A 273,707-nucleotide genomic window follows, 5' to 3' on the forward strand; every position below is an offset into this window, starting at 1 on the left:
CCCCACCCCAGGTAAGGACATTAAATGCCAGTGCTGGCAAGGACAGCACAGCAGACACTCGTTCTGCGCTCTCCAGGCTCTACATTGAGCCTCAGAGGACTGAACTGCAAAACGTTCAGAGCTGGTTTCTGTTCTCAGCTATCACAACACAGCAGGAGAGGCACCAGCCCAGGCTGTCTTGCTCCACACGCTTCCAAAACCTGCCTCAGATGTGCTGCTGTCGGAGCAGATGTTCACAAGCCACTCGGGTATTTTTGGTGGCTGAGCTGTTTTCCAGCCCGAAGCCTCCAGCAGACTCCCACATCAGCCCAGGCAGGCACGGCCGTTGTCTTTGAGAAAGTGAAGTGCAAAGCTCCTGCCCTCATCCTTACGCAGCCAGCAAGGAGATGAGGCAGCCCCACATGCCGCTGGCTCCACGCATAGCCAGGCCATGAAAACCGAAGAGCAATCACTTTGGGCACTGAGTCTTGGCTGAACAACCTCAACCACCGGTTTCCATTTCAAGACTTTTTAAGATTGGAAAAAACACTAAAACGCCTCTCATCTCCAGCTGTAATTCCAAGGGGATATGGAAGCCCAGCTGCTTACGGGACTCATTGCCATTTGCCCTGTTAAATGCCGCAGCCAGCACAGAGGAGAGCAGGTCAAACGGTGCTGGCATCTCGGCCGATGGAGAGGCACCCACTTGTGGCTATGCGGGCTCGGGGGCTGTCAGAAGGACCCAGCTGAGGGCCGAGGTCTCAGATCCGGGCACTAGCATCCCTGTGCTAAGCGAGCCATGAGTATTTAGAGGACATCAACCCAGTCCTGGTGTCTGAATTCACCTAATAGAAAAAGAGGGGTTGGGGTTTTTTGTTTGTAAGGCTGGAGGATAAATGGGCTGTGCTGGCCTGAAAGCTGTAATATTTCGGAAACGTTACCCTCTCGCCTGCCTCCCCGGGGAGAGAAGCACCGCTTGCCCGCAGCCGGGCTGCTCCCCCCGCCCCGGCACTGCGCCGGGCGGCCGCACGGTGTCACACCGAGCCTGCGGCTGCCTGCCCGCCCGCCCGCCCGCTGCCTGCCTGCCTGCCTGCCTGCCTGCCTGCCTGCCTGCCTGCCTGCCCGCCCGCTGCCTGCTGCACGGCTCACCCGCCGCAGCTGAGCCGCTTGAGTCACCGGCAGCTGCTATTTATAGGGACAAACCAGCCGCCTCCATCTCCGGGACTGACGGACCCCCGGATCGGGGCGGTGCAGCCGGGTGATGCGGCGGTGATGGCAGTGGCTGGGCAGAGAGGACAAGCGTCGGCTGCATTTTGTCCCAGAGGGGTTAGAAATGAAAAGCAGAATTGCTGCTTTTATCCCAGCCGAGGAAGCTGCTCCCTCCCCAAAAGGCTCAGCAGCTTTGCGCTGCAGCTTGTGGTCTCTGATGGGTTCACAGAGCATTCAAAATCTTGTTGAACTTCTCACTTGAGCAGCAAGGCAGGAGCACAGCAGGGTCCTGCAGAGCCGGGGATTTATTCGGTGGCATCATCGGGGGAGCAGAGGCCACGGAGGCGCTGGCACTTGTGCCAAACCCCGCAACCACACGGCTTGAGTGCAAAGAGCCCCGCAGCCGCCCTAGGGCCGAGGGCTGCTGAGAGCCCCGAGAGGATAGAGTGATCCCTGTCAATGTACGAGGTGGGAAAGCTTTCAGGACTTGAACCGCTTACATTTGACTCAAATATTGTGCTTTGTGTTGGAGTATGGAGGCTTTAACGCTCCTGCCATGAAAGTTAAGCAAAGAACGGAAGGACTCAGTACTCACCCCGCCCAACGAAATCAGCTTCCACGCAGCTCAAGCACTTGACCTAAAAGTATAATTGACTTGGCACAGCCAAACCCTGGTGCTGTGACAGGAGGCAAAGCCGGCTCGTTTGTGCAAGCACTGCCTTCTCCCTGCCCCGAGCTACTGGGCCATTAAAGGAGGAGAAATTATGATTTGGCAAGAAGACTTGGAAAGAAGAGCTTTGCTGCATTTTAAATATGAAATGTTTGTTTTGTTGGAAGATGACTTTGGGATGCCAGGCCAGGATACTCAAAGGCCCCAGTGGAGAAACTACAAAAGAAAAAGAAATAAACCTGGTAGCTGTTGGATGCAATGCAAGAGCAGCAGGTCATGCCCCAGCAGAACAGGGGGACGAGAGGCTATCAGTGGAGGTGGAAAGGAGGGGAAACATTTTAGCACGTGGCGGACTTGGAAGGGCTCATGCAGACCTGTCAGGGCAGTGCAGAGCCTCCACACACCTGAAAGACCCGAGGACAGCGAGGAGCTGTGATGGGAATCATACACCACAGCAATAACACGCTGACTCAGCAGCACAACCACCCACTCCCGTGGGTACAGGCCCATCCGAGCACGGTGCCGTGCTGGCAGCTCTGGTGCCCGGGTGTCCCCAGGAGGAGCCCGCACTGGCACAGGCACCTCTTGCGCTGCAAATCGGTGCCGACAACATTTAGCATGGAGGGCTAGTGAAACAAGGAGATAAAACGTGTTTGGAAAGAACAAAACATGCCAACAAGGGAGCTGGGAAAGCCGAGCAGCCTGGGAAGTGGGAGACAGCTCGGATGTGCTTACACAGCCCGGGATCCCCAGGACAAGCCTCTAAGATGCTTCCCTGAGCAGCAGGGCAGAGCCAGCCATTACCAAGTACAATTAACTGCTTCATTACCATCTAAGCAAAACAAACCAATCAATCTCTGCTGCGTTTACCCAGAGAAGAGACTGATGTCAAGACACAAACATTGTCCTCCAGACTGCAGCCGTGACCCACACCCTCCAGCCCGGCATGGCAGCTCTGCTCCCCAGCCAGTCCCTGGGAGCAGAGTTTAGACGTGCTCCACTGTTTCAGGTGTGCTGACACCACACCAGCGAGCCAGCGCTCAGCTGAGCTGAGCTGCCCCACAATGTCGGTAAATACCTGCTGAGATGGAGCTGTAGACCCAGATGGGAGCGATGGAGATGAGAGCAGAATTTAGCCTTCAGAGGTCCACCTCGAGGTGCCTGTGCTTGACCTGTCCAGCAGGTCTAGAAAGTTTTGACAAGCCAAATGAAGGCCAGAGACTGCTTTTAGGATAAGAGCAGCCTGCCAAAGGGAAAGGGAACCTACGACACACCGATCACTTGCAGAGGACCAGGAGAAGCTGTGATTTTCAAGCTGGAGCCCAGAGCCACCACGGGCCTCAATTTACATGGCATACCACCTTTCTTTTACGGCAGCATAGAAGTTTCCTGCAAGCTCTCTTCTTCTCACCAGACACATCTCTAGATAAGGGTCCAGGTGACAGGCAGAGAGCAAAAGGTGCCCTGGCATGCAGGAGGAACAGGGAGGACTGACTCTGAGATCCAAGGTTAAGCTTCAAGGGGCCACTAAAACATCAGAGTCTGGACACTTCAGCATCTCTAAGGCCTTCAGTCTACTGAGAAGATTAAGGTCTGAGTACAGTAAACTGCACTTCCCTCTGCGATGAGGTACAAGTGATTTATGAAAGGGATTATTCATGGTTGTTTGAGATAGCAGGACGGGACGATGCGATCTTGTGTTCCCAAGTCTTTTAATAAACTCTTCTGTAGGATGGAGATAACATACCTACAGTGGTGACATAAGCAGGACCCGCGTGATGGCACGTTAGCATCCTGGTACCATGGTCAGCACGGAAAGATAAGGGGCACCGTGCGTTGTGCGGGGTTGAGGAAGGAATTACTATACAATATCCTATAGACTCCACTACGGCACAGTATTGCAATGCCTCTGCTGTGGGGACGCCCAAACGAACGCTCACAACAGTCCCTTCGGCCTGAACATCTCCGAAGGGAAGAGAAGTGCTGGTGGGCTGGGACGAGGGCTCGGCAGAAGCAGCAGGGGGCCAGTAGCCCGCTCCCCATGATCAGGCAGGGGAAAGGCATGGCTCCCCGCTCCGGTCCTTCAGGGCTGATGTGCTCTGCTGGGTGAGAATATGAATAAATCCCTCTGGTGTGTGGTCCTTACTTACATTGTACCTCACCGTAGCATCTGTGCGGGGCTGGCCACTGTGATCCATGCCTGGTTCCTCAGGCAAACAAGCATCCTCCCTGCTCTGTGGTGGGAAAACTGAGGCACAGGAAGGATTTTGGGGTCTAATGCAGCACCCCTGGGAGTGGCTGAGAAGGCTCTGCCTGAATCCCAAATCCCAGAGCAGGGACATGACTCCCAGCTCCCCAAATCCCAGCTCACTGCCTCCATTGCCCAGGGCCCAGCTACAAGGGCTGGCTCAGCTGAGCAGCGGAATCACATCCAGCAGCTGTAAAGGAAAACAAATCGGAAGGATCATTTCTTCTTTAGCTGCAGGCTGGGTTTGGGAAAGCAGTGCTTTTATGCACCCAGCCCTACTCAGTTCCCATGCGTGGCACGCTGATGGTACCCACAGCCCAGCTTGGCTGTTTGCAGGAGTGACGCTTTCAGCCCAATGCCAGTATTGACGAGCGCTGTGGGAAATCATAGCCAGCTCACAAGGACAGGAGAACTGCTGTTGGCAAACTGGGAAGCGGTTCCTTTAGCTGATTATGAATTGTACATAAGGAGATCTTTGTGGTCGGGGATTTTCCTTCCCCTCCTTTAGACAGTGGGCTCCCAAGTGGCAGCGTATTTTCCCCGCTTCCTTCTTCCTTGTGTTTATCTATTACCTCTATTCCCCTGATTCTTACAACGGTCCAGTGCCGGTGTGACTCCAGCCCTAGCACAGGATTAACTCCAGGGTGAAACGGGGAGATGGGGAGCGCCAAGTGGCTTTGCCTGTGCTGCTGCATCCGTCCCGCACATCAGCCCACAGAGAAATCCCTCTTCTTGGTAATTCCTGAATTGATATGTAAACTTGAGACAACCATGACCAGCACCTCCCCTGACCTCTGGCGCAGGGCAGCCCCACTGAGCACTCGTTTCTGCCTTAGTCCCAATACAGGTGGCCGCACCGCTGCGCCTGTAGGAAGCTCCTGATGTCATGCTAAAAATTCTAGTGATCTTAAATAGAGAGTTCACCACAACTATTAGTTCACTCTTTCAACAGCTGATTATCCACATGAGATATCATGCTGCTTCTTTCTCATGTGGATTTGTTCAAGTTGGCTCAACTTTTGGCCATTGGTTCCCATTAGACACCTGCCAGCTAGGCGGAGGAGCCCTGCTTATCAGATTTGTGCACCTAGTGTAGGCATTTACAGGGTAGTCAATTATGTGTGCAATTAGTCTTCTCTCTGATACATTCAATAGATTGCAACCCTGAAGATTTCCAATCCCTTAGTCATTCCCATGGCTTTCCCTCACAGCAAAACACACCAGCAGTGTTGTTTTTAGCAGTACGCTAGCTCAATGCCTTCCTCCATTCAGCTACATCTTCCTTTTTGCCAGGTGCTTAAGCCATTTTATAAATATCACAAATAAAAGCAACCATGCAGAGGCTCACAGAGCCATCAGTGCTGAACCCCAGCAGCACGCAGAGCAGCAATGAAGATACGATTTGGCAAGAACCGATTTCCTCTGGCAGCTAATGCTGTGACAACATCTGAACCTTGGGAGGGCACTGGAAAGCCTCCAGGAGCGGCACGCCGGGCAGAGAGTGTTTTATCACACCGTGCTGCTATTCTCGATGGCTTCTGAGCTGTTTGTACTCAGAGGAAACACTTTTGTAATTGCTTGATTTGGGGTTAATGATTTTTCTGTTTAAAACCAAACTAATATTATTTAATCATTGGTATTTATTTGCACTATGCAATTAGATCACATTATGAGAATTGTTTGTTGCATGAATGAGAATTTGAGTTTTTAAAAAGTGAACACTTTTTTTCTTTTTTCTCATTTCTTACTGCAGCAAGCAAGCAGAAAAAAGATTAAAAATATAATCAACAAGCAAAAAGACAACAGCCTCTCTCTGTCCCCCTCCAGCTGCCAAGGACTAGTATTTCTGTTCACACTGGGTAGGAATATGGAAGTAGGACACCTAATGTGCTTGAGTGGATTTCTCTCCAAGCTGCTTGAAAATACCCTCAATGCAGTAGGTAGGACAACACCTCACATTCCTCCTGGGATTTAATTTTAGCAAAACAATGGGAAAAAAAAAAAAAAAAAAATCTCCTCGGGCTGTGTCCCTTGGGCTGGCGGCTCCTTGGCTTCTCCCTTCAGCCTGGCCAGGGCTCAGCTGCTCCTGCTGCCCCGCCAGGTCCCTGGTTCCCAGCTCAGGGCTGCATCACCTGCGGGCTTGTGCCTTTCGGTGACTGAGGCTGGCTCTCTACTTGAGTATTTTTAGTAAGCCCCATCAAGAGTCTCTTCCTAAGAAGCCCTTAAGCCTTCACACTGTACATGAGCCTGATTTTTGTTTTCTTTACTGCAGCAACTACTTTGGTCTTGTTCCAGGGTAAGACAAAAGTTGCATGGAGGCAGCATCTGGATGCAAGTTCCCATCCAGAACCTCAGCTTTTCACAACGTAAGTTTTTGAGACGGACGCTAGTCACAGAAAATGAGCCATGTTTCAAATGCTGCCTACAGGAAAGAAATACGGCAGTATTTTCCCTGAGACTCAGTTTAGAGTCTAACTCCAATATTATTCCTTTAAAGAGAAAAAAGTAAGAGAAAAGGCAGAAAGCAGAATGTGAGGAGCAAACACAACAGAGAAAACCTCCTTTCAGGAGCACAGCTGGACAAGGTTTCCCTACTTTGTTCTCCAAGCAAGGCTGATGTCCCATCCTGAAACAAACTCTCAAAATTATGGCAATTAGAGGCTATAAAATTGGCCACTGAATGAATTCGTGGCAGCTTTATATTCTGTTCCAACACACTTGGACCAAATTAGTTGAATTTTATTTGAATGGAACTTCTTTACATGGGCAGTATAGCAATTTCCTTCATTATTTTTTAAAATTAGGGAATAGTTATTTCTGGATAAAGATGAGTTACAATCACTGGCTCAAACCTTTCATCTTTGTTCCCCACTGGAGAGACCATTTCCCCCAGAGAGCATCCATCCACATTACCCTTTCCAGTAGCTACAAGAAGTCCTCCTAGACAAAAGCAGACAGTTCAGAGACCGACATCCAGAACTTTTGAACTACTTGGGGTTCACTTTTTTCTGTACCATCTTCCAGTGTTTGAGAGTCAAGGGATCACAGGATAGTTCCCTTTTAAATATATTTATGAACTTGCAGAAGTGATTATTTTTCTGTTTATATCTTCAATTATTAATTTCCAGCTTTCTGCAGATAAGCCAAAGAAAGTGAAATTAATTTACAAAAAACCAAAACAACCCCAAACCAGCAGGCTTTACTGCTGCATAATAAACAGAAAAGCTGCTAATGAATCAACAATCACAAATAGTCTTGGCCAGAAAAAATAATTATCAACTTAGAGGCTCCCCAAAAGCAGAGGAAGATGGCATGGTACAAGTCCTTCATTAATAATGCAAGGACAGTCTCACTGCTCTTGACGTTCCCGACAGACGACTTCTCACAACTGAGGACCTCTGTCTGGGACAGCCCAAGGCAGAGCCACCGTCCCAGCCCCTGAAGGATGAGGGATGACTTTCTCCAAACTGCCCAAAAAGGCTGAGGCACTTCAGCATCATTTTCAGACACATCTTTTAAGAAAGACGGTTACTTTCAGCATGTTTTACAGGACACCATCAGGGAGAAGTTACCAGCACAAATGCTATTCAGGACTATTTCTTCTCAGCATCTTCCCCCATACTGACAAGTCCATCAGTACTGCCACCTAATTCCAGCTAAAAAACTGAAAGCTGGCCACTGCTGAAATATTATCTAGAAAGCAGTCGCCTCAAACACCCTCCCTGCTGCTGTTTTATTTCTTTTTTATTATTAAGTCAGCAAATAAAAAAAGTCATGGTGGTAATGTTTTATTGCCCTGTGACGAATGATGTAAAACTGCAAAAACAGGTAAATAAGACTTTCTAGAGTAAGACACAAGTTTAGTGCTTGCTTAAGTGGTATGAGTGCCTGGCATGGGGTTATTTTCAGAAAATGAAATCTCTGTAATGCACCTGAGGTAGTTACAGCTAAATGCTGTCTGGCTCTGCCATTCCCAGGCACAGCGGTCCCTCGCATCCCGGGCTGTGTCAGACATCTCATGCTCATGAGAAAGAGCAGATTGCAGCATCGCTCAGCAACTGGACGTGAGCAAGAGCCCCCCTTTACAGCGGCCTCGTGCCCACGGGCGCACACAGCCACCCCTCACTGCTGCTCAGGAGTGCCCGAAGCAGCAGGCGGGAGGCCTGGAAGCCCCGCTGCTGGCTGCATCGCTTTGGACACACAATTTTCTCTTTTGCAGACAAGCTCAGTCAGAGCCCGAACAGGCTGGTGGTTGTTTGCAGAGAAAAACTGAGAAGACAAATCAACTTCATACCTTTGAGTGAAACACGAGGGAAAAAAATCATACTTTATACTTCAGAGCCTTCATGTTTAGTGAAAACAAGAAATGAAATGAGTTCATGAAAGACTAATTGCCCAGTTTGTTTTATGCATGAGCCCTAGCATTCCTAGCACATGCAGTTACAGCTTGTTTTCAGAGAGACCAATTATTTCATTAAAACATCATCTTCACACTTCCAGATTTGCTATAACAAGTCTCCTCTTCATCCTTCTGGCCTAATATTTTGCCATTTTTTGGTTTAAGAGCAAAGAAAAGAGCGCCACATGAAAAAATCAGTGTCTTTGCAATATCTGTAATTTACTAACAGCTATTGAAACCTGGGATTTAGGATCCATCCTTTCTCGTCCACAAAGTAAAGGAATACTGCAGGACTTTAAACACCTTGCTGCAAGACCCATGGCAGCTCAGGCAGCCAGGAAGGACGTGTGTGGCAGGATGCTCTTGCAGGTACAAGGACACCAAATGAGGGTTTGAAACGTGCCTGTGCCCGGGAACTTGAACGGCAACATCAGGAAGCAATAGGGATGAAAGCTCCTTGAATTGTCTAATATTGCCTCTAATATTTCACTATCTGTAAGATACCCAAGGTTGCTACATAAGACATCTAGTTTATACACAGCAGAAACTGCAAGCTGGGTGATGGGGCGGGTAAAGGGTGAAATAGGGAAAGGGAAAATAGCTAAAGAACCCTCAAAAGTAGTTAAAAGGATGCCCACAGAGAAGATTTCTTCCAGACAAGCAACATAAATAAAGCATAATTCAGTAAAATGTTATCATCAGAAAATAGAGTGCCCGGTAAGCATCTGACTCTGCAGCATAAATCTTCATTACAAATAAAGATGTTTGAGCAATCACAATCCCTCTGACGAAGCAGAAAGCAGAAGCCTCCGTGCCTGCCTGTGCAGGAACGGAGTGCTGCAGTCTTGGCGCTCGGTGGAGAGATGCTATCGGGGGTTGCCAGGGAAACTGGAGGATGCAGACCCAGCAGCTTTGACTTTGCATAAACTGACAGCGAGTTCAGCTGGAGACGAGACACTGAGAACGCTGCTGGTTTCCTCCAGCTCCCAGGCAGGATTGTGATGGGGCTGTATTTGAAGCCTTCCTACAATCAAGTCTCCTGCTTCCACAGCCCACCTTTCGTGTCCCCTCACCCATGTACAGGCACAACCACACACGCCTGCACCCCGTTTTCCTCCTCCTTCCTCCTAGGTTAGGCAACACACGCAAAGGGCATTTTCCTCACCCATCGCTTCCATCGCGGTTCCTCCTCACTGAGCTGCTGTATGACAGCTTTTAAGTATTTTTGAGTTTTCTGGACAGAGGTATTCTCTGGAAGCTGAGGTATTTTTTTACTGAAGTTCCTTTCATTCCAGAGGGAGCCCTGATATCCCACCTTCCTTTACAAACTTGGGGAGAGCAGCAAACACTGTATGATTTGTACAGATGTAGAAAGGATCACTTCAGAGTTTACTATAATTTCTTTTTTCTGAAAACAGCCTTGATTCAGAGGGAACCTGTCATACAGGGGAGTCCAACACCAGGTGTGTTACTGCCACCTTTGGCAACGTTGCTCTTACCTTATTATCCCGTATTGCTCCCGTTGTGGTATTCCCAACAGGAAAACTGCTGTGGAACACATTGTTCTGGTTTGGAAAAAAAGAGATCCCCTTTTTCCCTCAAAACCCTGAAGTGGTGTAAATTTCATTTAAAAAGTCCCTTTAGGATAAATTTCTACTGTTTGCGCCTTAAGGCTGCATTACTTGCCCATAAATATTATGTATGTTAATTCAAATGCAATCTTAAACTTGTGTGCAGGCTTCCCATAAAATGTTCCTGTTGTTGCACCCCTGAAGCCAAGATCCTAATGTCACAGAGCTGTAACATGGTTTTTCTTCAGTGAAATGGCATCCCAAAGCCATGCATTAAGTCCTCTGGAAAATACAATTAATTCTCATAAAACCTACAACAGTTATATCTCATACAAGGAGCAGAACAAATCAGCACTGGGCATTTATGCTTCATAAGAATAACTGTGCAGGTAGAACCAAGGAGCGCTATTTTCATTGCAGATTTGTATTCCTCTCCGCCCCCCCCCCCCCCCCCCCCCCCCCCCCCCCCCCCCCCCCCCCCCCCCCCCCCCCCCAAAGATTATTCAGACATGACACAGGCACATCAAATATGCTGAATGGGTGAAGTGGCCACTGACAAGATATTTCAGGAAGGGCGATTTTCAGCCAGTGGCAAGAGATAGCACAAGGCAATGTTAAATGACAGGCTAGTACTCCAGCATTGATTCCCCACCCCTTCTCTGTACAGGCGACTCCCATTTTCAAATTTAAACTCATTTCTTTCATGCTATTTGCAAAGTGAGAAAGACTTAAGGCCAGTTTGTTTGACAGGATGGCAGCTGTCACTCCATGTACACAGACCCCGAAATGAAAGAGCAATCCAGCACATGGAAGTAGAAAGTCCTGACACTTTAATTATCTGAAGAGATTACAAGATGAAAGTCTTCCTTGAGGCAAATGTATATTAGTATTGATATAGTCATTGTGCTTTTCAGTAAGAGAAATAGGAGTCTGTATTTACATAAGAAACTATAGTGTCTGAGATCTTTAAATATCATATTTATGGAAATGATTCTGAATTACAGCATTTACAAAATAAAAACAAGCTTGAATAAATATTCAGTCCATTAAATAAGATTTTTTTTCCACAGAAGCAACTTTGTGCATATTTATTTCACAAGTGAAGTTTGTTGTATTTTTTATCCTATAAAAGAAGCATTAAATTTGTTGGTTTTTTTTTCTAAAAATAAAACTGCAATATCATTGCAATGTGAAGCCTGAGATTTAAGCCTGAATAAGTATCATTGCTTGCACCACATTACCCACCTCCCACCAATCGCCCAACCCCACGCCTTTCCAAACTCTGGTGAATGCCGACACTCCAACTCAAGAATTCCATGGGAAGGATTTCAGGGCAATAATAATAATAAAAAAATATAAATAAGGTGAGGATAACACATCATAGCTGACATTGTCTACAAACAGCATCATAAGGCTTGTGCATTACACATAAACTAAGGGAAGCTGTTTCATCTGATTCAAAACGACAGTAGTGCCAAACTGTTGTACCCTTATATGGCTCATTAACACTGAATATTAAACCACTTAACAAAAGGAACGTCCCTCAAAAAATAAATTTAAAAAAAAAATCAACACTGGCCAGTTTCGCTTTATCATTTTGAATGATGACCTTTCTTGAGCATGATACCGCAAACAACTTCCTCATCCTTTTTTATATTTATCACTTTGAAACACAGTGTGTAACACTGCGAGTCAGGAAAGGGGATACAGCAAAGAGCTCTTGATCTCGTTTCCTCTGTAACCACAGCACACACTGTCTTGCTTTTCATGTGGCTAACTCAAAGCATGTCCAAACGCCTTTGAAACCTCAGTGCTCAGGGAGCTCTTACTGCAAATAGTTTGTGCAAGATCATAGCGTGAATCCGTGTGAGTCTTATTTCTTTCTTCTCCAAGTGGAGATAAAAATTAATCCCTGGTGTTTCAAATAAATACAAACATCTTCTGAGTTGTTAGCATGAGTGAAGTAACAGTATGCAATATTTTACACAGTTACTCTGCCAAATGTGGACAACAAGTACCATTCTCTGGTTGACCATTCTGTAGGACCTTTTGAATATATCATTACATATTTGCCTTTTAAAAACCATTTTAAAAAACTCAGCATGGGAGAAATAATTTGTCACATCTACTGAATTTTGCTGCTAAACTCTTTCAAAAATATGTATTTTAATATTAATTCATTCATTTGGTAACAATTTCCTCTGAAGTTTAAGTTTTAAACGCTGACATAGAAACCAAAGCTCTGTGTCAGACTTTTATTAACAGGATTTAGCATAAATGATGCAGATTATAAATACTTCCAAAACTCCAAAATATGGAACTGGAAGTTGCAAAACTTAATTTTTAGAAGACAAGTTGGAGTTATTGGTCTGCTCGGTAAATGAAAGGCAACAGAAATACACTGCTTCAGGACCTTCAGTGCTTCCTACGCGATTCACAGAAAATTTTGCCTTTGTAAATATCGAATATGGATTTGAAAGTTTTGCTTTAATTAGTCCTAGCATAGGTAGCAAAAATCTAGTAATGGGAAAGTTAAACTGCAGCAGGAGGGAGAGCGCTGACATCCACAGCCATGCTGGTATTCTAGTGAGCACAGAAGTGTCCGAGCTTTGGGACTGATTTGCTGGGATGGACTAGTTAACCGGCTACTCTGTTCCTAGCATGTAAGATAAGCAGCAATGCTTGTTCAGTTCTCTGAGCCCTATTTCCTTCCACACAGTGCATTTGTTCTGCATATGGCATCGTAACATTAATGTTATAAACTTATGGAAGACTGTACTGTAGCCTCAGAGCTACAGACGCTTCATACTTCCCTTTAGCAGCTTAATAAAATGCAATAAAAACTGTCTGTACAAAATTTATAATAATGGATGTCAAAGCCTACATGCCCTCACGGGGTCCCTCTTTCAAGTTAATTCTTGGCTTAGGTCAGCCTGTCTAAGACTCCAGAAGACACACCTGTAGTTTAATACGTCAGATACCAGCTTTGTCACTATAGAAAGGAGTGACATGGAACATGTAACAGTGAGTGCAAACACGGACAGGCTTCATCTGACCATAACGAGGTAATGGAGCAGAGTGGGAGGAACAGCGGGAACAGAAGATCTGAAAAACAAGAGGGAGATTTCACTTTAGTTCCTTTGAAGAACTGGATGGGACAAAACTGATTTCAAGAGAAAGGAGAGAAGATTGTATGCGCTGGGCTCCTGCGTACTGGCAACACCACCCTCCTCAGCATAGCAAGTGAAAGCCCTCTGCAGGCAATTCATAGCCCGATGACCAATTACTCTGACTGTGCTTAGCCTCTCTGATGTGGGTGCCCAAGCACTGACATTAGCCAAGGCAGGACTGTCTAGCTCTGCAGGTCACAGGGGAAGGCAGCTCTACCAGAGACAGAAAGAAGCATCTCCCTCCACTGGCTTTGAAGAAAGACTAGGGGAATATTTGTGAATAACACCAAAGTTCCTAATCCTGCAAGTCCACTATAAAGTTAACGCAACCAGCTCCTCTACTCTTTCTTTTTAACTTGTACAGCAGCAAGCAAGTGAAATGGGACTGCAGATTTCTGGCTGAGGCACATGACTGCTTTTTTCTCCCTCGCTCCCTCTTCCTCCCCCACAAACTTGCAAAGCAGCAGCCCTACACACTGCAGTCCTCCTGCAAAGGTTTAGAAAAAAAGCAAAGGGACACACTGTCCCTGCAGCTGAGCTGTGCATCACCCCTCACGGTGCAGGCCACTGCGGCTCCTTAAAGCTTAGAGCAGTAGTCCAGAGTGACTCTGGATTTGGGGTGTTTGTGCCAGCATCTCAACAAGGAGTTCTGCTTTTTAACAGACAAATGCTTATTGCTGTGTAAAACTCAAAACCCTCCCCCCCACTTTCTAAATGTAAGCTGAGCAGTTGATAGCCAAGACATACAAAAACACTTGTGACTTGAAAACCCAGGCCAAGCACACACGTTTTGCTGCGCAGCTGAGTTGCTGTGGTACGCATAAATTTGCTGTTCTCTTTGGCGGATAGTTTCTCACATGTTTGACTGAGTCATTACCTTGCCACAGCTCCGACAGTGGTGTTTCCTGCGAATGACTGTGAAAGGAGCCTTGCACGCAGTGCAGTAGCTGCAGACTTCATCTGGAACCCAGTCAGGAGGATCTGTCAGAAACACAGCAACAAAAGGGAACATAAATCAAAAGGGAATAAAACCAAACATGCGATTACCAGATCCTCAAGGGAGTATGGAGAATAAAATATAACAGCAGCTGCTTTCATCTGAGTTTCTCAAGGTGCTTTGCAAACAGGCAGCTAGGTGAGTTCAGGATGCCTGGGAGGGCTCAACTCCCCTCTTCTCTGCCAAGTGCCCACCTTTGGGCAGAGCACAGCAGGCACTGAAACAGCACATGGCAGCTCTGGACTCGAAATGAAATATATCCTACTCAAATGAAAGTGGCAGGGAAAGGAGATAAGCAAAATAAAGTATGAAACTATTAAAGCAGAGCTGCATCACAAGTATTTTTGTCAATGCAACCAGCCATCAAAACAAGCTTAGAGCTGAGATCGTTCCCAGCCTCCTCAGCCCTCCCTACAGAAAGGCTGACTGCTTTTCTGCAATTAGGTGAGCAACTCCACAGATAATAAACTCGAAGCCTGACTACTGTCTGCTAAACTATTAGGACTCTTACTGGAAGTCACCAATAACTACAGCAAAACCACAAAATGAAGTGTACAAGACTTAGCAGAGAAGGAATTTGACCATTATCCTGAACAGCATGTTTCAGTTGTTTATTTCTCCTGCAAGCTCTCTAACCTCTCGTAAAAGCCAAGCAGGGAAATTATTTGGTTTTGGCAAAGCAGAAGGTATTAGGCTCACTTCTGTTGAGCTGCTTCTGCCAGCGACAGGCTGACATGACCTCAGAGAGTCTAAAACTACATGTGTAGAAATGATGTAGCCAATTGCTTAATTAAGTTGTTAAAGATCTAATGAAGGGCAAAGCAAGTTATATCCAGAAGGAATCCATGGACACAGCGAACATGAACTGCTGGATGTATTTACCCAAGTTCCCTGTATGCAGCTTCTCTCGGAGTATTATTTACAGTATGCAACCCATACAATTGCTGATTTATAAACCTGACAAGCAAGATCCCTGCCTCAAGGAGCATATTATCTAACAACAAAATATATGGTGCAGTTAATGCAGAGGTCAAGAGGGCTACAGCTACAGGCAGAAAGAAGATAATTAAATGAAAAATCCACTGTATTGTTCAAACATAACCCTGAGCAGTTTTCATGTGTTTGTCACATTGCAACATTTGTCAAATTAAAAGTAAAAAGGATATAGCATTCAATGCAGAAAATGTTAAAAAAAGCAGATTAATAAAAACAAAGAGAACTTCAATCTTGACTCAGCTTTTACAGGCTCCTCTAAACTATTTTGGAAGTTAAACTAGTTTAAGGGAGCAATCTTTCACTTCATGAACAAACTGGTCTGATAAAGGTCACAACTATAGGGACAGCAACCAAAACCAAAGTCTGTGTGCAGAGAAGTGGCTGATGTGGTGGAAAAAAAAAAAGAGATTGCACACAACGGCCTTCACCTTACCCCCGGGAACAGTTCACCAGAAAATGTTGTGTGGGGACACAAGGCTACAAATTCCTACTTCAAAGGCAGGCTTTCCTTCAGCAGCAGGGATATGCAGGACTGTCGAAGCATTAATAGCAATGAAACCAAGAGATTTTTCTTTCCAATTCTTTTCCTTCTCTGCAACCTCCCTAGCTACTACATGTAACTTGCCCAGTGAAACTTACTCCTAATATCAGTTTATGACATCGATTTTGAAAGCTTCGTATCACTTTCACGTAAATCTCTGATCTGAAACCATGGCAAGCCTGATGACCTTGGAGTATCTCCATGTTCTCCATCCAGGAGGTCCCTTGGATTCTGACATATATTCCAAACAAAATAACCAAGCCAATAATGATATTCCTGTTTAAAACTTGCCATTAGACTACATAAATCTCTAAAAACATAATCAAGGCTAACTATCCCATTGATTCTCACTAATTTTAAAGACAGCAAAATTTAGGAAGTTACTCAAGCTCTGTGCCACCAGGTCTCCCTCCCAAATGGACACAGAGCTGGGGGAAGCAGGTTTGGTAAGATGCCTACTTCACTACCGATGCTTTTTCAACTGCATTATAATGTGGGCTACCGTGTTCAGCTAGTTACTGATTTTAATATTCACAGAAAAGCCACAAAACAGGTCCTTTCTGTACAAACTGCAGCATGCCAATGTGAACTGCAACTTCTGCAGCAGCTAGTACCATAATCACTCCTTCCCTTAGATCATGATTAGTCCAGACACATTATAAGCTAACGCAACTCCACCACAAAGACCCTGGAGCTCATCAACAGAAAGCAGCTTTCTTATCAGGTGTTTACCATTTGGGTTTTGTTTTTTTCTGCTGTTGCCCTTGAAGTGCAATACTGAAAATTGACCTTGTATGGATTTAATTATCTCCAGTGCTAAATAAAAAGAAAAATTGCAAAAAAACCCCATGAGAAACAGCAAATTTATTTTGATAAATAACAACCTTATAAACTCATAATAGTCATATAATCCATAGTTCATGGTTACAGAATTACTTGACTGCCAGATGAATTCATCTGCAAACTTTGTTTTTATAATGGCATAGAAAAAAACCCCCCACATCTCAGTGGTACTCAATGTATAGAAACAGTATAACCCTCTCTACAGAATGTTCTCCCACATTAGAGGGAGGGACTCTCTTTACCTCCACATTGGTGTCATGTCAGCTGATTCACTAAATTAACGCATCAGTATAGTGAGCTAAAGGGCATATTTTCCCCCAGACAGTGAGTAAGTCAAGAACAGTAAGGCCCTTTGACAGGGCTATGCGGCCAGTCCCATGCTCCGCTGCTGCTGGGTTTTAGTGCCCTCCCAACATCCCAACTGCTTGCACCAAGATCTGCTGCACTGCAGCACACCCCCAAATAGTAACACTTAGTTATGTAACGGCTTTTAACATTCAAAATGCTGTACAAACATTAATTGCTTTAATCCTCATCACCCAACTACAGTCAGTAAGTGTGTGGGGAGGAATCAGGAGAGAAATGTCTTGCCCAAAATCATGCGGTGGTGCAGCCTTGAAATAACATTTGAAATAAGAAACTTTGGGTCATTAGCCCTATGCCTTTGCTTCCAGTTGTGACTGAAAAAGTCCTTACACTGAATACAAACACAGAGGCTTCATTTTGAGAGTATGCGCTTCGAAATTAAATGCAATCCTGGATTGGAGCCGAAGTGCTCGCACTGGCAGGAAGGATGAAGCCCTGAATGACTCAGTCTCTCTGAGCCCATGCAAGCCTCAGTGGCAACGGGATCGCACCCCTAGGTCCCCTTCACAAGCCTCATCTCGTTCAACCTTGGGAGCAGCCTTTCTGACTTACATATATTAACGATTGAGTCATCAGGCTTTTTATAGAACAGGTTTTTGAAATATTCTCCGAAGAGCAGTCTCATGAGGGGATAAAGCTTCAATATGAGAGCAGAGTGAGTTATACGAATTAAACCCCTAGCATGAGCCTGAAGACGTGCTGGAAGCAGGGCAGCAGCACCGCACCCATAGGCTTTTTATGTTACAGTCCTTCTTCAGGCTACGCTGCTCCATTAGCTCTGCATGCAGCAGCAAATGGAAACATCCAGTCTCTAAAGCACAATCTGCCTCTGCTTCGGGGATTTGTACAAGGAATGGAGGGAAAACCTTGTTCATGGGCTAATTGGCCCACTGCTTTATCATGCAATGAGAGTTAAGAGAAGTCTGTTGGGAAACGGATGAAGACCATAGCACAAACATCAAAGAGGAGAAGGAAGGGAGGGAAGGAATTAACGAGACAGACTACAGAAATAAATTTTAGAAGAAAACATTAAAAGCATGTACAGAAAAAAAGGCAGAGAAAGGAAGAGAAACAAGTATTTAAATGAATAAGAAACAAGTTTAGAGAAAGGAAAAGGCACAAGATAAAATTAAATACTATGAAGACTGAAAAAGACATTTAAAAAGGAGAAACAGCATTCCCAGCTCTTTTCAAAAATCTTGCATTACGATCTCTCATAAATCATGCAATTTTATCATCTTTTTATTCGTTTTATGCTGTAGCTTTTAGAATTCACCTTTACATGTCTATGCAACCTCATTAGCTAAAGAAGTTTTCTGCTCTTAAAAAAGTTAAAAATCTCACATAAATTCAAGATGCTGGAGCTTTAAGAAAACCATAATCATGATAAAAAATCATAGACACCGTAAACTGTCAAAAAGCACATGTGAATTAATTTTGCTTAAGTACGTGCAATAGACCTACTGCAGTCCCACCTAGTCTTAGAAAACCAAGGAGAACATCTCTGTGTCCCAGAACACAAGAGGAAGAGAGCCTGGACCTGGATCCGTCAACAGTGTTGACTGAAACAACATTAGACCAGAAAGCTTAAGTTCATTCAGTGGTGCTGAGACACAAGAGACTGGGGCGGGGGGGAAACCATCCCAAAAGTCGAGCTTGCAGAAGGCCAAATCTAGCAAATCTATACTCCGGTAGAAAACAAATCAGAAAACATGCACACCACGACTCCCTGTTGTAGAGCAGCTACTAAACCCTAAGCCTGTGGTGGTGTTTGCATTATGGCCAGACAATTCAGAGAAAAGACCCTTTCTGCATCTTTTGTTTTTATCAGTTATTCCTAATGCAGAACTCAAACTGAAAGTTCCTCCTGCATCGATGTGTATTAGATTTTAGAGCACATCATGCATAACCCTGATTATACTTTTACCAAACTAACCTTAAGAGGGCTGTTCCTACAGCAGCCTGTGCAACTTACACTGCTGCAGCTGTCAAAGTGCATTACCCTCACAGCTGCAAAAAAGGTCAGATGGGCTTGCTGTAGCTCTTCTGATGAAAGCAGGAATTGTAAATTCTCACATTTTTAAGTATGAAAAGTAGAGAACTAAGGTGACATGACTTAACCCCTCATTTCAACTGCCATGGTAAGACGAACCTTTTTGTCCCTTATCACACACAATTTTCTGCGTGTCACTCTGGGCAATCTCTGAGTTTTATATAAGATTCCTAGGAGGCAATTGTACCAAAGTAATCTTTACCCTTGCTCAGTAGATTCAGTGTTGGTTACAGCTGGCTTGAAATTTTTCAATAAAAATAAGTTTTCTGCTTCAACAATATCATTTGATGAAAATTTTGGGCGTGAGGGAGAAAACAGAGGTACAGACTTACTAGCTTCAAGTACAGCTCTTGTCAAACAGCTTTCTTAGGATGGAGCTTCCATGCAAATCTAGGAAGCTTTCACCAAAGCATGGAGCTTTGCAGACTTGGGCTCAAGCCTCTGCTCTGCCTGATTCAATACAACCTTGAATGGTGACGTCCTGTGTCCATTCTGTACAGGTACATGATCAGCAACTCATTCTTTGGGCAAAATAATTATTTAGGTAAAATGGAACAACTCTGATAGAAAACACTGGCTTCCACTGGGATACGGTTCAAATCTTTACTTTATATCAGATGGACCAGAGACTTGGATCTTCCATACAACCATTACTAGGAGTCTTTCTCTGTAAGAGCTACCAACCATTATAAACTAGAAACAAGTTGATAATGTAGATCTACATACTACATACCAGAAGAACACTCAAAACATGTATTTTTAGGACAAAAAAATTAAAACCTAATCAAAATCCCAGTTATGTCATTGTGGAGGTGAATAAGCCGGTGCTTTACATTACTTATGGGATGTTTTCTCCTCCTGCAATGAAGTCTCAACAAGTTCCACACAGTGCTGACAGAGAGGGATAGTCTTTGAAAAGGTAAAGGCTCTGAGCAAGTTCTTAAAACGTAAGTCAGATCAAATTATTGCAATACAACCTAAAAACTGTACAAAATCCTGTAATTTTACATGTATGATTAAGTATGTTCAGTTGACTATAAAGCATTGCCTCAATATGGAAAACTTGATGCTTGATTCTTCTCTCACACAGTGTAAGCAGAGCTGCTGAATAAGGAAAAAGTAAAAAGTTATGTTGACAGAATATGTTTGGCCACTGAACTGTGCAACAATTTAAATTCTTTCATTTAGAAAGTGTTGCTGGTCATCATTATAAATAATAGAGTAGCCATAGGCGTGTAGACGTCAAAAGAAAAATTGAAGCATTCAGCTAGGGTTGACAGCTAATTCTACTACTCACGGTGATTAGATTCTGCACACACAGTAGCATGGGTGGGTTTTCTTGACCTTGTGACTTCTTATTGCAGCAAGAACAAGAGCTCGAGCCTTGGGACCATAAATTACTGAATTGTGCTCGTGCTGCTGGTTGGAGAGCAGTAAGGACTTGTGACTAGACAAAACTGGGTGGGCTGGAAAATTACGAGATGGAAAGGGATCAAGGAGAAATAGCGTGCTGTTGTGCAGCAAACAGATGCTAACACCATTTGGCACAAACAGATATTTGTACTGGCAGCCACAGCAAATCCGTTACGGCTGGAGTTATAACTAGGTGGTGGCAAGCAAGGCAGTTCTGTACGGATGCTAGAGGGATAAGGAGTGAAAATGAATGTATGGTTGCAGAGAGAGCTGAGATGCTGCAGCAAATATTTTCATGGAGCACCAGCAGCTTCATAATGCTTTCTGTTTTTCCTTGAGAAAATCTTCCAATTTCTAGATGTCTCATGCTTATTCCTAGACAAGAAGTGTAACTCACTTTCTTAGCTAGCCTGTAACTTCATGACATTGACAATTAAAAATATTCACCTTCCCTCAATCGCAACAGATGAATCTTCCTGAGTAATAAGTTACCCCAAAATACATATATGGTCAAAACTCAGATTTGCCAAAGTTCACTATTAAAATCATCAAGCTCACAAGGATAAACATAACGCTCCCAAATATGGTGAGCAGGGACTTATGCTTGATCCTATTTACAGATTGATAAAGAAATGAATAGATAAAAATCCTTACCAAGGATTACTCTGTGTGTGTGTATATCCATGTATATATATGGGAACCTGTTGGCAAATACAAAGCAAGTTTTGTGTTGGGGCTAGAAACACAATCTGCCATAAATGGCAGAAAGACATTAAACTTCAACTTCCCGGACGTTTGTTTTTTAAAGCTGTAATACATATTACGAATGACACAGCTCTGTCCCGGCAGGGAAACCTTTATACTTGGTTAACTAAGAGTAATTTTCTTACATTTTCAAACGTGGAGGTTTCCTTTATAGGATCATAGAATGGTTTGGGTTGGAAGGGACCCTAAAGGTCATCTAGTTCCAACCCCCACTGTTCATTTGTGACCCATGCTGCCCACTCTCAGTCCCATGCAAACTTCCTGGGCAGCTGCTTATCCAACAGTGGTTTGTCCCAAGCTGGAGCTCAGGAACTTCCCAATAACCTTTTCCCCATGCTGGCTCGTAGCTCACTAGGACACAGGGAGAAAACCAGTACCACAAAAGGTCCCGGGACGCATGCCCCTTCTGCTGTTTCTGCAATTCAGAGCAAGCACCACTGGTAGCAAAGAGCCCAACCTGCTTTTTTCTAAGCAGCTGCCACAACAATTTGCTTTGAGTTTATACACAGAACTTTGTCCCCCACTGGCCATCTTCTCCATCATACAACCAGGGCATGAAATTTTACTATATTTAAAACCTATTTATGGAATATTGTATAAACTCATCTTACATTCTAGGAAAATATAAATGTATTTGCTTTACATTCTCTCCCTATAAAAATATAGTGCTTTTTATACTCTATGAAGTATAAATACATATGCTGCCTCAAAAAAGAGTCCTAGAGCATTAAGACAGCAAAGATTAACATATACACCATAGGCTTATCTGTACTTTTGAAAATGCTTTTGTTTTGGAATGCCAATTAATCTGGAGTTTATTGTATTTCAACCTTCAGAAGGTCACAGGATTTAACTCTTATACCCTTGCCAATGTCAGTTGGCTCATAATAAACATTCATATTTGTTTTATGACCCAGACCAGCTGGTGGGTTTTATATACAGTAAGAATGAGAAATCTGACAAAAACAAGTGATTCATCTTCATAATCTGAGTAGAGGCTGGAACCTTCAGTAGAATCTTAAAACCATTTATTTGTTCAGGCTGCTGGGCTTGCTTGCTTTTTTTTTTTTATTACCATTGATTGGATGCAATCTTAAACATTCGGTACTTTCGGTAAGAGGGATTTATTTGATAATTGGAAAAAGCTTTTCTGGCAGGTAGCTTGCTGGACTTTCTCAATTTGATACATGCTCATGTTCTGCCACAATGGCAGAAGGGAGGAGCTACTGATGTGCTCATTTGCTTTAATTGTTTTCACTTTCAGTTGAAATCATTAAGAGTGACCTGAAGTGTAGAAATGATGTACAAAAAAGGATATAATTAATTTTGGTGCAATGCTGTCAACAGATTGGTGCAACACTCTCAGACTTTGCATTGAATCCATTTACAGTGATAACTGCAGCGTAGTCCTGTTGGTGGCCTGTGGCCCAGATTTGGCCTGGAGGACAAACCCATCAGGCTTGCTGCAAGAAACAGGGCACAAAGTTCATGCAGCAAAGGTTGCCTTAACCACCAGGCATCTTCCACCTGCATCCAAACATCACCCAAAGTCAGGAGCTGGTGCTTCCACAGTGGCCAGCAAAGATGAGGTAGGTGGGGAGGTGTTGTAAGGGGGAAAAGGCACATGGCTGCGGCTGCTGAGGTTAAAATACTGCTGTAAGTTTATGCCTCATGCTGGATGCCTTAGGGATAGCAAAACCATGTATCCCATTAGCTATCACTGCATACCTGAGTAGAAAAAAAGTCTGCGAGCAATGGCAACTTGTGACCTGAAGGGACAGGGGCCTGGAATGTATTGGAGGTGAGGACAGAATGAGTGTTTCTACAGTTCCCACAAATTCAACAAATTGACCCACTTCAGACGCCTCTTTTTGTAGACCTTTTGTGGTTTGTTCTGGTTTGGAAGGCAGAGCTCATCTCCATACTCCCCAGCACCCTCTGTCTCTTTGTGATACGGAAGATTCCTGCCCATCAGCAAATTTGAAGGCTAAGTAACAGCAGACTACACTAGTTAGTTTACATAGTCAGAGGAGCTGTATTGGTTTGTACAAGTCGGTATTTACAGCATAACCATTTGCACACAAGCCAAATAAGACTCCCAGAGAAAGTCTGCAAGGAGATTGATTCAGACATGCCCAAGACTTCCCAGTGAGCAAGCACAGGTATCAAAAGCAGAGTACCTGCAGGAGCATTGGCTAACTGGCTCTCTTTAGAGGATGTGTTAGCATGGGAAAACATTGTGCCAAGGCAGCCAAGCTCATTCTGGCATCCAAGTCTACTTATTCAAAAGGCACTTGGTCATCCCACAAGGCTCTGCTTTCTATCACGCAGGCATACGTGAAACACCTGCTGTTTAGCAACAAAGGTGCAGGCAGGGGGCTGTTCTTGCTGTAGTTATCTGCATATGCTATTAATACTACAGGTTGGGTTTTACCATTCACTTAGGGCAGGGACATAACTGATTCGCACTGCCTCGGTGCTGCAGGGGCCCTCGTAACTCCAAAGATTCCCCTTTACCGCACTCCTATGCAGCCATAACATCACCTAAGCACCCAAATTGTTGTCCTCTATTTCAATAAATAACATCCCAAGCCATAGGCCACACTTCTCCAAACATAAAACCTTCCCTGTGCCAACAGAAAATGCTATGAAAAGCTGAAGGACTTTAAAAGCTGAAAAACATGCCAGGGAAGTGAAGTGACTTTGCCGTGACAAAATGTACATCCACTGTAAGAAGGTTATTCAGCACCCTGCAGTTCAGAATAACTTGCTTTCAAGTTCTGTAAGTCAAATTCACTGACAGCATCAGGCATCGATTCAAAACAAAAGAATATGAACTGAAATGGTAGAGAATGAATAATCTCTTGCATTCTTTTCCAATACAGCCTGTACATGGTAAGGATTTTGCTTAAAGATTTGTTCTTTACTGCACCTTCTGTGACATTCTGAATTATGGCACAATAGAAAAATCAATTAAAATGACTACTGAATAGTTCTTTATCTGCCACCAAATCATCTTCCTCCAGAAGAGATAATATTTCTACAGTGCATTATACATGAATTAGCCCTGCTGTTCTAAATAAATAGATTAGATTTGAGATCCTTTAGCCTGCAGCTTCAGAAGAATGGTGAGCAAGCAAACCATGGGTTTTATATAAGCACAAAATAACTTAGAAACATGTAGCATTACTCTAAAACCTAATCTTTAAGAGGTTTTTTTTCCCCCTGTGATTTCTGATCTTTATTACAAATGACATGAACCAACATCTCTTTTCTGTTGGTCACCCCCCTCTGCATACAAGCAGAGACGTACACTGCTTATCACTCAGTTCTCAGTCATCCTGCATTCAAAACCTCTCACTGGAGGAACAGTAGGGTATGTGGACAAATAGACAACAATAGATCAAAGTTTTAAAGCACAGGGAAATTACTGCACACTTGAATTTCTGGGAAGCTCAGATACAGTTTCACAGTTGACGGTTGTCTCGTATTTCTCACTTGACCACAGAGATACCACCGCTCCGATAACTGGGCTCCTGGTGTGCTGAAACCACCACTTAGCCCTGAAGGTCAAAGCTGACTGCTTTCTTGTTTGCTCCATCTCATACATCTACTTTCTCTTTTCTTATTCTTTGGCTGCAAGTGCTTTGATATCTTTTAATCCATTTTTTATACAATGTTTACCATAGTAGGGCTATAGTCCATAACTGACTCCTAAGCACTCCCGCAGCAGCTCAGATTAAAAAAAAGAGAAACAAAAACTTTTGAGCTCTCAGAATGCTTGAATCCTGACCAAAACTTTGAGACTTATATATGCACTTTTCTTCACTCTTACCATGTATTCAATGAGATTTGAGTAACCTCAGCAGACTTACCTAAAACTAACTTTTTCTTTGAAGTAATATGGTGAAGAATATGAAAATAACCACCAAAATATTTTGATCAAAGACAGAAGTGAGGAAAATATGAAAGGTACTTCTACCGTGGGAAAAAGTAGCACCTCCACATATAGCAAACGATATAAAAGATCTCTCTAGATTTGGCTGAGAAGACCTTACTTCGGGCTTTGCATCTTACACAGCCCTCTGAAACTTGTCAGATGTAATGTCATATGCTATATTAAAACCTTTACTATACGTAACCATTCTCCACTGATATAAAGGAATTCATACTGGATATGACAATTTGTAGATCAGTTTCATGAAGCTGTTAGAAAAAACCTGAAAGAAATATGCACAGTTTATCATCTGACTTTCTCTCTAAACCATACTATGACAACATTTTATAGTCACTTTCCAGAGCCAAACTTTAAAAGAGTTTTCTTTTCATTTTAATGATTATTTTTTTAATACATCAGTGTTGTCTCATTTTAATTCTCAGAAAAAAGAAAGTACCTTCAAAGTCCCCATCTCTGGCTTTTGCTGCAAGTTCTGAGGACGATATACTTTCTTGACATAAAGCACAGTCTTCCAATGCTGCATTCCTTAAACCCTGATTAACTGTAAAGCAAACCAAAAAGTACTCAAATTCATATTTTTCCAATTGCACTTAAAATATGCATGTTAGGACTTCTGGGATTAGATTACAGTAGCATCTATATGTACCTTCTTAGACTTCTTGCTTTTTCTTTACCCTGACACAAACAGTGATTTGAAAGTCTCCTCTACTCTTCTTTGGAATGACAACAGAAACGAAAGATGCTGTTATTACAGGACATACAGTCCTCTTACTTCTAGCAGTTTAGCTGCATCCTGTATTTTATTTCCCAATTCTTAACTTGGATCCTTTACAAAGAAGTAGATCATGAGAACAACCAGAGATTCCCTAGGTGAATCACACAACATCAAATCACATGTATCAGAGAGAAACTTCATCCCAAACATCCCTGACTTTTATTCGCTCATTTTGTTTACGCTTACTTTCGTCAACACCTTTTTTTTTAATGTAATAGTTCATCCATTAGAAATTATTCCATCCAAGTACTGTTGACTAACATATATTTCCTAGTGATAATTCTTCACAGCTCCAGTTTCTTTATTACTCTTATTTGAATGTTCAGGAGCTCTTTGATCCCCTCTAGCAATTCTGTCTAATCCCATTTTTTTTTGCCCATGAAAAAACCAGTCTCTTTTCACATCATGACATCCTGCCACCATAAAAATGTTGTGGAAGTTTCAACCACAAGTAATGGAGGACTGTAATGCATGTTGTGCATTATCTCACTGCAGAGTTGGGTTGTATTGGAGGTTTTTCTGCTAACTTTAACCAACTTATAACTTAGTGTTTCATATAAAATCCTCAATGCTTTTAAAAGAAACTGGAAAAGGGAAAGCAAAAATTTTCAATCATGAGGGAAGGGAGGGGAAAAAAGAGACTGCTCTGATCACCTTCAGATGCTGATAGTTCTAATCATAACAAAGGACAAGTGTAATTGCAGTCTTGCTGGGATGACATGGTAATTTTTAGATAAGTTAGCAGACTTGCCTCTGAAAAAGAAATAATGAAAATGGTGACAGAGAAAAAATTTCTTGCATTGGCTCAGGATCTAGTTCTGGTTCCATTATCTTAATTATCTAGAATTCAGAAGTGGATATTTTTCTATTTTGAAGCCAAATTCAGCATTCTGCAATTTCTTCAAGTCAAGCCAGATTTCAGCATCTTACTGAGCATTCTCATCTTATAGTCTGCTCTTTTTACATAGCTATTTAAACTTCAGAATCAAAAATACACATCTTGGTAAATTAAAATGTGTCCAGCGTGAAACACCACCGGGGGGGGGCGGGGCCAGAAATCTATGAAGTCCAAACCCTGCATACATTATGTTATGACTATATGGGCTACAAACACTGTTCTGTTATACACAGGAATATGGAAACAAGCAGATGCACTCTGAAGGCATTAACTCTTTCAACATTTGCCTTAAGACATACTCCTGTGTACCTATACTTCCTGTTTAACAGTCTGTTTCCATGACTTTTTTTAAACTTAGGTCAAACCACTGTACAGTGAGTCCTATCAAAAAGTTAACAAAATGTTAAGGAAATTCTTGTCAAATACTTCATGGGTCCCCATGGGGGACCAGCAGAAATTCACTATAGAAAACAAATGTTTAGATCTCTTTACCTTTCTTTTGCTTTTCCTTGTCTTCTGTTTCGGGTTTGGTTGCCATAACTTCAAACAAGGTCTTTAAGATACTTCTCAGATCACTAGCATAGTTTGTCTGCAGCTGGTCAGCAACACCTAGGAGTTTGAGAAAATGGGTAAATCATTACTAGACTATTACACCACCCTTAAAAAAGTAGGTAAATTTGCCTGTTGCTACCAGTAATGGCGTCATGTTTATTTTTGAGGGGATCACTTGCTCGTGTTAGGAATAAAATTGAACATTTAATTAAACTAATTTTCCATAATGGCCAAGTTACATTCTGTCTTTATACTACCTGCAATTTGATACATATCTTCCTTGTCTTTTGGCAGGAAACACTGAGAGATTCCTTCTGCATCAAAATACAACTGCTGCATCAAATTTCTTCCCTTGAGCACACAGGGCATCACCAAGAAAAAGGAAGCACTCTGAAGTCAAACCTGTTGCATGCCCAGACTCTTCATCACTACAGGTCTAAGATGTCTGCATGTCTGATTCTAAGTTCCCATCAGGTAACAGGTCCTTCTAGACCAGTCTGCAACTTAGGCCCCAAAACACAGTCTTTCTGCAACTTCATCTCTAGTCCGTTCTACCATAACTTTATGTGCACCAAAAAAAAAAAAAAAAAAAAAAAAAGATTAATAGTTTTTGCATTCAGAACAAAAGGCTACTCTCATACCTGAGATACAGACAAAAAGGCGGTGAATAAGATCATTACTGCCATGAAATCTGGATCTGATCTTTTCTCGTGTGGCAATTTTAGCAGCCTGCAAAGCAAGCTGGATTTCTTCCTGATCGATGTCATCAGATGAACAAGAACTCGTCATTAAACTGCTGTCGGAGAAAAAAAAAAAAAGTAAAGAAAAGTAATGTAAATCTTCACTCAGTTGTTCAGGATGTTTGGCAAATCCTAAAGGATTTATGACTCAGGCAAGACTCTATAGCAAACTGGAACTAATTGCTGTAAATTCTTGTTGAAGTTAATCAACACGCAACCAGTCACCATCATGTTTGATTTTCACTCTGTGGCATAGCTGCAAAAAACTTTTAAGCAAAAAATCGTTTGTCTGTATTTTATTGCATTTTCCTTAGCTATTACAAAGTGCTGTGCCATTTTTCACATTAACTTCTTCTAAAAGTTCAGTCCTCAGATCATAACTCCACCAAAAATCCAAAAGGGGAATATCAACCTAAAAATGAGAAGGTCAGTTCTGAAGTCAGCTTAGAAATTTATTAAAGTGGCGGTTAATTTGAAAAAAAGAATTTCTGAATTATGTTACCTTAAAATAGTGAGAATGGAATCTAAATATAACCTCACATAAAAAAATGGAAAGAAGAGTGATAAAATATAATTTACACAGTAGAGAGGTAGATTAGTCCCCTTATATACCTAACTGCAGAAATTGCTGAATTGTCAAACTATTGTAAAAGAATGGCTCATCAACTCCAAAGAGATTAAAACGTGTCACCAAATGTCTATTAGAGATTTAAATTTTCTTTTAAAAACCAGATGCAGAGTTGCCAGCCATTTCCACACACACACACACACACACACACCCCCTTTTATGGAGAGGAAGCTTGAAACAACCTGAGACCATAGGGAAGCTTTGGTGGGAATCCAGCTTCTTCAAATATCAGGAATTACCTAAACTATTTGTAAATCAAGATGTATTTTTAAAAGAAGGAAGAACTTAGGGAAAAAGTAGCACTTTGCCAGTGGAAAAACCCTTAATTGGGAGTAAAGCACAGGACGTAATTACACTGAAGTCCTAAGGATTCACTGTGTTGACCAAAAGAGACATGCTCTACTACATTGAGACACAGAGGAACACTAAACCATTTTCCCCACATATTGGAAAGAAATTAATCTTGCCAATGATTACAAAAAACTAGAATATTTTACTTATAATCATACTTTGGCTGTCCAAAACTCCAGCGCACACTACTACGCAGACAACTACTATGTTAAAAAAAGTTACTGACTGCATAGATAGCATGCATAATGAAGGAAGTAGTTTCTAACACGGTCCAAGTTCAATCTGCTTTCATTAGCTGCTGAAACATTCACCACCTTGCAGATCCCATCCCTATGGCAGTATGCATGAACAGTTATTGCAGGATAAGACACATAGGTAACATTTATAATTATTTATAACAAAATTTTATGGGATATAGTTCTGAAATTCTACCTGTAGACTATACAGGTAATCCTTTAAAATGTAAAAATGAATTTATTAGGCCATACAATCTTAAAATCCCTAGTAAAAACAGAACTGAAAATAAATGCTGGAGATTAGTTATTGATAGAAATATCAATGGAAAATGTGCAGCATGAGTACCTTAACTGGCTTCCCATTCTTTCAAAGACAGAGCAAAGAGCAGGCTTGCAAGAGACTCATTTTGTTCACGTTATCTGTTATTATTAACAACAGCAAATTCTTGTAAAAAGGTGTTAGTTCTATGTTTACAGTTCCCTCAGCACCATGACTGACTAGGTTTATTAAAGACACTGAGAACCAAGTGAGAATTCTCTCTCTCTCAAATTTTCCTTTGCTTTTCCATAGGGGATATTTTTTTTTTATATATATATATATATATATATATATAAAATAATAGCAAGCCTGTCAGTGTGGAAAGGTCTGTTCAAGACAATGAAAAGGTCATGTAAGAACGTGGCTTACGAAGGAGTAAACTGAAAGGTAGTAAGAGTCAGGAAGCAATCCCTGATTCGCAATGGAACACAGTTAGATGATTGCCTATTCGCACAAATGCTCACATATACAGATAAAGGAGTTTGTCTGCCTCGTAACATGGCCAAATAAGGTCTACTTTTTTTTCTTGTTTTTAAAAGAATTGATCTTACAGCGATATACACATTTGCACTATAAATTGCTCTCCAAGGCAAGCATGGACCTGATGACAGAGACAAATGCAGTCTGTGTGTGTAATTATATAACCCCAATACAATGGTCTCTCTGAAACTCCCAATAAGCAAAACCTTAGTGCAGGGAAAAGCAGGGGCACTGATTCAAGGATAACTCTTCCCTCCAAATCCCAGTTGAAGAAATATTTCAAAGTAAGGTGTTAAGTGGGCAGAGAACTGCGAAGAGTGTTCTTCAAGAATATAAACTACTTAGTCCTTTCTCGTTTTACAGAAAGGAAGAAAGGCTCATTCCACAATTCTGACCAAGCTCTGACCAATTTTAATAATAATGTTTGCCTTTCCAAGTCTCCTCCAACTGAGAGGAATGCAGTTTTACCTACTTCCTAATTCCTTCAAGGAATGTGGTTTGACTTACTTCTGCTCCAGGCTATTCTGTGTTAGATTTTGCGGGGTGTCATTAAGACTGGTCATGTCACACCACAAGACTGGCTGGAACTTTTTTGTCCTAAAAATCCCTAGCACAGAGCACATAAAAATTGCTTCAGCACTGTGGGATGGAAGGTCAGCATGTATGCACACTCACATTTATAACATACTTTCATATGCACAGTCACACGTAAAGTACAATATCCATATACAAGAGGTTCAGAAAAGAGGGTATTTTGTATTTGGGATTGCTCGTGCCACTGCAAAGAGAAAAGTGAATGCTCCAGAATAATTTAAAACTGGACCTAAGAATCAGTACAGAGTTAGAAACAATTACTCTGCCTTTACCGACAGGACCAACTCAGATTTAGACAAAAATGACACTCAAAGAATGACTAATGACCATCTGTTCTTTACTTTAAAATATATCTTACTGTTAAAGAATGTAGCCAGAAAATTGATATTGTAGAGGCAGTCAGAAATACTGCAAGAACAGAAACATTGCAATTGTTTCAGATAAACAGCAAGAGAGACAGCTTTTCTTATAACAGGGTACGCCAAACAGCAGTGATTGCATCTATGCAAATATTGAAGGTTCTCGTGATTTTTTAAAATTGATATTATAGAAAATAAACCTGAATTTTGGTCTACAGAGTTCAGCTTACCTTTTCTCCAAATTATTCTTTTGAACAAGTTATTTTTTTAGTTCTATAAGGAATACCTTTCCTACTTGGCTTATCTAACATGCGTAATTTGGCTCAAAATTCTCAGCTGATACCAGATGTGCAGGAAGCATTTCATTAATGTCAGACTTCACTCAGATCTGGAATGTTTCAGTGCCAGTATCTGCAGAATCAAGTATCACTGCGGAATACAAATAGCCATACTAAGTAGCTAGAGACAAGTCCTCATTTTCTCAACTTCTTGGATGAAGGGAACCCTGTGTTACCCAAGGAATTAGGTTAAGAAGAGATAAGACCAAATTAAGCATGGAAGTCCCCTTGTGAAATGTTTATCATATAAACAATGCTTATCATGTATTTCTTTTTCAGACTGCAAAAACACTGCAAAATTAACACATCTGAAGGTGAATATCAAGAAATAAGATGTTATGTCAAAGGTTGATTCCAAACAGTAAACCTGCTTATACATTGTAAAGGAACAGATAACCTTTGGCAGATCCAATGAATTAGCCTTTTACCTAACTTGGCTAGCATTTATCTAGCAATTTTAAAATTACCCTCCATTTGTCATGTTAGAAGAGCAGCAAGACTCCTTTAACACTTTAAAGATGTATCTCTTGAACGGTTGCTTCGTCTCAAGGCTTGAATTTGAAATTTAGTCAAATATGTACAAGCAAACAAAAGCCAATAATGTAATTGTACACAATATCATCTTTCACCTGTGAAACCAATCTGCTTTACAGCTTTTAAGTACCAAAGGATAGTTGTGAGCCTGGTTAAGCAGTAGTATCCGTACATAATGGAAGAAAGGATTGTGGAACAAGAAGGTTATGACTGACATTTTCAGAAGTGGCCAGTCATTTCAGGTAACCATCTGTGATACCGCAGGCTTTGTGCTGTATTTGTTGGTCATTGACACTCATCCAAAAACAGTAACAGCAGCAAAGTCTAAAACTGAACAGCCAAAGTCAATTGATTCAAGTTGGTCCAAATTTAAATATTTTACATTTCTGCTCAAAAAATTGTCAATAGCAGTAGAAATCTGTGACCACTCATAGATGTTTCCTTCCAAATTTGTCTAGAGGTGTTTTGTTCATTAAACCTGAAATCTACTCTGAACTGAATGCAGAATGTATGAGATTCTCTGAAAAAATTTCTCATTACTCAAACAAACCCTCAGAGTATCTTAAGTACGCATTAAATATACAGCAGTGGCAGATAAAAAGAATTTAAAAGCTCATTGTATAGAATATAATGAATACAAAGAAATCAACTGAATTATCATGTTTTCAAAAGAATCATAAAAAACTTTTTAAAAAGTGGTTTGGTTTTGTTTCTTTGTCTTTAGAAATCTTAGATCAAAAACAATAGGTGGTCACTATTTGCAAAGGAGAAAACATACCTGTTCTACTATATATGATGCAATTATGTCACCAAATTTAAAAGGAAAGTAAGACTACCCTCTAAGTCTCTGATTTCAGGCAAGGTCTTTGATGACAACTAATTTTCAGGTATAGATTTCAGAAGATTGTCAGTGGTGCCTTTAAACTGAGGGGGCTCAAGGTCCAGCAAGACAAACTCATCCCAACTAAGTCTAAGAGCAAAACACTTGGAAGTTCTATGAACAATACCACAAATGTTACTAGAAAACTGTTAACACGTAATTCAGTGATTATCCTTACACCATTTATGTTACACAAATACCTGTGACATCAGTGATTCCTATTCACTTGCTCTGGAAATCTCCAGCAAACTACACAAGCATAGGTAGGACACAACTATTTGCAACAAAATAGATAACAACTTCCTGCTGTAGTGTGAATTCAAAGCTTGTGAATCCACTTTATAGTGAATTCAAAATCCATGTATTAAATGGTACTATTCTGATGCAGAGGTTTACCCACTTTGCAAAACCAGAGGGATGCATTTTGAGACAAAGTTGCTCTTCAGGAAAATTTCGTATGTGCTATACGGTAGCAGGTGAGACCCCTTCTACAGTAGGGAAATGTGAAAACTTTGCAAAAGGTTTTCTATAATTTCACACATTCCTATTTACATAGAAGAACATTGCAATTATAAACCATGCTGAAAGTTTTTACAAAGGGACAGTAGTCCAATTCTTAAATATCAATTATAGTTCATTAAAAAATTGACGAGAGACTGCCCACAAATTATAAAACAGCGCAGTTCCTTGGGCTTAAGTGACATCAATTCATTTGCACTAGTTGGCCTTAATGAACCTCGTGTCCATTACTTAAAATGTCACGTTTTGAATAATTTAGATGAAGATATATACATGTATAACAATATCATGTGCATGAATCTCCCTATATATATGTGTATGTTCTGAATATTCTAGTTCTTACAATATTTCTCAAAAACATTATCATGAGCTCCCTGGCTTTCATTTTTGTTCATACAGAATTTAGCACAATGGCCACCTTATGCTTTGTGTACAATATCAATAACATACACTTTTTATCCAATCTACAATATTTAAGGTTTTCTCTCCCATTTGAATTTTTTCATAATTTAAGTAAATAAAAAAACCAAACAAACTCAAAACTTTTGCAGGCAAATCTATGTTATTGTCTGCACACAATTTCTAAAACTACTTCAGTAACTGGTACATTCATCCCACTGATATTCGTGTAGGCTGTAACTGGAAATCCCACCACTAACCTGTCAAGCTGTCTTTCCCAAGCTATTAGTCTTACTTTTATTACTCTTACTTTTATACTTCGTAAGGCTGTAGTAAACTCTGGGTTCCAATTTGCAAAAAAGAATAAACAACTACTCCAAAGGCCATGTAAAGGATCAGACACAATAGACTGGGGAAAAAAAAAGGTTGCATGCATGAGGAATGACAAGAAGAAAACGATAGGGCTTTGGGTATGAGAAGCATAAGTCCTTGCCAGTAAGAAAAAACCTACTACTTCCCAACCTGCTTTTTGCAGTACCTCTGGTGTTTCTTTTTGGATACTCTCACAAGAAACACAATAAACAGTAGGTTAAAACTCTTTGGTTTCTAATGTGTACTAGTTTTGATATGGTTGGGAGGAAACTATGAGATTAATGGCTTCTTACAATTATTTTAAGTGAAGGGGGTGGCTACACACTCAATTTTAGAGTCATTTAAACCAAATCCAGAACATGTCTTATTATTTGGGTAATAGCATATAGTTATTTAGCTAAGGACTATATTTTAAGGAATGACCCCAGAAGCTACATTTAAAGCAGACTAAAAAAAGCCTTAATTCAGAACTTTATTTCTCGAATTTTTAACCCCAATAATTTATTAAGTCAACAGGGTTTTAAAATGCAATCCCTTAGGTATTTTCTCTCTATTGTAAGAGAAAAGGCTAAAGGGGGGGGCAGGGGGGAAACCCCAGCCAACCAACCCTTAGAGTGTTCCCAAGGCTTCAGAACTTTGTCTTGAGAAACAAATAATACAACTGCATGCAAATCCCTCTATCAGGAACAATCTAGCTACGCACCACCAGAAGAAGTGGACTTGACTAGACTACAGTATTTCACAGGTATTAGCAATGCCCAGCTCCATACACAGTAGGACATGTGCTAGAACCCCCATCTGCTGTCAACCTTTAGAATTCCTCAGTAGGGGGAATTATTTTTCATACACTGCAAGATTTGCAGAAGCCCCTTCTTAGCTTCTTTTGCCCCAGCAGAGGTGGGCAATATGAGGTTGGCTGATTAAAATAAGGAATTTGGCTAATAAGATTAGCCATGTGGCCTAACTGGTATCTTCAATCAGAAAAAAAATCCTGAGCGTTGAAGACTACTGAATTTGAAATCAACAGCAACAACTTCTGCTCCACACCCTGGCAGCTTCTGCAGCTGCCCACTCCGTTGGAAGAACATCTTCTTGAATCCTTCCTCAGCTCTTCAAACCTCAAACTGCAGAGCATTCTCATTGTACTTACCATGTTGGACTTTTCAAAAAACAGAGCTGTTAAAGCAGCATCTTGCTAAATAGATCCACTGTAAGAAACTCTACCTAGACAACTGACTTATTCAAACTCATTACCACTCTGACCTGGGTTTTCAGAAGAATGCAAAGATACTGTATTTCAAATGGGAATTAAAACAAACAGCATTGCCAGAACAGGATTTATCAACTTTTAACAGTGGTCTCCCCCAAATAGCTTTTTTGGTCATTATAGATAAAACTTCTAAGAGTGCATATGAATAAATAACTTAAAAGCATTAGTAATCAACAGGGCTGCTTTCTAACCATCAAATTTAATGTCAGATACTTGCAAGGTACTACATTTACTGTTTTTCTTAAATTTTAAACCTAACGGGGATAAAATCTGCAAGATAGGATATCGTAAAATTCAAGAAAGAACAGAACCAAAAATATAAGAAGTTAGAATATTTCTTAGGTTCTACTAAGACTTTCTCAATTCCATCATGACATTTTTTTCTAACACTTCCTTGGAACCAAACATGCATTCAAAGCTCTCAAACGTTCACTCACACTGCAAAAGGACAAATAATACGAGATTAGAGCACAGAAATATTTAAACTTCAAAAATAATCCTGAACTGGAAAAACTGAAAGTGAAAAACACGAAATAGTATAGCACTTATGAAGAAATGGTATGTAATATCAGCTCTGGTTTCTGATACAGGGATAGAAATGCATCAGTCTCAGCTTTTACGCCTTATCCAGAACTTGACGCAGGACAGACAACCTGATGCCGGATACAAATAATTCCAAGGGCAAAGAGTCGTTTCATACAGCTCTTCAGCAATGTCCTCTGTGATATGCAAGCAACTATTCTGTATGGCATAGTAAAAAGTGAATTAATTTAGCATCCAATTCCAGCAGATCCTCTCTTGAGTTGCAACTCCTGTGTGTGGCAGAAACGGAGATGGAGAAGCAGCACTGAAAAACATTTTCTAGCAAGAGGAACTCTGAGGGATAGGGAAACTTATTAGCACAACATTTTTATATCGCCTCCATCAGTTCCCTCAAAAAAAAAAAAAAAATACAGAGCAACCAGCTGAAGCATTAAAGCATCCTAGGGTCTAGGAGAATCCTGTAGGGATTCGGTATCCAGCCGTGGGAGTCAAAGCTGAGAAAAGCTAATTAAAGTATTAGGTGGAACCTTAAAATTTTAATTAGAAAAGAAAGCTTTCTCTTCATTTTTCACCCTCAATGCCGCTGCAAGTATGAGAAGATCCTCTCTGTTTTCCTCCAATATAATTGTGGTTTTACAACGTATCTTGGTTTTAGGCATTGCCAAAACCTGCAAAAACTGCAGTTACTATAGTGATTTTAGTTAATTACACATGATCTCAAAACTCCCAAACATGCTATTCTAAGGGTTTTTTTGGGGGAAAAAAAAAAAAAAAACAATCTGTAAAATAAAATCTAATTTCTGAAAGCTAGTAATTTTTAACCTATTAGTAGCACAGGGAACACCAAGTGACATTCAACAACAGATTTTTACACATCGTTAAAATGAACATGATTATAAATGTGGCTAAATTACTAAAAATGAAAATTACAAGTGAGCTATGTAGAAACAAGAACACAACCCCATTATGATCACTTTGTGTCAGTCTCCAGCCAGATGATATGCTTGATATGCCACCTGGAATACAGCCCCCAAATTGCAAATTTTGGGGTGTCTACCAATTTTGCTACAACAGACTTATTGCCTCTCCTACTGACGCTAGTCAGCTTAAAATATTGCCCTATTTCACTTGATTTACACAGAGAGCAACATATTTTATATTTAATTTACTTCAACCATATTAGACATTTTAACACCTCTAAAATATGAAGTTTATCATTTTAATAGGGAAAGACCAAAAAACTTCGAACAACTGAATTTTCACCTTCCCACTGTAACAAGCACTTGTTAACAAGTAGTTCACACAAGCTGCCTGGGTTATTCCTTTAGAAAATAACATCTGCATCAGTTACTTGTTACTGAAGACAAAGATATGCATATATATACACCTAGAAAGATCTTGTGGAATTTCCTAAAAGGGAACACTATAGCTTAGAAAATGCTGCATCATTTGGAGATTTGATTTTTTTGACTTGCAGGGTGAAGAACAAGATAGGCATGAAACACATCAAGAAGAATCCTGGCAGTGAAAAGCTAGAGACATCTGCTTCAGTCACATAAGTCTCGCTGACTAAAGTCATAAGCAAAAGCTGACAGACCTCATCAACGCTAACTTTTTGTTTTGCTAGTACTGCTCAGCTGGCTGTTGGGGCAAGAGATTTAGCAGCAAAGCAAGAAGATTGTACACAGCAGCCTGTTTATGACTGTATTAATATGCATATTAATTGCCCTCACACTGCTTCAGTGACAGAGCTGTACAAAACAGCACAGACTCACAGTGCCTAAAACATACACAGTTTGCAGTTCAAAATCATTAGGCAGGAACAGCATCTATACTGGAAGTCATTTTGATTTGCTCAAGGTATAAACCCCTTTCTCTTCCCACAACTCTTCTCACTGAGCTCTTTATTTCCATGATTCCAGTACAGTACACGTAAAGCCGTTACTACCAGCCTTTTTCTGGTTATTGAATCCCAGCCCAGGGACTGATACTGGGCCTCACACTGTTCAACATCTTCCTAAATGATGTGTATGATGGGATTGAGAGCACCATCACCAAGTTTGCTGATGACACCACACTGAGTGGTGAGGTGGACACATCAGAAGGGAAAGCCATCTTATAAACAGACTAGGACAGGCTGGAAGAGCGAGCTAGCAAGAACAGTATGGAGTTTAACAGAGACAAGCGCAAGGTCGCGCACCGGGGACGACATAACCAAAGAGCCCGGTACAGGCTGGGATCTGTGTGGCTGGGGAGCAGCCTTGCTGAAAGGGACCTGGGGGTCCTGGTGGACAACAAGCTGAACAGGAGTCAGCAGTGCACCACCGCAGCAATGAAGGCAAATCGGATCCTGGGCTGCATCTGCAGGGGCATTACTAGCAGAGAGAGAGGTGTGATCATCCCAATCTACCAAGGGCTTGTCAGACCACACCTGGAGTGCTGTGTCCAGTTCTGGTCTCCACAATTCAAGAAAAGCCACAGACGAACTGGAGAGAGTCCAAAGGAAGACCATGAAGATGACGGAGAACCTCTCCTACAAGGAGAGACTGAAGGAGTTAGGTCTTTTCTTCCTGGAGAAGAGAAGGCTCAGGAGGGATCTCATCACAGTATTCCAGTATGTAAAGAGTGGCTACAAAGAGGACAGCGGCTCGCTCTTCACAAGAAGCCACATGGAGAGGACAAGGGGCAACAGGTACAAGTCGCACCAGGAGAGGTTTCACCTTGATAGCAGAAAGAAATATTTTATGCTAAGAACAATCAATCACTGGAAGAACCTCCCCAGGGACATGGTAGACTCCCCATTGCTGGAGGTTTTCAAGGTGCGACTGGACAGGGTGCTAGAAAATCTCATCTAGGCTTCTTTTCCCACAACAGATTGGACCAGATGATCTTTTGAGGTCCCTTCCAACCTGAGCTATTCTATGATTCTATGAACTGACTGGCAAAGGTAGCTTCAGTCTCCTGCAGAACATCCTCTATTTCTGAAGCAGGCAATCAAAATTTCATCTCATTTATATACTAAGATAGCCTTCCCTGCCTTGTTTCACATGTGTGTTTACACTAACAGGGATATACTCAAAATATGCTTTTGCTCAAGGACCTGGGTGCACTTGGTGGGTGATGCGGAAGAATGGGGAAGTCCAATGTGTGCCTCAAGGGGATTTGATTTTAGGTGAGAACAGCCAATAGATTAAATTGTATGATGTTGATTGCTATATAATTCTGCCACTGTATGTCATCATTATTATAATTGTTATATGCTCTATCAATGGTATTACAGGAAGAATTGCTTAGATTAATGAAGAATGAACTTTGATAAAACTGAGCAAAGCACAGTAGTGATGGAACCAGGACTGACTTCAGCATGCAACAATCCAGCACCACACACCATCCTCCTGCTGCGCCCAATGTCACCCACCCGCCACACCACGCCAAAGTCCGATCCTGTTCTGCCGACTGAGCGGTCTTTGCACCATCCCTCCTGCCCAGACAGACTGTTATGACAGATGGAGCCCAAAGTCATGGACTGAATGAACTCAACAGATACGTCATAGAGATGGCCCATGAACTGCGGGAATCATATCTGTGTGTATATATTAAGAGACAGGAAAAGTGGTGGTGATTAATTGGAAATGTATCAGAAAGTGTGGGATCTGGGCATGACGTTAATGGTATAGAATAAGGGGTGGATATTGTCCTGGTTTTGGCTGGGACAGAGTTAATTTTCTTCCTAGTAGCTGGTACAGTGTTGTGTTTTGGATTTAGTGTGAGAATAACGTTGATAACACGCTGATGTTTTAGCTGTTGCTAAGTAGCGCTTATCCTAAGTTAAGGACTTTTCAGTTTCCCATGCTCTGCCAGCAAGCAGGTGTGCAAGAAGCTGGGAGGGAGCACAGCCGGGGCAGCTGACCCGAACTAGCCAAAGGGGTATTCCATACCATAGAATGTCATGCCCAGTATATAAACTGAGGGGAGTTGGCTGGGGGGGCCAGATCGCTGCTGGGGCATCGGTCAGCGGGTGGTAAGCAACCGCATTGTGCATCACTTGTCTTTCCTTGGCTCGTCTTTTTTTCTGTTATATTCCTTTTCATTACAATTATTATTATTCTTATATTATTATTACTTAGCATTATATTTCATTTTACTTCAGTTATTAAACGGTTCTTGTCTCAACCCACGAGTTTTACTTTTTTTTTTCCCCGATCCTCCTCCCCGTCCCACTGGGAGGGGGGAGCGGCTGCGTGGTGCTTAGTTGCTGGCTGGGGTTAAACCACGACAAGTAAGCGATATCCTTCAACTATATCCAGCAAGCCAACTATCTTGGGCTCTGCCCACATGTAGGCAAATACAGATATTCTAACAGAAATAGCGAGATAAATATCCCACTCTAATTGCTGGCAGAGTATTGCTGTTTTGGCATAGACTTGAGTCACAATACCTTGCAGATACCTCCTTTTACAGACTGTAAATAACAAACTAAAACTTCACCACCAATTTTTGTAAATGCCTAAAACTGTAAAAAAATATACTCGAAACACCAATATTTAAGCCACAATGACACATCTAAAAAAAAAGTGACTGCTGACCAGGGAAGGCATCTATTGTATCATTACGGTTAGTTTTAAAACTTATTATTTATATTTAAAGTTGTCATTTATTGGCTCATCATAACCTTAAAATGAAGAAGTAGGCTTTACCATGTACTCTAGGCAGGCAAACGCTTGAATACAGATTCATCAGTATTTCCTCCTCCCTTGCACTGTCTTACACCAAAAAATCCAATGAGGCTTGAAATCAACTAATTGTAACTACTTTGTTCTTCTGTTTTCTCACTTATTTTTCCTCATCATTCCCAAAACAACACTTTTCTTGCCATTTTCTAGCTCCAGTCTTTCAAAGAACTTAGGTTCATTCTTGGCTTTAAGCATATCAAGTCATCTCATGCTGTTAGCATATGAATAGTCTTCACTTAGGTTTCCACTCAAATTAATGGCTATATCAGGATCTTCCCCAATAATTCGAATGCATGTTGAAAGCTGACAATTCCTGCAGTTTATTTTTCAAAACTACTGACTTTACTACTTCCAACGCTGAAATGGGTAAGGTTCCAGCAGTGTATTTTATTAGCTGCCTATTTACAATTCAGGAAGTTATATTAAAAATTGTTCTAAAAATCACATTTATGAAAAGAAACCATTAAAAAGGAAAAACTGGATGGATTGTTTCCTGGAGCTAAGATAAACAATGGACCAATTGCCACTTCCCTGCTGTAGTTACAAACATCTCATTTTCACTCAAGTCAGCAGTATTATTCCACAGTCACACTAATGTAACAAAGAACTTCTGCATCCTCTTAAGAGTACGCATAAAACCACAGTTTCTCTGAAACCTTCTGAAATACATGGAATACATTTATTCTTTGCTGAGAAAGCTGACTACTGATATGGGCATCTCAAGTCTGGATACTGCTTAATAAACATTTTGCAAAAAATCATCTTCCAGACTGTGCTGAACATTTAACTTCTTGACCATCAGACCTCTGAGACTTGAAGAAGGAACCTTCTACACAGATCAGGTACCAATGAAATAATCAACCTTTCCTTAGCAAAACCATTTGAGAAGCCCTCTGTACCTTTTTTTTCAATTTGTGCTCTAGAAACCTTGAGCAAGGTTTTAAAATGTTTTTCAAATTACTGTGTGAGCACAGTCAGTAACCAAAGTATGCAACCATAGTTCTCATTTAAAACTGAAAATCTTCGGCCCAGATGCATTTGAACAAATTACACGCTTAACCGAGGCTTCCGCTTTTCTCCATTGACTAAACAGGGAACCTCCAGCAACAAAGCTCCTAATTTCGGTCTATCAATTTGGTGCCTAAAATTAGGTGGGAAGAACATAGCTCAAAAAATTAAACAGCACTGGTTGACAATAGAAAAAGTCTAAGGCAGTAAATCACAGGCTGATTTGAAGCAGCCTCCTTTAACAGGTCCCAAATGGTTCCTAACAGCTTTTTCCTCCCAATAAAAACCGAAATGGCAAACAATGACCCATGGGTTGAACGGTGCTCTGGGATCCAAGGAGTGGGAATTTTCTCCCTAGTTCTCCATTTGGAAAACAATACATACATACATATATAGAACTCCATATATACAATACTTCATTGTTTCAAATCCATTCAGTCTATGCTATTTAATACACTAGTAGTTCATTCAATACTCTGCTACTCTGGCTAAGCTGGTTTTGCTACCAGAGCCAAATTGTTTGAAGGCACTTGGGTATTTCCAAACCATGCTGCAATCATGCTGTCAGCATCAGTATTGATTATTTAACAGCACAAAGGAATTGTTTATGATTCACAGGAGTTGAAAGGCCAAATAAATGCATTTCAAGAATTCTACGTTAAGCTAATTATTTTTCAGATAAAACTGCAATGTTACATTTAAATTTCTAATTTTTGTTACGTGAAAACAGCAAGAAATTAAGTATATTAAAATGGCATATTTCAGAGGAAAAAAAGAAACAATCAAAAAAACAGCTTAGGTATTATTTTGGATAGGCACATGACATCAGAGAGAACTTAGTTATTTCAGAAAAGAACATTTTGTAGAGATTGTCTTTGCAAGGAACATGCTTGTTGTAGTAAACAAATGACAACTCTAGAGAAGTTGTTTAATAGCCAAATAAAACTTTTTAGGTAATACAAGATAAAAGAACAGGGGAGCCCCTTAAAAATAACATATTCTAAAATATAATACAAATAGATGTACTGAATATTACATTTCTATGCACACAGATCTAGGAACATACTACTGTGAAGCAGTCAGACTTATGAGCTTTTTTTTTCCTTATTTTATTAAATTAGGTCGTTAAAGGGAGTTTAAACTTTTTTTAAACTAAGTATTTCAAAAGGGGAAATTCTTATCAGTATAGTCAAGCAGGCACTTTATTTTTTTTATTGGACCATAAACTACAATAGGTAGATCTCTAGTAATATCAATCAGATACAGAAAAATAGGCACCTTAGATTTCTTGCACGACACTCAGGGATGATACAATCCTATAGCTCAGTGGACAAGAGCACAAATGCACATGTAGAAATACTGCCTTATAAATCAAACTTCAAGCAAAACAAAATTTGAAAAAAGGGAAAAGACAGATCTAATTTACCTAAGCATCAATACAGTGGCAACTACAATACTAACACACAAAGGTGGTACAGTAAGGCCTTGGAAAGAGGTGGTGCACCTAACGAAGACTTACTTATTCTCACTACTCCAGTTATTCTTGAAGAATAACTGAGGTTACTTCTATTGTCCGTTCAGACAGCCCTATGTGAAACAGTCTTTGATGTATACAGTATTTAGAAGAGAGCAACTGTTGCATGCAGGTAAATTGGGTTTTGTTTTAAGAACAGTTGAAAGGAAATGTATTTCAAAATTAAAACTGTGAAAAACAGTTTTAGTTGCATCTTTCTGCCCTTATTTTAAAAATATGAAACTAAAAAATGGAGCCTGAAGATGGGCACATCCTAAAAAAAAAAAAAAGTACTATTTCCTCTATCACTATTAGAAAAGACATTTTACCCCCTCTTTCTATCCCCAAACCTAGACAAAATTTGGAATTCCTGAAGTTCAAATGAAGTGCTGGGTAGAGATAAGCAGATGAGAAAGGGAGGACAAGAAGCAGTGGAAGAAGATCTACCTCAACTGAAATAGTGGTATTTCAATCTGTCAGTACCAGAGTAAAAATGTTATTGCATACAATGTATGCAATATATCACATACACGTATGTTATGCAAACAATGAAAAAAGCAAAGAACTCATATTTCTGCTTTAGTTAGATTTTTCTGCCCTAAACTTTATTCCTCTCATTAAGTGCTCTGAACAAAACTAATTAAAGTTTAAACTCTCATGCAGTTTCAGAAGATGAGAATATAAACTAGTATTCTTACCAGTTTTGGCCAACACCACTGTGGAAGTTAAATCATTGTTAACTGGAACGCTCCCCTCATTTTACTACCTCATTTTACTAGGCAAAAAAAAAAAAAAAGGAAAAAACATGTTTTCTAGGAAGCCAAGGCCTAAGACAAATGTTTGGTACTTTTCAAGCTAAAACCTGAAGTCTCTCCTAAGAAAAGCTATATGGACAAATAAAAGGGAGATCATGGCCATATATAATTCATTGCTGTATGCATTAAAACTTTTCCGTAAATAGTTGCCTCTCAATTGCCACAGCACTGAAGAAAACCGCTAGGAAAAAAGAAAAGCACCTGCTGTTCAAAAGGAAGAATACTCAGAAGTGTTGCTGTCACTTGATTGTTAATTCAATGAAAATTTTTAACCAAGCATAACCCAATACCATTCGTCAAATCTGACTGCGAAGTGATGTTATTACCTCAGAGCGTATATGCTGGAGAGACTACATGTAGTGACAGAAACACTCTCATAGTCACTGCTGGAGATGGAGCTGAGGGGAGAATCACGTAAGCCATCCTGAGAACTGAAAAAACATACGAAACAAAATGAACCGCTGAAGCAAACAAAGGTAAAAAACAGAGCACTGTGATAACTCATGACTTGTCATGGATTATACAGAAATACGAGTAAACTGGCAGCTGTATTTTTGCTCTTCAGAAAATGATACAAACCTATTCTGTTTTCTTCATGTGATAACTCGTGATAATTCATGGCTTGTCATGGATTATACAGAAATAAGAGTAAACTGGCAGCTGTATTTTTGCTCTTCAGAAAATGATACAAACCTATTCTGTTTTCTTCCCAAAAGGACAGACAATTTGGCAAAGTCAGCGGGCACACATCTTAAAAAAATCTTCAATTTAATTCATGCCATACAGTTCAAACATTCAGGAAAGAACTGAGGATCTTGCATCTTCATAGGGTATAGAGGGAATAGCATGCCCGTGCTGCTAAGTGTGGTTTAATGTTATAACAAAGATATAACAAAACTGAAAGTTCATAAAGTCACTGCATGTTTCAGGCCAAGACATCCTAAACAATAAGCTTCAAGAACTTCTGAAATATCGTGACAAGTTTGATCTAAGTTTCCTTCCAATGTGAAGGAAAAAGTCTGTGAGAAAGCAGAAAGCTAACTCGTCAGTGAAGGAGATGAAGATAATACACCTACCCCTAAATTTGCTCAGTCCCCATAACTGCCATACATGTACCTCAAATTTTGTGCTTTAAACCAAAAGATGAGCAGGAAGGAGCAGTCCCATGGCAAACCATTGACACTTCATTGGAGGAAATCGACTAGCTACTAAGTAAAAGGACATGAATAATTTAAATGAACGGCACACAACTTGTCTCTTGCATCCTTGGGCTAATGAAAAGCCTTTAAATAACACATCATTTTAGATTTTACATCATATTATCAACATAAACTAGGATTACAAGATTAAAAATAGTTTCATAAGCACTACAGAACTATCTTGGAAAGACCAATTTTTTGTTTCAGTAACAATTTACTGCTCAGCTACTGGAAATTCCACTAGCTGAAAAAAATTAAATTATACTAGATAAGAAAATATGTGATCTTGAGCAGAGGTATCAAAGCTGTATTGGCTCTAGGCAGTACAGAAGAATGATTTGAGCCTGCTGAACTCAAATGTTCAGTCAACAGAAGTCTTTGGACAATGCAGAGAGAAACCTAAGAAATATCTTTAGTTAAAAGAAATGTAATTATATAGGTCAGGATTATTTTACTTTACTTCTCCACAATTACTAGCAGATTTTTTTATGCTCTTTTGATTTGTAGGCGTATGCGGGGTACATATTCAAACCAGCTATGTTTCAAATTCTTTTCTTCTACCAAATTTACTATTGTAGCTATTTTTACAGCTAGAAGTCTGGAAGAATGCTTAAGGGGAATTCTTCAAAGCAGTGTATGGAAGGTATGTGCTCTAATCCCACTAAGAAATAATAGGATTTGTTTGCATACCTCCCACTAATCACTTGGAAAATGTACCCCTTCACGTTCTTCATTTCTGATTGCCAATTTGAAAATAAATCCCAAGTGTACTATGCTTTAGTTGAAAGGAGAGCCGTCACAACTGGAAAATAATTTTATCAGACCTGAACAAAAATGTATTTAACTTTCATTCGTTTTATATAATTTCCCTTGCTAATTCTGCTCATTATGAAGAGATATATGCATTTAAACAAAGGCTGACTCTTTTATAGCTCATCACCTTTACCCATGCAATCTTACAATATGGTCACGCTACTAAAATGTACTTTTACTATCTGTTTTGTGGCAGCTAAATGATATTAAAAAACCATTAGCATGTGATTTCACAGCATGATTGAGCAGGAGAAGCTGTCTTGCAAAGATGAAATGTATTGTTCAGAATAAAGTAATCTCTGAACAGCAGAACCAGGAAACAAGAACAACTAGCAAACTCAGCACCTTCTTTTATTCTCTCTCACCTCCCCACCATTTCCAGATTTTTCCAGTGTAACAATCCTGCCAGCTGATATGGGTAGTAACATTTTTTCTGAAAGATGTCAGGTTTGCTGTCCTTCAGTGCTTTCTGTGAAGCTCTGCCTGATGTATTTGAAATCCAGTCGAAATATCTCAGTTACCAACAGTACATGAAACAAAATTATGAAACTATTTAAGAACTTAAATTCAATTTTCTTAGGTTCTGGTTTTCTAGATTTTTTTGTTTGTTTTGTTTTAAAGAATTTGAGGTTTTCAGCTCTTATGCACAATCCAAAGGGCTAACACTTTTCCTAAGAACTCAAAGTTCTCATGCTTTTTAGGGGAGTTAAACACTCTAGGCTAAAACATAAACCAAACAAACCACCACCCTAAGTACCATCTCTCTATTAAGAGCAGATATTATTTATTGTCAACATCGTCCCAGGTCATGAAATCACTTTCTGTCCTGAGCTGACTTTGTGGAGTGGACAGTCCTAGCCAGAAGGCAAAACAATAAAGGCGGTGCAAAGTGCTGGACCTTGGTGGTAAGTAAATCTGATGAGTAACCTCTAAACATAATGGCACACAACCAGCTTACATTATCAACGATCTCAATGCTATCTTTATTTTCATCTTCACAGATGTTTTCTGGCCAGCTTACAAGCCTCACCTCATACCTCTTCTCCATACTACTTTTCCTCTCATTTGAATCCTCTCTCACCTCTAACCAGTCGCTATCAGCATAACTTCTTCTCATCAGCTCCACTGTCTCATCTCATTTTAAGCCTTGTCTTATCACTGTTTGCCATTCTAAACTGCTTCATAAATGCCTTCATTTTCCACTACTCCATCTTTTACTTGGTGCACAAACCTGGCCATGCTGAGCCATCCGCTGATTTCAGGATTAGATATCCATCTGGTCAGTCATCATTTGGCAATGCAAACTGCTTGGACACACTTGACACAAACCATGCTCACAGAGGTTAATTTTTTGTAATAAAGGAAGTGTAGTTTAGACAATTACAATGTGTAAACATTTTTCTCACTCCTGTGTACCAATACAGATTGAATTTTTGTACCAGAAATAATATTTATTATTTACAATGTCTATTTCTGGTTCATATTCAGGCTGTAACTCTTCAGAGAAAAAATTCTATGTTTATTTAGTACCAAGAAATGGGAATCCAATAATGATAACTCTGTTTTATACCTTCTCAGTGTCATACTAAATAGCTTTTTTAAAAAAAAAAAAAAACCCAAACAAAAACCCCTCCTGGCATACTCACGGCATTCCTTCTCAGTACACATAGACTCAGGATACCTCTTTGTAGAATTTTCTTCTCATTAGTATCTGCCTGAAGATTCGCTCAGCTTTTCTAAGATGCTGGTAGATCCTGAGGTGAATTGACCTGGTTTTCCCAACTCATGATTCCTGTTATCAGCTGATGGTAGCTCAGCATGCATGTTCATTAGCACAATTATAAGAAGAGAAGGTATGTGCATACAGACACATTCTGTAGCTGATAGCAGCTAACCCTTTCTTCCCACACCAGCCCACAGGCGACCTGAACTTCACCACATCTCATGCTCATTTGAAATTAATGCCATGTTGGATTGGGATTCATGGGACTGTCTAAACTCTGTAAGGTGACAAAAGCTCGTTTCATTTGTGAGGTCTTAAACATCTGCAGTGCTGTTTTAAAAATTACAGTCTAGCATGGGATAAAACCACCATCCTTGCTCATCAAAACAGAATTCTTCAGCACTTCTGATAAAAATATAGAATAAAGATTTGAGGCAACAGAGCAAAGTGACATGGGGTGATGTGGCTGCCTCTTTTCATGGAATACTGGCAGACTGAACTAACGAACCATTTTTTGTAACTATTCTAAGTAGAAAACAAACTGAAAGCCACCTTTATCCTGGTTTGTGTACTCTTTTCTACTGGAATGTGTTTCCAGCCTCTTACATTTAATTAAACCTCTGGTTACTTCAGGGGATGATTTCTTCATGAACGTTATTACTTGAGTTACAATTACATTCCATGTTACACTAGTTAATTGGCACAGATCTTCTCTTCTTTGTCTATCTCACTACATGAGAGCTAACTCTAAAGCCTCATGTGTCAGCTACACCAAATCCACTCAAATAAGTGGCTTTTAAAACTCTTTTACCTACCATACTCATTTCAGGAATCTGTATGTCGAGAGTTAATACAGTTCACTGTTGCTGCATTTGATATATGGACCCAGTAAAAGGGAAGCTGGTATAAAACACTGACACCTTTTATTTGCATGCTAAGGCTTCGTAACAGCAGTCACGTTATTGGATACCGCACAAAATCAGTGTTCAACAGACAAGGTCAAACACTGCCACTTCTAATTTGAGACTTGTATGGTTAAAAAGAAGGGGAGGACGACTTGAAAAAATTCATTTGTACTGAATCTGAACTTGGCCAGTTGCACAAAGAAAAGAAATAGAATACAAGAAAGGGAACAGAGGAATTTCAATCAACAGCCAGCTAAAGGATTGCTTAAAGGAAGTTTTGCAGTTGAAAGGCTGGTATTTTGTTCCCAATCAACTATTTCCTTCCTGCTGATGAGAAATTTTCTTACTCCTGAATAGCTAGTTAAAAGACTAATCAATACAAGACACTAAGCAGACATGGTTTTGTTTATGTGAACATGCACAGCCGTCCGTTAATTTTTATGGAAAAGGCAACTTTGTCATGTAAAGACACACACAATTTTCTTAAGTCTTACTGTGATGGGAATATTGTAGGGAAAGCGTGAATTTAAGACATTTAATCAAGTTAATTTGCATTACAATATCAATTAATCTAGTTTTGATAAAGGAGCACTTATAGAATCAAATGCTATAAACTAAAGGACAAGCTAGAAATGTAATTTGTGTGGGTTTGGTGTTTTTTTTAAATGTAAATGCTAGCCATCCCAAAAATACAAATGCCTACTTTCCATGCATTTATAAAGGTGGAATGACTTATCTTAAAGTTGCGGTACTGAAAATGTGCACACGTCATGTTGCTAAGGAGTGAACAAAATAAAATACAGTCAGAAAAAAAAATTAGAAACCAACTGTGTAAGACAGGTGTTCATCTTTTTACAACGTCATTCTAATATGCTGAGGAAATAAAATTTTAAATATATTACAATATAGACTATTGTAATATATAAATATGTTACAATATATACAATTTTAGACTACAGAATTGGATCACTAAGAAATGGGACAACTTGAATACCAAGCTGGAGAAGAATAAATTATTCATCTTATTCTAGAATTGCAATACAGATCAGCAAACAGCAAAACATGCTTTTCCAAGGATGCCTCATTCCTCCTCCTTACACTGCAAAAGCATATGGCAAATATTCTATTTTTTAAGCCCCCACAAGTAAATGCGAACAGTGCCAGCATCTAACAGCTGATGGACACAGCTAGAGCTTGCAGAGAGTGTGAAGATAAGAAGTTCTCCTTGCTACCAATTTCAGCTCCTTTTGCCAATTCTCAGGTGTACTGTAAAAGGCTTCATCAAGAGTACACTCAGCAAATACATCAAGGAAAATGGCAAAAAGAAAAGTGTAATTTAAGCTAGACATAACAGACCTGCAGCAGAAAGGAGAGAAACTACGCTTAAGAATCCTTTTTTATATCAGAACTATTTTAAGGTCAGTATGTACATAAACAAACATGCAACAGAACCATGTATTTAAGACTAAAACACAAAAACACTAGCATTGCGTGACAATATGAAATAAGCTGCCAAACTTCATATAACACGTAGAAGAATTAGCAGTTTTACAAGGACTCTTCAACTCTGGGAAGAGCAGAAAGCCACATATTTCCAAAACACCAGAACAAACATGATCTTCGCTCTTTGTAATTTTCTTTCCCCTTGGAAAAAGCAGGCAGAATACTATGACTGAATGAGCATTTTAAAAATCTGTATAGCTTGCGTCCAGTTGAAAAAGAAGGAATACTAGATACAGATCTAAAGCTTGGTTTTGGTGTTAACTTACGTTCTTTTTTACCCCAAAACAGCAAATGCTGGTTTGTCATAGTTTTGTCACCTTCTGTACTATTCTTACATTATTTCCCGCCTTTACAGTTTGTTTTGCTACATGACAGCCTTTACTTATCACATCGTCCCTTCAGCAGATCAGATACTGAGTACATCTTTGCTAGCGCTTTTCTCGTATCTGCATCTCATTAATGCTGCTGCCCAAGACTCTGTGCCCTTGGTGGTTTATGTCTTTGAGATACTTACAAGCAAATAATGCAGAAAGACATAACATCAGTTATGACTTGAAAACCAAAGTAGTAAAGACATGTCAATACCCAAATCTTAAGTAGACGAGTATTTAATCTGTATTTTAAACTCCACTGAATATTGAGACCAGATACAGAAGCCTGAAATACCAGGTATTTCAGATTTAACGATTAATTACAGTAAACCTGACTGGTTCATTGAAATTATACCTATAATGTCATATTGCATAGTATAAGAACTAATTTACCCAAAGAAACAGTTTGTGTCATAATGCACACATTTGACAGCTGCTTGATTCAGACAAGGCAAAGAAAATTTTCTTCTCCTAGTTGGCGACTTACAGTAACTAGAAAGTAAATACATTTATCAATTTGATGAATGACCATATCCTGCAGCTATTCCATGTATATTAGATTGCTTATTGTTCTAGCTAATGGGTCCATCATTCTGAAAATAATCTACTGTCTCCAACATCTCCCCTATGGTTAAGTTGGCATTCACAAGCATGTAATAGGGAGCAGTTGCAGAAGCCTAATGTGATCTTCTAATTTAAAAATACCATTGAAAAGCAGTGATTAGTCACCACCCAAGCAGCATGAGTAGGAAAAGGTCCACAAAGTCCTGTTTTGTAACTGAATTCTCTTTTACCGATAACACGAGTAGTGATTCAGAGGCAAGAACCAAATCTATATATAAATATATATATGACAAAACTAAGGATCTGCACATACATAATTTTTTAATCTAGGCCTCAGTAGATCCCCAGCATCCCCATGTCTCGCAGAATATACTGAAGGAGTTAGTATTAGAATGTTTCCAAATAAAGGAGCAACAATCTAGTAACAAAATACCTCCATCCCTATTTCTCCACTTCTGCAAAGATGGAGTATTTGCCAATTAATAACAGATGTACTGTAGTCTCAATAATGAAGAGAGAGAATTAGATGTAATCAACAAAGTAACTGTGGAAAAGGCTATGGTGAAAATAGACAAAACCCACTAACTTTTTAACAAAATATTAAAAAAATATTCACCCAAGAGTTTTAGGAGAACTCAAAAATGAATCACATGAATTATTAACCTCTCATTTAAAACTTCCTTGATGACTGGCGTTTAAAGGTGGCAATCTCCAAAAATAAAAAGGACTCCAAGGGGATTCAAACAACTCTAGTTCTGCGAGCCTGATGTTCGTACCAAGCAACTTAACAGAATATATCAAAAGCTAAAATAGGTAGACAATAATGAGAAGGTCTGCCTGGGGAAAAGTAACATGGCTTCTGCAGAGGGAACCTCTTGGGAGCTCTCTGAAGCGATCAAGTAGCTTGTGAAGAATGGTGATTTGGCTGGCAGCCTCTGGATTTGCAAATAGGCTCTGTCAAAACACCTCACTAAAGGCTTTTAAGGAAACTAAGGAGCTATAGCCTAAGAGGAAGGGACCCAAAATGGATAAATAATTCTTAACCATAAATAGGGAGGAGCTGTTAAACGACCACTTCTCAGAATAGCGGGATGTCACCACTGAAGTTCCTTAGGACCCTGGGGGTTTTGTTTTCACATACAGTCTGCAAAAATGGGGAGAGCAATGAGGTCTGAAAGGTTGCTACCATTGCAAAATTATTCAGGGTAATAACAACAAGAGCAGACTGAAGAACTGCACAGGATCTTAAATACCTGAATAACGGGCAATAAAATGGCAAGATGAGATTCAACTAGTAAACACAGGGAGAACAATTTTAGCATCAGATATAGAATGACAGCCTCTGAGCTCACAAGCAGGATATCGGGGCTTTGGACAAGTTGTCTTTGTTTTGAAGACAACTTCAAAAAAACATCAGCTCACCACCTGGCAAAAAATCCAAAGGCAAATATTGGGAGCCGTTGGAAAAACAACAGAAAATAATTATGCTGCTGTGCAAATCCATGGTTTGCTCATATCTTGAGTAAGTGAAGTTCTGATACACTTATCGCTAAGAGGAAATAGTATAACTGAAAAAGGTTTAGAGCAAGACAAAAGGAATGATCAAAACTATGGACAACTTCTAGACAACTTCTGATCAAGTAGGCTTTGACACTTCCCACCTGAAAAAGTAACCACGTAGGTGAAGTGTGACTGAGGTCTACAAAATTGCAACTGGTGTGGAGAGGCCAGGCAGGAACTAGGAGCCGTTCAATGAAGCTGTTAAAAGCCAGGTCCAGAGCAAACAAAAGGACACAGAAGAACACGGACCTGCAGAACCCTGTAAAAGGATAATTCTCATACAAAGTTTTTACACAATATTAACAGAGGCTGGACAAGTACGTGGAGAAGAGGTTATTACATCCACAAACCATCGGAGGCTGAAAAAGAAGCTTACATATATGATTTTATCATATTTTGCAGACTTGTTCTCACCAATTTCACTTAATATCCTACCCAAGGCAAAAATTAGTAGACAAATTGTCTGAGTTTTGTAAACTATGTATGATTTATCAGGACACTAATTAAACATACAGTAAGTACTTTTAAGCAATATTCCACTTGAAGTGTTGCAAAAGCATGAAATGTCAAAGGGATTTGTGAATTACTTCTTAAAATGAAGCCCATTCAGAAACCCTGTTGTAGGACCGTGAATATGATCACACTTGCAAGCCTAAGATTGCAAATACTCAGAATAACGAGGAAGATAAAATTACCTTCTCAAAAGTCGAGTTTTGTACATGCTAAGTTGTGTTTTATCTGTAAGAGGAATTAACTCCAGCACAAAGAACTCTTGATTCCAGTTCCACTACCAGTAAAATATTTCGTAATTCAATCAGTGTGTTATTAAGCAAATGTTTATTTCTGTAGCCTTTATATTATGGTGAAGCTTTATGGTTGAAGCTACCCCCACTGTGTTATCCTGAACTCTATACACATATAACAAAAAGAGAGATCCTGCATCACACACACGATCTCCGCAGTACTGACACAGTAAGGCACAAAGGAAGAAAGCTGTCGCAGAAATACAGAAAACAACAATAAATCCTACTTAATTTCTTCCCTCTGCTTTATGATATTAATACTTCAGGGAAACTGAGGACATTACTCACTACAAAACAGGTTATCCTCTAAACAGTAAAACAAAAAGGAAGTCTGGTTTACTACTTATGTGTGTAGGATCCCTAATGTCTAATCAAAGTTGAGGTGAAGCATGGCATTTTCTTTAACACAACTATTATTATGGTCTCTCCCTGTTATCTAGTTCGTTATTGTCATTAAATATGTAGAACCTCAATCCATGACCTCTATTCTTCTTTTAGCTTTGGCTGAAATGGTCCAATAGGTTTAAAAGCTCCTTCAGCACCCAGACATTCACAAATACACTCATGCCCACAGGCAACATGATCAGATCAACCCCATTTTCTCAAATGAAGCCAAGGTAAGATGTCTTTAGATCCCAATTTAATCCCGTGCACTGATGCAGAAGTTAACTTTTTAGTATCTGCCAGACACATTTTTCCTGCAAAACAGCAGAGTACAACAGAGGTAATGACCCAGATAACGTTTAGCAGCAATGCACTCTTTGGTACGTTAAACTGGTAAGATCAGTGTACTTGATTTCAATGATATAGAGACATCATACGATTAAAATTCAGGTGTTCTCCAAATGTTTTTCAGAAAAGCTGATGAAGTTCAATAAAAAGCTACTTGCATAAAAAAATGTATATTGAAAAATTCCTTAATCCTGCAACACACTATTTTCTTTAAAATCAACATTAATTATACACCGATCACTAAAGTACAAGGATATAGGAATTTATTTACGTGCAAAGTACTACCAAAACATCAAGTTGCTCTTACCTTGAACTAGATCTTGACTTCACATCTTCCTTTGCTGTCCTTTCACTACTAGCATCTTCATTGTTGTCCGGTTTTTTCTCACATAGTTGTTTTCTCTTCTCCCACTTCTGCTGATTTGAGATGCTTTCTGCTTCTCCTTGTGAGTCATTTTCTGCTCCTACCTGTGAACCTGAGGAATGTGCCAGGCACTTAGAGGAGACTGGCAGTTTTTCCTTTTCTCTGCCAAAGTCTCTTTCTGCTAACAAAGCAGAATTTTCAGGTTTTAATGTTTCCTGTGCAGGGACTGAATTGTCCAAGTTATCTACATGGTCCATTTCCTTAGACTTTACTAACGTGTATGAAGCATTTACAACACCTCCTGCAGAATGTTTAGTCTTTAAACCTTCAACACTGTCCTCCCTGCTGTCTTCACAGCTGCCACAACACACACAGGAATTAATTAGACAGTTTGTGGCAGCTATACTGAGTTTATGGGATTCATCCTCCTCCTCATTTGCTAATGGATTAGCAGATCCAGGAACACAACTAATAGCTGCTTCTGGAGTTGTTACTGGGGATTCTGAGCTAGAGGGAGATTTAGGATTGAATATTACAGTAGCAGATATTTTCATTCCCCCTGTCCTGTGAGCTATCACTTCCGCCATTTCTGCATCATCAGCATAGGCATCCCAGCCATTGAGGTATAACTGTGAGTCCGGACCTTCTAGACAGCTGCATGAATTCTGAACTGAAATGCTAGACATCTGTTTGCTATCTTCAATATTGTTATTATTGCTTAAGTCACTTTCAGCATCTTTTAAAAGCAAAGTTTCCTCTGTCTGATGGCCATTCTCATACAGCAAAGCATCTCTATATTGCAGGTTCTGTTTTGAATCGTGGCAAGGGTTATTCACCCAAGCAAAAGTATCACTTTCTGAATCCAACCCAGCAAGAGCTTCTCCTGCTCCATCTAGGTCATCCATAAAAAACACTCTGTCCTCTTCATCAGTTAAATTGTCAAGATGGTGTCTTGTTGGTGAAGCTTCTGTGCTAGAACTATTTCTTAGGCTAGGTCTGTGAGCCGGAGACTGACAGATGCTTGGAGGGGAAAGCAGAGAAGACATTTCATCTCCGACTCTGTGTACCATCCTATTCAGCTGTTCCAGCTCCTGTTCATCATACTGCATAGAACAAGCCAGCTCAGCCTCTGTGTTTTCAGCTTTTACTGAAAGCTCCTTAGCAGGCAAAGTCGCAGTTATGCCCGGTGTAATGACAGAAGGTACTTCAGGATCCGCTCTGACAGGAAAATCCACATCTTGAGAGATGCAGAGGTTACGTTCCAGTGTGTGCAGTTCATCCTCAGTTAATGTCTGAAGTAGGTCCCTGAAAACGAAGAAATACATCACTTTGCATTTACGATCATAGGAGGCACTGATGTTACAGATTTTAAAAAAGCTTTTACTGTTAGTACAGAAATCCAGAACTTGGGGGCACAGACTACTTTCAGCTGTGTAACTCAAGGTGCATTTGGCATTCATATTCAGAACACATGTGATTGCTTATGCCTGAATTTGAAATTACTCATGCAAATACAGGGTATTGCAATGAAGCCCCAAAATAAACCAAAACACACTCAAAAATGGATCTTTCTCCCTCTCCATCTACTTATAGTGAAAGTGTTACCCACAAGTAGATATATTCTGTAATTTTAATTTTTTCATTTGCAAATTTGACTTTGATTAGTAAACCAATTTGCCATCCTTCGTACTAGATTCTGAAAATTATTCTGCAAGAGAGTACCACAGAAGTTTCACACCATTATATTGTCAAATAAAAAGAATTCATTAAAAATAGTAACATCGCTTATGCAACACTGATGTCTTGGAAGCCTGTTCACTGAAACAGGGATTGGAAGCTGGCTCTCTCCTGCCTCAAACACATAACCCAGTCATTAGGGAGTTAAGCTTCTGCATGATGTTAAGAATCAGGCAGGCCTAAAAGCAAACATTTAGGTATTTACTAAACTATGTTTTCTAGAGACATGCAGCATCTCCAATGTTACTAAGTGTCCTCAGTATTGCAGTTTAGACTACAAGCACCTAAACCCAAAGTGTTATTTGATACTGTTATGTTTAAGTGCTTTATAACTTCAAAACAAATCCATAGACACAGCAGCACTTAATTTTAGGTCTGAATTTGATTTACACTATGCTTCTCAATTAGAAACCACATATAAAAATATGCCCTGTCAAGAACCGCTGTTGACATTTTCAAAGACCAGCAAGTATGTTTTAGCATAAATGAATGGATGGAAAAAGCAAGACCCTCTGCTTAAACAGAGGCTAGGAATCCATTATTCCTCATGTGTTTAGAAATCATTGGCTAGCAGGTGACATACAGCTAGCATAACAACAATATGCACATATTGAAAGAATTCTCTTAAAGGAGTAACTTCAGTCTAAACAAGAGGACCAAAAAGACCCCAAAGAAATATTCAACACATCTCGATTTCCAGTCAATGGCTTGCATTCTTAACTTGTTAACTCAAAGACCAAATATTTTTCCAAGTACTATCGCTAAAAGATCAAATTGCCCAAAAAATACATCCCTAGTATCTGACTTGTATATCAGCTACCCTACAATTTTAAAAAAGATAAGTCTAGATAAGCATGCTTAAGTCCGAATAAGTATAGAATATACATTTTAATGGTTATGTACATTCCATACAACTATCATCTTTATTAAAAAAAAAAAATCATGTTTTTATATAAGAGTTATATGACCCTGAAAAAATTCTAAGCCTACGGAAGAAGTACCTTATAATACCAATTCCACCACCGTATCCTCCCCTTTTCACTTGTTTCCACATTCTCTAATAGAAAAGTCAGTATTTCTTTAAATCATTCCATACGCGTGTTTGAGTCCAAAGTTTGACAATTTTTTCAGTCATAAATGAGTAGGAAAGGGAAATGGGCAATCTTTGTTAGGCCCACTTACCTAATAAAGCTATAAACCAGCATTACTATCTGGCACACTAAGGTATTTTAAAATACCTATACATTCCTTTCTTTTGTCTAAACAGTATATAATGATACCACCTCATTACTCAGATCTTTTATTTAAAGAGTAATCAGTGTCTGTAAGAGATTAAGCATTTTAACACCACCATAAAACCAAACTGACAGAGAATGGTTTAAGTTTTAAGGTCAACATAAAAATAGCTGTATTATTGTTTATTTTTGAAAGAATTATACCAATATAATCAATAAAAACATAGAATAATGTGATTTTTGCCATGAGGCTTTGTATTATGAATTTTCAGTTTGCCAGTTTTTATAGAAACGCTGTGATGTAGGATTTTATAAGCAGAAACAAAGGAATGTTTCTAAAATCCCACAGTTGGATTTTTAATTTAAAAAACCACAACAAACAGAGTAAGCACACAAACGCAACAGTGAAGGGTTTAAGCTTGTCCCTCACCTATGCAAAAACATTAAAAACCACACGATATTTCTGGGTCAGGCCAGGGTCCATCAAGTAGAGAAGCCGGTCTCTGACAACAGATTCTATGGCAGAGCATAAGAACAGGACAAGCACACAGTGATCTCTGCTGAGTGCATCCTACTGGCTTCCGGCAGCCTGTAGCTCAGTGATTTCTGAACCAAGGTGGCATCCTTGTGTTCAGTAATCTTCAGCAAACTTTTCTTGCATGGCTGAAAATGTGTATGTCAGGAACTGATCAAGTCAGCTGCTCAAGTATCAGCTATGCTTCTCCATACACCACAGTCAGACCCTCTTCTCAAAACATGAGATAAGAATTAGCAACTTCTACAAATATAGACTATACTAGCAACATTCAAAGGAATTTACCTTCCATCCAAGCTCATCAGCATAACTGGGAATGAAATGGGCCCAGGGAAAACATAAGATTGAACCTTCTGACTTTCAGCATCTAGTCTGGGGTTTTATTCAGTCTCCAGAATATCGCATGGCAGCGCCCGGGATTCATGGATATCTGGGTGCCCAGAGCTGCTCCGCTTCCTTTCTGAAGGCACCGAGAGCCTGACTGCTCAGACCTATCCGATACTTTACACTGAATGTGTGAAATCTATAAGTGCTGGAAATACATATTTACTTTATGCTGGCTACCTTCATTGACTTGAGAAATAAACTCTTTGTTTCTGCCAATAACACCACCTCAAAATTTAAGAACAATTGTGTGCAGTATTGAGGATAAGTAAATAAAGCTTGATAAAAAAATAAACAATGAAATCAGCTGACAGTCCTCATGTCTTTTTAGGTGAGTCAGATCCCTGCTGCCTTGCAAGAGTTGCTACACATGATCAGTTGGATTACATGTGGTAGTCCACCAGCCCTGTTACCTCAGTAGAGAAATAATGCTGCTTTAAGTTCAAAGGAAGTGTGCTCATTTTCCCAATTCAAACACCAGAAATTTTACTATTAACAAATACAGCTTGTTCTAAAAGAGGTTCGAACAATTATCTTCAATTCTCTGCATAAAAAACGCTAGACTCACTGGGCTGTTTTAAATACAAGTTTCCTTGCAAGGTGACAAATGTTTGATCAACAGTTATCTTTTTGATATTAGATTATACAGGATTCACTGCCAACATTAGGAACATGGCATGTTTTAAAATGCCTATGTAGATATTGAGAATAAAATTAACGTCAACCAGTATACAGAAAGAAATGTTAAATTTCACTAAAAGTTTAAAACTAAACATCAGGCATCATTATTAAACTGTAAGGTTTAATTAAGCTGTAGCTACTTCCACAGTTCATTTCCTTTCTGCTGAAGCATCTGTAACTTGTCCTTGGATCCAAGCAAGTGCTGTGCTCGTATGGAAAAAAGCTCTGCTTTCATTATTCAGAAGCCACACGTAAAGAGAGCTTCTGCAATCTACCCTGAGAGCAGCAGTGCGCTCCCTTCTCACAGAGGCTTTAGAAAACACTGAATTTAAAAAAGGTGCATGTTGAGGTTTCACCTGCTTTTACTCCTTTTGGCATAGTATCACAGGAAGGCAATCTAGCGTTGAAAATACGAGGAACATTTTTCTTCCAGTGGCTACAGCCACTGGCAGAAAAACAAGGCAAGTTCCTAAGATGTACTCTGCTTGTTACAAGCAATAGTAGAAATTTACTCTGCCTATTGCAAAGCCAATAAACATATTTTACTCTACTGCCAATATTCAAGGTGCAGAAATTACTTCTTCAAAAATCTGAGGCCAGGTGTCCATTTAAAGACAAATTTGGCTAAATAGAGGACAGGGCCACAAAAACCCAAGTGCACTGATCTTGCACATTCTCCAAGCCTCCTTCATTAACTTTGCTCCTATTCTGCCTAGAATTTTAAATTGTCTGTTTTCAGAGAACAGCATTATTGTTATTGCCAGCCTGTGCTTCAGTTCATGCTCTGAACAGAGCGTAAACAGCTGTGTTTATGGAGCTGCCACCATAAGAACATGATGCAGGTACAGGAATGCAATTTGCATTCTCCTGCTTCCGCAGTGCTGAGCTGAGTTCAGCACACCAAAGTCCCCAGATCTGCTCTGACACATCAACGCTGAGAAAACAACACGGATATATAACAAATATCACTGGTACTTCTTTACTGAAAAAGTTTTAAATCAACGCGAAGTTTAAAACACAGCCACCTTGGAAAAACTAACCAGTTTTCCCCCAATCACTGTGCACACTTTAAAAGCATACGAGTTTCACCCTGTCGTGTCCCATCCCCGTCCCCCCCCCATTCTTTAACACATTGACAACAGGTATACTGCATTTGATTTCTAGTCAATGATACAGAAAGGTTTCAGTGTACTTAAAATGGTATGATCCTCTGATTCCGCACCAGTTGATCTGCAATCTGCTTGATTCTGCACCACTAAAATCCATAGGGACCCTGCCATCAATTGTAATGGTCCAGAAACAAGCAGCAGGCAAGCAGAGGGCTCTGAAAAAAGGGCAGAATTAAGGAGTACTGCAAAATGCTAAATTTGCTCACCTCTGAGAATCTCCATAGAGCAGCCTCAAATGTATATGTAGTATAGGTAATATTTCATAACAAGAATGTTCAGTGTCACAGGCATCTAAATTAAATATCTATGCATATACCAGATTATATGCTTTGTATACTTACTAGGTAGATTACAGTAGTTCGGCAGAAATTGTTCAAATGTCTTAGTTTAAAAGGAACAGAGATAACACTACTATATAATTATGCATTGGTAGATGTATAAAATAACAATGCTGGTCTTTTACATCTAAAATAAAAATCAACACCAACACCTGGCTTAGGTATTAATTAAAACATTCAAAGTCATCACTTGCCACTCAACCTCACCAAAACCTAAACAAGAACCCTTACTGCTTTTGCTCAGAGAGTCTCCACATTCTCTATTGTTTTCAAAGTTGCCAGCCACCAATAGGACACCAAAAATTCTCCTAGTCAATAGATATCTTTCTCTGCTAGTTCTGATTTAATTATGTGGATCCACGTAAATACAGTACTTATCATTGCCTTTAACAGGAGGGATGTTTTAGAATAATACAGCTTAAAAATTACCTGTAATCCTACAAAATAGTCAGCTGTATATTTGGTGTTACTCCATGAGTTAAAATATTTAGTTGGCTAAAAAGTTATAGAACTTTATGGAGAAATTCACTGGGATGTGATCATATTCTGCAGTAAGATGTTGTTCTATATTCTTACAACAGGCACACAACTGCAATACAAGATGCAACTATTTTAACAGAAGACTACGTGAATCTATTTTCATGCCTTAACTATTGGTGATGGAGACTGGAGAAAGACTCCTGGGAAAAATGCTCCCTTTTTGCTGGGGGAGCAGAAATATCAATATCAAATATCTCATTCCATCTTCCCTTATAGGTTTCTGTGAACATTCTCACTGAGTAGGAATTGCAGCCTAATGAGTTAAAAAAAACTGTGATAAAAAAATCTAGACAGCTTAGGTACTTTTAAAAGTAATTTAATTGCCCTACATGAACTGCATACTTATTTGTATCTCATTGTTATTTTCATTCAATATATTTTTCATTCAAGAATATTACTAAAGGATCTTTTTGAGCCTAGTTCTTTCAAATATTCGAGTTCTTTGACATTCCTTCAATTCAGAGACTGCCAGAGATAAAATTTCACATTACATTGTAACTCGCTTGAATTTTTGCTCTGATAGATGCTATCTCACTACGAACACTGTGCAAACTTTGGCTGCTAGACAACTGAAATCACATTCCTTAATGCTCACTTGACAGAATAAATATAAATCTTAAAGTATATCAGAACTTTTTCCAAAAATGAATCTGAGAGTCTTTTCATTTTTTGAAGTTTGCATTGAAAATTGTAGTTACTGAACAAACAAGCATTTTACTGATGTGTTTTTCAAGCCAAGCATTAAATTCAGAGTAACTGAAAATTAAATGGACTAAGCAACAAGCTGACTTCATTGATTTTCATTTTCCATGTTGTGAAATGTAAGGAGTAAGCAGAAAGGACAGACTATGAGAAGTATATTAGCTTTTAAAAATTCTTTTGGCTTTAGTCAGCCAGTGGAATGCTGGTGAAAATTTCTGATAGCCATATATTGGGAATAAGGTATTTTAATGTAAACTTCGTGGACTTTTTATGCGTCAGTACCATTAAAGTTTTTTTTTCCCCTCTAACTTAAGTTTTGCTCCTCAATTCATGTTGTTCTTTACTCAGTGTTTTATAAAACCATAATCACTCAAAAAACCAAACACTCAAACATGTTGATTTGTCAATTTTAATTCTGAGATTTCAATATAAATATCATTAATGTACCTAAAAATAAAACTGTATCACTTCTAGACAGAAATACTAGGAAACCTTCAAGGGACACAAAAGGATGTAGTCTGGATATTCATAAAAGCTAACTTCAGAAATAGGCTCCTCTCTGAACCATCCCTGACAGAGCTTGCCTTCTCCCTCAGGACATGCCTCACCTCTAACAGGTGAGAGGATATTAATCTGGATAAACTTATCTGTGTGAAAACTATTCTTACATCAAACCGTCATCATGACATACAGGGAAGGCGATAAACACGTGAAAATTGGGCACAGGAAAGAAAAACTTCTGCCACATTATCTCTAGAGATTTCTAGGAACAAAATTTGCAGTTGGTATACAAATTTGAATTCTAAGAAAATAATAGGGCTTATGGATTTAGAAAACAGGTTTTTTTTAACACCCAGATAAAATACCTGAAGGGTGAATATAAAAAACCTGAATAGAAAGATCTTTTAAGGACACAGCTTGATTTCCCCAAAGTAACAGATCAGTCTTCTAAAGACCTCAACTAAGAAAAAAATATTTTAATGCTCTTTATACTTGAGCCAAAGCCCACATCTCCAATGGTTACCAAGACTGAAGCACTGTGAGAAGAGGTATATATAAAATGATCCATCCTGTAAAAACAGATCCACAATATGAAAAACTGATAGTAATTTCTATTAGATTAAGAAAGATCTGAGTATTGCATCATAACATAATGAGAAAATGTAATAAGCCTAAACAGAAACATTGATGCTAATTAGAAACAGGATCTCCCAAAAATAAACTGCAACTTTAGTATTTCAGGCATCATCCAACCATAAGGAAAATCTGAAATTAAATGAAATGATATTCAGAAAAAAAGAAACTATCACAAAGACAAAAAGTTCAGAAAACTCCCATGAAATGAAAAACTACGTTTAGTTATTTCATGGGTGTATCAGGCAGACGAGGGGAAAACGCAGTTAATGGTTAACATAGCAAACAGAAACACTTTTCTAGCCATTTATGAGTTCTTTTTTAGGCCTCTGATTTTCACTTCAGAAAAGCAGCAGTTACAACCATCTTTTATTACTTGCCTTATTTTTCTTAGCAAAGTGTGAAAAGGTCTGAAGAGTTCAGACATATCTTCTGGTTTATGGTCCAAGTTTAATGGTCCCTCAGAGTAGACAACAAGGCCACTGTAATTCAAACACATGCATGAACACACACAAAAATGAAAATATCTTACACAGAGCAATTACTGAATAAGGAGGCAGAAAAGCAACTGTACATAAACATTAGAACTACGCTCAAGTTACATATTGTTACCTCATTTTTGTCTTATTCACCCACAATTAGAATTAAATGCTATTTAAAGCAACAGGAAAGATCGCCTCCCCTCTGTCTACCCTGCCTTAAACATGGGAGAAAAAGGAATGGAAGCATAAAAGGAAGAACGTACGTTTATTTCATTGCTGCGGCTGACCCATAAAAAACCCCAAGAAACTGATTATCAAGGAAGTTGGGGGAAGTCCACTGACTTGAGAGACTGCAAATGGCTTTTTCTTTCCAGTCTAAATAATTTCTAGGTAAGATAGTTGACTCTTGAGCTCCTATTTTTCTACCTCTAAGATAAATACAACCTGGTATTAACATGTGGTAAAAAAGAAAACACATTTGCTAAATCACATAAAACACATTTTGATAATGTCATGCTTCTAAATCAACTCAGCACTTGTAGAAATTTCCCTGGAAAGAGGTTAGTTCATGATCCTGAAAGCCTCTGTGCACTTCACTGTAGATATCTCAATAGTTCCTCCTGACCGAATCACTGCTGCCCAAACCTGTTTTTGTGTCAGGGATTAAACAAAATTCACCTTCTTCACCATATCTGCTGCATCATACCGCACTGTGTCTGAGAGAGCGGATTCCACCCACACCAGGCACCACTCTGCTTAAAACTGTTTAATCCTCTGCCCACTGCAAAAACAACATATGTTTCTCAAAAGCAAATGGATCACACGGTCTCACACTCGAGATTACACAGGTTTTATTTTTCCCAGGCCATTTTCCCCTTCCTACCCTTACAGTCAGTGCTCAGTTACTCAAGGTATTTCAAAGGTATGTTCCTTTTCTTACACTCAAATTACATGTTGCTTCAGAGCTTTCTAGCTACTCTGCATGCAAATCATCCAGAGGAACGGGAACCCTCGGCTAACAAGACTGTTGATGTCTTTTGCTCACCAGCTGTTCACTAGCAAGCACCCTTCGTGACCACCAAGGGCTCTCTGAGACACAGCAGCAAAGCTGATGTCACAAGTTATATGAATCCCACTGAAGTATTAAAAAAAAGGACCACTTACACTCTGTTTACCATCTAGGAAATACTGCTCTTTTTCTTCTGTTTATAAACCCAGAGTCTGGCTTATGCCCTGGTACCAGGATAGTACCGTGGTCTCCCATCAGGCTGGAAGATGGCCATCAGAAAGTTCAGAATTGTCACGGTAACAGAGGGTCCAAGAAATTCCACTACTAAACTTGATCAACACTGCTTTGAGGACTAGGGTTTTGAGGGCAAGAGCAGGGAAAGGGGACGAGAGAGAGAGGAAGAGTTGCTTCTTTTGCAAGTCACCCTTTTTTTTTTTTTGGTGGCTTAAAACAAATTATCCTGTTTCCAAGGATACATACTTTTATTTTTTTCTAAGCTTCCTCAGCTTCAACAAACAGGCTGCCATGAAGCGAAGTAGTTATTGCTGACTCATGTCCTATGTTCTGCCTAAACAAATGTTACTTCTTTGCTGAGTGGAAGCTCGAGGCTGCTCTCAAACTTCTAACTGATGCAAAATCACCATTCCTTTGGCTTTCAGGTATAGTTTGCCTTCCATAGACCTTAACTCTCAGAAGAAATTAAAAAAAATAGAAGTGGGTTAGAGTGCTACAAAAAATGATTATGAAATGGCCTCTGTATATGTATGACCTTTAAAAGAGTTCTGAATCAAAGCTTGCATACAGTTGTAACATGGGAAGAACTAAAAATTGCAAAAAAGTGTGTCTTAATATTTCCTACTAGGTTCAAAATTCACTGACACCTGTTAACATACTAGGAAACATTGTATAACACATATGGTAAACTGATGTCCGAAAAGAAAGCTTAGACAAAAACGACTCTGAAAAATATTCCTTAAAGCTTTGCTATTAGAGGACCAAGGGGATCCAGCACTCCTCCTTGCCCCAGACCCATCCCTCTCAAGACACAGAGCAACAGCATGACAACTTTGCATTGCATCTATCTTGCATTTAAAGGCTTCTCCTTTCACAGTCCAAATAAAAGGCTTGCATTTCTTCCAGACAACACTATATCTGGATGGTTTAGTTTTTCTGTGGAACTTCATATGGCAGTGATTCATTTTCAAATCACTGGATACTTAGCAGCAGTTAAACTTTCTTCTCGTCTCCCTCTCTGTTCTTCTTTGTAATTTGGGATTGACATGGTGTATTTTTCAGAGAGCCCTTGGTTTTCCAGTTAGTCATGATGTATTCTTCTTCATTGTGTCTTCCAGCAGCTTCAAACTGAGTTCTCACATTCCCATTGTCTTTTGATAATCAGATTATTACTGTTGTTATTTTTGGAATGACAGTTACAGACAATATCCTATTTAACAGGAACAATGGGCCACAGGGATTTCCTGAGGAGAAGCCTATTACACTCAGGATTTGAGGTTTCTTATTTCCCTCAATTATACTACTTATATTAGCTAACTTTAAAACATTCACAAGGGTAAAATATTAAAAATATGCTAGCTTTACTCCAGAGAAACTGCTGTCTTATTAAATCATGAAGACTCATTAGGAAAAATGCATCTGATTTGTTCAATATTGCAAAAACTGCATGAAGCAAAAACATCATTTTAATTTAGTAGTCTTGAGCAGTAAATACAGGGCACAAATCTACACATAAGTTATACATGTTAATACTGCCTTGAAAAAGATTTAAGCCTAACCCAGTGGTCACAATGCAGTTTGTCATGACAATTCCTTTTGAACCTAGAGTCATTAAGAAAAATACACAATTCCTACTGAAAATTTTTGGCTTAAGACTTGTATCCTTAGGTCATACTATTTTTGAGTGACACAAAATAGATGCTTTCAAAAAATATTTCTGACAACGTGACATTCCATAGACTGATGTTCTTAATTTTTTTCTGGAGGATGACTGATCAATTGTTCCAGGTTCCTGCCTTCTATATTTAGAGTTCTACTTACTCTTTTCTTTTTTTCTCTTGATATTCTACATGAAACTGGTAATGATTTAAAACAAAACATAATCCTCTTTTTTAGATTTTTTAAAAGAAAGTACAAGCAAACTCAGGTGAAAGAAAATATGCCAAAATTATGAGCAAAGTTTTTGAAATCTTCAATAAATCTTTAAATGAGGCAGAGTGTAGTTTAAAAAATTACTTACCATACAATGGCTAATCTTGGAATTGTAAACATTAAAGCTGGTTCATAGTCATCTATCATATCTTGAGTGAGGTATCCAAGCCTTAAGGCTCTAAGCAGAAGAATAAAATTATTTAGTAAGAGATCAAACTCTCGAAGAATACATTTCAATAGGAAAAAATGTGAAAAATTTGTTATAAGCCAAACCAAATTGATAGTATTTCACTCACGAACTACTTTTGTACAATCTAAAACACTATATAACTGACTGCTGTAGTCCCTGCTTTAAAAAAATATTAATATAAGAAAAAAAAAAATCTTTAAACACTTAAAGCTTTTATAGCCATCCAAAACTAAAACCATTTTTAAGCCATTTTCCCTTTTTATTTACTATTTCATGCCAAGCTTCAACTTGTTACTGAAAACCACTGGTGCTTAGAGTTTTTCAAGTAAAAGAAACATTTTTAAAGTAATAGAGGAAAGTATTTGGTTTCATTTTCAAAGAAAACTTGCTATAGTCATCTAGGTCAACCCTCCCTAAACTAACAAACCAAACTAAAAAAACCACAGTTCTATACCGCAACTATTACTGAAGTCTAAGGATTTAATATTTGGGGGACACTTCCTTGTCCTCTAATAACTTTTCAAATATCTTAAGCCCCTTTTAGACTAAAACTCAATTTGCTTAGGCTTTTCACTTGGCTGTGTTTTCCAGGTTTCTTCACAATTTCTTAATCTCCTCATAACTTTCATAACATCCTCAAATTTATTCTCCGATTTGTCCATATCAGTGCGTAAGATAACACTCAAAACTGTACACTAGTCCCGCTGAGATCTGACTGGTCCCAAAAAGAATGGAAATAACTTTTTGTTATTTCTTGTCAGTACTTGTCTTGCCGATACTGCTGTTGGTGGACAGCAAAGTGACCACAAAGCAAACACCACTTTGTACTAATGGTAGATGGACTCATCAGTGCGTGGCCCACTCTCACTCCCTGTTCCTTCCTACAGTCCACTGCCAGATTATCCAAAGCTGCAAGTGAGAAACCATCTTTTCCCTCTTGCTAGGCAAATATGTGTATATGTAGTAGCTCTCTGACTGATGGAAGGTAATTCCTCCTACTTGTCGTGACCACTCTGAGTTGTAATCCTGTCTTTTAAAACGCATGTCATCTACAGATTGTGGCGGTGTGCTCTGTACTCCTTCATTCCTTAATGAAAGTATCGACCACACCAGACCCAGGGTCCTACTTCACAAGTTCTCCTAATATGACAGTAAAACCAACACTTATTCCAAGCGCGTTTTACAGTCAATTGGTCTTTCATAATTCCACCCAGACTACGGTTCACTAGTTTCCTTTTGAGAAGCGTTGCACTGCTCAAAACCTCACTAAAGCTGGGTATTTCACATGCTGTTCCCCTCTACTGCCCCACCTGCTAGGCTAGTTACTCTGTCACCAGGGGAAAAAAAAAAAAAGTTGTTCAACACAGTACACTCCAAACAAATTCACATTTTTCTTATCACCTTGTACTCCTAAAAGAACTTATGAATTGCTGGATTGTTTGGGGTTTTTTTAACATAATCTCTTCATATAGAGTCAAGCTCCAGTCCTCTAAGTTTTTAAATAGCCTTTACAAGTTATTTGCGATAATCACTAGAGGTTCACAGATGATTTGAATCATCTCCCCATGTATTCTTGCATGAAATATCATTAAGTCTTGATGCCTTAAACAGATTTAGTTTATTTAAATGCTTAGTCTTCATTTACACATCTATAACTAGGCATATCAACAATATTGTTATTGTTGGATTATTAACTTTGGGGTTTTTTTTGTCTAGAAAACAAAAAAGCATAGGCTTGTGACTGCCAAGTGTGCTTAAAGCTTTTTAACTTTGTACTTGGATACTTACTAGAAAAGCAAAATACCTGGTGTTTTATGATGCTTCTTAAAGACTACAGTTAAAGTATTTCTACGAAAGCTCAGACTGCAAGTAAACACAGAAATGAAAATCTAGTACTTAACTAAAATGCTTACCTCTCTACAGTTTCACAGAAAAGTACGATTACCTCTTGCTGTACATAATATTCTTTTGGAGACTTCACAGGTACCATGGCCGACACATAACTACAAAGATTAAAAAATAACGCACTACTATTTTACATGCTTTAACAAACCAGATTATAAATAAAAACAAACCTAGGACAAATCATCTTAGAAACCTAACCTTTCCTGTACCATTTTGTATTTATTTTGACAGCACTCACTATGAAAATTGCACAGTGTAAGAATCTGTAAGAAATGCAGCCAATTCAGTTATTGCAGATAGAGGCAATGGAACTCAGTAGTAATTTAGAAACACAATTACACACATTTAGCAATCAGAACTCCATACTGTGTGGCACAGGGAGGTAGGCCCTAGAAAGATCTTTATTGCTGCATCGTGAAGATAAAATAGTTTACTCTGCATTTCCTTAAGAAAAAACCTGACTAAAATGTACATTTTATCTAGAAAGGTTTTACCTGAAATTATATTAGTGAAATTCAGTTACCCAGCAGAGACAATTTAGGAGACTTAAAAGTTGGCCCCGTTTCTATGTGGAATTACATGCAAAAGCACTAATTCACAAGGTAAGAAACATTGGTAAAAGTGGTTTTCTGCCACTGTATTACTTAATCAGTCATTTGTAGACCACAGGTAACACAGGAAGGGAAGAATTTGTTTGCAAAACAATGGCAAAGAAAAACGCTGTATGTAGAGAGTTGGTATGGACAGGCCAGAAACTGTGCACAGGCACTGTCAAGAACCAGTTACTGATTGTCACCAGTGTCTGCACTCAAAGCCACACTTAAAAAACATGATTTTAGCCAATGTTTTCAATTCAAATGTTTTTCAATGTAACAATATAACAACGGGTTTTTCAATCAGAAAAAATTGCTTACCTCAGTAAAATAATACAAGAGAATATGAATACTGAGTGAGCAAGGGCAAACAGTAATGGAGACAAGACAGTCTATGGATTATTCCCAAGAAAAATTTAAAACACTACCCAATTCTAAGAAACCTGTTCTGCCGAGGGTAGGAATGGTTGTATTATATTAGATCCATAGATAATCTTGTCCAGTATCCTGTCTGTAACTATGCCCAGCACCACAAACATCTAACAGACATGCAGGAAGCTGGCTTAAATTCTGAAGCACAATGCAAGACTTGGTTAATGTGACCTTCGATGCAATAAGCAGTTATGTTTCTCACCCCAAAAGCAGTTATTTTTATTTTTGCTATAAACCTCCAAGCCATTTTTCAATCACAAGTTCTTAAATCAGTGAGTTCCTGCAGTCAATTATGGCTTGTGTAAAAGCACTTCCTTCATCAGATTTCAATTTGCCTTCTTAAATGCACTGGGTGCATCTTGCTTGTATCTCCAAGCACAAGAGACCAAAACCTCATAATCTCTAGACTATTTGTAATCATACTTTTTTTTTTAATGGTCTCTTATTTGTTGCCTTTCCTCCGACAAACAAAACATTAAGGGAAGAGATTTATGGCTTCCTTTTGTGTCTTGGAAAACCTCCCTCAAATGCCATATGCCAGTATGCAAATGGAAGATTATAGTTTGGTTGAAGAGAGCAAATGTTGATTGCTAAAAAGCTATTTAATTTTCTTTTCATTATTGCTACACTGGAAGGAGAAATCTAACAATACAAGAAATTACTGAAGAATTCAAATACCGTGACAAAAAAATTACATATTTTTTCCATAAAAAGAAAACAGAACAAAACAGCCAACTTCCAAAAACCAACAAGCCACACAACAGCTGTAGTAGCCAAGCCAATGCTCACAACACATTTACTTGGGATCTTTTACCTTAATTCAAATTCAGCAAAAAGGACGTCAAAATGCTTGAGTGAGTCTTTCATTTTTTCTGTGTAGAGGTTCAAATCCCTTAAGGCCTGGTCACGAATGATATTTCTAACTTCCTCTAGGCTTCGGGTCAGATCCTTGGCCAACGGCCTCATAGCCATACTCTCAATTTCACGATTCATAATAATTGAACCAGCAGCCAAACACTATGAAATACATTAAGAGAGAAAATATTAATTTTTACAAAGTTACTTTTATGTTTAAAAAAAAGCACAAGATGTGATATTTAATACTTTGAACAAGGGCAGTACTTAGCAACCCATTTGTTGCAAATTATTAAACAAGTGAAAGATGTAAGACTGATATGCTGAGAGTCATAAGCCTTCGCATAAAAGGTTAGGGAGCAGCTCAGTCAGGGAGACATGAGAATGGGGGGAGGTTCAAGTGCAAGAACCACAGAGCTGACAGAATAATTTAAAAAAGCTCTTTTCCCACTAGTTAGGCAATAAATATTGGTAGGATACATACTCTATATACGCAAGGAGTGCTTGCACAAGAGGGATGTGAATCCAGCTAAAGTATGATCAATGGACTGTTTTGATTCAGGCTAGACTGCTTGATTGTGTAAAATAAATCTATTCCTTACAAAAAGGACAGAAATTCTGCAACCATGATGCCTTTTGCAGCAAAACTGGTCACACTGGCTATCAGACCAGGGATCCAGCTAGATCAGTATCCTACCTCTGACAGAAGCTGTGAATATATTTTATAGGAAAGAACACAAAAACCAAGTCACAGAGTGATTCTTCCCTTTCAGTTTCTGGAAAGCAGCTATTTAAGAGACTCCTTGCCCCAAGAGTTATACACGGACTCCCTCTGACCAGCTCACAAAGACATTAAAAGTAGTCTTTTACTGTAACACATGAATAAAACTTTTTTAAAATCTTGCTATTAAAAACAAGCTATTTAATAATCTCTGCTCCTAGCTTTATTCCTTTATGGATACATTTGGAAGACAACAAGCACTGATATATATCATACTTGCTGTATTAATGGAAATATTTTTATTAACTGAAAATATACAAGGTTGTTCTAGTCTCAAAGTTCTCTTTTTTTTTCTTTTTTTTAAATCTCCATTTCAGCTCTGTGTCCCTCCCCACTCCCGTGGATGGGACGCATTTCTGCAGCTCTGTATGGGGGACCTGCAATCCCAGCCCTTGCTCAGCAGCCTGATGTATTGATTCGTGTTTTAAGGGCACTCAGAGAAGATCATGTTCTTGCCTCTTATCAGCCAAAGCAGTATTTGTGGGGAAGTATGGATAAGGCAAGTCTTACTGGTTGGTAGCTACTCAGTCTGATAACTCAGAGCAATTGCACTGACAAGGACACATAAATGTATATTCATAACAGTCCATACAATCTTCCTTACTACATGAATTTACAGGAGGACAGTGTCTACAGTAGTATGAGTTAGCATTACTTCATCACTGCATATGTTACTTTCTCTGAAACCAACCGGTCTCTCCAGCCCGTTGGTTTGATTTGGAGACAGTGAAAGTTTGATTTGGAAAGAGTAAAAGCATTTTTATGTTAGCTTATGTAACACAAACAGTGAATAAAGGGAGACTTTTTTTTCCTCCTACAAGATACTGGCTGTCTCACCAATTCCCTCAAGCATTTTCCACAATGCAAGGAGAAGTTACTACATTGGCTGGCATTTTTCCTGTTTGTTCGTTGCTGTAATCCCGGTTTGTTAGTCCCTTAGAGTAAGAAAGGATAATGGGATTCACAGGGATTCATTATGGATGGTTGCAGAAAGAATTACCCCATCTTCTCCTACCTAAGTACCAAGGAAGCACCATTAAGTCAGTGTGTCAGACTCTCAGCATTTTAACACAGAGCATGGCATCACCTGGATGACAGCAGTGAAGGTCACATGATAACGAGAGGAAAAACTGCTGCTGTTTTTGCTGAGGACAGGATTATAAAGCATTGGCATATCGAATAAATTTTGTAAATTCTACCGGGGACTTCCCTGACTCAGAGGAGCCGACAATTAACAACCGTCAAAGAAAGTTTCAGAAACAGAACATATGGAGGCATATTGGACTGAACAAGATAGGAACTACTGATGGAGAGCATGCACTTTAAAAAGAAAGGAGGAACTGGTAGAGAAAAGAATGGATAATAACAGGAGCCAAAGGACTACTTCAAATACAGGAGAGGCAAAGCTGAAAATGACACCACAGTGTGCACTGTTGTGTGGTGGGATGTCTAGACTACTCCTCCCTCACCTCTCAACAAATCCATGGTGCTTAAAGTCACCCTCAGACCAGCAGACCTGAAGACACTAAGGTTATCATTAAAAATGCCACAATGATTTATTTTTTTTTTTTTAGCCAACAGACATCAGTACTGATGAATAAATATCTTGCACATCACATCCTTTTTTCTGACACTTCAGGCTTCCCTTGATTAAAATAATTAAAGCTTATTCACTACAAAAATCCCTTGTTCCTACAGGTTGCTGTAGAAGGTCTTTGAGAGAAACCAGTTAAAAGAAAAGCGGACTTCAGTGTTTTACACAGAAACCATTATATTTTTAGCATACACATGAAACAAGCGAGTTATGTGCAACAAATGTCGGCTCAGCAGTTATGTATGTTTAATATGAGTTATAGCATAATATAGCCATTAAAATACAGTGACAGCATGCACTTATATTTGTCGGAGTTAAACTTTCATCCTGATAAAATTCCCTTATATATCTTTATTTGTTTCTAAGATTTTCAAAGCATGAGGTGCAAGATGGTCTATCAGGATAAAAAAAAGAATATTAATCAGATGCTAATTTACAAAAGAATAGTTTTTAAGAGGTGGTCATAATGGCAGCAGATAATTATGAAAATAAACCGGTATGCTGTTAGCCCAACCAATACCAAAACCATAGCTAAAGAATCGCCTTCCATTGAGCATCCAGAGCAAGTTCTCAAAGATGTTTACTTTGCTCTATATATGTATCATTTCCAGAACAGTCTCAAGATGTACTTTAAGCTTCTGGCTGTAGGCCACAAAAAATTGTCCATTAACCCCAAGTAACAGAAATATGAGAGACTTACTTCTGCTCCAAACCAAAGCTGTCCTGCAAGGTTGTCATGGCGTATTTCCTCTGGAAACTTAACACAAAAGTCTCGGTTGGCCCGTTCATGGGGAATGCATTCATCCATGATTTGATTTATGATGTTCAAAACATTATCCTGAAGCAAAATATAGGATAGCATATATACTGTTCCCACAGAAATCCCACAAGATTTTCTCTAACTTTTAATAGGAATTATTAGTGAGGCACCAACTAATTAAGATAGAAAATGCAGTATTTAACTCTTAGGGTTGTCAAACACACACAGAGAAAACAAAGAGGAGAATATTGCATAGAAAGAAGACTGGCAAACTTCACTTCTAGTTTTCCTAGAGACTGTTTCTCAGATTCACTGCACTTAGACTACTTTAGTGAGATTTCTGATGAGGAGGCACGATTTAAAGAGCTTGTCACCTCCAGCTATCTATCTGTAAAATATCAGTGAACAAACTAGAAGTACAAGTAAATTAGACTTCTCTCATTTCCCCTCACCAGCCCCAGTGATATGCACTTCATTCTTCCCCAAAAGAACACCTGACAGAGTACCCAGGAGACATCAGAAATTGAGTTATATTGGGACCATTGGGGTTGAATAGACTTAAACTCATCCTGGGAATCTAAAGCAGGTAGTTTCCACACTTGAGTCCCCAAGGGCTGGCACACCAGCCTGCCATCTCACCCCCCGGCAATCCAGGAGGATAAGGGGACACCGCACAAGTTAAAGAGAGTCTTAATAACTGCTCTGATCTACATCTGCACCAGGACAAAGATCAAAGCCTATAACCAGTTTCCTGATATGCAGTAAATAATCCGTATTCATTTATTTGAAAAGATAATTTTCACATAGCCCTGCTGGGAACTGCATGGAATTTGATTAACATAATAAAGGTAGATTCAGAGCATGAAAAAGCCTGAGTGCTTTCATTAAAGTTGTTTTGTCTGTCTCATGCTTCTTTCACTGTTTACAGAATTCATGTTCTATTTAAAATATTTTTTAAACAAATAAAAACAAATCTGTCTGTATAGAACTGTTTAACAGACAGAATTGCATTAAGTCTACACTTTACTGTTTTATTTTCCTCTGCATTTAAAAAATAATAGAAGACAGGAATTTTGAAGAAACCTGCCCCTTTAATATGTTCCCCACTGAGAAAGACAAAACCTACTTTAGGTACAAAAAAAGATTCACATTTTCTATAATTTCAGTGCAGACTGCTGTAACTGCTGTTGCCACACAATAATCTTAACATTAATGCCGTAATCACAGTTGTCTTCATCCAAAATAAATACATACATTAACCATTGGCAATATTTATTACACATTGGTATAACGTACTTTATGTGTTAACAATTAAAACATTGTTACATAAATGTATTTTTTGCAAGTCTGTCATGAGGTAACACATTTCATTTCAATAAAGTTGTTAAAAACAAACAAACAATGCCTTGGACATTTAAAACACACTGGCACACATAATACTCAACTACCTGCTCCAGAAACAAATCTGAAAAACAAATGCTCTGTAGCTCCTCTGTGGCATCAAAACACAGATCATGGCCAGCAGGTATTAGAAGAGACAAGAAAACAAAGCTAGATTCACCGACATATAAAATACTCAATTTTAGAGACGCACCCCTCACTCTGCTGGGTATAACATGCTGCCAGGATTAGTGGGGCACTTGGATCCCTAGGAATCCAAAGAGATGCCCATTGTAGAAATTGAGGGAAAAACCAACCTCACAATATCCCCTAGTGTAACTGCAAGGGGAACTTAAGTTCAAATCCTGGAAGAAGACAGAACAGAGCAAAGATGCCCACACCCTGTTTCGGCACCACCATCCTGAACCACAGGCTGAAGAACAAGCCAGACTGCCGCCACCTCCCCTCTCCAGGATAAAATGGAGATAGAGAAGGAATCCTGTGCAAATTAGTATGACACTTTAGGGTGAGAAAAATCAGACTCACAGCAAGTTTCCTATTTTCCTTCCCTCCACTTCTTAATTCCTGGTATTGAGTATACTTCTCTCATCATTATTTAGCTAGATCTAGCTGGCAAACCAAAATATTTTGAAAGTAGGCCCCATAAGGAAATCAACTCCTAAACCACTTAGTTCCTACCCAAAGTTACAGAGCAAAGAATGAAACTGAGGATTAAAGCATTTAAATTGTAGAAGGGCACAAGTCACTCATGTATTGTAAATCACTTATTACTGATCTATTTTGAGACCAGGTGCTTTGCCTGTAGCTCCCATTTCATCACCAGAGCAATACAGGTTGGCACATTAGGATGAAAAAGCCAGATTCTTGTTTTCAGGGAATTAATAAAAGTTTGCAAAGATTTAGCATTGGAGAGATACAGTGCTAAAAAGCAATCCTACCAGTTAAATTTTACAAAAGCTGTAGGATATACAAAGAAATATTAAGGCAGGGAACTCTGAGAATAATTATATTTGAATCTGATTATATCAGATTTTAAATAATCCAATTCCATTTTATTTTAGGACATGATATTCCAATTTATTTTACTTGCCACCAAACTGGAATATGGGAAAATGCAATTTTCAATCTCTTGCTTTTTTTTCCTAAAAAGCTACACAGAACAGGATGAGACCTATATTGAAAAGCTTTCCTCCCTAAATTTTTTTTTATACTTTAATGCATTATTTTTCAAATGCAATCTTATTTTACAGCAGCTACAAGACAGACTGAATTTCCCTTTTATAATCACCTACATACTCAAAATTCCTGATATATCAAAGTACATTTTATGCAAATGGAGTAAAGCAACAGGACTCTCATCTGGCCAAGCAACTGTTCTATATTTTTGTTCTGTTTTTCTAATCATTATACCTGTAAAAAAAGTACTAAGATTCTGTCTAAATCACCTCAGGAGAGAATTATTATAAGCATCATGAAATTCTGTACCTTAATGCACTTAAATCAAATATTGCAACTGAAGGCAACAGCATATAATAAAGATGATGAAACTTTTTACAAAGCAAGAACAACACTAATTTTTCAGTATATCATCTGTTTACCACCTAAATGACATTTAATATTCTTCCTCATTTCTTCAATATTCCTATAATCTCTAGATGCTTCTGTTCCAGAGCACCCAAGATCTACCAACACATCTTCATGTACGACAAATTTCCTGAGTCAGTTTAAAAAAAGAGTTATTTGTAACTTGTGCAGTACTAGTAAGTTAAACCATAGGTAATTAGAATTTTCATATATATACTTCCCAATGGAGATAAATCACAATAGCACAATCTCTGGACTAGTAGCAGTTTTTTGTAAAGAGTTACCTGGCTTCACATAGGCAGCTGGTCATTCTGTCAAAAGCTAAGTGAAAAAGCCAATTAAAAAGATAAGCATCTTTTCCTGCATACTTAGTGGTGATACTGGAAGATTAAGGAAAGAATAGTTGATGGAACTTTGCCATTTAGTGTATAAATGCTGAAAGATTTCTACAAGGTGAATTGTTTTTGCTGTTTCAAGATGTGCAATTTCCCAAACTCTCTGATTTTCTACAGGGTTTATTTTATCCTACAGAAAAAAAACCCAATTCCCCATCACTTTCCTTCCCTCTTCCATTCCTTCTTCTTATATGACACCCGGAGCAGAGCAACCTAAATAGGAAATCTGGAATACTTGCTCCCATAATGATTTCAAATCTCAGCTGCTTTGAAACTGGAAGGATGCCAGCCAATTTAGACAGACTATCCAATGCATTGTAAGCAAATTAGTCTTTTCTTTAAAACAGCTTCAAGAAACATTCAATTTAGTTAATTACAGTATTCTGCTTTGTAAGCTAAGAACGAATGGGTTCAGATACATGGTAGCATTGAGGTTTTGCTCTAATTTAAGCAACAGAAATCAATTAATTGGAATTGAAGCAGTAAATCTTTCACTTGATCCATCTTTCTACATAAAAGCCTCCGGATTTTAATGTATCCTTTGGTGGCTTTATCTGTTATCTTTTGGTTCATTTGCATACCAGGATGAGCACAGTTTTGTTTCAGCTGCTCTGTTTAGGCTCTCCAGCAGCACAACAGGCAGCCGCTGCAGAGATTCTGCTTTGGGATTTACTCCAAGTTTCTCATTTCCTGTAAAATAGAGCTCAGTGTTTCACATAACAGACAGCACTTATATTTTATTTTGATAGGAAAGACAATGAGTGGTAGTGAGTCAATGTATGTAGTTAGCCACAGTAGAGGACAAAAAGTTGGTTTATTTTCAGCCCAGCAGTAACTGGCCGTATACTCAATAATCAGAGCATAAAGCTAACAGCAACTGCCGCATTAGCTTTCAGAATAGGGATAAAAAGAAAAGCCAATAACTTTATCTTGCTTATGCTCCAAAACGTATGTTTAGATCAACAAAAGGCAGACTTATCTACCCTTTCATACATGTGCTTGATAAAATCTATGCTGCTCTTCCATGCTATTAAATTCAACATGACCTTCCTGAGGTCTTTTGCAAGATTTCTTCAGAGGAAGATAACTTCCTGTGTTGTTCAGTACTTCTTTAGTATCCATTTTTTGAATTATCAGTAAAATCTAGCCAAGCCAACACAGTCTGTGATAATATCACCATGAGCTTAATAGATGGTGTTTTAGCCTCTTCATTTAAATACATCCCTCACATTTTTCATTTCTTTTTCTGGCTTGATGTTAAGTTGCAGACCTCCTTCAACATCACATTTATGACAAACAGAAGCAACTGATGAACACAAATTAAGGCCAAACATAAAGGAAAATTTTGTTGTAATTAAAGCAATTAGCTAATACTCAGATTTTTATGGGTTACTTTCATTAACAGAAGAAACCAGTAATAAGGTGACATACTCTTTGATGTAAGTAACAGGATTTCAAAGGTCACCCAAAAGTCCTGGCTTCAGAACCCGGCAGGGTACCTACAGACGGCTGTTTCACCCATCAGAGATCCAAAGTCGCTCTCCAGACAGCAACAAGTTCCACTGCTGTCCCTCCAGCCCATCTTGCACACATCCCAAAGGCCGCGCTCTCAGTCTCTCTTTTTTGCCCCATCAGCTATTTGACTATTTCCCACTGCCAACTTCTAGATGCTCCACTTTCTAAAAGTAACCCAGGATTTTTCTATGTATGAACTTTGGACAGTAGCTTCTAGTTTAACCTAGCCCACTATAGACCAGTACCAAAATTCATCATGAATTAAAGGCAACTTGGATCTCTAGCAGTTTAAATGCTGTATTGCCCCAGCCCAGCAACAATGTTTGTTGCAGTTTGTGTTGAACTGCAACATCAAAGCTTCTCTTCCTGAACTGTCTTGTTGGTGTACCCTCAACAAGAGCACTAAACGCTCCAACTGTCACAGGTTTATTAATGGAAATTTTGATCCCACCTCCTGCATATATTAAAAATTTATTATGCATACACTGAGGAATTACATCTCCAAGTGGAGCGATTGTTACATATGAAGTGGTGAACACTGGCACACCAATTTTCAAACAAGACACCACAGATATTTGAGCACAGCTTCCAATAAAAATGGTTAACAGAGACGTAGTATTTGTTTATTGGCTAAAAAGACATTTTTCACTAACTCAGTGTTCACTCTTTTGACAAATTACATTTAAATTTAACTTACATCTGTTCTGAGCATCTCTGTCTCTAACATGGAGACCTAATCATGGAATTAATTTCCCTCTTTTCTTACTACTCACCTAAATATAGCTCTCAGTAAATAAAAGAGGAATCCCCATTTACAGAAGGGCTGTTTATAACTAAGACCAACTTGAGAGACTACACTAAGTACAGCATTGCTACAGGGCATCATCCTCTCTCTGTAGAAAAGAGCATTTTCAGATCTCAAAAATCTAAGTGTTCCTGATGCTACCATAAGAAAAAAATCTGTTTTACCCCTCCACATCAAAAAGCCATTAATTAATATTAGACATGACTGTCTTTACTGAAATGAAGTATACCCAAACTTGTACTGAAAGACTGTTCTCAGTACAGAGCTTTTCAGCCAAGCGTCCTTTTATCAGTAAGAGATAACTTAAGAACTTTGTCCACAGTAAATCAAAATACTACTAGATAAATATCATGAATACAAACATGCTCTTACAGCAGTGTATACGTACTTAAGCCTTTTCTATAAAGACTCTAAAATGTTTGTCTTTTAATATAAGACATTTGAAAATAGTCCAGTAAGTAACCTGGTATACTAACATCCCCTTTTACATAGTTTCGTAGCAACAGAAGAGTAAAAGACATTTGCTTTGAACACGGGTATCTGCTGCAATAAACATAAAACGGGCTTTCTCCACCACCAGTACCAGGCAACTGCCTTCCTACCATGGTACAGTGATCCCAAAACTGCCTTAAAATGTAATTCAAGATTTCCCAAGCACAAAAGAATTTCAGCCTGGCACAGAGCTGGCACCGCCTTCTTCATATCACTCCAAAGCTGCTCCACAGCTGAGGCCACGAGCAGAACAGAGGCAATGTAATCATGACTTACTGCCACCTTTGCTTTGCTTTCCCCTACTGCAGAGTGAAAGCATCCTGCATCCCCAATGCATTCTGAGCTGGCATGGAGCCTGCTTTCCTCCCTATGGTTCTCTGCTGCAAATTAATTCCCTGACCTGCAGTGCACAGCATTTTCAATCCACTCTGCCCACAGTCTTAGATAACAGGCAGTTTCTCTGAATGACCTATTTGATCCATATAAGTGGACACACATGAAAAAGCTTGTTAACATGGAAAACCTCAATTTAAGACTACAGTAGTACACACCATTATGATTCTTTTTTCAAAGAAAAAATATCTTACAATATTAATCACTCCCTACATAAGATCAAATATGAATCCAACATGCAGAAAGGAAATAAAATTGTTAGTTGATAGAGTTGTACTGATGGCCCAACTTACGGTCAAGCATTTTATATTTTCTAGCCATCATGCTAATCATTCTATAGTGAAAGATAATACAAGTGACCAAAAGTTTCCCAACAACAATGAAGAAAAGCTGTTAAACAGATAAGATTTAAAAAGACACAATTAATTATTTTATTTACTAATTAGAAATGTTTATTGCTGCACATTTGTTTTCTACCTAGCTATATCATTCCACTGATCGCTTAACATTTCTGGGGGAAAAAAGGTAAATTAAAATCTGCATTCGTAGCCTGAATCCAACAGAATAAAAATCAACTCTTCTGATACTTGCAGGCTATTTAGTGTATTTAGCACAATTATACTCAAGTTCATTTTCTTCATTCACAGTGCTTTTAAGTACAAACATATGAAAGGGTTGACAAGGCTGTGTGTTTTCAAAAGAAATGTTACAAGCTTTCACTCAGTTGCATACCCAAGTAGCAAACAGGTACCTGACATCAACTGTTTGAAGATGTCAGGCAGCACAGACAAGACATCTGTTGAAGCAATGCAACTCACACAAGTAATCATTACTAGGAGTAATGAAATGACAAATGTTGTAATCAATTACAAAACAACTGAACTGCAGATGAAACTCTATAGGAAAAAAACCAAACTTAAAAGCTCTGTTATCACAGATAAACAGTACAGCAGAAATGTGCATTGTCTGGAATTTAAGGTTAATCTTGACATCATCACTTAAATAAAAAATGCTTTTCTTCTCAGTTTCTCTTTCTTTTCTGAACTGGCACTGTCCCCACTTAAATTAAATTGGAAGAGATTGTATAAAAGAGAAAATAATTTTCTTTGAACAAGGCTTGGCTCACTCTCCCATCAGTCAACTGCTCAATCCTTCTGGCATGAATTTCTGGCTTTCCTACATCTGCATCAAGTCTCTTAAATACAGACCTTATGAGTATTTCTCTAGAGTCACCAGCTGTGTTATATTTTAGAAAAAGCCTCACAAACAGGTACAATTCAGAAAACGAGCATGATGCCCTTCCTCACCACAGATCAATGAGTAATGCCCAAGCATTCCAATACAACTGAATGGGCTGGAGAGGATCTGCTTTTGGTTCCTACTTCTTCCCTCTACTGTTAAAAAATATTTTTGCCTACTACAGTTTCTAAACTTTGGGAACACCAAGGCTTCTTTCAGTCAACTTCTTCCCTCGATCTCAATAATTGCCCTGCTGTCTCCTTCATTGACCTCCACTAACCAAACTAATGTAATGCCTCAAGGGTTGCAAATTAAGCAGGTTAGAAAGACTTGGCCATTACTTTAGCTAAAAGTACTCCTGGCTCAATCCACACTGTTTAACCTTTATATCAATTAACAAAGTAACATCAGGAATAGATTCTTGCCAGCTTCTAACCAATCATTAGGTTTCAGAATCCAGCAGGGAGTTTCTTACAGCTTTAGTCTAACTTGTCTCGTTTAATGAGATCTATTTTTGCCTAATTCTACAAGAAAACGTTCTTCGATGGACAGATGCAATCAAACATGAAAACGTCGCACCTCTGAACTGCCATCATTGTTCACAGTGATTATGGTACATGCTCCCAGTTTGCTCTTGTCAAGAATGTTAATGAATACAATTAGTATTTTTTAGATAATTCACTGCCAATCCACTATGACACCAGCATTGTCCTATGAGTTATTTAATAGCTCTTCACAGATACCTTCTTCATCAAGGGATGCTCATTAATGCTGACTTTCTTTTTAAAAATTGCTTTCTCTTTAGCACGGATACAATCCAGATAAAGCACAGAATAAAAGGGTGTATTTTTTTTCCCTAGAGATTCCTTATTCTCATACCATTTAAACTTATCAGATGATAGGAGACACCTTCAGATAAGCTTCTTTTATACCTGAAATAGAAAGCCACTTTTCATCAAAGACGGGCAGCAAACAGCATAAGGCCATTTTGCAGTGTAAGCGTTAGGCAGCAAGGCCAACTTGAGAAGTCAGCCGCTTATCTCACCTGCTTTGCCGCTTTTGTTCCCATCTCCAGGCTGTCACAGGCTGTCTCACCAGCACGCTTGGCTTACTTGTACAGGGGGCATATGTGAATGGTTTCAGTGCACTGATCCACAGTAACCCAGGTCATTTCTCTGTTAAAGTTCACAGAATGACTCTGCAAATATGTGCATCAGTACAGCTGAAGATGTGGTTTCCTAGAGGTCTAAAGCTGACCACAGCTTATTTAAACTGCCTATGGATAAGGATCTATACACCCACCGCTCTCTCTCCACTTCTGTCTGCAGACACTCCTTCAGCTGTATGTCAGCTCTTTCATGCCATCATGCATCCACACGCACAGTGAATCAACGTGACCGTTTGGCTGAGAGTGTGATCCCACCAAAGCCTCCTCTACAACCAGGCTTCCAGGTGATCCCACCCACTCCATGGCTGTTCACTCACTGCTGGAACATGAGCCAGGTTCCTAGAGCACGCAGACTAGTGCTGGAAGGAAGGAAGGACAGACAAGGCTACCTCTTTTGATGGCAGCACAGTCTCAAATCAGTTTAAGCTAAGGGGAAGCTGTGCTTTGAGGGGGTGCCATGCTGAAGTGTGGGGATAGGAATAAGAATAGCGTAAATTTGGAATGGAAAACCTTTAAATTGACACCACCAATGGACCATGGAATTATGCCTAAGGAACTGTGTGTGATAACACAGAAATACATGTTTGTGCAGATTTTTTTTATAAAATTGAGGTTTAACTTGTTTGCCCATACTCAACCACATATCCAAGCAATAAAGCTAAGGGATTACTGAAACTAAAATGTTTATAACATTTCTACCCAGTGCCCAAGAGCTTGCTTGAATCAAAGACTGGGCAATCCACATGCACAGCTGCTAAAGTTATCACAGGACTCTGACCAAAACCACTCAAATTTACATAAATATTTTTTTCTGAAATCACTCTCTGCATTTCCATTAATATAGTTATAAAACCTAGCAGTGTTAATCCATGGCACTGGTAGATTTAAAAGCCTTTACCTGCTAGGAGAGAAAGAACACACTTTGCATTAAAAAAACAATGGAAAATCTGATTTCACTGAATACAGAGTTAATTGAGCGAGTTATGTTGAAGTTCTGCAGCTGTAGACAAGACAAAGAAAGGCCAATGTGGTATTATACCACCAATAAAGAGTTATATCCAACAATAGTTCAACTCAAAACTGCAGAGCCCAGATCTCTGGAGACCGCTATTCTAATATAGACTGTTCAGGCCTAGGATCATTTATACTATCTGTATATTTTAAATGAGTGATTTAAGGGTGTCCTAAAAATTTACATAAAGATAATGCTGCCTTCCTTGTTGAGGAATGCCCTCAAAATTTTCTTTTCTCAGTTATAAAATATGATGTACTTTTAGACTCTTATTTGCATTGCAGAATAAGCCAGACAACCACAAATATGTTAATTACATTGGCTGAGAGAACTCTTCACATTCCAGCTACAGGGTCAAATTATTTTCCAGTCAAATTTGCAAAATCCCTATGGAGGACAATAGTACAAATAATAAACAGGGCTGACACTGAGGCCAGAGGAATGTAGGAATGTGTGAAAATGGAAAGCATTTTTTAATCCTAGTTATCACGCAAGTCAAAAGTAGACATGACTCTGCAAGCCTGCTAGAATTCTTCCTTGTTTATTTATGAGATTACATCAGATCTAACCAGAAAAAAAGAAAAAAAAAAAAAAGACCTTCTCACACTATCAGAACAATTCTAAAGCAAAAATTACAAGAGCTTATGTCAATAAGCCAGTTTATCTCAGTGCCTCGGTTGCACAAATCAATTCAATAAGCTCTACAGCCCAAAGATGATCACTTATGCTTCTACATGTACTACGCTGTTTTATTATGAGCACTATATAAGTGGAACAACAACAACTTTAGCAGTAGTTACAGACACCCTGGGGCAACTGAGAAATCAAAGAATACAAATATCTGTTGCTTGGTATTTGTTTAAGTAATCTTCATGCACAGAAACCTTGAGAACTGAAAATGTATTCTCAGGGCAAAACCAAGAATTTATATTGTGTATATCATACAGTAGTATCAAGAGTACTACATTTTTTAAATTAAATTCTGGGCCTTTTTCTGAACTATGGAACAAGGAGCAGTATCGGCATATAAAAGAAGTGAGCTTTATTTGCTTTGCAGCGGGAAGAACCGTGTACCTGCAGTAATACTGCTGTTGTTCATCTCAACACTACTTTTAAAAGCGTTGAAAAAATAGCACTGCTCTGTAAAAACTGGAAATCCAGCAGGAGAGAGTAGATAGCATAAGCAAAAAGGTAAGCATTCTTAACCAACACAGCACACTTTCTGCATAATTCACTTCACACAAGTATTTATTTCCCAAAGCCTTTAAAATGGGAAGTTTTTATTTGTACAAGTAGTGCAAAAGCACGTAGTAGCAAAGCCTACCATCCGATGCCTGCTCTCCGACATCAAACTTTTCCTTATCACAAGCTGTTTTCATATCAACCATTTCAAACTTCTTTGAAGCCATACTAACTTGCTAACAGATGTAATTCTTTCAAAAATTAATAATTTTTTTAAATGACTGCCTTAAAGTCTGCATTTTTTCCACGAAGAACATTGTGCTGCAATGAGCTAACACAAATTCTTTCCAAAGCATAAGTTTGAGGCGGAAGATAGTCACTGTATCTTTACACCACAAAAGGAACTTGGAGTTATGACTGAACTATTTAAGCTTCTCCTTCTCTCTGTCTAATTATAAAGTTACAATGACTGAACAAGCTACCCTAATGGGTAACAGTTTATTTTCTTCCCATCACCTTGAACTCCAGCCATTCAATTAGTAGTTTATTGTTAAATTATACACTAACAGTAACAATAGGGCAGTCTGAAATTCACCTACTCTGTCAAACTCCAAAATATTTTGTAATTCAAAATATTTTGTAATTCAAAATATTTTGTAATCCCTCCTTCTAATATGCAGAAGTCCTCATTGCGCCCAATGCATAATATATGTAGATACACATGTAGATAAACATCTAAAGGCTTCCTTTTGTTTAATGAATACTTACTTATGACAACCTGACACGCAAGAAAACAAGGTTGCACAATATTCCACAAAATATTCTTCATAATAATCCATTTTCCGTATTTGAAATATATATATACACAGTGTTATAGTATTGGTGTTATAGCCCTTGAAAATAGATTAAATAGTTAACGATTTATGAATTATTTCATATAGAAAAACCCAGCCTTTATTTTAACTTTCAAGTATGTTAAGGTCACAATGAAAATTAAATTCCACTGCTAAGAACTGTCTTTAAAAAAAATAATTTGCCTTCTTGTCTTTCTTATCATACTTCCCCAGCATTAAAGAAAAACTAAATGAAAGAAAGGGTTTTTTTCTTATACGATTAAGTGAAAAAGCTTCTAACAGAAGAGAAGAGACTTAATCCCCAAGTATGGAAATATCACCAAATAAATAATTTGCACGTATTGTTAATCTTGCCAACATGGTACTACCACGTACGTATGGAGGAAAGAAGGCAAATTGCAGCACATTTAAGTCATGAGCCTATATAAACAACTCAGTGGCTGATACTAGAATTTATCCTTCTTTGCAAGAGTAAAAAAAAATTTAAAAGGGAGAAATACAGCAGAGCTGACAAATCCTCTGATGGCAGTGTTGAAGAATGTGGAAGAACTATAAAGCCCCTCATAGTCAGACACGTCACATTACATTAATTCCTACAGAATTGGATCTAGTATAGTCTCATACTTCACAAAATGCTGAGAAAAGTCAGTTTTAAAATGACCTGGCTCCACTATCCTCATTTAGCCTTCAAATGCTCTGGGAATTACACCAGTGTGTCTCAGGTCCACTATGTCAATATTCAATCAAGATAACATGTCAGTTTTTCTTAATATAAAAAGTACGATCTAGGGCAGATAATCATACATTAAGAAATGAAACATCATCTTATCTTTTTAAATAGAATGTTAGAAGACTTCATAACCTCAGAAATTAAGAGCCTTCTATAGCCAGGTTCTCTTTCACAAAGAAGAAAATACTGTATTTTTTAATTTGAACAAAACTTGTGACATTTGGACCAAAAAAAAAAGGGAGAGAACACTGTTCTAATTGAAGTACAGATAAAATATTAATCTTGCTCTCCTGTTATCACCTCATGTTTTAAATGGATGACTACCTCATCTTCCACCAAAGACAGTGTTTTTCCATATGAGTTTGCATGCAATGAATGTGGTCATTGTGAGCAGAAGGTGCAGTATAACCTCGCATCACAGTCCCTTCAATAACAACCTATGGCTTCCCCAGCATGCACTATTTAATATAATATAATCATATCCCTTTTTTCACTGATAAAAAATTAATTGTATTTTGTGTACAAAGACAAGTTCCCTTTTCATTATTTAGCAACTTGTCAATCTAGCTTCAGTTTCACCCTTGTGCATTATTGATTGCCACCTGTGTTGTCATTCCATGCTACACCAACTTTTATTTATTTTTAAATATATATATAAAAAAATTCAAAAGTCATACTCGGAAGATCCTTTCCATTTCCCACTACAGAGAAATCCATGCATGCTCTATGACAGAGTTCACTGCAGCTCAGTCATGGTTCTCCTCCACTTGGGAAGTTTTACTAGGCATTTTGCAAACCCTGCAACAACTTCAGCATTGTGTGTGGTGGTGTTTTGGTTTTTTTTTTTAAATTAAAGAAAAAAGCAATCTAGAAATCTGCCCATGTGCATGGTGCAAGTTGAGGTGAAACGCAACTGGACTGGTTTCCCTGTATCAGGCTGAAATTGGTAACCACCTCTTAAAGTGACCCATTATCAAACATCATCACTGCTTCAACGAGACACAAAAGAATATCAGATGAAGAGCTTCCTCCACTTTTAGACTTGTCTTATCCATCCATCTCCAGCTTCAGAAAGTAAACGTCTTTAAGCTTTTAAGATACACAAAAAGCATATTTCAAAGACAAAAAGTATTTTTTTTTAAATAATTAAAATTTTGATTCAACAAGGCCAAGTGCAAGGTCCTGCACCTGGACTGGGGAAATCCCCAGTATCAATACAGACTGGGGGATGAGTGGATTGAGAGCAGCCCTGAGGAGAAGGACTTGGGGGCGTTGGTGGATGAAAAACTGAATATGAGCCAGCAGTGTGCCCTAGCAGCCCAGAAAGCCAATGGTATCCTGGGCTGCATCAAAGGAAGTGTGGCCAGCAGGTTGAGGGAGGTGATTCTCTTGAGACCCACCCCCCCAGAGTACTGCATTCAGCTCTGAGGCCCCCAGCGTAAGAAAGACAGGGACCTGCTTGAGCGGGTCCAGAGGAGGGCCACGAAGACGATCGGGGGCTAGAGCACCTCCCCTATGAGGACAGGCTGAGGGAGTTGAGGTTGTTTAGCCTAGAGAAGACTCTGGGGAGACCTTATAGGAGCCTTCCAGTACCTAAAGGGGGCCTACAGGAAAGATGGGGAGGGACTCTTGATCAGGGAGTGTAGTGATAGGACAAGGGGTAATGGTTTTAAACTGAAAGAGGGCAGATTTTGATGAGATGTAAGGAAGAAATTCTTTACTGTGAGGGTGGTGAGGCACTGGAACAGGTTGCCCAGAGAAGTTGTGGATGCCCCCTCCCTGGAAGTGTTCAAGGCCGGGCTGGACGGGGCTTTGAGCAACCTGGTCTAGTGGAAGGTGTCCCTGCCCATGGCAGGGGGTTGGAACTAGATGATCTTTAAGGTCCCTTCCAACCCAAACCATTCTAGGATTCTATGATTTTAGCATGCCACTCTGTGACAAAGAAGATTCCCCAGATGGGCTCCCAGCAGCATTTCACCCTTTATTCATTGTTTCCCACAGCCCATTTTTAGCCTCTTTCCACCCTCTACAGTAAGCTCCTTCAGCCTGTAAGTTTGAACCACTCTAACACGTATTCCTTTACAATAAGGGCAAAGCTTTGTTTTCATTGACACTTGAATCTCAACTCATTCCATAGTGATGCTTTCAGTTGTTAAATTGAGCTGGAAGAAATATGGAGATAAGTCTGTGTCGTGGTTTAACCCCAGTCAGAAGCCAAGCACCACACAGCTGCTCCCTCACTCCCCCTCCCCCTGTTCCCAGTGGGATGGGGAGGAGAATCGGGAAAGAAGGCAGAACTCGTGGGTTGAGAGAACAGTTTAATAACTAAAGTAAAACATAAAATTAACAATAATAATAATGAAATATAATAATACTAATACTGCTAATAATAATAGTAATGAAAAGGAATATAACAAAAAAAAAAGAAGAAGAAAAAAAAGGAAAAAAACAGTGATGCACAATGCAATTGCTCACCACCCGCTGACCGATGCCAGGGCCGCGATCCGCCCCTCCTGGCCAGCTCCCCCCTGTTTATATACTGGGCATGACGTTTCATGGTATGGAATACCCCTTTGGCTAGTTCGGGTTATCTGTCCTGGCTGTGCTCCCTCCCAGCTTCTTGCACACCTGCTTGCTGGCAGAGCATGGGAAACTGAAAAAATCCTGAACTTAGGATAAGCGCTACTTAGCAAAAACTAAAACATCAGCGTGTTATCAACATTATTCTCACACTAAATCCAAAACACAACACTGTACCAGCTACTAAGAAGAGAGTTAACTCTGTCCCAGCCAAAACAACACAACACTGAAATATGCTTCAGCTTTCTCTAAGGGCTTCAATTCCTCAGCAACATTAACTTATACTGTGATAGATAATGAGGTTCAGATTCATAGGTGTCTGCTTCCCACCCACTATACGGAGGAGTGACCTATGCATGAAGCAGCCCACTAAAGGCTACATTTTAAAGCCTACTGTTACAGCAAACTGAAACTGCTGATAGCTGACTTGAAAATGCTGGACTGCCAACTGGGAAGCACCTCTTGAATTACTGCAAGTAGGCAAATAGCAAGAAAAGAGTGAAGGGCCAGTATAATATGCTACCAGTCAACGCAGTGTCAATCACTCCTACCAGTGAGCCAGAAACAGCCGTGTTTCACAAATACTATAAATTCTCCATTTTACTGTTCTGTGGTACAGTGCAAGGGCTAACACAGCCAGGCAAGTCTACGGTTTGCTTCAGGTCAGTGCCCTGACAGGGGCAAAATCCTTCAGCAGATCAGATTACACATTGCTGAGACACAATCTGCAGTTCAAGGAATAATTTTGATAAAACCATGCTGGGAACTGACTCATATGCTATTCTGAGACCTCGCTACTGTACACACAGAAATAATTCTCAGCGTACTGAAACAGCAAGCAAGTACTATGATCCTGAAAACATTTTCACAATGTAAAGTACTTATGCACAGGTTCAATGTTTACCTATCAAGTCCTAACAAAATATCTGGGTTAGAAACAAAGAGGTTTTTTTACTCTTTACTCTTAAAGAAAACCAATGAAGTTCTGTAATATGTAACAATAAACCTAATTCCATTTAAATAGCTGAGAAATTGTTTTAAACCAGTTTATCAACTCAAGTAACAAGACATTGATTAAGGTGAAAATAGCAATGATCAAGGCAAATTAATTTAGAGAATGATCACAAATGCACGAGTGATTAACTAAAAAGTGTACACAAAGTACCATTGCTTCTTATGAAACTCAATACCGTGTGATGTTGGGAGCAGCATAGAAAAGGACACCTTATTATACCACTAATATAAAAATACTTCAATGAATTATTTGTGTTGCAGAGGAAAAAAAAAAAAACTCAGATGAACCAGCACTGCATATTACTCAAGATTCACTGATGCAAACATGTTTTTGTTAAGAAAAAAAAAGTTCTTTCCCTCTGTTACTGTCAATCAACTTCAACAAACCGACATATGACATCCTACCTATCCTTTTTTTTTTGTTTACGAAAAACTTACATAGCTTTTTATCATGCATTCTCTGCACAGTTAAGTTATTGTTAATTTTAACAGAAACCAGCAGAGGAAGAAGTGTTTTATTCTGTTGGATAGGTATTAACCACACAATAAATGCAAGATACTGTATTAACATGTTCTTATAATATTCTGCCACTGACATGCCAACACCAAAGCAAAACGAGGGATGTCATTTTTATAATAGGTTACCATAACTGGAAAAGAGTGTTACATCACATTAATATGAAAATGAAAAAGTGAAGCTTGGAAAACCATTACCTTGATTTTTACTCATAGATATATGCTACTCAGCATCATGCTATACAGTCAACTCACAGCATTTGAAATCCAAGTTGCAAGATCTTCCTAAGTTTTGAAAAGTTAATTTACTGTAAAAAGTGTGATTTTTATCACCAAACAGTACTAAGGCAAAACAGTGTAAGACAACATTCAGAGTTGCAGTTCTTTACTAAGGAAGAGTAAACAGTCTTGAAGACTGAAGTTCTCTGCATATCCATGGGAACACCACAATGCACCATACCTTCAACTTCCCTTGACTAATACTGCTGGTTTTGATAAGACAGAAAACATTAAGTATGTCCACTATAAAGCATTACATCCTTTAGGCAGAGTCCTTCTGTTTTGTCTGAATCCATTCACATGCTATAGTAAACTTGGAGCTCTAACAATAGTACCAAAAATTGAAAATATAGACAAAGATATAAAACTTCGTTCTTCAGATATGGTTAAGATCCAACAGAATATAACCTCTCTAAAAAGAATCACAGTTTGTAAGAGTTGTTGGTCTTTCAGAAAATCACACTAATTTAAAGACATTTCTCTTCTCTAGTTAATAAAACAAAATAAAATTTCAAAACATCATCTGTTAATCAAGCATGTACTATGAGTAAATCATCTGAAAATAAGCAACCCAGGAACAACGAATTAATTTCAAAACCAGATGAAAAGGCAGAAGGACAAGGGATTTTAGAAATCTTTGTCCCTAGAAAACACTAAAATCTGACTGAAAGACTATGCCTCTAAACTTCATGGAGATAAAAATTGGGAATAATCTGGAAACCTTAATAATACATGGAAAAACAAGGACAAAATAGGAAAAAAAGAAATCATGCAAAGATTGGGAGTCTGGTTAACTCTGTTCTGTGGTCAGAAGTTCCTTTTCAAAAGCATTGCTTGAAGAGTCAGAAAGAGCACATGTCTAAAAAACATGGTCTCAGAATTGTGTGATTGTTGCTGCAGATATCACAGAAGTATTGCACAATGTAGCTGCTATCCCACTTTCACATGTACAACCTTCCATTACAACCATTTTGACCCCAGGGCTGGCTGTTAGTTCTCCATCTTCCTCAAACTCCACCATACCTTAGGCTAAACCAGATTTTTCCTCTTACCATGTAATATTTGATTAGCAAATACCTACATTCTGAATCCTTACTAAAATATTGCTCCTTCTCTTGTTTGGCATTTACATGACAAATTCTTAAAAGGAAAAACCAAAACCCATTGCTTTTACACAAATTACACAAAACAATGTAAGTCCTAATCAGCAAAGCCATTTTTGACATTTGACAATGATCTGACCTATTCTGCAGAACTTTGAAAATTAGAAATTACAAAAATAGCTAGATGAAAAAATAAAACCATCTCCATCTTCTCTTTCAGCTCTAGCAACAGATTGTTTTAGTAACAGCAATCTGTTTGACAAATGAAAAGAAGAGATTACCAGGCATCAGAAGGTATTAAGAGTCACAAGGTGGTGAGTCACTATATAACAAGCCAAACAAACTGACCAAGGAGATACTGGAGTCTCCATTTCTTGCATTCCTACAGGTGAAACATTCAGAGAAGCTACTTTTTGAACAGAACAGCACCTCAGGTCTACTTATACTACAAGAAACAAATCAGAAAGCTTGTGCATCTGCAGAGAACAGGGAATAAATTGTCATCTCCAGGGATAAAACAACAAACAAGGAGATTATCTTGCACCATTACATTGTTCATCCACCCTTACTATCAGAAAACCTTTCCTAAAAAAAATCTGGAAAGAATTTGCCTAGAAAGTTTGTGGAATGTCCATTACTGGAGGTTTATAAGAACAAGTCAGATAAATATGTCTGAAGAGTGATTTAGGTACAGCTGATCCATCGCACAGAAGACTAAAGTCAATGACCTTTCAAGATAACTCTCACCCCTATTTTTTTTTCCTCCAAGTCATTGAATTTTGACTGTTACTAAACTTACCATTTCCAGTTTGGTAAACCCTTAAACTCCACATTTTTCCCTAGGGACAGTACAGTAGGAAACTGAAGATATTCAAAGCAGACAGAAGTATTAAAATTGTTTCTGACATAACAATACATTGACTGTCAACTCTTTCTCTGTAAGCACTCTTCAAAAAAACTGCACTTTTAAAATTTAGTTTTCTTGAAAGCAAGCACATAGTACCTGACTTTTCAACAGATTCAGCTAACTTAATGTGAACATTTGCTACGATAATCAGAGCACTGTTCTTCAAACTCATCTTAACTTGATTAGTGATGAAATTTTTCCACATAATGAAGTTTGGTACATTTTACTATTAGTAACAGTAAGAAATTCTAGCAAGGAGTGAATCAAAATACATCCTTTACACTTAACTGCCATTTTTTACTTGGTGGAGATGTAAATGAATCTTTATTACTATGGTCTTTCCACCTACAATTCTCCTGAGTTGACAGCAAGTGTTTACTTTTCATACAGAAATCCTCCTACCACCTGAGCGTGGTGTATTCTGGACTTGAACCTACTTCAATTTAAAGTGTTTTTCTTGGGTGTGACTGGGAGAGGAAGTAGCAAAGCATTCGTGCAAGTATGAAGTGTACCACAAAAATAGTTTCTACCTCTAAAAATTTGAATTTTGTTATTGAAACACTTGGTGTAGAATGGCATACAGTGTGACAGGGAAAGTTATATCTTCTCAATTGTTTTTTCAATTTCTGAATTGTTTTTCTTAATAAATCAAATCACAAAACCATCTAAGTTAGAGAGCTAGACTTAGCTGAATTGGTCTTTGTAGTCTCTGGTTCTTCTCCTGTCAAGTCTAGCTCGAAGTATAGCCATAGTTGCAGCAAATACTCTCAGGAATCTTTTTTTAGGTGAACTATATTATACAACAAGAACTTAGATTCATACTTTTGAAATAATTTACAAATAAAAACCCTCTTTTGCTTGGTTCCTCAGCAGTTCCTCTCATCTTCAAGACTATTTACATGAAGGAGATAATATTCTTTCCAAAAAATCAGGAAAGCTACCAGCTGTCTTCACATAGTTCATTTACTAATGAAAAGCTATCAGATTCATGAGGTATGAAAGCTGAGCAGCTACAAAAGACATGGCTACTTTATACTGCCTGAAATTTTGAAATATTTCACATGTTCTAGTAAGCTCTGTATGCTTATTTTATTTAAAGGAAACAAAGTCTTTAATGTATGTTCTTATGTAAGGGAAAGCATCAACACTCTTAAATGAGACGTAGTAGATTTAATTTATGGATACTGTTTTCAAAAATATACCCTTTAAACTAAGGAAAGGCATATATCTACCACAGGTTTATTTTAGAGGGATTTGACAATTAAAACTAATACAATAAATAATAATGTAATACATTTAATGTACACAAAAATGTCAATAAAATCAGGAAGGTGCCATTTTGATTACCTGACAAGAGCGAAACTGGTTGACTAGCAGCGTACATCTCTGTGGGTCTTTTCTTCCATCCAAACTGTCCAGTTCAGCTGCTACTTGATTTAGCTCCTCATCAGCGTAGTAGAACTGAGCAAGGAGCTGCGGGTCTGTTCTCTGTATTGAAGACAGAGACATATACAATATTACATTATTTTTGCAAATAAAAAACCACTTCAGCTAATTATATTTATTGTGATTTTTTTTTTACATATAATCCAGACAAGTAGTGTGGCAGCACGGAAAAGAATGATCTTGACATATTTACACACACTTACAAATTTTGTCTACCTTGAAGAAAAAAAATCTCTCACGTAACAAACTTGGGGCATTACCCAGCTACCGTTATCTCCAAAACTATCCCGGCATTCTCACCACTTGTGGCGTAATTATCTGGTGGAGCAAACAACTGAATCACAAGTTTTGTTTATTAAACAAAAGTACACTTCAGTTCTAGGCAAAACAAGACAAAGTTGCTTTCCAAGCTAAAACAAATAAAAACCTCAAAATCTATCAAGCAATGTGATAATATGCCAAGCACTGTGGTAACCCCTGCAACATGATGCACAGTGCTATCTGGTCAGAATCCTCACTTTGAGGATTACAAGAATCAAGTCACAGAAGGGAAAGGTACTGAATCTACCAGATACATTACCAGGGCCAAACAGATGTAAAGACTTCACAAAGCAAATAATATGACTAAATGAGGCAGCACAGAGAGAAAACTATGCCACAAGTCTTCCAAGTGGCAAAGAACAGAATTATCCCAATGGATTTTTGGTCACATTAAAACAAAACAGCAATTATGATAGAAAGAATAGAAGAATAAAGGAATGCATCATCAAAAATATTGAGAAACATTAATAATAAGTTTACCCCATAAAAGGGATTTTTTTTTTTTTTTTTTAAATATTAACAACTGGAAATTCTGATCCCTATGAAAGCTTTCATCAAAATATTGGAAAAATAACAGAGATCAGTGTGTGTGGAGGGAGGAGATAAGAATTTTGACTGTTAAACAAGAATGGAGATACAAGTGCGAGGAGGGAGGGAGTAGCTTTTTGCAGGTGCCAGCAATTTGGTGAAAGATTCATGGGCTCAGATAAGCACAACCTCATATTATTCTAAAGCAGTTGTCAGTAAAACATACACAAGATTTGCAGGAGATTTGTACAAAATGAAAATAGTTGTTTTTAACCACAGTGTAAGAAACATTAAGACTATACTAACTGTAGACTGGGAATTAGAATTAGTTGTCACTAGGTGAAAGAAAAAACACCTGATACCACAGAAAACAAATAGCTGGAAAGTATCTGAAATTGATTCTTAATGCACTGAAGAATGAAATAACACAAAAATATTTTTCAAAGGACCAGGTTATGTCTAGAACCAGTAAAAATAAAGACCAAGCTGCATGGAAGCAATTCACAGAGACTCAAACATTGGAAAAAAAAAATTAACATAAGGAAGAACTTCCAGGTAAAGAAAACCATTGGGTAAAAAGAAAACATTGCTTTTATAAACTAAAAAAACCCAGCAAAAGCATAGAAATCACCAAGCAGCAACACATTTTAAATGACAACTAATGAAGATGTACAAGATAAGTACATCAGAGCAAAACAGGTACCAACAGAAACAAGTGTAATACAGTGAAGAAATTAGTCAACAGCAAAACAGAAGATAACATCACTTCAAAAGACAACATCACCAAATGCAACAAATGGCAAAGGACAAAAACACTGAGGGTATAATGAGGAAGTATATGTTGTGAACCATAACATTTTCTATCTGAAACAAAACATTTCCACTATTGTAAAAGGATAAAATACCAAAGTTCTTAAGGGATGGGCATATGGATGCAGTGGGATCAGAAGTGCCGCCGTTAGCAAACCACAGGTTTAAAGCACTAATAGAGGTGATAAAGGTATATTGGAGAGCTGAATCTTGTGCTTCACATATATCCAGTCCTGCAGCACCAGTCCAGAAGACACAAGCTGTCTGTGATCACACAGAAAGATTAGCAGCAAACCTCTGCCAACAGCAACACAGGTTCAGAATTGGTGAGAGCACAATAAATGCTGTCAGGAATACTTGAAAAAAACCAGTTATTTTTGCTTCATACTTCCAAAAAAAAAAAATTTTTTTTTTCAACAAAAGGTACCACAACATATTGTTAAACTCCCTATTTTAGTCTCCACAAGATACATATCCTGCAAAAGAATCCTTTCAGGCCTTCATAGTAAAACAGCATTAAAACCTGCATAGTTGTTTAGTCCCTGAAAAGGAACAACAGAGTATTAACACCTTTTGAAGAGAACAGTATACATCCTCCACACTTGACAGTATCAAGGAGTTAACTACTGCAAGTATTTTATTGCCATAAGACTTAAGGAAAAAGATTTAGTCTTATAAGTGATGCCAAATATGTTAGCAGCGGTACGTGCTGAATTGTTTCTCAGTCAGCAATTTAATGAGACAACAACAGTCCTCCCTGAAAACAGAGGCACCAACTCCTGTTCCTACAAGCCTTATTTGTGCATGAATATAATGAATTTAAGGCTACCTTTAACATCGCTGTGAGCCATCACACTGCCCAGCAGCTTCCTACATCACTACTTCACACCACCCAAATTCTGAGGCAGGTCAGAAATGAAACATCTTTTCAGGCAGCTGAAATGTAGTAATGAAAGTGTTAGGGTTTTTTTTTCTTCTTTAAACAGCCACTTTCTACAAAATAGAGAGCCCTTCCAGTCATAAGCTTCTTCCTCTTAATCCTTTCAATGTTGTCTTTTATTAACCAGTTTCAGTACCCTAAGTGTAAGCTGCCAAAAATTTACAGTCTTGAATAATGTCTTCACTGTAGCCTTGATATAAAAGGTGCCCAGGGAGAAGGATAAAGCTTGTGATATATGGTCAGGGAAACAAACAAAATTGAAAATGAATAATAAGAGGGATAGCCTACAACTGAACTACTAAATTCAATTTTGTTTAGTTCTAAATTTCTGTATTTATAAAGTAAGGCTTAGTAAAGCACTTATTTCAACATTTCCCCTACCCAATTATTTTTATTATTTCCAATTTTTACGTTTTCGTTCAGCATTTATCTACATCCATCAAAACTTTCTAGACAAAGTTGTTAACCAAAGATGCAGGAGTTTATGTGTGGAATTGTGGCAAAGCATGACTGCTGATTTATAAGCATCTAAATTGCACTGCAGAGGCAAAATAAGGCAATTTATTAAGACTGGTCTCAAGCAAAACAAGTAAGGCTGAGACACTTAGCTCCCACATGGCTGATCTTTTAAATTGGAGGAACAAAAGTTTTAATTGAGTTCTCTCTACTGTGTTATGTTTGGTGCGGATTAGTAGCATGATCTTTGATTAACTGTGTCAATCATATGTGGTCCCTGGCAAGCCGAAGCTGCATGAAACTCTCAATCTCTTAGCAGGGGGCCATTTAAAGGAAATAACCACAACCTTCTAAATTCAATTTGTTCCAATTGGTAGCAGAAAATAAGAGATAGTGCCATGCTCAATGCCAATTTTTACTTTCAGTTTATGCAAAGTATGGTTCAAATAATTGCATCCAAATTACTTATTATTCTTTGGCAGAATAAGAATTAGTAATTCCCATCTCAGCTGCTCAAATTAATCGAAAGACTTCATTTGAAAGCACCTAACAGAGACCTACCACTTATCCTGGTAGCTTGTTTCAGGAATTAATCACATTTACCATCAAATTAATGCATCTAATCTCTTGTTTTGATTTGCTGGACTTCAACTTTTAGATACTGCTCATTTTGCCTTTTTCCACTAAAGCATCGAGTACTTATGTTACTTCTGTTTGCCTATTTCTGTATTCACAGGCTGCAGTAGCCCCTTTAACTGTATCACCACTGTAGGTTGCACATATGGTTTCAGGATTTGGGGGGGGATTTTTTGTTTGGTTGGGTTTTTTGGGTGGGTGTGGGGGTGTGTGGAAGTTTTCTATGTGTGGTGGTATTGTTGTTTTAAATCTGTTATCATCCCTACACCCTCCTGAGTGTGAGCTATCCAGGTAGGAGTCTCATTCTATAAGTACACCCTGCATTCCTTCTGTCTAATGCTTCTTTATATTACAGATCTAACATTCAAAAGGATTCAGCCCACCAAATAGTCCAGGTTATTCTGTATAGCTATATTGCCACTATATAATTTACCATACCACTGGAGTACGTTCTCCACAGATTTGAAATCATCACTTCATACGTGGGTCATAACTTACTATCCTGATTTGTATGATATACATCGACTATCACTCCAGTCAGTACAAAGACAGGAATCAGCACACCATCAGTTACTTTTTTTTTTTTTTTAAAAACATTTAGCCACGTCATGTAATACTGCATCATTCATCATGTTCTGTGCACAAGGCAGAATTAGGTCCGCAGCATTTTAAATATAGCCAGTGATGAGGCAACGTAGTATTTTTAAAGCTTACAATTGATGTTGCATGTAACTAGTTTTAAGCTAATTAAACTTAGCTAAGACTTACATAACATTATCAGAAGGAAAAAGTGTTTTGTTCAAAAGTAATAGGATTTAAGTGCAAAGTCCCAAGATTATTCATTGCCAGTGTGAAAAATAACAGACTTACAGCAACAGAAACTTATCAAATTGAAAACTGACTACACCAATCACATTTGCACTAGTAGGCTTAACTGGCAGATGACAAGTTCCAAAGATTTAAGGTATTTCTTCAGAAAAGGATACCAGCAAGTTGTTACACCAGCTCATTTTTCACTTCACGTGTAAGCCAATGTACTCACATCCTTCCTTTGGACAGGTCCTTTGAATTTTTCATTGATTTCCAAATGCTAATAAATAACAATAAGAAACAATCATTCTCTAACAGGCAGGTGAGCCAAAATTTCCGATAGTTAAATTCAAATGTCATAATTATTAGTAGCAAAAAATATTTCTTCATATTAAATGAAAGAGGAACTCTGCTACTCCAAGTACGCAGTTGTTTTGGGGGCTTTTTTGTTTGGTTTTGGTTTTTTGTTTAGGGTTTTTTTTTCTTTTTAATCTACTGACCTCCTGAAGTGCTATCTGTTAAGGAAAAAAGGGGAAAAAAATCCCTCAACATTCGTATTTTGTGAAATGTAATGAAGTCTTAAACTGGTGTTGCACATGCATAAAAAGAGAAAGGACTCAGAGATTAATATGACGATTGGTCATAAGGATACGTAAAAAACAAGCACTGTGAGAAACGCTACAGCCTGGTTAAAGCTTTGCCAGCTGCTCTGTGTTTATCTACAGAATATCATTACACAAGCAAGAAAGACAGGTGAACAGCTTGTTAACACAAAATGCTAGCAGCACCTTAAGCAAAAAAAAAAATCAGTGAGAAAATAATTTATTGGACAACAAAAATCAGATAGATGAGTTTTTGCAATACTAGCACACTCCCCCCAAACACATTTAAGTGCTTTGTTTCCCCTACAGAATGGTATAATACCAACCCCCCAAAAAGAAAAATACAGTGAACTGTAGTAGCAAATATTTGAGACTGCCACGCAGTTGGTTTTCACTCATGATGGATTAAGTCACCATACAGAGTTTCTATTTTTGAGTGTTCATAACACTAATCTAGAAAAGCATGTGCTCAAATCCATATTTTCTGGGGGAATTACATAAGCATATGCTGAACACATATTACTTAAGCTTTTGGACATGTACTCTGCTGAATAGGAGTGCCCTGCAGCTGAACCGCGGCTTCGATTTCTAGGAAATAAGACAGACTTCAGGAAGAGAAAGGGGTTTTGCTGTGGGGAAGTCAACACGCTAAGCGGGCGTGAGAAGTGATAGAGCAGCCACTTCTTCCATGTGAAGAGTGTGTAACCTGCAATGCTACCTCCGCACCCAGCCTATGGCAGGATATTTTTAATTAGCAAGAAATTAATCTTCCCCAAATTGAGTGTGTTTTGCCCATGATGGTAATTGCTGAGTGATCTCCCCGTCTTTATCTTGACCCACGAGCTTTTTTTCACCCTATTTTCTCCCCTTGGCCTGTTGAGAAGGGGAGTGAGAGCACGGCTGGGAGGGCACCCGGTCCCAGGTCAACCAAGGTCAACCCACCCCACTGAACTTGTAAAACACTTAACAAAAGCCTCCTCCTGCAGCTAATATCTCAGAGTTTGACCTTAAGATAATCACATTTTATTCTCAGCTGCTGCAGGAACATCAAGTTTAAGAACAAATATTTACTTAGAAACAGCAAATTCAGCTTGTCAGGATACATATGAAATGGATAAGTCACTCTTTAAATGCTTTTATGCAGTTTGCTTCAGATTTGTCTAGATTTTTGTATTTAAACTCAAATATTGCACTAAGTATCTCTGCAAACAAAATAGATTCTGCAGTGTTTTTAGTGATTTGTTACCTATCAAGAGGAAAATAGCTAATTTAGCTCCCTGGGCTTGTTGATTGATTACGTTCAATTCCAGATCTACAGCCCCCCCCTTACACGGAGGAATGGCGTGGCATTTGGAAGTGGCACCCAACTATTTTTCCTCCAATAATGCAAACCCTCCATCTTGCTACGCTGCTTGTCTTCACAGCTTTCTGCATTAGAGGACTTTTTAACCCGCTATAGTTATGTTACAACATGTTTTATGGATGTGTCTAAATATTTATAACAATTCCTAAACATTGAGGCAAATAATGACCTCTTCTTGGACATGTCCTCAGTGTTAATGTCTTTCTAATTATTAGTTTGCTATACCCTTTTTTCCTTTCAGAATCAGACTTCTATTCTAAAAAAACCAACCCACCAACACAACAAAAAACAAAAACAAACCTCAAAAAACCCAGTTTGTGCAGCTGAAGGATTGCTTTGCGGCCTCTTTTCAGCCCCACCTTGTTTTAGCATGCACATATCCTAATAGGATTTTTTTTTTCCTCCCAGGTCTGTAGTTCCAGTATTTTGCTCATGCTTAGCAGACCTGGTAGAATGCCAATTTTGCCTTGCTGTTCAGTACCAACCTGTTTTGAACAATCTGCCATATATAGCATTTTACTTCTGGATCATGAAATAAATGTCTTAGTTAATCAGGGCATAGACAAAACTCTAACAAAAGGGAAGCTTGACCCAGCAACGAGTTCAAGCCTGCTAACTATGAGAGGGTTACTCCATAGTCTTTCTCAGGTAGTAACAGGCATAGCACATTCCTTAGGCTTCTTCATATTGAAAGTGCATCTTTATTTTTCTTTGCCTCAGCAAACTTGCTTATGAGTCTGAGGTGTTCCGTATCGTATTTTAATAAAAGCACAGTCATCTATGTAAAGTTGCTCAAACATAACCTCATTTGCCTTGTAGGAGGCTTTCGATAAGCTCAGGTTGAACACCTTGCCAGATGTTCAGGATTTAACTACCTTGGTATCATATCACTAGCACAATCAATCATTGCAACAAAAAGATTTCATCAGAACTTTGTTCCAAAACGCATCTGTTCAAGCCCAGTGATGAAAGAAACTGCTCTTACGGCCCTCAGCACAGAAACTTTTCCCAGCTTGTGCCTTCTGACAATAACTTCAAATGAATGTCTGCACAAGTAAATCTTTTGATCTTATTTCCACTATTTCAGCTAAACCATATAAACAAGTAGCTTTGAGTGCCATCATCAGTCAAACTAGGTTTCCTGTTCTATTTTCCAGATAATAGCAATCTTCAGTTGATGTCTGTCCTGTGGTCACCACAGCACTTACCTGTGAAGATTCATCCATGTCTAGTAACAAATGTACTGAAGGCACAGTCCTTCAGTCAGAGCATTTAACATCATCTCTTTGCAGAGAGTCCCCATCTCCATTTAGGTAGGGACCTACCTAAAGTTTTAGGGAGCTTTTAGGAACTTCATTGCTTTTAAGGACTTGATACTGAGATTAGTATCCTTTTTCCAAGCATGCTTGAACACAAATAGCGGCTTTGAAAATTACCAGAAGATGGGCAAGAAGAGAGAGAAGAGAAAGGCACCAGATAGACCAACAGCAAGACAACAGCAGGACCACAGAGGACTTTAAACCATGCTAAAAACCTTTGAAACAGTCCATCAACAACAAAAAAATATATTCAAGTACACAAAAAGCATGTATTTGCTGGAAGACAGTAAACTAACTGGGTGACAGTGCATGGGGGAAGGCTCTCCTGCATCCCTGCTCCCACCCCCTGCTGAATTGAATCTTTTTGCTCAATTAGGCATTCCTGGGTCTTTTCAGACAATATCCTCAAGGTCTGTCCTTGGTCTCCTGGTCACGTAGAAACTCTCTCCTGGGAAACAAATGGGTTTGTACAGCTATTCCTGTTTTCTGTGTTAGCTCAGCATAGTTTTAGTTTGACCATTTCACCTCATCGGCATGAATGTTGGATAAGCTGTATCAGGCTTCAGCTATTCTGCCCTTCCCCCCCCAGTTCCTTTTAAATCAAGACACAGAATGCACAAAAACTAAGCAAAAGTTAAATACAAACATGAATGCTTTTCTGTTATATATTCTCCTAAGATGGACAGTTCTATATTCATTTATTGAGAGGGGAAAAAAAAAACCCAAACAAAAACCACACACAAAGAAATCCCCAAACCCTCTAGTCACTACACATTAGTGATTCACACAAGGACCTAAAGATCACATTTTGTCTTTTCTGGGAAGATCAAGTTTCTCAGACCTGTTTGCTGCCTGTTTAGGTAAATATAAAAAACCAACACAATTACAGTACTACCTATTTAATGAAGAGATGCTTCTTTTCCCACATTCTCAAAAACAGCTTTCAGAAAAGCCTATTGCCTATTACTCTCTATTGATCAGCAATATCACTTTCACATTATAACTATACATGTCCAGGTTCTCCCCAAATGCATTCTGCAAACTTCTGGTTGCCAAGTATTTTCTCTAGTATGCTAAGTGTCAAAAGAGGCAAAGGCATTCATTGCAGAACTGCTGTTAAAAGCAAGGAAATGCACTACCAGTAATGCTTATTGTAATATTTACAATGCTTTGGTAAGAATATGATTCAAACTAGTTTTCCTTTGTTATATTTCATAATAGCATCAAAAAACACTACATGGGAGACACCAAAAAAAGAAAGAGAAATCTGATCTTTGAAAAACGAAGGATGCTTAAGTAATGTAAAAATATTAACTTATACATGTACACACCAAGATCACAGGCAGACTCTTGACTTTTCTCACATGTAATAGGGCAAAGAATTCCAGTGCTTCCAAAGCCTTAAGAAGAACACCTGCTGGAGTAGCTATAGCTTACATTTCAATGGCATAACAGGTTAAAAAGTTCAATTGGTTTTACTATGAATACTGCATTTGACAGAAAGTTCAGTGTACATGCAGTCTTGGATCAAAGCTATTCATTGCTTTTCAATTGAGAAACAGTGAATATTTTTCTCTGAAGAAAATAATCAACATAAAACCAAAGCGTCAAAAAAGTTTCCTGACATTTCTGAAATCAAAGTTCTTAATTATTCCCAGTAATTTCAAGACTACTCTGAAAAGATGGTAATAGCTGCATCCAGCCTGACTTACACAGCTGTCTGACCTACAGTCGCATGATCACATTACTTGCCTAAAACATGGGAATTTGCTCCAAAACAGGAAAAAATAACAGTTGTCATCTCCCATCCCTCAGTTTTTTTTCCTGTTCAAGCCTTTCTGTTTTGTGTAACAAATGCAAAGCGGAGGTCAGAACTTGGAAGTACTTTCCCACTGTGGTCTTTGCTTGAACCAGACAAGTCTCCCTCCAGCCCAACCAATACTTTGTTGTTCCATTCAAAGGTTCAAAGACAAGAGCTGCAGAAAGACCCCTCTAGATTTGCCACAAGCATGGTGGTACAATTTCCTTCTGAAGGTGAGACACATCTGTTCAAACCTACTGAACTAAAAATCTCTTCTTTGCCCTTACTTGCTACCTTAGAGACAAGCTGCCTCGCATCCAAGTTTAGCTCCAGTACCTGCAGCCTTTTCAGTTTTGCCCCCTCCAGCAGCGGTTACTGCTGCACCAGACCTGAGCCACAGCTCTGCTTTAATTTTCAAAACCCAGTATGTATGACATGGGCAAGCCTTCAGACTGCAAATGCCTGCAGAACTTCACTACCAATGATGATCTAAAAAACCTCAAGGCATTATTAAACATAGAAAACCCACTTTTAATATATATGACCCAAGCAACTGCAGAGAAATACTTAAAGGAGACCCGTATTTTGCACTTTTGCAGAGATTTGCAAACACACTCAAAGCAATTAATTGAAAAGTCTTACAGTAAAATGCTTTAGGTTATTCCTCCAAGAAGTTAGCTTATCTAGTCATGCAACAGTTTCCTCATGTACTGAATATTTTTACAAATTCTAAAGCTACATTGCTTTTGCTTATCAAAGTATAGGTGAAATACAGCATTCTCTTTCAAAGAAAATGTTGTGGAGACTGATAGGGATTTTTTTAAACTGTAAATATACATGTCAATGTAACATAACTCAGATTTTTTTTATACCTGCTATTTGTTTTCCTTGATATAATTTTTACATTATTTGTAATTACCAGTGATATACATAGAAAAATCATTACAAGTTAGGTTAAAATAGAATATATCCCATTAAAGGCTCTGTTCAGGAAGACAGGAACTTCAGAGGATGATGTTATCACATCCTAAAATTGCGCTGTGAACACAAACACCATTCACAATCATGACTAACATCCATAATTATAGTATGTGTTGATAAACAACTTTTATTCATTTACTTTTTTGTTTATTTATTTGAGAGAAAAAGGAAGTCCAGAATTTATCAACTGGAGATGACAGGCAGAAGAATATAGCCTGGAACTTATGAAGTTTGGGGATATGCATATATTTCGGAAGGGTATCAAAGATTATTTATATTCAGCAAAACACTTATGTTTTTCAAATGCACTGAAAACATCGCAATGTAAATCAAGCTGGCATTATACTTCTACTCTCCAAGCAGCTACTGCTCGATTGTTCGTGTTACTACCTACAACTCTCTAAGGACTAGTCAGGTCCCAATACAACCTAAGACAAAGGAAAGGGCATTAACTACGGGGGGGGGTGGGGTGGTGTAATTACAGTAAGATGGTAAAAGTACCGACTGATTACAACATGACGACTCATTCTGGGGATATGCATTTATATATTTATTCCATATATAGCAAAATAATCTGTCAAAAAAATATGGCAAAATTAAGTTCCAGGAGGTATATGAATGCAGATTGTTTCAGAAAGACTAGTTTGATACAGGCAGTTTCTGCATTTAAATTACACAAAATCCACATGTGAAATATAGTAGTCATTGTTTAACACGTCACTGAATGCTTAAGTACTGCGACGAGGAAGGCAATACAAATCTGAAGTACACGATACAAAAAAGCACAAACAAAAGCACCCAGACTAAGACAGAAGCTAAACCCAGTACTAGTGTTGAGAACAGGACAAATATAGGAAAGATGTAATTGAAAAGATGGATTTATAAGCCCAACAAAAACCTCACCTCTTTGAAAAGCATCTTCAAGCTCCACAGTAAACCCAGCCCTTCTCCTCACTGGTAACTTCTGAACATCAAACCCCAAAGCTAACTTCTAAAGCTATGACGAATGCAGTCCTCCTAACAACATAAATCCTAGAGTAAATGAGGCAACTTGAATTATGAAAATTACATTAACAGCTCTTGTATATATATAATTGTCTTTGTAAAAGACAATTTCAAGAAAGCTACGCAAGTTATTTTATTCCATAAAGGAAAAACTACATTACCTGTGAAGTGAGACTTGCTAAATTACCAGAAGAGCTATTACAAACATCTTCATTTCCCATGAAATAATTTCATTAGACAAAACATGAAAAACCAGGAGACTGCTAGACTTCCGGATGATTATACACATTTCTTACCACAAAGCTGTTGGCACTTGTGAAGAGCAGATGTGTACATAAAGAGCTTGTCCTATATATACCCCAAATTTCTACAAAGGAGCCTAATGAGGCTGTAGTCTGCCACCCCACCATTATCAGGGTGCCATTCATTCATCTCAGGTAGTACATGTGTTGCTCCATGTTACTGCCCCAGCTGGACCTGCACTCAGCCCAGTATTCCAGGTGGCCCAACAAAGCCTTGTTACTCCCAACAAAGAACAAATGGGAGAACTTTCTCTTATACACTTAATTTCTCTCTGGACATATTGTTACATAAAAACTTGTTGTACAGCACTTAGAGCAAGATACACTGCATGAAAAAATTTGAAAAAGAAAAATCAGAATTTAAAGAGAAAAGTTCCTTTTTTCTTCATTCTGCCCAGGCCAACACTGATTCAACATTCCTCCCCATGTATCATCCTCTGCAACAGATGGGAAAACTCTCCAGCAGAGCACCATTACACACTTCCATGAATTGTAGAAGACAACATGACTCATACATTTCATTTCACATGCTGAGGAATTTATTCTGACTTGCAATGGATGATGCTACAATAAAGCCTTGCCTTAGTGCACCTCACCACAAGCATCACTCAATACAGGAGACCGCAATTTGGAAAAAGACATTGCCCTTACCAAACCCACTCAATCATGTCAGCTTCCAAAAAAACATTGGAGCCAGAATATTGTTATCATAAAAACTTACTGCTTAACAGTAACACTATAGGAAAACAGTTGAAACTACACAAAGCAAGCTTTTCACTCATTCTCTAGAATACCCCAAAGTCTCTCTCAGGCTGCTAGAAGCCAGATGCAACTGGACTACATGCAGCTGCAGTGCATATGAATTTGTTTTGGCAGACTGGTCTTCCTTGCTCACTGAACCATCTCTCTCCACGTGTATGAAGCGCATCTGCCTGCATTGTATCTCTGAGCCTTTCTACGGCACTCTTCCGTTTTCCAACCTTCTTCACTCTGCCAATACAAAGCACATTGCTCCTCACCAAAGAACCAAGGCATGCGTGCTGTAAAGGACTCAACAAAGTAAAATATGGAGGGATACTCCAGCAAGTATTTTTAGCTGGAGGTAAGTTACTTAAAATCACTTCCTGAAAAACAGTACTCACATTGAGAGCAACAGTTCACGAAAAGCAACATGCCAACTGAGGATGGGACCTAGAATGTCAGATTTCTTTCAGAGGGAATAAGACAAACCAGACACGGCACTTTACATCAGAATTAATTTCAAACGTATTTTTCTCTGTGTCTATTTTTAAAGTCAGGCCAAAAACCAGAATTATAATCAAAGCTAATGTTCTGTATTCACAGTAATCTAGCCAAGTTTAGGATATTCACCCCAAAACCTGCTATTATGCGCAAGGCTGTTTTGTTGCTAGCATGTCTAGCCTAGAGAGAAGTTACATTTTTCTGACGGAAAAGTTAAGGAATAAAACCATAATAAAACATGGCATGTATTCACTGTATCTGATTATGAGAACTGTTTTCGTGCATAAGGTACTTACATATTAAGGATAAACCCCTCCTTGCCAGCCCACAGCTGGGGGCTGAAATCCTACAGCAAACACACAAAGTGGAATCTTTTATCATAACAGGATCCTCTTCAGTAAAGACATATGAATCTGGTATGGTAAGACCTCAGCTACAAGAGGTTGTCTAAGGCCTTGGCAGCATTTTAGCTGGATGAAACACAATAATTAGCAATTTTAAAAAACCCAAACAAAATAAGAAACAGTATAGTTCTCTTCATTTTCCATCACATGTCACTACGTCTGGTTTTATCAAGCTTTGTACTATTCTCTCCAGTTATCTCAAAATTACTAGAAAGGCTCAAAACAAACAAGCAAGCAAAAGAGGTATGAATTGAGCCTCGAGGGAGACACAGCCCTAACCAGAGACAGCAGCTTGCACAATTCCATAAAACAACATATAATCAGGAAGTTACATATTCCAAAAAGTAGCCTTCCACTAAAGACATGTTTTGTACAGGAACTGATAAATAAGATGTTTGTTAGGAGATACACATCCTAAGTGTCAGAGCATCACTGACAGAGAATAGTGGGCAGTGTACTGTTAAAATTTTAGTATCTATACTTTGGTTGTTTAAAGAACACGGGGTGCCCCTTTCACTTAAGCCAAAAGAAAGTCTGGATTCAGTGGTATACAAAGCGCTTAGTTCTCAATCACAGATTATCACAAATTTGCCATCCCAGTCACCAATATTCTTTTATATACTTTGAAGAGATATGAATATACATGCTTGGTAGTGAGAAATTAAATCTGTTTGGGTCTCCTGACTAAGCTGGTATTTTATTGCTTCACATTCCCACCTGACTTACCGAGTCCACGCAGAGGTTTCTAGATCCTTATCCAGCCTAGCCAGAAACGCCACCTAGACTGGGATAATGTGCTCTGAGGATTTTCTCCCCATTCATAAAATCAGCGCAGTTCCTAGCTGGGAAAAGAGTCAAAAGTAGCAGTTTTTTCAGACTATTTCTTAGGTTTGTCTGTCAGCTTGTGCCAAGAAAAATCTCACTTAGGCATAAACAGCCAGGCACCCCAGGAAGAGAGACGAAAAAGCATAACGCCAAGCAGTCCAAAGGAAAAACAAAGTTTGGTACAGTCAAATCACACCACATTCCCCTGAGAACTGAGCATTAAGGATCTGGTCTAGTTTTGAAGTGTCGTATCCAAAGACACTACACCTCTGCAAGAGAAAGGCTGCCCAGCCCCTCGCAAGATCATGAATGCAAAGTAAAAAGGCCAATTTTGTAAGGGCAAAGTATAGCCAGGAACCAGCACACGCAGTCATTGCCTTCAAAACTTTTCAGTTCCATGCAGCAGATGGCTTAGCTATGCCAAAATACTTCTGAGGTACAAGATGTGTTCATTCATGGAAGCTCTTGCTACTTGATTCCCCCATTTGTCCTCTAGGACCAGGCTGCTGAGGCAGCCCTCTGCCGACATGTCATTTCTCCTCAGAAAAAAATTATCACACTAAAGTGGAAAAGTTGACATCATACCTGATGGCTCCAAACTACACGTGGATTAGCAGCCTTGGCTTATGCCCAAAAAAGCTTACACAGGAAAACAGGTAAGATGTAAAGAACCAAGGTTAATTTCAAGAAAAATTAATAGTCACTTTCTAGGGAGACAGATGTGCTGCTTTTGTTGGCCAATGCCCTAAACTTGCCCTGATAGCTTTGCACCAAATATAAATAAGATGCCTACAAATTGAGATCAAACCAATCAAGATTAAAACACTGGCAGGACAGTGATACAGAGAGAAAATGGCAGAACAAGAGAGAGAAAGATCTCCTGGAAACTGCATCTACTACTGGGGTAAGGTAAGAATTATCTTTCAATTTTTTTTTTCCTATGACTGATGGAAAAACCTTGCATTAAAACTCCATTCTGCCTGTAATACAGCTCCATTGCATATACTAAACGCATTCCAAAAAACTAATCCTTACTTGTATGCTGGCAATATCTCATTCAAGACAATACCAATGTTCTTGCATCAAGCCAAAAAAAATCCCAACAGGTCATGATTATTACTATGGATTCATCAAGAAACCAGCAATTACAACATATGTTGCTTTGATTGTCAGAAAGTCAGAAGAGAAAAGTGAAAAGGACACTTTCTTTCCAGGAGAGAAAAATAATCTGGTCAGTGGGCTTTAATTACTTGTACTAAGTGCAAGTAGTTTTAGTGGTAATATATTGCAGGATGCATTCATTTGAGTGTACAGTCTGATGGATTTATTTTTCCTAATGCCTTGAAATCACCGAGTCTCCTGGACATGATGGCAAAAGTTACGGTGCAGCAAATTCGGAGGACTGAGAAGGAAGGAGAAATGCATGAGCTCTGTTTATCAGGGAAGAAAGTTTTCACATACGCTCAGGTTTATTCTTTTGGTGGTCCAAATCTTTAATTTTTTTTCCTTAAAACCAAAATCCTAGTAGATTCTTATCAGAATGTACACGGCTATACAAAGCAGAAATATTTTAACATATAAATTTCTAATACGATAACTGCAAAATAATTTTAGAGAACCAGATGACCCTCTAATCCTACACAGTTCACATCTCAACCAGAGGAAGTTCAAATACTAGTATTAGGGCATCTAGACATTTCTGAAATCTTGACATCTGGTTTCCATACTCACAAAGAGCTGTTATGGTTATTTTGGCTCAGTTAAAAAACAACCTACTGAACCACTGCAGCACACTGGAAAAAAAAAAATGTTTAAAATTGGTTTATGTGTAAGAACATATTATAATGTAGAATTATACATAAGGTTCCCCAGTGACTGTTTGCTTTACACAGGAAAGGTTAAACTGCTTAGATGAACTGTTTTGTAAGATGCTAGAAAATGAACCACATCCCATTTTTTACTGTTAGCCATTGCCATTCAGACATCGTATTACCCTACTGAGATAAATATGAACTTGTTTGCACATACCCAGGTGAAATTTTGCACTGAGTAATAATAAACTACAAAGAAATTTCCAAAAAAATGCTAATTAGCTCCCACATCCAGCATTCCAGAGCACAGTAAAATACTTCTGTCTAAGAAATAGCTGCATTCTTGTTCTTTCAGCATTCTGCAGCATATGGATGAACAGCCAGGCTGAAGGCAGACTTTGACAGATTTAGAGATTTATATACGGAGGGGGGGGGGGGGGAATCTTTGCTGGTTGCCATTGGAAAAGTTCACATAAAGCACCAAACTGACAGATTGAACTAGTTGCTGATAATGAACTGATAAAACAGAATGCCTCTTCTTACAAAGTTGAAATAAAACTTTTTCTTAACTCTTTGCTTATCCTATTTATCTTGCATACACAAAACAATTACTTTGCAACATCTACTTTTTCAGTGGCATCTTGAGAGAGTGACAGAGAGTCATTGGCAATAAAAACAATTCTCTCAACATATTTATTAAGGTGGACATGTCAACAAATTCTTAAGAGCAAAACAGTGGGCATTCATGGGTTTTATGTCACTCATACTTCCTATCTTCCACCTTTTGGTTATTAGCAAAAAACCTAATTTCATTCTAGCTTGGCAATAACCTAAGTCATTACAGTTTTCAAAAAACTGCTGTGTCCCTTTCTACAGTTTAATAATCAACCTTAATATAATATTTGTATTACCATAGTTCTAAGCAGGCTTCATCATGATCTGGTTATACTGCAGTGTTCCCAAATCATCCTGAGAAACCATCTCTAGCCTCAAGACTTCAACTTCATAGCAAACTTTAAAGAAAAAAACAGAAGGAACAACCCCAACAAACAGAAGGCAAGAAACAGACTGGCTCAGTAGACCTGTATGGGGCATTAGCTCCGCGCTGCTTTTCCTCTCTTGCCTTTCTGTAGTACTGGTTGAAGTCCTTGTCTACTTGCTCAGCTGTTCAGTTTTGCTCCTATTCACCTCCTTTTCAGAAATACCTTTTTTTCTGTATGACATATAAATGTAAACTGTAACAGCATATTTTGAGACCTAATAAGAGGTTTTGTTTTCAGCAGCTGGCTTCTGCTTGTCTATGTAGTTTTCACAACAATTTGTTGCAGAGCAACAAGTAATTATTTGGATTTGACATCTATGTCAAGTGGCTATAGGCATGTTATTCTTTCAACATTCAACAGTGAAGCAGAACAAGCCAAAAAAGACAACCTAGAGTTAATCACCTCTGTTTTTACTCAAACTTCTCCAGAAAACAAGCAAACCAAACCAAAAAAATATAACATTGTATTTCTGTTGCATTTAGCACATACTTGATGTCAGGTCATAGGTTCAATGATAAGCAAGTTACAGAATACAAGACGACAGCATAAGTTGCTCCCCATTCTCTTTCAATCAGAAAATGTCTAGCATTTTGCACATTTAAAAAGTAGTGCTATCACTACAGCACTACTGTAACGCTTATACAGAAGTGTTAGAATAGCAAACCTGAAGGTGATTCTTTAAACCCGAAGAAACTGGTATTTAGATATAACTGTGCCAGCAAACCAGCCATACTTGTTCAGAGGCACTCTGAACACAGCATCCAAGCACGCCCATTAACCACGTAATTCAGCTCACACAGCAAGGGGAGAACACATTCACTGCTAACAGGCTCTCTCTACACTATTGCTATCTACCCATGATGTGTAGCATCAATTCCAACTAACAGCAGAGAATTATTAGAGTAAGAACTCTGCAAACAAATTCAGCGTCTTCTTACAGGTTCACTTAAACCTGTAAGTTGACAGATTTTTTTAAAGCCTTGTAAATGAGAACCCAAGTGTGTTCCCATTCCAAACGTGATGGACAAGCCTTGACCCCATAAGGAACAGTGACACAAGGACGGAAAAAGTGTCTGTCTAGCCCAGGGTCCCATTTTCAGCTGTAGATCGCAGATACCCAAAGACTACATGGATAGCTGGAATCTGGCAAGCATTACCTGTAGCTAAGCAACTTTCTGAACCGGAATGGTGTCTAGGACTTCACTTATTCCATTCGTCCAGTTGCTTCCTGAAAATACTGTAAACACCGGGCATCTGCAGCATCCTAGGGCAAGGTGCTCCACAGGTCAGTCGTACTGAAGAAAAACAGTGAACCTTTTATTTGTTCTGACCCTGCTTCATACAATGACCCTTACTTTTTGTACTATGAGAAGAAACGTGAATCTCTTCCCTGCTCACCACAGTACTCTCACACAAGCATCTATCATGTCACTTCTTTCTGTGTTTTGTCTCAAATCTAGAGCTAGTAATGAGCTAAACAGATTAGCCTCATCTAGGTGTTCGCACTGAGTTTGCCTGTTAACCTACAGGACCTACAAGAAGGGACACTTTAAACTGAAACAGAGACAATGAGCACCAGAGGGGATAGGAGGAAGGTGTAGGAAGCAATGCTTGCTGAGGAAGATGCATCTTCCAGTGACTAATGATAGCCAAGAAGGCTCTCTGACATGCTCAGGATATCAATGAGCATCCTTGAGCCTCAAGGTTTCCTCCAGAAGTTTCTTACTAATATTCTGTAAACATGTACATACTGAAACACCGGGAGGGAGGGAGGGGATGGGGGGTACGGCAGTGGTTGGCTCTCTCCAGCAAATAATGAAGAGAATTAAGAAAAAATCAGAGTGTCTGTTTTAGCAACCAATCTTTACCGATGTCCTCTGCTAAGAGGACACTGAAAGGATGCTGTTGCATATTGTTTACGTCAGAGGCAGATGTAAATAGAAATATCTTTAAATACACACTGATGCTTAGACAGGTTTTTACTTGCAGACTAAAAATTGGAAAAAACCCAAGAAATCAAGACAACAGACTGTATGTAGTATACAAAGCATAGAAACCATTAAGATTTTTTTATCTACATATAAGAAAAACTTCATGACTCAAAGAACCATCACATACATCAACTCTGAGTTAAGTCAAAGGTGCACAATGCACAAACGTTGTTTAAGCAGGGACAGGTCTAATGAGTGCCTTTGCAGAGAAATGATGCCCATTCAGCCTAACTTCACTGAAGCCTTCAGAGCAGTCACAGCTGGACTGTTACCCCACAGCAAGACCCGGGCAAGGCCTGCATGAACCAGCAGAAAGCACCACTGTGAACCTAACACCTTGGTTATTTTACCCCTGGAGCTGAGTAGCACTTACACAATTTATTAGCAATCATACCGAGTGTTTTGCAGTAGCATTTGTTATACGCTTCAAAGCACAAAATAAAAACCATGACTCAGGAAAATAAGGTAAGAAGTGGACTTTCACAGTTAATGTGTGGTAATTCGATGCACAATAATCTTGGTTCATGATCACGTATTTGAATTGAAATGAACCTTCAAGACAACTAATATTCTAATAAATTTGCATTTTTAGCACAGAAACCAATGGAACTGAGAATTGCCACCAAACTGCAGAATTGGAAAATCCCATTTTCCTCACTGTAGATGAAGACAGAAAAAAACACTTGGAATTGTTCTGAGGAATGTGACTATAAAGGCGGAATTAAGAAAAAGAAAATACTTTGGGCAAAAAGGGTAAGAGAAGTCTGCATACACATTTGGAAAATAAGGTTTCAGGGCAGAAGAGGAACCAAACCCCAGACCTGGAAAAGGAAGTTATAATCCAAACTGGGTTTTGCTAATTTTTTTTATTAAGTTGCTTTCTGTCATGTTATAAAACTTATTTTCAGATTCATCTAGAGGTGTCACTATCCAGCCAAAGTGGAAGTGTGGAACCAATCAAATTCACAATTCATCTTTACAACATGCTACCTACAAGTTTCCTCAATTATTTACTCAAAAGTAAAAAAAAAAAAAGGTATGCCAACTACATAGGTAATCTGGATAAATTCAAGTTTCACAAGTACCTTTTTCCTCTTTGTGAAGTGAAAACAATCCAGGCTACCTTAGACCACACGGAACCTCCATCGGATCCTCAGAGAAAGATTTTTGATGTTTTGCAGCATTGGCATGACTTTCTCCTTTCTTGAATTCTTCACTAGAGTCAACTTTACAGATCTTCACAGATACACAACTGTTGATGCAGCATGAAGACTAGAGAAAACACCACCAACACAACAAAGAAGGTAGGCAAACAAGAAGCCTTCGTATTTGTATTGGCTTTCCCTATTTGTATAGAAGTGTTCATATGCATCTACGGAAAAGCAAAACCTTTCAATCAAGAATATCTGATGGGAAGCTTTCTTATTTTTTACCTCTTTCATAAAAGCTTGCTTATAAATTACTGCATTTCACAGTTTTCAGTTTTACTACACATGACCTCCCCTTTGCTGAAACCGTGTCTCCAAGAAACTTACTCTAATGATTTCTTATTTAAATAAAATTGTTTTTCCACCACAGCTTGCCCAGTTTGGGGAAAAAAAAAAACCCATCATTAAAACATAGTAAATGTTTCCATATCAAGTTCTCTGCTTTTTACAAATCCATTATTAAATGGCCATGTTGGGGAGGTATGAGCAAAAACAAGTAACTCCAGCTACAGTTTCAGGCTGCTGATGTGATACAGATTGTAACCTGAAGCACTGCTAGGCTGGTGACAATTTGGTAAGGAACCATGATATGAAGAAGCACTAAGCTGAAAACTATACTGATTAAATAAGACAAGGGGGAAAAAAAAAAAAAAAGATAAACAAGGAGGCCCCCAAGGAAACAGCAGAACTTGCATCCTCTTAACTCTTGCAGCTGAGATTTGTAGCCTCATTCAATTAGTGTGTTTTCTCTTACTGTGTTTCCTTCAGTTTTCTAATTTCTATTCAAGTGATGAAACACTGTAGCTCTTAAAAAGCCATTTTACAAACTTTTTCATTACTCAGAAGCTGTGCCAAATAGTATTTAAAAAAATGAAAATAAGATGAAAAAGCAGAATGAGCCAACAAATGGATTAAATAAGGAATGGACCTCCCTGATCTTAATTCTATTTTAACTTTCATGTCTTGTGAATGATGAGAAAACTATCAGCTTTGGGCCTGGCAACGCTGCTGACTGCCAAATGAATATCAGTTACCAACATTAGCACTGAATCCCTCTGTGACCATGGAATAGTTCTAGGCCTTTAACAACATGGTTACGGCCTTTAATTTTAGCCTGCAACTGTATGATTAAGTTTTATTAAACTGTGGTCTACCCTGTGACTCACATGAGAAGTCATCATGAACGTTTGTTGCACTAGACCCACAACATGCCCATCTCACATGTGGAAAATTAAGGTAACAATTCACTCTCACAGCACTCCCTTATTGCAAAGCATTGCAATACGGAAGAACATTGTGAGAACGAAGCCATAAGTGTTTATAAAGCACTTGGAGATTCTTGGATAAAAGATATTATAATTAAAACCCAAATTACTCTAAACTAGTGGGAGGCATTTTGCATCCTTCCCTAACAGAGCTCATACCCCCCCACACAGCACCACTGCTACAACACTCCCCACTTTCATGGAGCCTGCAGGGACAGAATCCAAGTTAATTCCAAAGTTCAATCCTGCCTGAAGTTACAAATCTGAAACTATTGCAGCTGAGGAAATTCAGCTTTTTTTATTTAACTAAGGCTGAGACACACTAAATCTGAGACTTTCAGCCTCACTTCGGTTAGGAATCAATATGGTAACCCTTCAGTGAGCTTAAAAAGTATTGCTACCATAACTTTTTATAATTTTAAACAATCAATACTCACAGGAAAAAAAATATCATGACTAAGCAGTAAGAAAGGTTTCTGTTTTTCAAACAGAAAAATTGTGAACACCTGTTCACAAGCTTTTAATTATCATCTGGCTTTTTTATTACTTGCGAGCCAACTTAAAAAAGCCCAGCAAGCTTTGCTGAAATAATTTTTCATGTATATAGCAATCATTTCATGCAACAGAAGAGCTATATTTCACATTTTAAAGCCCACTACATCTGAAACTCTACAAACACACTGTAACGGTCTACACACTGAAAGAAAAATGGCTATAAGAAGGCACTGACATCAAGAATTTACTGTGCAACTATCCATACATATCTTTTGTCCTAAAAAGACTACATACAACTCTGTTTAAAATTAGACTCTTGGTATTACTGAATATAGGGAGGACAGTGATAACCATAAAAATAACAGTTTCACACATCAGCTATTATGTAATTTGGTGGCATCAAAAGTTATCCCTAACTTGCCTTTATCATCAAAAGAGGTGTCTGAGAAATAGCAGCTTCAGCGATCAGTTTGGTGAAGACATTACAGGCAACTGTGGAAATGAATGGGGAAGTAAGTTGATCTTCCACACTTTTACTAGAAGCTTGAAGCCAGAGCAACAAGTTGGCAAAATTATAATATGATACCTAGGAAGCGATGGCTACATATGCCACACCACATTTAGTTAACTGCATTGGATACCTGGTTATGAAGCATCTTTCAACAGTGGCTGGGTGGTTCAAGCAGTAAGTGTTCATAAATGCGTGTTTGACATGGGCAAACTAGATGCTAAAAATCGGAAAATCCACCCAAGACAGAAGATACTGATTTACATCAGTCAGCTGGTAAGACTTGACCACATAAAACTGTGGCAATTCTAGCCAGCCTTACACTAACTTCCCCCGCAACTGAACACGCAAGACTTGCAGAACAGCCTTCAGCTTTTACACAGCCGAGTTCTAGGCAGCCAGCCTCTCTCCCCACTTTTTTGGTTACTTGAAACAAGAGAACTGCCTGTCTTTATAATCTCTATTGACAAGAGAAACCTATCCTGACAAAAGCTAAAGCATCCCTTCCCAACAGCCTTCTAAATGTTGCATACAACAGGTAAAGTAAGTTGGCATGCTGAATACAGAACTAAAAAAACACCCAACCAACCAAAACAAAACAATATCTAAGTCTATTACAATCACATAACATTACATTCAGAGTCTGGGAAAAAAAAAAACCAAACACTTCAGGTAAAAACCTGGTAGATCTTACAAATAACATCTTCCTCCTTTTGCCATCTAAACAGGAAAGGCAAGTAGCAAAGGTATAGCAATTGTTTTAAAATAGGTAAAAGCTCGAACATACTAATGTTTCACAGAATCATAGAACAGGTTGGGTTGGAAGGGACCTTTAAAGGATATCTTGTCCAACCCCCCTGCCATAGGCAGGGGCGTCTTTCCCTAGATCAGGTTGCTCAATAGATTGCCCTATTTAAAGCATTAAATTCTGTCCTAGCCTTCACTGGGCCTCTCGTGCTTTTTCAGAGCATATTATTGCTGTCAGTGGTTGCGTAAGAGAATTACTGAGATTTTCAGAAATGCCACCAGGAGTAAAAAACCTAACCCTAGGAACAAAATGGAAATTCATTATCTGCAACTTTTCGCAGATAAATTATTTTTCACAAACAATAACCTAGAATTATGTTTAATTTTAAGATGCTCCCTCTAGAGCAAAAATCCATTTTTAAAAATTATTATGAAATTGTAGAATTTCAATTATCTGTAAATATACAACTCACTTTCTACAATGTCTGGCCGATAAAAAACAGACAAGTAATATAAGGGACCTGGTGCATTTGGTAAGTTTCTTCCATCTTCAGCTAAAAAAAAAAATAAAGAAAAAGATCAATTAGGCTCCAAATACAGAGTTCTGCTGTGAGTCTAATGCAGGCCCTCTAGCAGCGAGATTATGTGATTATTTCTGGATGCCGCAGTCATGTGGTTGCACAGCAAAGCTTTTGTCAGAAACATGACACAATCCCATTGCACTCAAACTGCCGGCAGCAACTTGCAGTTTTGCATTTTCCTAAAACACGCCCACAGTGATGGTAAAGAAATACCAGCTTTTCAGTGCTATGGTCTCAGCTAGTCAGAGAGTTTATATTCCTTGTTGCAGTAAATCTAAAGGCTCATTTCTCTCTTGTTTTTTACCACGTATCACTTCAGGTGCACCTTCACTGGGTCCCCCTAAATCACAGAGCATTAATATCCACCTCCCCCAAACCACCCCTGCTTAAGGAAGCCTGGCTAAAGACTGCAGAATAAGGAATTTTAAAAGTTTTCGTTGGTATTTACTCTTACAATATCTTTCCCTCAGGTACAAACAGAATTTACAATAGCCAAACTACATAATACTATAGCAAAGGATACACAGTACATGATTATCTACCCCATAAGGCAGTCACTTGGACACTGTATATATTCAATGTTACCCCTTCAGAGACACATGTTTTTCAAACATTATCATATAGTCTCTCATTGTACTTTTCAGAAAAACACTGGACTTGCTAAAAATATTTCACTGTATTACATCTTAAGGACCAACTCACTTGTTTAGCTTTATTTAACTACTTCTGCCTCTCAAACTGCCTTAAACTCAGAATATTTACACATTCAAGTGCTACATGTACTTAGAAACAAGGAAATAGTTAAAGCAGGTACAGAATACTAACCACTAGGTATACAATTGACAACTTCCACAAAAACTGACTACAAAATTAAGTATGTTAGATGCTAAACAACAAAATATAATAGAAGGCTATGGAAATACACATATTTGGCTCCTATCACATGACTCACTTGTTTTCTTTTACCTATAAATACTACACACTCACTGCTGGGCACATGGAGTACTAGGAAATATTTGATCTAGTTACCTGATTTCAGGATAATTGGCGTTTGGCCATAAGAATAAAATCTTGTAATTCGGTACTCACATCGTGTATTTTTGCAGCACTTAGTTTTCTTTCTGAAAGCTTGTAGAAGAAATGCTCAGCAAATAAAACCAAGTCCCATCTAACAAAGTTTAGCAAAGTGCTATTAAATACAAAACCTCATATTAAGTCACAGAAACCTACAGCCATCGGAGCAGTACTCCAAAATACCTGGGAAAGGATTCTGTAATGAAGAAACTCCTATTCCCAGATTCAAATCAATTCATTTAACAACCTTAGGAGTGGGCTTTCCTGTGCCTATGAACACACCTTACTCATTTGCTGGGAGACTTAAAGCAATCAGAGAGCATAGTTCAATCAGTAGTCACTGCAGCCCTCCTAGAAGAAAGCCTAAATTGTGGCTGTAAGTAACACCCACCAGTAGGGCTCTTGGCTGGAAGTGGAGTCAGAAGTGATTTAGAAATAGTAATTCTAACACAGAGTTTATACTTCAGCCTTTGCTAATTCCTGTAAGAAAAGTGCAAGTTATATTGGCAAAAAAATGTTCTTTGGCCTGTTTCTGTCAGCCAGACTGAAGGTCATCTGCTGTATCAGCACAACTCTTCCCCTGAAACCCTCCCCAACCTCTTTAGAAGTTTTTTCTGATGTTTGTTACAACAGCAAGGGGTGTGATTTCATCCCATCGCAGCCAACATCCCCAGGTCATCAAGGCATTGCTGGTATACCTGGCTGAACTCAGCACATACCTGCATGCAGAAGCTCAGAATAGCACATAGGGGATGAGGCAGAGTTTAATGCACACTCAACTACAGCTGAATGCATGAGCAGGAATTTGCTTTTTTTTCCTTGGGAACACACTAAATGAGCCAAGCTGTAACAAGCTCTGTTGTAATTGGTTCATGACTTTAAAGTTCTAAAAAAAAAAAAAACTTGGAAAATGAAGAGCATCTGCATAATAAAGGCTTAAAAAATAATATTTTGCACTTTTGGTATCTACAGGTCTCAGTTTAAAGAAAAAGTGGAGCTATCAAATTCAGACAAATAACAGCACACAATCATTAAGCATCTTGCTCTTGGTCGAACAGCACAATTACTAGCTACAACAGGGAATGCTGAGAGCTCACAAGTTATCTGAAGCTTCCAGGAGTTGTGTTAAACGGGTGCATATGAGATAAAATGCAGCTCCAAGTCTCGAACCGGACAGCCAAGACCAGTGCCTTCTTGCTATCTTCTTGTATCTTTGTACAGCATCTATAAAACCATTCTATAATCAGAAATTAGAAACCAGTATATAATTAGAAATTCAGATTTTTCTCCCACTATAATTATATGAGCAAACTAAAGCTTCTTTATATCAGTTCCTGACTGTTGCTGTCAGTACCTTCCTAAGGTGTCAAACAGAGTTTAGGTATTTACTGTGCATTTTAAAGGCTTTCAATTTAGAGTAAAATATCCAAACTCACTGACATGACATTTCTCAAAACTAGGTCTGAGCTGAAATATAAATCTGAAGATACAGTCCCTCAAGCAGGTCACCATGCAGTCTCAAGCGGAACCCTTCGAGAGAGGGAGAACTAATGCTGACTGATGGCATAAATACCATTTCAAAAGAGAAAGACCAAGAGCATGTGGGACAATCTTCCTAATTCACAGTAAACATTTAAGTTCTGTGTGCTATTAGGATGGGCAAAACAGTCCAAGTCTGAATAAAAGTGTCACAAGACTCATTTGGGACTATGCTAAAGTATTACCTGTGGCTGCAGGGTCTAATAAGAATTTTTTCTTAGCTTCATGAGTCAATTGTCACTAAAAAATTCCGCTTCATCATTCATATCCATAAAACAAACATAGTATTTTGAACATTGCACTTGATAGTGGCTATTTTGTCAGGGCTGGCTATTAACATTCTACCCAGCATGCTAAGGTGCTCTCATTACACACACCTTTTTAAAAAAAAAAAAAAAAAGGTCATTACAGCATTAATAAACCTGCCAGAGATTACAGATTGCAAAATTACTTTTTTCATCAATATGTAAAAGGTATTGACAGTAAACAGCAGAAATACAAGAAAAGTGTTTATGGTATTGTTTAGCTATTGTGGACTCATTTGATGAGCAGATTTGTTCACTGTAACTCTCAGCCCTTTCCATGGCTAATCAGAGCCTTTGTAGCTGCCCTGTTTGCCAATCAGTAACAGACTATATAAAACTAAAGCAATAAAGAAAATGTACTTCAGACTTCCTTTTCTCGCTTTCAATAATTTCTCTTGACTCTGCTTCTGCCAGATTAATTCAGCTATTTAATTCCTGGACTTCACGACTATAGAACTGCATTTATGTCTTGTAAATATGCAATTTTAACTTCACTGAGTGTACATCTCTAATTATGCTGATATGTAGCAATATGGTACCATAAATCCCTCAAGTAAAAACTGATGAAGCCGCATCTGGTTCATTTTAAAGGGAACTTGAACAGAGCACTAAAATGCATCAAGTATCCTATTTATCTCAGGAAGTGTTAAGATACTGAGTGATGAAGATGATCTGCATTCTGCATTAAACATTTACCTGATGGTCTGGTAATTTTATTTAGTGTTGAACCTGCTCACCAACTTTAAATATTAATTTTTCCCATGTTAAAGTAGAAGCCCTGATACATCTCTGTTTATAGTTTAATGCAGCTGCTCACCCATGCAGAAAAACAGTTCCACAATCAGATTATATCAATTTGCTTACAAGAGATAGTCTGTAATTAATAATATCCTCTACTGACAAATTAATACAGAATTCTTCCATTCCGTAACTCTCATTCTGTAAATACAGACTACACAGACAATATTCCAAAGACACCAATTTCCAAATCCTCAAACAGTCTCTCTGATAGTTTATCCATTCAGCGGAGCACAAGAACAGTCTGACAGTCACAGAGTGGCATTAGCTCATTACACAAACCCTTTCTAAAAAGCAACAGCAGATACCACTAGCATCAGCAGCCCATTTTCATAGTTGATCTAAAAAACCCACACAGCCTCACTTTGTTTTTTTCAGGTCCTGAACTTAGTTTAAAAGCCTGTCTTGCACCTTCAACACCACCAGCCTGATCAGGACTAGGGCTGGAGAGCACAAATCAAGCTATCACACATACTGGTTTCTATCATGTGCATCCTAACCAGCTACACCAACACCTTAAAGATGCTTAAGCATCCTTTACTTTGCAACTCTCTTGGTAAATCCCTCCCTCTGAGCAGCAGACTAGGTCCTCTTACTTCATAAAACAGGTCTGGCCTCACATTCATCCTCTATCTGCAATGGCTTTTTGAGCCTATCCAGTATCAGCTGTCCGGTGAAAGAGTTTGTCGTGGGTTGACCCCAGCCAGCAGCCAAACACCCACCCTGCCTTTCATGCACTCCCCTCTCCCAGGGGACGGGGTGAAAAATAGAAGGCAGGCAAAAAGACTCATGGATCAAGATAATGGCAGTTTAATAAGAAAAGCAAAAAGGAATTCATTCACTGCTCCCCATCAGCAGGCAGATGTCCAGCTGCTTCCTGGGAAGTGGGGCCTCAGCACAGGTAATGCTTGCTTGTGAAGACAAATGCCATACCCACAAACACACACCACACCCCCACCAAGGTCCTCCCTTCCCTGAGCTTTCACTGCTGAGCACAGTGTCATATGGCACGGAATACCCCTTTGGTCAGCTGGCGTCAGTTGTCCCGGCTGTGTCCCCTCCCAACCTCTTGCCAACCCCCAGCCTACTCGCCTTTTTTGCTGTGTTACCAGCACTGTTTCAGCCACCAATGAAGGCACAGCACCACATGGCTGCTATGCAGAAAGTTAACTTCATAACTCCATCCCAGCCAGACCTAGTACACAGGTACTACAAGATGTCTCTGAGGTTCCAAGTACCAGTGTAAGCCTTGTTTCTTCAGTCCCAGGATCCTGACTACAAAATGACTTTCCATCACTATTGTGAAAAATGGAGGGGGGGGTGGTGTGGTGTGTGTGAGGACCTTTAAAAGGGTCTCCCCCTCTTTAAACAGGCATTTTCAGAAAATTTTTAACATGTTAATTGTGCATAACTTCCTTAGTTATCCTTATCCTAAAAGTCAGTGACAGTTTCTTAGTCACTTCACATCCTGCCTACCACAGACCAGAGGATCACAAATGGCAGAGGCAGTCTTGACAGAAAAAGCAGGCTCACAGGAGTGACATATGATTTGTACTGTGTGTGTTTTGTTGGAGTAGTTGTTGTTGGGTTCATTTAAAAAACAAACAAACAAACAAACAACCAGTTTCCAAAAAACTATAAAGCAAATTCATCACAAGATACTTAGGCATTACTAGGCAGAAAGCAAAAGAGGAATGCAAGATACTCTTTAGTAAAGTTTTCATTATTCATTCCTTCCAGTCCTACCACTTCTGTGCAAGTCAGTTCAGACAACTTTGGGGTTATATTTTGGGTTTTATACTATTGTCCTCTTGCTTTCTAAAGTTATAAAGCCGGAGACAGCTTTTCTTCTTCTTTTCCTTTTTTTAATGTTAATGCTCCTCCTCTGAGGAGCAAGGGTACCCCAGGTGTGTATTAATCTGGTTGCCAATTTAGGTGCTCATTGGTGCTGCACTCAAAATGCTGAAAAAAGTTTGTACAGGCATTTCTTGGCTGAAGGAGGTATATATTCGACAGAGTCTAATGTACACACTCAGTCTTATTTGGTTAAGCACAGGTTGCTCTCAAAACATTTTGTTACTCAGATTCAATTACCCTGCATGCAGTTACTGTCTCAAAGGACTTGTTCAGAAGAAGATATTCTAAACTTGTATTCAATACTAAAGCCATGTATTAACGCTTGCTTCGTGATAGGAGGAATGTGGAGACTCAGCCATCTGTAACATTCAGATTCAGAGTTCTGCATATATTTTAGAGTGACCTTATTGTGACTATTTTCATAAGCTAATACAAAAAATTAAACACAAAACTTGGAAGACTTTATGCACCATCTGAGATCAGAATTAATGAACATTTTACTACAAATCAGGGACAGATTCAAATTTAAAGTGAACCACACTTCACTGCCAATATTCATGTTAAACCACAAGTACGTTAACAATTTTGCAATCAGTTGGCATGTAGTTAATTCCCAGAATTTTTAATTAAAGTGGATTTGGAAGAGAATTCTTTAATCAAAACTATCAATTATCTGCTACACAAACTAACCAACTTTAGGCAGGTTTCATCATAATGGACATTAAAGATTAAGTACAAGGAGGGGCTTTTACTTTTTTTAAATGCATCTTTGTACCTTTTGTTTTCTTCCACAGAACTGTGAAACCCTAAAGATGACAAACTATAAGATGATGGGACATCTTTCTAAATAAACTTTGTCAGGATGCTTTTTCATTGTTAAATTCTACTTAGCTAATGACAACCTATTCGCCACAATTTCTTCCTTGAGCCATTACCATAATAAAACTTGGTGACATTTAGAGCCAAGGAAACCCATCTGCTAACACATGGACAGCTAGTATCTTTGACAGCCTAATTTTCACCAAGGACAGGAGAAGAAACGATCTCTTGCTAACACCACATATATCACAAATGAGATCAGCCTGTGCTTTTCATTATTCTACATGGATTACATTTGGAAAGGAAAACGTACTGCTGCATTAATACATCTCATTGTGCGTCAACATCATTTGTAATTGTACAAGTTTGAAGGCAGAAAGAAGTACGTAAGGGAAAGGATCTCTTAGGGGAAATCAGGAAATGAATGGAGGATTACTCAAACTGATGAACTCAGATTTGTAACATTCTTATGTATAAATTAAAAGAGACAATTCAAATTTAATTCATGTGTTTAAAAATTTGGAAGACATGAAGATACACATTTTAGTCCATAACAACAGGTCCTCATCCTACCACTGCCTATGTACAAACTCCAAGAGTACTATAAAGGTTATAGGTTGTACAGAAGAGACAAATCTTCGCATAACCGGTAGCGTAGTCCCAGACCCGAGTTCATATATTGAAAGATAAAAGCTCTGTAAATCCCATAAAGTACTATAGAGAAAACAAAGAAACATATTAAGAAGTGAAACAAGGTAGATTTATTGAACATTCTGTCATACCATCACCGCAAGAGGCTGAGTCCCCCCATCCTGTTTCACCCAGCTCTGGGGTAGGAGCAATGCCAAACTCCCCTTCACACACCCTGCGTATCCTGTGACTCCCACAAGCACATCACATGCATTTTCAACCAACCAACCAACCAAAAAGATCAAAAATTTCATGTCTCCCTCCTCAGTTCCATGTATAGATCCATGGGCATATCTACAAGGACACGGGCATATCTACAAGGAGCATGTTAACTGAGTAAGTTATTCTAATTTCTATGATAACATAGAAAGTAATAGTTATGAGAGCGGAAGCAGGATTTTCTTCCATCTCATGCATCAAGAGCCTTGTTACCAGATTTCAGTTACAGAAGTTACCTGCATCTCATTTCTAAGCCATCAAGTATTCAGTATTTGAGAATACTGACCTAAATCAGCATAATCAAAAAAACACAAATGAAATAAACCATGGTCATATACAAAGAGGCTAATTCAGTGCAAGTATGTGATTAACAGCTTATTTTGTTTGCAGGCTACTGTACATCATGGTCTCTGCATAAGTTGTAGCTGAACTTCTGGATCACCCCTTAGTAAACAAACACACTAAGCTTCACCTTGCAATTCAACGTACTGTGCCAGAAAACGCTACGAGGCAAGCAAAAATATTGTGCTGCTTTATAAATCAGCTCTTCATGGGCAACAGTAGCAATAAAACCTCACTAACAAAACTGCTGTGAGGTCAAATGCATTTTAAAAAGCCCAAACACCTTTCAATCCCCCCAAGGGAGCACAGACAATACAAATTCATATTACTCAGTTTAGTTCAACTTGAGGATCATCCTTGATGCCTATTCAAACACAAAAAGCTAAATAAAAGATGGTTGGGATCACTTCTGTCTTCTTTTCCTGCGGCCTGCAGTGGACACTAAAAAACACACAGCACATTTACACAAAATCCCTATACCTCCTGTCATGGGGAAAAAATATGAGAGAAAGGGACAACTGCAGAAAATAAGATGCATTCAAGTAGCATACTGAGGGAAGAAAACCAAAAACAAGCTGTAACTTCTAATGCAAGTATTTTCTGTTCTCTTGGAGCCGCTGCACTTATATTAGCTTAAATGGTCTGGTTCTTTCAATCTACAGCTTGACAAGAGCCTTGCTTTAGCCACTGACATGCAGCTACAAACCACTCCCAGAATAAAACAAACATATCAGGATGGTAAATGCCATTAAAGTAAAATAGAAGGATGAGAGAGATGGAACAGGAAAATATTTCTAAACAATTTAGTACCAAAATTGGCTAAGTGAAATTTTCCACTCTAAGCCACCAACTGTTTTGAATTCCTGCTTACACATTTTATCCTTTCTCTCACACAGCAGTTTCTCTAGATGAGCAGAATACAAAAGGTTAAGAAAAAAATAAGTATCAAGCACATCTGTGTTCAACTTAGGGTCTTGAGAAGGTTTTTGATATAAAATAAAACAAAAATACATTTGTTCCTATTTGGAATTTCTTTTAGCCCAGTAATAACCAGAGTTCTTACTACTGGTTTGAAATTATCCTTATGCCAGTATGGTATAGAACAGTAGACTCGAGCAATTTTTAAACAAATATACTCTAGGCTTGCATTTCCAACGTTACAATTGCATGAAACACTGACAGCTTTTATGACTGACATGGCAGTCAGACTATTTATATTCCAAATTTCTCCTAGTAGTTATGGACAGGCAAATCATTTTACTTTTTCAATTATATACACGAATCTGGAATTATGTGAACTAGGCATAGTGAATCTATGACAACCACTTGCACATTCAAAACATGAATATTCAAAGTTATATCTTACAGTCACATTGAAAATTAGAGCAACATGCTCCTCTCACTGAGGAGTCTCATATCCTCCTGTTTCATAATCTTACATAATTACCAGAGTTTATTAGAATTTGTAGTTATTTTTTTCTAAGTATATTTTTAAACTAGCAAAGGCTGACACTGACCTTTTTTTTGTGTGTGCTCTCACTGAATAGCATGTCAAATATGCCATTCGAGATTTTAAATTTTTAGCCTTACAGTTTAAATTATTAGCCTTCAAAAGCCTGCATGTGGATTTATAAGTGCTGTCTGAAGAATTCACTTGAGCAGCTTTAAAATACTCAGGAGACAGCACATCTGTCCGTGACAAGCTGCTGAAAACCAGGCAGCAAGCCAAGCACTCCTCAAAGTTCCAGCCCAGCAAAATCAGACAATCTTGAACAGCTGTAAACAGTAAAGCAAGAACTGCTTTTAACATTAAATCAAAGAAATACAAAAGCTTGTGATAAGCATGTAGCAGTTGCTCCTTGAAGTTTACCAAAGAAATGAGGCACAACTCATCTAGTCCATATCAATGTATTACATCTTATTACTATTTTACTGATGAAGATACATTTGTGTCTTTTAAAATTACATTAGATTTAAAATATGGGGAGGGCTTTATCACTCTGCAAAACTAAATTGATCCTCCTCTGAGGAGGTCACTATGCAAATTCACAGGAGAAAAACGAGACAGAGCAAACCTGTAGAAGAAAAAAGGACAACCCAAGTTAGACTTTAGGATGCTTTTGTCCATTAGGTTCATATCCTGAGCCTTCCCAGAGATTTCAACTGTCTTTTGGGGGTTCGTTTCGCTCTTAAGAAGAATAACAGTTATATTACAACAATGAAAACTACAGAATAGAGTGAAAAAGGCTTATAAGGTCAAATGCAGATAAGCAGAAGTACAGGGATGTGAAAGAAAGAAAGGTATAGGAAATTCTGAAAGTGGAATTCTAAAAGGAAATTCTAAAAGATGTTTAACTCCTGGTGAAAGCAGAAGGAAAAAAATTAACAAACAACAAGTATAACCTGTTTTTATTACTTAAAAGAAAGCCAGAGTGTTTCAAGAAGAGAATGAAAGTATCACCTCTTTCAACATCAGGAAGAAAACTCAGAAGGCTTTTTCTAGCAGTAAGTACAAGTAAAATGTTTTTTAACATGTTGCATTAAAAAATAAAATCTCAAAACATGAATTCTTGAGCTACAAAATAAACCCTGAGCAAAATTTCACCTAAACATGCAGTCCCATGTTTTCAGTACCTCAAAACAGTGTTCATCTATCAGACTTTCTTCTATATAATAGATTTAACTACATTTTTCTTTTTCTGCCTTCTGCCAGAAGGCTGCCAAATCATACAAGAGCGAAGACAAGGGAAAAAAAAAATAAAAATCACACAATCTTCAATTGTCTTCTCTTTTAATGTGTGATATCATATGCTAGGCTGCACGACAGTTGAGGGATGATTCAGAGCAAGCCTTCGGGCTACCTGGGGGGGGTGCCACAGCGCAACTGACTCTTCCCTGCACTGTAGTCCTGTGCGTCAGATGCATTGGTTCGCACCATACGAGGTTTGACAGAGGAACAGATATCGCAGCCCAGCCAAACGGGAGGGCAATGCAGAAGCCATCTGTGTGAACGTGATATTCAAAGCGCGTGATGCAGGAAGTCTGCAAAATATACAAACCTGACTCTGTGGAAGAAGCTCAGTGCCATGAGATCTGGGAAGAGCTGATGATGGAACTGAAGGAGACCCCTGCAAAGCTGGGCTGTTGACAAGTGCAGCTGAACAGGTCTGGCAACTTTAATTACAAGAACCATGTAATAAGGTACTTTCAGATACACATCCTGACTTCCTATTTATTTCCTGGTGCTTTCAAAGCATTGACAGAGCCCTGTACCATTACTGCAGGAGGCTGCTACTGCTCTTGCACTGTGCTGCAGTAATAGGGTAAAGTGAGGTGTTCAAACCAGAGCTTCCAAAATACAAATACCTAGTGACATGCAACATGCTCAGGAGGAACCTGCATGCAGTAATTACCTTCCCTGTCAGTCTAAAACAAGCCAAGCATAATCTTTCAAAAACTGTACCAGCCCACCAACTTTTTTATTTGTTCTTTTTTGTTATTGTTACCTTTTTTTTAAGATTGGGTGGTATTTAAGAGGCTGCTCCATTATTGTTCTGAATAGCCTTCCTTGGTTTTACTTTGGTCATGAAAGGGACAGTTTGTTATTGAAAACTTCATACGTACTCTTGTCTTGGTGTTTGAGTAAATAGCATAAATAAAATTTAACTAGTTTTCATTTAAAATATAGAAGGAACGGCTTATCTGAGCTGACTGACAGCTTGGAGGAAAGCGGAACTGCTAGTTTATCAGAGGGACACAGGAGTGATGGGAGGGAAGTAAAATGGTGATTTCACATTAAAAATAAGGATCATCTAATTTAACTTGTGGCTACCATGCAATGAAGTACTGGAGAATACTCTTCTGAACGTCATTCACCTTCAAGACAAATTATTTTTAGTTGGAGTGCCATCGGAAACAATACAGCCTTGAAGTGCCACAGTAAAAATAAAAATAGCATCCACAGCTTTCCCCCTAATATAGCAGATATTGACAAACTAATTTTTTCCATTAATCTTCGGAGGTTAGCACTGAATCTATTTTGTAGCTTCTATTGGCCTAAGAACCAGGCCTATACCAATGCTGAGAAACATCATTTAAGTCACAACGGGCAGTGTTCAATCCTGCTCAGAGAAAACACAAGTTATCATCATCTTAAAGACTTAATGAAAAGAAACCAGAATTCATACCACAAGCTTCTTTGGCAAAATAAGATTTAAATGGCACATTTTCCCCTAATGGCAGCTACATGCAATGTGATACTTCAATTGTATCTATAATGTAAAGTTATGGTTTTCTTTCTTTTACATCTAACTAACATTAAATATATTTTTATAAGTTGCTTTAGAGGGTTAAAATTAAATTATTCAAACACCATCCCAAAGCAACATGAAATAATTGAAATATTAAACTCCACAAAACCAGTAATTATCACAAATAACAACTCATCCAAGATTAGAAGAGGGGACTCATTTCCTACAAACCATTATGCTGCTGGTTTTAGAAATTATGTATTAGGTTACAGGGACTGGTGTCAGGAGTGGCTGAGGGAGCAAGCAGAAACCACCAAAAAATATTTGGAAGACAAATTTCTCAATTAAAAACATACAGGTGTGCCACACAGAGTAACTAGGGATAAGGATACTTAGAATAAACAGTCTGCAATGTACACAAAGAGCTAACACTCAGCCGCCTTGCCTTGCTACCTTTCTGTATGTTTAGACATTATGAGCAAAATGCTGATGGGAACTTATGACTTGTGTATTTATCCATTACAAGACCTAAATTCTTGTCTTTATGTGAAACACAATGGTGAACAACTATCACCACCTATCATCAACCTCCCAGCCTCCAAAACTTGGTACAAATCAATATATATTGGTCATACTGCAAAGCAGTTTTGTTTTGTTTTTTTTTTTAAATGGCATTAAACAAAATTACTTGGACAATCTGTGTGGCTTCTAGGAACTACAATAATGGTAATATCTTAATACCAGTATTACTAATATGATACAAGATGCTACAGAATCTTACTGTTTCAAAGAAAAAAACCAAAACAAAACACAAAACTTCATAAATATTTGTAGCTAGACTGGGGGAGACGAGACAGGCTAAGATGAAGTTCCTACTCAGACACCTGAGTTTCACACAGGTTTTGTGCTTATTTGATTAAGAAAAAGGAAACACACAACACCAGCAAGGTCTCTTCTTTTACTCAGAAGATCAGCCAGCAACTGCAGCGTCCCCTTTGCCCTGGACATCACTCACGTGATGTTTCATAACTCAGGTTATGAAAACACGGAATAAATTCCCTCTCCCAGCTAACAGTACTTGTGCTCATCTCTCACCTCTCCAGGATGGCCTTTTCTCTCCCAACCTACCCATACACCTCAGGACTGCTGTACATTGCTCTGAACTTCCTGAATATTTGGAGAGAGAAAGAGCTTTAGGATTTTCACTCATAAAGAGGGGAACAAGATATGCCTAGCATGTCAATTAATCACATAAGCAGGTTAGCTACAGCCAAGTTTTTCTATGATTACATAGCAGGAGAAAAAAAAAAAAACAACCAGGAGTTCCCGTCAGGGAGCAGCAGGGAGGAAAGCAAACAACACAAGCTGAGTATTACTGTCCGACTGCAGAGAGCTGACCTTTCAATATTAAACAAAACCTCCTACATATGCTGGAGTTAGGCAGGGTATGTGGCTCATGCAGGAAAACAAAGAAAATGAAGGAAATAGCTTATGTGTCTGTTATGATAGCGAAGAGAGAGGCAGTGGAAAACAGTGCCAAATAAGTATACATGGTCACAGTAACCAATTAGGGTATTACTTTGAGTGACCATATGAATCTAAATGCAAAAAGGGGAAAAAAAATTTGTTTGGTACAGTCAATTAAAGTACTGAATTAAGAGAAAAATATGACAGCATTCTGATCAAAGTGTTTTATATCCGTGGATGTATAGGAAGGCTGTATCATACTGATGCTATGCCAAAAGAATTTGCAGAAAAGAGACACAGATTAGAGGCGAAGTCTACTCAGTCTGAAATGGCACAGCAGAGAGAATTGAGGGAAAAAATCAGGATGGTGGGACTATCCAAAGAAAGATCAAGAAGCATGGTAAGCAAGAGCTAATGCAGAAAATCACTGTGAGGTACTGGACACATGTTGAACTTGAAGTGAAATGCTCAAGAAACTTTTTTCAGTATAGTGAGTTTGTTCACTCATCATCTTCCAGAACAGAAAAAGCTACAGGCAACAGACAAGTAGAGCAAGGACATCCTCTTCTTTCTAGGTCATCTCCAGTGTTCACATTCAGCATGGTATCACCTTGTTGCAGCTACACACCACTTCTAGACTTATCTCCTAAATACGAGCTCTAGATCTTTCTGAAAGTGGCACAGCTGCCTATGCCACCTCTTCATGAACGGTGCTCACACCTGCAAAAGAACTACCAGCAGACAGCAGGGGTGGATCTTGCATCAACCTCCCTGGGCCAGCCAAAGCCCTGGATGGGAAGGGGCTGGCTGCCTCCTCTGCCGCCTCTCCCAGCAGCTCAGAGCTCGGGGCAGGCGTGCCGGCACCATGTTCTCCTGCACAACAGGCTCTCCCCAGCATTTCACCTACAATCAAGTATCAAGCAATTTAGCTGCATCTTTTCAGTGAATTGAGTTGTTAAATAAACATAAGAGTAAAAAGAAAAAGCTGTAAGACAAGAGGGTTTGTTTTTCTTTAATACAGTGAAATTTCCTCCTTATAGCCGGGTGTAGTGTGCAAAGTTTATTTTTAAAATGCCTTCAGGGCTAAACCTCAGAAAATAGAGCTTTGCAGATGTAAATACCATTAGTTCCTTTAAAGGTGCATACAAGAAGCTATATAGTATCAGAAGCCACAAACGGAAAATCACAGAAGATAAAATTATTTTATATTGGTAGAGAAATTGGACTGTTCAAAAAGACTAACACTACCTTACACTACAGAGCACCTACTACACTATCTGCTAGTGTTAAGGGAATTTCAGGAATATTTCCATTATAATACTGACGTTTTCAATTTATCACAACTCTCCAGAGCAAGCTTACAAATCAGTATTTTTCAGACAGCGTCTCTCATGGTAAGCAATCTTCCCCACCCCCTAAACATAAAAGGTTTAAACAGAAGGAGTTCAGTTATGCTAAAGCAATGAGAAAGAAAAAAATAACCTTTCCTCGCAAAGAAAAACAATTCTTGAAATGCAAAACAATTACAAGCAGTTGTAGCAGTAATAATTCTGAACTCAGAGATGAAGTCTGGCATGTTAATATCCACCTCTGGTGTGCTGGGTTTTGGCTGGGGTAGAGTTATTTTTCTTCATAGTAGCTAGTATGGGGCTATGTTTTGGATTTGTGCTGAAAACAGTGTTGATAACACAGGGATGTTTTAGTTACTGCTGAGCAGTGCTTACACAGAGTCAAGGCCTTTTCTGCTTCTCACACCACCCCACCAGCGAGGAGGCTGGGGGTGCACAAGAAGCTGGGAGGGGACACAGCTGGGACAGCTGACCCATACTGACCAAAGGGATATTCCATACCATATGATGTCATGCTCAGTGTATAAAGCTGGGGGAAGGAGGAAGGGGGGGATGTTCGGAGTGATGGCGTTCGTCTTCCCAAATGACCGTTAACACGTGATGGAGCCCTGCTTTCCTGGAGATGGCTGAACACCTGCCTGCCGATGGGAAGTGGTGAATGAATTCCTTGGTTTGCTTTGCTTGCACACACAGCTTCTGCTTTACTTATTAAACTGTCTTTATCTCGACCCATGAGTTTTCTCACTTTTACCCTTCCGATCCTCTCCCCCATCCCACCGGGGCTGGGGGGGGGGGGGAGGCGGCGAGTGAGCAGCTGTGTGGCGCTTAGTTGCTGGCCTGGGTTAAACCACAACATCTGGGAAAGCCAAGAGACAAGCATATTGCTCCACAAACATCTCTAGCTTATTGCTGGCTATGATGACTTTACGACAACTTATTGTAACTGTATGCTTTTAAAAAGCACAGAGCAGAAGCTACTACGAAGCTGAGCTTTATTTTACGGTAATATTTACAGTATTTTGCAACTTTCATAGTCACATTGCACCTGCAAGGGAAAACCTGCCTGGCATTTGGACTTCATAAAAAACACCACATTTCAAGGTTCACTCTTAGGGTAGTGTTCCTGTTAAACATTCCAGTTTCCTTACAGATATATTTCTATGAAATTCAAACCCTTTAAACAACAACTAGCACAGGTTATTTTGTCACAATACAAAAATCAAAACGTATCAGAATGAGAATGAACTCCTGAATACTTTAGAGAACTACCTTTAATTGATAAAGGAATGAAGAAAAGTGGAAGCCTCAACACATTGAGTGAAGGTTGTCAGAAGAGGTGACTTGGGAAACCTCTATTTTTGGATGGTCAACTTTTGACGTTTTTAAAAGGACTTTATTTCAAATCAAGATGAACACTTACATCTAAAGAATAGGATCTTTAAGAGAAAGTCAGACATGTAATATATTAATATATCTGAATTTTCACAGTCCTTTGTAATCTCCTTGCCTATCAACTGGACCAAATGTTTCCTTTCCAGACCCTCTCACAGCTAGGTATATACAAAAGCAAACATAAAAGCAAGCATTCAGAAATCTTCTCATTTCCTGATAAAAGTGACCATTGCCAGTTTTCAGAAAGACAAGGGAGAAAAAAAGACTTTCAAGCTTTTCAGTATATTGTCGTAGAATGATTCTAAATACTATTTTATTAAATACTTGCAGTGGAACCATAATTTTCTTTTTTCCTAAGGTCATAGTAATGTCAGGGACTTTAAAAAGTACTTTGAGTCTGCCAACTTTTACCAGCCTGCTTCCTAAAGTGAGGGTCAATTTTTTGTACTTACCTCTTATTCAATATTCGAAACACTGTACACATCAAAAAGGTAACCATAAAAATGGTCTCAGATGTAATGAAAAAGATCATATGGTGCAACATTATTGTAAAGAGATTGCTGTAACTAATTTCAATGTGTATGTTCCACAAAAAGTTTAATGTTGTTCATAAAATTCGCCATGAGATATGAACAAGAAATTCTAAAGCAGAGAGCTTTTCTTATCAAAGGTCTTTTTCTTATCAAGCAACATACAAGATTTTAGCCAGAGAAAGTTCTTCCATCAGTCAACCCACAGAGGAGGAGGTTAGATTGCTAGTCAATTTAGAAGAGTAACTACTGAGCAAGACTGGGTTAAGAGAAGCAGGTTAGAGTCTCCTCTCAGCTTTTATCAAGTCCTTTATCCTCCATTTCAATTTTCCACTGGAGATTAGGTTTATCTTCACCTGTAGATATGAAAGCTCTTGAGAGGAAACATACTGCATAGGTTTTAATCAATAAGATGCAATTTAAAACTTAATTCCTCCGAAGTACATTAAGAAAGCACAAGAAAGGGGATTCAGTTCTTCAAATCTAATTGCATGCATTTGTACTCCAAACTCAAGTCTCAATACACAAAATAGAATTTTATAAAAAGATTGCTGACTTCTCTCTTACCTAACAAGCACAGCCTACTAAATCAGACCACTAACTAAGGAAAGAGAAGAATAAAGAACTACTTCATTCTTCTTTGAAGCACGCACAAAAACAATTAAGCCAGCAGGCTAACATCAATCCTGAAAAAGACCATTCAACTTCAGGTATTTTGTATACCTGCTTATTTCTACTGCAGACTCATCTTTAAAAATGAGGGGGGTTACACGTTCATTTCTCTTGAAAAAAGAGAAATTTTCCTTTTAAAAAAATTAAGATTATGAGTAGTTTATATCAATAATAACAGTTTTTTAATCCTCTGAATCCTTAACACAAAGGCAGCACAAGGCTTCAGCGGTGACATGGAAGCCAAAACCAGAACAAGACACAGAGGAAGGTGTAACTGGCACTGAACCACACCTGACTTTCCTAAGACCAAAAATGCAAAGAAAAGCACAAGATAATACCTCGCATGATCTTCTACCAAGTAGAGTTTAAATGCTCGTAAGAGTAATGGTGGAAGGTCAGAAAAATACTCAAACCAACCATGGGAAATACAAAGTATGTGATTTCTGATCAATCAGATCAAAGTTTAAATACTGTTACAGCTATAATGCAATTCATTTTTATTTTAGAAGTTGTTCCTGGGAGTCCTTATTAACAATTACATTAACTGCAGATGAATGAAAGACAGGAAAAGTACAGGTATAAACGTTATACCACAGCATGCAGATTCCCTTTCAGGCCATACAACTCCTGCACTACCCTCCTACATCTGCTTGAGACTGGACAAGAATTTCTTTATGAACTTCCTGAAGACATCCAACAGACAGCTTCAGGATTCTAAAAGTGTTATTTTTATTCAATCTGTTGTTGTGTACTTTTTTTGCAGCACTAAAGTATTAGCCAGCTTTTCAAATTTTTCCAGGGTGGTTTTTTTTCGTTTGAGTTTTTTGTTTTGTTTGGGGTTGGTTGCTTTGGGTTTTTTTTTTTGTCACAGCTATGTTGTTTCTTAATATTAAAAAAACAAAGTATATGAAGAGCTAAAGTGAGAATGAGAAAAAAAACCCTTCTGATGATGCAGTATACTGATGATTCCAAATCTGCAGTATACTAGGGGCTATGTCAGAGTTTCAGTGGAGGCAACTCCACAATTAAAAGATTTGTGTTCTGTGTATCAGTCTTACAGAGCACGTTTTTCCCAAAACAGCTCCAGCTGATGAAGCTTTATGCTATTCATGCTATACAGAAAGCTAAGGAAAAGGTAGTCACTGTAACAGTCATGATAAATCCAATATGGAATCTGACATAACAAATAATCTCATAGACCATTGTTTTGTACTTAAACCATTCCAAAATTATTATAATCATGAAAGTACAAATTGCTTACAATAGTCAAAGCTGGAATAAATAAATGAAATCCCCATTTCTCTTGCTGCAAAGCTGCTTATTGAAGTTACTTGTAATGTGAATCATTCAAACTTCCAACTTGGTGTTTCTTCAAACATCACATTCACTGTTTCTAAATGTAGTCTGCTTGTCTGAAATTTTTAACCAAGATACAAAAATCAATGTTATATAAAGCACTCTTTCCTGATACTGATGATGCATAATATGAGTCACTACTTCAAAGCTTCCAACACACCACACAAGCCACATTCTTTTAAGTCACAAATAAACCCTAAAGTGGTTTCTCCTGTCTTGCTTCTAATGAAGCATCCTCGGTTCCCAACACTGAATTGTAACTTTATCAGTCAGGAGAAAATAAGCTCTACAAGCAGAAATGAAAGCTTCTAAACAATACATACATCTCCTTTAACTCAAAATGCAAATATTTCCCAGACCTGTTATTTTTTAAGCTTTTAAAAAAAGGCTAGAAAAAAACAAGGCACCAGTGAAATGTTAATATTGTATCTTTGTTAATTTCTTTTTCAGGATTTTTACAGTGAATTTGTGCTGTGATTCCATGATCTGTAAGGGGGGGGGGGGGGGGGGGGGGGGGGGGGGGGGGGGGGGGGCGCGCAGGGGCAGGGGGCGAAGAGAGGGTCAGTGCATCTGAAAGTTTAGGCACACAAACAAGTTACTGCCTATCACCTGGCTTATGGCAACTGCTGTGACACTCTTCACCAGTGGCAAATACCAGGCAATCAGAGGTAAGGATTCACTCAATAGAAGATGGTTAAGCTAAATAAAATAACTTCACTGTCACCAGAATTACTAGACATCTGATGATGTGCAATAACCTGTTGGTATTACTTGGCCCTGAAAAATCAGAAGAGGGGAAGCCCTCTTATTTGAACAGAAAAAAAAATTGAAAGTTATTCTTGCTCAGGAAACAATCACTCCTTCCTGGCTGGTGACAACTTCATAAATGGGAAATTCTTTCTCATTGAGTTTCAAGCACTTACCCTAACCACGTGAGCTGTACACACACTTGCATGTGATGTTTACTAGTGTCCAGCCAGACATCTCCTTCAGCCCAGGCAACAAATGCTGCAGATGTGGGCCATGAAGAGCCCAGCACTGAGGCCACTGTTGCAATAGTCCAGTTAGGTGCCCACCCAGATTCATACAATTTCTAGACTTGTTAACAGTGACAAGAACTCCTTCCTTATGTTTCCTGGAAGTCATACTGCCCACCTTTCAAAAAAAAAAAAAAAAAAAAAAAAAAAAAATCGCTGCTGAGCAGCTAATATACCAAGGCTTTTAATTTTCTCATTAACTTACCTGCTTAAGCTTTCTCAAAAACATGAGCTCTGAAAACATATACTGGGAAGATTGCAAGTACTGTAGCATGATGACGTCTGATGGTAGTGCAACTGCTCTAGTTCAGGAGAAATCAAAAAGTTCAACAACTACATTACACGTACAGTTGTAAATTAAATAGCTTATTAGCTAACAGTAAGTAAGGTTTGGAAAAATCTCCCAAGTAGATAGTCCACCTCAAGTATACGTCACAATTTGTAAGTATACTTTGTTATTACAAAACTGTAACAATGCAGTCAATATATGGGTATAGATAAGTGCATACACCTATACAGGCATACATATAAGTCTATAAACAAATACACCCAGGGAAGTCACAAGAGAAAGGCAACACTTTGGATGGTATTTCCAAACAAAAAGAAAGTGAAAGGATGCCCAGACCAACTGAAACAGCCCTGTCAGCGGAAAAGCAGATAGATGCCATAGATCATCCAGAACCCACAGAACTGAGCAATACAGCACAAACGAGAGATGATGCTCCACTGGAAGAAGTAAATCTCAACAGAAAACAATGGAATTTCCTTTCCTAGGGAACTATTTCTGTCATCTTTTGCCATGAGAGGGACCAGTGTGCACAAAGCACATCTCTACGTGCAAGGAGTCAGAACAGAGAAGCAGCACTAGTGAGGTGCTTACAACTGTCTGAATTTATTCTCCCCCAGGGATCATTTTAGAAGAAAAAGTATATAGTAACAGTACAAACACTCAATCAAAAAGATGTTCTAGCACATTTTCATCTTTTTCCTTCAAGATGAACTTTTAATTGGAGCAAGGTCAGTATTCCTCTTTTGATTTCCAATGTCACAATCTATAAAAGGTCTTGCCTTTTATCACTGAAGCAAAAGCTAAAAATGTTATCTATGTATATTGGATCATCTCTGATAAATACTGATGGTGCTATATGCTGTAGAAGTAGCTTCATTCTTGTTTTTACTTAGTCTATTTTAAAAATTTAGCAATTACATTTTTCAGCTGTGTTCACATGATTTCTGGTAAGGCCGTCCTGAAAGTCATGTGAAATTCTAGGCTATGAAAAAACCTGTTTCTTCAAGAAAGTACTGTTTTGTGATGAAATACCATGTTGTTAACTAGTGTTAATAATTTAGTTTGTAATTTACAAGTGTAAAATTGAAGAGTGGCTTTTCAGTCAAATATTATTATTTTTCACATCCAAGGTTCTATTGCAATTGAGCCAAAACCAGTGAAAAAACTGCAAGAGCTGGTATGCGTCAGAGCTGAGCTCTGACAACAGTATTACCACCTTGTGAATAACGCATGCCATCAGGTATACAAAAGTAACACCACCAAAAATAACAAGTTATGAATATTTATAAAATTGCTGTGAATGGTAGTAATGGCAGTACTCAAGTACTTATCTTCAGTATGTTGATTGCACTGAATTTTACAAGGAGATCCCCACATTTCTAGCCATAAAATGGGTTCTTTTTGTTGTGTTGTTTGTGTTGTTGTTGTTCTTTTAAACTAAGACTTAAGAGGATGTTATAATCTTTTATTGTAATCAGAGAACAGGTGGAAAGCTAGCTGAGACGCCTAACATGCCTCTTTGCATTCTAATGTGAATTTATAATTTCAAAATTAGTAACAGGTTAAGGAACATTCCTGCCCACTATTTTGTTGCTTGGTTTCTTCCTCAACCCCCATCTCCTCCTTTTTGCTCTGCAACTTCAGTTCCAGCATAGTTCAACTGCAACATCACTAGAGATATACGAGGTGCAGGGAAGATAAAAATACATGGAGGTTAAATAGTCGTGATTAACATGAGACCCTGATACTGCCTTAGGAACAGAAATTCTGAATATGTCTGAATATATACTAATATCTGAACAAAAAAACCAGAGTTTGTAACTCTCCAACCCTTTTCCACATAGCAGAAAGACCAACGCATTCCCCTATCCTGAACAACCACATGAACATTAGCCAATATAACATCCTAAACTCGAACTTGCTGATACAAAAGTTCAGCTTCCTTCCACTAGGAAGCAGTGTTAAACCAACGAATAAGTGGTTGGGATGAAGTGACCTAGCTCTAGACTACGTTCAGTGAAATGGGCAGTACTCATTTCAGTATAGCAATCCAACAAAAGTAATGTCACTTCTCATCATCTAAAATGACCAGTGTTATATATAGCACTGAACTCAAGTTCCTTGGTATACAAGAAGAAATCTGAGAGACTGCTAACTAACGGATCTGTATTAATATTTGCTAAAGAACGAGAGACAAGCTCTAGAAGGGGCAGACCTTACTCTGTAGTCCATCAGCATATAGAATTTGATACTTCAGATGAAGCTGAGAAAGCCATATGTAGATTTAAATAAACTACATACAGTTAGCATATTATGGATTCAAAATTCCAAATTACAGAATTTACCATTATCACACTTTTAAGTTACACCATATCAGAAAACCTACTCCAGAACTACACGGTACTACTAATTCAACTTACTCTTAGGTAAAAGAAAGAGGACAATGCAATCGACTCCTATGAAGATTACCTACTGGTTTTATTATCTTAGTTCCCCAATGGATTACTTATTCTAGAATAAGTGACTAGTTTAGCATCAGCACTAAATTCAGCCTAAATTATTACTGCTCCTAAAACTAGACTAAACTATGACAAAACCCGACCACTCAGAACAAGTCAGTACAACCTTGGTAAAATAAGTTAAAAATTCAGTACATGTTAAAATGAAAATGATACTGCATTAACCTCACGGAATATCTGCAACTAGAATTAAAAGTTACATACCCCGTAAAACTAACCTGCTTCAGGTTCAGTTCTTTACTTCTCTCTCTCAAAAAAGATAAAGATTTCCCCACATGACTATTTTCCCTTGCATTCCCTACTAATCCCATATTTATTCACAGTGGTAAGACGGCAATGAGAAAACAAAGAACGTGCAACGTTTTAGCGCAGGATACCATTCAATAGCTGTCTCAATCCTGCTTTGCCTTGAAATATTAACTAATTGTTCTATTTTGCCTTTTGATAAAGTATGAAAAACAGGGGGGTTTATTAACATGTTAATAAATAACAAAAACTCCACTGAAAGCCATCACATTTTTTAAAACAACAGAATATAATAATGCATGTGTCACATTATAACCTAAGACTAGAAGATAGTAACACGGGAGTACGACAGTGCACCACATATACCACATTTTTCTGTTCTCCACTATTGGTACTAGAGGTTGACAGGAACACATTCTCTGAAGTTGCTATCTCAAACTTGCATCCATGGAGGGAAGAGACCACAAAGTTCAGCAGCTCTCAACTTCTCAAACCATGCAGATCTACATTGCTTTGGTATGACTTTGCTGAACATCCTCTCCAGCAGAGATAGCAGCGTGAGGAGTGTGGCTGTGACTGTGACCCTACTCACTGTCTCCCTTCCTGTCGGTAGCTATAAGAGTCCAATGCAGTCCTCAAGGTTCATGACAAACTACTGCTTATCATTTGCCTTTTTTTTTGCCATAGGTCTACAGTTTGCATGTATTTCTTTTTACAAGTTTCCTTTTTTGTTTTAAAAATTAAAGAAAACAATGCAAAAAGAGCAAAGTGTTTTCAGATTAAACAGTTTATGGGCACAGATATTCTGCCATTTCTAATCCTCTTGTAACACAAGAAATCTGCTGCGTAGGACACAGGGTTTGAAGTCAAGGTATCTACATGCTTTTCCTAGTGCTGTTACCCACTAAGCAAGCTTCAGCAATCACCTCCACAGCTCTGAATAAAATTGTCTTTCATTTTTTTTTTCCTCTCTCCTGGCAATAATTAACACATTGTCAACAGCTAAACTCAAAAGATTTACAATATTTAGCCAAGCATGTCAGCAAATTCTTCCATAAAACACATCCCATCCAAGCTTTCTTGCTCCAGAATAGACCTCTAGTGAGAGTTAGAGACAAAGTATGCTACAGAGTCAGACCACACCAGCAATCAGAGGTTTCAGCTAGCTGGTGAGACATGATACCTCCTCCTCCTCCAGCAACAGAGTAGACCAAAATCACATCTCAAGCATCTCTGTCAGCACACACAGAGTTTCTCAAAGGCAGAGTCCCTCCCTGGAAAGCATGGCCTTCACAAGCAGTAACCCTGCAGAAGAACACATATCCCAGTTGCAACAAAGGAAAAAGGCTTACAGGAGAAGTCACACACCTTGGGCTCATGGGGCTTTGCAGAACACAGCTAGCACTTGGAACCACACAGTCACACCCACAAAGAGCTTCCCATAGCAAATGACAGCTGCAGCTGTAGATTCCTGGTTTGGGGAATAGTTTTGCCACCACACCACTTCTTGCCATGAAGACCAACTTGTACAAACGTGAGAAGAAAAAAGATCAGAAATCACATTTATAATATAAATGACCAACGTAAGGAAGTATTGCATCTTTTCCCGCAACTCCCTTCACATTGAACAAAGCTGGAAGTGAGTAAACAGTGTAGAAACCCCTAAGCGTAAATGAAAAGGTACAAAATGTTTGTCTCAAAAATAGCAAACTGAAATACAAGAAATATCTGATAACCAAGCAGTTATTTTCCAGAGTTTGGCCTTGTGAGGACATGTCTAACGGATCACCTAAACAGGGAGAGTCAAGAGAAAGAAGACAAGTTAGCCAAAGGCATTACATCAGCACACATAAATTAAAGCACATTAAACTCTTGTAAGGACATTCCCTCCAGGAAGATCAACCTGAAAAATCAAACAAAGGCCATCTTCTCCTCTGCAAATGGGCATAATGCACTTTAATTTACAGGCATTAATTGCTCATCTTCAGTTAATTGTATCAACTCTCCCGAATGTGACTGGATAGGCAATCCCTTATACATACTAAATGGCATAAAAGAAAAGAACAAGCACTAACATCTCATAAAAAACTACTTAATAATTGGCAAAACTGTAGAAGATGTAAAAAACCAAGATTTAAGAGAGTAGAAGCTTCAGCACTTCTTCCTTCTAGGAAGAACAGCATTAAAAACCTCTGTAAGGGATAACACAGCATCCTCCTCAAACACCTGCAAGCAGGACACTGCCTGCTGGTAGCTATATGCAGGCTCTTTCTCCACAGGCTTTTGTTACACGTTCTTCAAGAACTAGAACTCTCCTTCCTCCTAGAAGCCCCCAACCCACGCCCCTTGCAGTAGTGCAAAAATGCAGATGAACAACTGATACAAGACAAGCCTTCAGTGCACCATATCGTGCATATTTCTAACAAAAACAGATTTAAAAACAAGTTTAACATGGCCTCTTGGAGTACTCACAGGTTTAAGTTTTATAAAACTTACCTGGACTCATTTATTTCCCTTTGGGCAGCAGAATTATGACGATATTTTTCTTCAACTAGTACAGAAGGCTTACTATCTCCTAGACTACTTGATTCATTATGAACACATCAAAACTACAGCTTGCCTAAGGATAACACGGTTTCCTTGGTGTTTTCAGCCTTAACAAGCCAACTTGCATTGGTTTCAAAATCAGTTTATCCCTGACAGTTCTACACCATCTTTAAGTAAAGATAATACAATTTCAGTGAGATGTCATGCCCTTCCCTTCATACATTTGAAACATATCACAAGTTTAAGAAGTTAAATTCTAATACAGCTGACCGAAAACAATCAAATGAAGGCCACACTGAGGTGCATATTATCCTGACATTTGAAGTACAGACTCGAATAAACTAACATGCCTAAAAACTTTAAATAATTGATTCCATTAAGTTGCAGGTAGCACTACAGTTAATTTGTTTTATGCTTGGGTGTACTTCAGAAATCACACAGAAATTTCACATAATCTCAGCTGGTGCATTATCCACATGCTTTAATAAACAAGAATGAAGTTTACCAAAGTTAATTCAGTGATGCCATTTTTAAGGATAAAAACTAGAAATAAAGTATTTATTAGTTACCTAGTCTATCTATAAAGAAAAAAATATACCAATCTCGTGCTATTCCTTGTTCCATGATGTGATCTCCACATGCAAAACTGAGAATAGCAGGATTCTTTTAGGCTACTCCTGCAAACTCGTTACATACATTACCTTTCAACAGGCATATAACAGGTCTATTTCTGTTTTGCTGATTCCAAGGTTTCTCTTGCAGAGCAAGCCTGTCAAATTTGTCAAACACTGAAAGCTCAGAACATGCAGTAGCAGAAAAATTTGGAAGGTTCCAAACCTTTGCAAGAAAACATTTAACATAGCATCAAGATTTATTTCAGAACTAAGAAATTATTTAAAGCCTTTAAGCTACTGCTGAACAAAGCAAAAGATTCTCTTCACAACATGAAAATGGTAGGTAATAGTTATTGCAAATGAATGACCGTATCTTCCTGCAAGGCTTAGGTTTAATCGTTCAGTTGCATTATGTGCTCGTTTGCAGTGTGTCACTGATGACAGCAGAAGGTTAGGACTAGAGTTGTCCACAAAGAATGCAGGTTCTCTACAGTTATTTCAAGTAATCTTTTGCCAATAGCATTCCTTTGAAGAACCATTCGCTGATTCAGTTTTGTGAACTGACTCACCTCGAGCATGGACAACCCTCTAAGAGAGGGCTATGCAGTGCCAGCGCACCTCGCCATGTGAACAGCACTTCTGCTGCTCACAGAGCTCGATGAAGTTTAGTTTCCTGACTTACTTTCAGGATGCAGTTCTCCAGTGTCAAATGAGACAAACTCCACACTGAAGCTTTCTTTGCCACTATGAACAGACTTTAAACAGTTACCAACTATATTCTGCCACAGCCAGTGAGACAAAAAGCTCTAACTCCTCACAGTAGTCACACCCATGTATTTTTTTAAATCATTGCTACACTATAAATACAAGAAACTATGCAAGAGCAACATTAAAAAAGAGCAAGATAATATTAAAGTGATTTACACAAAAGTAACTGTATTAGTTATAACAACTATTTTCCTATTTAGTCCATTTTAAAAAGCTTCATCTAAAACAGAATTTACAAAAACACACCTTTGAGCCACAAACCAAGCGTGAGAGCCATCAGGTTTATATTTGAATGATTTTTTTGGTTTTTTTAAATAATCAAGAGAACTACTTCTCTCATAATCAGTTTAAATCTTATCCTTTCCAGTTTTGAAACACTGCCCAGTTTCTGTTCCTCCATAAACAGCCTAAAAGGCATATTTAAGATTTAAAGAATAAAAGCAGACCCCGTTACAGATCAGTATCCCCTTACACCACACGAGGCTTTGGTCTTTTCCTGATCAAAGACAGTATCTGTTGTTCCATCACTTCCATACTGGAAGTATCACTGCAAGGCAACTGCAATACAATTAAGGTTTTATGAAGTTATGCCAGAAGAGTGTAATAAGGGCAAGAAAAGGTAAGTTAGAATTTTCATACTGAATTCCTATCTACAGCTTCAAACACTGTACTAAGCACTGTTATATCAAACAGTAGGATTCAAACTTAAATTTCTTGTCAGTGAATTATCACACTTAACATTTACAAAAAATTTCATCCCTTCTGAAAAACTAAATATGGTTATACAAAGTCAAATTATACAGGGTAGGCAACTGAAGCCATTTTCCTATTTCTAGACAGGAAGACACGCCAATACGCTGAAACAGTTGTCATGTAAGACATTACAAATTATTCAGTGAAATTACATTAGAGTCCATATTTAATGTAATATTTGAAATTGTTCATAGAAGTTTAAGATCCAAAATAGCCCATGGCTTATTTTTTAAAGCACTTTGCACTCTGGTCCCTTATAACTTTTTACCATGTAGTCAATGATTTAACTACAGTAGTCTCATCATGGAGTTACTAACTAGAACAGTAAAGAAAGTTGCATCAAAAATCTCTGGCATTTTCCTTTAATTAAAAAATATTCAATGTTCCAAAAAAATTAATATAATAGGAGATATAACTAGTCTAAATAATCCTCAAACCAGACATTTACCATAGGTTTCTTGGCAGCCAAACTACCACAATAAATCCCTCATGAAGCTCTATTTTGTTCGTGTATTCCTTAGATTACCAAATGCAAAAAAACCCCCAACCCCTTCAGGATTTAAGAAAATTGTTCAGAACACTGGAAAAAAGTAATAAATCTCTCATAGCCACTTGCTTCTACTTCCCACATAGCCATAGTATTTTGAATTTGACTGATTATTTCCCTCCTCCCTCTCTCCTCCCCACATTTTGATTGGGATAATCCCTCCTTCGAAAGCATACAATAACTTAGTAAATATAAATAAATTTAAACTTTCACATTTCTCATTCTTTTGCCAATATCATTTCTAAAGCTATCATCAATCTTCCTATAATAAAATAAAAATCAACTTTCCAGATTAAAATCAAAATTAGGGAGGAAAATGCACATTTTAAGTAAAATAGTAACTTGGACATTTCCCAAATAAAGATCTGGTAAATCTTAAAAACATCTGAAACTATTCTAGAAGTTGGTCAAACACATGAAGCAGTTCTGCTAAGCACAGGCTCAAACAGGAGCTCCATTAGGTGCTTTGAAATACAAATTCCCACAAGCTGTTTCATGTGGCATAAACAGCTGCTGTATACCGTGCCAAAAATATAGCCCATTACTAAATTGCAACTAATTATCATCTTCTGAATGGGCTCCACAAAGCACAGAAAGATAGTCTGACCTTAAATCCAGAGGACAGTGGAACAACGAATGAGAATATTGTAATAATTTTCTTTGCTATCATAAGTAAAATAGACATGTCTTTGACTAGATTGCATGTGGGTTTGACCCCCCCAAAACAAATGCCTCAGCTGAAATTGAACTGATTCAAAGAATAATGGCTTTGATAATGCTGTGAAAGTTTTCAGTGGTTCTAATTTAATATCAAGATTTTTTTTGTGCAACACCAACCATCAACAGGTAGAAGCTTTAATTACTAATTAAGCAAGGACAGAGAATACCAAAAAGAACAAAGTCAGAAAGCATAAAGAAAAAAAAATTGTGCCCACATATCTCCACAAAACTGATGTTTAATTTCCTACTGAAACCTATTCTCTGAAAAATTTTCATATAAAACTTACTCAGAGGTAGGATTCCCTCCTATTCAGTAGTACGTATTTTGGAAAGGCAGATCTTACTTCTGGAGTTATGTTGCTCAACAGAGATTTTTAGAACACGTTAAGGAGAAAAGTCCAAACAACTCATCTGGTTTGGGTTCTTAGTAAACTATCTTCCCAAAAGTGCTTGATCAACATCCCTATACATGAGTTAGTGATTTTGTATGACTCTCCTACAAGTAGTGAAATCTGTTATAAGATCCAACACCAGCGTTGAAGAACTCCTGGTTTCTAGGCCCACATGCAAATTCAGTAGTGTTTTAATCCCTGCCACAGCACTAGCTTTAGCTCTTTGCTAGAGAAAACAAAAGAGCATAAAAGACAGATGTTGAAGAATGCACTCTACCTTTAAAAAAGAAGCTACAAATCCTTTGAATTCCTAAACCCATTACTTTAAACTGTGGCAACTCTAATAGTTACATATTACACAGAAAAGCTCTTGATGCCATACCTTCTTGTAGCATTTCCAGCTACTTTTCAGAACAATTGCCCACCTGTAGGTGCCAACAGCAACAAAAATCCATTCAGACATCAGCACAAAACTGTCTATTTCAACAGTAGATGCTAACCATATAAACAACACAAGACAAGTGTTTTTCCACCAAAAAAAGTCATTGGCATTCAGTGGACAAGACCAAGTATTAGCAGCTTTTGCTTATAACCTGTACTTCACTTGATACACCTCACTGTGACCAAGTCACTTCTACTATGTGGCAAGATTGATGCATCTATCATCTAGCATCATATTTGCAACAGGTTACACAGTGTCCATGTGCTTGAAAATTCCAGGCATACTGTGGTCCCTCAAACATCAGAATATAAGGTGTAATTTTAGTCATTTGCGATCTTGCATATCTGTCTGTAGTGGTAGCAGTTTTGGGGCCCAGTCAGGCCTATAATGAAGCTTTGTAGAGCTTGGTTGGAAGACTCAGGAGCTATCAACAAACTTCAAATTTATTTCTTCAAAGAAAAACAGCAAGGGAGAAAAGAGATTGTAATTGAAGGATTTGGCACGGGGGATGTTGATGTTTGGGGTTTTTTTAATTTCACCTTAAAAAACATCTTGCAGGATGAGAAAAAATGCATTCTACATAGACTGACCTTGTCAACAGCTAGCCTTTAACACTGCACATGTATCAGGTCTTTGATCCTAACCAGCTATAAAAAAATATGTGCTGCTTATTTAAACAGACAGAAAAAAAACTAGAAAAAAAGACACAATTTATCTTTATGAGTACTCTTTATCTCCATCTGCTGCTCAGCTAAACATTTCAGAGAGAAAGAAGAATTCCAGGAGAAATTAGTAGAAATCAGTTTCATCATAAGTTTAAAACATTTATGAATCTTAATTTACCTAATTCTTTTGTGAACTGTTTAAGCAATGCAGTATGCAGATTATCATTTGCTAGGTTATGCTGCTTATTCAATTATCACTCACAGACACCTCTATACCTGGGAATGAACAGTATTAAAACAAATAACGAGAAATAGGCCAAACCTGATAAAGCCTCAAAGGCAAAAGAAAAAATCTGTATCTACTTCCCTTCAGTCTTTGCTACCTGTACTAATTCCACACAAAACCAACTTCATACAGAGATTCACTTATCAAAAGTTGCTGGAAACATTTCAAATAAAACAAAACACAAAAACAACAAAAACCAACCCCCCAAACACATTTGACTGTTTTTCAGTGAGGTGATTGTTTTAAAACTCTGTTGTTTATAGTGCCTAGTAAGAAGACTTCTGCTAAAACACTAAAGCAACATTCAAGTTTCTACCTGCTGTATTATATTTGTATTAAAACACATTCCTAAAGCCTGCTAAAATCTGCACTTAAAATGCTAAATCATAAGATTGGAAAAAGTAATTTAAGATGACATTTTCAGCTGTTTCCAAAAGTTACCTGGTTCCCTTGCACTAAAGGGTTATATACATTTGGATGTGTATTGTTTCTTTCGCTAATTGTGATAAGCAAAAATTCATGTTAAAATTGACGTTGCAACTAGAAAGCATTTTTGCTATTTACATATTAAGAAATAATTTACATGTTCTGTTTAAGTAAACTGTTGTTAGACATTCAAATGTTCTGGTTTTACAAGTTATGAAAGTTTCTTTGTAGAGAAATTTGTTCAGACAACTGGCAATGGGTAACAGTGCTTTTCAGCTAGCAACTACATACTACAGGTAGTGAGGAAACAATTAGAATATTTGATTAGAAGTGGTGTTACTTGCTGAACTATTTCAGAAGTATTTAATGTCCAATTGTCAACACATACAGAGTAACCGCCACTTAAGATGTGTATTCAGTTTATGTACTAAGTGATTTTATAAATTAATTACTATACCGGAGGCTAATTACCTAAGGAGATTTACGTGGTCAATTATTAGCAAACACCTTTGAGAACAACTGCAGCTGTTCAATCTCACTGCCACAGTTTGGAGAATCTCTTTCTGCACATCACCGCTGATGCTATGAAATTGCTAAATTGCAAAATACTTCACTTGGCTGCACCAAATCTCCTATGAGCTGTGTGAGGGATGTCACATAAGGGACAGAAAGGCTACTGAAAGCTCAGTCACAGGGCAGGTAGATCACACAAATTTGGTTACATATTAATTTTCTTTTTTTTTTTTTAAATGAAGAAAGAAAACACTAGACATGCTTATGCCCAAATACAGGGAAATATAAGTTATTACCACTGAGACTACATTTCCAAACATTATGTTCTGTTACTGATCTTCTCCTAGTCACACTGGAAAAAGTTTAGTCGGGGGGGGGGGGGGGGGGGGGGGGGGGGGGGGGGGGGGAATCCATGTCTGAAAGTCTTAGCCCAGGTAATGCCTTCCAAAAGCTGGGTATGAAGTTTTACCTCCAGTGAAGTGAATGACAGAGTTCCCTTTGACTTGGAAGAGGACCAGGATATCACTCTGAATAAATACATATTTTTCAATTGTTTAGCACAATTTAGTGCTAAACTAGGGCAAATCTAGTCTTGTCGAAAGAAAGGAATAGGCCATGATTCCTAAAGAATTTGAATTTATTAAGAAGGGCTGATCTGACCATTTTAAAGCAGTTCAGGAGAAAATTTAAATTAGGAACAACGTAGATAAAAAGACATCCCCAAAGCAAAAACAGAACTACTTTTTACCCTAAATTTCTTGAAGGGAAAAGCAGAAGTGAAGCAACACTCATAGGTATTCAAATTTGGGATTAGTACTCTATAATCAGATTAATTCAGATCTAAGAGGCAAACTTCTGCATTTTTCATATAACAAATTGAGGGCTCTGCCTTACCATACTGTTAATTCAAGCTGTAACCCAAACTTTGTGTCCCATTCTCATACGACTTTTTGTCTGAGTTCACTAATTCTTTAGAAAAAGCTACTAAAAATATCAGTTAAAATTCAAACATCGCTGATGTTCGGAAGAGCAAGACAGTGGGGATACAACAGGGGCTAATCCAGCCACTTTGCATAATTTCAGTTATTCCCCAGGGTGGTTACATTACCTCAAGGTATACAAGTTAAATACATGAATGCAAAGTACTGTAAAATATTGAAATCAAGACAACTTCAGCTCACTTTGGTTTTAGGAAAAGGCCTAAGTTGTGCAGTCTTGAGCTGGCCATGTCTAAATGTGCCTTTTATGTGACATTTCATCTACACAGATGAAAAATCAAAAGGGTAAATGTAATATACTGGTAGACCCTTGCTAGCTTTAGCCAAATCGATGCAGGCAATGGAAATTAAGATACTGAGGGTTACAAACCCCAGAAGCAGCCCAGCAAAATCCTGGTAACTACTTCAACCTACATAAACTCAACATTCATGCTATAATACTCCCTTTCTTCTGCTAAGAGCTCTGAGAGATGACAATCAAGAGCATGCTGAGTGTGGCCAGATAACCCTAATTATCTTTCTCAAAGAAGTTATTTTGGCTAGTTCCTGGTATTAAGAAGAATCTGTCACAAACTTTTTTAATTTAATGATGGAGCAGCTAGTCCTGGAAACCATTTCCAGGTATATGAACACCAAGGAGTAGTCAGCATGGATTCACCAAGGGGAAGTCATGTTTGACAAACCTGGTAAACTCCTACAATTAAATGACTGGCCTGATCGACAAGGGGAAAGTAGTGGATATTGTCTACCTGGACTTCAATAAGGCCTTTGACACTGTCTCCCATAAGATCCTCATAAACAAGCTATTGATGTATGGCCTGGATGAGCAGTGAGGTGGACTGAAAACTGGCTGAGCGACCAGGCCCAGAGGGTGATGGTCAGTGGCACAGTCTAGGAGGAGGCCAGTAACTAGTGGTGTACCCCAGGGGTCAATACTGGGTCCAGTCCTGTTTAACATCTTCATTAATGATCTGGATGATGGGTCATAGTGTACCCTCAGTAAGTTTGCTGATGACACAAAACTGCGAGGAGTGGCTGATATGCCAGAGGGACATGGTGCAATCCAGAGGGACCTCAATAGGCTGGAGATGGGCTGAAAGGAACCTCATTAAGTTCAGTAAGGAGAAGTGCAAAGTCCTGCACCAAGGGAAAGAACAAGCCCAGGCATGAATATATGCTGGGGCCACCTAGCTAAAAGCAGCTTGGCAGAAAAGGACCTGGGGGTCCTGGTGGACAAGTTGAACATAAACCAGCAATGTGCCCTTGTGGCAAAGAAGGGTAATGGTAGCCTGGGCTGCATGAGACAAAGCACTGCCAGCAGGTCAACACTGGTGAGGCCACACCTGGAGTGCTGCATCCAGTTCTGGGCTCCCCAGTACAAGAGAGAGATCGACAGATTGGAGAAAGTCCAGTGAATGGCCATGAAGATGACAAAGGGACTGGAGCATCTCTTCTATGAAGAACGGCTGAGAGACCTGGGACTGTTCAGTCTGGAGAAGACTCAGAGGGGGATCTTATCAATGTATATAAATACCTGATGAGACGGTGCAAAGATGAGAGAAACAGGCTCTTTCCAGTGGCGCCCAGTGACAGGCCTAGAGGCAATGTGCACAAACTGAAACACAGGAGGTTCCCTCTGAACATCAGGAAACACTTTTTCACTGTGAGTGTGATTGAGCACTGGCACAGGTTGCCCAGAGAGGTTGTAGAGTCCCCATCCTTGGATATATTCAAAAGCCATCTGAACATGGTCTTGGGCAAGTGGCTCTAGACGGCCCTGTTTGAGCAGGGAGATTGGACCAGATGACCTCCAGAGGTCCCTTCCAACCTCAGCCATTCTGCAATTCTGTAGTTCAGGTGACAAACAATGTAGAGAGACAGAAAACAAAGATAATGATCCTTTCTCCAACCTTCTCTGCACATATGATAAAATTACCCACAAAATTATACCTACTAATACCTGCAAAATTAAATGCCAAAATACATTGTGTTATGTTTAAAATACAGTATTCCAACCCTGGAAAGTTATTTTCGTCCAACCATGCAACTAAACCAACAAGCTACCTTAAAATAGATGCAATATTTTCCAGTCCTCAAACAAAAAATAAGCCATAAAAAGTGTGACTTTTCTGAGACAGTAATTGGATTTCACCTCGAGGCAGTTGCTACCATTAGCAGCATTCTGGCACCAACAAAAATTCCATTTACAAAAGCTGTATGAAAGCACTCAAACATAAACCAAGTTGTGGCAAATCTTACTAAAAAGGCTCTTCTAACAAATCTTTTCTTTTTATTCTTGGAAGCCATAACACCTTTAAAACAAAGATTCAGGGTAGCTGATGCTGTTCTCATGAGATAAAAGGATGAAGTCAGAAGAGAAAAACAGACTAAAATAACATGATGAGTATTGTGAATGTCCTCTAGTGTCTTTCAGGTTTATTTGAATTTTTTCTTACAGAAGAACATGACTTCAGGAAAGGTCAGAAACTGGAGGAATCCTATATAGCATATACAAACTCTTAACTGACTGCTATGATTCATTTCCATTCTCCAATGTCTCTAAAATTTTAAATAAAATAATTATTTTATGTGCAAAACCCAAAAGTACCTCTTATGGAGAAAATACTACTACTTCAAATGCTGAGAGCAGATTCCTCAGCTCACTTCAGGAATTCCAAGAGGAATATTCACAGAAGCTAGACTTGCAGGAACGTGACTTGCCCTGCTTGGGAGTCAGCAGAGAGAACAGGAGAGAAGAGCTCTTCTAGGTGGCAATTCATACTAAAAACTAACTACTGATGCTACAGACTGTCTCCCGCAGAAGTGTCTTTCACTTCCTTGACGTGGGAAGCAGACTAGCTTCACTAGGCTAAAGTTAGCCTTTGAATAGCTTTGCAACACCTCTTCCCTTAGGAAAAGGGGGCAATTTTCCTCTCTCCCTGCAGCTCCTGTAAAGCCTACATAATTGCAAATACTCTCAGACTGTTTGCAAATGGAAAAGACAAAAAAGTCAATATAGTTTTGTTCTAAATCTTTATAATTTTAGAAAATAAGGCTGTTCAAGGTGTGCTCTATGGTGGCAGCACACAGACATTAAACACGAGACTGGCAGAGGCAGCAGCAACCCTGCCCCAGGCTCTCCTCACATGCAAACATCTCTACACGAACTACCTACAAAAAGGCTGAATTCTTGTATTCCTTCTTCATCAACTTACAGGTAAGCTTCTGGAAACCTGTACTGCAATAATTCATAAGAAAAAATAGCTCCACTCTGGACTTTGGCTACTTTCATTGCAGAAAGCAAGCCATAACTTTCTCTTCAGGGAAAACTTTCTCTTTAGAAACTTTTCTAAAGATAGCCTAAAGCCTATGCAACTTCTCATGAAAAGAAAACCCTTCAGGATGCTGCAAATAGATATTTTAGAAGCCAAAGCAGATCACAAACTAAATTAGCAAATGCAGCTATATTCAAAGTATCCAGAGTGAAAGCTTCTGAACAAAAAAAGCTATTTTCCCCGAAGAATTTTCCCCACTAAATTGATGATTCCTCATGTTAATCATAAAAACAACCCCAAACACTCACATGTGCTGGTTTTGGCTGGGATAGAGTTATTTTTCTTCATAGTAGCTAGTATAGGGCTATGTTTTGGATTTGTGCTGAAAACAGTGTTGATAACACAGGGATGTCTTCATTATTGCTCAGCAGTGCTTACACAGAGTCAAGGCCTTTTCTGCTTCTCACACCACCTCACCAGTGAGTAGGCTGGGGGTGCACAAGAAGCTGGGAGGGGACACAGCTGGGACAGCTGACCCATACTGACCAAAGGGATATTCCATACCATATGATGTCATGCTCAGCATATAAAGCTGGGGGAAGAAGGAGGAAGCGGGGGATGTTCGGAGTGATGGCGTTCGTCTTCCCAAGTAACCGTTAATGCGTGATGGAGCCCTGCTTTCCTGGAGATGGCTGAACACCTGCCTACCGATGGGAAGTGGTGAATGAATTCCTTGGTTTGCTTTGCTTGCACACACAGCTTTTGCTTTACTTATTAAACTGTTTTTATCTCAACCCACGAGTTTTCTCACTTTTACTCTTCCAATTCTCCCCCCCATCCCCCCAGGGCGGGAGGGGAGTGAGCAAGAGGCTGTGTGTGGTTTAGTTGCTGGCTGGGGTTAAACCACAACACCACACCATGCACCCACACATAAACCTGGCAAGAAGACTTAGAATGAAACAGAATCAACACTTTTGCAAGGTGTATGGTCCAATAATCAAGTATCAGTCACTGAACATGAAAAGTTATCTGTCAAAACCTGTCCTTCTTCAATAAAGGATCTGAAAAAAAACAATTGGTCTTTTTATTTTCTGACATTTTTGAAAAGAAAAAGAAAATACATTAATTTTGCTGCCTCATTCAATAGCTTTTGTTACTTCATGTGTATTTAGGGTATCTCTCAGATCCTCGCCTTCTGCTTTTGGCCTGAGGCAATCTCATTCAATATGTAAGAATGCAAAGGTTTTAATTGTGCTTTAGAAGAAGTTCATGAATCCACAAGCTTGGAAATGTTAATTTCTCCAATATTACAATGGAAGAGTACTAACAAGTTACCTGTAATGAGAAACTTGAAGTCCTGGAAAAGGTGCATTTCTGGTACTGAAATAAATACGTATCTGTCAAATAAAATGTTAAAACTAAGTATTACTCATATCAGTAGTAGCAAATAAAATTTCCCCTTAGAATACTTAAGGAATGAGCCAAAGACCACCTCATGGGAGAGCAGAGAACACTGGGAGGACCAGGAACAGAAGTCAAAAATACCTGTTTTATTGAGATGAAGTGAGAAGGATTCAGAGAAGGTTAGAAAGATACGGGGGGAGACACACAAATTTGTAAGCTTGGAAAGGACAATAAAGTTAATAAACTACTGACACTATTTTCTTCCATTAAGGACAGAAGTCAGGTCAACTCCTTCTACCACAAGACTGGTCTAGTGAAGACAGAAGAAGAATCTCTCTACCTCACTAAAACTCTTCATGCTGATCCATGTGACATTTATTAACAAACTAAAGGAACACAATCTAGATAAAGTTGTCCTGAGATAAAGAATATTTCATTTCTTGTGTAACTTTAAAGTATACACTATTTGCTGTTAAAATCTGAGCATGTGTTTCAAGTGCTGCCAAGGGCCCAGTTCTATACAACTTTAAAAAATGAAGTGTGGATATAGTTCACTTACACATGAATTGCATTAAGGCATGAAAAACGCTTTGGAAAGCAGGAAAAGAATTTACATTTGAATAAGCTGACTCAATTTCATTGATGAACTTTAATAACTTGTGTCATGGTTTAACCCCAGCCAGCAACTAAGCACCACGCAGCTGCTTGCTCACTCCTCCCCCCTCCCAGTGGGATGGGGAGGAGAAGGAGGAAAAAAAAGAAGAAAAACTCATGGGCTGAGATAAGAACAGTTTAATAAGTAAAATAAAATATAATAACAACAATAATAAAATATATTAATAATAGTAACAAAAAGGAATAACAAAAAAAGAGAGAAATAAAACCCAAGAAAAGACAAGTGATGCACAATGCAATTGCTCACCACCCGCTGACTGATGCCCCAGAAGCGATCCGCCCCTCCCGGCCAACTCCCCCCAGTTTATATACTGGGCATGACATTCCATGGTATGGAATATCCCTTTGGCTAGTTCAGGTCAGCTGCCCCGGCTGTGCTCCCTCCCAGCTTCTTGCACACCTGCTTGCTGGCAGAACATGGGGAACTGAAAAGTCCTTGGCTTAAGATAAGCACTACTTAGCAACAACTAAAACATCAGTGTGTTATCAACAGTATTCTCACACTAAATCCAAAACACAGCACTGTACCAGCTACTAGGAAGGAAATTAACTCTATCCCAGCCAAAACCAGGACAACTTGCTGTTGCCAAAAGAGTAATCCTATTTCTCTCAATCCTCTTCCCCCATTCCTGCATACCTGGCTGGCTATATTCAGTTCTTGCATGAAAATACAGCTCATCTGGCCGTTCATTGTCAAACTCATTTAATCAGCAAATCTGGAGGCAAAAAAACCCAAACAACAAAAAGCCAAAAAGCTTTCTAAGGGGCAGGAAGGAGTGTGGAAAAGAGGTCAGTTTAGGTCTCTTTACACATCCCCCAACTGTTTTCTTCTAGACTGAGTCAGCCCAGCAAGGGCTCCAACAAATGCCAAAGTCAAAGCTGGGGAAGCAGTGGGACCAATGCAGAGGGTGAGAAATGGTCACAGCACGCTGTAAGATTGGGTCAACTGCATCATCACATCAAGTTCACTGTCTTAACAGACACGATCCAAAAAACAATAGGATGATACTCTACAAAATTGCAAAGTGGAAAGTACTCATGAAGACCAAGTTCTAATAAATGAGGAATGCAAAGAAGGATCAGCTAATTACAACATATCAACCACCAAATGTAAGTCAATGTCATAACACCAATAAAAACAAGATCACATGTAAGCTACCACAGATGTGCATTCTAGTCCATACCGCACTCTTGCTGTCCTAGTTGAAGCCCTGCCTATCAAGCTTTATAGAAGAGCTCCATCTCAAACTAGAGAAAGAGCAGAAAAGAAATAAGAATAGGAGGTTTCAAAAAACACAGCCTATTAAAAAAAAAAAGAGAGCGCACTCATTTAGGGCAGGGAGGTAGAAAAAAAACCCAAAAGCACACAAAACAAAAAAACCAAACACTGCCATTCCAGTATGGAAAAAGTTAGGAAACAGATTTCTTTTCCACGTCTCTTTGGGATTAAGAGAGGAAGAAACTAGATTAATTTGCAGGCAAAAAAGTGATTGGCGTTAAGAGCTGGAAGGGAACTAATTATGAAGGAAGAGCAACAGATTGTCCAAAGAGATGGTGAAAAACATTTTTGCCAAATTTGAAGAATAAGCCAGCAACGAGCCCTTGTACCAAAGGTGGCCAACAGCATCCTGGGGTGCATTACGCAGAGAGTTGCCAGTGGGTCGAGGGAGGTGATCCTTCCTTTCTAGTCAGCGCTGGTGAGACATCTGGAGTGCTGGATCCAGTTCTGGACTTCCCAGTACAAGACAGGCATGAACATACTGGAGAGAGTCCAGCAAAGGGCCACAAAGATTCACACCTTGGAACATTTGTCATACTAGGACAGACAGAGCTGTGACTGTTCAGCCTGGAGAAGAGAAGGCTCAAAGTGGATCTTATCAATGTGTATAAATATCTGATGGGAGGGTGGAAAGAGGACTGAGACAGACTTGTCTTAGTGATATCCAGTAAGAGCAAAAGAGCTAGTAGGTACAAACTGAAATACAGGAAATTCCATCTGAACATCAGGAAACACTTTTTCACTGTAAGGGTGATCGAGCACTGGCACAGGTTGCCCAGAGAGGTTGTGGAGTCTCCATCCTTGGAGGCATTCAAAACCTGACTAGACATGGTCCTGAGAAACCAGGATGGACTAGACAGTCTCCACAGGTCCCTTCCAACCTAAGCCTTTCTACAATTCTGTGATTTTTTTCAACAGCTGCAAATTCATCTATGACGTATCGAAAGCTATGATATAATAGCATCACCCAAAGTCAGGCAATTCTACACAGACACAGCAGAGAAAATTCCCATGTGCTTCATTAGTTGTCATTAGTTATCATTACAATATTCTGAAAGAAGCATTTAAAGATATTGAAAAAACACAAGGCTTGACACGATCCTGGTATATTGATTTAATATATTATCAGTACAGTGTCATTGATTTAATAAGACATCATAGAAAAAAATTTAAATTACTGTTGTACATTAAGAACAGCATTCACCTATGAAAACAAATCACAAGATGTTCATGGCTCAGTTGTGTAGTCTTGAATGCCTTACAACACATTATTCTGCAACAGTGTGGCTCATAAATTAAGGAAGGTCAGGCTGTTCAACAGCAGATTAGAAGAAACCCAGATGTTTGCAAAAAGCCCATAGCATTGGAAATACACTTGGCCACACACTTTCCCAACTTGACCCAAACCAATATCCCAGCGTGACACCAGTGATTAGTCCGTTGCTGAACACAGAGCTCTCAAATGACTCATAGGTTACCAAATCTTGGAAACTTGTGATCATAAGGCAGTAAACTGGCTGTTCAACAGGGGAATACTACTTAAGCTCTTCTCTTCGGTTTATTAAACAGCATTATAATTTGCCTATCATACAGAACTAACTCATGCAATTCCCATTGGACATGCTATTCTATACTTTTCAACCTGAACTGCAGTGAACCTACAGCAACTGCTGAGAGTTTTCTTTTCAGGAGAGATACAGTACGGTAATAGACACAAAAGGTCTACAATATGCTAATTAATTATTTTCCCTGAGGATCTACCATTGTACTTTGATGAGCCTGTAGAGCAGTCTAAAGTACCTGGATACTTAATTTTCCTTTTTGGATATTCATACCACTAACCTATCACCAGAAATGTACAAAGCTCATTTAAATATTATTATGAGGTTGCAGAGGGTGCTCCAACACTGCTTATAGACAGTTCCTATTCAATCCCCACATTTCTCAGCAAATCACTCATTGATTTTTCAGAAGTAATTAGAATTTGGAAAAAATTTTGAAGGGAGGTTAAGATTAGACTTCCCCTAACACCTTGTCTTATCCAGAGAGAAAGGTGATATGAATCGAAAAAATTCTTTTCCTCCCACCAACAAAGGTGTTTGAGTGGGAATAACATCTAGGAAAGCAGCACTTCTCCATAACATTGCCTTTTTCCTGCACCTAAGATATGAAATACCTAATTGCTCCACACGGATCTAATGGACTGCAGAGTGGGGAAAGCAGGCAGATAGATAAGGAAACACATACTGTAATATCATCAACCACATTGCTCCTAAGTTGCTTAAGCAAATAACCTCCCTAGAAGAAACTTTTGGTGCCTTAAGAGTAGCTCCTCAAAAACAGCAAAGCTTTTAGTTCTTTTTGTGACCACTCAAGACCACTATAAAGCTCTCTCAGTGCAGAATGAAGTGGCTTGTGCAGATAGTGCTTTACCCTTGGGAGGCAGGAATCCAGGGGGAAAAAAAAAAAAAAAAAAGAGTACCTCTACTTGTGTATCCCAGATCTTACTTTTGTATTTAGCACTGCAGAAGTTTTATTTGCTAGCTTTCAAGCAAAGTGTAGATAAAAAACCACCTTCTTTCAGCTAAAATTAAATTTAACAAGAATTTGTACTTCTCCCCTTTCTTACAGTTTTTTCAATTTCATTCCAGTAAGCACACAGTGAAAAATGTTACATTATCTGACAATACTGCCATTTAAATATATTAATTCTGAGTCAGCTGATGAAAATTAAATAGAGGAAAGGCTTTTAAAGGCTTTGAAATTAATTTTTTTTAAATGTTGAAATAGTGTAATTAGCTGATGCTTCACTTTACTGGCTCCAAGCCCCAAATTAGCAAGTTCTAGGGTCAACAATTCATACATTGAACTTGAAACAGAGAACAGATATACCAAATACAGAATAGAGCATTAACCAAATACTTTAGTACCTTCACAATTCTTTTTTGGAAAGAACAGCTAGCTCAAAGCATCAAGTAGTTCAAGAACGTGAAAACCCTACCCTTTCATAGCTCACTGTCTTGCCTCACTACTTCTGCAGAGTTTTGCTTCCAGTAAACACTTTCTGTGCCTTTGTCACTGCAAGATTACTTGCACTAACATTTTATACAAGGTCTGCACCCTACTGCCACCTAAAAATAACTTTGGGTGAGCCTTTTTTACAGTAGTGAACTGAATCAGAAGTCCAACTCTTAGTCCCACGTGACTTCACCTGGGTTTCAGACTGCTACAGGAATTAACATCTTTCATACAAAAGAAAGAGCAATAGAATAGGTGCAATTTGGACTAGAGTTTCATTTGACCAGTATTTATATTATGAATACAACATAAGACACAAGCACTAAAGATACTGAAGATGCAACTCCATAGTTGGTACAAGGTAATATAAAGACCATGCTGCCACCAAAAGAGGAGTTTGTGCTGCCCCTCTCCCCGATTAAGCTGACAACTAACTCTGCAAAATTATACAAACAAAGCACATAAGTTCCCACCTGTGTTAAAGTTGATCCAATGCAAAACACGGCCACACAATTTCCACTACTAACAGCAGGAAGTTAAGACAGGAGCACATGGCCATAAGTTGAAGCACCAGCAGTGCACTAGCAGTGTTTCTGCACTTTCTGTACTGTCTTGGTTGACTTAAAATTCACAAGGGAAGCACACAGAGATTCTTGATAGGAGTCGTATATTGTGACCACTGGAGAAAAGTGAATACATCTCCCTTTGCTCTGCAGGGATCATTACTGAACTAATACATTTGACCATACCTTACAGTACTTTACAGAAGATTTAGGTCATTATAATAAAAAAGTTGCCTAATAAACAGTAAAAGAAAGGAGTCATAAACAGTATATAGCAACAGAGTTACGTAACCACGTAACATGGAGTAACTATAAAACAGACTCATTCTATCAGAAGAGTTTGCAGCAAACAAGTTCAAAGGTTAAGTTTAGTCATTACTGATAAAACTTTTATCCAACACTAAAACCTATATACATTACAGATGCCAGCATTTAAGAGACACTTAATTCCTATTTTATTATGTGGCATTTATCACATCAGCAACTTTATTTTACACAAACCAAACAAAACATAACGTAACATATGTAAGCAAAATACCGCACCTCAATGAAATGGATTTTCTGTACTTTGCACTTAGGACTCATGGACAGCTACTGACTTGGAAGACATGCCCCACCGTCCAAATTACAGAAGCCTTTCAGTAGAAGGAAACCTTTTTTTTCCCCTCTCAGAAGCTTTGCATGTCAACATACACCAGCGATTTTACCACAAGGGGGAGATGAGAAAGACAGACAGAACTGACTGGAGGCATGGTTAGTGAGGCATTGGTTTAAATATGACTAATTAACAGTTGAAAATCACCATTACCTATCTCCCATATGTTCTCATTTGTAAGCAAGAGTTGGACAGTGAATCTTAACATATGGCAACAGTAAGTTGCACTCCAATCTTTGAATAACCAAGTACATACAATCTGGTCTGCTGCTTCAGCTGTAAAATGTTATTGCAGGGTAACCTAAAAGGAAAAATAATCTCATATAAAGTAGTGGACAGGGAGAAGTGGTGAATGAGGAATAAAATGGTTAAGAAACCCTCAAATTAAGCTTTTCTGGCTAGCTTGGCTATTGGCTTACATTTAAGGGCACTGAATAACCTCATCGCACCTTCATGCCTCAGTTCCCCATTTGAAAGCTAGGAAGAATGACTATTTGTATTTGAAAGATGCACAGAGGATATACAAGTTTTGGACCACACACAACACACGGGGGGGGGGGGGGGGGGGGGGGGGGGGAGGGGAGAACTATAAAAAGCTGGAACCAACCTCACAGCATTTCATTGCTTGACCTGACTGATAACAAATGACTCTGGGCTTACGCAAAAATTGTGCTTAGCTTTCTTACATTAAAACTGATGTTTCCAGGAGAAAGGTTGTCACCTATTAACTCTTCAGGAGCACTCATGAAGTATTATTTATGATATAAATAGTTTATCTTTTTAGTTTATCTTTTTTTCAAAAACATGAATTAATATCTATCAGATACATATTTTTTCTAAACTAATCAAAAAGCTTATTAAGCACCAATCAAGTCAGCTGAATTTAAGCAATGGACTACCTCTCTGTTTCATGTAGGAAACAAAAGCAACCAGGCACCTTCAATTCACCTACATTTATTTAACATCAGAACAGTAGATATTATATATGTGTATATATATGTACATATAGATTGATATACACATATTACATCAAGAAATTAACAGAGCATTTCTAATGTAGAGTAAAAAAAAATCTTTTCATTTTTTTATACTGAAAAGCATGTCATGGCTTTTTAAAGATGCATTCATTTTTTAAAAAATTGCATCCCAGTTCCATATCTAAAAATACTTTAAAATTCAGAGGTATGACTTACTTTAACATTAACTTACTGGTTTCTTGTTATCAACTATACACAGCACTGTCTACTATGAAAGTGCCAAACAGTAACTCGCAAAGTTCAATAGGAAAAGAAGAAATCAACTGAAAAATAGATACAACCTAAGGCTAAGGCTTTCTTAAAGAAACTAATCGTCAAAGGAAATACTGTGGCCGATTAATTGATAAAATATACCTTTAAAAATAACTGGACAAAAAAATTAAGGTGTCAAGGGAATATACGCTCTAAAATAAAGATAAATGCCCAATAACAAGCCTTGATTCCTTGCCTCTTCTAGTGAGAGAAGTGGACAAAAAGACCTACTGCCTTTCTACTTCAGTATCTGTCTTCCTACTGTCACCACTACTATCAGGTACAGTATTTGTCAAGTATCCTGACTGAAATCAAGAGGGTAAAAAAATTTGTAGCAAGTCTGCAATTATGTACAAAACCCCCCAAAAAATTCTAGGGGGAAGTAATGTCTTTGTTAGGGAAACAGAAGCCATTGCAAACAGTGAATAAAACTTTTGAACACAGAGAGGTATGATATAGCCTAAGCAAAAAAACCTTAAAAACAGCAACAACAACAAAAAAACCACAAACAAAAACCAGTCTTACTGAAACTGAGGACATTTGCTATGGATATAATTTATCTTCCTCAAATATACTCAATCAATTGCTTAGACAAAACAACTAGCAAAAAAATTATCAAAATACAGTAAAACTACAAACAACACTCTTCCATAAAATACCTCCAAAACACCCCCATGATATCTGAAACCAGACTCTCCAACATGAACACATCAGTTGTGAAGAAAATGCTCAATAATCACTTCAATATGAAGAAAATATTAGCCAAATTAACAATTACACGAGTGAACACCTGTCAGTAAACAATATGCACTTTTTAACATAATGCACATCAAATAACCTGCCTTCTTCCAATTATTTGCTGCTGATCATGACATACCATTCTTATGCTCAATTTTACACAAAAATTGTAAGATAGCTATGAGGTGCACAGGAAGATCATTCCTTGAAAGAACCCACTGCTACCTACAGTCTTCAAAACAGACCTCCAGATCTGGCAAAACTTGCCACCAGAAGCATGCATAACAAATAGAAACAGATTAACAGAAAAATCAATGCAAAACTTCCTAATACCTCTTCACAACCACCCAATGGAGCCTATGTGTACACTTGCAAGAACGCAATACGTTTCACCCATGGCACCACATGTTCCTACATTCATGTAACCAAGCAACCACCATGTTCAAGGATGAACATGGACCAGTCATCACCAAGGCACACAGAAAAATCTAGTTACCATTTCCATTTCATCTCTTACACCTCAGTGAGGACCTGCAAGATTCCTTAAGATACAAAGCAAAATAAATCATGGGTTCAAGATGAGATTTGTTTGACAGCCCTTTACATTTTTTCCTACTCCTTACATCATATTAACTCTTCCTTATTCTACAAGGGCTTCCATCCATCTTGCACCATAAAATGACATAATTTCAATTGCATCAAGATATTTTTGTAAGGCTGTCAACTAGATCAGGTATACTGGTCCAGCCTTATAAAAAATACTTTAAAAAACATTAAATAACATGTTCAGTAGTGCAGGCACCCTATATGTATGAACCTTGAAAATAAAGTAAAAGCAGACAGTGCTTTGAGAGGATTTGGAGGGGTTTATAGGAAGTATGCTGATACGTTCTCATTTGTATGGTAAGAGCACACAAACTCCAGCAACTGAACTAAGACAGCAAGGTAAAATTTCTGCCAGGAGATTGGTGCTTACAGAAGAAGAATTAGAGAAAGAGGCACTGATATGAGAGTCCATATCACTCCTAAAAAAGATTCCTAGATGACAAACATCCAAAAGCCACTTATAGACAAACATGCAAGACCCCTTTCATGCTCAGCTCCTTTCATGGCAGGAAACAATAACTTGAATAAACTGGGGTTTTGAACATCTGATGACCTTCAGAACGTCAGGAAATGTTTCCTACATTAAAAGGTTTACAGAGGAAGGTGAGAATTAGAAGAATGCAAAGCAGAAGTGCAGAACACCCTGAGCATCCGGTTAGTTTAGCTTCAACCACCTATAATTCTCAGAGATCAAAGTGCCAGTCGATGGCAGGAATTAACACATTCCAGCATAAACATCACCCCAATTTAAATTAACCTGTGTCCCATTTGAAAATAAAGAGCAGGCATTTTGAAAGAGTAGGAGAGTAAACCTCCCTTTCTCCTCCCTGCAACTATTTTTCTTACATTTTTATGCCAAGCATTTTCTTCCACCCTATCTTCTTGACCTGTCTCCCCTTCAGTGTCCTTTTCCCATTTACTTTCCTTTCATTCATTCACCCAGCATGGTGTACATGGAACTGACATGATGCTCACTCTTACATTATTCATTCTGAATGACTATCAAGTATGAATAAAGGCCCTGCAAGAGAAAAGAAAAATGAGCTTATGGCCTACAAAGACAGAGCAAAGTAGAGGCAGTCCCTACATGACGTTCTCAGAGGTCAACTGTCCTTGCTGTATATTGTTACGCACTTCCATAGCTTCACTGCAGAATCCTATTTCCTTTCATAACTCAGTTCCTGTCGATCAGCTTTTCAGGGCATCTTATTCCTAAACAGGATCAAAAGCGATAATACTACAGGGAGGAGAGAGTGGTGAACATAGAGGAATCGAGTAAGAACCACCATGGACAGGATCAGAAAGATCAAGAAGAATTGCCAAGCTAGAGGCCTGAGGAAGTAATGCAAAAAAGTCACTGACTACTGGGGAGACAATAAGGAAAATCCTACAGCCTGCAGGGTAGAACAGAAATACACAGACAGGATATAATAAGTCTGACCCACATCATCAAAATAAATAAGAGCAAGACCTTCCAGTTATAGCAGCAAGGTATACTGAGACAGGAAGGCTGTATCATAGAATGGTTTGGGTTGGAAGCGACCTTAAAGATCATCTAGTTCCCACCCCCCTGCCATGGGCAGGGACACCTTCCACTAGACCAGGTTGCTCAAAGCCCCATCCAGCCTGGCCTTGAACACTTCCAGGGAGGGGGCATCCACAACCTCTCTGGGCAACCTGTTCCAGTGCCTCACCACCCTCACAGTGAAGAATTTCTTCCTAATATCTAATCTAAATCTACCCTCTTTCAGTTTAAAGCCATTATCCCTTGTCCTATCACTACATGCCCTTGTAAAAAGTCCCTCTCCAGCTTTCCTGTAGGCCCCCTTTAGGTACTGGAAGGCTGCTAGAAGGTCTCCCCGGAGCCCTCTCTTCTCCAGGCTGAACAACCCCAACTCTCTCAGCTTGTCTCAGCCTTCACTTCAGGAGAGGTGCTCCAGCCCTCTGATCATCCTTGTGGCCCTTCTCTGGACTTGCTCCAAGAGGTCCATGTCCTTTAAGTTGTCCAAACATTCTGTCTCCCCAAAAAACTCACTCTTTCCTATATCCTAAATTTAGACCTCTACAAAACACATTACAACTTTTGTCACTCACCTGTTTTCAAACAGCAGGCAGCTGACACTGCCTCAAAGGAAAACCGTATTCTACTACACTGAGCTATCCATCAGACACAGGGCAAGTGCTTTGCTTTAGCTGACTTAGGGATGGCTTGAGTTTATAGGATTCAATAGCTTCAGCTAGCACGGAATGCAGCAGTTCACTTCCTGAATGCAAGCAGGGGGCATACGGCCATTATACAAACAATCCCCAGCTTGTAATTTTAGATACAATAAAGAGTTGGAATATTTTGTACTTTCAAGATGAAAACAAAGACCCAGCTGAGAACAGGTAAGACAGACTCCAATTTAGCAGCATCCTCCAGTAAGACGACCAAGCTGGAGAATCTTGCTCTTTCACATGCACGATGAAGGTTGGTTAGTCTTCAAGCATGAGCCAAACAAACATACTCAGCCTTCAATTAATTTATTTTTAACACCATTATTTAAAAATAGTTTTACTGAATTAATTTAAATGAATGTTGCTCACACAACTGCCAGGAAAGCAGATCATCATAACTATTAAAGCAGTTAAATGAAGCATGTCAAAAGTATTTGCACTGTTTATTTTTCAGTTAGTTCAGTAAGAAAATATTCTTCTGTGGTCCAATGCAGAGGGTATTTTTGGCAGGTTTTTTTGTTTCGTCATTCTTCTAAAATAACCTAGGAAGAATACATTGTGATCTTTAAAAAGTAATTTTTTCTAAATTATATTAAGTACCACCATAGGGGGAAGAGAGGAATAAAATCTAAACATCCAAATCAAATCTCCAAGAAAAAGAACAGAAGACAGTCTGCAGGACAAGGGACACATTAGGTCACACCAATGGATGCTTGAAAAAGTTTATAAAGAAAATGCTTACCTCACTAGAATGAAATTCAGCTTTAAGTACCACAAAGCCAGTAGTCATTACGGAGACCAGAAGTATAAATGAATTGAAAAACAATTAGACATTTTAAGACAAAATGTTCACAAGTTATTGAATTATAAGGGCACAATCTGCAGCTCAGCAAACTCCTATGCTGCAGACTACCGTAAGTTTAAAAAAAAGCCCAGGGGAAATATCAGTTTCTATTCATCTCATCTTTTTTCCCTAGGCATCTGTTATGGAACACAGAGAAAGACATAACCACCAGTCATCACACCAGGCTAGAGGGACCTTTGATCTGAAATACCTTTGGTCTGATCAGGTATATGACTCTGCTCACAGTAATCCACATCAAAAATAATTTCGCAAGGCGTATGTATTTCTCCCACATCAGAGTAATTAAGAACAGCCAAGCAATTCTCTTAATAGACAACTGCAATAGTTACCTACTTCCCTTTTTCAGATACAGGTAAAATCAAGGCTAAGAAACAATGTGACTGCAGGTAATTATCTTCAGTCAGCTGCAGAGCTACAATAAAACAGCGAAGAACTATTAGTTTCCACACTTGTGTTCAAACCACTAGATGGTGCTTCTAAAATGAAGCAATTCAGTATGCAAAACTCAAACTGAATAATGTATGATGATATATAAGTTGCCTTCCTCAGGATTGTTATCAATAATGCTGATTAATGTGGTTCAATAGCTGCAGCCTCTGATCAGACAGTAGCAACAAGAATAATTAAGCAGATAATTGAGATCAAAGAGCTGATCATGAAAATAGTGAAGATTTCCAAAAACCCAGTAACTGCTGTTTCCCCAAGTAAGAAAAACTCATTCTTCTGTCCTTGAAAGTCATTAGATGTTACTATAAATATTGCATTAAATAACAAGTTTTGTTCACAAACTGCTGTGCCTAAAGGCTTTGATTACTGTACGGCACCAGTAAAAAGACGCTTTATGCTAAAAATAGCATTTACCTCTTCCTTCACTCTTCATTTAAGTAGTTTTCTCTAAGACATTTTTCCCAAGACTGAACTTGCTCTAGTTCTCTTCTTTGAAAAGCAAACACTTCCCTATGATTTGGAAATCATAGCTAAAATAAGATGCTAACTGCTTTCTACCTATCACCCTGTAAAATCACCCTTCCTTTTTCATTCTCTCCCCCAAAACTAGTCTCAATAGTTGCTTGGCTACTCCAGTAGCTTCATCCTTTTTCATTTCTGACCACTTCCATCCATGAAAACATCGCTTAAAATAATTATCCCTCTTCCTGCATCTCATTCTACTGACCCAACTTTAAAAATGCTCTTCGCAACATGTTAAGTACATAGTTGACTGTGTAATTTTTTTACTATCTTCCATTCTTCTGAAGTTCAAACTTCTGTTAATCTTTAAAGACACCTTCCTCTTTTTCTATTTACAATCAATTTTTTCCTACAAACATGTTTCTTCTCTTCCTTAAAAAAAAAAATTCAATTTGACTACTTCCTATTATCCTTCCCATCTTTTACTTCGAGTGAGCTCTGCCACTAAGCAACCCTGACAACACTGCTGAAAAAGATTACCTTATGTGCAGCTTTCAATGTTCAACACTCACCTAGGACTTTTTTTTTTTCTTTTTTTAAACACTTCTTCTGCAAAGTAATGCAGAAGCTCCTAGAGGTCATTTGATTAATTTTTTTTGCCATTGGCTCTCACTTTTCTACTTTAGGGGATTGCTCTTGATCCCCTAGGAACGCTCTCTCTTCCTCTTACTTGCATGAGATCTTCTTCCAAGACACCCATTTACTATCTCATTTTAAGTCTTTTTTTAAATTAGCACACCTATCTTTTGTTCAAAGTCCTTTAACAACTATTATTAACAACAATTATTACTAGCTATGGCTTACTTTCATAAAATGTTGCTTAGTAAGAAGACCCTTAAAAAGTTAGAGAAAGGTACTACACACAAACACAGAAACAAGCCTTCTCCAAGTACCTGCCCTTCCACTTATCCCTAAATGTTATTTCTGATCAGAGCGCACCATTGCAGAAACATGTTAACAAGCAGCAAGAACCTCTTGTCTTGAAGACGCATCTGCTAATCCAGCTGCAGAAAGTAATGATCAGATTTAAAAAAGAAACCAATGAAAAGTATTTCAAAACAAACACCCAGGAAGACAGCAACTACAATTCTCAGAATCTCCAAGCACTCCAGGGGGAGAAGACGCATAACCTCTGAAGCATGTGAAAGAGGTCTGCTGAGTACCTACTTGTCAGTAAGTGTTCACTCCTAGCTACAAGTTGGGCCATTTCCGTAAACCTATCTTCACATCTCCATGGGAGTTATGCAGCCTTTTATTTAAAATAGACACTAAGGGCACAGCTGTACCTTGGTCAATCTTAGAGGAGAGGTGTTAAAAAAAAAAAATCACACAAAACCTCCAGGCTTATGCAAGCCTTGCGAGCATCATTTAAGTGGGACAAAGCATTCACAAAGCAATATCTTTACTACCAAAAACTATGAATTTTGTGTGAATTATAGGAACATAAGAAATTCTTCAACATCTACTGCAAGAAGTTCACATTCTTCTACTCCGTAAAAGAAACTAGGAGCAAAAAATTAGGTTAGTGAATGCACAACTGAAATGTCAAAAAAAGAAGGCAAGGTCTCATGAAAAAACATTCCTTGGCTTTTGTTCCCCAGGTAAAAAATTATTCAGATTCATAGATGTAAACACAAAATAAGCAGTATTTTTTAAAAAATAAAAATATGAAAAATAAACCTACACTGAAGATGTTTCAGTCTGTCATGCTAAACAGATTTAAAACATCTTGAAGTTGTGGTTAGAGGCAGACTTTTCCCCCACCGTCAAACACTAAACAGTTCTTTGAAAATATCAATAAACTTGAGCTCAATGCAAAAGAGCTACCCCAGTCAGCTAGTTACCCATGCTTTTTTCAAGCTAGTTTCTAGATTTAAGCAGCAACATTCACAGAAATTATTCTGAATACTTTGGATATCAAATGCATTTCAGAACTCTGCAAAACCAGTCCAGTTCCGTATTTTTGCTGGATGCTCAGATATGCCTGGGAGCAGGTTCTGACCTGACACCTGTGGAATGCTCCAGCAGCAGAAGGTACAAGATAGGAAATTCCCTGAACTGACAGGAAATATTTCTATTATATCTGTGCATACAGACAAATATTTCAATTTAGAAGGGATCATCCTTTGTCTCAGAAAGGTGGCAGTGCCTGGGAAGCTTGCAGTGTCCTGAGGAGGTCAAACAAAGTAACTGTTGTTCCACCAGTGTTCTGCAATTCAAGAACACTATTACTTCAAATCACTTCTCTCCATTTTCTCCTGGTTCAAAAGTAAACACCACCCCCCTCCAAAAAGTTAACGCATTGAATCTGCAGTCCCCAAAAGGAAAACACATCTTACAGACAACATTTAAAAAATTAAATAACAATTGACATGGCACAGGAGGCTGGAAACAAAATCTCATCTCTGCTCCATCTCCAATACATCAGTTAAAAGTCTGCCTCCTACCAGCTATGCAGATTACGTCACTGCTATTTATTTCATTCTCTGGTTACCTCTACCATTGGCATTTGATCCAGGTTATTAAAATCTGGTATATCAGCATACCTGAAGAATAGGGCTGGACAGGAAGAGCACTGACTGCACAAGGATCTAGGAAAGTCGTGCTGTTCTCGTGACAGGCTCACAAAATTGGTCAAGACTTTCCACTTCCTACACCCACATTTTCTCTCCCATCCTTGCTATGTTCAGACAGAGATGCAGCAGCTACCAAGTAAATATCTCTGTCTAGATGCAGGTCCCTGCATCTTACAGTAATTTGACGATTATCTTGATAGTTTTGTAATTCCATCTTGTTAAGCTGTATCTGTTCTATTCCATTTCCTTGTCTCCCCCGTTTACAAAGATTAAGCTGAATTAATTTACATATTTTGGGGTTGGGTTTTTTTCAGAAGAATTATGAAATAGTTCTCCTGGGATTAAGCTAAACCATATATTCAGGTTTCTGAATGGGCTGTACTGTAAATTTGCTGCACTCTGATGTCAACCCCCTCTGCCTTCAAAGTATCTCTCAACAGCAAAGCCGCAGGCCAAACGCCCAGTACCATCAAAATCTGCTGCCATGCAGAAGTCCTATTATATGATAGTAGGATCTGGAATACTTCAGAAGAAGCATACCCCAACATTGACAGTAGCAAAATCTAACTGATAAAATGTACCTGGCACCTGTAGTATCTAACAGAGGATTATAACTAAGCAACACAAGTCACTAGTGGTGATAGCCCCCACCAGAACAAATATTCAGAAGTGTCATCTTCAAAATACATTCTATTCAAACCCATTTCAAAATAGACTGTGGAACCCACTAACCTTATGGCAAGGAATCCTAAGGATTTCTTGACGAAATAGGAAAGCAAATAGTATAACCAGGAAAGTTACAGTCTCTAAATGTGAGCTCATCCATCTTAGTTTCTACCTAAAAAGTGCTATTCAAACTTCTGTGTATTTAATTATATTATCCATACCAATTCAATAGGCACATCAGAAAAAATGCTTGTTTCTGAAGGAACACACACTATTACAATTCGCTAGTAGCCCACTCTGAATACAAATAGAAAAATGATGTAGTAAGCTACTGAAACTAACAAAAACTATTCGCAAAGAAAGTATAAATATACAACAAAAAGGACACGGTGCTGGTTTTAAACTAACAGCAATAGATATTACTGATTTATGAGGCCCAGTGTCATGTGAAAGGCTTGGTAAGTTCCTTTACCACAGAAAAGTCCCACAGAAATATAAGCATACAGTTTGATACAGACTTTGGCTGCTGAAGATACAGCATACAACAAAGGAACAGTATATTAAAAAGTAAGTTTTATCACTAAAAGATGAAGTCTCCATTAGAAAGACAGTTAATGCGAAATCCAATTAGTTTTGATAAAAAATAGTGGCAAAAGCTATATCTGCAATTATTTCTTCTGCATTTAACATTACCAGTATTTCTTCTTGTTCATTAACTGTTTCTCTCTTAGTTGTTCCTTGGTATAAAACAAACAAATAACAAAGTTTATTGAAAGCTACCTGTAATTTGTTACTGTATTTTCAGTTACTTAATCTCTAAATTATTTTCCTTTCAGTTATTAGCAGCAATATCAGACAAGTATGTGTTCTTCAACAGTACTCACCAGGGTTACGACTACATAAAAAAATCCATAAAGCCAGCACAACCTAAACTTTTACTTTGTAGTATCACCTCGACTCTTTTTTTTTTTTTTAAACCCCAGCATACTGGCTGTAATTCGGGCAAAAGGACTGTGTGCATGGAAGGTTTACAGACATGAGGCTTAACACTATTACTGAAATTAAAACATAAGAAAAAATGCGTGGTAGTAACAGAGACAAAAATTAAATCAAATACTTCATAAAGTAACTAACTACACTGACTGCTGTAATGCTTGGACAAAAGAGGATGCTGTAGATGTTCAAAACCAGTAGTGCCCTTCATATACGATCTGAACATCACATGTGAGACAAGATCACTCTCCTGACAGTTGTTATTTAACTCGTGCCAGAAGATAATTTCATTACAAAGCAAGCTATGATTCTTGGATTCCTTCCAAGAATTTCACAGCGAGAAGAAAAGGGCAGAAAATGTGCACCTAAAGAGCACCGTTCAACGTATTTTTTAACTTAAAAAGTTCTCAGGCGCACGCAGAGAGCATTAATAGCAGAACAGGAGCACCCGAACCGTCTCTCCCCGGGTTCAGGCTACACGCAAACCACAGAAAACAGCCGCTGGGGTTCAGCCGAGAAGGACTACCCAGACGGAGGTTAGGCAGAGCCGCCTCCGCGCTGCGGTGCCCACCGCGGGGCGCGCCGGCAGGTCCGCAGCCCCTCCGGAGGCTCCCCGCTGCCGGCGTCCCCCCGGGAGCGCCACCGGAGCCGGGAAGAGCCTCCTGCCCGCCCCCGGGCCGTGCTCTCGTCAGGTCCAACCAGCACCACGGCACACGCTCTGCTTTGTCATCTCACCCCCGCAGCGGGCGAGCCGCTCCGCGCACGCCGGTACGAGCTGTTCGCCCGCTCCGCTGCCTCGCACACCCCAGCCCCTCCCGCCTTCCCCTCGCGGAACCGCCACAGACCGCGGCCACCAGGACCCGTCCGAAAGCAAGCGGACTCAGAGCCGCCCCCCCGCCCCCGGCTCCGCGCCGACCTCACGCCACCTCCGCGGCGGCGGCTCCCGGCTGAGGCAACAGCGCGAAACGACCCAGGGCCGCCAGCGCCGCGGCTGCGCGCCCGGCTCCGCGTCCCCCGCCGCGCCTCAACTTCCCGACCGCGGGGTGAGGGTGACCCCGGGGGGAGGCGAGCCGAGGTGCCGCCGGGCAGCGGCGGCCACCCGGCGCCCCCGACTCCTCACAACTTACCTTGGGTTTGTAGAGCCACTTTCTGAACCTGTTCATCATCACCGCGGCCGCTGCCACCCCGCCGCCGCCGCCGCCGCCGCCTGCCGCTGCCACAGGGGCTGCCGGCTCCCCGCCCGCGCCGCTCGGGGGACCGGGGCGAGCCCTGCCCCTCGCCGGGAGGCTCCGCCGGGTCGCCGCCGCCGCTGCCGCCGCAGCCGCCGCCGCCTCCTCCTCCTCCTCCGCCGCTCCTCCTCCTCCTCAGGGCCGAGGCCGCCAGCCGCTGCGGAGCGCGGGCGCTGCGGGCGCTCCCCTCAGCGCAGGGACCGGCCGCCGGCACCGAGGGCTCCGCGCCTCGCTGACAGCCCCCAAAACATTGCGCGGCCGGCAGCAGCGGCCCCCCCCCCCCCTCGCGGCGCATGCGCAGGGGCAGGCCCACGCTCTCCCTCCCCGCTGGCTCCCGCGCCCGCGACCAATCGGATGGCGGCCGGGGACGGCCCCACGGCGGACTCGCCCCGCCCACTCGGCTGCTCATTTGCGTAACACACGAAGAAGGCGGAGAGACTACGTGCCCCAGCATGCCACGCCCTGCAGCCGGAGGCGCGGTGCAAAGCGCCGTGGCCCGGTGGATGCCGGGACTTGTAGTCTTCTCAGCGGGCTACGCTGAGCGTGTCCGCTTCAGGATAGCAAGCCTCTGCTTGTGACAGTCCGCCCTACCCGAGTGCGTGACGATCGGCTGATTGATTTCTAGCTGCCCGTGAGCGCAAAAATCGAGGAGGGGCGGAACGAGTTGCGTGGCAACGGCGGCAAACAATCGCCGCCATCTTTTTTCCCGGCCGGGTAGTTCTTTGCCCCCGAGCGAGCCGTTCCGCAACACGAAGGCGGGCGCGCGGGAGAACTACAGCTCCCAGCAGCCCCTGCGCCCCTTAGCAACGGCGCCGGGCCGGGCCGGGCCGAGCCGCCGGCGGCCGCAGCGGGCTCCCTGCGGCGGGAGGGTCCGCGCCGCCGCTCCTGCCGCGCTGAGAGAGGGCGCCGGGCTCCGGCGGGGACGCAGGCGGCCGCCCGGGCTGGCGGGGGCAGCCAGGTACGGGACCGGACAGCGCCGGGCTGAGGGGCCGCCCGTGGGGGCAGGGGCCGCGGCGCGCTCGCGCTTTTACCTCAGGCGGCGGCGCCCGCCCTGGGGCCCGGAGTGTTGCACCCCTGCGGCCTCACGGGCGTCAGCTGGCGGCAAGGTAGCTGTAGCCGTATATGACACCTCCGAAAACAAAAACGGGTGACATGCTTGATGTGTGAAACTGTCAGGTGCCCCGGGCAGGCTTATAACTACTTCACTCGTTTATTACGTGTTTATAAATACAACAGAAAAGATCAACGGGGCCTATGTTATACTGTAGACGGGATTGTTGGGCTTTGCTCCCAGAGTTTTCATTAACTGTTGTGATTTCAGGCAAGTAGCCAGCCTTGGTGTCCTTTGGCTTACCGATCTCGTAAATATAATACAACTTATTTGCAGAAGGTTTTGTACATGAATATTTAATTGTCAAGTTCCACAAGGTATTAGATAAAAAAATACTGTGTCATGTCAAGTGAAATACTTGTAGTAGGTATGCAAAACATTGAAATACATGCAAATTAAAAATAAACATAAGATCCAGGCTATAGCTGCTCAGGGTGAATGTTTTCCATCTGATGCTTTGCTGCCTTAAGGGAGGAATCTGCTGAAAAGAGGACCTGTGCCCAGAACTGCTCTCTGCTACACTCAGGTGACAGTCAGTGATGCAGAAAAGTCTAGAGTAAATGAGAATGGCAGGATGTAACCATTGGGGCAATTGTACCCTGTATTCAGTGGCTCTTTTTCTAGCACACAGCTGAGAAACACCTATTCCATTTTGAGCAGTAGCTACTTGATTTAACTGAATTTTGCAGGGAGGCTTAGTTCAGCCCTCTTTTTAAGAAGGGCGGCTTTCATCAGAGGAAATGCAATTGCAGTCTTTCTAGGCTAGGAACATAGGAGCAAAGGTAAAACCTGAAGGAATCTTTCAGGTCCTTGAAACGAGTCCCTACAATTGTGGCCAGTCTTATCCTATGTAATTGCTTTCAAAATATCTCCAAGCTCCATTGTAAAATAAGGCTAAGTCAGGTTCTTACCTCCTTTAACTGAAATTCTGCATCTGATAATGGAAGAAAATGTCTACCATTTTGTATATAGTATAAATTTATATCATTTTTATACATAGCAGTTAGAATGTTCTCCTAAATGGCTGTGTGGAAATAAGGGTGCATGTCATAACATGAAACTTTCTAGTCCTGATGTGTACGTTTTAAAACATTGATGATAATAATAGCAGTTTGTTTAAATACAAGTGAAGTTCTTTCTATTAAGAAGCCCTGTATGTCCAGAGTTCGCAAGGCATTACTATATGTCTTAGTTTTCATATTCCAGTTTTTGGTTTTAATGATTGTTATTTGGAGGGGAGAATATCAGCATGTACAGAGCATGAGAGCTCAAACTTATCTCTACTATGCCAGAAGAAAAAATATTTGTCACTGGTAGAGCTGTTGGAGCCTGAATTATGATTCAGCCTGAATGAGTACACAGGTATTTCTCTCTCCCTTATCCAAAATCCCTTGTGAGTGTAAGAATCTTGGCAGGTACAGAGAAACAGATCATGATTCTCAGAGGAGTGGAGAAACAGTGATTCCACCTGTGACAGAGACACAGTAGCACCTCTTTTTTATTTTGCCATCCCTTGTCATGATCCAGCCCTGTTTTGCTGGACTTTTTTTTTAATTGGACATTTTGTCTTGATCATACCAGGTAACTAAATGCCTATATTGAACATAATCACAGACAAACTCTTTTTTTTCAGCAATTTGAGATTAGTAAGTAAAAGTGCTGTTTAGGCAATTATTGTTGAGCATGATAGTGCTGAAAAGCAGAGTACAAAAAACACTGTATCTGGAAATGTTATGATATAATTTTAAAACAAGAAATTAATTATCTTTACCGCAGTGGGAATGAATTATCTTGATCAAGCATTCTTTTCTAACATCAAAATACGATGATATATAAAATACAAGAACGAATTTCAAAATTTCACCATGGAAAATTATCTCTGTGCTCATTTTTTCCCATTGCTAAACCAGATTAATGACTTTCAGCCCTGATCATTACTATCGTTGGTCTTTCATACACAACAACATGTGCATGTGTATAAACAAATGCATTATAGTTCTTGTCATGTGAACATTAAAATCGAGGTAGCCAGTTCTGCAGACTCTCACACATACGAGTAAGACATCATTTGAGATAGATGTAATACAGTCATTTCACAAACAAAGCATCAAGCATAAAAAGTACCCAACTGCTGTGCCTTCAAAAATCTCGACAGTGGCCTAGACTACTGATGTGTTGTGATCGCGGCCCAGCTTGCTGACCAACACTGTCTCATTGCTTCCTTATAATTCCTCTCTGGTCCTATTTTTTTGTTGTTTTGGAAAAATAGGCTGTTAATAGCAACATGTGATAAGATTTAAGACTAAAATTTTGCTTTCAGTTGCATCTCACTGGGAAGAGCAATGTATTAAATAGGACCTGTATAGCACACATGCAAAAATTCATGTCATGCTTTTCTCTAGTATTATCTTTAATTATATTTCGTCAAATAACCTGATACAGAAACCATTTTAGGTATCATCCTAAGGATCTTTTGAGGCATTTGCAGAATAAGAAATATGTAATTATGTCTTCTATTTTATTGATGTTTGTACTGTATTCTCATTTTTCCTGTTAACTGTTCTGAGTAACTGTGATTTTGAAAGCTTGACCTAAATGTTCTCTTCTACATTACTGCAGTATATCTCCTTTATGAGCTTATCACCATACATTATGCTACAACTGAAGGAGGCATGAAAAATTAATGATTTACTATATTTATAGGATTCTCCATGGTGAAGATGGTCAGCCATGGAAAACATATTGCAATAATAGTCCAACAGCTTAACAAATTTAACCCTGAAAATCAGAGCGTGGAGGATTTCTTGAATGAATCAGCTAAGATGTTGCAGGTATATTAAGTTTCAGTTCATCTTCCATAGCTCACTTTGTTTTACTATGTGATTTTAAATATAAAGATATCTGTTTTCTAACATGTTGTAACTTTCATTGATTTTTCTTACAGTGACATTTTTCATTCATGAGTAAAGTCCAAATTTCTTATGGTTATCACCAGAAAACAAGGAAGTAAAGATCAGAGGGGCTGAAAAACTGCTTGGGTAGCAACAAAAAATGGGAAAGCAACAACCTTCTAAAATGGATCTGACAGTGATAGGGAAAGCTCCTCTTCCACTTCTGACTAAGCTGTTTTGTAGTTTCCTATCTCCTTTCCTCCTTCCAAATAGAAGTTTCTGTCAGCACCACCCGTTTGTATGTACGAATGCAGTTTAGAAGCTGACTCACAGGATCAGGTATTCTTGCTTTGAGGACATAAGTGACTATCAGAACAGTGGGATAGAAGGCAAGTGCCAGTAAATCAACTGCCTGATTTTAATCTAATACTGCAAGTAACCAGACCAAGATTTGCCAATATGTAGCTATACTGGCTGAAGCAGTTCCCATCCTTTCCTGACCATAGTCTGTCACCTCTTCCCATCTCTTTGTACTCAGTGCCACCCTGACTTGTGCTGATGCAGCTACTGGATTGAATCAGCTTTAGAAAATCACTAAGGGAAGACAGTAATATTGTTTAGACTGCTATTGTCTGTGCGTGCCATGTATTATCAAACTACATTGTTGGAGCCCTGATTCCACACTGCCATGTAGCTCCAGTGCTCATTTCCACTTCTGACAATAAGGTCTAAAACACTGCTATTCCAGTTAGATAGTCTTTTACATTGATTTTGCATAAACACAAATGACTACAAGAATATAAAACTATGGAGGTGTGATATGAAAATCAGAGACTGAGGCAGTGGATCCATACGCATTTCCTGGGTGCTTGCTTTCTTAAACATTTTCTACTCAGGCCCTTAGTTTCTGCCACTGCCTTCCTGCCTTGTAGTACTGGCATAACTCTTCGTGCATTCATATGCTGAATTACATCAGGGAACCGATCCAGTTTCAAAATAATCATTTTTCACTGGGCAGAGAGCAGGTAAATTCAGCTACCACTGCTGCCAAAATAAATACTTGTAAAAATTAATATTCAGATCATTGTTCTTCTCAGCCCAGGAAACGTGATACAAAGACAAAAGAAGCAGTAACTCCATTGGAGAAACATGAATCTTAAGTTTCATAATAAACCCTTTCAGAAGGGGAAGAACAGGGAGGATAGCTGATGCCAAAGGTAAGGCAGAAATCTTTCTCTGGGATAGTTTCAGCTCACTTACTACATAATATTTTTGCTGTGAATTTATCCAAGAAAGTAAAAAGTAAGATCTATGTTTATATAAAATTCAGCTTTGTTTCAGTACCAAATGGGTGATCATAACTCATTATGGAAAATTCACTTCACTTCTTTCTTTTCTGTTTCATAATAGGCATATGATCCTAAAAATATTGTAGCATTTTTGTACACATGATTTCCAGGCTTGGCTGCTTACCAATTAGCCGATATTAACTGACCCATGCAGAAACTTCCTCCAGTTTGTATCCTGATTAACGCCATCACTTTAAATCACAGACTAGATTCAAGCCTGTATGTCTCGTGCTAGCAGCATGACAAATAGCAAACCTAGTGTTATGTACTACTGACCAGACAAAAATCAGGAGGGTCAGATTCCAAGAGCACAAATCTAAATAATTGCAAGACACAGCTCTCTCTATATTTATTTACTTACTTAGGTATGCAGTATATCAGACTTGACTTTTCTACAAGTTACTATCTTCTATTCTATTAGACTTTTCTAATTGGTTAATTAGTTTTCCATCCCCTAAAAGTACAATCAGATTCCAGTCATTATCAACACTGTATGTTTCATTCATATTACATATCTTTATTGTATTTGGATGTTTTATAGTCTTTATGTCCTCCTAATATGATATCTGAGGTGTCTTGTTTAGTTCTTTGATAACCTGTTGATGACCTACATAAAATATGCTTGTTAGCCTATTGTCCAGCTGTTTGTGGTTGTTCCTGGTGAAACCAACAATTTTGGGCTAGATTATTTCTCTCAAAATAAAAAGACACCATGCACAGGTCATTCCAGAATATGTTCAAGGGAGTTCAGCACCCCAGTAGTGTCTCTGCCAGGCTGCGGGAGCCACTACAGATGCCAGTATTGTCAAGTGCCAGATCCTGGAGATAAGTACCTCTGACATCCACACATTCTCACGTGAAATGCAAGGAGCAGATAGCAAAGGACATTTTGCAGAACAAAACCTCTGTCAGAATGAAGTAGGTTTCAAAGAGCAATATAAATGTTTGTAGGAGCTGATCGAAAGTAAATAAAATGACTTGTTTGGAAATCTAATAAATGAAATGAGGAGATGGGCATCCTTGGCTGATCAGAAATGGGGGGTGACATCAATAAAGAATAAGAGATAATAGGTAGAATGGAACCGAGTTGTGAAGCATCTTGATAGCAAAGACAGGCAGCTTTCGTTTTATGTGCTAGAATCAACTGTGAGATGCTAGGTGGAGTAAGTGGGTCAAAACAATGGACTAGCAGAATGATCTTAATGATAGCATTCCAAATAGTGGATTTGCTAGAGAAAGACCGGATTAGTTAAACCCAGGAAGGAGATGTTTATTACAATAAAATAGAAAATTTTGAGACACTACCTTAGATTTTTAGCTATGAAGCAACAGGAAAATACTACTTGAAACCTACTGTTCAAAAAGAGTGAAGAAGATGTGCACATAAACCGGTTATGATATCCTGGAGAGCAGTCGATGTGAAAAATGACCTCTGAAGTTAGGGACTTGAGTGACAGGCAGAGTGGCAATAGTACCAATAATTGAGGAAAGAAGTAGCATGAGAGCACTGAAATTTTGTTTTAGCATTGTTGAAATTAAGCTGACAACAAGAAGTAAATGTCACAGAGAGAGACCAGCATTTTAGACTGTAGTTTAGGGTTCTTATTTGTGTACATTATAAATGTGAATATGTTATGAAAGGAAGTTGGATTTAGTCCTAAAGGAGTGAGTCTGGAAGGCACAATCTGTCTTGATCAAAACATCCATGTCAACCGTCTACCAGGGGCATAAGACCATTCTTGTGGGAATCCTTGCAAATTAAAGCAGTAAAAATGGCTGGCAAAGTGAGGCACAGGAAAAGACGTGAAAGTGGGCAAGCAAATATATGTTAAAATGAAGGCCTTTACAATATGAATATATAAAAAAAGAAAGAGGCACAAAATCCAAAGGGTCAAAGCCGTAGGGTGAAAATACACTTGCTTTGCAAATGATAGCAAGAAGTAACTGGTAGATTTCCATATTAGATCTTTTACTAAGTATAGAATCGGTCTTTGTTGAATATTCTGCTCAATATCCAACACAACATTTCCTTTGGTTTCACTGTGCTGCTGCAAAGGTGACACAATCCAGAGGTTTGTATAGTAACTCTTCAGCAAAATTTTCTTCTTAATTTCTAGATGCTCTAATTTTACTTACATGTGAGGTTAGACAAATAATTAAAAGAAAACCCAAAATATGTGATTGTGTGAAATAATAATAGCATATTTTGCTCTTTCATAAAGACTGTGTAGAAATTTTTATGTTTTGGCAGTTCACAATGTTTGGGAAATGGCCGTACTGTAGAGGTTTGGAATAGTCTGCTAGCCAAATACCGGGCAGATGCAAGAGAAAGATAAACTGCATTCTGTTCTAAGCTCCATCATCTTTCTATCCCTGTCCTTTCTCTTACTCACCCTCAAACTTACTTGCCCAGGTCTCTTCATTTAACCTGTCCCAGTTCCATCTCTTCAAGTTGTTGATTGCAGTGCTATTGTCACTGTCCAGCAAGTCCTGGTCGCCTCTTTGGTTTTGTTCTGCTCACCTCAAAGTTCTTGCATGTTCAGTTCCAGTCTCTACTGCACCTAAATCGAAGCAGAAATATCTCTCTCTCTTCAAACTGAAGCCCACAAGAGGCAGATGTCACAGAGAAGATAGGTGAGACAGACTCTCTTCTATCAGTTTGGGCTCCCAGACTGACCCAGCATGGCTTGTCCCAGTCTCATCCTGTATTGTAGCGAAAGCTCTGCTTGCCCTGGGCTGGGCATGGTAAAGGCACACACGATCTTCAGGGAAGCTTACTGCTGCAGTATAAATTCACACAAAACACATGCAAATGGATATTTTTCACTTGGCAAAATGTGCATGGATTTTCATAAGAAAACCAAAAGGCCAAATTTGTAAGGCGCTGCTTGGCCCCTGTGTGCCACTTTGAAAATACATCCCTAGTTGTTTCCCTGCATTTGATTTGCAACTACTTACTATTTCCAAATAGCTAGATAAAAACCTGAAAATTTGACAACTTTCTGTCAAATATCAGTTCCTTGTATCAGACTGTGTAAGCTACTCTCATCTTGTTCCTCTTGAATAGCATGGGAGAGTATCCATTAACTTCAACAGCAGCAGAAGCAACCTCTTGATTATTATTATTTTTATTTCTGAATGCATCTTTATAATTTTATTTAAATATCAGTGTTCCCATCTGAACAGACTCTCTCATTGTAGGAAATCTTTTCTGAAGCTTTGAGATAGAAATCTGTTTGGAAGACATTTGGGTGTACAGTCTGCTTCCAAGTATATTCCAGAGTGACTGCCCAAAGTCAGAAGCATTACTCTGTACATGTATTGGTGTAAATGAGATAAGTAGTTGGCTATCTTTATTTATAGAGATATGATGGCATTAGATACTGCTATCACGAGTTATGTTTTTCTAGCTGTATGTGGGATTTAGCTTTACACAGTTCATTTGCAGTAACGGCGGCCGCACGTCTAATGCCTGTGTACTGCTTTGAAAAAGCACCCTTCTTTCCCTGCAGTTTTGTAATTGAGGTAGATCAAGCAGATAACATACCCAATAACCATTGGGATACATTTTTCTTTTTCACTTATTGCACTTTGCAACCATTCAGTATTTCAATATGCAAATAGGGAATCAGAAAATTAGTACTAAAGGAATAGAAAGTGAATTTTAAAGAGCAGAGGTAAACCATTACTTTGACAGTAGTTCAGGTCTGTCTGAACCACTGTATGTATAAAGATAGAATCTTCTTTTGGTGTGATGGAAATGTATAAATAAATTGCTGGAGTGCCAGGTAGTTAATAGTGTTTAAAACCAAGGTGTCAAGAGAGAACATAATCTCTACAAGGCCACTCAGGAAGCAAGAGGGAAAGACAGTTCCAGTCTCAGTTCCTATCTTCCAACTCCTAGTTCACACTTCTATATAAAATTGGAGTTAGGGAAACTCACTGATTATTAGCCTCCTGTTTTTAGAGAAATACAAATGAAATATGGTAAGGATTTTTAATTCTTGAATAGTGGGAGATAAATAACATGGTTTCCTCTAATTATAATGTTATGATCAAAATTAGTCTAGAGGTGATCCTGTGTTAAACTCCATACATTTTAGTTCTGCAACATGTGAATTTTACATCATAAAAAGAATTTCTATTTGTTGTTCTCAGTGAATGATCAGACTTGATTTTCTTCAAGGAAAAAAAAATACACTTTGACTTGTAATTCAGTTATTTACAATCTTCATGTTTATTGTATTGTAAGTTAGGATGTTTATAACATAATATTGGACTTGTTTTTCACTGCAAATATTTTCAATAAGAACATAGGTTCATTAGTAATATGATGGGTGATTCCTAGTTGCAACAAACAAGCCTTCATCTTCAATCATGAAGAATCGTATTATGTCCCTCAAACCTCCTAAAAACAAATTACAAGTGCAAATAAATGCTTTTGCTTCAATGTTGTGGCCTTGTTGCTATTAAAAAAGAATTCTGTTTGAATTATCCTGAATAACACATTAACTTAAAATAATTCTTTAAGTCTATCTCCATTCTTTAAATTATTAGTATTCACATTCAAATTTACATCTCTATTTCTGTTTTTCTTCATTTGAATGCCCAGACTACTTCTCCTTGTTTATCTTCCTAAATGCTTTTTAATACTCCTTTCATCAGACTAGATGCCCTCCAGATAATATCTTCATTCTTGTGTACTAAACCCCCTTCTTTTTATTAAGTATTCTTCAATTAAATCTATCACAAATGATCCCTATCCAGAGTGATCCTTCATCCAGTGTATATTGTACATAAGGATATTGTTTCATCAGGCCATTTACAGAAATGGACTGCATCTGTTCATTTTGAAAAAAGATTAAGTTTTGTGCTTAACTGAAGCATCCCAGGCATTTTTTCTTCCTTGTGACTGTTAGAATCAAGCTTTTGCTATGATAACAAGAGACAGATTTTAACACAGAAGTTACCATGCAATGTTTGTGCCTTTCTCTATGCAAATAACTCACTTTATTTTCAGTGGAATTATTTGCTTCAATTAGCGCTGCAGGATCAGACACATCATATTGACCTTTATACATCCCGTCTACTGAAAAGCTTACTTCTGTAAAATCAGAACTGCCACCCTAAATTCACTGTTTTACTCCTTTATCCCTCTCATGTTGATAGCAAGATGAACCTGTTTATGAGCTTTCCATTTCGCAAGAACGTGGTGTACTTTGGCATAACTCTTCATAGTTCTCATTTGTGTTGGTTCAGCTGTGCGTCTCACACATGCCCACTCAACTGTGAGTAAAATCCCCAAATGTCAAAAGTCATAGATTTAGTTTTAAATATGAAAATAATGTAATGCAAGATTATTTTGATACATATGGTGAAAAAAATCCTACTAAAGTATACAAGTCTAATTTGTATTATTAGTTACTGACATAAATGCAGATTAGGATCTTTCTAAGGAAAGGATGGAATGTGATTTTTCTGCAACGTCCCGCCTATGTGATTTAATATTAAGTACAAAGGGAAATAACGTTAACTGTACCTCTTCAAGATGGTCAGCATTATCACATGAAGATGAAAATACTAGCTTGTGACTGCAACGTAGACTGTAAATTGTAGAAGCAGGACATTTTCCTACTTATATCCTAAAATCCCAGGGCTTTTTCCCCCATTGAAATTACTGGAAGCATTTTCATCGACTTCAGAGGGAAAGAGGACTGGGTTCTGGTGACTGATTCAAAACCCAGTGAAGTCAATAGGAATATTTTCTTTCACTTCCACAGTGTTTTGATTAGACCTTTGGAGAGGACTAGCACTGATATCTGAAGCACTATAAATTAATCAGACTGCATCTGCAAAATGTGCATATTCTGCCTAGAAGTAGACAAGTTCAGTATATACTATTACTCAGTTCTCTCAGGAGGTGAAAGTTATTTTATCTTTTCATCAAATATTATTAATTCTTTCTAAAATGTTTGTTTCGCCTTAAACTAAATCCTTATCCTGAGAAGTCTCAAACAGGGCATGGCTGATGTTCCTTTCCTTCCTTCTCTCCAGAAACGAGCTTTTCTTTCTGTCTTTACCCATCCTTTTCTGATCTCTCTGGCCCTTAAACAGGACCCATTGTAACCATCCTTATTACCATACACCTATGGTGGCAAAGCTTGGTTTTTGCAGATACTTCTCCATTTATGCTAGCTCAAGTCACGCTATTTCTTATACTAACACATGTTGAAAGTTGTTTGTGTACAAAGTCCTATGCTTAAGCTTTCTTACACAGTCTCTTCTCTCCTTGTAGAAACTTGACTGGTTCCCAGCTACAGCTGTGTGTCAGGGAACGAGGAAAGTATGTCCATGGAAGCAGGCTAAGGGCATTAGGGATTTCTCAAAAGGGGGAGATAATGCCAATCAGCACATATTCAGACAAGAGTCGCATTTTTTTCACAGGATCATTCAGGATCATTTCAGACAGGATCATTCTTTTACAGCTTAAACACTTGGGAATCAGAAAAAGCTGAAATTCAATGCCATAGAGAGAACACTTTCAAATATTTGTATGGGAATGACATTGTGAACACATATAACTGTATTTTACTTATATCCAGTGCAGCCATTGGTCAACACAGTAATATGTAGGCTTCCAAACATTAAAAATATAGGACCACCCAGTATTCATCTACCATAAATATGCTTTACACAACAAAACAACAAATAATAAGCTGTAACATTAGAAATAGAGAGGTTGTTTCCTGAGCATAGAATAGGCATATTGTTCAAGATCTATTTTGTCTTCTGATAAATTTCAATATTCGGTGCAACAGAAGATGATAGCTGCATGTGTTACTTTCACCTGTAAATTATCTGGCCTTCCTCATGCTGAAGGACTCACACAACATACTTGCAAACATAGCTAACTGCTAGTTGTTTCAGAGAAATACATGAGGTAAAGTATACTTGAAAAGGTAAGAAGATGGTCTGATGGACAGAACAAAGGCTCACAAATTAGTGTTTATTAATTCTTTTCGTGTTGCCACCAATGACTTAGTGTGTCGCCTGGGGCAAATCTCTTATCTGCTCCATACCGTAGTTCCTGCATTTGCAAAATAATATTAGCCAAAACGAATCTCATTAAATGCAATTAATGTTAGTAAAGTGTTTTGAGAACCTCATACAAAAGGTGCTATAAATGTACAATCTGTCATCATATTGTACTGTTTCAGGATCATTTGACCCACTTCTGAAATACATCCCACTGACATAAAATGCAACATAAAGCCACACAGAAAGAATGCACTTAGGAATTAGTGCTAGAAGTGACACCTACCCAACATATTACTTTCACAAAGCAATTATGATTTCAGATATACAGATAAACTGTAAATATCCTTGATGAAATTTGTTGAGGACACAATGCACTTTCTATGCAGAGAGTATCCTAACTGTTTTAAAGCATTGGCTCGGGTTTTGATTCACTAGATTATCAGCAGGGCTTAACCAACAACTGGCTCACCTTTGAGATTTCTTATCCAACTACTGATCCTGCCCAGTCTTGTTTAGTTTATGAGTTCTGATGAGATCACTTCCTTAGATGACACAGCTGCAGGCTGCCTAACTATTCTGTAGTTTTATATGTAGAAACGGAACACTTAGTACCATTTGTAGTTGAAAGCAGATTCAATTGATAATATTTCATGACAAGTCTTTTTGGCCTGTGGTCCACAGAATTACCAATCAGTACTGATGTTCTGGGGCACAGTAGTCCCCAGGGTGCACCTCCTGTCACCTTGTTGCTTAGCTTGAGGCCATGTAATAGTTATGTACTTTCTTGCTCAGGGAGTAAGCATGAGTAAGCACTTATTTCTGCGTTTGTCCTAACAACTATCTTCTGACTGACTTGTTAACACAGAACAGTAAAAGTAGAGTAAATGTAAATATGCAATTACATTTTTATGGTGTAGTCTGAACTGTATAGGAAATATGATTTGGGCACTGGTGTCATGTTGTTGTTAGCTGCTTGTCTACTTTTGGTCATCTCTCCAAAGTACATTTGAAAAGCACTGGTTTGTTGTAGCACTTTATACATATATGATATATTAAAGTACTGAGAAGGTGAATTCAAAGATTCTAATCAAATAAATATCTTGGAAACAATTTATATTCTAGCTTTCTAGTGGAGATAGTTGTGAGATTTTTTGTTGGGCTTGTTTCCAATGGGCTTGTCCAGTTTTACTATGGACTTTCTGTTTATCATCAGAGCTACTGTTGTCTGCAGATTGATCTGTTCAAGAACAACAGCATTTGTTCAAAGAGACCAATTGTTTTAGATTCAAAATGTCACAATCCTACTTTTACTGGAACATCCTCTCTCACTTTGCCGTTCAGGTATTTAGGTTTGCTTTTGCCTTTTGTGGTGAATTCTCAGATATCTCATATCAAATATGGGATATATATTTGAGCATTTAGTGGGGGGTTAGATTTCTGGATTTTCTGTGTCAATTTTATGCAAGAACTTCCATAAATCTTCATCCAGAAAAGGTATATTTGGAATGGACTGTGTGCCTCACAAGAATTCTCAGTGCTTAGCAAGATGGAGTCCATGGCAGGATGGAGTCTATGCTTCCCATCAAATTAATTTTTTTGTATATTTTCAGATGTGTTCAGTCTCTTTCCTCCGCCCTTCCATTTGTGTCCATCCTGTATCCAAGCCCTTCTGTATCTTCTGTTTTCTCCTACCTTCCTTTTCACTCCTTCTCTGTGCTCCTTCTTTGCCACCTCACTCTAGTTGCTTCCCATTTTCCCAAATGCATTCCCCTTTACCTTTCTCCCATCTCAACCACAACCTATTGGTTCTTCTTTCTTTAGAGCCCTGATTAAGAATGTAGGTGATATCCTGCTTATTCGCACTCAGTCTCTAGTGCTGCCCAGCAGACTTTGTGAAGCTTCCATGTCTCCATGTAATGATTAGTTTGGTTACACTCTGTTTCTTCTTACCCAACATATCTGGGTCACAGAATATATTCAGAGTCATATCTGATTACTTCAGTTATAGAAATAAAGCTTTTCTATCATTTTAAGTATTATTAGCCTTAAGGACCTAAAACCCACAAACTGAGCTTGATTCTGTTTCTGTATGTGTATCATCAGTAATATTGTCTATTACAGTTCTGCTAGAGGTAGTCAGATGCATTAGTGTAATCCCAATGACAGTAAACAAATTACAAGGATGCATGTAGGTGTAATTTTGCCTGCATACATGTTTATGTGTATATGCATATATAAATAGATATGGATATGGAGACAATTATATGAGGCACTATTTTTTTCTAGTGATGATGCACAAATTGGAAGGAATGAAACCTGGCTTTTGAGCAGGAGTAGTGAAAAAGAATTATGCTTACTCTGAATGGCAACCTGAGAAAATAATACACTTGGAATGCTTCTGCATCATTTTTTACATTTAAAAATTAGAACTATAATTTTAAAGTTTTGCCTTGTATTTTCTCTAGTCTCAAACCCCTATATAGTGTCATGCATCAGAAAACTCGCATAGTTCCTTCCAGCAGCCTTTAATAATACCTTTAAACTAGAAATTAATCACATTAGAGAAATAAAGCGATCAAGATGCTAGCAGATAGCCTACTAGGCAAGGTGAACCTCTCATCTGATATATTATTGCAGTTCAATTGTTGCCACATCTCAGAGCTGTGGGAGAGATCATATATCAAATGTGGACTACATGTTTTCAGAAGATGCACTTAGCTTTTTTCTTGGCTTCTTGGCTAACCTCCGTAAGTCAAAGAATCATTATTGTTTGTCATTTTGTCATAGTGTGGCTGTCCTTTTTCAATTCATGTAATAACAAATTGTTCTGGGCCTCAGATTGTCTTGCCAAGTTTAAAGGTGGTTCATACTAGAAGTTTACCTCATGTAGTAACAGATATCCCATAGGTTATTTGTTATGAGTGAAACTCTCTGTAAAGCTCAGGAGCGTTCACACTTTTTAAAGGGATTATGAGGTAGGATCCGAATGGCATGCAGTGAGCATCTGACCCTACTTTTTCTGTTCTTGTGTGGTATTGCATGAACATTATGAGTGACCGAGAGCACAGCTAGATAAGAAACAGTCTGCATTAACAAGAATCCTGGCACTCACAGGTTTAGTTTAAATTAGTCATATTCTCCAATATTAGGTTACAGTAGCAGTTAAGAGTCTTTTCCATAATCCCCGTCCAGCTTCTCCCCTCGATTTAGTCTCCCGAAGTAGCACAGACTTCACCTGCAAAGAACAAGTTTCCTACTGGAAAAGCAAACTCTTACTGAAACTTTCTTATACTGTTGACTAAGTTAATCATTGCTCATAGCTCATAGACTTCAAATTTTCTTTGCATTAACTGTTGACATTCACACATCAAGGCCTTTTAACTAAATGCGTATGTCAGCAGATAAACTGAAAGATTAACATTGGGGAAGGTTACCTTTTACTTAACAAGGGCCATTAATTTGTTAGGACTGCCCATATTTGATAGTATTAGAAGTGCGTCAGCCCTACCAAAGGCACTGCTATTCATTATTCATGTTTTCCAATTACTTCAAAATGATTGTACTTCTTTTTGTACACAACTAACATTTTCTTTCCAGAATACATTAATCATTATTAAATTTGTATCTCTATAGACTCTTAATGTGACAGAAGAAAAATTTGTGTTGGATACACTAGCTGGATGCATAGAATATAAATCCTTATTGGATGTAGTAGTCAGTGCCTTTTTTGTTCGGGATGGGAGATACTGCCTGATTTCTGAGCGTCATCTCTATACAGGTAAGGTTTTTTTAAAACACCAAATGTGTTTACCACAAAACTTGAAAAAATATTATTTTACTAGTGTAGGTCTTAATATTATATTACGTTTGAAGCATTGTCACTGTGCCCAGTGCGGTATGAAGTACAGGACCTTTTCCAATGGCCTTATGATATAAAGCCTGAAATTGTTATTTAGTCTGGACTCTCACAGGTGTTAACTGGAATTTTACCTAAGAAAATTCTGCAGAATATGCTTGCAGATTTAGGTAACGTGCAGATGGAAAATAGCATCGGTGGCTGGAAGAAGTATCTTGGAAGTTTAACCATCACTTTAAAAAATGTTCTTCAGTGATTTCTCTTTATTCTCTTCTATGCAACCTAGTACCTCTGCCATTCAGATATGAAATTGTATAACAAAGCTCTGTCTGCTGAGGAACACAGCATGTCTCACAGTATGAAGATACGATTGTCTCTATCCATACATGGGGTTCTTTGTTACTGACCATCACAATGACATAAATAGACTTCTGTCTGTCTCCATGAGTGAGGTCAATTATTTTCCTTTTATTAGTTACTTGGTTAGAATCAGTTACAATAGAACTATATCTGATCGTATGAGCTAGTTAATCAGAGTAGTTACTAATCCCAAAGTTATTTCAGGCATTGAGAAATACATTAAAAAGTAATTAAAAAATATTTTTATGCTATGCATTTAATACACATATACTGAAGTTGATTTATTAAGTCCCTAAATAAGTTGGAATCACAAATCACACTGGCATTGGTTCTCTAAGTCAGATATGTTCCGAAGCTTTGTGGGTACTTTGAAAAGTCCAGTCAATTTAATTCAAAGTGGTTGAAAAACACAAAAACCCATATCTAATATATCTACATTTTATGTTTTAAAAGCTACTAAATTTCTATGGCAATTCTGGTTGCTTCTGTCACAATCTGGAAAGGTATAGAAACCTAAATCAAATAACAAATGAAAGGGAACCTAAACTGTCAAGGAAGAAATTAATAGTATATTGAGTTTATTTTAAATGGTAATGCTTCATTATCTCCATTTGTCCAAAGCCATGTTTTTCAGTGTCTGGGGCACATAAATTATACCTTTAAGCTGAATGTTGCTATAATTGGATTGTCAGGACTGGTCCACTCAAAAGCCTCCATTAATCATAGGCAGAGGGTAGGTCCCAGAAAATTTTCCTTTATCAACAAGTTGAGAGTCTGAAGTCATTGGCTTACATTTTTTTAAGCTGCTTGTGATTCCCTTTGCCAAGCTGCATTGACACTTAAATGATCAAAGCTGCTTATAAAGGCTGTTGCTATGTGTGAGCAGATTTGAATTTAATAAAGCTTGTAGGAGATAAATGTATATTCTGTTAAGACTGCTTAAATATGTTGCTATGCTAAAGCACAAGATTGACGCCTAAGGATACACTGAGTTGGCTGCAGCACATTGGTCAGAATTTACTTATTTTATCATTACTGTTTGGTGGCAGCTAAAATACTGCAGTGCAAGTGCAGCCTGATGGATCAAAGTGAATATTGTGAAATGAAAGCTGATACAGGAGCTCATGAACTTTACAAGTCTGCAAAAATCTCACAGCATTGACTATGCCTCTTCCTGTATCGAACTGCACACTTGCCAGAGGGGGGTGCAAGAATCAGGTTTGGATTTCCCAGAGAATTTCACAATTGAAAGACTTGGTTTTATTCTAATTCAGAATAAAAAAAAGATTAAAATACTTTCTGCAAAATGGTCACTCGCCAAAAAAAAAAAAAAGGAAAATAAATACCAGAAATACGACATTTTATGTTTAAAATTTTTGTTATGTATAATAAACTATGATTTTGGAACAGAAGAATAAGAGCTGTCCTCTCTGAAAACATTAAAAACAGCGTATGTTGAAAAATTCACTATCAAAACTTTCTTTTATGTCTCCTGTTCACATTAAATTTTCTGAGAATAAGCTTGCTTACACTGAAAATTTTGGTTACGCTAAAAGACGGCTGTTTCCCACAATGTAATACTGTCAGAAACTTTTCAGTCGTGTCTCTCAGGAGCCATCTGACTCCTAGTCTCCCTGCCTTGTTGCGAGACTAACACAGAATTTCACAGATGGAGTATGCAGATATTTGTTGTATAAGCTGGTGCTACTACCCCAAGAAACAAGCCGCCCTTTTTCTCATCACTGGTCACGCATTCTCACCCCTATGTCATATCTTCTTTTGACTTAGAACTTGTGTTTAGCAGCCACCCAGTGAACTGATCAAGAAAGTGCTTCAGGTTAAAATTCACACTCCATTTTAACTTGGCTGTGTGGGTGACACAAGAGAAGAAATACCAGGAAGTAAAAGGAGGGGATGAGAACAAGCAATTAGGCGTTGACAGAGCAGCTTATTTTAGTGGTGATGTTGGCATAATGAAATGACTGTGAAATCATGGCAAGATCTTACCTTCGGCCTTACAGGATTCCAAATGCTGCTATGGTAGATCTCCCAGTGTTGCAAACAGATATTTGCAGGCATCAAAAGGACCTCTATGAATGACCTCAGATAACTACAATTGTTTTACATTTTTTGTGTAAGTGGCTAGATCCTCAGCTGCTCGAACTCCATAAAATTGTGTAGATTTGCACTAGCTTGGATCTGACTTACGAACGAGATAACTAATTTATATGAACTATAGCATAGAGTCATGATGCTAATAATGAACATAGGGTTAACATTATATTATAATTTCATATTACAATTTCTCATTGTCAAGCATTATATTGCCCAGTTAGATAAACAATATTGAAGACTATTTAAAATTAAAGTAACAGTCTAAATCCCAGGGCATGCTGAGTATAGGGTATAGGTTTATTAGAATTTCCTGCTGCATTTTAAATGTATGTATCTTTTGATAGTTATTTGTTATCTGGCTACTTTTCAACTAGAAGAGCTCGGTCTTCAGCGCTTCAGCAGAATTGTGAAATCTCTGGACACTGCAAAAATGCAAAAGGTAACGAAAGTACAAAACATATTTTAAAAAATAATGATCTCTTCATTGTGTTTGACTAATCAGATGACTTTTCTCAACTTTCAGGATAATTTAAATTGAGAAATTAGTGTTATTTTCTGTTTAAATTCAGAAATTAAATTAGTATTTTGTTATCACAAAAACCTTCAATTTCTATACTTATGCAGTGACTATCTCATATTCAATCAAAGATCAATTTAAAATATATTTTATATAATCTGAGAAGGTAGTATAATCACATGATTTGCAGTTCATGTGATTTACAGTTGTCCCTCTAACTTGCATACTCACTCTTGGCTCTGCTCACATTCTTTCTTTGACTTTAGTCAGGAGAAGAAGTTTTTTCCATACGCAATGAGTCTATTGAAACTTGCAGTTCCTGCTGATTAGTGTTCTTTTTTCCCTGAACAACCCACTACCACTTTGATTATCAAGCCTATTGTCCTTCCATCACTTTTTCTCCTTCCCAAAAAACAAGTGCTCATTTGGAGATATGCATGTATCAATTACTCCGTTACAACATACGTGCAATTGACCAAACCATTGCTGCCAAATAGAAAGCATGACAAAAAAGTTCTGCCTGTCTTTTCCTCTCTGGAGTCACAAATTTGGGTTTTGCTCTACTACTTGTTTGCTAATTTTCATGAAATTTGTAGAAACATAAATATGTTTTGTTTCTCTTTCAAAATGGTTGAAAGCGCTGATTATCTTAAAAACTATGTTGTAAAGAGGGGCAGAGGGATAAAGTGAGCTGCAATGCTTTCTCATAAGCCCTGTTTTCTTAGGAAAATGGGCTAAAAATTACATTACTGGTGACACAGCATATGTAAACTTTGATCATCCAGATGTTTCACAGCATAGCCCAAACATGGCATTTGAATAACAAATACAGAATTCAAGAGATAGGCAAATTTTAGTAATTAATACTCAAAAGGCTAAGGTTTATCCTTATGCTGATTACTTTGAATGTTCATGTGGATGCTGGTGTCTCTTTAATGAGTGCAGTTGCTTTGTAACATGTAGGGAGAGAGTAGGTTAGGTTGTCTGCATAACGTTTTTAGAAACACTCTATTCACTTTGTTTTGATGGGCTTACTATGGAATGCTTTTTATTAATTCCATTCAGAGACAAAAATGATATATTTCATTAACTGTTAGAAAGAACAGAGAAGTGGCTGGAAGAATTATCATAATCTGGTAGACAGACAAATCACTCTGTCTAAAATGCTCTCCCAGCCCCTTCTTTGGTAAACATCTTAGACACAAGGCACTGGATTGGATGCATCTTGAGCTCATTCAGCTAGCAACACAATTTTCCCACTTCATGCCAGTTATCTCTTGTTGATACCATTCACCTAGCTTTGTATGGCTTAAGCGTCAGTGCCCTGATGTTCTATTTCAGATAATCAGATAATTTCTCCTTCCTTGTCTGGAATAACTCTTTTCTGATAGGGAAGTGCTGCATTATGCAATGGTCTGCACCTGCTACTTTTTTTCCTGTAGATGTAACTTTTTTTGCTTAAGTATGTTATCAGAGCCTCATTACCATGGTACCTAGGTTTTCTTCTCTTGCATTAGAAGAGGTTCTTTGTCTCCAAAGTGATGCTAGATTATATTAGTGCACCTGCAGCAGAGGATTTAGAAGCAGCATTTGGTCCCCCCAGCAACAGAGACAAAACCAGCAGAAGGTAGATCTGCAGCCTTAGCAACAGAAGTTATCAGAAATTTGGGATTCTCCTTCAGGATGCTGACCTGTAGGTTTTGCCTGATGGCTGTTGTGTCTGAGTTCAGTTGAGATGCAGAAAAATTATTCACATATATTTACTTAGAATAGATTTACTTTAATTAAAAAATAAATTTTTCTGCACATCACAGGCTGAATGGAATTTTCTTAATCATGCAGATAAACCTTACTCAAATGAGTAGTCTTCAGTTGAATGAGATCAACTTGTGTGAGTAGACCTTTCTCTTAAAGGACTGCATGATGGAATCCATTCAAATCAAAGTCACAGTGTTTCCCTGTGATTGATGCATGTTCAAATACTTTCATATAGGCAGAATATCCAGGCAGAATAATAATGCTGCCTCACTAACACGTGTTCATCTGCTTGAACAGAAAATCATAAGCTCTCATTCTGTAATGTTAAGAATATATGCAAAAATTCTTTATGGTTGTATAATTACAGAACCATAGGAACAGCTTTATAATTTCATAATTGCCTTGTAAAAAATGCAAAATAACCAGTGTTTTCTTTCTAGCATTCAAGAACCTGGTTTGTTCTCTTTCGTGTTCTGATTGCTTCTAACAGCAGTAAAGTCTTTTATAAAGAACTTCTGAGATCTGCAAAGGAAAATCACTACCTAAGAACTGGGTATTGTAATTGCTGTTATGATGAGGTAGGAATAGTAGGACAAGATCAGTAAGAAGTAGGACAACAGCCTCATGGTGGACATGGGGGTAAAAACAGTCCCAGTTGGTTCATACAATGGCAGAAGGACCTGAGACTATGCTAGGACGCTTTTCTCTACACCTTTACCTCAGGATCCTCAAAATAGAGTTGCCCATTACAATTTCTTCATAGGAAAGCCTTCTTAAGAGCTTCTTGCCTTCCTCTTCATTTCTCTGTTGCAGTTGAAAGGTACAATCCTACAGGTGGTTGAGCTGACATAGCTGAAGAACTAAACTACAGTAAGAGGGAAAGAATCAGCAGATGAAGAGAGGAGTGGACAGGAACCTCCTTGATTGCATTTGCTACTACAGCAAATAGCTGTGGGTGTGTACAGCCAAAATAATAGCATTCTCAGGTAGTGGCTGATCTGGATGGAGAAACAGAACCTGCTGTTTCTTGCAGTTACTTCCTTAACTCAGGAGTCAAAAGTTTGTGTTGTGAATATAAGGATTTCAGCTCTGCAAATGACTACATGGATGTAAAGATAATACCAGATGAGGAAACTTACCATTTTTTATTTGTTTTTTTAGAAATCTATACAATCCTACTATGTAAAAATACGTTAAGAATATTAGCAGGGCACGTTCAAATTCTCAAAAGCAAGGTATTAATTCAGCCTACCTGTAAAAATGCATTACAAAACAGTTTTTAATTATACACATTTGTCTTACTACAGCCAGAGTACATTAAAATAGTAAAAATGGGTACAATTCATTTCTGGTGTAATTCCACCACTTCTAGAAGGGAAATGAATCTTGGTTATCATGCTCTGTGAGTAGTAAAGCTCGGAACATTCAAGACAGAGGAATAATGCTGTTACCAAAGTGACTGTCCAGTGACTTCTCTAAGGAGACAGATGCTGGTAACATCCAAACAGAAATCTGTGAGAACTTCAAGCCGCATTTTGCTGCTATAAAAGCAATGATTGCTGATATTGGGGTTGCCACCTGTGTCACATGTGGCCAAAGACGCAAAAGACATATAAGGGATTTTTCCTAGCAATTCAGTTCACAGAACACAAAAGTTTCTATTGTTAAGAAATGAAATGTGCTATAGCTTCATGGGTCTTATTCTGCTGACATTCACCATCTGTGATATGCATTATCAAAACCAAGATTGTGGACTTTGGCTCAGGCAGACTTTGGTCAGAAATGATGTCTGGTAGTCCTGCACTGCCATTTGCAATCCCTGCGTTGCCTGGATGACCGTTCCAGGGCTGCATTCAAAGCCTTCTCTAGTATGATGCATATTGGGCCATATCCTTATTGTAGCATTTCCCTGGGGACTGTGACTAAACCAGTACTAAAATATACATCACAGTATTGATATCTGATTACAGTTAACCATTCTCTGTACCTCATAGGAGTACATCATAGCATTTATCAATCACATAATTACCCATTTGTCTTAATACAGTGTGAAATGTTAATAACCAGTACATAACTGGTGTTGCAGTAGGAGGCCTCAAGGGGTAATAGCCAGCTGTTAAATACAGCGGCTAGAAATCACTAACTGCGTGCCTTTATTATAGTTTCATCTGCCTTGAAGAGGTATTTGAGTTGCAAGTACTTTGTAAAAGATAGTTACAGCAAATATTTAGAAGACCTAGATGGAGATCAGTCAGGGAGAGCAGAAACAACAGTTCCGAGGCTTAGTTTCACGTGGCAATGTAGTAGACAACTGACTGAAGCCTCTGAGGATGGACTAGGCTATAGAAGAGGAGTACTGAGGACACAGAGAAGGAGGAGTTCAGCTTAATGAAAGCTAGTGAAAGAAAACTGGAGGATTTACAAATCACCACCTGCAGTATTTCTACATCAATTTCTTCTGTGAGCTCTCTGAATACCTAGAAATTTGAAACTAGCTTCACCCCTCAGGATCTGCCTCATTTTAAGTATATCAGCTCATGTTCAATCCACCCCTGTATACACACTTGCTTACATGGGTTTAAAACCACATTTTTTATAAACTTTGTGTATAGTCAGGGCCTTCCGTAAGGTAAGAAGAGTACTTTGGCAGGGGACGTGTTCACTGGGTCTATAATCATATGTACAGCTGGGATACCTGGATGTAAAATTTTGTTACAATAACTGGTAGAAGTAGTGTATATACAGTGCATCAGTTCTGTTGGAGAGTATGAACTCTGTCTAGACTTCTAGCATTTTATTTATACATTGCATAAGTACCAGTTACTCTGTTAGGTGAAAAATGTAATCCAACATGCATGCACTACAGAGAAAGATCCTCCATAAGGAGAATGAGTGAGTTTCCAGACCAATGGGATGAAATGCATCCCTTACCATATACTTAGCAAACTCCACTGAATCTGGAAGCCCCAAAAAACCAAATTCTTCACAATTCAACACTTAGTTTATAGTCATGCTTTTAGGGATGAAATATCTTCTTTTGGATGGTGTGTTGATGTGCCAGCATCTGCAATTTTGGGGAAGAGCAGTAGTATCTAGACAAAAATGGGAATCCAAGGGGGTAATATTCATTTAGTCCGTCAGTTGTTGATCAGTTTTTTGACTCTACCAAAAGCACAATAGATGAAAATAAGACTAAATTTACACGTTAATTCCTTGGAAATGGTCACATAAAGACTATAGATTTCAAGTAGCAGGCTTTCTACACCTGTGAACATCTGCAGCAAACACCTTGAGTCAAATCTGAATTGTTTATAGCTGAATTATTCACAAAGCTCTGAGCCACCTTGGGCCTGGCACCACATGTGAATTAAGAAGCTCCTTGTAGTCCTCCAGAACTAAAAATTCAATACAAAGACCTGTATGGCTCTGTGGAAACCAACCCAAGACAGGGCTGATGCCAAGTCTGAACTAATAAGCTCTGCAGTCTCCATTTGAAGCTTCTCAAGTGACTGCACACTGCTTTCCAGTATGTCTTATAATGTCAATATTATTTAGTGTGCTTTTTTCTATTACTGGGATTATTTCAGCATGATACTTGCTTGTACTTTCATTTCCAAGAATTTTAATGAAAAAGTTCAGGTTCAAGTTTGGAATTTATATTGCTGTAAATGATACGCGCTGAATCTGAGTGCCATTTTTCAAGAGTCTGTTTCAAAAGGCCATTTGAACAGTTCAAGTTTTAAAGAAAGGCTCTTGACCTTCTGGTGAACTCCAGTGCGAAACCAAAGTTCAAATGTTACTTGTTGTTTCTCTAGCATGTAGAGCCCTACCATGTGTAAGTGTGCTAAAATTCAGTCTTCTAGTTTAATGGGAATATGCCAATTAATTATATTTCAATAAAAGAAGAAACCATATTGTATAGCAGTTACTATAGTTCTCAGCAGTTCTCCCTGCCTCTTCTCTGAGCTGAAAGGAACTTAAGTAATTCAGGTGCAGTGCCAGGCCTGACATGTTTCTGGGCACCATGGGTCATCTAGCTATAGATAATCAGGAGCTGATTGTCAGTATATTAGACTGAGAAACTCTATTGTATAATTATACTAAAATCAGTGTATTGCAGTAGCACTTACTTAATTTTGAATAAAAACTTTTGTTTCACAACGTTTGAAGCAAATTAAAGATGCATCAACACATCCCAGTGTTGCAGCCTATAGATTTTTTTTTAGGTCACTAAAAATATTTTAGTAGCTATTAGTGTTTCACAAAATAGGGCTGAAAGACATGGGGCTGTCCTAACGGAACTAAGAAGAACCTACAAATACCAAGCACCTATGATTATGATTACAGGGTAAAATACAAGCAAGTTCTTCAGCAGTATTTGTAGTAAAAGCAACTATCTTTTTGTAGTCTTATATACACCATACCTTCAGTATTCATATTTAAAAGAAACCACCTATTATTAGTTTCTTAGATTCTTCTTCAATGCCTTGTATTTGAACACATGGATAAAAGATGAATGGAGTCAGTTCTACGATTCACTGTATGTAAAAGAGAACTGGATTGATCCACTGCTAAGGTAAGCTGTACTTAAAGTAGCCTGTGGCCACCTCAAAGTTTAAAAGCTGGGGAAAGCTTCCCCTGAAAGTTCAATTTGCTGTTAAAGTGTTTCTCCTATTGAAGTCACTCAGAACCTTTCTTGTCTTCATGAGACTATAGTAATCCCTTTTACTTACCCAGAGGCGAGGTTCTCTCATAGAAAAGTCCTTTCACAGCTGTTGTACATTTGCTTCTCAGTGCCCCCGAATAAATCAAACATCATACTCTGAAAAAAAAAAATAGAAGGTTCAAATTATCTTACAGAGTTAGACTCATGCCTCATAAGTCACTTCAACATCTGTATGACATTAAGCATTTGAAAAAAGATGTTTGGCTTCCCTGAGTTTGGCTTTATGCGCAGACTTGTTTATGCCGATGGTCGTAAAATCCCTTCTGAGCAAATCAGATAACCATGTAAACAAGTCTTTTAAAATTATTAATTATTTACACAATTGCAGCATCATTTAACCGTTGAAATGCTCTGAGGTGCCAGGTGTGTCCACACATTGGTTAGGTGGTGATACAGTAGCATGAGTACCCTTGCCAAACAAACATTTTCATGTGGAGAAACTAGCTCTGCAGCCTATTGTGTCACTTTTTCACTCTCATTTTTACCCAGGACAGATGAATTAGAGCTAGCATTGGTACACCAATGTGGCTGCAATCACACATCCTCCTCACTGCAGTATAGATTAACCCAGATGATGGCAAACACTGTTAGACAAAAATATGCTACAAACAATGTCAGCTGAAAAAGATTTTGCATCTAGTTCTAACTGTCATATCAAAGTCAGTAGAATTAATTCTTTCATACTATGTAGATTATGCCAAATTAGCAAATGTAGAGTATAGATTTGTCTTGCAATACTCCAAATTCCACCGAGTTCTACAGGAACTGCAGGGATATATTTGAAGTCAGAATTTGACTCAATATATCCCATTGTAGTGATTCTAATTATAACATACGCTTACAATAGTATAAAGATACAGACAGAGATGTATAGATAGAGATATACGCACATATCCACACAGTTTTTATACGTACATATGCATGCAGGCAGATAGTTAATCTATTGCTTCTTTCATTAACACTAAGCTTATTGGAGCTGTCCTTCACAGTCAATTACATTCAACGTTACAAACACGTGTTTTGCCTAGAAGTAGTAAATGTAAGTTGTACAAGCATGTTAAAGACCATATGTGGTTACTGGATTTGAAACTTCCTTCAGGGGGCTGAGGATGCATTGATCAGTTTAATCAGTTCAGTAGCTTAAATTCTTTTAAACATGTCTTTGTATTCCTCTTTCTAATGTCCATGAGGTTAATATAAAGAGTCCTATTTATTTTAATGGAGCTGCATTACTTGCAGAAGTTACTTGCAAGCCTCATCCCATAATGACAGTACTAGCTAAGGTAACAGTCAGATAAACAAGTTACTGTAAATTTGCTTTGTCAGATGCTGTTTAAGTTCTGGGAAAGCTCTGTTGCATGTGTAATACTTAAGGATAGAACACATATAGAGGAGGAATAACTGACATGAAGCTGTCATCATAATTAGCCCTGTGATAGCCTGTTTGTGTCTTACCTTGAATTCTGCACCTTCCTGTCATTCCTTGGAAGAAGTCTGAACCTTCATACAAGCCAAAATCCAAACACAGAGAAATCAAAATCATCTTGACTGCCCCAGAGGGTTCACTGAGGGTTCATTTGCTAATTCACCAAACTCCTTAAATCTTTCTTTTTTTTTATTAGACCTGCCTGTGCTTTGAGATTGATTTATGTGTGCTCTGTCAGTTGGTAAAAGTGGCGATACTCAGACCACTGTTTGTTCATAGTCTCTTCATCTAAGTATGTTAAGTGTGTACTTAGCTTATGACAGCTGCTTTTCTGATTCATAGTCTGGTCCTGCTGCAAAACGAACTGGCGAGATAGTTGCTTATTCAGTAAAAACTGGCTATTTCACCACTGGTAGTCTGAATGGACTAGCATCTATCAAGAGGTGAAGTAACACAGTCCAACTAAATCATGAGTACAGATTCATAGGTCAATTTTATTAAAATTGAATGGCTGAAAGCATTACAGAATTTGCGCCAATGCCAACCTCATATACTGCATGTAAGTTTGTATGAAAGAAGAAAATGAAATAAAATTGAAAAATCTGTTTTTATTTGAAGATGGGAGCCAAAAGTACAGCAACTGATTGAACAGCTCACAGATAAATTAAGTAATCGTACTACCACTGTCAAGACTTCGATGGTCACTCAGCCAAAGGAATTTAATTTGACTGTACCCAAACCACGTGCCATTCCTATACCTCTGCCAATACCAGTACTGGAAAAAAGGCCACCTGTGAGTTTTTTTATGCTTTGAGAGATACTAAGTTTTATGTATGCTTGTGCACAAAATCATGGTAGAGGAATTAATAGTCTCTTTAAAAATAATTATAGAAAATCTACAACCTTTGACAGATCAACAGGGATTTTTGTAATATTCTGTGTTATTGAAGGTCAGCTTTCTAAAAAAACCCAAACTAATTATTTTCATTTCAGTGAATGTTGTGTAAGCGAATTGTAAGCCAAAAAAAGGAAAGGGAAAAGGTTGGTTCCTGTAGTTGTTTTCTGACTTTTGGAGGTAGAACTATACAATGGGTACAAATTGATGACAGCATTGATACAAGTGTTTCTGGTAGTCCTTGGATTTGTAAGATGTTTGCTTTGGATAATGCACTGAAGCTGGTAAGAAAAGAACATTCAAATGAAAATTTTTTATAAACTTAGATTTTTTGTAGATGAACTCTCATTAAAATAAATAGCAAAGCAATTTCACTGGAGATGAGATGGACTCTAGGTTTGCAGCTCCTCCTTGAGGGTGGAATTTCATTCCTTTCTGTTTGTATTAATGTTGAATCTCTAAAATTAAGGTTTTTCAGTTTAAATTTATTGCTCATGTATAAATGAGACTAGATTTATCTTTGAAATGCTAAGCTTTTATTTACTCATTGTCTAAGGTGGTGATTCAGTTACACTGGTACAAATCAGAGACACACGATTGGTTTTGAGTTAGCTCACTGGAGTAAGGCAAACAGGATTTGGGATCAAGCTGCTATGACTAACTTAATAAAGACTCCAAAATCATCTATATTTAAATGCAGTGGGAAGTGAGCTTGGAAGTCATAGTTTTGGGCATTATCTGCCACCTTGTATTAGCACTTCAGGTTTTAAATAATACATGTGTTGAATGCTCTTAGAAACCATTTACATTTTAGGATGGCAGAGCAATTTAATAGTAGTGTGTTATACAGTTAATGGGATTTTACATTGAAACAGCTTAATACCAGACTCTGAAAAACTGCATTTAATAACTACTTAATCAGTGTAGGAATGAGTCATATTGCTGTCATTTTAGTACCTTTATGCTGTGCAGCCCCTCTTAGAATAAATTTGCTTTAATGCGGATGCACTTACTGAAGTTCATTTGTGTTGTTAGGATTATACTAAATTTGGTTTACATTCTGGCCAAGTCTGCAAATTTAAAAGCTTGTGTGAATCTAAAACCATTAGCGTAGTGGTGACATATGTTGTGCTCATTTCTGTACCTATCTCAGCAAATTAAGCTTCTCTTTAATTTGCCATATTGTTGCCAGTATCACCATTTTAGATCCTGAAATGAACAGAGACTGAAAAGACAGCCCAGATGGCAAGAAAGAGTTATTAAAGTGAGAGCAGGCCATAGTTTTGGCTACTGTATGGTGGAGAGTTGTATGTAATTGAGAGGAATGCATGGAAATAAAGCTCTTCCAGATTACATCCCATAATCTGCTGCAGAAATTTTCTCACAAACTTGTTCGTTTTATGAGATATCCATTTTTTCTCATGGTTCTCATGCATCTGTCAAAGGAGTTGTCATGTGGTATATTAGCAGGCACTATTGTAGTCACAATAACTACAGGCGTAGTTACTGCTCGACTTTGAAACAGCTGTATGAATTCATATGGAGGCGTCTGGATTTTGAGCAATGACTACTGATAAGTTATTGCATCCCTATGGTGAAATTAGTTCATTCTGATTAGTAGGATTATTATTTTAGGTATTTGTTTCTGCTAGGTTGCATTATATTCCATGGTAGAGATAAAATGCAAAGTAAGATGAGATGTATCACATACATTGAGTTCAGGAGCTGGGATAGTACTGCTGTCCTGTACACTGAACACATGCTTCCTTCACAGGAGAGGACTGGAGATGTGGGTTATTGCAGAAGGCAGGGTAGTTGTCTTAGTGATCTATATTGAGATGGGACTCTCCACTGACCTTGGAAGGTTTCATTGTAGTAACATAGGCCTAGAAGGTTAGGATAATCATTCATCATCATAAACATTAATCAGAAATGGCGAACAGTAAGTGAAAAGGAAAAACACTTTAATTTTGAAATTTAATAATGAAACATTTAACTGTAAATATTTGGTCTAAAGATTATAAATTCTTCACTGTCCTTTGCACACAAGCACATGCATGCACACACAAGCATGCACATATGCATACACACATTCATAAATACAATTCTACAAAGAAAAATGAGTGCTTTAGCTTGAAGTTTGTAAAGGAAACAAATGGAGACAGGTGCTTAAACCTGATAACATGCAAAATGATTTGGACACATTTAACTTCCTTGGATATCTTGGCCTTGAGTTACAAGTAAAATCCATTCTTTCAATATCACCACTGTACTAGAATAAGATTATGCAATTATTTTATTTCTAGATTTTCTGTAAACCAATAATGTAGTTAAAAAAAATAAAAAGGCTGCACTGAGATGTTATTGTAACACCATTCAGCCAAATTTAGTGTATTTTTTAGATATTTTCCTTATTATTTCAGCTATGCTTCATGAGTGGAGTTGCTGATTGTTTAAAATAATTAAATGGGTGAATTAATTTGGCCAATACAGAGGATTTTGTTTGCAAATATATAGACCAAACAATATATTTATCTTTATGATCTTGTTATGTGTAAAAATAGAAGCTCTTAATACAATAGCATTGCATTAGCTTGCCCTTGTCCATCTTATGACAGTAACTTTAAAAAAATAGAAGAGTGATGACTACCAAAGTTTAAAGTGATTATTCACTTTGTTCTTCCTTAAACTTCTTGTGGTACCTACTCCCTAAATAAGCCTCTGGTAAAAGGATTTCCAGAAAGCATAGGTGAGCCTGACCACTGGCTGGAGAGGAAAAGAAAGGTTGGTGTCTCTTACTCCCAGCCTCCTTTTTTCACATTAGGATTAAGTAGGTACAGTTTGGCCTTTTTGATCTCTCTATTGCTGGAATTTACAATTTATTTATAATGACTTATTTATCCTCTTCTAGCAACTGGGTAAGTGTTGTGTTGTCTATCTGTCTGTCTGATTGGTACTCATGACCATGGTATCTGAGGGCTAAATTACAAGGCTAAGATCATATTTGAAACCGAGCTGATTGATCGAAAAGTGTCCTCCTTAAATTACTTGGAATAAGCATAGCAGTTTCTGAGGAGAGATTTTCAGCTTACACTGGCAGATGAATACAGTTTTGCAGGTAAAGCACATGACTAGGAAGAAGAGTGAAATAAACTGATACTCACTGCCTGTGCAACCCTTTGCAAATCCTCTGGGCTTTAATTTCTCCATCCATGAAAGCATAATAAAAATTCTTAGATACTGCTGGGAAATAATTTCAGTTCTACTTCACTTAAAAAGCTGACAAAAATACTTGAGCAGTCTTACCAGTGCATTTAATTGCTAGCTGCTTCTGTTTGTGCATTTGTTTTGCCTGTAGATAATGATGTCAAATAGCAAAGGCAGTGGAAAGTACATCAGATTCGTGAGTTTTTCAAAGCATAGCTCTTTATATAGTCCAATAAAGCTAGATGGGATCCCCATGTTCCCTAAAGTGACCTCCAGTACAATACAGATTATAGATTTTTCCCATTAATTCTTGAATTAATTCTGTAACTTCTAATTGAGCTAGAACATTTTTGGGAAGATAAATATTTAAGCAGATGTCCAGTAAACTGGCAGACTATCTCACCCACATAGGAAGGAGACATCCAGTCTTTTTTCAGAGTTTGCTTCTGGGCAAAATTTATTGCTCAAGCAAATATTGAAATCCCCCAGAAGTTTCAGCCTAACTCAAAACCATACAGTCCCTAGTCTTCTGTTGATCCATATGACAGCCAGACGATAAGTCTTTCCTGGTCATTTTATCTGTAGCACTTTCTGACATGTGAATGCTTTCCCAAATCTTTGACTAATGCTAGGAGGGCCCTCTCAGTCCTCTACCTCCAAACATTTAATCTACACCTCCAACAGTATTCCCTTACAAGGACATTAGGACAGCCATAGTAAACCAGAGCAAAGGCCCATTTTGCCCAGTGTATTTTCTCCAGCAGTGGCCAAATGCAGATGTCTAGGAAGACTACAGGGACAGGACAAGCATAGCTGCTGCTTTCTCCAACTGCCTTCTCAGTCTCTCACCATTTCAGCTCAAAGACTTCCTCAGTTACAATGAAGTTCCTGGGTATTTAATAAACTTTAAAGGATTTCTCTTCCCTAAACTTCTTTGGAGTCTCTGTAACTTGTTCTGCTACCACACACTGTGCCAGAGAGCTCCACAGCTTAAGTTTATTCGGCTGCCCTATCTGGCTGTCAGTGCTGTGAAGCTGAAGTTTATGAGATGCCAAACAGAACTTTTCCCATTCTGGCAACTTTTTTTTCCCCTTGATAGGGCCTATAGGATTTATTATTTCTTTAGCCTTTCTTGTACTAGTTTCAGATTTTTCTTTCTTTCTGGTCTTTTGACCAGGGGTTATATTACATTGGACAGGACTGAAAAACCTGGGTAGTCCCAGTTAATTGGAATCTGTCTATGTCTTCTACACTGGCACTAATGGAAAAGAATCAATATTTAAAAAATAACTGCAGCTGTTCTACGGTAAAAGTGAACGTGTTTTTTTCCTGCAAGAATGTGTTGCTTGGAATGTTTTATACCCAATATTGTAGAGATTATTGCCTTTTAATATAGGTTCCTCCAAGCACCTACAAACCTCCAAAGGAAAAAAAGCAACTAGAGGAAATCAAAACAAAAAATCGCCGAAAAGCAGAAGTAAGTGTATTATGTTCTTGTTCTAGTCTTTCCTTTCTTCTCAACTGTTTCTTCTGTAATGTTCAATTTTCACAAGTCTTAGAACTTTATCTGAAACATATTTGCTTTTGCACCTAATAGCTCCTGGCTCTTTCTCTAGCGTCATGAAGTTTGTATCTTCTATTCTGTTCCACCACCCTTTTTCCATCTTCCTTATTTTATGATTAATTGTCTGAGACAAGGTCCACCTTCTATTCGCTGTACAAGTACTACGTGAGAAATTATGCAAGTAGCCATGTAAGGTAGCAGAAACCTGATTACTTTCTTCTCTTCACAAGCTTGAAATAGTTTGATGGCTCTTTTACTCCCACAGGACACGTGGATATTTACGGTATTCACTTAATAATTAAGGCTTCAAAATACAAAATATGTTCAATATTTTTGTTTGTTTTCTATAGTAACTGATAAATAACCACATGTCATCACCCACTGTTTTAAAATATCAGCAGATTCTCACTTCTTTTTTGTGCAGACTCCATACTCTTTCCTTCAGCAGGCTGAGAGAGTGGGAAGTCATCATGATTTGTAAAGAAGCAGAGTACATGGTCTGTGTGTTAAGAGAGCAGGAGAAGGGAGGGCCTGGAAAAACAAAGAAACAGATCTAGTTATTTGATCCAAACTTTGATATGAATCCTGTTCAATGAGTTAGCTCCTATCATAGTTAAAGCAGATTGCTGTTGTCTTCTCCTTGGAAGGGAATTAATTAAATGTCAGTTTCCACTTTCTTTCTTCCTCCCCACACTGCAATCACCACATCCAATCGAATAACAGTATAAGCCTGATGAAAGGCATGCTATTTGACTCCTTTTTATCTGCACTCTCCCACCCCCATTCTGAAAATGCCTTACTCTAGCTTTCACTAGCCAGTACAAGTCTATTTATCACTGTTCTGGGCTCTCCTCATATCCTTGTGAAACAGGCATTGGATTCTGTTCCTAAACTACAGTAAATGCTTTAATGTGTGAGATTCTAGGGGGATAAACCTTGCATTCCTTTTGCTGGCCCATCACATTCCTATGCTTGGTATTTCATTATAAAACAATACAACATTATTTTTTATCCTTTTATTATTTCCATATTCTGGAGAAAGCACACGCCTATTTGTTTGTGTGCTTATTTGTACATACAAACTTCCTAGAAAAACTGGGGAGGAAAAGCAAGATATCACAGTGCCTATATTGTCAAAAATCTATGACAACTATAAAATCACTTAACAACCAGCCGCATTCTTCAGTGGAGAAAATGCATGAATACAAGGAACAAAGGAAAACCACCACAGAAATTACAGCTGCAATAACAGCAGTTTTTGTCGCCCCTGGAATGTTATAAAAGGCATCCAAAGCATTCACAAAGGTCAGTTCCCTAGACTGTTTGCTAAACAAACTGAAATGTTGGGTCCTAAAAGAAATATGCATTAAAAATGCCATCTGTTTCATAGCATTTTTGCAGAAGCTGTAGCTGTCAGTATAGGTACCATGTCTGAGCATCTGTAAGAAGGAGTGAGAACACTGGAAGCCAAACTCTAGACAGTTATGGAAGCGCTGATGTTATGGACAGCTGCTGCCCAGAAAGCCATTAGAAAATCTAGGCTGTCTTTCCCAGCTTTGATTAGAGATTTGGTTTTCAACCAAAAGAAATATCAAAAAACTAGAAATGTGGATGCCTGTACTGCCCCCTTTAAAATGACAGGTGGAATTACTGTTAGGGGTGTGCCTATTGGAGCAACCCTTGATGCTCAGATCCCCTGATTGTAATCTTCTAATTTAACTCAAAAACAAAGCCATTGTTTGCTAGCTATGTGGAAACAGTTACTACCTATGGTACTGATGTGCCATGGATAATTATGAGGCTTTTAAGTTGAATTCTGGATAAGCAACATGTTTCATATGGGCAGACCCATCAAAGGCCTGATGCCCTATGCAAAGGATACAACCAGGCAGAACTATGTAGAAAATGAAGACTTGCCTACTTCAAGTCTTTAATCAGGAATGAAAATTCATATAAATACTAAGTCAAGCTTTCATTCATTGGAAACAAATTAATGTACCGGTCAGGGCTGCAAGGCTTTTCAAGACAGATAATTCTTATTAGAGAATTTAAATGTACCATACTTTTTAAGCTAATTGCTTTAATTTTAGGATCTGCTCCTGAAAGCAAATGCTAACCAGTTCAGGTGTGCAACCATGAAGTCTGAAAGGGGAGAGGTATGCTACAAAAGACTTTATTACCTAAAAATCGCCAAGTATGAAGATGAAAAATGACTGGAGTATTTAAAGATATCTCAAAGTATTTGAAAATTTTTGTTTATTTGGGGTTAGGAATTATGTCCTATCATTTATAGCTGTACTGTCATTTCACATCCATATACTAACATTTGCCTCTTTGGATGCATAATGAACAACCCCCTTTTCTTATACTTGTGGTGCTGCTTTATTATTCTCATAATTTTGAGACATGCAGCCTTCCTATGATATTACTCCAACAAGTGTCCAAACTGGCAATATTTCTCTAAACCCACATATTATTTTTCTATTAACTTTTATGCCACAGAGCAGCCAAACTGAGGGAATAACGGTCCCATTCATACAGAATTCTTGCTTTGGTTGATTCCCAGGTCACAACTATGTCACCAAACTATGTGTGTAATATATTCATTTCAGCATCACATCTACATATTCTGTTCACTGTGTTCATCCGCATAGTACCAGACACTTTCACATCAGTATCTATAGCTAACACCACAAAATTAAATTAATAACCATCAGTAGAATTTTACCACTATTTAATAATTTCATGAAGTGTGCTTTGACACCCTATTTTGTCTTCCTAATATCTTTTTCAGTTAAGAGTTGAATACATTCATATATATAGGTAATATTTCATAGTAAAAAAAAAACCATCCCTGTTACTTTTTTAGCATTATTTTAGTCAATAAATTTTAGTCAATATTTGGACCTACCTTTGTATGGTCATTTGATATGAAATATTGCCACTAAGTTGGGTGTACATAGCAAGTTTTTGTGGCTATAACAATTCCAAAATACATCCCCTATGATCGTATTTGTTACTCTAGATGAATATTCAGGAGTGATTTTTGGTAAATATCTAATATTATTTGCTGAGTACTTGAAAATCTGTCTCTGAAATGAAATAATGTATTATTAACTGCAGAACACACATGACAGTATGAAGAGTAAACCAGCATTCCAGGCTCAAAAGATCCAAAGCAAGGTGAGTAACCTTAAGGTACTGTTGTCAAATGTACTTGAAAACTTAGGAGTGAAAAACACACATGCAAATTCTGTGGCAGTGCAAACTCGACTGGAATCCATATTTTTACACTAAGTTCTGTGGCCAGGAGCATGGGATGGATTGGGTCTATGGCTCATAAATTTTGGCCTATGCACCATTAACAATCCACAAAGAAATGGTCAGGGAGCAACAAGAGTGTGGCCACTCCAGGAGGGAAGAGAAACAAGGAGCCAAAGGTAATGAAAGCACAGGCAGTGCCCTCACCAACCAGGCCACAGTATCTGAACGCGACAAGGTTGGTGGTAGTGACGGGTTCTGCTGACAGCAAGTCATACTTAGGCAAAGCAAGGCAACAAGTCAGGTCTGGGGTCCACCCAGGATGTCCACTCAGGAGACAAGGCTACAACAGCAACCCAGGTCTATGACAGCAGGAGACAGAACTGGAGAGACAACTCGGTGCAGAATTACTTCCAGCATAATGGGAAAGGACTGAAGCCTGCATCTGAGCTTAAGTGGGGCTCCTGGACCAGTGAGCAGAGGGTGAATGGAGGTCCTAGGTGAGGCTGGTCAGGGCAATTAAGACCTGTTGGTTCCCTGAGGGCCCTGACAGGTAAGTTGTGTGCAGTTCCACAATGTAACCATATTGCCTTAACAGTGTTGTCAATTACAAAGGGAGAAGTTTTTATATAAAACGGTAAGGATTGAGAACAGTCCACAGGAAAAAAAAGAATTGTAAACCCCTGGTTTAAGAACTCAGTATAGGGACAGAAGAATCTTGTGTTTGTAAATCACTGTTTCAAAATGAGATCCTAAAGAATGCTGAACAATCATTCCAGCTAATGACTGACTGATACACAATATACAATCAATCTGGATGTTTGTCGTGTTTCCTTTAGACACATACAGAGGTCATAAAATCCACTATACTGATTGCTTCTCTGCTAGGATTTCCAAGGGTCAGAGAACTGTAAACATGGAAAATGGGCTGTTCAGCCTTAACGGTATAACACATGAAAACTCACATTGCTATTTCTGCAATAACTGTACTACAGATAATCTTCAGCCTTACATTGTTCAATCTGTCACCTTTCATTTGTTTCAAGTTCATCTGCAGAATAATTTAATGTGGAAGCTGTGCTTGTGTTGTGACCTCAAATATCTTGTAAGCAGGTCTACCTACTCTTTAAAACTATGTATTTAGGTACAGCTGATATATACTTTGGAAAGAGTGATTCCCTGCTTGGGGAACTGCGCATCTGGCAACTATTTCTAAAGCATATCTGGCATTTATCACATACTGGAGTTACCTTTAGTAACAGTATCATCTACTCAGTCTGCTTGCTTACAATCCAGCATTTAAATTACAGGAAAGTAGTAAGATCCCAGTTCCTTCTGCACTCGACAGAGGGGGAAAAAAACAAAACAGGAAACATTTACATAGTTAACTCAAACACACATGACCTGTAATTATGTGGGCTTAGTTCAAGACTATGTATATTCCACTTCCTTTTCTGATAATGTAAAATACTGAAACCTTAGTGCGGACTAATGAGAGTCAAACCATCTGCCTAAATTGCATAAAGAAAAATATGGATCTGGCATCTTATGGCATTCATCAGGGCCACTTCTAACACCTGCTAGTATCTCCTCTAGCAGCACAATTGGTTTTATCTTGTCTAAACACATTTGCCCTAAAGGTTGGATAGGTGATATTCAAGATGCTGCTATAACTTTCAAGCTGAGATAGGCATATTGTTATTGACTTTTAAAATACTTTCTATTCCTGTTGCCTTCCTGCCTGTGCAACTCTGTGAGTAGACAAATCCTAAGAGGAAGGTTTAGCCAAGATGTATAAATAAGATCATAATCTGTCCTCAAATTAATGAAATTATATAATGTTTTAACCAACTAGTATTTTCCTTTCCTCTTTTTAGAATACCCACAGTATATTAAATACATTTTTTTTTTCATTTCAGTCACATTTATTATGTGCAGCAGCAATTATTTCTCATTGCTGTTACAAAATATCTATTCATCCTTTTCACTGGAAGAATGAGACAGTACAAATGCATCATCACTGTCTCAATCTGCCTGTTGCTCGTATCAGGTCTTGCTCTTTACATATTTATTGGTTTTGGTGAGCTATTGTGTGTTCATTAGGTGGCAATAATAAATACAATTTTTTTCCACAAGAATTACACTGTTCCGCAATTTTCCCAATCGTTTCCATTTTCTCACCTTGAAAAAAGGGAAGATATCTCACGACAGGAAGAGAACGAGTAAAAGTCAAAACTTCCTTGATACCACATAACATAGAAGAATCTATTCAGTTATTTTACTTATACCTGTCTGCATATATCTTGGGAGTCCTAGTTATTTTGACTATATGGGCTGTCATATTTCTGTTTCATTGTCATACAGTTATACTTCTGTTTAATAAACTGGGAAACTGAAGTTAAAGGTATTTCCATAATCATTCTCAGTTCAGTTCTCTATCCAAATTATAGTTAGTAAATACAGAACATGAAATCTGTATACACAGGTAATTGCCAAAACTATGAAAATTTCTGCATGTGTCAGAGAAAATGTCTACTCTAAGTAGACATTTTATACACAGTATAGTGTATAAAATACAGGCTGTGGAGGGAATGTTCATAAAATGCAGACGACTTTGAGAAGAGTTGAGAAGTAGACCAAAAGGAAGAAAGGACATCATTAGGCATTAAGAAGAGTAAGTATAGTGAGTCAAACAAAAGAAATAAAATACATTGTTTTGGGTTCTTTTCCTAAATTCTTCAAGTTATCATCATTTTGTCAAGAAACAGGTAATTAATTTTTGTCCATTAAAATGTGCCATCTGTGTGGAAAACACAGTAATTCTACTTAGTGAATTTCTAGGTGATAGCATGTGTTTGTTATCCTCAACCTACCTAATTAATATCAATTAAAAAACATCCTTTTTCCAGTTAGCTTATGTATTTCAGGAGACTGCAGTACATATTCGTGCATACAATATTTGCAGTATATAGCTTAAGTGATTCTGTGCATCTGTTTCTCAGCCAGTCATTAAGCTGTTAATTTGGAATTTAAATACGTTTGGATTCTGAACACAGAACTTGTCTGGATTTAGGTCAAATGTGTCATGACTAAGCTTTGTTTTCTGCGAGAATGATCCCATTTCTTATCCCACCAGCACTGCTTTGCCTCACTTCAGATCAGGTCTCTTGTATGTGTCTGCAAAGGTGATACATTTTTTCTGAATAGCCTACTTGTGCAGGGAACATTTTTAACTGGCAGAGAGGTTGTTCCCTTCCTCCCTCAGTATTTAGAGGTTGTCTGGGAGTTAGTCCTAAGGCAATACTTTGAAGAACTGCAAAGCAGCCACAGGATCTAGTCCAAGTTACACCATGAGGCCTGAAAGTCACCGAGAACTGTACTTCACTTCTAGTATCTAGAAAATGGATATGGCAATTGGTGATGCCAGTTGTCTTAGAAATATTTTGAAGTTATAATAGTGATTATTTGTAAAACACTTCTGAGACCTTCCTATGAAAGGTACTGCTTATGTTTTACTTTAATGGTTTTGGCTAACTCACCATCTTCCAGAGAAGCAGTTTATTTTCTTTGTCCAAAGCAGATGGAATCCCTGCACACTATGCATATGAGCACTGAAAAAAATGAAAGGAAGTGAACACATTCTATGGGATTTGACGTGGTCCAAGAGTGATTACAAATTTATAATCCACTTGGGGGACTTTGCTGATTTCTTAAGCAGCTTGAGTGGTTTATGAACAGCATGCAATTTCATTGTGAATGTCAGATTAATGCTAGATGAATGCTTTAAGCAAAATTTATGCTGTCTTAGGTCGATTTAGTTAACCCATTGAAATGTTTTTATACTCTGTTTTATGGTTTACATTACTCACTATAGTATATACATTCCCTTTCCTGACAGATTGACAATATACCTATTAAATTAAATGCTGCAGCTATTTTAAGAGAGGGTGCCCTCTATCAGCGGAAAATGGAACAAGAGCTCAAGAGGTATAGTCATGCTTCCTTCTCAGATTACTTTTCACATCCCTGGATATAGAATAATTAACCATATTAAAAATAATTAAGTAAATTCTAGGTAAACTAAAATAATGGATCTGTTGTAATGCATTAGGAAGCTGTTCTATAAACACGGTTGACAAATAAAGAGAAAAGTGGACTGAAATGAAAGTCTACATTAAAGTCATTGTTTTACTGCAGATGCTATACAGTGTGACTGTGTTCTGATTTAGCACTCTGGCTAGTGTCCACTTGCAAAGTCCAATAAGGATCACTTGTTATATTTATTCCGATTCTCCAGAATAAATAATGACTCCAATACACATCTATTACCGTATCCATTATAAAAGATGCATATATATTAAGCCAAATCATTTCATGTATCTCCATTTTCTTCAATGGTTTGTGGTCAACTACATGCCAAATTTGATACTTGAACTTGTTTATATGGATATAAAAATACCTGTCCATTTCTATCACAGTAAGATATGGAGGACTGAGAGTGTGCTGCTCCACAAGCAAGATAAGCCAGGAGCTGAGGGTGACAGCAAGGCATGTGGGGACAATGTCCTCACTGACAGCAGCTCAGTTCCATAGTACCCTGGCAAGGCAGCGGAGCAGATCCAGTGACAGACAGCAGGGTCACCCAACGGTCCAGCGATTGCTAGATGAGTCCACAGTGACGAGCCAGGGCCGAGGTCAAGCCAGGAAGCCAAGTCAACAAGGCAGGGTCAACAAGGTACTAGGCTGGGTGCAGGCATACCTACAGCGTAGCTTAGGCAAGGACAAAGGCTGTTAACATCCGCTTAAATGTGGCTCCCAGGAAGAAACTCTACCCACACAACAGGACTTTTCATAGCTCTTCCTCACACAGTTCTTTTCACTCCAGTCTGATCCAATGTTATACGGTTGCACTGCAACAGAGCTGTCTTTGAACACAAGCAACTACATCCTAGGCAGGAGTGGGGAATAAGAGGTTGCAGGTCCTTTTGGTGCACTCAGGGCTCTAAGGAATCCTGAGATAAGGATTCCTCTGACATAAGGAATCCTTATTCAGCAGCATAGGTTTTCAGTGGACATTAACTAGGGAGAGGGTGACTCCTGAATGGCCACTGCAGGTTGTATTCTATAACTAGAATTACAGAACTTTTTCACTAATAAAGCAGGCTAAGCACTAAATATCGTTTGCATTTTAAGTCCCGGAATGTTGGATTTGGTCTGTGGACCTAGCAAATTTTGGTATATGGATCAGGATTTTAGCAGTAAGATATTATGCATCACTCAGGTTCTGTTATCAGCTATGTATGTATATTGAGGTTCTTTTGTACTACATATGATACTGTTCACTCTGTCTGGCAGAATTTTGTTCCACTCAGCAAAGGAATAGATTTTCCCCATAACTTACACTATTTTATATTAATGAGTTTTAATCTTCAGCTGCATTTAACACACAACAGATACATACATATGTGCATTGGGGAGCAGCAGTAAGACGCAATTCACTGCATTTTTGTGTCTCTGCCCTAGTTCTTGGCTCATTCACTCCTCTGCTGCAGGACTTTGATGGGCCTGCCCCAGGGCTTTGCTATGCTCTTCTCTCTCATCCGAGCACAAAAAATAAGAATGTGGCTTTGCTTAACAGCTGAATACTTTGCCTCATTACAGCAATATTATTTAATTGACAAAATACAAAACAGAATTAAGCAGAAGAGTTTTTAGTTCTCTGTGTTAAAGTGGCCAAGAAGATTGCCAAAGAATAAAGTTATTTGTTCTTTCTACCTCTAAGCAAAGTAATCCTCTATAAAAACCTACATACCTTCAGCCTGATTCTCCCTGCTCCTTATGAGAATCCATATGTGGCTAAAAGTTTGCCCTACCTTGGGGCTTTGTTTTACTGAAAACTTTCAGGTCCATGCCCTCAGGCACTTTCTTCCAGCCTGGCTTTCCCAGGCTTTCCACATAGTACGAACACCTCTTAGACTGGAGGTCTAAGATAAAATATATCTGTCAAATGACTTTGCAATGACTGCCTTTTTTCTCTGCAGAGATCAAACACCTTATATCACAACAAACTAATAGAAATGTTTTATGAACCAAGGCAGGGCTGCAGAGCCAGATCCCTAGAATAGTACACTCTTTCTTCTCTCTTGCAGAATTGAAAATTTGCTGCGAGGGGCTGGAGACCCATCTGAATTCTTGGAATGGCAAAAACAGATGCGTGGAAAAGATTTGGAAGAACAGCTGGCTGAAACAGAGTGTAGGAGGCTTCAAGGGAAACTGAGTCATGAAGAGGCAGTTCTAGCCCATCAGAATGTAATTCAAGAAAAGAAGAAGAAAGCTGATCTAATGAGAGAAGCGGTAATACATACAGCATTGTTCAAATTTTGCTTACATTCAATCAGTGCAAAACATACCACAGATGATACCTACTATAAGAAGGTGCAAAAGTTCTATACAGTGGTTTTACTCACTGGAGTCTGCAAACAATGGAAAAATAGTGCTATAACTTCCAGATACAGCAATGCTTATACATTGAAGTACTTTTTTTACAAGTGTTTGATTTGATTGATAACACGAGGTAAATTGAATAAAACAGAAGGTTAAAGCATTCTCCCCTATATTCATGTCATTGTGTATATCCTTTTTGAACAGATACTGGGACACTAAGCACCATTTGCAATGAAATCACCAATATATGACTAATTTCATTATCTTGTTAAAATGAGAGCCACAAATATGAAAGAATTTGTTTCCTTAAACTGATATAATTCAATTTACTTCCTATTATCTGACATGCCTAGATCTCTCTTATGGGAACATTCAGGCAGAGAACCCTCTTTGGATCTGTATATATGGAAAACTGAGTATTTATGCCAAGAAGTATTTTCACGCAGTTTCCAATCTGGCACATCACAGTTTCCCAAAAACATTGCTAGATCTTTTCATTTTTTTCCCAAGCTCACATTACATTTTTCCAGTGCTTTTCCTATAAACTAAACAAGTGATCAAGAAATAACTAATACTATAGATTTTAAATTTTTCATAGTCACTATCACAGGCTTTTGTTTTCTATTAGCCCAGTTCGCTGCTATGCCCTGTAGGCCAGCCAGTACTTTTCTCTTGGCCACCTCTTAAAGATGTCTCTGCAGTGTCTCGGCAACTTAAGATGGGACCACAAATGTAGAAGATATTCATAAAGGCCACGCTGCAAAAGGGAAACTTGCTTAATGAGTTCCTTTTCTGTCCTATAAAATCTTTCAGTGTTTTTTGGCATTGAGTCTTCATGTCTGTTTAGACACACTGTAGCAAGAACTTACAGTGAACCCTACTATGTACACCTGAGCATAGTGTGATTGCTCACAGTCATTCCAAAATTATTGTAATTATTATATTCACCTCAATTTCAGAGCATATGTGTTTTATTTGTTAACAGAAATGTCCCAATATGTATAGATTTGGGGATGTGCAAATCAGACTTGCTCTAACCTGACCAATTCCAGGCAGCTCCCTTCGCTTGCCAACAGATGCCAGCAGGGCACTTCATCCATATGGAGATCTCCGGAAGTACTGAGCACCGATTCCCCATTCACCAGCAGCTGTCATGCTGACCCTCCTCCTCCTTTTAAAACTATAGTCTTCCATCTAAAACAGAAAGTACAGTAAGGAATCTAGTCTGGGAAAATCCAGTTTCCTGCTTCCTGTTCATTTCCTCTGACAAAGAAAGGAACATGATAGCCAAAAGTCGACTTTTGTGTGTTACAGAGATATGACTTAGGCCCAAGAAGATCCTGCAGGCACACAACCAGCTGTGTATTAGATTAGCACTCTTCTTGATATCTCACAACCAGCTCCAGAGATGGCTTTTTTTGTCTGCTTTTAGAAACATGTGGGAGGGAATCCTGGAAAACAGCAGTGCAAATGTTATGGAGGGCTGTTGTGGGTAAATAAAACATAGAAAGGGGAGCTTACATCTGGGCCTTTATGTTGTCCCCAGCCAATGTCCTTTGCTACTTTTGTGGATGATGTAATACTTTGAATCCAATTGTCCTTGCCCTATTTCAATGACTTGAGGCACTCAGATCACCAGTTATCAGAAGTTTTATTCACCTGTTTGTTTGGGATGTAGAAAGCAGAGCTGATGCACCAGTATGCAGAGAAACGTCTACAGGAACAGAAAGAAATGAGAGAGCTGGTGGAGCAGGTCGTGGAAGGACACAAGAATGCGAAGCAAGCAAAAATAAAGCTCCAGAAACACAAACAGCAGATAGGTATTTATATATTGCCAGAAAAATGAGAGATGATGCCAAATGTCCCCAAATTACTTCATCTTTCTTTTAGTGGGCCAATTACAATTTTTACAGAAAGGAAAGGGAAGTTGAGGGAAAGATCCAGGCTGTACATTTCCATGAATGCATGAATATGAATTCCAGGAATAAGTTGGTAATGGGTAGATCAGAAATTCTAAGCTACTGGTCATGGGAATTACTCTTTGTTTAAAACAGAGAAATACAGCACTAATGTTCTGCAACTAGTTTCCCTTCCATCTAAAAGTAGCATATGTGAATGACTCTACTTTTTGTCAAATCAAGTTACGAAGCTCAGATTCTTGTGATTCATATCATTAAGATAGGATTTGCCTAGCAACCATTGTGAAAGAATCATGGCTCAAGATTATTGTCTTCTCCAGAGAAGACAGTCCAGAGAAGAAGACTGTAGCTAAGGAAAGAAAAGCCATCTCCTAGAAGGACAGTATCACAAGGGAGAAGGATGTAGCACCTCCAAGACAGACCAGTCGTTAGGATGAAGGGAAATAATGTTACTCATCCTCCATTACTCTTAAAGAAAATTCTTCAGTTAATGCATTAGCTAATGAAGTCCAGGGAGAAGGCTGTTCTGACTGGCATGGCTGTACATATTCCAGCGCAACGCCATGTTAACATCTACTGTGTGAACAGGCTACCTCTAGTTGTGCATATTTTGGTAAGCAGACTTTTCTCTGCTTGTGTATCTCCATACTTGTATCAGTAAGGGTTGAGGCGGACAGAGGGTGTTAGCCACTCTGAAATGGGCTAGCAAAGCCTACCAGCCTTTGCAATTCAGTGATTTCTCGGATATATGTAGCTTGAAAAACTATGAATATTTGCTATTGTATAATATCCTTTTATCAAATAATGAAACAGTATGCACTAATTAGAACAGAAATTACAAAGCAGTAATTCAAAGTGTCTACTTTATGTATGTATACAGTATGTTTATGTGCTGAATAGAATGATAGATAGTGGAGGTGGATAGTACTCATTTGTTTCTCTAATCATACCTCCCACCAATGCCAGACTGTTCCCTCAAGTACCTTCAGATCAGTATTATTATCATTATTCACAAATGCATATGAATTTTCCTCCAGATGGACTACTTGTTAAAATATGCAACCAGCTAACAGAGATTAGTTCTTATCTTTCAGTTCAGGAAGTTTGTGAAGAAAATCGAGAACTTCTTCGGCAAGCTTTAGAAGAAGAGGAGGAGAAGCTTAGGAAAAGATATGAACTAATTCAACAAATACGAGCTATTGAGTCTTTACCAAGCATCAGACACAAGTTTGTTGATTTAACAGAGGTAAGCTCAAAAGGAAAAACTACGGTTTTTACGTAAAGGTATATTGTATATGTTTCACACATTCAGAGGAATTGTGTACTGCATGCAGATATATCGCAGTTTGGATGCACAGCATTAAGTACAAAGGTTAGATCTGAACTGGAACTTTCACAAAGTTTATAAAATGAAAATTTTACCAGGAAGAATATTCTGATGGTAAGTGAAATCTTAGTCCCCTTGAACTTTCTTTGAATTTTGCCAATAGGATCTGGGTTTCCCGATATCTTTCAAAAAGAGACTGGCAAGTGATTACAACATGTTCTACCCATCTTCACAAATTCACAGATTTGTCAGTCCTGGGTAAGGACTGAATGAACACGAGGTTTGGACTGACGTACAGTTGTTCATATTGCAGTGGTGATTGCCATGGTAATTAGCAAAATTAATTTCCTTTGCTTTCAAAACTGTCAACATTCAGGTATATGAAAGAGATTGTCAAGAGAACCCAAAACCTGCTGAGCTGTTATGCATGTACTGTGCAAATGACTTGTGTGTGTCTGGTTAAGTCTACAGTGAATGTATCCCAAACTTCTTGGACTTAACTGTTGATAAGCAACAACTGATATGCCTGAGATTGGGCTTTGCAATGCCCACTTTTGCAGAATTTCCAGACTTAGGCAGCATCTGGAAATCTGTTATCTTACCACTAAATCAGAAGCAGATTAGCTGAAAATACTCTTCCATTTTTCTTATCCACACTGAAAGAAGAATAACATAGAATAATATAAAATGACACTAGCAATTTTAAATAGAATCCTTTTGTTTTTTTCTTTTCTTTCTTTCATGAGTATTCAAATGAAGATCACAAATTAAAAAACATCCATGGCTAGCCTGCAGAAAGCATACAGAAGGAACAGGTCTTCCTTCCATGGGGCTGTTGGAACAGTCAATATGATGGTTTGGTTTTTTCTCCTGCTCCTCTGACTAGAACTGAGCCATTCATTGGTTCCAAAGCTACCTACTATCTTTGCAGCCAGATAAATCCCCCATCTCATTTATCAGATTTTAGAATACATTTAATGTTAAAGTGTGAAATAAGTGAACAAGAATAAAATCAGCTCCCCAGATATCCCGTCCTCCTTCACTCTCTTTGGTTGCCTTTATGGCTGCTGCCATCACTTCTCCACTTCTTTTCCAGCCGAAGAAGGCAATTCTCTTTTTTCAAACCCAGAGTCACTCCACCCATTTGTGGAGAAATATTACTGAACCACAATGGAAAAAGCAGGGCAAAAAGTGAAGAGTACAAAGAATTATTGTACACCACAGATACTGTAAACTATCTGCATGGAAATGCCAAAAGGTTCTCCAATCTATCTGCTTCAGATAGAGTTTACTGCTTCAGATAGAGTTGCACATTGTGTCAACCCTAAACAGAGCCCTTAGCATGGTCTCACTGCACATTTGTTACCCAGATGATTCAGGCACAAGATGTAGGCTGCAAAGACACAACGGTATGATGTAGTCAGACGTGGAATGTCATTCATTACTTTTTCAATCACAACAACTGTAAAATGGTGCAGGCTGTCATTCAGGAAAATGAAGGTGACTGGAATGTCAGTACTTCCTTATTTTTGAACCTAGTTCATTTCATTGCCACTTACAGTGGCTGTTGACTCCTTACATAGTTTCCACTGAAATACTGTTTGTTTCTAAGTACAGAATATAGCTTTAAATACATTTTCCCATCTAGCTCATCTCAAAAGGCAAAGCAGAAAAACACAGCAGGTTTCAAGTCATATATGAAAAATTCATTCAAAATTCAAGCTTATCCTATGTGTAAGGTTACTAAAGTGTAAGGCTGCTGAAAATGGAGTGGCCATACAGGTCATATTGCAAATACAAGAGAATGGACCTGAATGATATGGACGGACTGTTAGATGGATAAGGAATTGGCTGGATAGCCGCATCCAGAGTTAAAGCCAATGTCTCAATGTCCAAGTGGAAACCAGTAGTGAGTGGTGTCCCTCAAGGGTCCGTACTGGGACCAGTACTATTTAATATCTTCCCTAATGATATAGATAGTGGGATTAAGTGCACCCTCAACAAGTTTGCAGATGACACCAAGTTGGGTGGTGCAGTTGATATACTTGAGGAAAGGGACCTTGACAGGCTTGAGGAGTGTGCCCACATGAACCTCATGAAGTTCAGCAAGGCCAAGTTGTGGTGGGTTGACCCTGGCTAGATGCCAGGTGCCCACCAAAGCTGCTCTATCACTCCCCCTCCTCATCTGGATGGGGGAGAAAAAATAAAACGAAAGGCTCATGGGTCGAGATAAGGACAGGGAGATCATTCACCAATTACCGTCACGGGCAAAACAGACTCGACTTGGGGAAAAATTAGTTTAATTTATTGCTAGTCAAATCAGAGCAGGATAATGAGAAATAAAACCAAATCTTAAAACACCTTCCCCCCACCCCTCCCTTCTTCCCAGGCTTAACTTTACTCCTGATTTTCTCTACCTCCTCCCCCCCGAGTGGCACAGGGGGATGGGGAATGGGGGTTTGGGTCAGTTCATCACACGTTGTTTCTGCCGCTCCTTCCTCCTCAGGGGGAGGAGGACTCACTCTTCCCCTGCTCCAGCGTGGGGTCCCTCCCACAGGAGACAATCCTTCACGAACTTCTCCAACGTGAGTCCTTCCCATGGGCTACAGTTCTTCACGAACTGCTCCAGCATGGGTCCCTTCCACGGGGTGCAGTCCTTCAGGAACAGACTGCTCCAGCGTGGGTCCCCCGTGGGGTCCCAAGTCCTGCCAGCAAACCTGCTCCAGCGTGGGCTCCTCTCTCCACGGGGCCACGGGTCCTGCCAGTAGCCTGCTCCAGCGCAGGCTTCCCACAGGGTCACAGCGTCCTTCGGGCATCCCCCTGCTCCGGCGTGGGGTCCTCCACGGGCTGCAGGTAGATATCTGCTCCACCGTGGACCTCCATGGGCTGCAGGGGGACAGCCTGCCTCACCATGGTCTTCCCCACGGGCTGCAGGGGAATCTCTGCTCCGGCGCCTGGAGCACCTCCTCCCCCTCCTTCTTCCCTGACCTTGGTGTCTGCGGAGTTGTTGCTCTCACATCTTCTCACTCTGCTCTCTCTGGCTGCAACTGCTCCTCCCCTGAAACTTCTTTTCCCCTTCTTAAATATGTTATCCCAGAGGTGCTACCACTGTTGCTGATGGGCTCGGCCTTGGCCAGCGGCGGGTCCATCTTGGAACCCGCTGGCATTGACTTTATCGGACATAGGGGAAGCTTCTAGCAGCTTCTCACAGAAGCCACCCCTGTAGCCCCCCCGCTACCAAAACCTTGCCATGCAAACCCAATACACAAGTGCAAGGTTCTGCACCTGGGTCGGGGCAATCCCCAATATCAATACAGACTGGGGGATGAACTGATTGAGAGTAGCCCTGCGGAGAAGGACTTGGGGACATTGGTAGATGAAAAATTTCGTATGAGCTGGCAATGTGCGCTTGCAGCCCTGAAAGCCGTTCATATCCTGGGCTGCATAAAAAGAAGTGTGACCAGCAGGTCAAGGGAGGTGATACTCCACCTCTACACTGCTCTTGTGAGACCCCACCTAGAGTACTGCATCCAGTTCTGGGGTACCCAGCACAAGAAAGACATGGACCTGTTGGAGTGGGTCCAGAGGAGGGCCACAAAAATGATCAGAGGGCTGGAACACCTCTCCTATGAAGAAAGGCTGGAGAGTTGGGGTTGTTCAGCCTGGAGAAGAGAAGGCTCTGGGGAGACCTTATTGCGGCCTTTCAGTATATAAAGGGGCTTATAAGAAAGACGGAGAAAGATGTTTTACCCAGGCCTGTAGTGACAGGACAAGGGGCAATGGTTTGAAACTGAAAGAGATTAGATTTAGGTTGGACATAAGGGAGAAATTTTTTACAATGAGGGTGATGAGCCACTGGAACAGATTGCCCAGAGAGGCTGTAGATGCCCCCTCCCTGGAAGTGTTCAAGGCCAGGTTGGATGGGGCTTTGAGCAACCTGGTCTAGTGGAAGATGTCCCTGCCCATGGCAGGGGGGTTGGACTAGATGATCTTTAAAGGTCCCTTCCAACCCAAATCGTTCTATGATTCTCTGTCTCAACTTCACAGTTCCCTTATAGTCACTTCACAATAGCACTCTCAGTGAATTAGCACACTTTTGGTGATAGCTTGCCCTGTTTTTTTCTTTCTACAAAAGGCTTTTTCAGGCTTAGTGAAATTAAGTATGTGTCCATAAAATTCTCATTCATTCTCATAATTTTTAAAGTACCAGTTCTTCCCTTGATGGCACTTAAGTTGCCTGAACACCAGCATTATCTACTGCACGAGTATAGTACTTTTCATATTTTAGGAACCACTTCACTGTCTTCACTGAGTATTTTTGAAATGCAGACACTCAAAATATTCACCCTCTACCATTCTATGCTTCTAGGAAATTCTCTTTCCTAGACCTTTTTGGTGTCTGCTTGCCATGCTCAAACACTACCGCTGGTATGTATGCGGTGTTGCAAAACATTTTCCTTTCACTTCCTGTGAATACAACTTGATGGTCATTGACTAGTTTAAATTAGAGACAAGGTATTATAGCACTTTCTATTTGCAAATTCACTCTAAATTGAAATCTGAGAAGGTTTCAGTAACCTATGGTAGTACATATTTTTCAAAGAGATGCAAAAATAAAGACTGCGTAACACTGAACTCTTTTATCAATCTACTGATGCTACTGGTGACCATTGTTTAGGTCATGTTTGTTACACACGAGGAGCGTGGAAGCAGAAACCACTGAGCCGAAATTGAAGAGTCAGACTTCAGGGGAAAAAACAGTGATCATCTCTTCTTACTGACTCAACTTTTGGAGCTTTAGACAGAGAAGCTATGGGGACCAAAACTGCAGGCGAGACTCTTGGAAATCTTGGAGGAGTCCCCAGGGATGGCCACCCAAGACACGTCCTTCACTGACAAGCTTGTATCATTAGATTCTCCAGACTAACTCAGTAATAATCACTCTTAAGCACCAATGTTGTAGCAGCAGAGAGCCAAGCCTGGTTATTTGTCATACTCTATTTTGTGGTTTTACTGCCTCTACCCCCCCCCCCCGCCCTGCCTTACTGTTTTGTTCATCTCTCTTGGCTTTCCCTCTGTTTCATGGACCCACTGCTCTGAACAGCCAGAGAATGATCACTGGAGGACGAGTACCTGGCTAGACTGCTTAGATGGCATCCCAGACCAGAGAAGAGGGTCTGAACGCAGGTCAATTCTTGGAGCCAAACTGACAACCTGAGCATCTGTCTATGACAGAGCATCCTTCTCTTTGCCTGATCTTTTTTTTCCTTCCCGTTCATGTTCTGTTTTGTGAAAAGCTCAAAAGCAGAAAGGCGACTACTGTTCTGTCAACAACCCGCTCAGTATTCAATGTAAGGGCTTTTTTTTCCCTGCTAAAAAAGATTGCTTGAAAAAATGAAGGCTGTTTGACTGAATAATTTCTCTCCATTAAAAGGACTGTAATGAGTTTTACTTACGTATGTTTATCATTACCACTTAATTTCAGTCCGAGAAATACAATTTGGAGGAGTGGTTGTTCTTTTGGATTCCACACGTGCCCCCCTTCATCCTTTCCAAACTTTGTCATTAATTTTCTGTCACTAGTTCTATGGAACTAAGTAGACCAAGGTCTTTGTGATTAAATCCTAACCAGTGTTTCACTCTTAATGTTACACAACTGTATAGTAAGAGTCAGGTTAGCATCTTGACTTCCTGCACCCATATATTCAGTTATAACATGCCATGGTACAAGATACGCACTAAAGATGTGTACCAAAACTATGTTAAGATAGACAAAAGAATATTAGTTGGGGTGAATGGATTAAATTTTGCAAAGAAAGCTACACAGAAACTCATTACTCACAGAAGTCTCTCATTACATCTCAGAATCAGGCTCGTTATCACTCTCGTTGCGAAGTGGATATTAAAAAGCCTTCATTAAACATTCAGGTTTGAATATTTTAACTTTGGGCATTAAGATCTGAATTTCCTGGGTACAAAGCATTGTTCAGTCCTAGTCTTTTCAGATAAAAAATAGTAGATGCTATCATAGATCAAATCCATACTTTGGAAATAGATAAATACAAAAAAATGCATATTTTTTAGTGTAAAGTCTGTTCTGGTTTTACAAACTAAAAAAAAATGGAGTTTTACACGTTTTAAAATTTCAAAAGTCTACTTAAAACTAAAAGATAAGTCAACTAGAATTTTTTTGGACAGCAAATATGTTGTATTTATTATTAATCTACTGTATATTTCAATGTTTTTTCATGAATTGTTTTATGAGCCTTGTGTTTTTACACATATAAAAGATAAGCTCTACACCTTAAAAACAGCTTGTAAGTAACAGGTTAGGGCATCCCTATATTTCTTGAAGTCAAAATATATTCAGCATGATTTGGAACACAATCAAAATATTCTGGTTTTACTCATTTACTCTCCCCTTGGTATTTACAGTGTTATTTAAACCTATATTTCATGTTCTTTAGACTGGTGGCCATGGTTTAATTTGTGAAATGTCAATAGTGGAACTACGTGAACGCCTCGCTCTACTCAGAGAAGCACAGAAGGCAGCAGAGGAAGAGAAGAGAGACCAGATAATTCATGAAAAACAAGCTAAGGAACAACTTCTTCTAGACAAACTGGACCAGATTTCCCTGTTCAGAGCAGAACTTGGACGAGCAGCTGCTTTAAAGTCAGTATAAAACAGCATGTGACATTTAAGACATTGCAACTTTGTTAATATTTTGCTAGCCCCTTGAGGAGAAAAACAAGTAGAGAGCAAAATACTGCCCTTTTATAAATCAGTATGACTTTTGTCAAGGATTACACTGGGGCCAGGATTTCCTTTTTATTCTTGAAAATAATTTGCATCAGATTTAACAAATCTTTTTCATCATTTATGGTTGAAGACACTCTGTAGGCTAGTGTTGACCATATTGCCCCAGGATTCAGAGCCAATATTATATATTGAGAAAGAAGTTCTGCCTTTCTTCTGTTCTTTTTCAGCTAATCAGAACTAATTTGATGTTATTAGAGTCATTCTAGCTTGCTACTTAAAGTGGTTTCTCATTTTCATCTAAACCAATACATTAGGGCTATGGTTTTCTTCCTTGAACTTCATTTGTTATGTGAAAAGGCAGGCCTTATTCTAGAAGTTTAAAATATTTTAGGAAGGAGATTTTCTGATAACAATAATAAGTTATAAATTAAATATATTATAGCAGTAGATCAAAGAGAAAATTCTTTGCTTACAGGCTCACTGATCAAATTCTGTATTCATTATTCATATTTATTATTCATTATCATATTTATCATTCATTGTCATAAAGGATCCATAACCATCATAGATGCTTCACATATGCAGAAGACAGGTCCCTTCCACAAAGAGTTTAAAATCTAAGTTAAAGCTATTTACAAATAAAGCTTAGCAGGAAGAAAGCCTGTGTAAAAGTATAAAATATGGCACACGTCTTGATCTTATGGCATTTTTACTGCATCTTGACTATTTGCCATTGTTTTCTTGCAAGTTGTCTTTCACCTTTTCCCTTTTGTGGGTTTGAGAGGTTAGTCCTTGTCTTGCCATATTTATTTTGCAAACAGATGTTCAGGCTGACATTCTGAAGACATATTCTATCAGGCTAAAAACACACGTCTTTAGACACGTCTTAGATTCATGTTTATTGCTGAGATACCGAAGGTGGCTTCTTAGAGTCCCATTCATGTTATTGATTTATCATCCAGTTCTAAATCTCAATTACAGAAGGCAGTATTGATGTATTCATTTAACTAGTTTTCACTAGTCCCAGCTCTAATTTGGTTTGTTGCTGATAGTTAATCTCCAAAGACTGGCATTTTACTATGTTAGTACTTAAGAAGATAGTTTAATGAATTTAATGAATCGATAACTGCAGCTGCAGTGGATTGACTGCATAGATAAGTGACCCTCTCTTCTATGGCATATATAGAGAAAAGATTTGAAGAGTAAAGAACCTGAAATGGAGTTGGAGCTGGAAATAATACACTCTCATCACTAAACATTCAGTGTTGTGAAAGCCTGTGGGAGCAACTCAAGCCACTGCTTTCCACTAGAGATGCAAACTAGGCATTAAGAACTTGTATACTACATAAAAGCTGTTTCACTAGTAACTACTTAAAGAATCATTTGTTTTTGTGTAGTGCTGGGTTCCTTTACAGTAGACGTTTCGGCTTAATTCAGATCTAAAACTGTTCTGATCCTGAAATAAGCTATGCTTGAATGAGAAGCTAACTTTGATTCACTTTTTGTCCTGACATTTGAAATGTTTTTTAGAACAGACCAGCATGCCAAAGACGGTAGAATCCAAATGAAATTAAGCACTTAATTTGCAAGCTTCTAGTCAGACTCATGATAAGTCATACAGTAATTTTAATGGAGTCGTGTTTGCTCTCCAAATAAAGAAAATACAAAGTTTCATTATAGATGTTACAAGCCGTTTCCTTTCATGGCTCCCAGGCAATCTATGTATCTAACTTGGAAGCACCTACTGTAAAGAGGCATCATCAAAGTATACCAGAAATGTTGTTCTTTGGGAGTGTATTTCATGCATTTGCATCTAGAATCCAAATCTATGGTGTTATTTCTGCTAATACAGGAATATGGCATGCTGGCCTATTTACAAACACTAGACACTTTGCTGCTGCAAACTATAGGCTTTGTGTGTTAGCCCTGATTTACAGATCTTGAATCCTGAAATATCAAGTCAGTGTGAGTGATTAATTGCTTGGATTGTATTATTGATACACTGCACAGGAGATGTAAAAAGCAAATTTTTATGTTTACAGAATTAATTCATAATTATAGGGATAGAATCGCAAATCTTACCAATGGTCCTCATAAGATAGCCTTATGCATCAATATAAAATTACATGTTATATCTTAAATTGCATTATATTGAGGGCTACTGCTAATCAGCTAAAGTATGGGGGCTAAGCTTTGCTAAACAAAAGTGCTTTAGTTAGCATCAGCTGGAGTTTAATTGGGTCCCTACCAAGCAGGTTCCTTTCAATATCATTTACAAACAGACATACATCAACACAAAAGAAGCACATTGAGCAAGCATATAATGAGCTATATTAAACAAAATAGGAAACAGAACATGAAAAATTACAGAGGCATCAGCCTTTAATAGACTGCAAGCCGTGACATCCATCACAGCAGTGGCTTTGTGAGTGCTTGCAGAACACTTAAGAATCAATTCAGTATATATGCAGGACGTCCCCTTAACTGCTAGAATTTCACACAGTTTGAAAATCAGCACTGCATGTGAAATGAACAAACATTTGAGTTCTCAGCTTTCAAACATAAGTACCAAAAGATTTATGAGTGTTTGAATACATGCTAATGTATTAAAGTTATGTGCCTGTATACTTCAGGTACAATTCCCTTTCATTCCTGTGAGGCTACATCTATTACTGCAAGTAATTTAACGCACTAAGAACCAAGCAACAGATCAAACCAGTTGGTGCTGAGGCTCCCCCCATCCACATTATCTGTGGTTTGGGGGGTTTTACTTTCAGTTGGATTTAGTGTGGTATTCGGACTGCATGCTCTCAGCATTCGTGTGGTTTAAAGCTGTCCAGAGAAAAGTTATCTCACAAAACTTCACATACTCAATTCCTGGCTCCTCTGCAAGCCCGTCTAGGGACCACCACACTATCCTTTTGTTTGTCTCACATAGATGACAGTAGCACATCCGTGCCCCCACCAGCCACTGGCACATATGTAAGGTACATGGAAGCCAGCCTTATTTCAGTTCTTGCTCATGTTCCTGCCTTGTTTGTTTTCCTGCTCATTTTCAAGTGACATGGTGGTGCCTGCTGCTCGAGCCTCCTCCCCTCTCCAAGTCAGGGCAACATCCAGGTGAAGGTAGCAGCTGCAGTTCCAGGGTGACACTCTGAACTGACACCAATCCTCCTTGACTTCCTTGTATATGAGGCAGATGCACAGACTCCCACCAGCACAAAAGTTTACCACATCCCCATCTCACACTGTGGTAATGGTGTAGCGTGCTGGGATCTCAGCACTGGATTACAAACGATGGTGTGTTTGCCAAGGTGGCAAAGCACTCCTTTCTCTCCCTGCCACTGCCAGTGCTCAAACCCTTCCTCAACAAGGGGCAGTGACCACACACCAGTGTAACACCTCTCTCTTGGCCTGAACTGGGGAAGGGTGGAAATAGTGTGAGGGCAGCTATGGCAGGAGGACAAGGGGGAAGGCTGGTTATGAGGAGGAAGAGGAGAACAAGCAGAAAGAAGGGTTATGGATGAATGACTGTGATGGTCCTTTCCAAGTAGAACAAGCTCCCTAAAGCAGGTGTTCCCTGGAGTGTCCAGGTCTGACTTAGGGGGTCAAAGGCCTTCTGGGTGAGGAGGGGAGAACGGAGCCCCATCCTCCAAAACCTGTAAGACACCCTAGCAGCACAACCCTGTGACGCAGCACACAACTGAGGGAAGGGGCAGACAGCACATGGAGGTGGAAAGATGTAACAGGGGAACATATGCCGTGCTATCCCTCTGTGTGGCTGTTGCTTCAGATCTTCAAAAACATAGCCTAGAATAATGAAAAAAGCTGAATAATTAGCAATATAAGGGACTTTGGTTTGGTACTTCATAATATTTGTGATTTCATTAATTTCACAAATTTCATAAATACTTCTGTGTATTTGCACATTCTGTGTGTTTGCAACAAGGAAGTAAGATTTAGTTTCTCAGTCCCTACTGCTAGTAATGAGTTCTTCACTAGCATTGAAACAGAGGGAGGAAATTTATCAGCAATGATGGATCAGAAATATAAATATGTGAAGAGAGGCTGTAAAGAAGACAGAGCCAGGCTCTTCTCAGTGGTGACCAATGAGAAGACAAGAGGTACAAAAGGAAACACAGGAGGTTCCCTCTGAACATCAGGAAACACTTTTCTACTGTGATGGTAACTGAGCACTGGCACAGGTTGCCCAGAGAGGCTGTGGAGTCTCCATCCTTGGAGATACTCAAAAGCTGTCTGGACACAGTCCTGGGCAACCGGCTCTAGATGGCTCTGCTTGAGCAGGTGGGGGTGGACAAGATGACCTCCAGAGGTCCCTTCCAACCTCAACCATTCTGTGATTCTGTGAATGAACTTTGATTATACAGCTTCATAATCTTTATTTCAAATGAGGAAAACACTGTTATGAATAACAATCACTTCCCCATCTAAAATTAGGTGCTTAATAAGTTAATTGTTTTGGAAGAGAGTCAGATTTTCAGTGCTTAAATCCCTCACATTAGTACAAAATAGTAATCAATCTAATAGTGTAGTGTTCTTAAATGTCAAAATAATGACTCTCTTAACAGTGAACTGTTAACAGTTAGATACATTCATTTTCCTCACTGCAATAATTAAGAATTATATATTGCAGGACAGAAAAAAGGCAAGGTACTGTGAAGTACAGACAGCCCTAGTCACTGAGACTGAGAGTATAAGGAAATACAAAAAAAAAGAAATTGTTTATTGCACTATAAGGCAATCCTACTTCTGCTTTTAAAAATATATTTGTGTTTATTGCACAAGACTCCATTTTGTGAGGTAAGCTTATAAATACAATCCTCGCTGCTTAAGTTGATATTTTGGTGCCTAGAATGGTCAAGTAGCCATTTTTACTCCATCTCCTACAAGTACTGAGTCAGTTAAGAGCTGTCTTACATCTATCTCCTTATACTTTTGATGTATAGCTGGAGTTTGAAAATCAGTTAAAAGCTGTCATACATCTATCTCCTTATACTTTTGATTTACAGCTGGAGTTTGAAATGTAAATGAGGAGCAAAATGTAGTTTCCAGGAGGAATCCTCTGTGCAAATCTTCAAATTCCCCAGTTTTTAAACACAGCTGAGAAGACCTAATCCAACTGTTGAAGTGTTTTCATTTCCTGCAGGAAAACCTTTAATGCTGAATTGCTGCTTCTTCAGTTATAGGCCGGATAACCTACTGGACCTAGGGTCCATTTGGCCAGATGCTAAAATTGCAGGGCAGATAGTTAAATAATTACAAGGGATATGTAAGTAAGAAGACGCTGGACTGCCAAACTCCATGACAAGTGAAGTAAAAAAATACTTACATATTTTTAAAATTCATTATATTTACTAAGGAAATCATTGAGACAACAAATATGGGATGTCAACTGCAGTTTACAACGCCTGGAATATTATGTTAAATAGAAAGACACTTACATTTTACCCATCACTGATAGAATTGTTCTGTACTTCATCATAGTGAGCCAAAATCTTTCTGCTGTTGACTGTACACATAGCTTACACGGAAACTGAAGAGAGAACAAAATCAGTGGTAGATAAAGAAATTTTCACTGGTTGCTTTTATATCCATATTCTGTTGAATATTTCATTAATCCTTTACTTTTCCTCCTCTGAGTAGTTTATATGTACACCCCACACTACTACAAACTTCCATAAGCACATTAAAGAATCTCATCTCATTCCTTAACACTAAAAGGTACTTTCTGACAAGGTACCTAAGCAAAAACTAGAGTTTGTTAAACCATTTCAGATACATACGGACTTCAAAAATATTACAAATTTTTTTCAAAGTCTTTGGTAGGGAAATATTTTTTTAATTATGGCAGACTCACAAAGGGATGGAAGACTCTTGTCTGAGACCAAAAGAAAAGAAAATTAACAAATTCTCTTTTGGACCAAAGATTTGACATTACATTTTAGGAACTAGTACGTTTCTTAAAGATTGGTTTTCATTCAAGGTGCTCATTCAATACCAGTAGCTGGTAAATAAGCTTAAAAGTAAAATTAAAATGGCTTCTGCATATTTTTTTCATAAATTATCACATAATTTTCCATTGAATCTGGAGAGGATTTTTCTAAATATGTACTACCCCATTCTGACTGGCTGTTACCTTACTTCCTTAGGAAATACATGATATGGGGTGACAGAGATCGTATGAGCTTTTTCTGTCTCGGTCCTGAAAGTTCTCAACTGACTATCACAGAAAATCAGAATTTTAAAATTTCTTTTTTCATTCCTTCCCCTCTTTGAATTTCTGTTATGATGTAGTTTGGCATCTGAAAATTTATGGGATTGGCAGCTTTTTGGAATAGTGTAGATGACTGGCACATGACTTCATGTAGAAGAGGACTGAATATTACTCTGAGGATAAGCAACTATTTACAATGTTAATTCAGAAGCAGCTGCTGCTGCTTCATGATGTTAAACCTCTTGCTGTATTTCCTGTAATTGTATTTACAAGAATCTGGATTTGCGTGTAAGGAAAGGTTTTGTTGCTTATTCCCACTGACAATATTTAATCATCAAGTATTTACATAAAACCTTATTGTTATATTCTCCTCTATCCCTTGGAATGCAATGCCTTGTTACAATGCAAATAGAAGTAATCCATGTTCTCAATTAGATTAAGTGATAGTACATAATTTTTAGATTTACAGAACGGTGTTAAAAATTCATCTCAGTGTAGCAGAGTATATCACAGTATTAAGGAGGATAAGGAAGTGTTATCCTAACCAGATAGCATGACAAACAGCAGCGAGGTTCAGGAAGTGTCTCAGGAAAGCAACTGGAAATGAGAAGCCAAGCTAAACTGTGCCCCTTATTTATAGTTCACAGTCACATTTCAGAATGTAACACAGGTCAAATCTCCCCTTCATCCAGTTCCTGAGGATTTTGGGAACTCTAGTCCGGAATGGCTGCTCTGAAGAATACCTGCTGTTACGGAGAGTTTCCTATTAGCAAAGACGAAGCTAACAAGGCAGACAAAAGCCATCTCTCCCAAGATGAAAGAAGTGTTTGGATCCTTGGAATCTTGATAGACACTTTTTAAGGCAAATTGGTGGTTTTAGGATCAGAAGGGACTTATTCCTTCTTCCTCTTCGTCCAGCTCCTTGAGAAGTGTGTGCCTTACACTGCAAACACTCTGGTATAAGACCCAAGAGATAAGGGAAGAGTTCTGTTGTAAAACATTTCCAAGGGGCAACCTGTTCGTGAAATTAGTCCTGCCACTAACAGAATAACAGTTATAGTAAGTATCAGCTGAACAATGCCCCAGTGCACCCTGCTCTTGGTCATTTGGAGTCTTAATCTGGTTTCCAATAAAAGCAATTGTAATGTTATACCACTGCAATATAAAAGGACCTTTTACAAAACTATCCTTGTCAGTTGAAAGAAGGCATCAGATCTAACCTGGTTATACATTATATAATTACGTATATTCTTTGGTAGATCTGACACTTACTTTAGCTCTGAATTTGGCCAGGGAATCACAGCTACTCATGACATAATATTAATACTACAGCTTGACCATACTGAGCCAAATTCAAGGGCAATATTGAATAAAAGAGGAAGTTGGATGTTAAATGAATCCCTGTGTAACATGGTGTAACCTACATGAAGAAGTTGTGAGTAAATTGTGCCAGTTGGGTGAAAGTAAGCAAAAACAGATAAAATGTAAACTCCAGAGGACAGAAAAGTAGCTACAATAGAAGGAAAAAAAAAGGAAGACTATCCGATAATCTGTCTCTTATGCCTTACTTTTATGCTGCACATGGTGCTATCAGTTTATGCTCACCTAGACCAACTAACCTTAATACACCAACATCCCATAGATTCTGAATCTGGGCATTGAGATTACACAGAAAAGAATATCTTTCATTTGCCACGGAATACAGCAATCGAGATGAATACTAACGATCATATAAGGAAAACTCCATAGTTCTCACAAGCAAAAAGCTGCAGTATTATCACAGGTTTTGCACATGCTTTTTCTAAAGAATGTCGTATCAGGCTTGAAATACTTGAGATACTGTCATCATGGCATCCTGTGGGAAGAAATTATTCGATACTGTTTAGTAATGTTGTTCTGTAAACAAGAAGCAAGTTGTGAATACCACATTCAAGCTATATGATTTAAACCTGTTTTGAGTCTAGCTGGTTCCCAGAAACAAGAGCAAATTCATTATTATCAAGGTAATATATGCTCAGATGGATTTATTCTGTGGGTTGATATTATTTTACCTTCTCATTGCTTCTTTTTGATTTTGCAGGCAAGAAGAAAAGAAAAGAAAGTCGCAGTCTGGTGAAAGGCCTATGAAAGATGAACAGATTTTAAACCTGCAGAAAAAGATTGTAGAAAAAACAATGGAGCGTAAAAAGCAAGCAGGACTCTTAAAGATTACCCCCCAGAAAACCAGCGTCGCATCAAGGAAGGTCTGGGAGTTACATAAGGAGAAAAGCTCTGCAATAGACCTGCTGTTCACAGACCTTTGCTCAACTGCCAGCTCTGGCAAGGGGGGCAGAGGCAGATGGTGACACACATGACTGGCAATAGCAACACCCTGCTTCCTGCATAGGCACGATTTCTCCAAACCATGGCCTTGACCTCACCTTCTTGTCACCCATTCTGCTACCACAGAGCAGGGCTCATCCGTACGACACTTAGCTTCCCACTCTTATTACCACACACTCTCATCCCATCAAAACAGCATCTTACCCCCCATCTCTAACTCTTGTCTTTCTCAGCTTCCTATCACACACATCCTATTACACCACACTGGGATGCTCACCCCCCCCCTCACCCAAGGCATGTTACAGTTTATCATTCCCATGGTTTTTACCTCGCCTTTCCTCAGCCTGGTCCCACAACATCGGATGGAAGCACCAATAGGCCTGTAGGCTTTATGCCGGTTCACACTGGTTGTGTTTCCTTGGCAAGTGTCTAAAGACAAGCGGTGAGGAACTGCTGCTCCTGCCATCTCTGCCATTGCCTCATGCATGCCTAACATTTAGAAGTGGTTCATATACCAGTAATAGTACATGTACCACAGCATATGGAACACTGCAGTGAACAGTCATGATGGGATCACTTTTTAAAAGCTGTACTAGCCCGATGTAAAATTAGCACTAAATCTCCCAATCCATTAAAGTAATAATAACTCTTTACCTATTTTGTGAGACAGTTAGATGAAGCTGAATTCACTGAAGAGGAAAACTGTATTTTTCAAGTGTGTATAGTTTAAAAACCAAAATAGTGCAGTCTTTCAGAGTATCAATGTTTGCTGCCTTCAGAATCCCCATTTCAGGCAAGCAAAACATGTGGGTGCTTATATAGACAACTAGGTCTATCCCTTTTAGCAAAGAAAACATTGAAGACCTATTTGAAGAAAGCGTTTCCTAAATTGGGATGGCTTTCTGAACTGCGGTTTTGAACACATGCTTAAACACTTTGCTGAATGGAGTCCAGAATAAAGTAGAAGCAATAAATGCAGACTTCAAAGGAAAGCAGCCAAACAATTACAAATGTGAGACATTTTAAAATAAACAAAGAGAAATTATAAATTCACAACCAGAATTTTTGACTACCTGATATAGGTCTGAATGAGTGCTCTGGTGTCATATGAATGAGCAAAAAAGCCAGGGTTTGAAAGTTGTTTTGAAGTTAGATTTTGTCTTTTTCTTGAGCTTAGCTTTACACAGTAAGTCTCTTTAAGATGTCACAGTGTTTTTGTTTATGTTCCATTCAAATGTTAAGACATCTGTAAAAAAAGAAAGAAAATAGAAAAAACTCATGGTTACTATAAATTATTCAGCTGTTTTGGTGTATCTTCCATCAGTGCTGTTCTGCTCTGCATGACCCTATCCAAATGTTACTACAGGAAAGTGGCTCAATTCTGGTCAGATATGGTCAGCAGCATCTTTATTGTAGTTGAACTGCATATTGCTGAAAATGGTGTTAGTGTGACTATAGGAAAAAAATTCGTCCCTTAGTTATAATGCAATAGTTATCTGGCATTCAGTTTGTACTGCTACCTTTTTGGTTCCTCAGTAAGTAGGAAAAAAGTGACACTAACTCCTTGTATTAAAGTTCTAGATCGTGGCTTCAGTTACATTTGTGATGGCCCTTTGGGCCCAATGGGTTTGTGCTGATATAAGTCAAGGTAACATTTATTTATAAATCACTATTACATTCTTAATAAAACAGAATTTATATTGCAATTGGGAAAACTAACCATAAGAAAAACTACCATTAATGAAAAAAATGTATTTTTCTACCATTTTAAGCAAAGAATCAGATGAAAAAGTAGCAGTTTTCTGTTTGTTCTGAGCTTTTTTGGGAACGTTCCCTTCTGAACCTAGCTTTTGAATCAGCAAGCCACTAGAGTCTGATAGGATTTGTGTAACTGTTCATTTATGGCTTAAAAAATAAACTGTTGGCAAAGAAAGAACGTAAGGTAGCAGCACTGGAGCAAACCATCCAGATGTAGTTTTATCTTGACTTAACATTTTGTGGAGTGTTGCAGCTGTGTTTAATCCATCTTAAACTGGGCAACCCACTTGAGTTACCTTTCTGTTCATGACGCCCAGTTTGATGTTGACAAGTTTCCCCGTCATGTTAGCAAATAAACTGTGTTGCCAGCCAGACAGATTATCAAATAGAAGTTCAGTGTATTCTCTAAAGAGAACCACTGTATTATCTGCAGTCTGATCATCTGTGTGTCTTTTCTGCAGGATTCTTTGCAGTGGAACCACTGGAAAGAACTGGAAGAGAGTCGGGAAAGACAGTTCAAGATCCTTCAACATGGCTTCATGGCCAGAGAAACAGCTCAGAAAATGGCTGCCTATGAGGCAGCAAGAAGCGGAGCCACAGTCTGTATATTGCGCTCTGAAGTAAAATAAAATACATTTGGAACAAATTCAGGCCTGCTGGAAATCTCCCAGTGTGCCTATTTACTACAAGGTTGAATTTTAATCTCTATTTCACCTTTACAGTGTGATTAGAAAAAATTGGGTCATACAGGCACAATAGAATAAAAATGTGTTAATTTTTTTGTAATAGAATTTTATTTTTAGGCTACAATACATTTTTTTCTGTTAGAATCAAAAGCTTTGATCAAAAGTACCATTGGAGCTCCTACAGCAGAATGGCAAATATCTGGGTAAGAATATTGAGATCTGTATTTCTGTTATCATTATATACTATGCCATGATTTGCTATGCTCATCTTCCAAAAGAATAAAAATATGGGCAAAAACCAAGCAACGTTTGTTTACATATGCATCTTTTCAGAGGGCATGGTTAGCCCAAGTTCCTAACACGTCTTCTTACATGACAGTAACTGTGTGTAAGAGGATCACCAGTTTCAACACTGGTTTTAGAGGATGAGGGAAAAACTGTTTAGAAGGTTTAGATGATGTGACAGCCTCCAGGAGCCAGAGTGTAGATTCAGTGACCCAGACAGACCATCCCACTATTCACAGATGTGAATCTCTTCAGTCTTTAAACAGTGGAAGGAGAACATAACATTGTTTGATCTCTTTAGGGAGCTGATTCCAGAAAAAGTCAAAATTCTGTTACTCACCTAGAAGATAATTTGCCCTCTATGACAATTTCTATTCTGTGTAAAACAGCCTTTAAATCACAAGAGTTATTCTAGGCACAAAGCCAAGGAGGATATAAATCTGAATTAAAATCTGCACAGCAGTAAGACTATGTAATGTATTTCTATTTTAACTTGATGCCAGTTACTAAGTGTTTAATTATGGCTATTGCAAATATTTAAATTGAAGGAGACTGTCACTGACATTAGAGTCGGGCAGCTGCTTTTAATGCTCTCACAACGTTACATTTCTCACTTTTTACTGAAGGAAGTCTAATGGAATTCTTTTGTTGCCATCTAGCTGTGAAGATCACTTCCACAATCCACAAGCTGATAAAATGTGCTGGTTCTTTCATTCAAAGTAAATGCTACAGTAGTCCACGAAAGCAATGTAGGGCTTATGCTCTGTAGGAAGAGTTAAGGAACATAGGAGAGTGAAAACAAGGAATCATAGCAGGAGAACTACAAAGAGGGAACTACGACACTATGTCTAGTGGGGGATTGTAATAGCTTAAAACGACAAACCCTTGGTGGCAGGGAGTTTATCTTCCTTTGCGGTTGTGCAGCATTCTGTTGCATTGTATCCCAGAACAACAAAGCCAAGTGGTGACTAACACCTCGGTTTTCCAGAAGCTAGCAATTAACAGGGCTGACAGTCATGGTCTGGGATATTGCATAGCTCAATAGTTCCTCTTAAACTTTTTGATGTGTCTTGCATTTTGAGAATTAAAAAAAAAAAAAAATCATCATTAAGCAAATAGATAGGCAGGTGTATTTAGGTAGGTAATATGGAAATTTCAAAAACCCGTCATACTGCATGCTTCTTCCCCTGTGATGTTGGACCCAGTTTTCAAAATTCTTACTGAATTGCAATCAGGCTGATTCATAGCTATTTCCTTCTCTATATTTTCCCTGCTCTGAAATGAAAGGACTGAGGAATAGAGGAATCTCAATAATCCAGCTGTGGAATTTTTACCTTCAGAAGTCACAAATAGCCCTATTGCTACTTTGCAATGCATAGTCATCTGATGCATAAAGTCATCTTCAGAATCAATGCTTTGAGGAACGTAAAAGAATGTGAGTCTTTGGGGAAAAATATCAATGTATTCCTATATTGATATTTTTATATCAATATTGGCTATTGATTTTTCAGTGATGGTGGGTCTTGCAACAGAATACACAGAATAACATTAAAAATACCACATTCCTCCTGGCAAACGTGGATGACTCAATGTTGGAGGCAGCAGATCCTATCCAGAACCACTCTGCCCCAGCCACTAGAGCACCTTCTCTAGTATTCCTGTTCCAGCAATGTGGTACACAGAAACCTGAGATGATCCAATGCAGAGCCAGCAAAGGGCTGGTAGGACTTGCTAGCGTTGTATTACAAAAGCAGCTGTAATGCCATTAAAGCCAGGTGAGCTTTGAAGCAATACAGCTGCATTCGCACTGCTGCCTCAGCCACTGTCTGTGGCACAGACCATCCACAACCTGGTTAATCCACGCACAGATAATTGAGAGTCAGCAATGCCTCTACACTCATCACTCTTCACGGAAACACAGGTGGAAGAATAATTCATGATTCATTCATTTACACATTTGTTATGCTATTTGCAGCCAAGAAGACAAGGGTAAGCGAACAAGGCTGACTCTTAAATCATCTAACAAAACAGACTTAACAAAATCAGAGGTTTCACCTGTCTGATCTTAGTGACAGACTCATTAAGAAACCCTTTTAGTGCCAAAAGCTGCACATTCCAGAGGTCTCTTATTTCAGTGTAAACGGCCAGACCACAAAAGCCTTCACATGCAACTACAGCGTAAGGAGGTGTAACAAGGCCCAGGTTATCTGAGGAAGACTGAGGGGTTTCAGCCCTGTGATGAGCATCGGACACAGTTGCTGCTGGGTGGCACTTGGCTCCCTGTTCCAAATCAGCCCCGGTAAGGAGGCAAGGCACACACTCAGTGACTGCCTGGCCAGGTAATCTGACCTGCCCTAGAGAGCACAGATATTTTATTATTTAAATGAAACCAAAGAGACAGAGACAGTTATGTTGGAATGGCAAGCAAAAAAAATGCCTAGTACAAATCTCGAGTGCTGTTCACCCAGGGGAGGAGAAGGCAAGAAAGGTCACCAGGAAAAGCTGTGAGTTTATCTACAAACAGCCAAGCAGACGTTCACAGGGCAGCAAGATCCAGGAAAGGCCAGATGATCCTTGCATTAAGGCACAGCAGTTGGGAAAAACCTTTTTCTACGATGAGGTGAGGGCATCAAAACACCTCTGCAAGTGTTTATAACGAGTTAGAGGATCTGGACTAATTATGCCACCCCACCCCCCACGCCCACGCCCACCCCACCCCACCCCCGGTACAACAACAGCAACTGGTTCAGTCGCCCCTTTCAGGGTTCGTCAGGGCCGAACTAACCCTGGGACTGAGGACGAGTTTCCAAGGGGCAGCCACCACCCCTCAGGCACAGGGCGCCCCGCCATCAAGGAGCAGCAGGCCCCGCACAGCCCCGCGCAGGCCGAACGCCTGCTCCGCCCCCAGCCGGGCGCGAAACTACAATTCCCAGCATGCCCCGGGACCGGATAAGAGGCGGGGCCGCTCACCTCACCGCTTCCTAATTGACGTGCGCGGCGGCCACTCTGCGAGCCGCAGGATCGCGGTCCCCCCAATGGCGGGAGAGCGGAGGCAGGCGTTGCCCTACGCCGCTGCCGGGCCGGGCGTTGAGGGTGAGTGGTGCAGGCCGGGGGGGCTCTGTCGTGGGGGTGGGAGCGGCGCCCGGGAGCGGCACCGGCGCCCCCGGGCCCGCCATGCCTTGCTGAGGCGCTCGGGGCGGCGGGCGACAGGTGAGGGGAATGGAGGGGAGGCGGCGAAGGCAAGGCAGCCGCGCCCGGCCGCGGTGGGGGAGGGGCGGGCCGGGCCGGCGCTGAGGGGAGACGGGGCTTCTTCCGCCGGTGCGCGGAACTGGGCCCTGCGCGGCGGGGCCGGGCCGGTGCTGCCCGCTTCTCCGGGGCGGGGGCGGTGACCCGAGCCCCTTCGCGGAGCGGGGGCACGGCCCGGCCCGACGCTGTGGCGGCCCTGAGAGGCTCCCCCGCCAGCTGCCCCCGGCCTGCCCTCGCTCCGCCCGGGGTGCCGTGTGGCACGTCCCGCTTCCCCCCTCCCCCGGCCGTGTGTTATTTTTATTTTTTCATCTCCGCCGCTCTGGGGGGCTCCGGGGCCTGCGAGCGCCGCTGCCTGGCCCTCGGGGCCGGCTTCGGCCGCCCCTGCCCTCCCCACCGGGCGCGGCGTCTCCCCTCATCGCCGGGCGGCCGCCAGCTCTGAGGTCCGGGGGACAGCTGGGCCTGCGGCCGTTTTCTGCCCCGTATTCCCTCGAAAGCGAGAGTAGCCGGTCCTTGCAGACAGGCTGCTCAGCCTTTTGTAGTGCTCGCTGGGTCATAAACTGCATTTGCTGCAAGGGCCGTTCAGAGGGTGTCCTGAAGTGGCTGAGAGAGACGAGTGCTGCAGAAGAGACGATGGTGTTCCTCTCACATGGAAGAACAGGAGTGGCTCAGTGCATGCAGTAGATGAAGCTGTGTGAAGTTGTTAGTCTGTCCTCCCATTTTGTATGACAGCAGGAGTGGAGGGAATGCTTCTCTCCTATCTCAGCGTCCCCCTGCACCTCAATTACAGGACGTGAAAAGACTCAACTTGTTTTTCCTTTCTTCTGTATCTGATTTTGGGACTATTGAAAGTAATCTGTAGCCTCTCTCAGAGACAATTCTGCTCATAAAAGCAATGAGGAGCTTTTCTTCTGGCCAGTCTTCATCTTTTGTTGTTGTTTCTGAAATAGGACATCTGACCAACGAGAAAAGTTTTGGTGTGTTTTGTTAGCTTCCTTGTTTTGTTTTGGATTTGGTGGTGGTGGTGTTTTGTTGGTGGTTTGTTTGGGTTTTTTTTTTTGTTAGGCTGCTCATAAACATATGTCTTGTCTGTAGATGTAGCTGACTGCTTAGAGCAGGCAGGCTAGTAGATCTCTATGGTAGGCTGTTTATCTCTCATCTTTATAGTGCCTCTCACCAAGCTTTTGTAGTATGGGACTGCTTGACCTAATTTGGATAAAACATAAGACTCAGCTTCTGTTTTCACTGAAGTTGATGTAGTGCATCTGAAAAAATGAGAACATCTTTAAAGGTACTGGAAATACACATGATAGGAAAGTTTTGAAAGAGTAAAATGGCAGATTACTGTTCCCTGTGATAAAAAAATGTAAGACTAGCACCTGACCACAGAAATTTTTTTTATACATGCTGCATCTTCGATACTGTGTTTCCTGTTGTTAGGAGTGCCAAGAGAGGTCTTAAGAGTAGAAATGAGAAGCAAAGTCTTAAAGACATAGCATATCATGTTTTGACAAATACAGTGTATACTGTTTTTGTCACCTGTGCCTTGCACACACCAAACATTTAGACTGATGTTATTGGTTTCTTCAAGTAGTTACTTTAGTGTATTTGTAATGTTTAGGATGATTATGAAGTACATTCTTGTTTGTGTTAGTGAGACATGGTAAAAATGTCTACTTCTTGCTTAAGCTAATTTGCCTCAATTCATGCTAGGCATGTGGGAGACCTAGACGTTGTTTTCAGAGTGGTGTAAGAAAAGTTTTCACTTTATGTTGTCCAGATAATCCATTTTTTTTGAATTGTAGTTCAAACATGTTAAATTAGGTCAACTTGAACTCAGTGAAAATGTTAACTTTTTTATAGAGGAAAAAATTTAACAGGAGACTTAAATGATGAATATGGGAATCAATATTCTTTTACTCCTACTGTAAACATTCTTAATTTAAATGGTTTTACCTTTATTTTTCTCAAGTATCTACCTGTACAGAGAAAGGTTGGTGGATATAGTCCTTAAAATGCTAGTGAGTTAGCTAGAATAAACCTTGAACTTTGTTGTTATGAGGACAACACTACGTAAGCCCTTGGGAGAGCTAAATGACAGGAACAATAACTGCATGTGCAGAGCTCTGTGTATGAGAGGAAGGGGGAGTGGCTTTTTCTGGTACTGTATAAGCCTGCAGTGATGCAATAAAAAGTCTGTAAAAGTTAAAAGTATTTATTGGTTTGCTAAGTTGATCTGCTAAGTTTTCACATTAAAAAAAGTCTTTACTTTTTTAAAAAAATCTTAATTCTAGAATTTTGCATTGATGTCTGAATGCATGTTGCTACAAGTGTAATAGATGAGCTTGCTAACAGCTTCAGCTGGAGTTATTTGATGCTTATGGGTTGAGGGGGGGAGGTTGATGCAGTAACTCTATTTGTATTATCCAGTCTTGGGAGTCTTGGTGCTGGGTTTCATAGTGACTGCTGGAGGAGGGGCATATAGACCTTATCATTTAATTTGGGCTATTCAGTCCTGTGTAACAAATCATATTATTACATTGAGTGGTCCTGAGGTTTTGAAAATCTTTAAGGAATTCTTATTGATGAGTATGTCTCTAAATGTGCAAAACTTGGAACTGTTTTGTTTACCTCTGTTCTTGTGCACTACTGACTTGATCTGTGGTATATTCAAGAAAGTAAGCTTTGCTTTATTTTTGCTACCCATTCTTACAGTTTGGGTAATTAACTTTCAGTGAAGTTTCCCGAGTAAGCCAATAACATGTGGAAATCTATAGCGCCACAGAAGAGGTTTGTTCTTACAAGACAAAAATGTTTCTGGATCCTGAGACTCCTTCCATAGTCTTAATAAATTCCAGCAGTCTGATTTTCTTTACAAACATGACTCTCCTCAGATGGGTTGTGTTGATACTGATGAACCTGCCTATGATGTTTTATTTTAAGGTGGTTTTATAGTGATGAGCTTCCCTATGGGTATCCAGTCTCAACTTTCTTCTTCAGAAGAAGCTTCTGAAGAGGTTAAGATTTGAGCCATTAGCACCTAGAACATTTGTGCCTTATGTGTACTCTCTGTATTAAGTATAAAGAAAGCCTACTGCCGATGTAAGATTCTGAAAATTAAACCATCTAAATAGCAATGATGCTCTCTGTCAGTTCAAGAAGTGGCTCTGTCCTCTGCTGCCTTTGAGGTCTGATATTAGATCCTCTGAGACATGTTGTAGTAATCCTATAAATAATCTGTTCCTTGGTATCTTGGTAAAGAAGTGTGTGAATATTTAACATGGATAAGGTGGTCTTAGCATAACAGGTCTTCGATTGTGTATTGCTTTGGTTTTCTTTTCACCATAATTTTCAAATTTAAGTCTGTTTGGTTTTTGTTTGTTTGGAGGGGGTTTTGGGGGTGTTTTTCTGCTGTGATACCTCTTCTTTGGCACTTAAGCCACTTGTGGCCAAAGAGAATGTGTGCAACATTTTATGTTTGGAGTCATCCCAGGTGCTTGCTCCCCCCATATTTTTAACCCTTTCTAAAGATACTTTGTCAACATACCATTGCACTGGGTTGTATTCAGTGTTCAATCCAAAAAGCACCAGGTCTTGTGCTACCTTCTGGGTGTTTTACATCCAAAACCGTGCTGTCTAGCGAATACATCAGACTGGGTTTTTGCTGTCTTTCAGCAGTGCAGATACATCAGTGTATCAGATTGCTCTAAAAGGTTCTATTTAAAAACAATTCTAACAACTTGTAATTTAAAATAAGCTTATATGAAGTTCATTTCTTTATGATCCTCAGATGTGTGTACCAACTAACATTTCGTAGCTTTTTAATGTCCAAGTATTTTTTCCAATTCCATATCTGAGGAGAATAAAGGAAAATGTCTCTTGGCTTTCTTGATGAAATAAACTTATAAAGAATCTAATGGCATAACTTCTTAATATACCTCATGTGTTGCTCAGTCTTGTTCATCGTCCTGCTGTGTGCAGAAAACTGCTTTGCCTAAGTTATTTTCCGCTTCACTTATAGCTGTTAGATGAAGATGGTAGCTTGTCTTTGAGCAACTAGTTTGAAAGACCAGATGTGCTAGGTTTAGGGATGATTCTCTCCCTTGCCCCCATCCCTCATCCCTTGTGCTGTGTGTCCTCCTTGCTTCACCTCTCTCTTCCCCTTGTCTTCAAAAAGCTCCAAACCTATGAATAACAATCATATGGAGTGAGGAACTCCTATAGCACCTAGAAAATGTGCTCACAGAACAGTCTCTCTGGTTTGTTTTGTGTAAGTGTGGAATTAGGCATGGTCTTGTTTTAAAAGTTCTTGTTCCCTATTTCAAAAATTCAGTGAAGTGAGTAAAATAGGATCTTCACAAGAATGTTGGTAAGGCTGGCAGAAAAGCTTTCTTCCTTAACAGGTGAAATGAAATCTAAACCTTAAGGACAGTGGGGTGAAGTGTGCAAAGAGAACTCACATTACCTGGACACAGAATGTTATGAAAACAGTTGCCTAGGCAAGTCCTGCACTGAGGATGTAGGAGACTGAAAGTCAGTTCCCAGCTTTCTCTGATAGCAAACTCTGAGCCTTAGTCTTCAACATCCCAGGTGAGAATGTAAGGCTATTGCTCACATTTGCGAGAAAAACTCATGAAAAACTATTCGTGTAAGTTTTTTTAGATTTTTAAAAAAATCTTTAAAAATCTTAAAACTATCAAAACTGATTAGATTCATATTGGGAGAGGGAGTTATGCATAACCCTTCTGAAAATTTCATCTACTGTGACCACAATCTGCCTGTGGGCTCACTGATCGTTAAGTCTGGCATATAGCAAGTGGTCCAAGTTAAAAAAAAAAAAAAAAAAAAAAAAAAAGGCAAGTTGACTTTCATTTTAGATTTTGCAATCCAGTACCAATTTTAAAATGAAAAAAAGGGAGAAAATTGAGTGGCCTGTTGTGTTGCTTAAAACTGTGCATAAATGTATCTTTGCACTTGAAGATCTGTGATTGAAGAAATGTAGAGAAAGTGTAAGAGGAAAAAAAATCAGTCGGGCTTCCTTTAACTCAAGGTTATGATTGACTACCAGTGCCATTCCATCCCACTGCATGGTCTCAGTGTTTCTTAATCTGAGAATAGGTTAATAGCATGTGTGCTGGTCTTTGCAGCATAGATCAAGGTCAGTATTGGGAATACAGTTCTCCAGTTCTTGTTTAACATAATTGTGTTTTTCCTGGTCCCTCCACTGTCTCCTCCCGCCAGCTCCTCCTTGTGTGTTGGACACGTGATAAGTATACCATGAGCAAGCTTTAAGATGTGAACTTCAGTACCATGTCAGCTACTCATAACCACCTTTATGCTTTTCACCTCTTCCCATTCAGCAGTTCGCTGGTGGGTAGGGGCATGCACACCTACAGTTACCACAGAGTAGCTACTGTAAACTCATATTCTCTTGCAGATCTGCGAGTATTTCTAAACTGTAATTTTTCTGCTCTACTTGCTTTAGATTCCTCTCAAGGTGTTCAGCTCCCACCTGTTGGAATCTGGAGATGGGTTGGAGAAGACAACTGCTTGTCTGGAACTTTTTGTTCTCTAACGATGGCTGCTTATGACACAATTCCCAGTGATTCCTGCACAAACAAACATTGCCTTGAGAGCGAATCAGTTGCTTTTCAGTTAAACTTAACTGGGATTCCTTAGTATTTTTCTCGTTTGCTAACAAACTAGCTTTATTCTGGTGTTTAGTTTAGGAAATGGATAAGAATGACTGAGGCTTCGGGCTGTACGTGTCTGAGGGTCAAACACCAGACTCTGGGACTTCCCCTCTAGCTTTGGGCAGGAACTGGCGACTCAGGAATGGGAATCTTAGAGAGGGGGGTATTTAAGAGGACAAGCGTTACAGATAGGTAATCTTCTCTCTTCTTTTCTTACAGGTTTGGAAGAACCTCGTTCTCAGACCCTGAGAAGTCCGGACTTTCTAACAGTGTGCTACCTAAAGGAATATAAGGAGTTGATACTTGTAGTTTCCTTGCAGTTAGTTTTTTGGTATTTGTATCTCTCTTTCTGTAGTTTTAGATCAAGAAACACCATGAGCGCAGTAAGTACTGTACTACTCAATGCAAACCTGATTCTTAAAACATGTTTTCTGTGGTACTTCTATAAATGTTTTTAAGAGTTTGTAGTAAATGCACTGGAACAGAAGCATATGAAAACTTCACGTTCTGTGATACTTAAGATTTTTAGTCTCTCTAGGTGCTAGCAATAGTTCAGAAATGCTTACAATGTGAGCAAGAACCCTGTGTCGGACTGATTCCAATGGTTGCCTGGAAGCTAGCATCTGATATAATTGAGAACTAGTCTTCTCATTTGCAAACCATCACGAGATGGTTTTGGGGTTTTTTTTGTGACCTAACTGGTAAGAGATCTGGGGTGATGTCTTTTCCTTGATGTGATGTGCTCAGGTAGGAATGACCCATACCACCACTCGATGCATACTACAGCCTTTCCGGGGAGTGTTTTGAGTTTCCTTGTGTGCTTTCGTTGGTGCTGCAAAGATGAGGGCCACGATAATATTGCTCCTAAAGAAAATGCTAAGGCTTTGTTCCCTCTTAGACTCAACGAAAGCGCCGTGGAGGAGCAGTTAATTCTAGGCAAGCTCGGAAGCGAAACCGCTTGATGGCTTCTACTGCAGAAATGGCTTCAGAAGCAGAGCCAATAGAACTTGAAGAAAGTGGTAAGCTTTCTTTTTTAAAGAGTGAGAAAATCAACTGCTTCTGGAGGGTTGGGATCCCACTTAATGTGTGGTTTTGCCAGTTTCTAGGCCCTTAACTGGGGAGGAAGGGAAACCTTTTAAAAAGCATCTAGTACGGCATCTATAACCAGCAAGCCTCCTGACAACTGTTTGAGTTTGTTACCGAGATGTGATACATTCACAACTCGAGATAGGTTTGTGGTGTAAGGAAGGTACTCGCATGCTACTGAAACATCTGAACGCCTAGTCTGATGAGCTGGGAGTCACTGCAGCTGCCACTGCAGATGGTGGCAAACTAAGTTTGGGAACTCCCAGGTTTTGAGAAGATAATTAAAAGTTTGTCAGTAGTTGTGCCCCGTCCCTCAAAGGAGAGGCAGTACTTGGTCAGTAGGTTTTCACAAAAAGTATCAGAATTTAAAAAGCCTCCTTGATCTCCTAAATAGATACTTAAATTGCCTTCTGAAGTGCTAGGAAAGATTGAAAGTAACTATTGGTCTCCAGGTAATTAGATGGCTTTTTCAGTTTTTGCTGTGCATTTGACTATGAAAGGTTGGACGAGGCATGAGACAGGAACATTTACAGCATGGCACTGTAAAATCAGTGTATCCCGTATGATTCATGTTTTATTCTGTGGGATAAACGTTCTCCTATGTTAGATGAATAATCTGTTGCTGTGTACCTCCCGCAAGCTGTTGTCATACAACAGAACTGCATGAGGAGCTCAGCCGCTGTTCCTCTTGCACTGCAGCTTGCAGAAGGCAGTGGTGGTAATGCACTATGTGGACTCTTGAGGGCAAAGCTTGAGTGAAATGTTGGATCCGTTCCTGAAGAGAAGAGGGATAGGGCAAGGTTGAATCGTGCCTCAGCCTGTTACATAGCGGCAGGCAATTCTATTCCTCTGCGATCTCTGATCTTGATTCTAACATTGTGTTTTTAAGCCGGTGAAGAAGTAGTAGATCTCACATGTGAACCTTCTGATCCTGTAGTCGTTGATCTAACTCACAATGATTCTGTTGTGGTAAGTAGCGAATGGCACACTTACTTACCTAAAATCTTGTAGTCAAGTTAGTTTTCTGTTGTGCTCCCTGATAGAATCTGGCTTTCAGGAGAAGTTTTAAGTTTGAAGTTGACTTGTCGGCGCATGAAAGCCACACGTCACAGGTCAACGCAGAAGCTGCTCTGGAGGTGCGCTTGCAGATAGTGAGAGGGCAATGTAAAATGGCTTGTTGCTCCGGAACTGGGGGAGGATATTTACCAGTGATGGGTAATGTAACTTAAGGAGATGCAATTTCAAGTGGAAGCTATTCTAGATATATCAGAGATATAGGGCAATGAGTTAAATAAAAAGCGAAGGAGGTACCAGTTTGTCTTTGACTTCACAAATAGGAAGTGTTTAGCTGCAACGTCGGTTTCAGGTACTCCTGTCACAGAGATGCCAAGCGCAACTGAAGCTGACCGTGCTACAAACTAGTTCGGTTTATTACTCCAAGAAGTCCTAAAAAATCCACTTTTTTTTACTGCCATTTTTAAAGCTAGAATAGTGTCCGGTCCGGTCCACAGGGTAGTGTATAACCTGAGTTTTGGGATGCCACTGCTGCCGTGCAAACCAGAAACAAGCCGCAGGAACAGCATGGGGCTATCTCCTGCTGGGATTGTTCCTGAGCCTTTGCAAAGGAAAGGCCTCAAACTTCACAACGTCATCTGCATTGCCCCAGCTCTGGTTCCACCAAAGACAACAGCAGGGTTGGGTTTGGGGTTTTTTTTCTTCAGCAGCTGTTATTCTACTATGAAGTGTTTATGGATGTCGCACCTGAATTTGCCTGTTTTGGGGAGAAAGAGGGAAAGAATCTCCTCCAGCCTAAGGCAAGTTAGGGTCCTGAAAGTGGGGAGCAGGAGGAGGGTGTTCAGGTGGTTCATAAACTGCCTCTGTTTCTGTCCCTTTGCAGCAGCGTGAGCAGAACCAGAAGCAACCACTTCCTTATTTTCAGAGCAGCAGCTAATTTGCTACTACTGTTAACATTCTTAATCAAAATGAGAGAGTGATATCCTACCATTCTTAGCTTGTTTTGTCGTAACTGCTTAGCTTATTTGGTGTTTGTATGTAACGCTAGGGGTGCACACCAAAGTCTAATTGTATTTTCTTTTCTCTCCCTTCCCATCTATACTGATGCAAGATTGTTGAAGGTGAGTTGATGTTTTACAATTGGTAATGGAATTGTCCTAAACTCAATTTTTTTTCTTTTTGTCTTTTTCCAACGAACCTGAGCAGCATGGATTGAAACTGCATTTGCCAAAAGGCAAAGGACAGTGCTAAAGTATCTGGCCACTGTCTTAGAGAACGGATCCAGCCTGTGTTTGATAGTCGCTATTAGAGCTTGTAGAAAGTATCTGAAATAAAATGCATCAGAGCTGCTCAAAATATGTTTTCTTATTTTCCAAATACAGAAGTTCTGTAAGCCCAAAGTTGATAATAATTCTAATTAGCACTGGAATATCTGCTTTCAATAAGAAAATGTCAAAAGGCTTTTTTAGCCTGTATTTCAGTGAAGAAACTAAAGAAGAAAGTTATTTGTGGTCATAGTATTCACTACGTTATGTAGTCTAACATTCCTCAAATCTAGTACTGAGGAGTATTAACAAGTGTGGGGGTTTTTCTATTTTAGGTGTTATAATAGTTACAGGTATAAAGAAGTTAATCCTTTACACCTTTCACACCTTGTTCTGATTATAATAGCTGAGATGTGTTAGTATGTTGTTAGCTGCTTACTTAGAATGTAATCTATTCTGTGCTCTGAATGAAGCCAGAGGAAGTAAAAAATACTTGCAATAAAAGTTGTAGCTGAATACTTTACGCAGGAAGGTACTTTAATTTTGTGGCTATTTATGTAATTTTAATTGATTAGTGCTTGATTATTGTTACTTGTACACTGGAGTTAGAGATTATTGCATGCGGTTTCTAATTGTTAAAAAGCAAATAGCAGTTCTTTAACCTTTGGATGTTACAGACCAGGCAATTAAATTTTTTTAATCTCCTTTTATCTTGGGCAATCTAACTCCATTTTCAAGTTACCTTAACACAGGAGGAAGACAATGAAAATTTCTAAGGAGACAGTGCTTAAAGTATTTTTATAATTTCCTAGTACTGTTCTTAAAAAGACTCATTTTATAGAAACTGCCTTTGAGTTAGAGGTTTGGTTTAATGCAGACAAAGAGTGGTACGGTTTAGCATCATACCTGGATAGAGCAGTGAGGAACCACAGCAGCTCCATAATTTAAATTTTTTAGATTTAAGCATCTCTTCCATCACTTCTGAAACTTTCTGAACAAAGCACCCTGTGTTTTACCAGGCCTTTTGTTGTGTATGTGCTACCTTGCTATGCTACTTGGAAGCTTAACTTCAGTCCTCTCTCTCTCTCATATCACACAGCAATTCTTGCAATTCCTCAACATAGTATCGTAGCATTCTCTGTTAGTAAGAATCAGGAGAGCTGGCTTCCCTTTATAGGGAAGATGTATTCACAGGTAGTGTAACTATATGAAACTTAGGACACCGAGAATCTTTAAGATCATGTTTTAGCTGTTTGTACGGTGAATAGAGCAAATATTTTGTGTCAATATGTAGCAGAATATTCACAATGTCTGGAAGTGTTCAGCCTTAATATTTAGGAAACTAGTTTGTTTAAGATTGCTGTTAACCCAGCTGAATATGGTCCATTTAAAATATGAACTGTACAGACTATTTATAATCATACATTTCAAGGATAGTTCCAGGGATATAAATATAATATATCTAACTTACCAAAATTAAATTACAGAGAATCAACGACAAAGGAGAAATCTTAGACTAAGAAGCCAGCGACAGTCAGACAGCTGTGTACTGAGTAGTGATGATGAAGATGAAACAAGAGATAATGATGTGTATGTGACAGATAAAGTGTCTCGAGAATTGGGACCACTGGAAGATGAAACTGCAAGCTCAAAGTATGTATGCCTTATGACCTACCAAACATTGAATTTTGCTTTTCTTATACATACAGGGACTAAGTTACATTGCTATAGCCTGGCTTATCTTTGAAGTCTTAACTTATTCTAGTTAGTACCCTCTTTCAATGAGTACAACATCACATTTCGCACAATGACCAAATGATACCGTTTGCACTTCAGGACAAAAAGCCAGCCCAAGACAGATGTACAACTTAAAGATGAGTGTGGGGGTATGGCAAGGAAGGAGGATTAATCACAGGCCATAGCTCATAATGTAGTGCATTTACTTTTCATGCAAAGCTCCAGTAGTGATGTTCGATATGGAAATATTTTCATTGTTGTCAATGAGTCTTGGTATCACGAGACCGGCAGGCAGCAGCCTGGCAAATTCCAGTAAAAACTATTATTCATTCACTGCTTTTTTACACACTGTGCCAGTTAACTGCCTCTTTCTCTCAGAGCAGTAACCGTTCTTCCCAAGGTATACTTGCAAGGCAATTGTGGAGGTAATACTGTTGTGGCCAGTTTTTCTTCTGTCCCACGTATGTCATGGAGCTCTAATACATTTGCATGTGAGATGGCGATCTCGCTGTTCGGGTCAGGTGCCTGCACAGTAAAGACCCCATTCTGCAGAAAAACAGTAAACTCCTGCTGTAGCAGCACTCCATTATGTCAAGAAAGATGCAATGTATTAGACTAATTAAATGAAATCAGGTGTCCATGTGACTAGGGAAGATGAAGAACATGAGAATTGTGGTATAAACGTTTTTTAAAGTGTTTGGGAGGAAAAAATACAGGTTTTAATAAAGCTGGTGTGCTTTGAGCCTTTTAGATTACTGGAAGGCAATGTAGGAGAGAACTTGGGTATGAAAATTTTGGGTGTCAGCTCTTAAATATGCCACCTAAAGGGCTTACTATTCTAGAACGTAGTGCATTGCCAATGGATTTGTAGATTTTAAAATTATGGTTGTTAAGTATGTAGGTGAATAAATCACACTAGTTAATATAAAAAATTAATGTTTTGTTCCTTCAATCTCAAGCTTCTCTGTTGAAGCATGTGCCTTCCTGCTCTGCCTAGGTAAGGCTGAAACAACTCAGTGCTGCAGCATTTAACACTGACAAAAAGGTACTGATGCTGGAGATTGCCACAGAGCCGTGTACAGTGTTACTCTGTAGTGTTAGACTACTCTTACTTCTATGAAGGTTATCATCAATTGTAATTAATTACTGAGTTGGTGGTATAGCTGCTGCATAAAGATTTTGAGTAGTAAAAATGGGAGATTTAATACAGTTAAGTTATGTATGTGAAACTAGCGGTAGAAGTTAGGAGTGCTCACAGCTTGAATTTAAGATTACAGGATAAAGGATACCTCATGCTTTCTATTCCTGTTTAATTAGTAAGTTACAAACTGTTGCTTAGCATGGGCAGTGACATAATAAAGCCCAGTGTTTATGGTAAAGACTTATGAAAGAAGCTTACTGTGATCATTTAAAATAGACATCAATTTGTAAATAAAAGTGGCAGGAAGCTTTTTCTCTTTCTGAGAGAGAATATTATTCAGCACTTATGGTATGGCATGTTCCTTACGCAGAATAGCTTGGTAACAGCCACCGAGTCGGTCTTTCCTTCTCTGAACTAGAAACTTATTTTTGAATATTTCCTCATGTTAGTGTGTTCCTGCCATACATTTTCTAAGGAAGGAGTTCTTGGAATGAATATGTTACTGGGCTGGGATGTTGCTAAATTAGAATAGGGGATGTTTTCATTTCTGACAACCTCTTTCACTTCTCGAAGGAATAGTTTCCAAAGGACAGCTAGAGGCTTTTGTTACAAAACTCTTGTTTACGACCTGTTGAAGATTAATACTGCCATAGGTATACTGCACAGTGCTATAGACTGCTGTTCCTTCTAATACTAGAGCAGGGCGACTAACTGCGTCTTCCCCCTAATGAAAACCAGGACGCTGTTCCCTTTAGGTAAGGGAGGCCCTAACTACTTATCGAATGCAACAAGGGGAGAGAGTTAAAGCTACGCAGGAATCTTGAGGTGAAATGCGTCGTGGCTAGCCTGTGCAGTCGGGTGATTACATGACGTTGTAGGTATCGGTAACCCTCAATGCACGGTGGAATTAATGGATGCGTGTTCTTTCTGGTTTTGTTCTCTCTCCCACAAGGCCGTCTGGTACCGTTAGCTGTCCGATTTGCATGGATGGCTACTCAGAGGTAAGGATCCGCATGTTGTCATCTCTTCTTTTTTTGTCGGAGGGAGAACGGGGCAGAGGGTGAGCTGCGCAACTCCGTTGGGTTATGGGGGACGCTACAGACAGCTGGCTTGAAGTACAGGCCTTGGATTTCAGGCGAAACTAGCTTGTCACTCAGAGTCCTTTCTCAGTGGTGGACGCAGAGGGAGAAACACTTTCCAAGATGGCGCTGAAAGATCTTGGGGTTCCTTATTACTAAAGTAGTAGCGTACCGATTACGGATACTGCAAGTCCTGTTTGCCTGGTGCCAGGAGACCAGCCAAGCTGAATTCTTTACTCCAAATACCTGTTGTGGTTTCTTTTCTTCCAGATTGTGCAAAGCGGACGCCTGATTGTGTCGACCAAATGCGGCCATGTCTTCTGCAGTCAGTGCCTCCGTGATTCCCTTAGGAATGCCAACTCTTGCCCAACCTGCAGGAAGAAACTCACTCACAGACAGTATCATCCCATTTATATATGAGTACTTCTATTTCTCAGGACAGACTCAACTGGATGGTTTGGGCAATGTCGTGTTTTCAGTGCTCTGAAGATTTAAAGAGCAGCAGGTTGTGCACACATCCAAATAAAACTGATTTTTTTGGAGAATAACTTGTACGTATATAGACAGCTTTTTTATGGTCCAAGCTGCTTCTTGTCATGTCCCTGGTTGTAATGTTAAGTTTATGACTGTCTCTAAAGTAGACCAGCAGCCTATATCAGAAAGGAAGCAGCTAATCCATTTCCTTCTACTTTTTTAATGCTTAACTAAGAGGGGTCTGAATATTTTGTTACTTCTTACTCTTTAAATTATTCCCACCGTCGCATACAGATACGGAGTAGTTACCTTTGAAAATACAGATGAGCGATTTGCCATTCCATTACACTTCTGTTTTTATCCTACAAGAAGCTCATGACTATATTGCTTTCTGCTATGCCATCTTTGCCCAAGTAGAGTAAGTTCTGTAATGACGGATCGTTTTATCATAAATCACTATTAAATTGACAGCCAAGGTCATGCAATAAAATAACCTGCTGTTAACCAGCAATCAGGTGTTTTAAGCAGAAGGCTTGAACATGTAGATGTCTTTATGGCCTCCGTGAGATCTAAAGTACGTAGACAAATTGCAACATGTACAATGTGAAAATACTTCTTTGAATGTTTTAACTGCCAAGAATTCCTGTGTTTGAATCACAACACTGAATTTATTTTCTAACGTGGTGAGATGGTCTCTTGGGTTTACTACTGTTCTGTAGCGCGCTCTCCTGATAACTAAGGAGGATATAGTCTTCTCTAGGCTGCTAGTGATGAATAAGAAGCAAATTGTACACTGTCCTCTTGTCAGCTGAATACCAAACTACCTACAGGTCTTCTTACTGTATCAAGTGTCCCCAGCGTGATGCTTAAAGTTCAGTGCATTCACTTCGCTCTTCTCTTCAGTTGTTATACCGACACCTGACTCGTTTTAACCTGGTGCGTAGGATTAAAAATTAAATCATTGTATTGCCATGGATTTAGGAAGTGGAGGCTTTAAAAGATGTTTTGGTAGCCATCTTGGCTTGGCAGCTTTTTGAGAGGGAAGTCTAATCTCCCTTTGCCCTGAGGGTTGTCCAGCTTTCTTTAAATGTGCATTTTTAAAAAAGAAGAGAAGCCAGACACACGTGCTAGGAGAGAGCATTCCTCTATTTAAGCAAGGCAGGAATACACAGGTTTATGCACTGTTATCCAGTCACTTTTTTTTTCCCCAGGACTAAGTTATAAATGACTGCTTTAAACGTGTTACAGCTAAAATCTGCAAGCTGATGTGGAATCCCAGATGAGCTGATACAAACAGGATTATAGTAATGAGATGTAGATGAGATGATTAAAACCAGTATTTTAGGATCCACATCTGCAGTAGCCGCATCTATGAAAAAGTCCAAAATTAACCTGGGACACCTTTTGGCAGTTGGTTGATTATGAAAACCGTTCGAAGCACCATTCTGTGCTCTGGTGCAGCACAATTGTGGGGGGTGTTTAGTCAACATTGATAGCTGAGGTGTCTTTGCTAACCTGTCCTAGGGATCTGTAGGAAGCCTTTAATTAAAGCAGCTCTTCTAATTGGCTGTCTCAAGTTCAGTAGTGAAGATTGCAACCCAAAAGTAAAGGTGGTTTTGGGTTTTTTTTTTATTAGAATGTTTAGGGATGTTTCTGGATGTAGTAATACAGACAGAGTTTAGTTCCATAAAAGCTGTCCTGAGAAATGCAATACCTTCCCCACCCTGGTTTGGACTAGCTTTGGTTCAGCGCTGTCATCAGGAATGTGCAGGTTCTGCATTGTGGCAATATGGTACCTGCTAAAAAGTTACACACGTTTAGTTACTGTGTGCTCCCGTGGCTAATACAAACTACAAGCAAGGACTGCAGCAGTCTTAGGGTAGTGCGGTGACGACGACGGCTGGCATGTGTGTCCCAAAAAGCAGATCATCAATGAAACAATTCTATAGATTGCTTAAAGCATTAATTGTGTGAAGAGCAGCAGCCCCACGTTAAAACTGTCAAGATACTTCAGGCCCACAGAAACAGCTTTCTCCCAGGAGCTTAGCAAAGAAAAAAAAAATTATGGCCAGTTTTCCTTGGATGGCTACTGTACGAGAGGGACGGTAAGAAGAGGATTTAAGGGATTACCTCTGGGGATGAGGGTGAGTCACGTATCCGTGCATCTTTCACAGTGTACTAGCCATAGCCTAAAACGACTTTGCACAACTCCTTCCATGTAAATATCACTTTATAGTTTGTGTCTCAATAAATAGATCTAATTGGAATTTAGATATCGCAAACTATAAAATATTTAACAAAAAAGTTTTTAGCTTTTGTGTACCCTGTGAAGTGCCACAAATTTTGTGCATCTCAAAATGAATTTTAAGTCTCAGTACATGGAAAAATACTAAATTGCATTACATGCTTTTTTTAGGGGGGAAAAAAAAAAAGAAACCCCAATATATTTGAGTTCCAGTGATGTTTCACATTGGCAAGAACTGATAGATAATATAAAGTTTTTTCCATTCTGTAAATGTATGTCTTGTTGTATATAGTTCAATTTTTCCTGTATTTAATTGTATTCATGTCTGTCTGTCCCATCTATGTTGGACTCTGCTGGTAGGCAAACAGTTCTTTTAACTGGTGGAAATAAAACTATCGATTTGATCAATCATCGGAAGCGCTCGTTCTTTTAATCACACTGTATTAATTGATTGGGGGGGAAAAAAGTCCTAAATCCCCAAACCTTGTAGTTCTTTGGCCAGTGCGTGTTGCACGGGGAAAAGGAGAAAGGTGCTGCGTGGGATGGGAGCCATGACGGGATGCCAGGGTGCAGGCCTGCTCGAGAGCCCGGGAGCCGGCGACAGAGAGGGCTCACTGAAAAGCACGGCAGGGGCTTGGGGTATCTCCCGGCTGTTAAGTTGCCGACGAAGCTCACGTTGCCTGGTGCGTGCTCGCGTCATGTACCAAGCGCCATGCTGGAGAGAGGGCGAGGAGGAATGCTGAGGAGGGGACCGGGCACGTAGTGGTTTGAAATCCACTACAAAGCTTGTTTTATTTCTTCTCCAAACAAACTAAATAGAACTTCAGGGCAACAGCATCTTTTCTTGTCCCTCTTGCTTGCCTTTCGTACTCATTTTTTATGAAGTTTCTCCACATTAAGGAGAAGGGGAAAAAAAAAGTGTCTCTTCAGGCTGGCCATGTATGTATGTATGTATGAGCAATTTATAGAGCATGTCCACCAGGATCGTTTCCCTATGCAAATGCACTACATCTGAGGTCTACTTGAAATCTTATTTATTCAGTTGGTCTTAGAACAAGTGTTTTATGAGGGACCTGAACAGTGTGAGTAGATGTATTCTTCTGAATTATGTTGCTGCTAATAACGCTCATGAAGTGTGTAAGGTTTCTGTTGATCCTTGTTTACAGCAGACTGATGCCTTTCTGCACCTTCTGGTTGCGTCGTTGTTCTTCCCTACCCTCTCTGCCCTAGTTCTGGCTATGCTGGGAAACAGTTTTACTTTCTGGAAAGAAAAAGGCTACCTGTTTTGCAGTATTTCAAACTGAGTGTGCAAAGAGAACTCACATTACCTGGACACGGAATGTTATGGAAGTGGTTGCCTAGGCGAGTCCTGCACTGAGGATGCGGAGGCTGAAAGTCAGTTCCTGGCTGTCTCTGGTAGGAAGCAAACTCTGAGCCTCAGTCTTCGAAGTCCTAGGTGAGAACATTAGGTGATTTGCTCACATTTGCGAGAAAACCTCTTGAGTAACTATACATGTAAGTGTAGATGATTTTTTGAAAACATTTCCTGTCATGTGTAGCAGAAATCTTAAAACTATCCAAACTGGTAAGGTTCATGTTGGGGGAGGGGTTTATGTGTTGAGTCTGACACATAACAAGTAGTCTAAGTTAAAAAAAAAAAAAGATGTTGACTTAAATTTTAGAATAGAATATTTTCAGTTGGAAGGGACCTACAGTGATCACCTGGTCCAACTGCCTGACCGCTTCAGGGTTGACCAAGTTAAAGCATGTTGCTAGGGGCATTGTCCAAATGCCTCGTAAACACGGACAGGCTTGGGGCATCGACCACCTCTCTGGGAAGCCTGTTCCAGTGTTTGACCACCCTCTCGCTAAAGAAATGCTTCCTAACGTCCAGGCTAAACCTCCCCTGGCGCAGCTTTGGACCATTCCCACGTGTCCTGTCACTGGATACCAGGGAGAAGAGCTCAGCACCTCCCTCTCCACCTCCTCAGGAAGCTGTGCAGAGCAATGAGGCCGCCCCTCAGCCTCCTTTTCTAGACAAACCCAAAGTCCTTAGCCGCTCCTCACAGGACGTGCCTTCCAGCCCTTTCAGCGGCTTTGTTGCCCTCCTCTGGACGCATTCAAGGACCTACACATCCTCCTGAAATTGTGGGGCCCAGAACTGCACACAGTACTCGAGGTGAGGCTGCACCAACGCTGAATACAGCGGGACAATCTCCTCTTTTGAGCGGCTGGTTATGCCGTGTTTGATGCACCCCGGGATGCGGTTTGCCCTCTCGGCTGCCAGGGCCCGCTGCTGACTCGCATTGAGCCTGCTGTCCCCCAGCACCCCCAGATCCCTTTCTGCAGGGCTGCTCTCCAGCCACTCAGCTCCCCATTTATGCTTGTGCCTGGCGTTACTCCATCCTAGGCGCAGAATCCGGCACTTGGACTTGTTCAATTTCATCCCGTTAATCATAGCCCAATGCTCCAGTCTAACTAGATCCCTCGGCAAGGCCTCTGCTCCCTCAAGAGAGTCAACAGCACCTCCCAGTTTGGCACCATCAGCAAACTTGCTCATGGTGCATTCAACTCTTGTGTCCAGATCGTTGATAAAGACATTGACCAGAACCGGCCCTAGGATTGAGCCCTGAGGAACACCGCTGGTGACCGGTCGCCAGCCAGATGTAGCCCCACTCACTACAAGCCTTTGAGCTCTGCCCTTCAGCCAGTTCTTCAGGCAGCGCACCATGAACCTGCTCATCCCCCAGTTACAACTTGTCCAGAAGGATGCTGTGAGGGACAGTAGCAAAAGCCTTACAAAAATCCAAAAAACCTGTAGCCACCGCCTTCCCTTCATCCACGAGGTGGGTGACTCTATCATAGAAGGATATCAAATTCTGTGAACCCGTGTTGACTGTGCCTGGTGATTGCATTGTTCTTTAAATGCCTTTCAATGCCTTTCAGCACCCAGTAGGATCTTCTCCTTAATTTTTCCAGGAACTGAGGTTAGACTAACAGCTCTGTAGTTCCCTGGGTCTTCCCTCACACCCTTCTTGTAAACTGGAATAACATTGGCTACCTTCCAGTCAGCGGGGACCTCCCCAGACTCCCAAGGCCTTTCGTAGATGATGGAGAGAGGTCCTGCTTTAATATCCGCTAGCTCCTTCAGTACTCTGGCATGAATCCCATCAGGCCCCATGGACTTGTGAACATTCAGCTGATACAGCTGGTCCCTTACAATTTTGGTGTCCACAAACGGAAACTCACTGTTCCCGCACTCGTGGTCCTCCGACTCAGGGGACCGGGCAGCCCAAGGTCTATCAGTATTATTAAAGACTGAGGCAAAAAAAAAAGCATTCAATGCCTCCGCTTTTTCTTCATCCCTGTTAGTCAGGTGACCATCTTCAACAAGTATCGGCCCAATGTTTTCTTTAGCCCTCCTTTAGCTTTTGCAATCCTGTGCCAGTTTTAAAAAGAAAAAATGGGAGAAAATTGATGAGTGGCGTATGGTGGTGCTTAAAATCGTGCATAAATATATCTCTGGGCTTCAAGATTTGTGATTGAGGAAATATAGAGAAAGTTTAAGAGGAAAAAAATCAGTCAGGCTTCCTTTAACTCAAGGTCATGATTGACTACCAGTGCCATTCCATCCCACTGCGTGGTCTCAGTGTTTCTTAATCTGAGAATAGGTTAATAGCCTGCTAATTAGTTTTGATCTTTCTACTGACACAGGCAAAAAAAAAAAGGGGGGGGGGCAGGGTACAGGGGAGAGATTTTATTTTATGCTTTTAGGTGATGTGTGTCTGTGTCCACTGGTGCTCTTGTCAGGTCTTGCCTGACGTCCCTACAACTCTTGTTTAGAGAGGACTAATCACCTGGAAACCACCAACTCCAGAAATCTGTCATTAGGCATTATTTAATTTTGTCTTTGAGGCCATAACATGATGTCTACACCTTGAGAGTGGCCCCGTACCATCCCTTTTCTGGGACAACAATGTTCATGGTCTGCACGGAGCAGACAAGGACCTCTACCATCTGCAGGAATTTGCGCCTTTTAAGCTGATGTCATATCCAGAACTGTGACAACAGCAGTGAGCTCAACCTTCTAGATTGTTCAGGATGGTGGAGGACTCGCGGAGTCAAGCTGCTTTGTTGCAAAAGCAGTGGATTATCCTGCGTATGCATTTCTTCCCACTTGCTCGCCGCGGTTTGCTTTGTCGCAGCTCAGGGAGCACCTTTGGCCTCTCCCTGGCTGTGCCCTCTTTCTGAAGGACTGTGTGCTGGTTTTTGCAGCATAGGTCAAGGTCAGTATCTGGAGCAAGTGGATTTCTGCCTTGCCTTCTTGTGTTGTTTGACCGCAGTGGAACAGACCTTCTAGTAAGACTTATCTTTGGATGACATTGCTTAACTAGTTCTAAGGCTTGCGAGGGCTTCTGTGCTGTCAGACTTGTAAAAAACGTATGGGGGCAGGGAATTGTAGGCAGTTTCAGGTCCCTGGAGAAAAAAGCAGCTGTGTGCCAAGAGGTGATGGTGGTTTTTTGAGATGGATTTGTAACAAAGCTTTCTGTAGGCTTGGTCATTGGACACTGAGTTGTCTGTTAGGGCCTTTGTTTGGTCTTTTGTGCAGTAAAATGCAAGTTGTCTGGCAGGCTTGATTCCTAGGCTTTATAACCACTTTACTACTTCTATTCAAGACAATATTTTCCCTACTACTTTGTAATGCTTTGTCTTCTCAAATCAGGTATTTGGCTTGTTTGGAGTCCTCCTACTGCCTCCCCCAGCTCCTCGTTGTGTGTGGGACACATGATAATTTTACCATGAGCAAGCTTTAAGACGGGAACTTCAGTACCACACGCAAACATTGCCTTGAGAGCGAATCAGTTGCTTTTCAGTTAAACTTAACTGGGATTCCTTAGTATTTTTCTCGTTTGCTAACAAACTAGCTTTATTCTGGTGTTTAGTTTAGGAAATGGATAAGAATGACTGAGGCTTCGGGCTGTACGTGTCTGAGGGTCAAACACCAGACTCTGGGACTTCCCCTCTAGCTTTGGGCAGGAACTGGCGACTCAGGAATGGGAATCTTAGAGAGGGGGGGTATTTAAGAGGACAAGCGTTACAGATAGGTAATCTTCTCTCTTCTTTTCTTACAGGTTTGGAAGAACCTCGTTCTCAGACCCTGAGAAGTCCGGACTTTCTAACAGTGTGCTACCTAAAGGAATATAAGGAGTTGATACTTGTAGTGTCCTTGCAGTTAGTTTTTTGGTATTTGTATCTCTCTTTCTGTAGTTTTAGATCAAGAAAACACCATGAGCGCCGTAAGTACTGTACTACTCAATGCAAACCTGATTCTTAAAACATGTTTTCTGTGGTACTTCTATAAATGTTTTTAAGAGTTTGTAGTAAATGCACTGGAACAGAAGCATATGAAAACTTCATGTTCTGTGATACTTAAGATTTTTAGTCTCTCTAGGTGCTAGCAATAGTTCAGAAATGCTTACAATGTGAGCAAGAACCCTGTGTCGGACTGATTCCAATGGTTGCCTGGAAGCTAGCATCTGATATAATTGTGAACTAGTCTTCTCATTTGCAAACCATCACGAGATGTTTGGGTTTTTTTTGTGACCTAACTGGTAAGAGATCTGGGGTGATGTCTTTTCCTTGATGTGATGTGCTCAGGTAGGAATGACCCATACCACCACTCGATGCATACTACAGCCTTTCCGGGGAGTGTTTTGAGTTTCCTTGTGTGCTTTCGTTGGTGCTGCAAAGATGAGGGCCACGATAATATTGCTCCTAAAGAAAATGCTAAGGCTTTGTTCCCTCTTAGACTCAACGAAAGCGCCGTGGAGGAGCAGCTAATTCTAGGCGAGCTCGGAAGCGAAACCGCTTGATGGCTTCCACTGCAGAAATGGCTTCAGAAGCAGAGCCAATAGAACTTGAAGAAAGTGGTAAGCTTTCTTTTTAAATAGTAAGAAAATCAACTGCTTCTGGAGGGTTGGGATCCCACTTAATGTGTGGTTTTGCCAGTTTCTAGGCCCTTAACTGGGGAGGAAGGGAAACCTTTTAAAAAGCGTCTAGTACGGCATCTATAACCAGCAAGCCTCCTGACAACTGTTTGAGTTTGTTACCGAGATGCGATACATTCACCACTCGAGATAGGTTTGTGGTGTAAGGAAGGTACTCGCATGCTACTGAAACATCTGAACGCCTAGTCTGATGAGCTGGGAGTCACTGCAGCTGCCACTGCAGATGGTGGCAAACTAAGTTTGGGAACTCCCAGGTTTTGAGAAGATAATTAAAAGTTTGTCAGTAGTTGTGCCCCGTCCCTCAAAGGAGAGGCAGTACTTGGTCAGTAGGTTTTCACAAAAAGTATCAGAATTTAAAAAGCCTCCTTGATCTCCTAAATAGATACTTAAATTGCCTTCTGAAGTGCTAGGAAAGATTGAAAGTAACTATTGGTCTCCAGGTAATTAGATGGCTTTTTCAGTTTTTGCTGTGCATTTGACTATGAAAGGTTGGACGAGGCATGAGACAGGAACATTTACAGCATGGCACTGTAAAATCAGTGTATCCCGTATGATTCATGTTTTATTCTGTGGGATAAACGTTCTCCTATGTTAGATGAATAATCTGTTGCTGTGTACCTCCCGCAAGCTGCTGTCATACAACAGAACTGCATGAGGAGCTCAGCCGCTGTTCCTCTTGCACTGCAGCTTGCAGAAGGCAGTGGTGGTAATGCACTATGTGGACTCTTGAGGGCAAAGCTTGAGTGAAATGTTGGATCCGTTCCTGAAGAGAAGAGGGATAGGGCAAGGTTGAATCATGCCTCAGCCTGTTACATAGCGGCAGGCAATTCTATTCCTCTGCGATCTCTGATCTTGATTCTAACATTGTGTTTTTAAGCCGGTGAAGAAGTAGTAGATCTCACACGTGAACCTTCTGATCCTGTAGTCGTTGATCTAACTCACAATGATTCTGTTGTGGTAAGTAGCGAATGGCACACTTACTTACCTAAAATCTTGTAGTCAAGGTAGTTTTCTGTCGTGCTCCCTGATAGAATCTGGCTTTCAGGAGAAGTTTTAAGTTTGAAGTTGACTTGTCGGCGCATGAAAGCCACACGTCACAGGTCAACGCAGAAGCTGCTCTGGAGGTGCGCTTGCAGATAGTGAGAGGGCAATGTAAAATGGCTTGTTGCTCCGGAACTGGGGGAGAATATTTACCAGTGATGGGTAATGTAACTTAAGGAGATGCAATTTCAAGTGGAAGCTATTCTAGATATATCAGAGATATAGGGTAATGAGTTAAATAAAAAGCGAAGGAGGTACCGGTTTGTCTTTGACTTCACAAATAGGAAGTGTTTAGCTGCAACGTCGGTTTCAGGTACTCCTGTCACAGAGATGCCAAGCGCAACTGAAGCTGACCGTGCTACAAACTAGTTCGGTTTATTACTCCAAGAAGTCCTAAAAAATCCACTTTTTTTTACTGCCATTTTTAAAGCTAGAATAGTGTCCGGTCCGGTCCACAGGGTAGTGTATAACCTGAGTTTTGGGATGCCACTGCTGCCGTGCAAACCAGAAACAAGCCGCAGGAACAGCATGGGGCTATCTCCTGCTGGGATTGTTCCTGAGCCTTTGCAAAGGAAAGGCCTCAAACTTCACAACGTCATCTGCATTGCCCCAGCTCTGGTTCCACCAAAGACAACAGCAGGGTTGGGTTTGGGGTTTTTTTTCTTCAGCAGCTGTTATTCTACTATGAAGTGTTTATGGATGTCGCACCTGAATTTGCCTGTTTTGGGGAGAAAGAGGGAAAGAATCTCCTCCAGCCTAAGGCAAGTTAGGGTCCTGAAAGTGGGGAGCAGGAGGAGGGTGTTCAGGTGGTTCATAAACTGCCTCTGTTTCTGTCCCTTTGCAGCAGCGTGAGCAGAACCAGAAGCAACCACTTCCTTATTTTCAGAGCAGCAGCTAATTTGCTACTACTGTTAACATTCTTAATCAAAATGAGAGAGTGATATCCTACCATTCTTAGCTTGTTTTGTCGTAACTGCTTAGCTTATTTGGTGTTTGTATGTAACGCTAGGGGTGCACACCAAAGTCTAATTGTATTTTCTTTTCTCTCCCTCTCCATATTTACTGATGCAAGATTGTTGAAGGTGAGTTGACGTTTTACAATCGGTAATGGAATTGTCCTAAACTCAATTTTTTTTCTTTTTGTCTTTTCCCAACAAACCTGAGCAGCATGGATTGAAACTGCATTTGCCAAAAGGCAAAGGACAGTGCTAAAGTACCTGGCCACTGTCTTAGAGAACGGATCCAGCCTGTGTTTGATAGTCGCTATTAGAGCTTGTAGAAAGTATCTGAAATAAAATGCATCGGAGCTGCTCAAAATACGTTTTCTTATTTTCCAAATACAGAAGTTCTGTAAGCCCAAAGTTGACAATAATTTTAATTAGCACTTTTACCACTGGAATATCTGCTTTCAATAAGAAAATGTCAGAAGGCTTTTTTAGCCTGTATTTCAGTGAAGGAACTAAAGAGAAAGTCACAGACTATTTATAATCATGCATTTCAAGGACAGTTCAAGGGCTAAATATTTTATAATGTATCTAACTTACCAAAATTAAATTACAGAGAATCAACGACAAAGGAGAAATCTCAGACTCAGAGGCCAGCGACAGTTGGATATCTGTATACTGATCAGCGATGATGACGATGAACCAGGAGATAATGATGTGTATGTGACAGATAAAGCGTCTTTCTAAAGGCTAATTTCTGATATAGAGTAAAACCTGATTTTTTCCAAGCTTTGGGGTTTTGTTTGATTACTGAGCGAAAACTTGAGACCTAAAATAGAATTGCATTTCTAGAAGAGAACTCCTTCAAAAAAACCCAACACAAACTTTTCTTCTGTTGTTCATTAAACCATTGTCTAATGTATTCTACAGTATGGCTTGAGATACGCTGAAATGCTTGCAATACATAAAAGACACAGCCAAACAGTCTGAAAATATGCTTCCTATAATCACACATTTTCTAAGGAAGGAGTTCTTGGAATGAATATGTTACTGGGCTGGGATGTTGCTAAATTAGAATAGGGGATGTTTTCATTTCTGACAACCTCTTTCACTTCTCGAAGGAAGAGTTTCCAAAGGACAGCTAGAGGCTTTTGTTACAAAACTCTTGTTTACGACCTGTTGAAGATTAATACTGCCATAGGTATACTGCACAGTGCTGTAGACTGCTGTTCCTTCTAATACTAGAGCAGGGTGACTAACTGCGTCTTCCCCCTAATGAAAACCAAGACGCTGTTCCCTTTAGGTAAGGGAGGCCCTAACTACTTATCGAATGCAACAAGGGGAGAGAGTTAAAGCTACGCAGGAATCTTGAGGTGAAATGCGTCGTGGCTAGCCTGTGCAGTCGGGTGATTACATGACGTTGTAGGTATCGGTAACCCTCAATGCACGGTGGAATTAATGGATGCGTGTTCTTTCTGGTTTTGTTCTCTCTCCCACAAGGCCGTCTGGTACCGTTAGCTGTCCGATTTGCATGGATGGCTACTCAGAGGTAAGGATCCGCATGTTGTCATCTCTTCTTTTTTTGTCGGAGGGAGAACGGGGCAGAGGGTGAGCTGCGCAACTCCGTTGGGTTATGGGGACGCTACAGACAGCTGGCTTGAAGTACAGGCCTTGGATTTCAGGCGAAACTAGCTTGTCACTCAGAGTCCTTTCTCAGTGGTGGACGCAGAGGGAGAAACACTTTCCAAGATGGCGCTGAAAGATCTTGGGGTTCCTTATTACTAAAGTAGTAGCGTACCGATTACGGATACTGCAAGTCCTGTTTGCCTGGTGCCAGGAGACCAGCCAAGCTGAATTCTTTACTCCAAATACCTGTTGTGGTTTCTTTTCTTCCAGATTGTGCAAAGCGGACGCCTGATTGTGTCGACCAAATGCGGCCACGTCTTCTGCAGTCAGTGCCTCCGTGATTCCCTTAGGAATGCCAACTCTTGCCCAACCTGCAGGAAGAAACTCACTCACAGACAGTATCATCCCATTTATATATGAGTACTTCTATTTCTCAGGACAGACTCAACTGGATGGTTTGGGCAATGTCGTGTTTTCAGTGCTCTGAAGATTTAAAGAGCAGCAGGTTGTGCACACATCCAAATAAAACTGATTTTTTTGGAGAATAACTTGTACGTATATAGACAGCTTTTTTATGGTCCAAGCTGCTTCTTGTCATGTCCCTGGTTGTAATGTTAAGTTTATGACTGTCTCTAAAGTAGACCAGCAGCCTATATCAGAAAGGAAGCAGCTAATCCATTTCCTTCTACTTTTTTAATGCTTAACTAAGAGGGGTCTGAATATTTTGTTACTTCTTACTCTTTAAATTATTCCCACCGTCGCATACAGATACGGAGTAGTTACCTTTGAAAATACAGATGAGCGATTTGCCATTCCATTACACTTCTGTTTTTATCCTACAAGAAGCTCATGACTATATTGCTTTCTGCTATGCCATCTTTGCCCAAGTAGAGTAAGTTCTGTAATGACGGATCGTTTTATCATAAATCACTATTAAATTGACAGCCAAGGTCATGCAATAAAATAACCTGCTGTTAACCAGCAATCAGGTGTTTTAAGCAGAAGGCTTGAACATGTAGATGTCTTTATGGCCTCCGTGAGATCTAAAGTACGTAGACAAATTGCAACATGTACAATGTGAAAATACTTCTTTGAATGTTTTAACTGCCAAGAATTCCTGTGTTTGAATCACAACACTGAATTTATTTTCTAACGTGGTGAGATGGTCTCTTGGGTTTACTACTGTTCTGTAGCGCGCTCTCCTGATAACTAAGGAGGATATAGTCTTCTCTAGGCTGCTAGTGATGAATAAGAAGCAAATTGTACACTGTCCTCTTGTCAGCTGAATACCAAACTACCTACAGGTCTTCTTACTGTATCAAGCGTCCCCAGCGTGATGCTTAAAGTTCAGTGCATTCACTTCGCTCTTCTCTTCAGTTGTTATACCGACACCTGACTCGTTTTAACCTGGTGCGTAGGATTAAAAATTAAATCATTGTATTGCCATGGATTTAGGAAGTGGAGGCTTTAAAAGATGTTTTGGTAGCCATCTTGGCTTGGCAGCTTTTTGAGAGGGAAGTCTAATCTCCCTTTGCCCTGAGGGTTGTCCAGCTTTCTTTAAATGTGCATTTTTAAAAAAGAAGAGAAGCCAGACACACGTGCTAGGAGAGAGCATTCCTCTATTTAAGCAAGGCAGGAATACACAGGTTTATGCACTGTTATCCAGTCACTTTTTTTTTCCCCAGGACTAAGTTATAAATGACTGCTTTAAACGTGTTACAGCTAAAATCTGCAAGCTGATGTGGAATCCCAGATGAGCTGATACAAACAGGATTATAGTAATGAGATGTAGATGAGATGATTAAAACCAGTATTTTAGGATCCACATCTGCAGTAGCCGCATCTATGAAAAAGTCCAAAATTAACCTGGGACACCTTTTGGCAGTTGGTTGATTATGAAAACCGTTCGAAGCACCATTCTGTGCTCTGGTGCAGCACAATTGTGGGGGGTGTTTAGTCAACATTGATAGCTGAGGTGTCTTTGCTAACCTGTCCTAGGGATCTGTAGGAAGCCTTTAATTAAAGCAGCTCTTCTAATTGGCTGTCTCAAGTTCAGTAGTGAAGATTGCAACCCAAAAGTAAAGGTGGTTTTGGGTTTTCTTTTTTATTAGAATGTTTAGGGATGTTTCTGGATGTAGTAATACAGACAGAGTTTAGTTCCATAAAAGCTGTCCTGAGAAATGCAATACCTTCCCCACCCTGGTTTGGACTAGCTTTGGTTCAGCGCTGTCATCAGGAATGTGCAGGTTCTGCATTGTGGCAATATGGTACCTGCTAAAAAGTTACACACGTTTAGTTACTGTGTGCTCCCGTGGCTAATACAAACTACAAGCAAGGACTGCAGCAGTCTTAGGGTAGTGCGGTGACGACGACGGCTGGCATGTGTGTCCCAAAAAGCAGATCATCAATGAAACAATTCTATAGATTGCTTAAAGCATTAATTGTGTGAAGAGCAGCAGCCCAACATTAAAACTGTCAAGATACTTCAGGCCCACAGAAACAGCTTTCTCCCAGGAGCTTAGCAAAGAAAAAAAAAATTATGGCCAGTTTTCCTTGGATGGCTACTGTACGAGAGGGACGGTAAGAAGAGGATTTAAGGGATTACCTCTGGGGATGAGGGTGAGTCACGTATCCGTGCATCTTTTCACAGTGTACTAGCCATAGCCTAAAACGACTTTGCACAACTCCTTCCATGTAAATATCACTTTATAGTTTGTGTCTCAATAAATAGATCTAATTGGAATTTAGATATCGCAAACTATAAAATATTTAACAAAAAAGTTTTTAGCTTTTGTGTACCCTGTGAAGTGCCACAAATTTTGTGCATCTCAAAATGAATTTTAAGTCTCAGTACATGGAAAAATACTAAATTGCATTACATGCTTTTTTTAGGGGGGAAAAAAAAAAAGAAACCCCAATATATTTGAGTTCCAGTGATGTTTCACATTGGCAAGAACTGATAGATAATATAAAGTTTTTCCATTCTGTAAATGTATGTCTTGTTGTATATAGTTCAATTTTTCCTGTATTTAATTGTATTCATGTCTGTCTGTCCCATCTATGTTGGACTCTGCTGGTAGGCAAACAGTTCTTTTAACTGGTGGAAATAAAACTATCGATTTGATCAATCATCGGAAGCGCTCGTTCTTTTAATCACACTGTATTAATTGATTGGGGGGAAAAAAGTCCTAAATCCCCAAACCTTGTAGTTCTTTGGCCAGTGCGTGTTGCACGGGGAAAAGGAGAAAGGTGCTGCGTGGGATGGGAGCCATGACGGGATGCCAGGGTGCAGGCCTGCTCGAGAGCCGGGAGCCGGCGACAGAGAGGGCTCACTGAAAAGCACGGCAGGGGCTTGGGGTATCTCCCGGCTGTTAAGTTGCCGACGAAGCTCACGTTGCCTGGTGCGTGCTCGCGTCATGTACCAAGCGCCATGCTGGAGAGAGGGCGAGGAGGAATGCTGAGGAGGGGACCGGGCACGTAGTGGTTTGAAATCCACTACAAAGCTTGTTTTATTTCTTCTCCAAACAAACTAAATAGAACTTCAGGGCAACAGCATCTTTTCTTGTCCCTCTTGCTTGCCTTTCGTACTCATTTTTTATGAAGTTTCTCCACATTAAGGAGAAGGGGAAAAAAAAAGTGTCTCTTCAGGCTGGCCATGTATGTATGTATGTATGAGCAATTTATAGAGCATGTCCACCAGGATCGTTTCCCTATGCAAATGCACTACATCTGAGGTCTACTTGAAATCTTATTTATTCAGTTGGTCTTAGAACAAGTGTTTTATGAGGACCTGAACAGTGTGAGTAGATGTATTCTTCTGAATTATGTTGCTGCTAATAACGCTCATGAAGTGTGTAAGGTTTCTGTTGATCCTTGTTTACAGCAGACTGATGCCTTTCTGCACCTTCTGGTTGCGTCGTTGTTCTTCCCTACCCTCTCTGCCCTAGTTCTGGCTATGCTGGGAAACAGTTTTACTTTCTGGAAAGAAAAAGGCTACCTGTTTTGCAGTATTTCAAACTGAGTGTGCAAAGAGAACTCACATTACCTGGACACGGAATGTTATGGAAGTGGTTGCCTAGGCGAGTCCTGCACTGAGGATGCGGAGGCTGAAAGTCAGTTCCTGGCTGTCTCTGGTAGGAAGCAAACTCTGAGCCTCAGTCTTCGAAGTCCTAGGTGAGAACATTAGGTGATTTGCTCACATTTGCGAGAAAACCTCTTGAGTAACTATACATGTAAGTGTAGATGATTTTTTGAAAACATTTCCTGTCATGTGTAGCAGAAATCTTAAAACTATCCAAACTGGTAAGGTTCATGTTGGGGAGGGGTTATGTGTTGAGTCTGACACATAACAAGTAGTCTAAGTTAAAAAAAAAAAAAGATGTTGACTTAAATTTTAGAATAGAATATTTTCAGTTGGAAGGGACCTACAGTGATCACCTGGTCCAACTGCCTGACCGCTTCAGGGCTGACCAAGTTAAAGCATGTTGCTAGGGGCATTGTCCAAATGCCTCGTAAACACGGACAGGCTTGGGGCATCGACCACCTCTCTGGGAAGCCTGTTCCAGTGTTTGACCACCCTCTCGCTAAAGAAATGCTTCCTAACGTCCAGGCTAAACCTCCCCTGGCGCAGCTTTGGACCATTCCCACGTGTCCTGTCACTGGATACCAGGAGAAGAGCTCAGCACCTCCCTCTCCACCTCCTCAGGAAGCTGTGCAGAGCAATGAGGCCGCCCCTCAGCCTCCTTTTCTAGACAAACCCAAAGTCCTTAGCCGCTCCTCACAGGACGTGCCTTCCAGCCCTTTCAGCGGCTTTGTTGCCCTCCTCTGGACGCATTCAAGGACCTACACATCCTCCTGAAATTGTGGGGCCCAGAACTGCACACAGTACTCGAGGTGAGGCTGCACCAACGCTGAATACAGCGGGACAATCTCCTCTTTTGAGCGGCTGGTTATGCCGTGTTTGATGCACCCCGGGATGCGGTTTGCCCTCTCGGCTGCCAGGGCCCGCTGCTGACTCGCATTGAGCCTGCTGTCCCCCAGCACCCCCAGATCCCTTTCTGCAGGGCTGCTCTCCAGCCACTCAGCTCCCCATTTATGCTTGTGCCTGGCGTTACTCCATCCTAGGCGCAGAATCCGGCACTTGGACTTGTTCAATTTCATCCCGTTAATCATAGCCCAATGCTCCAGTCTAACTAGATCCCTCGGCAAGGCCTCTGCTCCCTCAAGAGAGTCAACAGCACCTCCCAGTTTGGCACCATCAGCAAACTTGCTCATGGTGCATTCAACTCTTGTGTCCAGATCGTTGATAAAGACATTGACCAGAACCGGCCCTAGGATTGAGCCCTGAGGAACACCGCTGGTGACCGGTCGCCAGCCAGATGTAGCCCCACTCACTACAAGCCTTTGAGCTCTGCCCTTCAGCCAGTTCTTCAGGCAGCGCACCATGAACCTGCTCATCCCCCAGTTACAACTTGTCCAGAAGGATGCTGTGAGGGACAGTAGCAAAAGCCTTACAAAAATCCAAAAAACCTGTAGCCACCGCCTTCCCTTCATCCACGAGGTGGGTGACTCTATCATAGAAGGATATCAAATTCTGTGAACCCGTGTTGACTGTGCCTGGTGATTGCATTGTTCTTTAAATGCCTTTCAATGCCTTTCAGCACCCAGTAGGATCTTCTCCTTAATTTTCCAGGAACTGAGGTTAGACTAACAGCTCTGTAGTTCCCTGGGTCTTCCCTCACACCCTTCTTGTAAACTGGAATAACATTGGCTACCTTCCAGTCAGCGGGGACCTCCCCAGACTCCCAAGGCCTTTCGTAGATGATGGAGAGAGGTCCTGCTTTAATATCCGCTAGCTCCTTCAGTACTCTGGCATGAATCCCATCAGGCCCCATGGACTTGTGAACATTCAGCTGATACAGCTGGTCCCTTACAATTTTGGTGTCCACAAACGGAAACTCACTGTTCCCGCACTCATGGTCCTCCGACTCAGGGACCAGGCAGCCCAAGGTCTATCAGTATTATTAAAGTGAGGCAAAAAAAAAAGCATTCAATGCCTCCGCTTTTTCTTCATCCCTGTTAGTCAGGTGACCATCTTCAACAAGTATCGGCCCAATGTTTTCTTTAGCCCTCCTTTAGCTTTTGCAATCCTGTGCCAGTTTTAAAAAGAAAAAATGGGAGAAAATTGATGAGTGGCGTATGGTGGTGCTTAAAATCGTGCATAAATATATCTCTGGGCTTCAAGATTTGTGATTGAGGAAATATAGAGAAAGTTTAAGAGGAAAAAAAACAGTCAGGCTTCCTTTAACCCAAGGTTATGATTGACTACCAGTGCCATTCCATCCCACTGCGTGGTCTCAGTGTTTCTTAATCTGAGAATAGGTTAATAGCCTGCTAATTAGTTTTGATCTTTCTACTGACACAGGCAAAAAAAAAAAGGGGGGGGGGGCAGGGTACAGGGAGAGATTTTATTTTATGCTTTTAGGTGATGTGTGTCTGTGTCCACTGGTGCTCTTGTCAGGTCTTGCCTGACGTCCCTACAACTCTTGTTTAGAGAGGACTAATCACCTGGAAACCACCAACTCCAGAAATCTGTCATTAGGCATTATTTAATTTTGTCTTTGAGGCCATAACATGATGTCTACACCTTGAGAGTGGCCCCGTACCATCCCTTTTCTGGGACAACAATGTTCATGGTCTGCACGGAGCAGACAAGGACCTCTACCATCTGCAGGAATTTGTGCCTTTTAAGCTGATGTCATATCCAGAACTGTGACAACAGCAGTGAGCTCAACCTTCTAGATTGTTCAGGATGGTGGAGGACTCGCGGAGTCAAGCTGCTTTGTTGCAAAAGCAGTGGATTATCCTGCGTATGCATTTCTTCCCACTTGCTCGCCGCGGTTTGCTTTGTCGCAGCTCAGGGAGCACCTTTGGCCTCTCCCTGGCTGTGCCCTCTTTCTGAAGGACTGTGTGCTGGTTTTTGCAGCATAGGTCAAGGTCAGTATCTGGAGCAAGTGGATTTCTGCCTTGCCTTCTTGTGTTGTTTGACCGCAGTGGAACAGACCTTCTAGTAAGACTTATCTTTGGATGACATTGCTTAACTAGTTCTAAGGCTTGCGAGGGCTTCTGTGCTGTCAGACTTGTAAAAAACGTATGGGGGCAGGGAATTGTAGGCAGTTTCAGGTCCCTGGAGAAAAAAGCAGCTGTGTGCCAAGAGGTGATGGTGGTTTTTTTGAGATGGATTTGTAACAAAGCTTTCTGTAGGCTTGGTCATTGGACACTGAGTTGTCTGTTAGGGCCTTTGTTTGGTCTTTTGTGCAGTAAAATGCAAGTTGTCTGGCAGGCTTGATTCCTAGGCTTTATAACCACTTTACTACTTCTATTCAAGACAATATTTTCCCTACTACTTTGTAATGCTTTGTCTTCTCAAATCAGGTATTTGGCTTGTTTGGAGTCCTCCTA

The 273,707-nt window shown here is 39.2% G+C and overlaps 3 protein-coding genes across 5 annotated transcripts; 2 read left to right on the forward strand and 1 right to left on the reverse strand.

The window, feature by feature from the left end:
* Positions 1-10,883: 10,883 nt before the first annotated feature.
* ZFYVE28 (zinc finger FYVE-type containing 28) lies at positions 10,884-173,795 on the reverse strand. 3 transcript variants are annotated; one of them, XM_050896653.1, is made up of 14 exons: positions 173,739-173,795; positions 94,310-94,450; positions 73,734-73,871; positions 70,618-70,820; positions 68,787-68,876; positions 66,772-66,861; positions 63,407-63,508; positions 54,515-55,876; positions 44,361-44,465; positions 28,045-28,196; positions 27,344-27,460; positions 25,615-25,719; positions 14,124-14,227; positions 10,884-13,181 (listed from the first exon to the last, which is right to left on the reverse strand). In XM_050896653.1, exons 1-14 carry the CDS (start codon positions 173,775-173,777, stop codon positions 13,050-13,052), a joined length of 2,880 nt encoding a protein of 959 aa, XP_050752610.1. In that variant the 5' UTR covers positions 173,778-173,795; the 3' UTR covers positions 10,884-13,049. The 3 variants fall into 3 exon arrangements, with proteins under 3 accessions (XP_050752610.1, XP_050752609.1, XP_050752611.1); XM_050896652.1 differs by having other exon boundaries at positions 28,045-28,199; XM_050896654.1 differs by lacking the exon at positions 44,361-44,465 and having other exon boundaries at positions 28,045-28,199.
* Positions 173,796-174,779: 984 nt separating this feature from the next.
* Positions 174,780-237,363, forward strand: CFAP99 (cilia and flagella associated protein 99). The gene is made up of 16 exons (XM_050896658.1): positions 174,780-174,798; positions 177,655-177,782; positions 189,863-190,007; positions 192,905-192,999; positions 199,299-199,411; positions 201,606-201,780; positions 206,486-206,566; positions 208,744-208,809; positions 209,777-209,836; positions 213,813-213,901; positions 216,064-216,268; positions 218,037-218,178; positions 219,372-219,523; positions 226,072-226,277; positions 234,680-234,842; positions 237,141-237,363. Exons 2-16 carry the CDS (start codon positions 177,663-177,665, stop codon positions 237,306-237,308), a joined length of 1,980 nt encoding a protein of 659 aa, XP_050752615.1. The 5' UTR covers positions 174,780-174,798; positions 177,655-177,662; the 3' UTR covers positions 237,309-237,363.
* A 3,172-nt stretch (positions 237,364-240,535) lies between these two features.
* Positions 240,536-257,038, forward strand: LOC127016049 (E3 ubiquitin-protein ligase RNF4-like). The gene is made up of 8 exons (XM_050896362.1): positions 240,536-240,743; positions 246,806-246,969; positions 247,485-247,605; positions 248,562-248,641; positions 249,798-249,807; positions 251,439-251,604; positions 253,782-253,830; positions 254,179-257,038. Exons 1-8 carry the CDS (start codon positions 240,686-240,688, stop codon positions 254,326-254,328), a joined length of 798 nt encoding a protein of 265 aa, XP_050752319.1. The 5' UTR covers positions 240,536-240,685; the 3' UTR covers positions 254,329-257,038.
* The last annotated feature ends 16,669 nt before the right edge of the window (positions 257,039-273,707 follow it).

Source organism: Gymnogyps californianus, chromosome 4 (assembly GCF_018139145.2).
Source record: "Gymnogyps californianus isolate 813 chromosome 4, ASM1813914v2, whole genome shotgun sequence".
Lineage (NCBI taxonomy): Eukaryota > Metazoa > Chordata > Aves > Accipitriformes > Cathartidae > Gymnogyps > Gymnogyps californianus.

Coding starts and splice junctions, on each gene's coding strand:
- CFAP99 (XM_050896658.1), top strand. CDS start 177,663: ATGGTGAAGATGGTCAGCCATGGAAAACATATTGCAATAATAGTCCAA. Junction 193,000..199,298: donor ACACTGCAAAAATGCAAAAG/GTAACGAAAGTA, acceptor ACCTATTATTAG/TTTCTTAGATTCTTCTTCAA. Junction 216,269..218,036: donor CTGATCTAATGAGAGAAGCG/GTAATACATACA, acceptor TTTGGGATGTAG/AAAGCAGAGCTGATGCACCA.
- LOC127016049 (XM_050896362.1), top strand. CDS start 240,686: ATGGCGGGAGAGCGGAGGCAGGCGTTGCCCTACGCCGCTGCCGGGCCG. Junction 246,970..247,484: donor CAAGAAACACCATGAGCGCA/GTAAGTACTGTA, acceptor GTTCCCTCTTAG/ACTCAACGAAAGCGCCGTGG. Junction 253,831..254,178: donor GCATGGATGGCTACTCAGAG/GTAAGGATCCGC, acceptor CTTTTCTTCCAG/ATTGTGCAAAGCGGACGCCT.
- ZFYVE28 (XM_050896652.1), bottom strand. CDS start 173,777: ATGATGAACAGGTTCAGAAAGTGGCTCTACAAACCCAAG. Junction 70,821..73,733: donor AGCTTTGGTTTGGAGCAGAA/GTAAGTCTCTCA, acceptor TGTATTTCATAG/TGTTTGGCTGCTGGTTCAAT. Junction 28,200..44,360: donor TCCAGCATATACGCTCTGAG/GTAATAACATCA, acceptor TTTCTCCGACAG/CAGTTTAATGACGAGTTCTT.